We start from the raw sequence: 232,798 nt of genomic DNA, 5'->3' as shown, positions 1-232,798 counted from the left end.
GGGTGACTTGCTTGGACCAACCCAGGTGCTTACAAAATCCCCGGGAATCGGCCGTGTTTGCTTCAGCCCCTCCTACCCGAAATGCTGCTTACACCAAACACCGCAGCCTCCAGCTGGTGTGCCACCAGCACCGACACGCAGCCCTGTTACACGGCGTTAACAAGAAGTCTCCCTTCCTTTTCATTTGCGTATAGAACCACGACGTCATATAGAAATCCTGGGCCGGAGGGAAATGCTGCTTACAAGTGCCTGGAAACAGAATTAATTCCTCTAGATATCATGGTGCTCCTCACTGTGGGAAAGACATTGAAACCCTGGAGTGTGTCCAGAGAAGGGCAGTGAAGCTGTGAAGGGTCTGGAGCACAAGTCCTATGGGGAGAGGCTGAGGGAGCTGGGATTGTCCAGTGTGGAGAAGAGGAGGCTCAGGGGAGACCTCATTGCTCTCTACAATGACCAGGAGACTGTGGTGAGGTGGGGGTCAGCCTCTTCGCCCAGGTAACAGTGATAGGATGAGCACTAGTGAGCTTCAGTTGTGCCAAGGGTGGTTCAGGTTGTATATTAGGAAAAAAATCTTCTCAGAAAGAGTGGCCAGGCACTGGAATGGGCTGCCCAGGGAAGTGGTAGGGTCACTGTCCCTGGAAGTGCTCAAAAAATGTGTAGGGATGTGGTTAGTAGGTGTGATGGTGGTGGGCTGACAATTTACTAGATGATCTTAGTGGTCTTTTTCAATCAATGATTCTATGCCTCTACGCTATGATTCTATAACACCCCCCATTGTATGCCAGGACCCCTTCTCCACCCCAGTCATTATAACATCCTGAATGGTATGACTAATGCTAGAATGCATCATAGGCTGCCATTCATGTATTATGAGCTATTAGATGCTATTAGCTGTTGGCTAATTAGCACTTATGAGCTAGTAACTCATAGCTGTTGAAAATAGTACTGAAGATTGCTCTTTAGATATACAAACAGCCAAAAATAGAGAATGGGAGTAAGGTTCCCATGGACAAGAGTCCAAAACTAAGTTAATATTTTGCCAGGGTTATCAGTAAAGATGATGAAGTTGAAATAAAGGCAAAGTGAGGATTTTCAGCTTTAAAGAGAATAAGGAGAGTTGTACTGGACATATGAGTAGAGCTCCAAAGAACTTGGAGGGGCTGGTGTGGTGATTTCTATAAGAGCTGGAGGATGAATTTCCAGAATGATGGGCAAGCAAATTAAAGATACACCTCTTTTCCAGTCTTGGCAAGCAAGGACAGTATTTTAAATATTGAAAGTTTTCAGTGTGTTCAACTTTTTTTTAAAGAAATGACTTTTTCTTGTTAATTTTGGAAAAAAATATTCTTTGATCCACCATGCCAGTAAACAGCTTCATTGCTCAGCAGTTTGTGGTGCATCCATCACCAGTGTGCTTTGCCAGAAGATTCACCTAGAGTCACCCATGTGTAAACATTTTGGGTAGCATAGTTGCAGTTACAGATGACAAAAAATCTCCTGTTCTTTAGTTCAGTCTTTTTATGGTGCAGAAAGATGCTAGAAGAACATCAGGTGATATAGATGTTAGAAAAGCATGTAAGGAGCTATCTGAATCAGAGCTTTGTCTAAGAATTACAACAAAGAGAGGAATAATCAGTTCTCCTTCTAGGACTGTCAGTGCTGCACAAGAAGTGAATTGTGCTTTTCACAGCACAAGAGAAGTCTACACTTAAGATAACCTTTCCCCTCTCAATATTCTTGGAAAATACCAATTGGTGTTAAGTCTGTATTTTTACAAAAGTTTTCTGAGAAAGCAGGGAACTTTTTCCAGGTACATCTATCCTCAAAGATGCATGAGGGTCTTCAGAGTTTAAACTATCTACACTGATGATACTGATGAATCAGCTTACCTACCCTAATGAAAAACAAGCTTATGCAATATAGATTTATATCTTACTGCCTTTGACATAACTGAATGCAGAATATTGTAAAGCTAGCAGTAGCTAGCAGAAATCACTGGACTGCATTGTTACCTGACTTCTATCCGATGCATTTTTGTAAACATGTTGTTTTGTAGTTCTAGACATTGATCCTAGAAAAGGAAACAATTAATGCAATGTACAGTGGCTCAGACATTCAGCAAATGGGCTGCAGAAAACAACCTGTGTACACTGATGATTCTATTGATTCCCAATACAACATAAAGTTTAAGCTCTTGTTTTCAAGTTCTTGTTTTCAAGTCAATTAGTGGACTTGGATAAAAAAACTTAAGGTATGGCTTCATTTTGGGGAATATGAAAAGCTCTGCTCATAAAGGAAATTCAAGCATAGAATAAATTTTGTAGAAATGACAGATATGTGTAAGTCTCATTCACAGGTACTACGGAAAAAAAATCACTTCTCCACTTTTATTTTCTTCCTAAATCTTCTACACCATAATTATGAAATTACAGAGTGGGAAAATAGGACTTCAGACTCCTTTTCCTCACTTTTCCACTTCCAGATCACTTTTCTTCAGTGATATTGCAAGCACTCATGTGTGTGTTGTGCTTGTAGCTAAAATGGTAGCATGAATTTCCTTTTTAGTTTAGAGCTGCACAGGGTCTGACTCATCAGAAAAGATACAGATAAGTTTGTATTTCACATACAGCTCTCAAACACAGAGTCAAGTTGATAACATAGGTAATTTCCCTTTTAGACAGGAGATCTGATGAAAGCCCCTTTAGAGCTCGTCTGCTTTTAGGATAGTTGAGCGGTCAATAATCAGTGCCACCATTGCTGTTTCTGTCCCACAGTCTACTTTTTGGGATACATGGGATTTGAAAACTTTTTATTGTTATTATTTTTAACAATAGAATTATGTGCCTCTTTTGAAACATTTCTATATCAAAAGCAAGAAATCAGGAATAACAATGGACTAGAGTTGTATAATGGACAAAGCAGGATGTGTGTAAGGTAAGGGGAAGACATAGGAACAAAAATACAGTACTAAACAAAGATGGGGGAAGACAAGGAAGCATGGGATCAGTGATGGACAGAAGCAGATGAGAATACATATTGTTTTAAGGAGAGAAAGAAGCAGGGGATAAATTTGGAAGGCAGTGAGTTGAGGAAATAATACAGAATTAAGAAACACATTTCTGTCCTGAAAACAAAAATATGAATGAATAATATTCCTCCTTATCCACTCTGCACATCATTTGCTCCATTCATAGATGTTATCATATTCTCGTTTCAGCTGGATACAATTGTAATTGCTAGATGTAATTGCAATAACACACTTTTGTTGAGATTAAAAAAAAAAAAAACAGTATTAAAAATGTGATAGTGCTTTATTTAGTTGTTTTAATCAGCCTACTACATTTTTAAGCACGTACTTAGAAATAAATATTATCAAAAGGACCTTTCAAGTGAGAGATCAAGTGTATAGACTCATGGAAAAGTTACTGTTATTTTTAACATGTGGATAACATGGCATGCTTTGTGTTCTTTTGCCTACTTAACTTCATGTACTTAGTCCAATGGCAGAGTGCCCTGAGAACAATTAAGTCAGAAATGTTATAGATCTGTATACAGGGGGATGATGATAGAGAAGTTTCAACAGGATTGACAGAGAGCGTCCCAGAAGTCTTTCTAATGTTATGGCAGTGGAAGAAATGCCACTGCTTTCTCCTTTCACCAGTCCAGAGTTTTTAAGTATTGAGAAGCATTCTTTTGCTTTGCAGATTTTCTGTAGACTGACTTATTAATTGAATACACAAACAATTAAGAGAAGTAAGAAACTAAAAATGGTATGTTGCACTATTAAAATAATATTTTCAATTAATTTAATGAAAGTGGTTAGTAATTTCTGTTGATTAAGCATTTGTTCGACGTACACTGAACACTTCAATTGTAACAGTCTTGGACTTGAAGGAAGAATGAAAACCAGGCTTTTTATTATTTAATTGTAATCAGATTTAATTTAAGATTAATTACCCATTTTCAACAAGATAAAACAACTTTCAATGTCCATTACACAATGCTTATATCTAGACATAAATGTATACTGACAAATTATTGCAAATTAGCTAACTTTTGTATTTCTCCTTCAAGAATACTTTTTGTTCTCAAGAATTCCAAAACCACAGAAACTAATTTAAAAGGTATGGTGACAACAGGCTTCAGCCATGATTGACAGATGTGTTGAAACTGTTATCAGTTTCCACATTTGATTTGAACATCAGGATGTCCTTCCTCAGTGTATTTCCTCACTGCCTGGTTTGTGTCCTTAGCTGAGCACCTTCCCCCGCCAAGGGGAAAGCACAGTGGAGTGAGAACGGATTCTTCCATCACCTCATCTAGAGAAGACTGCAGGTGGTTGGTGAGGCATTTTCAGTAGGTGATACAAGTACCTAAGGAAATATTCTTGTATTCATAGCAGGTCTTATTCTTTGGGTTTTCACTTGTAAGCAATGCACAAAATTAGTACTTGAGTTAAGGCAAAAAGAACGGCGAAGGTAACGTGTTAGCCATTTTAGATACCAAGTGTTCTTGACTTTCAAACTGTTTTGTCAATTACTTTTCCAATCTTTTCTCGAAAAGAACTCGTAATTCTTGAATTATGAAGTTTATACCTATTAAATATATCTGTGCTAGTGGCTTGTTCTGGCTTTTTTTTTTTAAGCTATACATGATACTGATTCATATCCGACTTCAGCACTCTTGCAGCATACACTGGACCTTGATTTAAATTATGATGCAAATTCCATGAAACCTTGGACAAACTTGAATACCTTTTGTCATAATCTGTTCACTGGTTGGCAGGAACTCTGAAGCTTAACTAGATGATATCTATAGAGAGATGCAGATGCAGTTAGAAGTACAGATAGGATCTAAAGCTAGGTATGGAAACAGAGATAGGTGTATATATAGGCACAAATATAGACATGTCTTTTAATGTCTTGCACACATTGTTTACTTCAGATCACTGTAAGACACCCTTGTGTACTGCTTGATGGTTGAACTGTGGTCATCTTGATAGATAACTGGGAAGGGAGACACGAGTTTGGCTTCTGTTCCTAGCTGGACCACTGATCTATTCTGTCTTCTGATTTCTCTATCTATCTTACTTGGCTTTTTGGGTATTACCTGGTTACTGGGGACAAATGCTTTCTCTTTCTTTGTGAATAGTCTTGGTTGCAATTGGATTTTAATATAATTTAATCCACTTTTTTTTTTTTTAACATAAATAATCACAGAAATGGTAAAATTCTAAATTGTTTATCACTTTCTGAATAAATATTTCGTATGCTTTGTGTTGCTCTTAAATTATTAGGTTGATGGCTAACATCATGTTCTGTTACAAATTCATACTTTCTTCTGGCACATATGTAGGTGCTGTTTTCAGAAATGATTTAATGTCTCCTGAACATAATATATGATATATTCTAAGGGAAGAAATAAAACAGTACTATTTTTAATCTTATGCAGAAGTGGAAAATAATTTGCAAAAGAAAAGGAATGACATGTAATTGCATGTAACAATGAAAATATATCCTGTGTGTAAAATGGGCAACAGAAACTTGGCTCATATGTTGTAGAGCATGTAAAAATGTTCCAGTGCAAGTACAACTCAACTGAGTAAGGGTGAAAGTTTAATAACTGATGGAGAAAAAAGGGACACTGTGACTAACTGTGGCAAATAATGCAGCTAAACCAATAAGTTTTAGGGTGAAAATATGGTTGTATGACAGAAAATTAAAAAATGTATTTGATGTTTGCAGGATGTTCACGTGCTGAGCAATACCTTTTCTGTACCACACAGAGGTGTGGCCCACTGTCTGAAATGGTGATTGAATCTTTTATTTCATTCTGGTATTAGGCAACATAACCCAGAAATTAGAGGAATAATGAGCCATAATGTGGTTATTCCATTCACAGAATCATAAAACAGCTCAGGTTGGAAGGAACCTTGAAAGATCATCAGGTAGAAATTTATGTGGGAATAATATTTTGATTCAATGAGTACTGTAGGTGTTTGGCACCTCTGGGGGATGTCTTGTAGCTATAAATTGCAACTAGTTTCTCAGTTTCTTTTTCTCCAAGTTTGCAATTGAGTCAAAGGGCATGAAACAGAATGAACATATTGTTAAACCCTCTCCCCTAGCTCTAAGACTTAGTATGATAAATTAGATACTACTCAATCTTTAGGTAGTAAAGTGAGATCAGATGGATCTTGTACATGATAAATTAAGACTTTATTACCTTAATGTTAGTGTCTCGTCTTAACTAATTGAATATGGTCTTCATTGGTCAACAGAGACAGAGCCTCTTCTAAAAGATGATTAATAGCCTCTGTTTTATGCTGAGATAAACTGCTGTCTGAAGGTCTCTCCCTGTTGTTTATAAAGGGAACCTAGAGTCTAAATTATTAGGTCGTAAAGCCAGTCCTACTACGTGCATCTTCTGAGTTTTGAGACTTAAATGTGAGACTGAAAAGTAGCAAGCACTATCAGAATAATTCAGAAGTAACAAAGTAATGATATCTCAATGACTATTATTTTTGTCAGAAACTCATTGTGCATTTTAAAAATAAGGACAAGTATTATTTTTCTATTAATCATTAATTATCCTTTCAAAAGAGTGAAATATCTTCTCTTTTCTATCTTTGAATGTTTAAGTACTCATGATGAAATATTGTCTTCTGGGAGAAATTCTATTGCCATGATAACTGAAATAGTGGTTGGTTGTTTTGTTAATAAAACTGGGCTTATGCAGTGTTTCGATGAGGACTGCAGTGTTTTTGATTTTATAAGCTATTTTAACATCCATTTATAATAAACTTCAGAGAAATCAGAAAGTGCTCATCATTTATATCAGCTTGGAAGCTGTTTCTAGGTGAAAGTGATTTAAATTTGCCAATAAGTTATTTCTGAAGGATGAAGGTGACATTAGGCTGCTGCCTGATAAATTCAGGTCAAAACTCATAATTGAAAAGGCAGTATGGATCACCTCAGTTGGAAATAAAAATTATAGGGAAGAACAGTCAGAGTAACCTTACATCAACATGTGAACAACTTTAAAAGGTAAACTTAAATTAGGGCCTAACCTGTGCAGTCTGGAAAACAAATGAAATTACACACTTTCATTACACAGTTACTTTTAGTACCTATGAGAGAAACTTTGAACAAGATACAAGTAACTTTTATTTGTAGAATTATCCACTAGGAAGGAGAAGGATTAACTAATAACTTTCATAATAGCTTTTTTTTTTTTTTTAACCTTTATTGTTTCTCATAAAGAATTTTCACTCCCCAAGTTACAAAAAGACCTGGAGAGAGGAAGCATGAGCACATCTAGAGGCAAATCAATTAAAGGGGCTAGCTCCAACAAGGAGGGTGCAGCCCAGGTGTGTCCAGCCAGTGTCCACAAGCCACATGTGGCACAGCTGGCAATGCAGCCCACGGAATCACAGAATGGCCAGGGTTGGAAGGGACCTCAGGGGTCATGAATCTCCAACCTCCCTGCCACGTGCAGGGCCACCAATCTCCCCATTTAATAACAGACCAGGCTGCCCAGGGCCTCATCCAAACTGGCTTTGAATACCTTGAGCCCACCTCCTTACCTGCACCATCTACCTCCTACTGTGGCTGCGGCTTTGCCCTGCCAAATGGCCTCACCCAACCCCTGGTAGTTTCACAAAAATTAGTCACATAACCCACAAGTTTTGCATGTTTGCTGCTCTTTCTCTCACCCTCTTTTTTATTTTTATTTTTTTAATATAAACTATAAAAGATAAAAATAGATTTTGTTACTTATATACGTGAACAATACTTTATATTGTATGAAGGCTGATCTGAAAGTAATGCCTCCTGTTTCATTATATTGGCTCAAGGTTTCAGAGACAGATGGTGACTTCACAGTGAAGGCTGAACCTTCCCACCACTATTCCCTTACACGTTATTGCTGCATGACAGATGGCAGCAGAGGGGCAGCCTGACACAATGCTGTCTGACATGGAAGTGCATCTGAAGCAAAGGTGTGCCGTTGAATTTTTCCATATGGAAAAAAATGACACTCACTAGCATTCATTTCCACTTGTTGAACATTTAAGGAGACAAACCAGTGGATGTGAGCACAGTGAGGCAGTGGGTGGTGGTGCATTTCAGCAGTGGTGACCGTGACATTGGGTCACCTCTGCCAGCACAGGTGTTTATGATCATGACATGAAGGCTTTTGTTCATTGCTCACCAAAGTGCATAGCTAATGGTGCTGGCCGTTGAAAAACAACATTTTGTAGCTGAGATTTTTCTCTATCAAATAGCGCTATTGTGTTCTTTGTATCTATTGTGGTTTCCATGGAAATAAATAGGAGGCATTATTTTTGGAGTGACCTTTGTGTATTGACCCAAGACAATTCCTATTCACTCAGTGTGATCCAGGCAAGTCAAAAGATTGGATGCCCCTGGTGTAGCTTTTTCTGTAGGGTTGTCTGTGTCTGGAGAAGGACATTTACCCACTATGTTTGCAGAAAAATGAAGTTAAATGGTGAATTAATGAAACATTTTGAAAAATAATTCAGCTCCACTTCTTGGTTGTTTTTTTCTTTTTTTTTCCCCCCCCCCCAGCAATATAGGTTGCAAACTATGTAAAGTAGTATACATTTTAACTGATGTATAGAAATCATTCAAGGTGACATTTTGTTCCCTAGGTCTTATTCATTACATGCACCTAAAACTGCGTAGTTATTGAATGATTTGAAATAAAAAGGTATTAAAGGCGACTTTAGGGGGAAAATATGAGAATCCATAAGTACAGCACATAGGCTTAGAGTCAAGGTCATATTCTGGGCCTCTTTAAAATATTTGCGAAGAATTGACAAGAACTGACATGGGTTTTAGAAGCCCATGGCATGGGAAGCACCTTAATTTGCCTAGAATCAAACATAAAGAATGATGATCTAAATAGGAATTAAATGTGTCAAATATGAGACACTTATATGCAATTATTTCAAGTTTTCTTTCTCACCGTCTTCATCCCAGGGATGTTCACTGACTATGGGCACAGTGCTCTTCACCTGCCTACTGCGGGTTTAATTCCAGCTTCCCACCCAGGTACTGCAGGGGTAAGGATTGTTTTTATGGGAAAAAGGAAATTTTATGCATACCTTATTGTCTACTGAAACTGTGATAATTCTGACGTTGTCCATATGATGGAATTAGGAGTCTGACTGTATGGTTGACAGGCTTACACAGAGAATGTTGTTGAGGTACATTGAATTATGGAAAAGGTCAGATAATAAGCAAGGACCATGGGCTCACCGTTGAGGAATGTGTCTCCTGGACACTGGGACTGCAGCAGATTTGTGATTTACATGTAAGGATTGGGAGAGGAGAAGCAGTTTACGTGGGAATGTGAAAGGAGAATAAGGAGGGAGTTAAAACACTGAGTCAGATTCATCACTTGTCAGGCTTCTTCAGCTTTAATTGTCTGTGATTTTGGCCTAAAATAAACCTCTCAGTATCTAGTTAGCTGTGGGAATATCATAAGCCATGTCACTTCCCAATTGCTGGGTGGCAAAATGATGAATGTCTAGGATTTATATATCCAGGAGCATTTGCTATACCTACATGGTAAATTCAGTGGAGGAAACCCCACTGTAAGAGTGAGAACGAGTGTTGTAGTCCTAACCTACTGCAGATGCACCTACAGTGAGCAGCAGACGTACAAGAAAAGTCCCTGACACTTCTTTTTTTTTTTTTTTTTGTTACTAACATTGACTTGGGCTCAAATTGGCACAATGTTCTCAAGAAGAACTGAATCTGTTACTTCCTACAACACATAGTCTAGGATGGAAAGCAAGTCGAAGGCACAGGCTTAAGGATTTATAGGGAAGGTGAGGGTCTGGCATTGAATATGTGATTACTGGTGTGGCTAGAATCCTTGGTATATGTCATAGGAAGGGTTTAGATGTCTATTTTAGTACATTAGATATGTCAGTGACTTGGAGTCTTTAACCTCAACATACATCTTAATCTTGCACTTGGAATAAGGCATATCCTTGTGCTTGTTTGCTTCTGATAATGAGCAGCTGTGTTGCAATTTTTTGTTTTTGTTAGCTAACACTAAAATAAATACAAATTATCTAAAAATATAACACACTAGCATTGGAAATATAGATATATTTAAGAGTTTAATGTAAATGTTGTTGTTTATTCAAGACTTTCCTTGAAAAAGAAGCGTGAGTACTTCAAGAGGTGGCCAGTCAGTCTAGGTCAGACTCATACGCCTTGTTCAAATACAGACATAATTATTTTACTTGTGTCCTTTGGGTTGACCTTCAGCCCATAATGTAATCTAAAGGATTGCTGATTGACAGCAAACTGTGTAAAATTAAGTTCTTTCAGTTTGAATTTATGAAGATCTTCAAATAAATACGTAAAACATTTTTTTTTTTTTTCTCTTGAGGAGGAGAAAGCCAGAAAGGTGATTTAGAAGAGCTCTGGGACAATGCAGGCAGAGGACAAGCCCTCTGCAGTGCAGGAGTGAGCCAGGAGCAGCAAGAGCCAGGCGGGCAGCTGTGGCCCAGCCACCACAAGCAGCTGGCCCTGTGGCAAGCCCATCGTGGCCTCCAGACCCCTTCCACTTCTGTAAATCCAACAGACTTCTGAACTGCAGTAATTTTCTTGGTATAAGTCAGTGTGGCCTGTGTTTCAGAGATCACCTTAAGGTCTGGGCTTGCACACCTTGGAAAACCACCATATGTGTGTGCTTTCCATCAGTGCAGACTGGAGGAGAAAACGTAGGTTATCACACTTACAGGAGGAAAAAAACACATTTTGTTTGCCTGTTTACTTTTTTCCTCCTGACAACCTGAGAGCACTTAGTTTCAGTTTGTGCTGGAAAACTCCAATTTTTTGTCCACTTGTTTGCCAGTGTGAGGAGTGGTAGTGGGGCAAGTGGGGAAGCTGCTTTTAATGTGTTGAGAAAATTTGAATGAACTGGTTTGAATTTTCTTTAGAATGAGCATTTGGAAACTTGTCTAAGTACTTAAGAAATATTGTCTCATATTAAGCGATGGCATTAAAAATGCATATACTTTGTCAGCATTTGTGATCGAATTCAGATGTCTCCAGTTACTGAGAGAATCCAGTGGCCTCAAAAATTGTACATCGTGTAATGAGAGTACTGGATTATCCTGGAAGAAAGGCAGATTCTGGAATGAAAGCTGCCCTTATCCCACAGTACCTTCAGTATTGACAATATGGCAAATGAGTAAAAGGAAGAACAGGCTTACCATGACACAGAGAGCTTGGGCTGAGACAGAAGTGACAGAGTGGAGGTAATCTGAGAAAGCAAATGCTATTCCAGTATGGAGAGTGTATATTAAGATGTTATCACACTACTAAAAAACACAGCATATTACCCAGAAAACATGCAAATCTAACCCCAGGAAATCGATAAGGTGCATGGACTTCGCTACTGAACAAGGGTCATCATACCAGAACAGTGAAATGGCAATGAATCTATCTGCTGAAGATGACATTTTAAATATGCTAATTTTTTTTTTTTTTTTTAACAACAGTCATGCAAAAACCAGCTTAGATACATTCTAACTTTTCACAGCATTGACCTCTTTCTGTAAAAATAGCTCAGAAGGGATCATTACTATAGACTAGTATAGATGAGTCTGCATGGCTATCATTCCTGCTTCATAAAATTTCCCTTTAATTTTTAAATCTGTTGCTAAATTTTTATGATGTCATATAATTTCAGGTCAGGAAGGATAAGCAACCCTTGTAATGCAACAAAAACAGCTTCACACTACAAAGGGATTAATTTTAGGTGATCATTTAAATAATAGCTAATAAAATCAAAATCATTTTATGTACATTTTAAGACCTAGACTAATCAAAGCTTAAAATGTGATAGGATAATAAAGCAAAGCTCATTAATTTAACATGGAAAAAATACAATCAAAAAGAGCTGGAGTAAGCGTAAGCTTGCAAAAAAGAGAGAAGTGCTGAGCATTTAATCTTATTCTCTCTGGAATCACTGTAGAAATTCTGGAGTTTAGCTGGAGTAAAAACATGCTGAGAGAAGGTCAGTCTACTCTTTCCAACTGTTACCAATGCTGCCTGTTTCACTGCACTGGAAGAATATGGAAACTTGGTGTAAGGGATTACATTTCGTGCCATCTATTTATTTATTTATTTATTTATTGGCACAGAATAAAAGGAGAAGACTAACATGCAGTTGTAAGAACTACAGTTTCATCAGCAAAGACCATCTGGTATGAGCAAAATACGGGAAATGTGTAGCAGTCTTAAAAGAATGCAGTTACAGTAAGAAAAGATGCCTGGAAAGGAGAGAGAAATGCCACAAATGCAACTCTGAAGGGCTGCCCCTTGGGACCACCCTTACACAAGAAAAAGAAAATTCGAACCTTTCCAGCACAGGAAAAGCTTCAATCAACCATGAGGGAAAAAGAGAAAATTCGAAGTTCCCCGGAATAGGAAAAGCTTCAATCAGCCATGAGGCAAAATCCATAGGAAACCAGACTTCATTAGCTCCAGAGCTTACAGCACTTGTTACGATTCGGCCTGTTTAGCAACTTCAACTTTTAGACAACTCTTTTTCTTTGATATGTCACCTCAAGCTTAGCTGGGTATTTGATCTTCTGCTTTTTATCAGTAAGGCTACAGTGGAAAACAGCAACAACAACAACAACAAAACAAACCACAAAGAAATGCTCCCAGGATGATTTTCTTTCTGTGTGTATGTGCATATGTGTGTCAGAAGAGGAGGAGGGGGGAAGGAAAGAAAAACAGAAGAATGTATATGTCTTTTTTCAAGATTCTGTGAAGCAGCACATAGAATCTGTGCTCTGCCTACTGACATCTAGCGGCAGAATCTCTCAATTACCGTACTTGCCCTGATTTTTTTTTTTTTCCCCATAACTCCCCCCCTTCTCACAACTCTGAGGGCTTTTCCTACATTTATGGGTGCTTAACGCCACCGAAAACGAGGGCACTTGTGGATAATGAGGTAATTCTGGAGTCAGGCAGGGAACAGCGGATCTGCCATGGAGCTTAAAGTGGGAGGAAAACAAAGAAGATTTACACGGAGGGTTTATCGCTCCAGCAGCAGCAGCAGTGGAGTCTCTCTGCCTCTGAGGCTGTGCCTTTTGTGCGTCTCTATCCAAGACACTTCTGAGCTGCTTGGGAAAGCAAGTACGTCCATGCAGAGATCTGAGCAACGAGCCGGTTTCCAGGTGCCAAGTCGCAGCTTAGCCGCCTGTTAGTGCAGCTGCTACGTGTGGGTGCCCTTTGGAGCACAAGTGAAAATCCTCGTTTCATTCTTTGTCAATACTGAATTTCTGGGCTAAAAGCACACACAGAAAGGATTGGTCCTAGAAGAAATATAAGGAGTTAAGCATTTGTCTGAATGATAATGTCAGAACGATTCTCATGACCGTATGTCCCCAAGGACCCAGGGCTCCACCAATTAGTACTCAGTATTCATAGACTGTACTTGGGCTGGATTTCAGAAAAGAAGCATTAGCCTCAAGCAAAACCAAGCCAAGATACCATCCATACTGTGTCTCATGAGTAAACAAGGAATGGGAATTTGAATGGATGTTGTACCACATGAGGCCACCTTGCAGGTGGTGAAGCTCTGCACAATGGCAAGAGCTGAAGTGGGCAATCCTACAGGGTGAGGGTTTCTGCAGGCTGCCCCAGCTGGGTTCATGTGGGCTGTGGTGGGGGAGTCAAGTGGTGACATTTCTGTCCATCCATTTGTGGCTTTTAACGTGGGTAACCAGTGATTAATTTCTCCTTGTTCAGGTGAGTATGGCCTCGGTTGTAGCAGCAGAGGGAGGTTTGCAGTTACTCTTCTGAGCAGTATCACATCACAGCACTCTGCTACCATGCAGTCTAAGCCATGAATAAGGCAAGGTTAATCTGAAGGACTGCTGAGCACAAACTTACTGCCTTCAAAGAAACCAGACAATGACAGCCACAAAAGCAGAAAAACTCAAAGCCACACATCCTTTAGCATTTCCTGCTCTGTATTTGATGAAGGAGGGAGGCAGAGTTCATACAACTATGACTTCCTACCCTGCAGATCCTGAGATCTAAGTGGCAGTAATCCTCTCTAGGTACACAGAGTTTGCTTTCACGTTTCACATTTTCACATTTACACGAAGAGAAGTGCCTCATATTGACTGCTTGCTATGCAATCCACTAGCTACACATTCGTAATGTCATTGGAAAGGGCACATATTCTAAATACAAAATGTAACTTTTTACATATATGGAACTGATTTTTTTTTGGATTCTTCATTAATCAGAGGCATTTTTTTTCACTCTGAATTAATAGCTACCTGTCCCATCTCCCTATCCCCCCAAAAAAGATTTCCTTTTCAGTGGTCTTTTTTTTTTTTAAACATATTGAAATCTTCAATTCAGATCATTTAAAGACGATAGTTTTCTGAGTTCCGTGTGCTTTTTTTTTCCCTCCCAGTTTCATGCTGCTTTGAAATAAATACAGTATGTAATATTCTAAATAATGGTACTTTTGCTCTCAACTCTTGGAAGATCTACTTTTGTCCACACACTGCATAAAAGTGATATAAAAAATGCCTTTTTAACCTTGCCATTAAAACATGATAAAACACAAAGTCTGTAATAACCTTTAAGACATCTTTTAATGTTTTTTAACACACATACCCAAGCCTAGTGCACTTTTGGATGTAATTTTCTTTTATTTTTCCTTCCCTTATTAAAATACAAGTGGTTACAATTCAGAGTAAGACTTTAAGTCAGAATGAAATACTGAGACAGAACAACTTATTTGACTTAATGCACTGTACCCTTCACTAAATTTTCTCACAGAACTTTGTATTATATAATCTGAAAGACTGTCTTAACTATAAAACAGACATAACATTATTTCTCTAGAAAAAAATAACCCAGATAAGTTCACAGTGATTTTTTTTCCTTTTTTTTTTTGCAACAAACAACACATCTCACAGCCCCCTAATTTATCTCCCACTGTGCAGGAACTGAATTACTGGGCTAATAAGCATTGACACCTTTTTTTAGCAGAATTTGTGATGCCTGTTTTTAAAATGACACCACACAGATTAGAAAATGCTCCGTCACGAGATAATAAATGGCACTATGAGTCTCTACAGTGAAACCTAATTCTTCTTGCAGATGAGTTCTCAAATCTGCCAACACAAGTTGCCCTCAACAAAGAGTTTTCAGGAATAAAGCTAAGTATGATTCATTTTGTGAAATCAGCCTGATCCTTCCTTACCTTTACCACTCATGGTCTGACCAACCGTCTGCTTTCACTTCTTTTCTTTAACATAATTAGTAGAATAGAAACTACTAATCTGTATCAGATCAATGGCAAATGCTTATGTGGCCAACAAATATTTTATATTATACTGTAATCCAGTTGCAAGCCAGGCATGTATTGATGCCTTCCACCTCTCCTATTTCTTTCTTGAAATGCCTGATTTAATGTTGGTTTCTACTTTTGGTTGAGTTCCACAGATGTAGTAGGAGGAATAGTTTAGGAAAAAAAAAGAAAAAGAAAAAAAAGAAAAACTGCTCAGATTCTATTTCTGACTGTAGTTTTTATAGCGTTGGGCTTTTCCCATGCTCATGAGTAGCACTTTAATAAGCAACCAGCACTACATTTATTCATGCTGAAATCTACAACTTCATTGTGCAGTACAGGTGGCCCAATGTCCACCCTGCAGTGTTTCACCCATGGACTATTCCTTTTAGTGTAATAAAACACATACACATTGCTTATTAAATACTTAATGTAATCAAGCAAATGATTTGTTCAACAGAAAATCTATGACTATTTCCAAAAGAGAGGGTGGTCACGTAGAGCACAGAAATATATGCACCAAGTGCTTCCACATCAACTAATTAGATCATGCCAGTCCAATTCTCACTGCTCTGCTTTTAATCTGAATCCTTCAGATTATTTTTCCCCTGTACAGATTAAGTAGATTCAGAAAAGTTTTGGAGCCACAACACAAAATGTACTAACACTGAACTTTTCAGTACTTGCCTCTCCAGACCAAGACTCAAAAACTGCATCTGGCAGCACAGGGTCTCTGACACCTGGAGAAAGCATGGTGCCTTATGATATGATGATATTTAAAAGACCTAAAAGAAATGGTCAGTGGTGACTTGTCAAGAGGTAACAAACGAGAAATGAGGAGTGCAGATTTTTAAATCTTTCCCCTTCAGGGAGCTTAGGTGCTTTACAAAGTATTAGAAAGAAGGATCTTTGTGTTTCAAAACAGCTACAGTTCTTATAGCCTGGGGGATTTTGCTCTTTTTGATGAAATAGCTTAAGAAGATAGATCCTTTTGCATGATATTCTATGCAGTAGGTCAGACAAACAGTATTCATCCCAGGATTTCTTTATCTTTGTTTAACTCTGCTTTAGATGAGTTTAGGGGAGCACAGTACCATCCGTGATAAGGGAAGATGAATAGAGCCCTTTTAAGAAAATGTACCTGTGGGACCAGGTGCATCCAAGTGCACTGAAGGAGTGGGCAACACTGTTTGATAGACAAATCCTCATCTACAAAACACTATTTTTCAACATAATCACCATTAGCAATGCATTTTTGACAGTGATGAGCAAGAGCCTGCAAGCTGTGTTTGTAAAAATCTGCATGGCCATCCAGAAAGTGGTTTGTCTTTCATGTCATTTTTGCCACTGCTGAAATGCACCACCCTCAAACTCACTGTGTTCACATTCACTGTTTCGTCTCTATAAACATTCAGCAAGTGTCAGTGAACGCTAATGGGTGCAATTTTTCCTCCCAGAGAAACTCGGTGCCACACCTTTGCTTCAGATGCACTTCCATGTCAGATGCCATACTGGAGGTCCCTTCCAACCCCTACAATTCTGTGATTCTATGTGATTCTGTGTGTGATCTGCCACGTGGCAACAAAATGGAATGGAGTATCGGTGGGAAGGTTCAGCTTCTACTGCCATAACACCCCCATCTACTTCTGATGTTGTGAGTCAACATAATAAAACAGGAGGCATTACCTTTGGAGCACCCTTGTAGGAATCAGTCCCCAGGGAAGTTATGATGTAAATTCCACTGAAAGCCATTTCCACCCATACGAAGGACAAGAAGGTGATTTGGAAATGTCATCGTAGATTGAACAAGGGCAAACTGTGTCTTACCAATTTGATTACCTTCTACACTGAAATGACTGGTTGTGCAGGGAAGAGGAGGGCAGTAGATGTTTATCTTTCCTCCACTGATATTTTTGACATGGTCTACCATAAAATTCTCATAGCCAAATTGTGCAGATACATACTGGATGGCTTATAATGTGGTACTGGCTTATAACAAGGGTACAAATTGGCTGGAGTGGCAGGCTTAATGAGCAGTGGCCAGTCATCGTGGCATTCCTCATGTTCAATACTGGAATCAATGTGCTTACAGCCCTCTCTAACAGCCTGCATGACAGAGTGGCAAACACTCTCAGCAGGTGATACTGAGGTGGGGGAACAGTCGATACGCTGTAGGGCAGAGCCGGTGCTCAGAGAAATCGAAACAGGCTGGAAAAGTGAGCTCTCTTCAAGTTTGACAAAGACAAATGCAAGTCCAGCATCTGGTACAGAATAACTCGAATGCAAGAGCACAAGCTTGACACTGTCTAGAAAACCCCTTTGCAGAAAAAGCCCTGTGGATGCTGGTGGACAAGTTGAATGCTTCTTCTCCAGATTAGGGGATGGCAATAAAAGAATACAGGAAAATGTTTTATATCAGGCCCAAGTAAAACTATTTTTATGTACCAAATGAGAAACAGAGAACCTAACAGTGCTGTCACTGGCACTTGCAGGTACTTTAAGTCAATTGCATGGTGAGTGATAGAAGGGGAATGATCTCATGGTAAAGATAAAGGAGCAAAATCATTGGTAGACACCAGGGAAGTCACCAGAGGTAAAATCATCACGTCCACCAAAATGTTCTTTTCTTCTATTCAGCAGCTCAGAACATGCATGCCTCTGAGTAAAATCGGTGTGTAAAAACATACTAAATCAACATAGATGGAACTGCCACATTCTGAAATAACTTTTTACTTTCCTCCTTTTTTATGCTGTGCTGTTCATCTTGAAATAGAAATACTGAAGTTGTTCCAAACATTACACCTGTTGTGAGAACCAGTGCCCATTTTTATGCTTTATGCTTTTCTTCCAGTGTGTAGAAGAGCCAGAAAAGTAAGATGTAGTGACACTAACTCAAAAACTAAAGCAAGAAAGGACATTCATATAATAGCTGTGTTCTGTAACTGTGTTGTGTTCTTTGGCCACAGTATTCTGCTGGGGATTTTCCAGTCAGAAGGATATAAATAGAGGCTGTGTAGCATAAAGACTGCCGATCTGGTACTTCCAGAAAATGGTAGATTTATCATATAGTGTATGTGCAGCATGCCCAAATGCACCTTTGGAGATGAGTCAGCCTTACTAAGTAAGCATCTGCAAAGCCAGCTGTACTGCAAAGGTGTAATGGATCATTTCAGCTCTTCCTGGGAGCATTGGCCATACAGTGGCAGCACGCAGGAACCTTCCAACCTGCATGTGAGTGCTGTGCATCTGTCCTGGTATTCAGGTGTTGGGCAAAGGGATCTGGAACAACTGCTCATGTGCCACAACATCACACTGGAAAGAACGATATCATTTTCCAAAGTGGGACACCTCTTATCCGTTGCTTTCTCTACTGTTTTTTCCTTCTGTTCCTCTTCTCTTTTTGGCATGTGACATGTTAGTATTAACTTGGTTACAGTAGTTCTGTGCCTCAGGATGCGTTTTCCTGATTCTTGTAAGAGCAGGACATCAGCATGAAACTGCCAAGTACTGTCTGGTCTCACCATACACTGTCAACATGAGCATAATGATAAAAGCAGCTAATATAGATCTGTGCACTCCTATAATTACAAGGTGTTAGCTATGTCTAAAGTGCAACAGCTGCACTTTAGGCATTATCTGGCTGCTTTTAATCCAGCAACAATATTTGTGGTCCCCCACTGGCCCATACAACGGATAAGTAACGGATATCCATTCTGTTACATATTCAGGTTCCATGGCCATTTTGCTTTGCTGGGAAGGAGCATCCAGCCCCTACGGATTCACATTACCTTAGGTCTGCTCAATGTGCTGAAATTACACAGCTGATTGCAGCATGGTCTTAGTTGTTTCAGTCTCTTCTGCACTATTTTTATTCCTTTGTGGATGCAGAAAAACAGTTACCAGCATGGAAAATTGTGATGTTATTTTAACAGCTTCAAATGAGGAAGACCACATTTGTCCTTATAACCAAGGGCCTTCTCACTTGGCTGCAGGTTGCAGCCTTGTGTACTGCAGTGCTTGCCTCAACTGTGGGTGTGACAACCACATGCCAAGCTACTTTTAGCTTGCCCTTTCCAAACCAGCCTCTTTGTATTCTGTCCTATTTGTATGTGAGGCAGCGAGAATTAAGCTCTCTATTTATTTTGCCTTTTCTTTTTGATTGCATTGGCCTCCAGATCTGCTCCATTTGCTTTGGAAAAAAAGAAAAAAAAAAGAAAAAAAAAAAGAAAAAAAAAAGAAAAAGAGTAAGTTCAAACATTCTACAGATCCTTACTTACACAGAAAACATGTACTGTAACAACTGGGGTATCGCTTCCTTCTTTTGCGTCTCACATGGTTGACCATCAGCATTGTACAAGGCGTGCTGACAGCTAAAGGCTCAACAAAAGCTTATTCTCCAAATATTTGCTGTTAAGTTAGGTGGTACAGAGAGCAATAAAAAAATGATGATGGATGGTTAAGTAAATCAATGCTTCTTAACCTAGCACACTATCATTCCCATTCAACCTACAAATGGATAAGCATTCTGGGAGAAAACTGAGAATCTGACCCTGTGTTTGATATTACTTCAATTAATGAAGGTCCTTCGGCTCTCTCCACTTTCCTGCATCCTTTTTTTTTTTTTTTTTTTTTTTTTTTCCAACAGCACAAGCCACACTGAAATAAAGCAGCAAGCTGAGCTTTTTCTTATCCTCATCGACCAGCGCTTCCCTCTGTCAACCAGCTGTCGTGGCCTTTAACAGAGCTGGGCAGAAGGAGGAGAACCCTTCGGGCTCTGACCCCTAATAAAACCACCTGCCACCTCCCAGGCCGGCGAGAACGGACTCGCTGGCACCGCTGGGGAAAGTCGGGCTTTTCCCTCCGCCGGAGCCGCCGTAAGTGCCTCCCGACTCCCTCTGGAGGGAGACACAGTCCAGCTTTTGGCTGCCGGCGCCGCCGCCTCACTCCTGCCCCTGCCCCGCTCCTGCCCCGGCCTCAGCCCCGCTCACGCCCAAGGGGGCGCTGCCCGGCCCCGCGTCCCCTGCCCGGCCGTGGCGCGGCGGGGTCCCGGGAGAGCGCGGCACCGCGGGGATCCGCTCCTTTCCGGTGGCCACGTGTGCGCGCGTGTGAAACTTAGCAGCCCCTCGTCCCGCTGTTAAGAGGGGAGGGGACGAGAGAGAAGGAAGAGCCGCGCGTGAGGCGGCGGCTCAGCCCCGCTGTGCGCGGGCACTGGGGAGGCGGCGGGTGCCGCTGCGGAGCTCTCCCAGCTCAGACAGCCGCGGGACCGAACGGGCAGGAGACACACGGAGCAGACACACGGCCGGGAGGAGACGGGGTCCCCCACCCCCGGCACTGCGCGCTAGGAGCTGCCCGTGCAGCCCCGGGGCTCCTCCGCGCTCCTGCGCGGTGCGGAACCGAGCGCGCAGGCGGCGGCTGCTGCTGCTGCAGGTGAAGCCCTCTCTCTCCGTTTACTTTTCCCAAGAGGGAGAAGAAGGCAGCAGGAGGGGGACGCGGCGCCGTGCGGGGCGGGCAGGCCAATCAGCGCCGCTGTAACGCAGGGATCGCTGCAGGACGCGCCGGGTTTTCCTCCCATCTTCTGCCGCCGGGGCTGAATCGGGACCGCACGGACCGGCGGAGCCGCACCGGGCTGCAGGACTTCCTCACCCGCCGCTTCTCCGACAGCGAATCCCTATACTTCTCCTATTTTTTTTTTCCCCTCTTTTTAATACTCTGAAATCGTCCACGAGAGACATTTCGTGTCTCCCTTCTTTCCCCACGCACTTAACACCTCCAGCGGCATCACCCCGCAGGATCCCCGCTTTCTCCCGGGGAGGCTGAGCCGAACGGCGAGGAGCCGGGCGCGGAGCCGCTCCATGCCGCGGGCCGTGTGCCGGCGATGCCCGGGCGCTGAGGCCGGAGCTCCCCGTTGACGGGAGGCGGCCGAGCGCGGGGTGCTTCCAGCAGCGCGGAGCGGCCGCAGGTAAGTGTGAGCGGAGCGGAGCGGGCGGTGTCCGTGCGCCGGGCCGGGAGGTGCCGCGGAGCCGGGCCGGTCTGCGGGGCGATGCCGGCCTCCCTCCTTCCCTCCCTCCCGGTGTCCGAAAGTTGGGGAGCGTGGCTGGGAAGGAGCCACCTCCGTCGCTCCGCAGGAAAACTGCGAGGTTTTGGTTGTAATTGGAGTTGGTTTTAGTGAGCCAAACAGTTCTGCGGGGCTCAGCCTGGCCGTGTGGGTAGGGAAGGGGCAGCTAACCTCCCCGGGACGCGGGGTTTTGGGCAGCGGACAGCTGCAGGCGGAGGTTGACAACCCTCAATCCGTTTATGAATCGGTTAAAAAAGGGGCTGTCAAGGCATGATTCGTGACTCCATTTCCTCGTGGTTCCAATGCTCCCCAAGTTGTGTGTAGGCAGGGTATGAAACCTGTCTTGTCCGCCCTGCTTCCCTTCCGTTTCAGTGAACTCGTTTACCACTGTTACAGGCTCTGTATTCCCAGTGAAAAGGCTTTCCCCTTGCTCCATGCCATTCACGGCTCTGCACGGCAAAGTTTTAACATAACCCGTGTTGTTCCCGCTGAAGTGTACTATCGGACACCCCTAACCTGTGCAAAGAATACGGAGAAATAGCCTACACTGCCCTGCTAGGAGCTGTCAGACATCTCTGCAGCATGCTTCATTCTTCCCAGGAGTTAAAAATCATTGCTTTGAAGCATTTTAAATTATATGTGTAGTTATAGTTGTCTGTTTCCAGTGTTTGCTCAGAGATAATCAGTATTTTTGCAAAGCACTGAGCACTTCACTGCTCCCAATCACCCCCGGTCGACTCCAGCTCTGCATTCAAAGAACTGTGCTTCAGCTCCTGGAGAACCCTCAGTCGGAATAATAAACACACTCAACCCCTATCCCTAGAAGCCCCATAAAACGTTCGAGGTCTTGGGGTCTTCTGGCAGCACTGGATGCATTTAAATTACTATTGACTAAATGATAATTGCTATCTGGTTTCTCTGTTTTCACTGAGTAGTTCCAGACATTAGCATTCAGCCCGCTACGTGTTTAATACTTCAAAGCTGCTTTATGGGCTGATCTAAGTGAAGTCCAATTGATAAATTAAGATCATGTTGTGTAGCACAGAGCGCGCACGAAGGAGTAGTTCAGCAGCACAGGGAGCACAGCTCAGCTGAAGTTGGGAAAGTGCACATGGAGGCATTATTGTCAGGGGTGGCAAAGGTTACATTGGTGGTGCTTTTCCCACAGTAATTGTGCAATCATTTCATACCGATGCCTCTGTATTATTTTCTGTGTGATGAACAGTAGTAAAGTAATTCATAGGAATTCCATGATTAAAAATTTATTTGGGAGAGCTGACGCTGCTGAGGCGATGTTAAAAGCTGTGTGTTTTTTTGGTTTCACGGAGTCCCAATTCCCCAAACTACAGTACTGTCGCTGTTATAAATGTAAACTCTCCAAGTGCCGTAATTCTAGAGGAGAGCTTTGCTCAACTAGTTGATTGCAGCTTGGAATTACTATTCAGTGCTTCATATGTTGTTTGTACATAAGGGGGTTCTCAAAAACGTGCTATTGATTTTATATATGCTGCTGGTTGTAGCTGACTTTGAGATAAAATCTTGATTCATGTCATGCTGTTATAATCAGAGAACGATGAGTAATGTGGCAGTGTCTTTTATTGTGCTGGATGCATGAGGTAACCTTTTTCCCATCTCTTCCTGTGAGCAGAGGGGTCTCGGCTTTATGTGTAGGTTCTTGCAAGGCACTTGATAATTCCAGTAGGGAATACATGAATAAGTAGTTCTGCACGGAAGTAAATAGATGTGTCTACAGATGGATGTTGGAGATTGCTTTACTGGCAAGTTGCAAAGTGATGATTCATTGAACCATGTCTAGATTTACATAGAGCAAATAATACTTTACACTGAATTGTGGCAGCAGAAAAACATGTAGCAACCAAGAACTTTCATAATTTCGTGGCAGGTGATGACAGGCTTGATAAAGGACCTCTTTACAAATGCAGGCTATATGTTTCTGGTGAGAGAAACATACTGTGGCATTTTTTTAGATCTGAACATCTTTGCACATAAATTTATTGCTGGCTGGAATTGCTACTCACCAACCTGTGTAAAGCATAAATACTGCATGAGCAGTATGATGCATTAATTATATTGTGTGTTTTACTTACTATTAATAAGTAATTGAAAACTGTGAACTCGTTATCCATGTTAAAGGAAATCACTGACTTTGGAAGACAGAAAAGTCACATTACTGAATACCCATCTACAGAAAAATGCGATCCCCATCTTGAAAAATGACTCCAAATGATGCAGTTCTGCATCCCTCTTTTAACTTCTGCAGCATTTTATTAGAAACGCTTCATTAAGTCACATTATTCTGCAGCTGCTTGTTCTCTGAAAATTAAAATAAAGATCAGGAAGTTTATCCGGGTAAGCAATATTATTTCCTTTATTAAGTACTGAAAGTTCAAAACAACAACAACAAATCCCTTAACTTCACCGTGTCACAAACATGAGCACTTTCTATTTTTGTGATAAACGGGTGGCATTTGCTGTTGCAATTCATCAATGTATTTATTAGTCAAATGTCATCAAACAAACAAAATAACTGAGAGCAAACAGACTTCACAATGATACAAAGGCTACAGCAAGTGAAGACTCTACAAATGTAATTAATTAGTGTTCAGTCTCATTTTATGCATCTTATTTGAATGGCATGTTTGTTGTCTTTTTCCTCATTGATTTTCTGCTGTGTCTCCAGGTAATTCAGGTAGCGAGCACTTTTCATTTGAAAACACATTTTCCATTTTTCCTTTGAGATGCTGTATTTTAAAGGGATCGAGACAAAAGTTATGGTTTGATGAATGTAACAGAAGGGTCCTCCCATGTCAGCAGAGCTGAACACTGATCTGGCCCCATTCGTGACCATTTTTATGTGTTAAGAGGGGCATCCTGAACTGATGTAGACTTTCACTGCTCCACTGAAGTAGTTGAAGTGCTGACATTTTAAACCAGCTGGAGATTTGCACCATTATCTTTAGATCACTGAATTTAAGAGTGCACCTAAAAAGGATTGCAATTGCTTTTTTTTTAGGGTGAGAACACGTTTACATACTGCACCGAGCTTCACAAAATCCATTGTAAGTGGATTTGAAATAGTTTTGAAATACCCAAATCCACTTTTGGGGCTATTTTAGCAGGAAATTTGGCCCAGTTATTTAGTTTCGCAAGCTGTCAATATATGCTTCAAAACAGTCATCGTAACTAAGTCAGAGTTATAAAATTAGATGTGGGAATGAATGTGGAAACAGCAACAGCAACGTCATTCAGTGTTGAGTGCAATCTCCTTTTGCTCCTAGTAGAACTTGGAAAGGTAGTGATTTCTGTGCTTTGATTCTCTATACGCCCTTGCAGCCATTTGTAGTTACCATAGACAGTCAGTTATTTATCAGAAGAGGAGACAAAATAATAATGGCCACCTAATGTACTTTTTCTTACTGCGATTGGAAAACAGTCGCATTTTTAAGATAAACAATTCGAGGCATTTTTATAGAGCTTCTTTCATGCAGCGTGTTTTGAAAAACACTTTTGAAGAAGAAAGAAAAAATAGACATAATGCTTTACAGTAGTAGTTATGGTAGAACACCATATACTTAGAAAAAAATGGGAAAAGTCATGTAAAAAAAAAAAAAGAAGTTTTCTTAGGTTTTTCTTGTGTTTCCTGTGTTAGAACACTGATTTGTGGGAAGCGTTGTAGCAGTAGCTATTGCTTGATGTAGCACTACAAAATGTTTTCTATAGATTTGATCCCTCCCCCTTGCAGAATGGAAGCAATTGCATATATAAGTGCTTGCACAAAAATTAGGAAGTTATGTTTGTCTCTTGTTTGAAGCTCATCCAACCTCGCAACCTGTACTATGCTAATGGCTTACACATTCAAGCAGCCCTACTTCACATCTTGCTGATCTTGTAATAGGAAACCTGAACACAGGTCTCACAGCACCAGGACAGCACTGTACACAGCCTCCTGTACTACAAGCATCTGAGCATCTCTCTAACAGTGCCGAAGGGAGAGGTACAGGACAGGGCAGTGTGCAGATGAAATCAGGTAGAGTTCTTTTTAGACTGTGAGTTTTTGGGTAATCTTCTGCACTTAAATCGTGCCTTGGAACTGAGGTGGTGTAAGGTGCTTTAGACTGCCAAACTTTGCAAAAGAATAAATGCACAAGCACAGGTCAACAAACCTACTCAGTTGTATAAATAACAAAACAATTAAGAAATGGACTACTTCATATGAAATATTTTTGAAATAAATAACCCTATATTTATTTTTGGTAGCTTGCTGGTCTCTTGCTTCCTAGAAGATTTCTTGCCTCTCATTGTTGCAATAAGCTTTAAACATCCGCTATTTGAAGATGAGGCACTGGACTAGATGGACCACTGGCTTGATCTGATAAAGCAATTAACTTTTTGAAATGCAAGGAGGCGTAATTGCAGCACTGTATATTTTAACTGGCTTATTAGAACCAGACTGCAATTATCTTGTGTTCTGTTTTTGTTTTCTTTTCCTTTTTTCCTTATTAAAAAAAAAAAAAAAAAGGCAAAATATAATACGTTTTAAAATAAATCTCTCAGTAACATGCAGTCTCACACCAGCTCCTTTGGAGACAGGAGCACAGACCTGACAAGTCTCTCACATTTGCACTGATGCTCTCGTATTGGCTTTTTCCCTCTTGCTCTCCCCACTGCAGTTTCTGCATCACATATTGATAAGGTGGAGCGGTGGCCTCTGCTCCATCTCCCTGCAGTCTGGAGGGCTGTGTATGTGGCCCTGTCCTTGTGTCTGTCTGACTTGCTGTGCCGTGGGATGAGGTGAGGGATGTAGTGCTGCCCCCGGATAACCAAATGGCTTTTTGTGCCCCTCTGAGCTTCTCTTTGAGGGCACTTTTCTTGGTTACGGTTTCTGCCTGTGACTTTTCCCTCACCATATGAAACCACATATAGCAAACTTGTCCCAGGGCCTTTGATCTGCAGGTTCTGGTTAGGGGCCTTCTTCACGGCCATGCAAGCAGGCGATATGTGAGCACTGTGTTAGAGCAATGCAGTTCTTGATGCCCTTTCAGTTGAGACTTTTTGGTGTTTGCTCCTATGAAGGTATCCATTTGGTATTTTGATTTCCAGACTGAACCATAATTCATCGTTAGCTGTTGTATCATTGCACTTAATGACAAATGCTGCAAAGTATGTCAGGGTGGCTTGGTGGCTCTGTAGAAAAATAATGGCATTTTATGCTGTCTGTATGTAGCAGACTCACTGGGTCTTGGATCTTTTCCAGTAATGGATGAGAGTTAGTAGTGTCTGAAGCTTGTTTCATGGTTTATCAAAAATGAGTTAGTAGTCTTAGTCTGTTTTTTACTATGGAACTGGCCAGACCATAAAAGTCACTGCTGGCAAAAATGAGGATATGCACCTGCTGTGAACACAGAGAGGCAGAAACTGAGCTCTGATCAAGTAAGGCATTTCAGCTGCAAGCATGTGGCTTCAATGGGACTAGTCAAATTAATTATGTGCTTGCAGACTTTTCTGAAGGGAGCCTGAATAAATGTTGCCAACTGCTTGGAGAGATCCATGTTGAAGGCATGTGGGTGGGGTGCTGCTGAAATGGCTGTGTTTGTGTCTGTATTCTGAGTACAAATTCAAGACTTGAGCTTTGTTTCTAGGGTTGTCAGCCCTATGCCTTCTGTAAACATTCATTTCTCTTATCTTCAGAACAGAGACTGTATAACAGCAGGTAATGTTCAGAAAGATGCTGCAGGTACCTGCCCTATATTATAGTATTAGAAACTACAATTGCAGTCATGTGACTCTTCAAATGTGAAGGTACTGGTGTGGCACTGAAGTAAAATATCACTTTCTGACAAAGTATATCAGGCTGTGGTTTTCCTGCAAGAAATGAGGTCATGTTTAAAGCTTAACTGCAGAAAAAAAAAAGATCTATTTCTGTGCCATGGCAGTAGAACAATACTCTCCCTGCACTGTGTTACCTTGTGTTTATTTAGCTTTGATTTTTCCTTTTTTTTTTAAATTTTTTTAATATCTGTATTGTAACAAGTTATACTCAAGCAAAGTGGTAAATTTTATCTTGATGCCTGGTAACAGTGGTAAATACAGTGAGATAAGTTCTGGTTTATAAGTTTACTGGAATCAAGACAAGAAAAATTGTATTTGTATGCTAACATAACAAGCTATATATTCAGATACGTTGTTATCAGCCAATATGGTTAATGTTGCCTGACACTTCTCGTTATATGATCCTGCTTTTTTCTGTTCAATCTAAAACCGTGAAGGAAATCTCTTACACTGGGATTAAGATAATACTTCAAGCATACTACTGCCAAAGCACCCAGATCTTCTTAACCAAGGTGTTTGCTTAAAGAAATGTAGCCATGAATCCACTTGCTGTTTAAACTCCAGCCCTAAGAGATGTGTTTCTTCCCCATGAGGAGAATGAATGTGCATTCATACTCCTTTATGCCAAAATTATTGTATTATATCCTGTTTTTAAACAACATAATTTGATAGAAGTATTCCTTTACCACTGAGATCATGTTGTGGTCAAAAAGAACTGTAGGCAACTTTCTGCCTCTTTTCAGATGCACATGCTAAATTTGGGAATCTGTGCCCACATGCAGCAGGGCTCTGTACATCACTTCATGCTTTTAGATGACATTACAAGGATGTGTGGGGCTTTAACTGTCACATTTGTGGAGGATCCTATGGGCTGCATCGCCTAATATTGTGATTGCAATTGCACAGCTGCCTTCCCCCATTCTAGTCATGTTTGCATCCTCTCATATAGGTGTTGGGGTCACTGCTCATGTGTAAGTGAACTAGGAGGAAGTTTGAGCTTAGCTCAGCCCTTTCTGAGCTTTCATTTTGAGGCTATGATGTAATCTTTTTATTTTTGTTTTTACCAGCATAGTTATTCCTCAGTGTTTCAGACTTTCTTTAGAGTTGCTTTGATTTGTTGCATCTGTTAGAAACACAGATTTGATGCCTGGCAAATACACACTTCATACTCATAAAATTAAGTATGCTTTTAAAAACATACTCAGAGCAATTGGAACATAACAGTTACCATGCTTTCTTGTAAAAAAAAAAGTAAAATTGCTAATTATTCACCTATATGAATTCTAAGTAAAAGTCCTTGTGAGAAAAGCGCTGACGCTGCTATCACAATAGCTGCCTGACTGCACTCTCTTCGATAATCTTATTCTTGTTCCCACTTTGAAATTCGAACTTGCAGTAGTGACTCTTGTATTCCCCTCTTTCTCATCATCCACGCAGACACTCATAACTTAACTTTTTCTCCTCTAGCTCTCCTTGCCCTTCCTTTTCTCTTCACTGTTCACCTCATCTGCATTGGTGTCATATGATCTTTTGGAATGTCAAGAAAATGCAGTCTGCAGTCAGCATTACCAAATTGCTTTCCTGCCAAAAAAGTCTCTTTTCATATGCCATGACCCATCATCTCACAGTTAGCTGCGAGTCATTCTGATTCCCAAATTTACAGTATATTTTCTATTTAATGAGCTATTAAGCATTATGCACTTTTTAACTTCATCTTTTCTAACTAACTACATTCCTCCTGATAATTATGGCTTTAGAAAGAAACAATTAATTTGAAACCAATTCTGCAATAGAAGTGACATTATTTAGATAGCATTCCTCCATATCCATGCTCTAGGGATTATCTCATTAGTATATATTTATATTTGGAAACTCCTTAAGACCGTTATGTCAGTCCAATGCCACCATGTTGTAACAGTAATATAGACAAGACTACTGTATATGCTATTTTAATAACACACACAAAATGAAAAAAGATACATGGATGGGTGAGTAATTTTTTTTTTGTTTTGACTCCACCCTAAGAGAATATTTTGAGTAAACTTATGTTATACACTGACATAAACAGTACTCCATACATATTGCATAGGAGTGATCTTCTTGGAACTGGGATGTTATTCTGATATTTTCTTTAATTTCTTTAATTGTGATGTTCAGTTTGTTAGAATAATTTTTAAAATTAAGTTACTGATAAAATTTTGTAAAAAATTACAAATGACTCAGTTGAGTGAGTTCAATCTTTGTGGCTCATACCTCACCTTGCATTTGTGTTTTTATTAAATTCAACAATATCTACTAGTTCAGGTGATGTAGTTCTGGTTCTGTCATTGTGCTTAATTGTATCTAGTTAGTGAATAAACACTAAATATTGTAAATGGATACACATTCTGCTAATAGCTTTGCTTGTGGTTCTAATCTTTATTTTTCTTCTCTACTACTTAGAGTTAGACTTTAGCAAAATACAGAAATGATTGTCACAGGCAAACTTTGTCCATGATCTTGCCATGGCAGGAAGCAGAAATGTATATTTTTAAGTCATTATCTTTCAGCTGTGAAACCTGTATTGAAGCTGCACTCAAAATATGTCTCTAACAGCCTTCCTCTGTTGCTTTTCCCTCTTGTCCTATCACTGATACCTGAGAGAAGAGGCTGACCCCCACCTTGCCTCAACCTCCCTTTAGGGAGTTGTTAAGAGCAATAAGGTCTCCCCTGAGCCTCCTCTTCTGCAGGCTAAACAATCCCAGCTCCTTCAGCTGCTTCTCATAAGGCTTGTACTCCAGTATATTCAATAATTCAGTAATTATTGAAACAAAAACACCATCTATCATTTAATCCCTAAGTCCAAAGCTATTCTGTGTTCTGTATTTCAGTCTTTCTGCAGTCTTTCTCTCACCATCTGAACTTGAGCAATTTTTTGTAATTTTTTGTAACTCGTGGTCCCCTTCCAAGAGAAGTGTGTGCAAATGGAAGAAAAGGAGGTTATCAGGGGTAATCAACATATATTCACCAAAGGAAAATCATATTTGACCGATACAGTAGCCTTCTAGGATGTCACGACTGGCTGAGTAGATGAGAGTAAATGAGGGGAGAGTAGTTGTCTACCTTGACAGAGAGGTGGATTGAGAACTGGATGACTGGCAGAGCTTAGAGGGTTGTGATCAGCAGCACGGAGTCTAGTTGGAGGCCTGTAACTAGTGGTGTTTCCCAGGGGTTGGTACTGTTTAACATCTTCATTGGTGACCTGGTTGAAGGGATAGAATGCACTACCAGCAGATTTGCTGATGTAGAGCTGAGAAGAATGGCTGACACAACAGAAGTCTGTGCTGCCATTCAGAGTGATCTGTGCAGTCTGGAGAGGTGGGCAGAAAGGAGCCTTATGAGATTCAACAGGGGCAAATGTAGAGTCTTATGCCTGGAGAGGAATAACTGCATGTGTCAGTACAGATTAGGGACTGACCCGCTGGGGAGGAGCTCTGCAGAGAAGGTTCTGGGTGTCATGGCGGTCAACAGGTTGACTGTGAGCCAGCAGTGTGCCACTGTGGCCAAGAAAGGCCAGTGGTATCCTAGGTCACAATGTGCGTAACCAAGAGGTTGTGGGAGATAATCCTCTCCCTCTACTCTGCCCTGAGGCCATGTCTGGAGTACTGTGTCCAGTTCTGGGCTCCCCAGTTCAAGAAAGTCAGGAAAATTCTAGAAAGAGTGCAGCAAAAGCCCATTACAATGACTGGCACCTGGAGCATCTCCCATATGAGGAAAGTCTGAGAGACCTAGAACTGTTCAGCCTGGAGAAGACTGAGAGGGGATCTTATCAGTGCTCATGAATTTCCAGTGGATAGAGTCAAATGGATGAGGCCAGAATCTTTTCAGCAGTGACCAATGACAGAACAAGGAATGGTTGGCACAAAGTGGAACACAAGAAGCTCCATCTGAACATGAGGAAAACTTCTTTATTTTGAGGGTGACAGAGCACTGGAACAGACTGCCAAGAGAGGTCCTGGAGTCTTATTCTCTGGAGATATTCAGAACTCACTTGGATGCTTTCCTCTGCAACATTGCTTAAGCAGAATGGGGGTGAGGGGGAGGGTGGAGGCACTTCCACTTGTTTATAAAAGACGGTTAGTCACAATAAGTAAAACAATTCTGAAAAAGCTATGAGCTGCTTCTATATGAACAGCTATACTGCATTTGTAAAATGTGTGTGTATCAGTCTATATTATCAACAGAAACCTATATAGAAATATGCATAATTTTTCTGTCTGCAGCACATAGACCTGATTAAGCAGTGGGCTGTGGAGTTCAGATCACGGTAATGACAGATTATAAAGATTTAGAGAAGCATACCTTTCTCTATCTTACCACCTTCAGGGTTGGTTGTTGGCTGTATTATTTTCTCAGATGGTCTTTGCCACAGGATAAGTCAGGCATAGGGGTTTCTGGTACTAGATGGCTTTTGTGGAGGCAGAGGTGATGCTGGAGCTCAGTGCGTAATTATATGTTGGATCCTGCAGTGTAATTGTTTCTAGCAGAACTTATCTTTTTAAAATTGTTATTCTCTTAGTCTCTTCTTCTCATATCTGGAGAGCTGTTGAAGTCATTTAATTGCCCATGAAATAGGAAGCCTGTCATTGGAGCCCACTGAAAAAGGAAATAGCTTCATGAGCAAAATCTTCCTCTCTTTTATTTTGGTAAGTTGTGGTTAAGTTTCTCCAGTGACTATGGTCCTGATAAAGACATTTAGTTTTTATCCAGGAGATCTCTTTTCTGAAGTTGCTCCATTCAGAAACTTTTGGTTTGTTCAGAGCCAGAGAACAAGTGGGAACAGAGTCTGAAAAAAGAAGGAAATCAGAATGTGAGACAGGGAGAAAAATGCTACTTTTTACTTTGCCTAATGCTTTGTCATATGCTTTCCGTTGTTTGGTGGTGGCCAATATTTCACATAACACTAATACAGGAGGACTCACATAATGCTAATACTTGCAAGTGTCGAGCAGTCGTTCCTGTTTCAGAGGAAAGAAAGTGACCTTGACCTGTGCCTTTTGCTCTCTCTCCATTCTGTGCTCTTTTCAAATATTTTTTATGTTTCTGAGAAATCTCTAGCCATGTATAGGGGAAAGGCATGCCTGCCCATGACTTTACCATGGAGCCCTGGTTTGTTCCAGGCCAGTTCATTCTGAACTGTTGTAAAAACTTTGTAGCATTGAAGAAGAAAGGATAACAACTGGGGAAGAGGAAAATGAGAACAAAGAGATTGTGCATGCCCTTCCTTTTCTTTCATGTAAACAGTCTTTAACTTAGGCTTCTGTCCAAGAAACATTTCCTTAGACAAATGAAACCAAATCTATCATTCCATTAGATTTAATTTTTTTTTTCCTTGACCATAAATGAAATATTGTCTTTGATCAGTACTCATGTACTAACAATTAAGAACTTCTTCATACTTATAAAAGTATGGCTCTACAAAAAGTGGGTTTCGTGGGTTTCTAAGTTGAATTAGTAGTAATGCTGGTTTACTTTAGAAGTAGTGTAATAATAGAGCAGAACTTGCTTTTTTTTTTCTTTTTTCCTGGGTGTACCAGCATAATAATTTATAGTAGCAATTTTCTACAAGAGTTTTATTTTACCAGTTAAATTTTCAATGAACTTGTCATGCTTCCTGAATTAAGTCTATTTTTCTTCTCTTTACTGTTTGTGGGCATTTCTCCTATCCCTCAGTGTTGTTTCTCTCTCCTTCACTGTAGTCATTATTTTGTCAGTATGTTCTTAGTTTAACACTGTGCTTGCTTGATAGGTCTAAATGATCTGTAGCTGGTTCTGAAAAAAAAACAACCAGAAAAAAATGAAAGATATTTTTTAATGCTAAGAATCAATCATAGCAAAATATAACATGGATTTAAAAACAAGGGCTGTCTTACTCGTCAATTTCTCTCTTCCAGTTGGTAGCCCTTTGGTTGTCTTGCCTTCTGCAGTTGCTCAAAGATCTCTGTAACTGAATAGCTTCCTGAGAAAAATGTTAAAGGTCATCAGCAACAGGACAGAGATGCATCTAATTTTGTAACTTCTAGCAGTCCTGTTGTTACTGTTAGTTATTAAAATAGCATAATGCCCCTCCATGGTTAACGCCACATATTCAGTTTCTCTGCTGGTTCTCAACACTTCAAAGCTTTCAGACTGGGTGCCACACACCTCCTTTTTAATTTTGGTCTCTGAGGTGATGAAGGAACTTGAAAACCTGCTCAGATGGCCTAAATCTGTCAGAGAAAAGAGAGTGGAGCCCTTCATATAACTGTTGCAGATACTCTGAAATTCACTCTATGAATCTCTCATAATAAAAGCTCTTTGGGTGGCTGGTTTTGATTGAAAAGGTGAAGGTGGAACCATCTTTCAGCATTTTCAACACTGATAAAACTTGTAGCTGGAATTACCTTTAACCAATATTAGCAAGTCTAGAAGCAGGAGAACAGCTGCAATTGTATTTTACTATTGTGTTACTCAATTGGCCTGAAAATATTTTTCCCACTGATTCAATTTTACAATTTGGAATGATACAGCTAGGTGAAGTAGTAGTCTCATGGTATTATGTTTCTTTGCCTGTCCAAATGTATGATAGTAATTTTATTTGCTGAAGTTATTCTTTTTAATCTTGAAGTCTCTGCTCAAAAACATATTAAATCCCCAGGTTTTTTGGGAAAAGTAATAATGGTGCACCATCAAATAAAATTCAAGAGCAATCATAAAAATTTTGAAAAGAAAATCTTTCTAGACATCTTTTCAAACAAACAAAGCCCCAAATGAGCTATATTGGATTCAAAGTAAATATCCTTGTAACTGAGATTCATTTTATTGTTACACGAAGAACCTTTGCAAAGATGCATTCAAAATTGCAGTGTCCTAATTTAATGACAATAGAAACTCCTTCTTTAGAGATTCAAGTGATGTACAGAGGGTAAAAGTCTTTTTGTGTCATTTTGCTGCTGCTTTGTGTGGTTATAAAGAGGAATGCAGTGCTGCCTGTTCTTTGGTGTTGGAAATCTGTCCATAGCCTACCAAAGTGGACATTAGAGGCAGGATTCAACTTGAAATTGACACCTAAAATGTTTCTACTTATAGCTATCTACCTGCGTGGTGGTTGTTTAACTTCGTAGTCAAAGGAAATCAAGGACAAGATTCAGATGCATCACAACATTTCACTTTGGAACAACCTGCCTGTGGCCCAGGACAGCTAATAATTAACTTTGCCTGCTACCCTACGCCATCATGGTGGCAGCCCTTCCCTGCCAAGTGGCCTGGCCCAGACCTCTTTGGGCTCACACCCATTGCTCAGCAATAATCGAAACATCATCCTCAGACAATTCCTCTTCACTCAGTGTGACCCAGGCAAGTCAAAAGTTTGGACACCTGTAGCTTGTGTGCCCTCCAAGTGCTAATCTAGGAGAATGCAGAATCTGATATGCTTAGTTGGTCTTTTCCTTTCAGGCATCGCAGATGACAATGGATGGTCTTGTTAGGGATCTGAACCTCTGAATCCTGGCCTTTATCAGCAGAGTATATCTATTTGCTCAAGTTGGTCAAATTGAATAATTTGCTTTAAACTTGTGGTTAACAATCTGTGGTAAGAATTTATCATGTGCCGAAGTATCTATGATACTTGGATAGGATTTATAGCACGTTTCAGTCCTATAACGTGAAACTCATGGACATGACAGGTGTCTATATTTCAGTGTCCAAATTTAGATGTCATAATCTGGAACTGAATCCTGTCCCAAGACCTGATAAGTGACAGGAAAAATAATAGCATCATACACAATAATTATTAAAATTAATTAACCTTGGTTTTGATTTCTGTTAAAACTTGTTAGCAAATTGGGTAAATTAGGTTGAATGTTCTGATAATACTAAGAGAAATAAGCAGAGCATGAGTTTTTTTTTTTTTTAAAGCTGATGTGGAGACTCTGAATTCACCCTTTGTACAATGTAAGTTGCTCAGAAGGTAATGCAATCCTAATTATTTCCTTTGTTACTACAGCAAATACAAAAAGCACAATGACACTATTTGATTGAGACAATTCTCAACATAGTCACCAGCAGTAGCTATGCATTTTTAGTAATGATGAACAAAAGCCTGCATGCTGTGCTCATTAATATTTGCACCAGCACAGGTTGGCCACAGTCATTGTTGCCACTGCTGAAGTACAGCACCCACTGCCTCACTGTGCTCACATCCATTGGTTGGTCTCCATAAATGTTCAGCAAGCACTGATGAACATCAGTGGGTGCAGTTTTTTCCTCATGAAGGAATTAAATGATACACACTTGCTTCATATGCACTTCTGTGCCAGATGACATTTTGTCTGACTGCACTTCTGCCACACGGAACCAAAATGTAATGGAAACTTCAGCCTCCACCACCAACATCTGCCTCTGATGTTGTGACCAACTTAATAAAATAGGAGGCTTCACTTTCAGAGCAACTCTTGTAGATCATAAAGTACATGGCAGTAATTAAATTTATTTCTCAGGTCAACTTCTGTTGCTGAGAGCATTGTCTAGAAGGGTAGTTAGCTTCAGAACAAATATTTATTGTACTATAGTGTAATAGGTGGAGATGAGAGGAGGAATTTTCATACGAATAAGTATATACTGAATGAATGTAAGAAGCTGCTTGTGGAGTTTCAAAACAATAAACCAAATGCACAGTCTAGAGGCATATTCCATGTTCACTGTTGTGACAGTGGCACTTAGCATAACCTTAGGAATGATAAAACAAACAATTTTACTGTCTTCTATTTTAGTTTAGCTGCAAGACAGAGAGTCTTTCAGTCCTTACTTCTCATGGCAGCTGCCTGCCACTGAGTCTATAGATGTAAGTCTGAACTGCGTTCCAACTGCAGCAGTGGTCCATGTGTCTTGAATTAGCAAGGCCAAGAAGTATATAACTGCCAATGGCTGCCAGTATTTTATCAAAACAAGCAGTGAGAGTGTCATAAAGTTCTTCTTCATGGTTTTGATTTTCCTGTCAAGGATTTGACTGAGAATCATTAAGCTTCTTTAGTCTGGTGGTTATGTAGAGAATAGCTCTACTGATGCAGCCTGGAAGGCCAACTGTGTTCTGGGCTGCATTAAAAAAGGGGTGGCCAGCAGGGAGAGGGAGGTGATTGTCCCCCTCTGCTCAGCTCTTGTGAGGCCCCATCTGCAGTACTGCATCCAGGCCTGGGGCCCCCAGTGCAGGAAGGATGTGGAGCTCTTGGAGCGGGTCCAGAGGAGGGCACTAAGATGATCAGAAGGCTGGAGCACCTCTCCTGTGAGGAAAGGTTGAGGGAACTGGGCTTGTTTAGGTTGGAGAAGAGAAGGCTCAGGGTAGATCTCATTGCGGCCTTCCAATACTTAAAAGGAGCGTATGAACAGCAGGGGGAACGGCTGTTTACGAGGGTGGATAGTGATAGGACAAGAGAGAATGGTTTTAAACTGAGACAGGGGAGGTTTAGGTTAGATATTAGGAGGAAGTTTTTCACCCAGAGGGTGGTGATGCACTGGAACAGGTTGCCCAAGGAGGCTGTGGATGCCCCATCCCTGGAGGCATTCAAGGCCAGGCTGGATGTGGCTCTGGGCAGCCTGATCTGGTGGTTGGTGACCCTGCACATAGCAGGGGGTTGAAACTCGATGATCATTGTGGTGCTTTTCAACCCAGACCATTCAATGATTCTGTGACATCAATCCCCAAATTTGCCTTTTCCTCATTGGAATTGGATACATCAAACTACAGGACTGCTACAGGAAAACACCACCACCACCGTAAGAAAAATACAAAGCAATCCTTCTTTGTAATGGGAGTGAGGGATAAAAGAGGGAGTTCTGTAACACTTTTTTGATTATTTAACTATTACTTCTATCTTAAATATAAGAAGTTTTGTTTATCACTTGTCCTGTGAAATGAGTCTTAGGAAGAGCAATAACAGTTGAAGTCATTAAATAAAAAAAAGAAGGTTAAGCTCCAACCCTGACATGATTATGCAGTAAACCCTCTCTCCTCATCTCACATCCCTCTCTTTTTTTACTTCTACAGCATTCCTATCTTCACTTATCACTGTCAGCAAAATAATTTTTGACTACATTTTAATTTTTTGAGGGTCTTCAAGGCATGCTACTATTTCTGGACTATGAAAAATTAATCTTGATTTCCCCAGTATCAGTATTTGAGAAGCTCTTGTTGCATTTCTCTTGTATTAGCAGAACATCAATATGTGACTAATTAGAGATGAAATGCCCAACGAGAATTGAGTAATGCAGTTTTCTAACTTTCTAATTAATGGCAAAACACACAAAAATGTTAATTATGTTTGGGAGGATGCTAAGTGCCATTTTGTGAAGAGTTCTTTTAGCTGTAATTGCAAAAAATGATGCAAATAATGGAAGATATTTGAGAAAAAGAAAAGGTTTCTCATAGCACATATAAGACAGATATATTTTAGGACAAGAAAAGGCATTTGAATAAGCATTATCCTTCTTTGCCTTTTTTTTGTAACAACAAAAAATGTTTTAAACTTGCTTTTAGAAGTGGATAGATGTACCTAGATTGGTGGATACAGTTTAAAACCCTAGGGCTTGTCTATAATGAAAAGAATTAGTGACAGCAATTTGTACAGCTGAACTGATTCTGAAGTATTTAGGTAAAATGAAGGAAGAACGTTGTTCAACCCCATTTCAAAATCACCACTGTAATTTTTAACCAAGCCTGGGTATGGCTACAATGCTCATAACAGCTTTGAAACAAGACACCTAAAGGTTTTTTTTAATAAGGCAATACTGCATCTGCTTTGGGCCTTTTTTCTTTTTTCTTCTTTTCTTTTTGTCTGAGTTCATACAAAAGCATTCACAAAAATCAGTACAAACAGCTGCCCAGCAGTACTTGTGCAAGGTAGGACATTGCTGCTTAAAAACTTCACTCCACTCCCGTTGATGGGATAGAAGTACTTCAAGGTTATAACGCTGAGTTGTCTCTAGGAAGCCGTCCATGTGCTGTATACCTGCATTCATAAATGCTATAAACAACTGCAGGCTTTGAAAAAGACCAGAAAAAAAATCTGATTTCTATATTTTTAAATTACTTATGTGGTTTCTTTTGCAGGACCTGTATAAATGAGGGTGCATATATTGATTGTACTTCCAGTGAATATCTGTCAAGGTTCATGAATTCCTTTTTCCATATTATGTAGATCTCGCTATTAACTTGGGTTCGTTATTTGCATTCAATTTGAAGCATTAGCTTTGTAGCATTTTACAGGTTTTGTTTCAATAGTCGTATAGATGAATTCATGATGAGCCTTCATTTTGTATTAAAAATGGAGAGAGATCACAGAACAGTGGAAGCTCTCCTGATTTGTCTCACTTTTCTTTTCCTTACAAACCTTCCCAAAGAAGGTTTCCCAGAAAAAAAAAAGATTTACAGTCCCATTTCTTATTCATGCCAGTGTAGAAATGAGCATCAGAAAAACTCACTATAATCTTGACTTTCATCCTCTTTCCTCTCTAAATGTAGACCACAATGCCTGCTTTCCAGAGAGGACATTTCATTTCATGTCATGTCCAGCTGATGTGTTTGTGGTCGGCTAGATCAGCAGTATTGCTTAGGGCTAGCAGGAATGAAACTTCAGCATGAGGACACAGCGGATTTTACCTTGGGTGATGCAGATGTCTTTCTCAGAGCCAGTAAGCCCAGTTTTCCCACTCCCTCCAGTCAAAATATTTTTGGACATGAGGTCTGTTTTCAGCTGATGCATGCCCGTTGTACTTTATGTTGGAGATGTTAAGTCCTTATAGCTTCCATTGACTTCAGTTATAATTTGTGGTTCTGCAACTCCAAGTAGAAATTTTCAGTAAGTAGAAATTAAGATAGTATGTATGAATTGTGAGGCAGCCTGCATAACTTATTGTCATTTGTGCATTTAAAAGATTATGTGCTTAAAACAAGGTCCCATATGTTAAAACACAAACTGTATTGTAATTAAATTCCCCAATTAAAATTGTATATCAGCTATTTGTAGCTGTGTCTTCCTGAGGTGTCCAAACTCAGCGTTGTATGATGCCCTTCTCAACACTAAACATGCAGGCACTGCCAGATCCAAATTTCAAAAAAATTGAGATACAGCTTACTCCAAAGGCAGTCAGAAAGCTCTGGAAAAATGAGATGAACTTTAGCAAAGTTTGCATTTAACTAGTCTACTCAAAGTAACCAGATTATTTAGTTCAATGGTTGTAGCTATTCCCAAGTACAGGTGACAAGAAGTAACTTAGCCTTTGCTTCAGTTGGAAAGCTCAATAAGCCAGGAGATGGTATCATGTCAGTGGGGGCTTGTCCAAGGCCAGAATCACTGCGGACTATGGTTTGGTTGGGAGAGCAGTTACAGCTTTGAGATACAACAATGTGGCTCTGTAGTACAAGAGATGATACTGGATTCATTTTCAGCTGTGACATGCACTGTTTGAATTCCTGGCGAATGAACCTTGAAACAATGATCAAGTTAAACTAATCCCAACTGCATTTGAATCAGTTTTTCTAAACTGAAAAAAGCTGTTGTTGCAGGTGCATTCTGTTCTGAGGATCAAAATTGAATTTTCTGTGGGGATTTTTGATTTATTGGCATAAATGTGCCTAAGCTTGGGCTGCGGGCTGGAGGATTTCAGCTGATCAAATTTCCCTATTTTCCTGTAGTTCAAGACTGTCACGTTTTGGACCTTGATATGTGTTGACTTATTCAGAATTTTACAGAGGAATGCTTTTATGACCTTGCCTGTAATTATTGAAAATGCTGTTTCCACATCACATTTTTGAAAGGCAGTTTTGAAAATTGTGGAAAATGAGAGCCTGAATGGTTATGCAGTTATCTGTGATGACCTGCACAACTTGTATTGACCTATTTTAATTTTAAAGGAAAAAGTATCATCTCTAACAAATCTTACCTGACTTACAAATTCTGCTTCATTTCAAGATATTGCTGTGTTGTTGATGCTTCTGTACATGGGAAATCTGCCAAAAGACAACATAGTCCATTTGAAAGCTGTTTAATAGCAGATGCTGGGAAAAATAACTTGGAACTCTCAATAAATACCCAACACTGAGCAGTATTCCAGTGAGTATGGAACTCCTGTTCTCTGTCTGAAGCAGAATAAATGCTTTCAGAATCCTTCTATTGTCAATTAAATTTACCTACTTCAATTATTATGTGTCCTTCAAAAGGCTTATGGAGAGACAATGTCTGTGAGATGGGAGTTTGTGGAGAAAGATCGCCCTCATGTTAACAGAATGCATTTTATACTAAGCGTGGGGTGAGACAATGGCATCTGTGCATCTCAAAAAAAGTGGCAGAGGACTATGGCAAGAGAAATAAACAAACAGAAAACACATAGTTTTTTAATTCAGAGCTCAATACTTGTTTGTAGAATAAAATATGTCTCTTGAAACAGAAAAGAAAGCAGTAGGTTTTTTTTTTTTTTTTTTTGGTTTTTTTTTTTTTTTGACCTTACCCACTTCATACATTTCATCAGAGTGTTGTTTACAATGTAAATATGTTTAACTATTTTTGGAAGAAGATGCAAGATCTCAGGGTCTGGAAGAAGCTGAAAAATGAAGGGAAACTTCTGGCTGCCCTTCAAAAATTTGAAATCCACAAAATCCAGGAAATTAGCTCATATAGAGACTTCTGAAAGTGCAGTACATATGAATCTATGGCCTAAGCATAGATGTTTTCTTAAACACACCTATGAAAAATGGGTAAGATACTACGTTTTCTGATCTGCTTTCTTTGATTGCCTGAAGTAGTGGAATATTCTTAACAATATTGTTTTCTTTCTATATTCAATAATAAAATAACCATTATAGCAGGGAGATTACATGAGTAGATATTTTTTGGTAATATCCTTGAGGAAGAATTAACATGCAACTTATTACTTTCTTTGCATATTTTGAGGACTTTTAAATGTAAATGTGAAAAGAGAAGTACCACGCTAATCTGAATTACCTGTAATAATCTGATGTTGATTAGAATTCTTTCCCCGTCTGCTGAAGTGCTGTGGGTCACCTGATTTGGTTGCTGCAAAAGGGAAATGAGTCAGATTCTCTTTGGTTTGCTCTTGGGGTGTTTATTTACAATTCAGCATCTTTCCAAAATTGTGATTTGGGGTGTGGGAGAAGTGATTTCCAAAGTGATGGATGGCATTTATGTGTGAAGCCAAACAGATGACAGAGCCCTTTCTGCTGTCATACTGAGAACTCACTGAGAGCTGTTGCAAGGATGGTATGACAGAAGCAACCCTGGCACCTCTGGTGCTGGTGATTGTGTGCATGTTCAGCTAGCTGCTCCCTGGGAGCATTATTTAGTGGTCAGAATAGGCAGTAATAGCTGCTGGAAGGAAAACAAGGAAGTTAAAATAATCTTGGGGGAATGGAGGGAGCAAGAAGAGCACAAGGTCCAACATGTCTTTAGTTTTTTCTCAGAAATGTTTTTCAAAGCCAATGAAATTTATTAATATATTAGACAAGAAAGGTGTTTGCCAATGACCCAATTTCTGTTTGCAGTGCTTTTATTCCTTAACATATAAATATGAAGACTGGTGTGGACATGTGAAAAAAAAAAAGTCTAAAGTCTGTCTGGCTGTAGAATTTGATGAGAATTGGAAGTGCTGAAGCAGAGGTGTGTCTGGATGTGTTCCCTTCTCCCTCCCATAAACCACTCACGTCAGTGTTAGCTGCTTTGCTCTCTCCCCACACAGAGATGACCTTGTTCTGGCTGGCCTTGTACTTTCTCATTTCTTTGTCTGCGTTAAAGCCAGCTGGTTCTCTCTATGGAAATTCACAGCTAGGACCCTTTCAGCAGATGTCTACATGGCTTCAGCTGCTCTTTTCCTCTGCCCTTCTGTGACATCATTAGACTTTTACCCTCACATTACAAAGTGAAAGCTGGGTCACTCAACTTTCTTGAAATGTGTTAGCAATTTGAAGGCTATTTATAGCTGGACTTCAGAGCATATGGAGTAAGCATAGCCAGAATATTTATGACCTCCATATCACTGCCCTTTTTTCACTCAGTACTCAGATTTACGTAAGGCATTGTAGCCTTTTATTTTGGAACCAGGATCTGTCCTGATGCATCCTGTGACTATAGAAGGTTTTCTGCTGAAAACTGCAGATAAGTTAGACTACTTTCCAGCAGCATTATTTCACGGAAGTTTTTTCACAGTTATAACAAGATTATAACTGTGAGAAGATCACTGTTTGTTCAGTGCACAAGAGAGACTTAAGATGGACTTGGGAGGAGGTATCACCTACAAGATAGGCATAGAAGTCAAATAATAGCATTCATTTTCGAGTGGGTGCAGCAATGAATGTCCGTATGCCTGCCAGCTTTGGTAAAAAATAAGGGATGGCTAAACTTCCTTGTTGCTTGTCATGTGCAATAAGAGAATTTGTGCTAATTTAGCAAAAGAGTTGCACAATTCACATAAAACCAGGTGCTCAGACCTCTCATGGAAGACCTGCCCATGCCAGCCAATAATCAAAATTTAGCATCAATTTTCAGCCTCCAAGAAAGACTCCAAGAAAGAAGCTACCCTTTAATTTTTTGGTGAAGGCAGTAGTTTCATAAAGGCATTCTACCTTTAATATCTCAAACTATGGTTTCTGGTAGCTTGTGTCTTTTTAAAAGGCCTCAGATCATCTTTTGAGTGCTTGGGGTTCAGAGCCCCCATTAAGTGATTTCCAAACATTCTGCTTGCAGAAGTAACAAGACCTTGAGATCTTTGTACAGATACAAATCTGGGAAGAACTGGTTTAGACCTGTGTTGTATTTCAAACCAAAATTTTGTTCAAATTTTGTTAAAGTTAACAAGCATATTGGCAAAACTTTGTGTGACATTCTGATTGCATTCTTTGGGGAAATAAATGACTTTGTAAACAGCAAGCCCAGTGGCATAGCACAGTAGTAGCTCTGATCTTCTGTTATTAGAATCTGGTTTTGATACGTATTTTGAGTATCTTATCTGTGTAGAGGAATGTTCTACATTCAGAGATATTGTTCCCCCTGTGTAGGGGAATATCCTTACGAGTAATTTTGAAATGGAAAAAGATGGTGGCTGAAAATTGTTGAGCCTTGGTAGGATCCAGATTCCTTCTATGGAATAAACTGACAAAGTTTCCCAGTGAAATGAGGAAAAAACATCATAACTTCTTCCAGAAAATATCAACTCTATTTGCTGTTCAGATGTTATGAATTTTTTATTATTATGATAGGGAACTGAATTTTCCTTTAATTTTCCTTTTCCTTTAATTTTTTCTCCAGAATCAGAAATCCATTTTGAACTTCAGAATGAGCATTTTTGGAGAGGATCAGATGTGGTGGCTGAGGTGGCCTTTTGGTTGTGAGAGGCACCTAGGATCAGCTTCACTTAATGTGATCATTCCCGAATGGGAAACTGCAGAAAATTGTTGAAAAGGGACTTATTTCCCTGGTTAGTTGCTTGCCATCTGCCTTCACTATTGTGATCATTTCTAGTTAATTATTCCTTCAGGCTCATGATAGATCCTGTACCTTCCAAGGTGATGCCATGTGGAGGTTATGGTTTCCTTCAGGCACTCAGCAGAACATGTTCTCTTTGCTGGGTGTCTCATTCAGACTTTAGTAATTGACATTTTTTTCATCACTCCTAGGTATTTGTCTCATATGCTTAGCAACGTGGATTGTAGGAAATATATTACAACATGCTTTCAAAACAGAATAGTCTTTTTGTAAAATTTAGTGTTATGATTCAAGGTGGTGCTGCTGATCCCTGTTTACCTGAACTTGCTTCTTAATCACTTGGGTAACAAGTAAGACAAAAGATGCCACGGATTGCAAACAGGGAGTGCAGAGAAGTTGATCCTGTGTCTTAGTGTTTCTTCACATAACAAAACTGGAAGATGAGAATATTAATGATGGGAGCTTTAGTTATCTGTTAGTGGAGCCTGGACAAGAGGCAGGTGTACAAGGGCTGCTCTGAAAGTAATGCCTCATGTGTTATTATGTTGGCGCATGAGTCAGAGGCAGATATTGATGATATGGCAGGTGAGGTTGAAGCTTCCCAACAATAACAATATTCCATTCCGTTTTATTGCTGTGTGCTAGATGACAGCAGAGGGACAGTCTGACAAAATGATGTCTAATGGCATGCAGACTCTTGTTCATTGCTGGTGAAAATGCATAGCCAGTGGTAGTGATTACGTTGAAAAACAGTGTTTAGTAGCTGAGAATTTTCTCTATCAAACAGTGCTGTTGTGCTCTTTGTATCTGTTGCAGTTTCCTTGGAAATAAATAGGAGGCACTATTTTCAGAGTGACTTACGTAGTTTATATTTGGAAGGACCAAGCTCTCTAGTAGATCAGCTAAATTTCTGGCAGGTTTGATCAGTTAAGAGTCAGGATATTTTGAATTGCCCTGGATTGAACAGAGCACTGAAAGAGAAAGAAAGAAATTCCCCAATGTGGGAAAGAGGAGAAAGGAGAGGAGAAACAGGTTGGGAATTGTAGGGAGGCAAACGGTCTTCTTTGCATGGTTTCTGGTTGAGGTGCAGACCTCACTCTAAGGTTGTGGACTTTGAAAGTTTACATGGCTTTGAAAATAACTGGGCACTTCCATGAAGAACTCTCCACCAACTCTTGTCAAATACAACAATGCCCTCTCTGTGTGAGGAATTTCATGAGGTGCAAATTACTGAAGGTTGGGAACGTGTTCTGAGGAAATTATCACTGCAGGTTTACCCTGTTAAAAGCTCTACACAGACTTCATATGAGGCACCTGCTGTGGCGATTGTTAGAAACGATGATTAGAGATGTGCTTTCAGTCTGATCCTTCTCTCATGGGCAGGCAGATTGGGTTTCAACCGTGAGAAACTTAGGAGGAATAGATTGCCCTCTGGGAAAAAAAAGGACTGTATCATGTCAGCTTACTGTGGATTATGAAATAAACCAAAAGATCTAAATCAGAACTGGAAATTACATGTTTTCTTGACAAGCGAGAATGGCAGAACGTCTTCAGCTTTTTTTTTACCTGGTAAAGGCAACATTTAGCACATTTACAGGTTGCATGGACCACATTCACTTCCCATAAAGTCTCTGAGATTTGACTCAGTAGGAGCTGTTTTACTGCAAGATCTGTAAATGTGGCATTTGGGAGATTTTGTTTTTTAATTACTCTTGTTTCTCTAATTAAGTGTGAATGTGAGGAATGATATGGATGTCACACATAACCTCTACACCAAATAGGATAAAAAGTGTTATGCATCTTCACTGATGTTTCAGCTGTTTTTTGTTTTGTTTTGTTTTTATCTAGTAATGCAAGTTAATTTGGAATTATTTCAAATTAATTATACCAGCATTTCCTATTTAATGATGAATTTTAAGCACAATTTAAGATGCCCATTTAAACTGCTAAACCCTGAATCTTTCTTCATTGCAAATGTGATTCACATTATTTATAATTTCTTCAAAACCTCACATTGATCTGTTTTTCAAGGTTCCATAGCTGAGATCAAAATAAGTTCAAATCAGAAAGTATCAACTTCAGTTGTGAAAAAAATATGCCACTGTAGATGGTTCCCTCTTGAGAAATACAAAGCAAAACCTGACTTTTTAACAGTGTACTAAGGTTAATGAAAGGTTATCTCTCTCAAAATAGGTTTCACAAGCTTGTTATTAAGTTTCTGTTGTGCTCAATCAAAAGAACATGGCAAACTTTTTTAAATGTTTGTTCTTAGTGGGGTTTTAAATTTTAGATGAAGCTTGTTTACTTTTTTCTTTTGAGAAAATGTTACATTTTAAGCCTGGCATATAGTTTATCTAAATGCAGATTCAAGCTTTTGTTACGTCTATCTAATGATGCTCAAAAGTAAGCAGCCTTTAAATACTCTAAATGTATGTTCAAGGTATTTATTGCTGTATTTGGGATTTAGCCAGGCTACTCTTACGGAAATCTTTCAATGAATTTAGGAAAGCAACATTGCAGGAGTGACCAGAGCATGCAGGCACAATTCATGCATGCATTTCTCATCTATGCATACCATGACAGTATTATTGCTATGGAAGGACTCCTTCCCATTCTTCATCTGCAGTGAATTCTCTTCAGAGCTGATATTTTTTCCCAGACTTTTACTGTTTCCTGTCGTGGTTTTGCTTTGTCAAACATCAGATTACCAGTGACGTTTCTCTATAGATGTCATCACAGGAGTGCAATTTACAGGTGACATTTTGCTAATCTTTTATGAGTCATTACATTTGTTTTGACTTGCTCTCTGTATAATCATTGTGGAAGAGGAAAATACTGTTGAGTGTAATGTTTGCCTCGACTCTCCTTCAGCCATTAAATGCAGTCCTTCGAAAAGGAAATGATAGGAAAGATCAGTGAACAGCAGTATGAAATAATGTAGCAATGATGTTTAGAGATTGTAATTTACACAGTGTAGCCTTTTTATTTTACATATCCCAAAACAGATTTTCACCTGATTTACAGGTTCAATGATATTGTAAGGAGAGGCTGCAATGTGAAATGGGCTGCAATCTGAGAAATGTGGTTGTTTTGAGAGAAAAGGGGAGTTTTCAAAATATAAAAATGTTCTTATTTCTTAAGGAAAATGTTCATATATATTTATTTTTGTGAATACACAGACTCTTCTAAAGCTATAGAAACATAATTATTTGATTTATTCTTTAAAATCACTTTTTTTTTTTTTTTTAAGTGATGAGAATTTTAAAATGGTAATAAACTGACACCAAAACTATAAAAATCTCCTTCTGATTTAGATGAATCTATTTTGTTTAAGTAGATTTGCTGTGAAAATAAATAATAATAAATTATGGACTCTTTCTTTTACTACCTCAGCTGCAACTGCACTGTTTGTACAGACCTACTGAAGGATGTTAATTTGATACATTATGTAGAGCCTTGCTACTTTTTCCTATTTAATAAAAATACAGTGGGATTCTCTTTCCATATATGTAAAAATAGATGAAGTAGGGAACTAATTTATATACCCTGTTGTTGTTTTCTAAATGAGTTCTCTAGTTCCAATTGCCATTAGTCTTTTTTTCACAGATACTATTTTATTTCTCGAGGAGAAGGGATCAGAAGCATTTGTTTCTTCCTAAAGAACTGTGCTGCAGGATGAGGATGACATTTTGGGGGACATATGTGGCACATTTATAGTTAGATTGTTAACCATCTTACCTGCTGTATTTGTCAAAGTAAATTTTCTCATTCAACAAGTGTGATAGTTTTCTGTTAAAAGTTCCAATAGTTCAAATAAGCCCAAGTTACTAAACCATCAAGTCACTTTGTAGAATCTGTATTTTTCTTAACGTTAGGTAGGATTAAGATGAGTTCTGCAAATATTACGGGCAATAATTTTGTATATTTTTTGTCTAGAATCAAGAATAGATCCTATGGGATTCCACTAGAAACAGCACCACTAGAGATAAATTATTTTTTTAGATCTCTCATTTAATCGGTTTTTAATCTAATTAAGATGTGCTAAATTGATTTTATGTAATGCATTTTCATCAGAATGTCAGTGCTGTGTCAAAGGCCTCAGAGATGTCTAACTATTATATCAACTGAATTTGAAAACACGCAACTTCTATGCATGTATTTCTAGCCTATAAGAAATGTAAATTGGAGGTACTTAATAAGATTGAATCTAATAAAATCTTTCTGATTGAAGACTTGATCAGATAACTTTAAATCACTTCCAAGCAGACATACCTTACCATGGCAGCTAGTAAGTCCCATGGGTGTGTTGTCATTTGTACAGAAGTAGGAAAGACTGCAGACTTTTTACCTTTCTACATGCATTGTTTCAAACTAACTCAGGCCACAGTAATCAGAAATAGCATCATGTACTGAAGAACTGTTATTATTTTTGGTGACTGGCGTGCTAATTTTAAACATGGTCATTGGCTGAAGTTTTCCTTCAGTGCACTGGCTAATCTGTATCATATGTTCCTGTCAACTGCCGGTTTTAGCAAGTGGTTCACCTAAGGTTGTTTTGAGCCTGGAAGACTTAATGCCAGATGCCTGATCTGTTAACATTCCCCAGCTTTAAGCTGAGCTACCACTGGATGTGATTGATCTCTTTGTATTCTCTTTACAGAAAAAATGTTGAGGGTACGCTTATAAGTTATGCTTATTTTATAAGCTTAAAAGTCACCTAAACCCTTTGAGCTTCCTTTGCAGTTATTTTCAAACATGTGCATGAATGTGTTTGTGAATGCATTTAGAAGAGGCTTCGGTGCTGATACTTACATTTACTGAATGACAGAATGAGATGCATTCTGAGGGGAAAAAAGCAGATATATTCCTCTGCAAATTATTCAAACTGACAGAAGAATCACTGAAGAGACAAAACCTGTCACATCTTATATGAATTTAGACTGACATCTGTCTGACCCATCTGCACCCATATCTGTATTAAATGATTCATAATACTTCTAGACATTTTGGTTTTAACTAATCTGTTTTCAAATCTTTCTAGCTCCTTGTTCTCTAAACCTGAGAACTTTGAATTTCCCTGGCATAATCCTGGACGTTTTGAAGAATAGAAAGCTGATGATTACAGATGTTGTATTCAACTGCTCCCTTTGTCTACCTTTGTACTCAGGTATTGCCAACAAAACCTGAGAAAATGTGTTTCTAGTTCTGTACAGTAGATGAAGACTATCTGCAGATAAATGTTTTTCAATGACAACTTTGACGTTGTGTCAGCAGTGCTATTCTAGCATGTAAGATACTTTCATCCTAACCAAAACAAATTTCTGACATTTTAATAAAAGTAAATCAAGAAAAAGGAAATAATATTTACTCTTCAGAAGAATCCCTCCTTATTTGTTGTGTCTAATTTATGGGACAATAAATAAATTTTTAATAAATAAAAATTACATGCATCAACACAAACCAGTCAAATAGTTTTCAAGTACAATTTGTACTTTTCTGTACAATGTGTTTGTATACATCTGATGCATAGTGTATGTTCTGTCACTAGCATAATCTGATTGCAGCTCTCTATGGGGGAGCACAGTTGTTATTAAAAACTCTTTGTGTTTGAAGTAAAAAATAAGTGCTGAAAATATATTGTTAAGTTTGTTACTATTCTCTGCCAGGTTATTTTTCACTGTTCTCTCTCCTTGATTTTCCTGTTTTAAAACGTGGATTTGGTGCATGATCTCCTGTTTCACAAGAATGTGTAAAGCAATTAAGAATACTTTTGGAATGGTTTGTCTCACAAAAGCTTTCCCCTGAGATAATTTCAACATGCTGAAAGCAAACTGATTCTTGGCAGCAGAAAGAATTGAACCGTTTAAAAAGCAGCCTCCCAGTAAGCACAATTAAGTTATTCGACCAAGCAAAGGTTGAATTTAGCCTCTCAAATAAACAACTCTGCCAGCTGCATCAGTGCCGCACTGGTCCCAAATTCCCCCTTCTTTGATATGGCATGGCAAATCTGCAGAGTGGAACGAGTGAGAGTCTGTTTATTTTATAGCCTGTAAGATGGAGTATTGACCAAACCACACAGCTCCCTGTAAGATCTGGGGGTGCTTGTGCTGAGATCATGGGGAAAATTAAGGATTTGGGCCTTATGGTACCATGGGCAGTGTCTGTGTGATATGTGGGAGGGAGCAGCGGGTGGTGATGCCTAGCTCAACTGCCCTAGCCCCAGCTGCAGGCCTTCAGCTCTGCTCACCTCAGGCTGTGTAGTATGGCAGGGAGATGGGGCCAGGTGATGGTGCCAACAACACGTGGAGGGATGTGCTGCTTCGACAGCATTATATGGCTTTTGTGGCTGGTAATACTGTGATCAGTCTTAACATGGTAGTTTTAGGAAACGAATAGCTGTGAATGAGATAAGCAGTTTGCGTTTCTAGATCCTCCAAACGCAGAATTATTACCGCTTAACAAAGTTAAATCCTCATGCACAGGATTCTTGTATTCGAATACCTGAAAGAGCTAAGCTGTGTCAGGACCTGTGTTGGCACAGGACAGAGTCTTGGCTCTCCTTTGGTTTCTCTCTAAGAACAGCACTCATCTTGAAACTTCTTTTTAACTTAGAAATAATTTTCTGCTAAACCAGAGGGAGAGATAGAAGCTTGTTAGGAACCTGAAGTTAGCAAATCATTACATTTGAATGTAATCCTAATGACATTTTGTTGATTTTGGCATTTTGCAATTATGTTCCATGGCTGTTTCCTAGTAAATACTCATTTTTCATAGACACTATGTTTCCTAGTAAACACTCATTTTTCATGGATGCTATATAGTAATAAAGCTGGATCTGAGTTAACTGTCATACAGCAAAGATTTCCACAGAAGAAAGTATGGTAAATCAAAGCTGTTGCATCACATGTGTCCAGTTCCTAAAATGCTACTGAGAGAAACAAAAATTCAGCAGAGTATATTTCTGTAGAAGTTACGTAGAACTTGGGTGAGATAGTAGGCCAATTCAGTATCGGACAAATTGTCACTGAGTACTCTGGGAGTCCAAAAGCCATTACTATTTTTCTTAACTTTATCACTATTCCTGCACTTCAGACAGCTGTATTAGTCCTTCCATGGCTCTTCGTGCAGTCAGAAAAGACCACTGGCACATCCAGAGGGCAGTTCAGAGCACCCACAGCAGGTGCGTTGAGCTATTCATTTTTCACCTTGCAGATGATCTGTACTTCATCCTCATCCATCTTCAGAAATACATTTGTTTCATTAAAGGGAACTGCTGAGAATGCCTTAAGTCTTGAAGATGATTTTCTGCATCAGCTTTGTGCCACTCCAAGATAGTGATAACCTTTCTCTATATGAAAGGCTGCCTGTTATTTCCATTTTTTTTCATCTGTAAGAAGAAACTTTTGCAGGGTGATACTAAGCAATATAACTACTGATTGATTCTTTTCCTTTCATTATATTTCATAATAAACCTGATGAAACCTTGCATTTTTATGTGAGTTTTGTCAGTTTTTAAAAATATATATATAAAATTAAAACTCCTTTGGTATCATTGTAAGATGACTTCAATTGCATACGTGAAATGTGAGGTAGAATGGCAGTTTCATATTTCAGATCTTTCTTGTTAAGGCTTGATATTATACAGGGCCTTTTTGTGTTATTCTTTCTACCTACATAAGGAAATGGAAGGATAAAAATTCTGGACTTTTTTTTTTCTTAAAAAACAATGTAAAAAAGCAAAAGTTTGTCACAGGCATTTGTCAGTTTTATTTCAAACATTCAGTGAATACTATGTATGGGATAGAATATTGTAGGAAATTATCTTCAGATGGGATATGGAAATTCCTGGTGGCTTGAACAGAGGCACTGATATTTCCATTTGATTTCTGCGGCCCATAAAATGAAGCTGACCCCTATTCATCTTCACGGCAGTTTGTTTCTTGCACTCTGAATTGCTGAAATGACCGTTCCAGGAGGGTATCAAGGGCATGTAATAGAAATGGAAAGAGAAATTGGATCCTTTTTCACTAGGGACAAGAACTGGTGAGATTTTCAGAGAGCTGAGGCAGAAGATTCCTCAGATCTTATGATGAACCTCACCAGCTAGTAAGAAGGACTTAGCAAAATGTTATGAATACTCACTCTCATAAGAGACCTCTGAGTGGCAGCAGGAGGACAGTCCTGTGCACTTTAATAGAAGCAACAGTGCTTCATATCTGCATATCACCCATCCAGGAATGTGAGATGATCCAACGTTTAAAGAGTGTACTGCTATGAAGGAGGTGCAAAAAGGTGAGTATTGAACATCTGTATTTCTGGGAATATGTATAGTTCATGTAAAAGTACTGCAAATTGGATTATGTATCTACTTAGATATTTTGTGTCCAAACATCATTTTATTCCATGTATTTGTCATGGGGATAAATCCTAAGTAGAGAAAAATATTTGTGATTTGTTGGCTTAGACACAGGGATGTAAAGGTAACAGAGCAGAAAAGCTCTAATATTGAGTTGAACGTTAACATTCTTAGCTGGTTGAGTTTATTTCAAGGTTGTGATTTTGATGGTGATTGTGGTCTAATAACTGTTAAAAAATCAGGTAGTAGGAATATGGTTCACAATTTTCAGAAAGAATGAAAAAATATTTTGCAGGGATTGTAAAGATTGCCATAAATCTTACTGTAATTTATCTAGAAGTTTCTTGATTGCTCATGTGTACAATATGTTGGCCACAAAATTTTAGCATGCATTCCCAGAATTCTTGAAAATTTTTGGTTGCAAATGAATGTCAAAATAAGGAAAAAATCAGGATGACTAATGAAGTGAAATCTGTAGTGACCGATCTTTCTGAATATAGCTAAATATTAAAGTTTAGTTTTCATCTAATCTTGGAACAGAAAGGATGTGCATTATCACAGTGCAAAAGTTGATGTGTGTTCTTCCTTCTCTTTATCTGAGAAAGTAGCTAAAAACATTTTTGAAAAGAGTATCAGTTTCTTCATGGTCAATGAATATTCAAACTGTGGAATATTTAGGTGTTTTTAGAGTTTTTTTCAGGTTAAACCACAACAACTACACAGCTGAAAGGGGAGCAATTCATCGTCTGCACTACTGTTTCCAAAATGGTAACAAAATCTCATTAGGAATATTTGGCAATATGTAAGAGGCCAAAAATGAAGTATTTCAACACTGACAGTGTATTCTTTTTTTGTATTTATCCACGCCAATTTTAACTTAGAGAATCATCTGTCTCCTTTCAAGTTAACAGAATTTTTCTTCTAGTCTCTTAGACTTAGGATCATAGACTAACAGAATAGTAGTATAAGAGGTCCACTCCTGCTCAAATAAGGGTTAGATGTGAAGTCAGACTGTTGTGCAGGGCTTTATCTAGTCTTATGTTATAAATGTCCAAGAAGGGAGACAGCACAACCTGTCTGGGAAGTCAGCTCCACTGCCTGACTGTCCTCATGGTGAATTTTTTTTTCCATAAAACCAATTTATTTCAGCTTATGCTCAATATCTCCTACCCTCACACCACGAAGAAGTTGGCTCCGTCTTCTTGTTAACCTCCCAGGAGAAATGATTGGCTGCTGTTAGGTACCTTCAAAGTTGTCTCCTTTCCTGGCTAAACAATGGCTAGTCCTTCAGACTCTCCTTGCAGAACAAATGCTTGAGACTCAACCTCCTTGAGGGCTCTGTGCTGAACTCACTCCTGTTTGTCCCACTATTTCTTATACTGGAGGGGACCCAAAGCTGGAAGCAATTAGATAAGGCCTAGTAAGTGTCAAATAAAGGCGGATGATTCCTTTCCTTTATCTGCTTTATTCCTTTATCTTCTGTGTCCCTGCTAATACAGCCCAGGAGGCTGGCGGCTGTTGTTTCTGCCAATGCATATGACTAGTCTACACCCATTTGCCCATTAGAGCTCTGACTCTTAAAGAGCTGTCCTGCAGCTGGTCTCCTCCATCCCAGGTTGATGCAGGGGCTGATGCAACTCCGCTCCCTGGGGCCATACTTGGATTTTTTCCATGCTGAATTTCACAAAATTTTTGTCAGATCATTTTTCCAGCCCACGTGGATCTCTCTGAATCACAGCCTGTCCCTCTGGCATATCAGCTGGCCCTTCATGGCTTGGCATCAACTGCAAACTTGCTGAGACCTCACTCCATGCTTCCTGATAAAATGTTGAAGAGGACAGATCCCAGGATACGCTCTTGCAGTAGACCATTTCTTATTGGCCTCCAGGCAGGGTCTTACATACTAACCACTACCCTCAGAGTCTTCCAGCTGCCTTACAGCATCCCACCTCCCAGTCCCCTGAACGACTGGCCATCTACTCAACTGAAGTCCAGAGTCTGAGCTCTGCTGTGCTCCCTCCTTGCTCTTTCTAGGATTTTGGACCGTACTGTTGTGTGGTCACTACAGCCAGGGCTGCCACTGGTGATCAAATCCCCAGCAGGCTCTTCCTTGCTAGTGAATAGGATATGCTGGCAAGCATATCTCTGCTTGATTCACTCAGTACCCTGACACTTCCAGAAACCTTGACTGCTGTTTTGCCTGTTCAGCATATGTGAGGGGTTCTTGTAAGAGGAATAACAAATTTTTTTCAACCATGTTTCTTACCTGCTACCACAGTTTGATAATTTCATAAGATATTTCTCATGTCAGTTTTTAAGACATTAAAATATTGAGACATTCCTCTTCAAGGAAATTATCTTTCTAATTCTATAATAAATCTCTGCAGATGTGAAGACATGAATGTTTTCCTGCTCAATATTTGTTTTTGTGTTCTAGAAAGTGATTAGCTTCTTCTGCTTCTTAGCTTAAGAATTATGAAGGTGGGAATGATGGAAAGGCACTTTCTATGACAGAATATTACCTCTACTGCTTCTACAATATGTAAGCAGTTTTATTATATGATTATTACAATTATGACAGACTGATCTTGTGTACTGAAGTTTATGTCATGAAGCATTGGCTTACGTGCAGGTAGAAGCAAAGAATCAATGATAAATCATTTGTCCATAAATGTAACTTTTTTCTCTGAAAATGAAAAGGAATTCCATTCTGTGCTATAAATAAGTTTTTAGGTCCGACCTTTGATTTGGGTTTCATTGAATGAAATCATTAGCCAATAATCATTATGTCAGTTTGTAGATCCGTAGCTGTGTACTGCACTTATGAGGAGCAGACTGCAGGCAAGTTCAGCAGAGCAAGTGTGCTTCTTCAGCAATCTTGTTCCAGCAAGTATTCTGTCTTCAGATCCTCATTCTCTCAGCTTTTTAAACCTTGGAGAATAGAATACAGTCAATTCCTGCCTCAAATTCCACAGTGAAACTAATGTTTTCCTTATGTAAACAGCCTTGAATAAATTACAGATACCAACTAAATATTGATTCTCTTAAGGCTGAGTTTCAAATTAGTATCAGTTGTCCATGTAAAGAGCTTTATGAATAGATTTAAAAGCAAAATGTTTTTGAGCTAATAACTAATAAAATAATAAATTGAAGCTCATGGTAATATAACTGTATATTTGAAGGTGGCAGAAATATACATTAGAGAGAAACTTTGTGACAGCAGTGGCATTTCTGTCCAGAATTCCTTAAATATATTAACAGCTATTTTTTATTCATAAGAGGTTTTCACCATATTCCCCCGCTGACATCCACAACTCTTAATAGCATTCTACACAATTGTTGGATTCATTGTTGTTGCTAATTTGCCATTTTAAATAAGAAGTTGTTATTGCTGGCTAATAAATGTTTCATGTTTGGAAATTTGCTTTTTTTGCTGATCTTTGTTTTCAAAGTGCAGCCACTGCTTAAAGGTAGTTCTTATGAGCATCAGTTTTGGGTTTTTTTTTCTTTTTTTTTTTTCAGGGTGATGGTTACATTATCAGTCTCATTGAGTTGGATAACAAGGGGGGCTTTGAGAGTAAGGAAGGAAACCCTTTACATGCAAGGGATTCTCAGAAAGTAATGCCTCCTGTTTTATTATGTTGGCCCACAGTGTCAGAGGTGGATGATGGGTGGCAATAGAGGCTGAAGCTTCCCACCAGTGTTCCATTCCATGTCATTGCTATGTGACAGACGACAGCGGAGGGGCAGTCTGACACAATGACATCTGACATGGAAGTGTGTATGAAGCAAAGCTGTAGCACTGAATTCCTCAGTGTAGAAAAAAATGGCACCTATTGATATTCATTGATGCTTGACCATTTATGGAGACTAAGCAGTGGATGTGAGCATAGTGAGGCAGTGGGTGGTGCATTTCAGCAGTGATGACAGTAACGTGGGTCAGCCTCTGGTGGTGCAGATGTTTACAAGCATGGCGTGCAGGCTCTTGTTCAGAATTGGTGACAATGCTTAGCTAATGATGGTGACTATGCCAAAAAGCGTTTTGTAACTGAGAATTTTCTCTATCAAACAGTGTCATTTTTTTCTTTGTATCTCTTGTCATATAGGATGCATTATTTTCAGTGACACACATAGTTCTCAGAATTCTTGGATGAGCATATATAGTGCAGAAGAGAAACAGCTCTGAAGAAGGCTTTAAGACCGTCCTGCTTTTTTTAAGCAGTATCGTTGATTTTATAAGAGCATATTTCAAACAACTGAGTTTTTGTAGAAGCTCCTGTAAGCAGAACTTTGTAGCTTGTCACAAACTGATATCAATGCAAGGTGCATTTTAATGTCTTTCTTTCTCTCTCTTCTCTCTTCTCTTCTCTTCTCTTCTCTTCTCTTCTCTTCTCTTCTCTTCTCTTCTCTTCTCTTCTCTTCTCTTCTCTTCTCTTCTCTTCTCTTCTCTTCTCTTCTCTTCTCTTCTCTTTTTTCTTTTTTCTTCCCCTAATGATAGAAATGTTTCAGTTTTGGGGCAAAGATATTTCTTTTTGAGAGATAAACATTCAAGAGGCCAAGCTGATGGCAATCCAGAATTGTACATGGCAGTGCTTTCTGTGCTAAATTGTTCCTGCAGCTCGAATATTGACTTAATTTGCCCTTCACAAATATGCACTCTGTTAATATGTTGTTTACAATGAACTAATGTTCCCACAAAGCCCATTGAAGTAGAGCAAATTGTCCCATTTCATTAGTACAGGGTTCTAACTTTGAATAATTTTATTTCATGTCAACTAGCTTTTTAGCTCTGCATCATCAGTGTAACCAGTATTTATTGTTTTGTAGAACAAGTTGTTGCTGTTTCCCATTTGTCATCTTTCCGCTTTGCTGACTCACTGTAGCCTCTATTCTCCAGTCTCTAATTACTCACACTTTCCTGATGGGATTGCAGCTAAATGTTTCTACCTTTATGTTTAATTTTCACTCTTTTTAGATATCACATGCAAATGGAGTCCTTGCAAACAGCATAGGTTCAGGATACCACCTGGATAGATACAGCTTCTATCTTTTTGTGGGGAAAACACTGGATTTTTTTCCTGCTCAGAACAGGTGAAAATTGAATTTCCTATATTATTACACAGCAGACAGGAGTGGTGGACACCACTTTGCAGAGTTGCAGCCAGCATAGTCGTAATGGCTAGTGCTGTGTTTTACCATGTCTTCCACTCTGGTTCTGTGTCTCTGTTCTGTAGGTGAAAGTTGCTGGCGTCAATATATTCCTGTCCTTTGGAGGGTACTTGCTCTTCTGATGTGTTAGAAGCAATTAGTATGCTTGCAGTTAAGAATGTGTTTAGGTGAAATTAAGTGTTGTACATGTGTTTAGTTGTTGGCCTGAGACATGTGTGGTCAGGCAGCCTGAGGAGATGTTTTCTGTCAGCCCTGCTCTCACTGTGTGCATCTGATGGCCCTGAAGGAAAAAATTCTGAGTGTAATGAATACATTTTGCCACTAGATGGTATTGTTATATGAGATTATGTATCTGCTTTGTACGAAGGGGTGCTGAGGGGAAGTGGAGCTTTAATGGCTGCTGGTCATGTAGGAAAGTGCCAATGGCTGCTTCCAAGCGAAGTGCAGATGGCCTCGGGAACAAGGCTTAGCAGTTAATTAAACCAGAATTTGCTTTTTTTTTTTTTTTTTTTTTTTTTTTCCCCTGTAATTTGGAGGTTTGGTTGAATGATGCAAGTAAGTGCAAGTCAGTAACTTCAGTGCCTATGCTGACAAAATACTGGCAAGTGGGAAATGTCTTCAACTGCTGTTGTTTTTTCCCATGATGTTTTCCATGTTCTTGTCCGATCATTTGACTTTCGATAAAAACACATCTTCTGTGTTTGATCAAGTGGGAATATTTTCTCCAGGAAATGTATAGAAAAAGCAGATATTGGTATGTTCAGAAACATGGGTAGATGAGACTAGAAGCCTGTGCGAGGCAGTGTTATGTGCTACGTCTGCTAATGCATTATAACTTCCTGAAAATACAAAGGGGGAATGTGTGTGGTGTGTTCAATCACTTGGTCGAGTTAATTTGCATTACGGCTAATGGAAAAAGATAACAGAACTTACCATCTTTTTGTTGGTTGGGTTCATTGGATGCTCCATTCTGTGAAGCGATAGTGAGCCCAAACAGTTTTATCTCACTGCTTGCTGAGTGGAAGGCATTATTCACTTAGCCTGGGATAGGAAAGCAGTTCTCTTAAGCATAGCAAAGCAGGCTGTTGCCTGCATTTGAAAAAAAAATCTAAATAAAAGGTGGAGAAAGACCTTTTTTAATTTTTTTAAAATTTATTTATTTGTAATAACTTTGACACTTCCTTATAGCTTTGCTTTCTTAAAAACAGTGAGAGAAAGCACTTTACTTCAGCTGGAGTTTTAAATTGCTTTTTCATGCCAGGCTTTGTTTGAAAATCTGCTGATTTCCTGCTTGAGTCAGAGGCAGATGTACTGCTGGATCTTGGTGCTGTGATTGACATCTGAGTTCTTCCTGTGTGTTGTGGTGCTATAGTTAAAGACCAATTCCCGTTCTCCCAGAAACTAAATGAACTCAGAAAAAATTAAGGCACTTGCCTCAGAGCTCATATTAGTTCATGTGCTTAGGCACAGCTTTCAGTACAGAAAAATGCCATTTGAATATTTTTCAGTTAAGCTCAGCCCTCCCAATGTCCTCCCCAGCCACCAGCATGGTGGAGATGTATGTGCAATAAGGTGGAGCTCTTGACTCTTGTTTCTCATTGAGGCTCTTTGTTTTAAGTAGACTCAAAGGTGTAGCATGTGTATGTTCTATGTAAAACTAATACCTAGCTTTTCAGAGTGCTTTTCCATTTGGGTGACAGTGCCCTCTGGAGTAACCATTGTTGGCATATGTTCCTTCATGTCCCTCTGTCATGTGGTGCTGCCATGAAGGCACCCTCCTGCCTGCAGTGTGCCCCTGGAGCTTGTGCACATCATACTGGCAGTGCTGATGGGACACTCATGGCTTTCCCTCTGCGTGGTGGCCAGGTCTCATCTGGAGAAGGGCTTCTGGGATGCACTAGAGACCATATAGAACATGTACCACATGCGAGAAAAAACATGGTTTGAAGGACTGGTCTGCATCATTCCAGTCTACATCACTCCAGTTCTCAGACCACTGGAAGACTTGGCATAGGAAATTCAGTTCCAAGTTGTGAATAATTACTAGGTTAAGATGACCAGCAGACAGCAAAGTCCCAGAGAGAAATGCTGCATCACACAATGATGTACACCAAACTGTAACAGAGAAATGAATTTCATGTCTAAAGTCATTATAAATATTTTAGAAGAACATGAAGGCCACTGGGATTGCAAAATATCATTGAGCTTTTTTCCTGCATAATTTTCATCTTCCCGGTATAGTTTTCCATGGATTGGGTAGTGATTTTTTTTTCCCTCTGGAGTTCATTTAGCATCATGCTTCAGTTAACTTCGTGATAGTGTTTATAAACATTTGAGAGCAAAAATAAAATTTGCCCTTTTTTATGTGTTTTACCAACCTCTGCATTAACTGGTTTGTGTTTCCTCCAACAGTTTCCAGCATGAACCTTTTGAAACTGTTGAGGCAGTTTCATTTTCAGTGAAGGAATCCACTATTTTAGATCATCTTCCGCTGTTGATTGGAGATAGATGATAGTTGAGGAGTAATGCCTGAACAAAGTCAGTATCTGTTTGTGAATATGTATTTCTTCTTTAAGTGATTTTTGGTTTGACATTTCTTTTATTTTTTTTTAACTTTGTGCCTCTGATAAGCAACAGTGAAAGGTGAATAACAATGAATGTAGTGAATGATTGCACTTGTGATTAATATAATGGTACAATTCAGTTCTACCAAAGACTTTCAGGAATACAATTATTTTAAGTGTTTTGTCAAAAAAGAAGTCACTATAACCCAGATTTTCTTTCTTCCTCTCTTTTTCCCTTTCTAAACTAAATTAGTTCATCATAGCTGTATGTGGCAAGTATAAAACCTATAAATACCAGAGCTAAAAACATTCAGTACAAGCTTTCTTAACTGCAGGAAATGTCAGTATTTTTATGTTAGATGTCATTACAATAGACAATAATATAACTAGCTCATAAGTAATCAGTATTTTCTAACAGATATTTCCCATATATGTGGAGCCTTGGTAGTCACAAATTAGTTCTTCAGTTACCTGCAGTGAGCTTAACAAAGGCAATAAGGTAAAATCCAGTAATTTCAGAGTGGCTTGCTGGCTACCTGTATTTATTGTGGCTGGAGAGCACTGCATGTTGTGACCAAGGGAAAAGGAGGTGTATTTTCTTCATTTTCCTTGGAGGAAAACAGCAATTATTAAAAAAAAAAAAAAAGATGCAATTTTGTGGGAGGGAAAACTCACTTGTAACCAGTCTGTTCTACACACATGTTCTGTGTTGGTTGTTTTGTCACCAGTGATGTTTTTGAGTGTCTTAGTTACCGTGAGCCTTAGAAGTAGTCCTGACCGCCTTGCACAGAGTCCTTGGGGATTCTCACTGTCAGATTTCTGTTTTATCATTCTCAGATGATGGTGCTAAGCTGAGCATGTCTAAAATTTAAATGGTGGTTAAAACTGTTCTCACTGATATGTAATGATTCAAATAATCTTTCTTCTAAATAATCAAACTGACTGGCTGAAAGACCTCAAATGTTGCCTCCAACTTACAGTTTGATTCCAAACCTGCCTTTGGTGTTAGTATTTCATAACTCTTTTTGCTCAGCCTGCCAAAAAGGAATCTATATTTTCCCTTTAGTGCATGTACACTTAAAGTGTACCACGTATTTTGTCTGCAAGTTTAGCTACTGTGTTATTATAGTGATAATATCAACAGCTTTGATTTATATTCCTTTAGCAATAGTACCTAACTTCTTGTTTGCTTTCTTTACTACTTGGCTAAAGGCTTTAAAGGATTTTTCCGTAATAACTTCCAATCTCTTTTTATGCTGGGGAATCTTTCTTTTAGCTGATAGTCTGTCGGTTTGGTTCTTTGTTCCAGGGCTTGTCAGTCTGCATTCATCTACATTTGCTTTTGGCAAGACCAAGGTCTTAAATGATAGAAATCTTTTCCTCTTCAATTCCGGTTTTTGTATGATATGCTGTGGCTCCTCATCTAGTAACACTTACAGACTTTGTAATCTTCCCCTTTAATGCTGTTCTTCAGGCATTGTAAAACAAGAAAAGACAAAACAAAAAACAGAGAGGAAAAATAAGGCATTCAGGGACACATCTCTGACTTCTGTAGTCCTTTTGCTCTAGTCTTGTTAACCTGTATATATCCAGAATTTGACCAAAATCTTAAAATTTATATAGCCTAGGTAAGAAGACCAAAAATTGTCTTTTGCTTACCGGAGTATTCAGCACTTATATTTTATGCTAGTCTTCCTTCACTGTGACTATCATGTTCTTTATTGTACAAAGCACATCTGAATCTAGTATTATTTTTGAGAGGTCTTAATTCAACATAATACATAAGTCCCTTCCTAACTGACTAGAGCACTCAAATATATTTAATGGTTCTTGAATTTTGTGGAGTGAATCGACTTGGTGAAAAAGATGAATATTTTTTGGTACTTTATTTCAAGCTTGTTAGAAGAAGGACTGTGCAGAACTAAGGTGCAGCCAAGGTGGGAACAGAGGTGGTTATCTAAGATCGCCCTGTCCATGTGGGGACAACATGTTCCTAGGACACTTGGTGTGACAGAGATTAGGCTTGATCAGCCCAGGTCTCAGGCAGCATTTTATTTATGTTTTTAGTGTATGTGGTAATAAATAGGGTGGGCTTTGGACCAGAAGGCAAGTAATGTGGTTAAACCGATCCTTTCCCTTTAAACAGAGCTTGTCATCCTTCCTATTGGGAACACAGTTGGTCTGGACATTGCCTAAGAGACTCCTGGCTCATGAAGCCCAAAACTGAGAGGCTCCATGTCGGTGCTGAAGAGTGTCAATGGTTGTGGGACACCCCTTGAACCATGCTTTACTCCTGTTTAATTTCCTGAAAGAGATACACAGTGGCTGCTCTGCTGCTCTGAGTGTGGGTCATTGGACTGCTTCAGTTTTCAGGGATGCAAAGGTCCACAGGAGATCTTCAGCTCTTCAGCGTTAGCATTGTGTCTGGTCTGAGAGAATCTCTTTCTGCTACCAACAGTGGGGTTCTGGGGATGTGAGGCAGAAGCTAGTGGGGTTGGAAGTAAAAACTCTTTGGTCTTCCAAGGAAAAAGTGTTTACTTGGGTTCCTTAATGCTTTTTTTTATGGAACTTTTATTAGCAGAGCTATGTTAAGAAAAAAAAAAAAAACAAAACAAACAAACAAAAAAAACCCGTTAATTTCTTACTGCTTAGAAAAGTTATCACAGGGTGTGAAAAAGTTTACTAAATGAAGTATGTCCAACATTGAAGGTGAGGCAATGCTTATCCTTGGTATTGAGGAAGGTATTTCGAACACTTGAGATCAAGAATGGATATAAACTGTGAAAGGTCTCTTACCCAAAGATATTTCCACTTGAAACTTTTACAGCTCTTCTGATTTCTGCCCTTTGGCTTCCTTCCAGTTCAGTGGATGTCATAGTCCTACACCAGGGAGATCTTCACAGTGCTCCATAAAACTTGTCAAATAATTCTCCAGATAAAATGCAACTGACATTTTTTTTCACTGCCTCTTTTTCACCCTGTCAGAACAGTCAGAGCAGTGATCAAACCACCAAGCCAGTGGCATGGAAACAGCATGCTGGTATTTTTGGCATGTACCAGAACATCATTTGCTAGTAAGGCGCGCAAAAGGGACATCTAGGGGTAGAGATTTCTTCCCATCCCTTCCTGGGGAGATGAACAGGATATTATGGGGCTGCCCATAAATGGGGTCTCTCATATCCAGCACAATCATTTTTGGAAGGCCTGTGATAGCTTGGGCCCCTTCCCTTTGGTTCACTTTGCCCTCACCAGATACCTTATTGTTCACTTCGTATCATCTTCTGTATCACCACTGGGAGAGGTCTGTTTTCATCATTCCTCAATATGTGAGATAAACAGTGTGTGGATGGTGCCTGAGGTTGCGTTAGGTTTTTTTGGTGTCAGCAGTTTGTGCTTGGCAAGGGATAGATGTTGTACATCCTGCTTATTCTCTGCTGCCTGCTTCAACCTGCTGTCAGTCACTCTTTGGTGTCACAAGACTACATGGCACTCCATGGATTGTGGAGGTGGATGTACCACCAAGTCCGTGATGAATTCGCTGCTTTGGCTTCTGTTGCTTTGGTCAACAGTTCAACATGTGGCCTGTTTCCCACAGGATCTGTTCAGCTTGGTTGGTCTGACATGTCTCATTTCTGAATTTCCTTCGTCGTAGAACAGTAACTGCTCCAAGTCTTTCTTGCACAGATTTAACTTCTGATTTATAACTAAGTTTGAAGATACTCTGTTACTTGAGGGAGAACAAGAAGGAGAAAATGGTTGACAGTTTTTTAACAAATGGAATTAGAGAACAGGGTTTGACTTTTAACAGTCAAATGCTTTTTCCTGGACCAAGGCAGGGTTAGCTGAACCTAAAGTATTCTGGACCACAATATTTAGGTTCCTCACCTTTTCTAGGACTTCAGCACCGTTGACGAGTGAAAATGCTCCTCATGCCAACAAAAAGTGGGAAGGCAAACAGCAGGGTAGCTTAGACTGAAATGTGAAACTTTAGGCACAAGTGAAGTATTGAGTTACTTGCTTGAATGAAAGTTATCCCCTTGGCAAGAACAGAAGTCCAGGGCAGCACTTGTGGCTTTATCTGAATCATCATGAGACAGAAAGCTAGTGGGATTACTGTGCCATCTGTATAGCATGGCCCTGCAAGAGGGGCAGCGGTGGTTGAGTGGGATGCAGTGCTGCTTCCTCAGTGCAGCTCAGGAACTGCTGCTGCATGAGCTTCATCTTGTCGCAGTGTGGAACTTGTTACTGCTTGTGAATCTGGCCCTTCTTCCCAGCTTTCATTTTGGAAAATCAGAATTGGAGAGCTGTGCGTGCTGTTTTACTTTCTTGCTGTCCCTGTCTCCTCTGCTTTTCTTGGTTTCTTGAGGGGTTCCTCTACCACAGCAAGGAAGTGATGGTCCAGCTTTCCTTGAAGTGCCAGTGGTCTCTCAATCTTCAAAAATTTAACTGGTTGGAGGAGTCCCAGCAGACATTAAGCTGTTTTATGCAGCACTGAACTGCTGAATTTTGCAGGTAAGGGAAGAACTGCATGATGAGGGTAAATGAGCTCTTCTCTCACAGGCTGTGTTGTCAGTAAATTTTTATAGAGTTGAGATTTATTCTAGCATCAACCTTGTGTGACTGTATATAGTGGGGGCAGGATGCAATAGCCTATCTAAATAAAAACTGTTTGGCAGTGTGTAAAGCCACTCCTTCAGAGTTGGGTTTTTTTTTTTTTTAATCCTTAATGAGTATTTTGTCTCTTCATCTTGCTCTTTCATTTTTAGCTCCTTTCATGCTGTTCTTCATCTGAGTGATCCTGTGCATGTTAATTTTTACTAGAGGGAGAAAGTGAATAATGAGTGTTTAGTCATAACTCCTTTTGTTTGGCAATGTACAGAACTGATGTGTCAGTGAGGAGAGAAAACTATTGCAGCTACCAGTCCCTTGCTCTTTTTTCTTTGTTTATAAATATGGTCTTTGCTAGCTGATTGATGTTTGCTCCCAAAGCCAGCTAGAGAAAAGCTCATCTGCCATCAGAGTGTTTGGGGGTGCTGTGGAGGCACATCCCCAGAAGCTTGGCCTGGAGGCAGCATCAGGGATTGCTTGGGTGGGAAGCAGAGCAAAATGCCTAATGTGGGCCCATGGCCACTATGCAGCAATGCGAGTTTTCTTCTCACTGATCACAAAGCTCTGCAGCCACAGCACCAGGGAGTTCCTGGAAGCCTGCAGTTGCAGAAATTATTTCTTCTGCTAGTGTTCAAATGCAGCCTGAGTACAAGGAAGATGCTTTAACAGGAAGCCAAACAGTGCTGCAGCAGAGAGCTTTCTGTGTATTCTGTGTATTATTGCCTATGTATTATCTGAAATAATATGGAGAAAATGCATAAAAGAGCCAGAACATGTCAACTGGAGGATCTTCAACCAAGCAGTGATTTTTGTACATAATTAAGTCAAATCTGCAGCATCAAAGATTTTGATACATCTTGTAATATATTAACTAAAAATTGCATTTTGAAATATTTTCGGTCTGAAGTAGGACTGCATGGTGAAGACATGCTTTGTTTCTCAATACATTTGAAAATTATGGCAGTTTTTATTGTTTATTCAAATTCTCTGCAGAGAATTGCAGTGAAATGCACCACATAGTCAAACTAAAGAGGAATTTAGTAGGAAAATTAAGAATCACTAGAAGTAGAACAGCCTGTTATTTTATCAAGGAAACTTAAAAATATGATACTTGAATCCTTGAATCCAAGGAAGGTATGAGTTGCTTAGAAAAGATAAAAATATATAATGAAAAAAAACAACAAAGAAGAAAATAACTTCAGATGGAAATCAGCACTGTGTAAGACAGAATTACAAGCAGAAAAAAAAACCAGCCTGATCTGCGGAAGTCTAGAAAGAAAAGCATTAGCAAAATTGGCATTACAGTGATCTTTTAAATTAGCTTTAGGCTCATGTAAATTGAATTATCAGGCTTGATGTTGAGAAGGAAAAATAGCGAGTTCTGATTAACTTGTGCTGGTGCTTTATCTCAGCCCCACCTCCAGAAAATAAATAGCAGTAGTGTTAGAAATCATCCTCAGCTAGTGTAACTAATTTAGCTCCAAGTCTGTGATGCTTTATTCATTTGCGTGATCTTACTCTGTGTTTATGTGCTCTCTTTGTGCCCATATATGAAATAACCATTCCATTTATATGACACTGAATTTTCTCACTGTTTTATAATGATCACAGCTTTTACTTCTTGCAAAAAAAGTCTGCCTTGCAGAAGTCACATAGAATAACTGTGTCAAATAAGATTTATTTCAAGGAATATAAATGGAACTGCCTTTACTCACACAAAAATAGACTTAAAAGAAAACAAACAGAAAAAAAGAAGCTTTTACAGACTCCATTTCTTGCCTTCTCACCTGACCAGAGCTCAGAGCCAGCCAAAGACTCCCACTGACTGAAGAGCTGCAGTGTCTAAATGAAGTTTTTAGGTGAACACTTTAAATTGAAGCTGGCTAGGAGATTCATGAAGTAATTTGAACTCTCAGTGTGTGCATGTGTAGTACATAGGTAACGGTATTTTACCCATTATCACCTCAGAAAAAAGCCTCTAGGAGTTGTGGATGCAAGCAAAGTTAGTTCAGACACATTCTCATGGTGGGCTAAGGCATACACATATCTGGTTTTTCTTTGACATATTCTTTGGAAGCCTTGTTGGGCACATTCTGAATACTTTATAAATGTGTCTGGGGTTTAGGGACATCTGATAATGCTAGCCAGATGCCCCTGATCCAGCTGCTGTAAATAAGCAATTCGTAGCTGTCTCCTCTGGGACTCTGGACATAGAAACGGTCGTATTTGGAGCATCTGAACATGTGCACTGTATTGTACAGCCATGCATTTTAATTTTGGCACTTCTGGAAGGTCTTCTGGGTCTGTACTGTCTGGTCAGTTTTAGCATGCACGACAGTTTTGATACCTCTCTGAATCCAAAGGATTTCTGTGCACGTGCTTTGCAGTAGACACACATTTCAACCTGGCAGAGGTTGGTTTTGTCCCCACTGGAATCCTATGACACTGTTGTCAGCTTTGATGGTCAGATTCAAGTATTGCATCATTTCTGAACGGAGATATATATATATAAGGTTAATGTTTAATTCAGTGTCATCCTCATAACTGGGCACTCAAGTTAAATAAAATAGTTTTCAAAGAAATAGTGTTCAGTGTAGCAGGTACATTTGTAACTTGGTCATTCATTCTTGCTAGAATATTTCAGATCATTGATCCTCTTTTCTAACATAAAACCGATCTCTTTGCTGGTAATGCCTCACATGATGTAGGGGCTGTCAGTAATAAACAGCATTATCGTTTCCTGATCAGCCTGTCTTTAGTGACCTGCATTTCCCCTGACCTGGAAAGGAAATGCTGAAATAGAAGTATAATTCTGTAATGAGTTAATGTGCTATAGATTCATTACTATTATTTTGCAGAAATTATTCTCACTTCATTAGTTTGCTCTCGTCTTCCACCCATTTTTATAAGAATTATGAAGCCATAGCTTGATTAGTGCTGCCTTTGTCAATTCAAGTTATTAATGATTAGTTAATTCTCTCAAGGAATCTATTTTCATTGTGTCAGTATTCATTTTACACTACTGAGCCTCATGTTTAAATATCTTTAGCACTTACTTTTCAATTATGCAGTCGTACTAGAGTAGAAAAACTCTGAAATACTTCCTTAAATGTGACACATGAGACACAAATGATTTATGTCTGACTTTCACAGCTCTAAAATAATGCACTTTATGGGATGCAGTTTGTAAGAACAATAAAAAAGTGAGATTCTAGTAAAAAAATGCAAATATCCCTTCTGCAAAGGTGCAGAAACCAAATGCTTTCTCAATTAAAAAGATGCTTTTAATTTATCAAATAGTAGCAGAAATGCAACATTTTTTGATTTTTTGTTTTGTTTTGTTTTGTTTTGTTAATAATGTAAGTCTCAGCTCTTCGTAGTGCTTGAAAAGATCTCTCCCTCCTAAGATTTGCAGGTAAGGGCATCAGTTATATGTTTAGAATGACCTGGTACATAAAAATAACTGTGCTGTGCTAAAAATGACTGGAAATTTAAATGTGAATCAGTGAGTAGATGATGTAGGACAGAGTAAAATAGGACAACTGCTGGGTGGGTTGTCTTTTTCTTGTGTCTTTCTGAACTTCAGTGAAGAATAAATAAGTGACATGTACTTTTTGTAAGCTTAAGACTGCCCTATTTGCACTTTGTGTACTGTGGGTAGATTTGGAGAAGAAAGAAAAATAGAGCTCATTGAAGAATGCATCTGAGAATATGTGGCTGGTCTCCTGGGAATGTTTGTATGGCTGTAAGAATAAACCTCATAGTCTAGGGAGGGACTAGTACAGGTGTCTCAGGAGAATATTTTCTTTCTAAGCCTTTGCATTGCATAGCAGATATAACAGTATTGTCTCAAGAGGATGCTTCACGATAAAGTCTACAGATGAAAGCAGTTGGAAATGTGTTTTCTCACAGAGCTGGGGTAACCAGACCTTCAAGAGAAGCTATAGAAGTTGTATTTGAAATACAGCAGTGCCTGGGATGTAACCAACCTACTGCTTGTTGGGCAATGTCACCGAGCAAACAGTGAGGGGATAGCGCTTTTTATGGTTCAGAAGATCCATCCTCCAGCCTTCCTCTGGTTACACTGAAATCTCATCTGAGCAGAAAACTCTGAGCAGGACTTTCTGAAGTCACTGCTTAAGAACTCAGCGTTGCCAAGCTCTCTCAGTTGGCTCTGTGTCCCTTTCTATGTCACACAGATAAATGAAATAAGTAATTAAGTGCACTTTTTTACTTGCTGACTAGCAGGATCAGTTAATGAAAGGTTGCATGGTGTTTTAGGCAATCTGCTTTCTGACATTTTAAAAAATAATTGAGTTCCCCAAATTTTTCCGTCATCTTGTATCCCTTATGCAAATTACATACTCACAATACCACCTCACACCTCATTTTCATGAATCAGTAGTCAACATTAAGAGTATTCTACTGGTAAGATTTGTTTCTCTGGTAAGGAGAGCCCTCTGCAGACATGGAGAATATCAGTACTGAATGGGGTAATCCATTACCAGAATTTCCTTTCTGTCCTTTGCTTGCTGTCTGTTGATGTGAGAGTTCTGGATATACCAGCTTAGTTAACAGAATTTCATTGCAACAGTTGGACTCCCAGTTCTTAAATGGCACATCAGAACTCTGTTGCACATTATTCTTTTGCTATGTGTATGCAGTGTGTCTAGTATGAATTTTTCTTCCTTTTGTCAAATTAAACATTCCATTCAGAATTTATTAGCTTTCTAGATTCCCTGTACAAGTAGGACATTTTATGTTTGTTACAGCATAGTGCTGATTATGAGGCATAGCTTTTTTTAAAAAAATCTATACTCATTAAATACATCTGGGCAAACATGAATTATATTATCAATTTTTGACAACATGGTGCTAAAGCCAGTGGAAAAGCCTTTTGCTAAAGGACAAACTCCATTACTTAAATAGGCTCTGGAGATTAGCTATACTCAATGGCAAATTCTTTTTCTTTCTTAATTCATTTCTGATTCACGTTCAAATAGATGATGTGCTATCTGAACCAATTCAGATTTTCCAAGTATTCCCAATATGCTTTTTATCAATAGCTATGCTCTACAAAGTTATCACTGCTTTTTAAATGCTTCATCACTTTCTTTTTTCTAGCTATTAGCTGGGATAAAGTTGTTCAGGATTTATCTTAATTCTGTCCTTTTCAGTGATCTTTTTTATTTTTTTTTTCTTTTTTCTCTCATCATGTTTTAAAAATAATTTATTCTCTCCCTTTCCCAAGAATTAACTCATTTGGTTTTCATTCTCTCTTCATTTCTCTTGTGGATATTTCACAACTATACGTATTGCTGCCTGTATAAATCACCAGTTCCCATTTTCAGCAACATTTCTTTTTATTCTCAAACCTCTAATCAATCTCTCTGAAGCTGAACTGACCTTCTTGTCGAGCACTTGTGGAGTAAAATCCCATCCCTATTGAATTCAGTGGGAGTTTTGTCATTAATGTCAATGACTTCAATGCTCCACTCACAGTTAACATGCATTAGGTTTTAATTATAATGCCTTTTAGGCACCTCCAGCCTTCTTCCTGCTCCATGGCTTTTAATTACTTCCTAGCGAGCACACTATTTACTCCTTTTAATTCCACTCAGCTTGTGTTTTCAGATGCTTATCTTTTCTCATTGCTTGTCAGTGCACTGGAAAAGGATGATACCTGAGGAAAATATAAAGATAGACAAAAGGGAATTATTGTAAGCATTTGAATACTGCTTTTCCACGTCACTCTGTGAAGACAATATGTCTATTAATTTTGGTGGGCTTCAAGGAAAACTGTCTATTAATTTTGGTGGGCTTGATGGGAAACTGCCTTTCTTCACTTGGAGTGAAGGAATGCAGCCTTACGGAAAACGATTATCACTTCTCAAGTACAAAGTGGTGACCTGTTTAAGGATAATTAAATTTAAAAAAAATGTATATGATGGAGTTAATGATCCTAAGATAAGGAAATTCTGTGCTTTTGCTAACATGTCTTGGGAGAAACAGAAACAAAACTGATCTATAGCAATTAAATGTCTTTTATTAACTTGTTATCAATTGCTGTTTATCATTGTGTTCATGACACATCATATTTAAAACAATGGCTAATATTTATTGGCTTATTTCCTTTTAGTCTCTCAAAAACTGTTTAGACAATTTTGCTATCTATGTTCATATAGAAAAGTTCCAAGTCAAGGTAATTGATGCTTTCATCACCTCTATGAATGAAGTAAACCTGAATCAGTCCATTTTTTTTTTCTGAATTTTCTCATGGCTGATGTACAGTTTTCAAGTTGCAGATAAATTAAACCAGTAAGAAAAGGAAGATGCTTTTCTATGTTTATCTGTTCCTCATACAACTGTAAGGCTTACTTCTTACATATGACAACATCTGTCATTTTCTGTATGTTTGTGTAACACATGGAACAGTAAGACCTGGTCTTAGCAGCTTCTTCATATTCTGACCTCTGATGTTCCTTGTTCTTCTGTACAAGAGACAATACTGTGTTGGGTCTTGAAAAGGACAGAGATAGTGATGTTAAATTTATCTGAGCAAGATGTCCTACTAAGAAACAGAGCTGCTCAGAATAGCATCTTCATATCATGACCTCTGGCTTTTCAATATGATTTAAAAAGACAGAGGAATAATGTCATGGATTATGATAAATAAAAGTCCTATGACCAGTGGTAGGGAATATATTGCCTGTAAATATCTAGGCAGAAGAAATAGCATTGAGTTGTGGCAGGCAAATCAGATACACCTAAGTACAGTTGTGCAATGAGGTTATATTCTTTTTAAGCAACATAATAGTTTCAAAAGGTTTTGTCAGACTCAGTCCCAGAGAACTGAAATCAGCATATATTTCACAGAATAGAGCTAAGTAATTCCTGAAGAAAAAATTATTGTGGAATGACAAAAGCAACTACCCTCACATAAAATCATTTCTACTCTCTGAAGTATTGCTGGTGCGTGGAGTTCCATTGCCTACATCCATTCCATGGTCATGGGGTGTCCTGCCCCTATCCTGCCTCACGTTAGATGTGGAGAAGAAAGTACTCTGACAATTCATTCTAAAAATAGTTTTGCCAACAAACAGGTGAAGATAGCTATCTAGCGGGCAGGGCAAGAGTGCATTCTCATTTACTTCTCACTGCAGCTGATTCTCCCTAGCTAATTCATTTTTAACAAGACTAATCTTCTCTTTTGTCTTTGTGTCTTTGAAGAATTTAGATTTTGACAGTCCTGAGCCATACATCAATCACTTTGCCTTTAAGTACTAACACATCAACATCAATATTCTGAGATATCAGCTTTCTCTTTGATGACATTCCTTTTCTGGTGGGTAGCACTTCTTGAGTCCTCAGAGTTGAAGTCAGCAGCTAGAATTAGGTCACTACAGAATGTGTAGTTACTATTATTTTTCTAAAAATTCAGTCAGTCTTTTTTCTTTTTCCTGCTGGTAATAAAGAGGCATTGCATCTCCATCCTTCCCATATTCCCTCAAAATGTAGGAAAAGAAATTCTAGTTAGTTTGAGACCTTTTTCCTTAAACTGCACCCTGGGAAATAAATTTGAACAAAATATTATGTTAAAGAGATTACGGTAGGTATTGTGGGAATTGCTGCTGCTCTTTATAAAGAGTCACAAGACCTTTCCAGATGGCAGAACATGCTACCGTGAGCAGCAGCTCTTTTATAGTACAGACTGTAGGTTATATTGAGGGTGGACAGACATTCTTTGGTGATGTAACAACATTCTTCTCAATTGCTTGTCTTGAGAAATTGTCTTATCCCTTTATGTTCTCAGTAGATTTTTAACCATCAGCACAGGAAGAGCAATCAAGAGAAACTTGGACTATGCTGCTCTAACTCCATTTTCTTTTCTGGGAAAGAAATGGTGCTAGCATGCAGGATGGGAGAAAATCCCCAAAATTCTTTGCCTTGACTGTGATGATTATTGAGTGTTCCTTATCTAGCTCTTCTTTAGCAGTCAACAGTGTCTTGTTAAGAAATAGAAACACAAGAAGTGTCTCAAACCATCAGCTCAAAAAAACATCCTCCTGACTCCTTGTTTTCTGCAGATAGGTAAATACAGCAGAATCAGTGTATGATTTCCATTTTAAAGACACAGTAAGCAAGGACAAATAATTTTTCTTCAGCTCTAAAATAAGGTGTTCTTTTTATATATGCAAAAATTAGTAAGTGGGTGGACATGAATGACATAGGAGAACCATGTAGCTTAGATTTACTTAATATTTAAGCTCACAGAACTAGAGATGGAGACAACTACTATTCATATTATGATGCTTCAATATGAATGCTACTAAGCAGTTGTGGACTTGCTGAGGACTTAGTCATCAATTTGCCGGAAATTAGGATGTACTATTTCAATTCCACCACTGGAAGCAGACTGGAGTGTTTGTAGCTCCAGCGTCCATCAAGTGGTGAGTGGAAATTTCTGCACAACCCTAAACTTCAACATAAAATCAGAATTAAAATGCCTTCCTAGTTTTTAATTTCACTGTAAATCCATTATTACCAGTTATTCTTACCTTGAGGCTCCAGGACGGTGTTTAATGCAAGTGATTGACGGTGTGTTGACATTACAAAAATTCTACCTCCTGCAATTAGATTTCTAATGTGATCCCTATGTCTGATCGTAGGTAAAAGGGAAAACATTTCCTATGTACTGCACTTAAAGATAGTACTAACTGCTTTGTGGAAGCAATTCCAAGGCTTTGAAATTTCCATGTTTTCCTATATTTCTGGTATCCGCTATTGCTGTGTTTTTGGGAGGTTGCACAGTCACTGTCCTGAGAAGATGGGGCTTTAGGAAGAAGGAGGAGACTTTAAGCATCTGGATGATGTTCTTTGCTTTAAAGAAGTCATCTGATCCCTCCTTATCAGCTTAAAAGTGCTTTGTGGAGTGTTGGGTGGAGAGAAACTTTATGAGGTTCAGCAAGGGCAAGTGTGGAGTCCTACATCTGGGGAGGAATAACTACATGCATCAGTACTGGTTAGAAGCTGACCTTCTGGAAAGGAGCTCTGTGGAGAAGGATGTGGATATCCTGGTGGACAACAGGTTGACTATGAGCCAGCAGTGTGCTACTGTGGCCAAGAAAGGCCAGTAGTATCCTGGGTCCTGTTACAACAAGCATGACCAGGAGGTTGCAGGAGATGATCCTCCCCCTCTACTCCGCCCTGGAGAGGCCACAGCTGTGTCCAGTTCTGGGCTCCTCAGTTCAAGAAAGACAGGGAACTTTTTAAAGATTCCAGCAGAGGCCCACAGAGACAACTGAGACCTGGAACATTTCTTTACGAGGAAAGACTGAGGGACCTAGAACTGTTCAGCCTGGAGCAGAAAAGTCTGAGAGGGGGTCAAGTGCTTATTTATAAATATCTAAAAGATGGAGCCAAATGGATGAGGTCAGAATCTTTTCAGCAGTGAACAGCAACAGAACAAGGGGCAATGGGTACAAACTAGATCATAGGAAGTTCCATATAGATGTGAGGAAAAATGTCTTTACTTTGATGGTGTTTGGACATCGGAACAGGCAGCAAAGAGAGGTTCTGGAGTCTTGTTCTCTGGAGATATTCAGAACCCACCTGAATGCTTTTCTGTGCTGCCTACAGTAGGGAACCTGCTTTAGCAATCAGTGATTTCCAGAAGTCTCTTCCACCCTCTATGACTTTGTGTTTTGTCTATGGGAGACAAGAAGAAGCTTTTTTACTGCCCTGAGTGTTGCCTTCTGGCTCTGAAGACTTATGAATACTTCCCAACTGGTGGTTTGGCTAGAAATAATTATCAGGGAAAAATATTTATTAAGGATATTTGAAGTTTTTCTAATTTATCAAGGAATTTGTAACACACAGAAGTGAAATAAGGCAGTTATAAACCAGCTCTGTCATTGAGTCTACTCCCATGCAATTACTGGGGATTATTGCAACAGATGTCTTGTTCGGAGGTTCACAGAACATCTGCTTTACAGGATCTGATGTCTGCAGAACATCTGCCAGACAGATAGTCAAATATGATGGACTACAAAATGATTCCTACTGTTCTGTGACAAATGCCAAATCAAGACCACAGCAGAGAGAGACCCAAATGAGAAAGTACTATGTTGTAGTACAGAAAATGAGAGAGATGGAGGGAGTTGCTGATGTCCTGTGACTTTGGTATGTCAAGGAATTTGGCAGCTACAACTCTTGGATGATCCTAGGTGGCAATTACATTGTCAGTAGCAGAGTGACCCTGTCTGATTCTTCTGGGGGGAAAGTTGAAATTCCTTCTGATGTGACATCTGAGAGTTGTTTGAATGTGCGGTAGCATCCATGCTGTTGGTTCCTGTCTGTGTGAGCTTAGGACAAACTCTAGTGATTCAGAAGAAAATCAAATTGTCCCTCAGAGTGAGTCCAAAGTCATACAGGAGCAGGACCCAGGTCCCTTGATGTGCAGTGCTTTAGCTTCCCCCCGTCTCTCTGCTAGTATAACATCCATCTTCATTAGTGTGAGATATCTGTGGTTGAAAGCTGTCTGAATTACCTAGCAGCACAATTTCATTTGAAAAGTTTCTAATATCAGCTCTTTTATACTGTTGTCCCAAGTCTAGATCCTTGTTAATGAAATGACAAACACTTGTAGGCAATGTCAGCACTTAGTTTATTGCTTGTTTGCATTTTTTTTCCTGAAAATTAAGAAGCCATATGCATTAAATTCTCCTCATAGAAGTGTATTTTAAGAAGAATATTTTGTAGTCTCATCTGACTCTCTTTGTTCCATGAACTGGGACACTGCTGAATACATTTAGCTCCATATACTACATCTAACTGAACTTAATATTGGGTTGTGTCCAATTTTTCTTTTACATAGAAACAAAATATTATATTAAAGGAGTCAGTTCTATTTTGTTCATTTTTTTGGATAAAGAATCCAGTGGAAAATATAAATTAAAACAGGCAGTTCTATGACTGAGTGCAGGCATCTTTGTTCTCTTCTCTTAAGAAAAATGAATACATTCTAAATATGATTTCAAAACCTAGGATATGTTTTTGTTTGATATGATTTAAAAGCCTGGGATTTACTTTAGTCAATTCAGCAGAAGGAAGAATTCCCGTATAGACAGTACATGAGATTATGTTAGAGTGAACTGGCAACTTCTTCTTATACTGGATTTAGAAGTAACTGCTGTGATTAGAAAATTTAAGGCAAAAGTTTGCTCAGGTCCTTTGATGATACTCTGATGTAGGAAATAGGAGTTACAGTGATTTAAGACTTCTTACAAGATCTAGGAATAGCTAAAATCAGTAAAACTAAGTAATGATGTGTTGGGTTCCTTTTTCAGAAAAGGGGGCTCATCAGGTGTTTTGTGTGTTTGTAACAGTCTTTGTGATCTTCTTTCTTGTCATACTAATATTACTCCATAGCAGATATTAAGTAGTGCATAACGTCGGGTTAAAAAAGCAGAAGCTTGGATAATTAGTAGATTTTTAGTTCATTTAGAGCTGTTGGTGTATTAAAACTGTCCATAAGTAATTACATTAGTGTCCTTAAAAATCTGTGTTCAGGTGCATGAGAAAATGCACAGATGCTTTGAAGAAAAAGATAGTTCATACAAATTCAGGAGTGACTTATCACTGTCCAGTTCCACATGGATAAGACACAAGCCTCAGTGATTCTAAGTTCCACCACAGATACCAGATTGCCTAGCATATTAACCTTTAGGATGTTGTTTTTAGGAAGAATCCTGGATTTTTTTCCTGACTTCCACTTTTAAAGCGTAATTCTACAACTAATTCATCAGACGCATTATCATAGAATCATGGAATGGTTTGGATTGGAAGGGACCTCAAAGCCCACCCACTTCCAAACCCTTGCTGTGGGCTGGTTGCCACCCACCAGTTCAGGCTACTCAGGATATCCAGCTTTGCCTTGAATACTTCCAGGAATGGGGCATCCACAGCTTCTCTGGGCTATTTGTGCCAGTGCCTCACTGCCCTTTGAATAAAGAATTTCCTCCTAACATCTAACCTGAATCTCTTCTCTTTTTAGTTTAAAATTGTTCCCTCTTGTCCAACCACTATCAAACTGTGTAGAAACACATTCTCTCTCCTATTTATGAGCTCTCTTTAAGTGCTGCAAGGCTGCCAAGAGGTTTCCCCACAGCCTTCTCTCCTAGCTGAACAAGTCCAGCTCCCTCAATCTTTCTTCGTGGCCCTCCTTTGGGCCCGCTCCAGCAGCTCCATGTCTTTTGCTGGAGTCTCCAGGCCTTGATGCAATAGTCCAGCTGGGGAGAGTAGACAGGGACAATTCCCTTCTTCTCTTTGCTGGCTGCTCTTCTTCCGATGCAGCCCAGGATATGGTTGGCCTTTTGGACTACAACAGCACACTGCTGGCTCCTGTCAAGCTTTCTCTAAACCAGATATCCCCAAGTCCTTTTCCACAGTTTTTTTTTTTTTTTTTTTTTGCAGGAAAGAAGAGGGCTTCAGGTGTCACTGTTTTTATCTATTGGTATGAGAAAGAAATCCTTCTGGTTTTCTGTCTCTATGACAGCTCACAAAACCCTAATACAACCTGCGGCCCTGGTGGGGGCAGGAAATGGCTCTGCAAAAACCTCAGAGCAGCTGCACTCTGCTCTGCGGAGATGTCAACCAGAAGAGCTCCAGGCACATTGCAGTGATGCATGGTGGGACAAAAGGAACTGACTGACTTACATTGCATCACAAGAAGTCCAGATCCATAAGGAAAGAGACAGGCTGAGGAGGGCGTTGTCCAGAGAGTTCTGCAGTCTCCACTGTTAGATGACTCCAGAAGCTGACTGGGTAATTTCCTGGGCAATGTGACATGACTCTACAAAAAGTGAAAATAGAGATTTCTGGACTTTCTTTCTAGCCTGTGTAACTCTGCATTTTATGAAATTGCGGATGAAGGATGGAGATCTCCATCCTCAAGGTAGAGGTGGAGATACACATAGTCCTTATCTCTGCTTAAGCATCTTCTTTTCCAAGACTAGAAATTTTGTCAGCTGCATATTTTAAAACACAATCAGGCATGTTCTTGGTGACATATTATATCACCTTTTGTTGTTCGGGCACTTCCTTTGGTGGTAGACCTTACTTTAAACCACTGGTCTCCTCAAGCTGAGGATCAAATATCACAGGTTTATCAAATGTTTAGATTTACATCTCCATCTTTCCGGGAGACTACTCTTAACCTACAGTCATAATCTGGGTCTATCACACGTGTTCTCTCTTCCTGAAGCAGCACAACTGCACAACAAAGAATGCAAAATCCAGGGATGATAAAAAGGAGAAGCAAGAGCAAGTGAGATTTCCAGGTGTTACAGCTGTGAAAGCTGTCTCTTTGAGTTGAGTATGGGGTTCCAGTATCTTTCTCTTGTGCTACGTCTAATTTTTAGCTGGTAGGCAGTTATTCCCACGTACATAAGAATTCATGGAAGAAAAATTCATTTCTTTTAATCCAATTAAATATCTTGACATGAAACCACATCAGTCTTTTCCCGCTACATTTTTTATTATAAAAACAATTAAGTCTCTCTTTTGCTTTGGCTAAACTTTCTCATGTTACTGTGTATTAGGCTTGCTACAGACACCTCCTAGATCTCACCTCTGACAGGAGCAAGAATGCTTCTTTACAGAAGTCTTTCAACTTTCATTCAAATGAAGAATTTTATATCCTGATTTATTTGTGCTGATTGATAGATAAATATTGCTAGGATACTCTCCTAGAAAATGTACAATGTTCTCAGTGAAGGTAATCTCAACTCAGAGTGAAGCTACTGAAGGGCAGCCAGCTGCTTATCTGCATTTTCACTTGTCAAACACTACTCATGACTCATGACTTTCATGGAGCTGTTTGTTTTACTTGAAGAACAGAATGTCTTCATTTAAGAAGAAATGCAAGATGGAAGTGGTTTCATTAGAAAATTTTATAATTCCTTCATCAAATGTGTCAGATTAGTAGGAAGAAAGTGTTTGAAATGATTGACTTTAGTTAGAAGAATAATAAATTCCGCCAGCAACGATAATCCATTTTTTGGTGACCAAGTGTTAAAGTAATTAAAAAGTTATTCCATTCTTAATTATATTTTTGTTTACTGAAGTTCAATCAATTTGGAAAAACAGTAGTCCTAATGCTGTGCTTCATTCAGCATGAATTATGTGGCAGAATTTTTTGTTTTGTTTTGTTTTCTACTCTCTGTCAGTTTCTATTATCTTCTGTGATGTTTTTAGCATCATTTGACACATCTGATCACAAAATGTCATGTTGGTCTTAGATTTACCATTTCGTAATATTTCATCTGTTACAAAGACTCCTTTGTATCACCACCAGGCTGAGACCTTGATCAGCAGTAAAGAGAAATGCTGATTAATTCTTCTGTCATCTCAAGGGTTGATTACTGTAATTCACTCTTCTAGGGACTTTCAGAACATGCTGTTAGGAAATTGCAACAGACGTATTATGCTGCCATGAGAATTCTCTTCAAAATCAGCTTATTTGAATGCATTACAGTGATGATGAAATTTCAAAATAATCTGAATTTCATAGAAATTTATTATTATTAGTAGTAGTATTATTATTAATAGTAATTAAGAAATGTATGTGAAAGAACTTAGAGAATTACCAGCATGAACCTCTCATATAAATAATCACTTTGTTTTGATTTTTCCTGTAGATTGTCCATTTTATTGGGCTGCCTTGATAAAGATTTGTACATCATCATGAGAGTGAGTTATCTACTGGTATTCTCTAACCTGAATCCATGTTGCTTTTCAGTCATCATGGAAGTGCTTTGTATTTACCTGTACATCTGAATTGCATTGAAGGCTTTCCTATGCCTGTTTTTAATTTGTGATTCATAATTATGTGCTTGGATGAGTATTTCTAAAAGATAATTATCAACAGAAATTGAAATTCACCAAATGACAGTCCAGACTGGATAACAGTTTTGAATACTAAAAATTAATAAAAGGCATAAAAAGTGTTATTCTTTTTTTTTTTTTTTCCTCCAGCTATTTTAAATTTTGTCAGGAAAAGGGAAAATATTTCTTTCTTCTTTTGAGTAAAACAAGAGAATAAAGAGAAAGTTCTTACATAGGTGAGAAAATCCTGGTTTTCACTATTCTAATCAGAATAATTTGAATGGTTGTAGCAATATGGGTAATAGTGATAACCTATTTATGTATGCCAGTCAGCACCGTTTAATTAGTAACCTTGTGTTAGTGAAGCCTTTTTCCCTTTTAGAGAGAGCTTCAACCTCTAAAAAGTCCTTCTGAAAGGTCATTTTCAAAGGAAAAGTAGCTTGTGCTTTATATTATACTGACTGGAACAGATAAAAGCTTTCTATTCTAATGGATTCTTGCATACTTTTTTTTGGCCGCTTGGAAAAATACAGCAACACAGATTTTGTAAAAGCTCAAGGAATCCACTCTGGTGTCTCCAGTGGACCAAACATAGAATCACAGAATCACAGAATCACTCAGGTTGGAAAAGACCTTAAAGATCATTGAGTCCAACCATGAGATCATTGAGTCAAATCATATTTCTGATACTTTAGATTTTAGCTTAGGTTGTATAGTATCTCATTTCAGTCTACTGTGCCTAAAGAGGGCATCTTCCACTGTATTGGTGTTTGAAACATAATGTTGTAATCTTGAACCAAGAGAATATACAGGCAGATGGGTTCCAAAACCTGTTTTATGCTGAATAACAAGTATCTGTCTTTTTTTCCCCAGACTGTGAAGTGAAGAGCGAATGGTCACCATTTGTTAAGTCTGTGGTCAGTTGAAGAGAAATTCTTTATTTGTGTGGAAATAAAGAAGGAAAGGAGGTGTGGCATCCAGGAGTGCCTTAGAAAGTGAGACTCAGAGAAGGGGCACAGGCTCAGAACCACACTCAGAGGTTGGGTGCTACTCCATAGATTTCTCCTCCTGCTTTAAGCTCTGAGATAAGTTAAAGGATTTTCCAAATGGGTTGCCAAAGCGGGACTCCAAGAATATTTACTTCTGTAACATGGTTTCCAGCCCTGTGGTAGTGATTAACATGTGTTATTAAAATAAGCGTATCCTGTTCTGTGAAGCATTGTAGGAGTCTCATTAAGGCTGTATCTACCTCCAGTTTACAGAAGGGAGATGAGGGCTTTGAGACACTGATGTTAACAGAATAATATCTTACAGGCTGATAGGTGGGATAGCTTATCTCTCTAGAAATAAGTGGTATAAGTAAAGCAGAATACACAGGCATTTTGATCTACTTAGATGCATATAACTTTCATGCTGCAGAGATTGTGGAGCTTGGCTGCTTCTCCTTTCTGAGTACACTGGGCACGTGGGGTTCTGTCAGCAAGATAGAAGAACAACATTTTAGTGAAAAACAGACAGGCCACACTTGCTCCCTCAGCTTAGGGTGCCTCCCAAACTGAGTCCAACAGCTCCTGGACAGCTCCTCCATTAAGAAGCAAGCAGTAGACCCAGCAACAGACCCTGAACCACTACTGTGTGGAAGATAAAATATTTCAGAAAAGATTATCTTTCCAATACAAGGGAAAGATTTTCTTCTCATGCATCTGACATTTAAAACTTATTGAAGGCAATAAAAAGAGTCATTGGAGCGGCTGGTGCTTCTGCATGCTTCTTCTGGAGTTTAATTATGATATTTGCAAAGAGTATCTCTTCAGTAGTGAAATCTCTTATTTTTCAGCAAAGTTAATGTGGAGCGTGGTCTATCTAAGAGCTGTTAGTTTAGATGTGAGAACATTATGTTTGGTAAATGTCCAGGTTTATCATCATAAATTTATAATATCAATGATTGTTCTCAGGTCCACATTCACGATTACCTATTTTAGCAAAGTATTTAGCAAATACCTTTTGATATTTTTAATTTAATGTTTTCTAATTTAATACTATCTCTGAAAGCATCAGAGTTGAAACAAACAAGTGTATGTGTTCCAAACTCTTGAAAAATCTGTTTCTCATTTTAACAACTGTTCAGTATAGTAGGATTAACGGAAAGAGTTTCTGTATTATAAAGTTTGGCTTTTTTTTCTTACGTTATAGACTTGGAAATACAATCTTCAATAGGCTCTATTAAGCTTATTATGTGTCAAAACATGATGCTGAAATCTGTTAATGCTCTAACAAAATTCTGGAAAAAGTTTCTTTTTTTACAAAATTACTGTCAATCCCTCTGTTTAATACAAAATATTTTGCAAAGTTCATCATTTATTCCATAAATGTAATCTAAGAAAGAGTAACTTTTTATCGTACTGCAGTAATGATATGTGGGAAACCTTTTTTCTTTTTTTCTCAGGAAAAGATTAGATACTAAGAGTATGACCCATTCATATAAACTGCTGAACAGATATATGCCAATTTGTCTTTTTGCTGTTAGATCTTTTTACGGTTCATTTGCTTCAGTTATTTTCTAAACACTTTCTAAAATAGTAGTGAAAAAAAGTTGTTTCTATTGGCAGTGTGGGTCATTTCTTTTGCTTAACATGGAAATTTGGCAGGATAGTCACTGCAGATCTAGTTGAAACTTGTCTTCTTTAACAGACTTTTTGTAGGTTTGCTCAAATAAACTCTTATTTGAGATCATTTCTCTTCCTCCTGGCTGATTTGCTAAGCTGCTTAATCTCAGCTCCAGTTCATTAGACAGCAGTGTGTGTTTTCAGTGACAAAAGCTAGAGGCTTGATTCCTGCTGACAGTTGCATTGTATCTGTACATGCTATTGTAGCTTTGAAGTATGCAGCTGAAGTAAGAGCAGAGGATTGCAGCCATTAACTTTTCTTCACTGTAGTCCAACTTTTTTATTGTTTAGTCTTGGCAGAACTTTCGTTATATTGCAGTTCATAGCACTGAATTAAGGAGATAAGTCTTTGCTCTGATATGCTGAAGCTTACCACTCTGAATAGTGGAAAAAAATAGGTAAAGAATTATAATGACAAAAGAGAAATACTTGGAGCTGCATAATTGAAATAAAATTTCTCTTCAGCTTTCAGTGGTGCTGAGAAATCATTTTTACACAGATAAAGGTGATGTTTCTTGTCTGGGAAAAAAGTGAGTGTTGGAGATAATGTGCAGCTGCCCCTTTTTTTTTATGGAGATAACAGTTTGGGGGGCACCCTCAGCTGAGGGAGCAAGTGTGGCCTGTGTTTCACTGAAATGTTCTTCTATCTTCTGAATGTAGATCTGAAAGGAACCTGTTGTTGTTCACTCAGTGTTTAGAACGATTTAGAGTATGTTCAGGAATTCAGAAAGGTATAGCATGTAGCACCAGGGTTCTTAAACAGCACCGACAATGTATATTGACAATGTATATATAAATATGAGAGCATTTGTCAGCTTTCATTCATTAATTCTATTCCACAAGATTATGTTCTATTCTAAAATAATACTTTTAAATCTTTATGAAAAAGTAAGTCACCTTATTGGGACTGTTTCCCCTTGTACAGTGGAGTTGGAATAGGATTCTTCAGCAAAGGAATAACATGCTTTCTGGCTTACATGAAGCAGTTGAACTTCAGGTTATTCAGGGTACTGTAGTTGCTTGTTAGAAGGTACGAAAGGACAGGAGTTTCATGACTGAATGGCTTAATTTGTTTATTTATCTTGGATTTTGCAGCACCACAGAACTGCCCCTTCAGTTCTATGGAATTAGGAAATAAAAGATACTCAAGCATTTAAAAACAATATTGTATTTTCAATTATTTCAAAGAATCATTTGGAATTCAGTGTCCTCAAAGTATACAATATTTGTTTTTACATTCATCATTTTTTTGTTGGTTGTTACATACAGGATCTACTGCTGAACCATGGCAACCTGAGGACTAAGAGGCTAAGTAATCAGGCACTACAGAGAAGGTAGTGGGGTTAGAAAGCTTGGCATTTTCAATGGAGTTTTATGTTTTTTTAGAAAGTCCCAACAACAAAAACAACACCAAAATAACAACTGTTGGTATTTGTGAGTAGGGCTTTGATTATGAGCTATTATACAAAAATGAGTATAAAATGTTCCTACTGTTAAATGTCCCAGTGCTACAGATCAAACCTTGGGTAATGAGGTTCTTTTCTAGGACCAATGCTTCAGAAATTTCTCATTTTCCACTAAGTTGATCCTGGTACTGTCAATCCTGTCTTTATTTAGTGTTCAAAGTGTATTTTAAAAGTTGTGGCAGCAGGTATCCCAGGGGATGTTAAAAAAAAACACAAAACGGATGTTAATTTTTTTTGGCATAGATAAGACACAACTTCTTTTTCAATTTTTTTTTTTTTTTCTTGATAAGACATTTTAGGAAATGCTGAACCCTTTCTTGAATAACCATGCCTCAGTTTGTTATCTTGAATACAGCAGCTCTAGAAAACACTACAAAAAGTATCGGACATATCAAGATTTCTGACTGTTGAGGAAGCGTAGAAGTAATCAATTGATTACGCCATATGATGGTGTTCAAACCTTCTCTATGGAAATGATTTGAAGGTCAAAGAGACGTCAAGTTTCCGAGACAGTTATGCCTGTTACTAGCAAGTGTGCAGAAACACACGTTGATGCTTCTAGAAATACCTGAAAAATGTGTGCTGACAACCAAAGAGGTTTTGACCAGGTGAATTTAATATTCTTCTCTTACAATGGAAGACAAATACCAGACAAAGAAGATATGTGTCTTACCACTGACAATATATGACTTTGGATAAAACCCATTGGATGTTCTTAAGTTGCTCCTGTAGAAATCACTGAAGCTTTTCATTCACTTCATTGGGGTTACCTGCACCCATAGACTTTACTTTGTTTTGAAATATTTTGGGAACTCAAGCATAATTGCATAATTCTTAAAATACGACTCAGTAAATATCTTCTGCTTCTCTCAAGTCTAGAGATGTAATGTTTAGAACATCTCAGCTGTCAGAATCAAAATCTGTTCAAATTATTGGTGGGAAAATTCCATTAAAATTACCACATTCTAAATACTACACTTTGAGTGTGTGACTCAAATAACTATAATCCCTGTAATCCAATGGTATGACTTGATTTCAAAGCATATGATAAATTTTCTCATATTATAAGAAAAATTCAGGATTGCTTTTTAATTTGTGACTACATTTTCTAAGAAACTCACTTGCCCCTCATCTGCAAATATAAACTTTAAGTTTGGAGTCTATCTTTGCTTGTATCCCATGAAGTCCTTTATTTGCACCATCCCTCTTGGTGAATTTGAAGCTCATATGTAAAAACTTCGGACTTGTCAGTAGACTTGTCATCTGAACAGAGGATATAAGAACAGCTATCTTTTTTTAAAGGTACAGTTTCTCATGCCCAGTGGTCAGCTTATACTTGGCTTTCAAAAGAGATTATTATTCCCTTTTATAGAATATGCTCGTGCTCCAAATACGGTTCTAACATTTTCAGTGATTTGCAGTTCCTTAATGCTTCTTTCAGCACACTCCAATCTTTGGGCAAATATATTAAGATGATGCCTCTGAATCTGTGTGTGAGAGACAGCAAGACAGATAAATAATCCATTTTTATAATCATCTGCCACAGCAAATCTCCCCGAATGTTCAAGAAATTGTATGAAGTTCCTGTTAAGTTGTTGTTATTTACTTCACAGCAGTAAAAAGTAGATGATAGGCATTTCAGACAACAAGATTCTTGCTTTGGTAAAATAAGCTAAAATTATACTTTGAAGTAGCTGCAGTGTCATAATGGTGAGGGGAAAAGATGCTGAATGAAATGACGTTACTTTGATTGTTGATGAAGTAGTCTCTTATGGAATGGAGAGTATAAGATACTGTTTGTCTAAAACCCTTGACTGGGAAACAGGGGTGGAGCCCAAATTCCTCTAACCAGTGATTTTATTGCATAGTCCTTAATGTAAGAAAACAGAACATGAGGGGGCTGACTGTATCATCATAGTGTAGCAGCCTTTCTCTACATTGTTTTTTTTTCAAGAGGAATGTCTAATCTCCCTGTTCTTTGACTCCCCAGCTGTAAGATAGAATTAGCATTTTCCCTCCTTATGAGGGAAGAGCTGTGGGATGTTACCTTTATTAATTAAAGCATTATGCTTCACAGAAGAATAATGTAGTCAGACCAATAAACATTTTTTTTAAGATTATGTTACTTCAGTTGATATTTTTACTGTGTTTATTAGTTATGTAAAAGCAATGGATAGTAATTGTCCATTCACTTCTCTTGCAATGGAAGACAAATACCAGACAAAGAAGATATGTGTCTTACCACTAACAATATATGACTTTGGATAAAACCCACTGGATGTTCTTAAGTTGCTCCTGTAGAAATCACTGAATCTCTATGTCCCTGTAAGCCCACTGTTTTTGTATTTTACTATTGGTTTTCATGAAGTCATACATTTAGCTCCCAGTTTCATTTTCACTGTAGAAACTGGAGCAACTATAAAAGATTGCCCTTTTACTGCATACCTTTTGAACACAACAGAGGAAAATACAGTTTTATTTTTTCAAGAGCTGAAAGAAGATAGTTCAAAGAGTGTAGGCAAACAATGATGAGAATGTGTTGACAGTGCATGAAATCTCTGATGTGTATTGCTTCATAAAATGAAATGATTTTTAAAGGCTGCAAAGGTGGCTGTTAATACCTCCAGTTATAAACTCTCAGGAGAAAAGAGTCATCCTTTCCTTTAGCATTGCTTTCCCAACTGAAGGAGTGATTCATGATTTTTATACATGTTGTGTAGTACAAAGGTTCATAACAGAGGCTATATTGATGTTGATAAACTGTTTTTATTTATTTGTTTTCTTCATTCTTCAGTCACTTATTGCAGGAAATAAAAATAATAGGAGATTTTTTTTAAAGTAAAGAGTAGGATTCAGAAAACAGGATAAAATTTATACTCTGTTTATACAGCCATGTAACATTTGTCCAAGAAGAATATGTAAACTTTTTCTGTATCCCACTAATGCATGACTTGTTACTTATAGAGTAAATGCCCCAGTGGTAGCAATGGAACTCTCATTTATTTTGCGCACTTTTGGCTCAATTAAGGAATTAAAGTGTTCAATTTGATTACATTTTATAGACACCTATTTGCACCAGTTGTGTTGTACTGTGTGCTGCAGGAATGTCAGAAAGCACTCTACCTTGGAAAAGTTGAGTCTAAGTCCTCTACAATTTATGACAAAAATGCTGAAAACTGTCTACTGCTCACTGAGGCCCTGAATGAGTTCTTGTACACAGAGACCACGGCCTGTGACAAACCATCCACAAAATTCACTGCAAATCTCTGGAATTCAAACACAGCAGTGCCATTTCTTTTACGTATTCATTAAAGGTTTATTTTGTTAGCAGCAGGCTGCTTGTTTACCCTTAAATGTTGGTCAGCACTGTTAGAATCTGGCTGATGAAAACAGTCGAATATTTTTGTACAGTGCCCTGGGTAGACAAGCTCTAAACTATGTGTCTTGCTCAAGATATTATGTCCTTTTTCATGAAAGTTCTTTAAACAATACTAGCCCTTCGGCATACATCTCAGAACAAATGCAAATACTACAGGGAACTCAGTCCCTGGTATTTCTAATGTTAAAAACAAACACATAAAACAAATAATAAGGGGGAAAATGACACGTACTCTGAAGTATTACAAAGTTACCTTTATATAACTTCAAGAATCTTACTGCATTTGTATATCTTGAATACTTTGCAGCAGATGCATTCCCCATTATAAATCTGTTTCCTTTTGTTTTCCTGGTTTCCCAATTGTGAGAATCCTTCTTTGGTTTTTTTTTTTGGCTCAAAGCTTGCTTCCTGAGGTTTTTCTTGTGATAAGACTCTGGGTGACTTGTCAAGGAGGCAACTGATGGGTGCTAACTGTGTGACAATCGATATCGCTTTGGGAACATTTGCAAGCCCCTTCCCCCAGAGCTGCTTGCTCTGTAGAAGAGCGGAAGAGAGTGCTCAGCAGTGTTTACTGGCGGAAGATCTGGCCTGTGGCCAAACCGCTCCAGCTAAGTATGGAAGGCTGGGGGATGATACCATTGTATCCTGCGAAGGCAAGATGCAAGTTGGTGCCTCCCTGCTTCCTCTTATCTGCTGGCAAGGCCAGAAAGATAAGAACAAAGGAGGTTCCTGCTGAGATCCCAGAGCCAGAAGCTGCCACCGCAAGGAGAACTGACTCAACCACCTTGGGTTTGAGCTGCCACTCAAAGGAGAGCTGACTCGACCACTTTGGATTTGAGCTGTCACTCCAAAGACAGCTGACTCAACCACTTTGAGGCATTGAAAAAGGGCCATCATCACCATGGTCATGGTCGTCCTTCGTCTTCAATAGAACAACAATGCCCGACGACCCACCACTACTGAGGATCAAAGACGGAACTATGAACCATGCTGGATCCATGGTGCTGACTATCTCCCTCTTGCTTCCTATAAAGACTCCTTGCTTCTTCTTTTCTATCTTTTCTATCGCCCTCCTTCCCTTCCCCATTACCCTAATCATAATAGTGTCCGTCCTCCCCTTCCCCATTTCCCCTGATTAAGATTTGTAATAAACTGGTTGGACCAACATTTGAACCGTTGCTTCTTAATCTCACACCGGGTATATAGATAATAAAAGAACCTCCTCTCCCTCCTATAAATTGGAGCGAGACACCAATATTTACATCGTCTTCACAATGCATGATATTCATATCTAGATTTAATTGTGTGATTATATATTAATCCCACTTATACAAACTATCTTTATTAACATGATGTTTCACAGTTTTACTTCATTCTGTAAGATGCTTACTTATCTTACCGAGCCTTCATAACAGCCAGTTTTATGATGCAGTCTTCATGGCTGTTTGGATCCTTTAAGTCCCATGGATAACTTACAGTAGTTTGGAGAACTGAGGCCGATTCTTCTAAATTTGCAGCTTTGGCCCAACCACTGTGCCATATTTTTATCTGTAATAATGCTTAGTTTTGGTTTTCAAGGTGAAGGAAACTAAAATGATACAGACCTATTTGCTGTGTTGAAATAAAGTATGACTCAAAGTATTTTTGTATCTATACCTCTTGTTGTCAAGGATGCAAGTATTCCTGCTTTGACAAAAGACTACTGAAATACAAATTCAGAACTAATTCCTATCAAACATGCAAAAAACCATCAGATATCTATTGCCTCTGAAAATATCTGAATAGCAAACATATCTGAGGGAAAAGGATATTTTATAAGATGAGAACTATCTGGAATTGGCAAAGTATCTTGCTGTTAAAGTATGGACCAGTCTTCAGACAGGAAATGAGAATAGTTTGAAGGATCTGGATTTCTGTCAAAATTAGTGATGATGGGGTAGCGTCCTTGATAGTTTCACTGCAAAGACAGAGGCTGAAAAAAGTGTTTGTGAAAGTATGTGCAACAGAGAGAATGAGAGACAGATTGTTAGCTGCAGTAATACAGTTCATTAAAACATTGCAGCTGTTCCATTATTATTTCACCTTCAGTTATGACTGCTTTATATAATACATATTTAAAAGAAGCTTATGGTTCTTAGGATCATAAGGTAACAAGGTAATTCAAGCTGGACGGAATATTAGGAGGTCAGCCAGTCCCTCCCCAGCCTGGGCTGCTACAGGGATTCTTCCTTCCCAGGGGCAGTGCTTTGCATTTCTCCTCATTCATTTTCATGAAGGTCCTTGAAAGTCCAGTCAGTTCATTTCTTCAGCCCACCTGAGTCCCTCTGCACGGTAGCCTTGCCCTGCAATATATCAGCTGGTCCTCCAGAGTTAGATGTTATCTGCAATCGTGATGAGAGTCCCTTTGATTGTCCTCTCCAGGTTGACGATACAGATGTTAAGAAAGATAGGTCCCAGGATAGACTCTCACTTCTTACTGGCCTCTATGCAGTGTATGATCTATTAACCACTACCCCTGACACCCATCATCTTGGCATTTTTTTTTAACCATCTATAGGTTAAAAAAAGGTTGTCTATACCTACAAACTGTAATGTTCTACCTTTTATACAGGAATAGTGTGGAAGGCAGTGTTGAAAGCCTTGCTAGAGTTGATTCACTTCCACTGCTCTCCTACTGTACATATACAATCATTTTCATCTTCATTCTTTGTGAAACTAAGCTATGATGTAGTTACATGCATCAGGACACAAACAGTGAGGGTGTAGCTACAGGCAGCTCCTTTATTTAACAGAACAGCCAGTTCTGTTGCATGGCTGCTTTAGTTCAGCTGCAGAAACCACACAGGGTTAACTGCACTGCCTGCTTACATATGTGCTTAACTGTTGAAAAGGGTTGTACAAACATTAATTTATCCTTTTAATCAATTTTCTTTTCTTCCTTTAAGAAAATGTTGATGTGAGAAGATGTCTACAGACTACAGTGTATAGTAAAAGTACATGCAGATGATCCAGTAGCAACTCTATAACTTCGTTAATTTGTGAATGAGGCTACAACACTAGTGGAGTTACGGCTGAGTAGAGATAACCTTCCATCAGGCAGAATGATGCAGAAGTTGTGGTAAAGGAGAGATAACCTGCACATAAGGAATTAGCTTAATTATAAGGATTAGCTTGTTAGTAGCTGGTGTGATCCTTGAGCGGCAGTTGATATCACATCAGTTCTCTTGGCATAAGGAGATAACTTGAAACCTTTTTCTTGAGAAAAAACAGGCCAACAATAGAGGAAAATTAGTAGTTTTCCTGGGTTGTTGCATTATTAGGAAAAACATACAGAATTTTTAGCTAGAACATGGATTTCTCTTAAAAAAAAAGAAAAAAGAAAAAAACTGCGATGTAAAGTATTGTCTCTGCCACAGCATATTGACTTTCGGTCTTTTGTTCTGTACCAAGAATTTTCTTTGCAGAAAAGGAAAACCCTTGAACACTTCCCAAAATGTTAATTCCTCCCCAAATTGGATCTATTTAAAATATGTAAACACTATGAAATGCTGTCTAACAAATTGTATTTGTCTTTAAAATAACTACCAGATTCTTCATGAAATGGATTAATCTAAAGAATGGTATTGTGCCTACTAATTCATATGATGACCTGGGCTTTGACTGAAAGAAACAAGGGATGATTTTTTTTTGTTACCTTCCTATCTGAGGGCGAAAGTGGATGATCTTTATAAGAACTGGAATAGGATAAGAAGGGAACAGTGGCTTATTGAGAGAGCTTGGTTTATAACATTGGAACCTGCAGATTTCTGCGCAGTTAGTAGCTGGGATAGCTTGCTGTCAGACCACAGCTGCTTTGTGTAATCCATGGAAAACATTTGATATCCTTGCAACTATTGCAAAACTCGAATTTGTAATTTTATTTTTCATTGCTTTTGTCATGTGATGATGCTACCTTGCTGGTAAAGTTGAAGTTTCAGTTCAAACTTACAGTTTTGTTCTTAGTTAAATATGCTTCCAAAGCTCTGTGAGATGGCTGTTAAAGAGCAGTGTGGTGGTTCTGCCTGGAGAGTGTGGCCTTTGCCACATTTCCTTGCTAAATGCTTGGCTCTTGTATTATTCTTCACAGCTAAATGTGCATTAATATGAAAAGTGACATCTTAATTTTAGTACTGGTAATGTGTTTCAAAAGGAGAAATAAAGCAAAAATGTATAGTTTTGCTTAATCAGCCTGCTGTAAAATTATGTTGCAGCTTGACAGATATGTTGAGAAGGAGATTAAAATGTACATAGAATCACAGAATCGCTTAGGCTAGAAAAGACCTTAAAGATCATCAAATCCAACCACAACCTAACCATACTACCCTACCTCTACACTCTCAGCTAAATCAAGTCCCTGAGCACCACATCTGAATGGTTTTTAAACACATCCAGGGATGGTGACTCAACCACCTCCTTGGGGAGCCTATTCCACTGCTTAACAGCCCTTTCCATAAAGAAGTTTTTCCTGATATCCAACCTAAACTTACCCTGGCAAAACTTAAGTCATTGGTTAATGTATGAAGGTGGCATTTACGAACTGGTATGCCAGAAGGGTTAGGGCTTGTCAGCTGGAAATGTGTATCTTGATGGAAGCTAACATACTGAAGTACTGAGTAGGCTTCTTTTCACTGTGTATGAAATAAAGACAATTAAGAAAAAAAGTGTAATGCAAGTTAGTACATGTGGAGAATGTAATTAATTGTCTTCGTGGTGTGCAGACAGTATTTTACAGTATTTTTGTAGCACTAGTAGAATATTAATGGCATGCAGCTTTGACCTGATATCAGTTGTTGTGATTTGCATATCATTTGCGTAATATTTTGCATATCACATATTAATCACTAGATTTTCATACTGCTGGAGTGGTGGATTTTGAAAATGATTGTTGTAGCATTACTCCAGACAAAGTGATCACCTTCTAAGTTTGTCTTCTTTTTTTCTATTATTATCATCATAGAAACATAGAATCACCAAGGTTGGAAAAGACCTACGAGATCATCCAGTCCAACCGTCCACCTATCACCAATAGTTCTCACTATTGGTGAGCACCAATAGGCCACTCTTTCAGGAAAGTAGTATTTTCTGATGTCCAGCCTAAATCTCCCCTGGCACAACTTGAGGCCATTCTCTCTCGTCCTGTCACTAGTTATATGAGAAAAGAGGTCGATCCCCAGCTCACTACAACCTCCCTTCAGTAGTTACAGAGAGCAATAAGGTCTCCCCTGAACTTCTTCTTCTCCAGACTGAACAATCCCAGCTCCATCAACCGCTCCTCATAAAGCAAAAAAAAAAAACTATTATGGTTTTCTTTTTTTTTTTGGAAATCACAGTTAATAGCAAATACTGGATAGATCATGACAGTACAGTTCACTGTTAGTCTATCTCATGTGTTTAAATAGAATAATGATGATAACTTTTGAAAGAGTGGATCACAGAATCATCAGAATGACTTCGGTTGTAAGGGACCTTAAAGATCATGAGGTTCCAACCCTCTGCCATGGACAGAATTGCCAACCACCATATAGTATGCCCAGCGTGGCCTTGAACATCTCCAGGGATGAGGCATATTTAGCATACTTTTTTTCTCTTGCCAACAACAATCTTAACTTCACTTACTTCATTTATATTATTTAGCTTTGGCTTCCTATGAAGTACCCTCTTGAGAAAAATCTATGCTCAGAAGCTAAGATTGCATCAGAGAGATTTTTTAATCTTGTTAGGCCTTCTGAGTTGTGGGCACACTGCTGGCCTATGAATGCTGTCTTTCTGCACTGGGATAGCTAATCATGGGCTTACTATGCATGGGCTTATCCTAACTGCATTTGGTCATGATCTTGCCTCATTGCTCAGACCTCATAAATAAGAAGCTGGGCTCGTTCTAGCTATATGTAAGTTTCCTCTTTCTGTATAGGTCTGTTTTGTTTTTTTTTCTTCTTCTCTTTTACTTGTCAGTAGCAGTAGCTTCTCTTGAGAATGAGTTCAACCCAAATATAATGAAGAAGTGTCAATGTATTCCTAGAAATGTGATCTTGAGACATCAAACTCAAGGACAACTCTTACATTGAGTTAGGTAGTGATAGGGTGACAGCTCAGCGTGCAGTACTTTGCTTTGACCTAATCTATTTACGTTTTGAGAGAAATATGTTGGAAGTGTGTACTGCATAGAAATCCAGGGTGGCAACAACTTTTCTTCCATTTTAGTATAAGGGAAAATTACCACTTTCAGAATGCCTTTCTTCCTATCTTTAGAAAGATACAGTACACAGCAAATTTGAATTCCATTGGCCTGTAGTAAAATTCCTGGTTGTACTACACCATTGCATCAAGTTCAGCATTTATTTCTTTTTAGTTGAAAGGTTGCATGCGCTTACATTGGCGTGACAGGATTAAGGTGGATGTAAGTGCTTTTATATTGTTAGTAGACTTTTTTTCCCCTTAAGTTTATTAATAGCTTTCTGAATAGCTATTATAGTTCTCACTAGGGCTATTTCCTGGAGTGCCAGTGATATCAAAGATGTTTTCATAGAATCATAGAATACCCTGAGTTGGAACAGGATGCAGAAGGATCTTCAAGTCCAATTCCTTGTTCCACATACTACCTGCCAAAAACCAGAGAATATGTCTGAGAACGGTGTCCAGATGCTCCTTGAACTCTTGATACTCTGATCTCTATCTGTGTATTGTGACCCCACTATCTTCTGGTGAAGAATCTTGTCAGCACTCAGTTGAGTTAGAGAGCTCTCACAGTTTCTTGCACCATCAGAATACTTCTCCTTTATTGTGTTCAACATACATCTTATGTACCATTCACTTACAAACAAGAAATTCCTGTTCCTGTAACAGTTCCTCTAATCAGTTAATTGGCCCTAGCTTCTCCCAGTGATAAAGGATGAAAGGTTTCTTAAGTGTAATGAGATTAATAATGCATACAAAAAGAACCTCCTGTTTACCCTCAGGCGAAAACAGACACTCCAGTCTCCCAAGGTTTCACAATGATAGGGTCCATCAAGAGTCTGATAAGCTCTATGGTGACTTGCTCACAGTTACATCTTCCCCCACAAACCTTTTCCTTATATCTAACTTGAATGTCCCCTGACGCAGCTCCATGCCATTCCCTCAGGTTCTATCACTGTCACCAGAGAGAGAAGGTCAGTGCTGCCCCTCCACTCCACTTTGTGAGGAACCCACAAGCTGCCATGAGGCCTTCTTACAGTCTTCTCTGGGCTGAACAAAACAACGGACCTCAGCTGCTCCTCATATGTCTTCCCCTCCAGACGCTTCACCATCTTTGTATCCCTCTTTTGGACACTCTCTTGTAGTTTTATGTCCTTTTGGTACTGTGTTTTGTTGTTAACAAGCCTTTCTCACGGCCAGGCTTTGACATCGTGAACATTCCCAAAGAGCCTTGGTGATTTCAGTGAAAGACAGATGATTACTTTTCATCCACTTAACTTTTTAAATCATTTTTTTCATGTTTATTTAAAATATTTTTTTTTTTACAGATCCCAAAAAGCCTCTGCTCGAGAAGAGTGTCTGTATTTTTTTGTTTGAAGTCCACAAAAAGGTTTGTTATGTAGAACTTGTTTTACATTACTTGACAGGAGACATTTTACAGTGCAGCCAGCTATTTTTGGTGCCCAGCGGTAGTGATGATGCTTTTAGTAGGCCATATGTATACATTACTCTCAATAGTTTCCCAGTTAAATGAGAGTTGTCAAAAGTTCCTTAGTGAGATAAATTTGGGTTGAAATGAGTGTCTTCTTTCTGCCAGCTCCACTTGTCTACTTGCCTAGATAAATTTTTTCCATTGATCAGGACAAACCTTGTCCAAGGATTACTTCTTTCCATAGACCAGAACCAATTGGCTTTGGTCTGCCCAGGCAGGTGGTACCCCTGCAGATGCTTTTAGAATGGGTTCTGCATGTTTACAGGCTGGTGTCTCTGAAACATGCAAATAGTTGCAGATTTGGTGCTGTTATCTATTTTACTATTTTTGTACAGCTGTGCCAAGCAGGCAGATGCTACAATAATAATTCACTTCCTAACCTTAATCAAGCAGTCTTGTGGTAAGTCTGGTACAAAACAAGCAGGATATGCTTCATGTTTTGCCTTAAATCAAGTAGGCTTGTAGTGTACTGGCCTTCCTGCTGTGCAGCAGTAGACTAACATGCTGTACTGATGATACTGTGTTAAGTTTGTGTTTTCAGTAGCACTTTTAGCAATCGTAGTAAAAAGAGAAAAGAAGAAAAAATCCATACGCTGGCAGGTTAGGCATGGTTTTCTTTAGATGACTGCAATTTTGCTAGGAAAAATAAAATTAAACCTGTTTTCATTTCTCTCTTTTTTTTTGAGAGGTGAGGATGTATCTAAGAGAACAGAGAAGCTACAGAAAGATAGGTGTGACAACAAAGTCATTTTAACTTCAGAACTCAAACTGCCATCCTAAGACCTGAATGTTCATGAAGACAGTGAATGTGGAACTTTTGTACTCAGAATCTAGTCAAATAGTTTTTCTTAGTATTAAGTAAATATTATATGTCTTAATTACATCACAATTAAAAGTCTCCAGTCTGCTGCCACAAGATTTGCTCTCAAGTTGTTAGCAATATTTTGTTCTATTTTAAAATATTGTATGTAAGAAAAGTTTTTTCTTTCTTCATTACAAGTCTAAAAAATGGATAAACTGAAAAATAAATCATTACAGAGCATGTAATTTTAGACCATCAGCACACCTTTTTACCACAAGAAAGTCAAAAGGAATGGATCTATATTTGCACTAAGATGCATTGAAACAATTATTTTTTTAAATAAATTTCTGAATATCATAATAATAGAGATTAAAGTTATATAAAATTGCATTATTTTCTGTATAATTTCACAGAATTCATACTACAGGTTTGCACAGCTTTACTTTGCTGAAATAATTAATTTTAATTCAGATCCAGTATTAACTGAACCAAACATTAACAACAATGCTTTAGAATAGAAATACTAATTTAATAAAGAATGATGGATCTATTTAACTCAGCACGATTGTCCTCTTTGGTGATTTTTCTCCTTTACTTTCAGTTTGCAGAGTCTCATGGTACAAATCAGGAATAGGTCATGCATGGTTGCTTGGAGGTTTCTTAATTAGTATTACAATCCATTTGAATTGTTAATAGCTTTGCATTTGCAAGTATTGTATCTCATTTTGCTCAGGAATCATCACACAGATATTCAAGAATAGGCCTGTTAGGAAACCAGTAGCAATGAAATCCTCTGTAATCTTGCAAAACATATTTGTCATAGTCTGTCATCCAACTGAATGTTTTTCATTGCAGCCTTCTGATCTATTTTTCTGTGAAACCTGGCTGACATCTGACCTGACTGCTTGACTGTATCTTTGAAGCTGGAGCTATCATGCATTGTGGCTTTAGCTAGAAGAGTTTAAATGAAAAAAATATCATGCTACTTGTAGGCCAAAAATGTAATCTCTGCTAGTCTTTTCATTTCTTTTTAAGAAGGAAAATAGTGCTATCAGGAAGAAGGCACCTGTAGAGTAGAGACATGGCCGCTTGCTTACTGTATAAAAGCTTTCTCAAAGCACCTTGCATTACATCGCTGAGAAATGCCCACGATGATTTTGTGTGGTAATGGGGAGCCAGGGTTTGTGGCACATCAAGTCTTACATCTACGGGAAAGGTTTGCTGTGGCTTCATGATGTACATGGTGTGCTGCAGGGCACTCCTGCGGGTGGGCAGAGCTGACCTTGTGATCAACGCAGAGCCAGGTGTGCTCAGAGGGCACTCCAGCAGGCTGTCTGCTCCGACAGGGTGATAAAAGGTGAAAGATATGGACTTGGGAAAATGACAGCCTAGCTACACAGTTACCAGTGTAAATATTACAGTGCCTTCAGGAAGAAATTCCATTTCAACATAAAAAAAACCTAAACACAACTGTATTCTTTAGCTAAAAAAAAAAAAAAAAAAGTAATTTCCTCTTGATTTGAACTACTGTTGGTCTTGTTTAATGTTTATTCACCAGCTCACAAAGGAAGGCACCACGCATAACAGCACTGCAGTGTGCTCACTCAGCACTTGGTCAAGGTTTAGCTGAAGTTCAGGCTGCACAGATGGGTAATAGTTTGAAAGTGCAGATGGAATTTAAAGATCAGCAAATTCAGTGGGAATTCTGCTGTGTTGAAGAGAGGGCAAAAACTGATTGAACCAACAGCTTGAGACAGAAATATTCAGATCCAGCTGGTTGTTACACAAATTATTTCAGCCTCTCCTAGCCTATAAACTGTGAGGACAAACGGACGATGTTTTGCAGGAATTAGCTGCTTCCTCTCTATTCTCTTAAACAAGAAGTGCCTCTCAAACCTAATTAAAGTATATTTTTTGATTTATTGGGAGCTAGTGGGAAATACAGAAAGGAAAGGGCTTAAAAAGCAAGGCAGAACTAAAAGACGCGTACAGCAAAATCAAGTGCTGGAGATTTTAATCCCAGGATTTTTTGATCCCAAAAGGGGAATTAAAAAGCAGCCGGGTGGGAAGAAATGGGAAGGACAACCCATGGTTCTCACCAGTCTGCAGGTCCCACCTGTGCTGAAGGCCTGCTTCTTAGCCGTGCTTCCTATCTCCCTTGAACAGCCTCTCAGGAGAGTCAGGGCCCATAGGCATGTCTCACTGCCCTTTTCCATGAAGAAAAAGAGTTTCCAGCCACCTGCCCGTTTCCCTGAGATGAGATCACTCAATCTTTTTCCATTTACCTGCTTCCCACTAATGTCAAAATCACCTTGTATTTGCAGTGATTTAACCTCATGCCTGTGCAATGTAACTTTAGTTCTTGTTCATCTGTTTAATCTAAAATTTCTGTCCGTTGGAGCTGAACAGTGCAGTCCCTCCTTGCATTCAAGTAACTGTGCTACTGTTTACTTTTTGATTCTCACATCACATTTTTTTAGAAAAGTTTTGATCCATGAGGCAAAAAGGGTAAAAGTTAAAGATTGTTTTTTAATTTTAGACCACTTACATATTTTATTTTATTTTAGCTAAGCCATAAAATGAAGAATATTATTTTTGAAGTACTAAATTCCATATATATGAAATTCCAAGAATAATGTAGATCCGTCATTCAGAACAGGAAGAAAAGCTTCAGCAATAAATTTATTCCTTCAAGCACTGATTTAAAAAGAAAGAGAACTCTAAAATTATATAATCAGATGAATTAACGCTATAATTTATTACTCTGATTTCTCTCCTGTTGCTAGAGATTGTCTCATAAGTAAAGTCACTGTGGTTGAGCATTTAAATTCAGAGGTTTTTAAGTCTGAAAGTTTTTTCTTCAGAGTTATATATTTCTGTACATTTAAATTTTAGTTTATTAAAAACAAAACAAAATAACAGAACTTTCAAAGCTGCTGAGTAGAACCAATTTTGTATGCATATGTTCATAATAAAGATAGATAATAAGTGTAAAAGCCCCAAACAAATAATTCTGTATCATAGTGTGTTAATGTCCTATTTAAAATAAACATCCTTCTTTATGACAATGGTTCTTTGGAGCCCTGCTGCAGGAGCTGAGTCTTTCCAAATAAATCAGAGGAAATAATTATGAAGTTGCTAAGGGTTTTTGTAAGAGGTTATTGGAGCCAGTACTATGGAAGCAAAAATTTTCTGTTTATGTTCTTCTGTAAGCTGAGCTATTTCTTCCAGAAGTACATTGAAATGTACTGTGGTATGTTTGGATACTGTTGGAAAGCAACTGGCCTCAGTGGTTGTGATGGAAAAAATGAAAAGATTTAAATATCAATTTTTGGCACTTTCTGAAATGACCCTTGCTTTCTTTTTCCTACTTATTGAGGATTTTTATTTTCATTTATTTATTTATTTTGTCATAGAGCTTATTCTATCTATCAGACAATAAAGAAAGTGAAAGCTGTTTGTCTTCTTTTTGAATTAAATGTTGATGCTGACAGGATCAGAGAAGGGCTTCTTTTTGAAGGAATCACAGCATGTGGTTGCTCTTTCCAGCTAAGTTTATGATTGAAAACAGAGCTGGAGAGGACCTTGCAAAGTCATCTACAAGGATTTAATAGGGGAAGATCCAAGCATTTATGTCAAGGATCTGTTGATTCTTGTTTTCAGATTTCACTTATGAAGAGTCCTCTGAGCATGTAGCAGGAGTCTGAAAAAGAAATTTGTGCCATTCAGGGAAAGAATACTAATCCTGTAGGGTGAGCATCTGGTAAAAGATGTTTTGCGAGAGTGCCAGTGATCTAAGCTAGTTTTGCCCGTGCTAACCCAAGTTCCTCTGTGTGGGGCTGCTCAGAGCTGTGCAGAAATACCACAGGTTGGCAAATACAGCTTCCCTGAGGACAGAGATATCAGAGCTATCTGGAACCGAACATGGACAGTGTTGGGACCACTGCCTCTTCATTCTTGTAAGAGTTGCTGTGGAAAAATTCTTGTCTGCACTTTTAGTGGTTTTCATTGCACTTGCTGGGCTATAAGATAGTGACTGTGGTGCCTCAAAGCTGCAGTGTTTTTATGTTAAGCATTATTGTGCCTGTCAGAGTAATGTACAGAGGTCCCACAGTGTGAATCTGCGTCTGCCTGACATTTAGAGAACATACACTCGCACAGAACATTCCTTAGCAGAAGCTGACTGACCTAATCTCATTAGTATAATTAGATAGCACCATCATTTATCAATTCCAGTCATCAGCATGTAAGGAAATAGCAAGGAATTTCTGACTGAAACTGGCTATTAGCACTTTGATAACAGCTGAAGTAGAAGCTTCATAGAGAAAACAGTCTGCACAAGCCTCTACTAAACCTGACTGTAAGAAGGAGATTGGATTGAAAAACATTAAAAGTTCTGGCAGGGCATTTATGTCACTGGGCTTTTCGTGTGTCAGGTTCCCATGTAGCTGTTGGGCAGAGCTAAGCAGTCCATCAGGACAGTGGAAGGTGCCAATGCTGGTCAGCCATCAGGCTTCCACCGCTGGTGCTGGGATGTGTGAAGCACTATCCTTTGCTATCAGTTGTGCAGTTGTCTTGTAAAACATGGGAGCCCAAAATTAGTTGACATGGATGAACAGAGTTATTCCTAACTTACATGCTATGCGTGCAGCTTGTACAACTGCAGCTGCTTTGCTTTACAAAATTACTGGCCAGCTATGATGATGAATGGGTCTTTCTGTAAACCACACAGCCTTCATGATTTCTGTGATTATTTGTTACTTTTTATTTCAGTTTTTGATGACTACAGAACATAATCATCAGCTGCTCTCCTATTTCTGTCCTTTCTCTTCATATTTTAAATAACCATCTCCTTTTTTATTATTTTTTTTTTTTTTCTTTTTCTTTCTCTTCACAGTCATAGAATCATAGATTCATTAAGGTTGGAAAAGACCTCTAAGATCATCTTGGCCAACAACCAGCCCATCCTCCCCAGGCCCATTAACCATATCCCTCAGTGCCACGTTTATCCTTTCCTTGAACACCTCACGGCAAGGTCAATCCACCACCTTTCTGAGCAGACTATTTCCTATGCCTCATTGTTCTTTCTGAGTAAAAATGTTTCCTAATATTCCACTGAATCTCCCCTGGGACAACTTGAGGCCATACCCTCTTGTCCTGTTGCTGTTACCTGGGAGAAGAGGCCAACCTGCACCTTGCCAAAACATCTTCCCTGAGCCTCCTCTTCTCCAGACTATACAATCCCAGTTCCCTCAGCCAGTCCTCAGAAGATTTGTGGTCCAGACCCATAAACAACTTTGTTATCCTTCTCTGGATGACAAATGGATATGCATGATGTGCAGAGGTACATTCTTTGACCTTTCCCCCTCTGTGGCCCAATATAATTTCTAAAATCCTGTTTCTTTCTTATCTGGATCCCAGGACAGTACTTTCTTGATCTCACAGTCCTGAAACAGAAAGTACTGTGCATTCAGAAAGAGTTTGATGTGCCCTTAAGGCCTACTTGTGTGAAGTAACCCAATTTATAAGTCATAATCCTTATGAATTTTTCTTAGCATAAGAAGAGACCCTGAATCTTCAGTCTAAGCCGGCTAACAGTTAACAGTGTGAGCAGAGATGTCAGCTTGTCCTTGTCCTTTCAACCTGATGAGCAGTTTCTGTCACATTCAGTTCATATTCGTGGGCTGTGGAGAGAAGAGGTCTCTAATGGAGAGCACTGTGGAGCTCCCTTTTTTGGGGGCCATCGCAAGTAGTGTCAAAATGCTGTCACTTCAATGGTCTTGTCTTTGCTAATATCCCCCTTGAGCACTGAGTCCTTCGGGAGAGCACAAGTGACTTCTGCAAAGGCCTGGATATTTTTGCCCTTTCCTCTGTTTTTCAAAGGGGTGTCATGGAAATACTGTCTATCTTCCATCTCTTCTGTCAAACCTATTTTTGTTGTTTAGTGTGAGTAGGTTAAAACTTACACTTCAAAAAACATTCTCTGATTTCACTTTCTGTAGAAGAAATAAATACCTTCCACTGGAGATATGTGCCAGCTTTTTCATCAGTCAAATGTTTTGTAATAAAGTATTTTAAGAAAAAAAAGGATATATAGGCTTTGAAGTCAGTTACAAATCCAGAAGGATGGAGATTCAATGCGTTTTAAGAATAGGCTTCAAGGCGGTTTTCAGGGATTTTTCCAAGTGGTTTTAGTTGGGTGAAAACAACAGATGATACAAATGAAAGGGGTTACATAAGAATAACTTTGTTTTCAGGGGCATACAACATATAAGATTTTTGAAGTATAGTAGAGATAAAATGATGAAGTCTAAAAATCAGATCAAACAATGACAATATATTAATAAGATCAATGACCTGTATGTAATTATATGTAAAAAAAGGGTTTTAAATGTTTAAAAGCAAATATCTTGTTCTTCTAAAATTAAACTCAAATTACTAATTACTCAAATTACTAATTGTTGTATTTGAATGCATACCTGCTCAATCTCTGGAAGTGTTCTAGGTCAACTTGGATGGGAATTTTGACAATCTGATCTAATGGGAGGTGTCCCTGACTACGGCAGAGAGGCTGAAACTAGAAGGCGTTCGGTGATTCTATGATTCAGTGATCTAAATCTATTTCACTAGATCTAGGGAAAGGCATATAAGTATCGATGACCAGTAGACCACCAGTGAAACTAATTCATGTGGAGTGGGATCCATCCCTGTTTGTTGTAGCGTTTATACATAGAACAATTGCTGAATAATATGGATTGAAAGCAAGGAGTGGAATCCAGGATTTGAACTTGCAAATTATGTGCTCAGTGAGGGATGACAGGAACATGAATGCAGGGATTTTCTAGATGGTCTGTTTTGACTAAGTTGGTTAAGTGATGCCTAAGTCTTATTGTTGACATCAACCTCTTCCCTTTTGGAAGGTTCAAGAAAGCATTCCCCGTAGGCTCTGTACGTGTTTTAGGTAGTTAATCTTAAAGTCTTATGTGCCTACAGTAACTCATAAAGAAAGCAGTACACAGTGCAGCTTTTTTTTCTGATTCAGTTGTAAATCATATTCAAAAGACATTTTCTACTATATAGTTTCAAGTACCTCTTTTTCTTCAGATACTTTCTGACTGATACAATAAAATTATAACTCCACCCACTACTCTTTCACATGCTATTCCAACAGAAGGATTATGTGTCCAGAAGTGACATCTCAATATCATCCAGTCTGCATTTCTGGAAATATATTGTGCTTCAGCTGGGGGTTCAGTTGTCCTGCAAGTACCTAGGGTGCCTATATACGTATTGAGTTCAGTGTAGTAACTAATGACAGCAAAGCAAAATGTCTTTATTGTCGCATTTGGTCTAATTCTGCATCTCTATCTTTATATTGGTTATTTTTATTGGCCATATTTCAGTTACACAAATGAGACTTTTGAAAAATCTGAGGGTAATTTTTTATAAACTACTGTAAATAAAACTCATTTTTTTACATCACAGCCCCTTGAAAAAGTGTTTATTTATCTGATTTTTTTTTTTGTAAGAATAAAGCAAATAGTAGGTTTTCTTTAAATTACTTTATAGTCAGAAACAGAATTCCCTATTCAAAGAGAATCTTTACTTTTTACTGAAGATTTAAAATGTGTTTTTGACAGATAAAATATGTTAAAGATGATAATCTATCTTCACTCTTTATTGTATGGCATAAGAGTACTACTTAGAAAATTTACCTTTTGGAGATGTGAAAAGCCCAATTGTATTCACATACCTCTTTGCAGCCAAAAGAAAATGATGACATTTCTCATTATTTGAAGTAGTCCAAATCCCAAGTGTTTCTCTGGATAGCAAGAACTTAATTATTGCTAATAAATATGAATAGCTTCTTACATTTCTGGTATACTTGTTCATTCCATGCCTCCTTAAAATAATTATGGAAAATACAATTCTTAGAAGGATTTTTAATTATTATAAGTTATTATAAGTTATTATACAGTATAAGTTATTATTATAGTTATTATAGGACTATATACTGTCCAACCATTTTGACGTTGCTTCGGACAGGATATCGGGTATGACTTAACAGGAGAAGATTTGAAGCACGGTAATTTGTGTTGTGCAGATGTAAAATTTGTATGGCCAGCTACTTAAGAGACCATTAGTAGTGATAGTTTTTTGTCAGTAAAGTGGTAATTATTGCATGATAATAGTACGTCTGTACAGTCATCATTGTATTCAGACTTTCTATTAGCAACATAAATTTCAGTCAGAAGAATAAGAGCTCAGCTTTTATAAATGCAGTAGCCAGACCCTTAGAGGTTCCCTTGCTCCCAGCAGTGCTCATTCTTATTAACACTGGAAAGTTCTGGTAGTTGAATGTTTAGGAAAATGAAACATCCTGTGTTCTAATCAGAAGCTGATTTCATCTGAAACTCTGCTACTTTAGTAATTAATTGTCCAGAACAGCTTTTGCTTCTCTCATTTTTATGGAACTGCAGTAGCATTGGTTGACAGCTTGGTAGCTTGTCATTCCCTTAAAGGAAAATTAAAATAGATGTGCTTGATAGTACATATTCATATTTTAGTTTGCTGTAGAATAGTTGCTTGGAAGCCGTGATCATGCAGGGAAATACACAGGACAAGTCTCTAGTCTTTACTGAGGTCTTTTATTTCTGTTGACTTTTTATTTTCATTGGCACAGAAGCAACCTCAGGTTAGAATTCTACAATTGGTGAGTTTAAGATGTCAGAAATCTAAGAAAATCATTGCTGAAGTATAGCTAAGTATCAAATAAGTCATATTCCATTTTCTGAATATGCAGTGTGATTCAATTTTCAGTATTTCTTCTAGTTAACTATGCACCGTGACCTCTGTGTAAACCTGTAAATGGCTTTCCTACATCTATGGATGTTGCTTAGTATAAGCCAACTATGTGGCACTGTATGTTGCTTTGATACCCCAGTTGTTTTAAGTACCTCTTCAAAAACAAAACTAGAAGAAAGAAACATCAGATAAATCTTTGCCCTGGAGAGGTTAGAAACCTATATTCATTCAGTCTTCTTGGCATGCATTATTCTGACTGGACTGTGAAAATGCTTCTTGCTAACTCCAGAGTGCCTGAACGACAGAGCAATATGCCAAGAATTTCTCTTTTTTTTTTTTCTTTTTCTCCTTATTATGAAACAGTTATAGCTATTGCACAGTTAAGGTTGAATCTAGCTTCCATTACAATGGAATGTAATGTACACTCAGTGTACAGCTCACATCAAGTACTTGTCCCCCAAGCAATCCATTCCCTATGAAATTCCATGTCACATCTCACGCAGAGTTGAATGTTTCAATGAAAGCTAAGGAAAAAATAAAATAAAATAAAATAAAATAAAATAAAATAAAATAAAATAAAATAAAATAAAATAAAGACTTCTAAACTTATGAAGCTTGGTTGTCTGTTTCTGTGAAGTGGTTTTAGTCATCGTGAACAATGAACGATGTTGTACACTGTGTATTTATACATATTATAAATGCAGTTGCTGTCCTGCTTAAGATTCCATGATAAGTACTTTTTGTCGTAGAACTTTTCAGTTTTTTATAGTTTAGATGAATATATGTTGTTTTCGGTTTTTATTTCAGTCTGATGTTGGTGTTGGTATGCATGGACCTATGTGTAAAATGTCAGCTCAAGGCAGTTACGGAGAAGACAGAAATTGCTGCAGCTGACCAGTCCTTCATTCCTGTAAAACAGTAAAATCAATGTTTTGGCTAACAAAAAGAAATGTAAATGATTCCTGGACCAAAATAATTGCAAAGCTACATCTCAAGAAAGGTTTTAGAAGAGGAAGAAATGAATATTGATCCTCAGGTTTGTGTTGGCAAGGGTAGCAAATAAGCATTGTGTTCTGCTTTGTGGAGCTGACAGCAGATTTCTAAGGGTCCATATACACACTTGGTGTAAACTAGCTTCAATAAATGTTCAAACTGTAATTTATAATAATTTTATGCTTAGTGTCACAGTTCTATGTTATGATAATATGTCACAGAAAAATATATGAGATTCCCTCTTTCTCACGATTGCCCCTATTTGACAATTCTGAGTTGCTTCTTTTGTGTAGGAGTTTCCCACATAACTATGACGATTTTGCCCTGAAATCACCTTCTTTTATTTCCACAAGATCTATAGAACAGGATATCAGTGACAAATTGATGGTTTCTTCTGAAGCTCACAGACTTTCTTTGGATTACCTGGATGAGAACAGTAAAGATCATTTTCAGTCCTGGTTTGAACTCAGTGCCGAAGAGATTTTGCACTTAACTCTATGAGTCACCGAGTGTCTCATGAACGGCTTTTTGGTAATGAATAAATGAATAAAACTCTTGATATCATCCTTGAAAATCTGTTCCATGTTAGACTAAAATAATTTGAACTTTTAGCTGCTCAGGAAATATCAATCAGCTACCTGTCATCTTAATGCATTTAATTATGCATAGAGCTATTTTGCACAAACGAATGAAATAAAATGCTTGTTATGTCATAGAACTGAGAAGGACAAACAGGAGAAGCTATGTCTCCTTATCTGCTTGGAATGAATATAACATGAAAATTAACTAAACTGAATAATAATACACCAAATTTGTTTTTTTACACATATAAATTTGAAGGGTAATGGGGTCCATGAAGGCAGGATGTTCCTCAAGAAGGAAATCTTAAAGGCACAGTAGCAGGCTGTCCATCTGTCCCTTAAAATGAGTGGGTGGCGAGGAAGAGAGGCTTGACTGAACTGGAAACATTTGCTAAAGCTCTGAGAGAGAAAGACAGTTTACCATCTTTGGAAGAGGGACCAGGCAACTCAGGAGGAGTACAAGGATTTTGCTAGAATATACAAAGAGAAAATTAGAAAGACGAAAGGTTAGCAAGAACTTTATCTGGCCGCTATTGTTAAAGATAATAAAAAATATTTTTCCAATTATATTAATTGCAAGAGGAGGGCCAAGGAGAATCTCCATGCTTTATTGGATGTGGTAGGGAACACTACCACCAAGGATGAGGAAAAGGCTGAGGCTTTTAATGTCTTCTTTCTTTAATAGTCAGACTAGTTATCCTCTGGGTACTCAGTCCACTGAGCTGGAAAACAGGGATGGTGAGCGAAATAAACTCTCCCACAGTTCAGGAGGAAAAAGCAACCTGCTACTCCAGCTAGACTATCACAAGTCTATGGGGCAAGATGGGATCCACCCAAGAGTACTGAGGCAGCTGGCAGAAGTGCTCACTGGTCACCTCCCATCATTTATTAGCAGTCCTGGTCAACTAGGGAGGTCCCTGGAAACTTGCCAATGTGATGCCCGTCGACTAAAAGACTTGGAAGGAAAATCTGGCCTACATGCCTACCGGCCTGTCAGAATGACCTCAGTATCAGAAAAGGTTATGGAGCAGATCGTCTTGAGTGTGATCCTGCGACATGTGCAAGACAGCCAGGGGAACTGGCCCAGCCAGCATAGGTTCATGAAAGGCAGCTCCCACCTGACTAACCTGATCTCCTTCTATGACCAGGTGACCCACCTGGTGGATGAGGGAAAGACTGTGAATGTCTAGACTTCAGCAAAGCCTTTGACACTATCTCAGTATTCTGGAGAAAGTACATTATTCACTGGATAAAAAGCTGGCTGAAAAGCCAGGCCCAGAGAGTAGCAGTAAACAGAGTTAAATCCAGCTGGTGGCTGGTCATGAATGATGTTTCCCAAAGCTCAGTATTGGGGCTGGCCCTTTTTTGGTATCTTTACTGATGATCTGGATGAGGGAATTGAGTCAGTTTACAGTTGACACCAAGTTAGGAGGAAGTGTTGATCTGCCTGAAAGTTTGAAGGCTCTTCAGAGGAAGCTGGATATGCTGGATCAATAGGCCAGTTGTATGAGCATTAATAAGACCAAACATCTTGTTCTGCACTTTGGTCGCAACAAGCCCATGCAATGCTACAGACTGGAAGCAGAGTGACTGGAAAACTGTGAGAGTGAAAAGGATTTGGGGGTGTTGGTCGATGCTTGTCTGGACATGAGCCAGTAATGTGCCCAGGTGGCTAAGAAGGTCAATGGCATCCTGGCTTGTATCAGAAATAGAGTGACCAGCAGGAGCAGGGAAGTGATCTGTACACTGCACTGGTGAGGCTGCACCTTGAATATTATGTTCAGTTTTGGGCCCCTTACTGCAGGAAAGACATTGAGGCCCTGGAGCTTGTCCAGAGAAGGGCAACAGATCTGTGAAGGGTCTGGAACACAGGTCTTAGAACTGAGTTTGTACAGTCTGGAGAAGAGGAGGCTCAGGGGAGACCTTATTGCTCTCTACAACTATCTGAAAGGAAGTAACAGCAATAGGATGAGAAGGAATGGAGTCCAGTTGCTCCAGAGGAGGTTCAGTTTGGATATTAAGAAACATTTCTTCTGAGAAAGAATATTGAGTGTTCAAGAAAAGGGTAAACGTGGCACTGAGGGACATGGTTAGTAGGCACGGTGAGAATGGTTTGGGGGTTGGCCTAGGTGATCTTAGAGATCTTTTCCAACCTAATGAATCTATGATATGGATACACTGTATAAACGTTGTTACTATGTCTGATAATAGCAGCTATTAATTGCACATCTTTGTGTAGTGCTTGGATTTTGATTGGTCATAGGAAGTATTAAGTAGCACCCACCTTTGATTTCTTTGTGCTGTTCCATTTAAACATGCGAAATGAGGTGATCTTACCAGGCCTGAGGTAAAAACAAACCTCACAACTTGGCTTAAAACTGTGAGATGTAGCAGGCTGTGTGATCTTCTCGAGATTAGGTCACTGGCAAATAATTGTTGAACTGTATTTCCTTGCCTGAGAAATTAAGACCTGATTTTTTTCTCCATTGTTACTATTCATACATATTGGAGTGAAGTGGTACTGTTTTAACTCCACTTCCTTTTTGTTTTCTCTACATTTATTGAACTAATTCATATCTTAAAAAGATGTTTTAACATGAAAAATTCTTGTTCCACTATTAACTTGAACTTTGAGGCCATAATAAAGATAGATGGGAGTATGAATCTTGATTTCCTTAGTGCATTCAGAGATCAGTGAATTTCCTTCAAGATTTCAAAAGTTTGAATTCATTTAATATTTTCTTATAAACTCTAATATTTTTAGATTTACTTTCCTGTATTTTCATTTCTGTTTGCAACAGATAGCCCTGTGAAGCTGGTAGGTTTATGACGGTGAAAAGCAAACACTCAACAATAGATTTAATTTGCTTGACAGCATCTTTGGATAGTCTAAACATTTCCTTTCAAAACGTGTATAACTTAAATGGTAGGGCCATGAAAGCCTCCTGGGCAGGGAACTAATTTTCAGTGTTGTAATAAAAAAGCAGTGTGTGTCAAGGGTATGCAGCTCTTTTGTTAACTGGGAACATTTTACTGCAGTGTTTGTCTGCAGCAGTATACTTGCATGTCTATTCGGCAGTGAAAGTACAATCCTCTCTTCAGAGTACAGATTTAAAGGATTTTTTTTTTCAGACGCTCAAGGATGTGATAAAAAGAAACTTTTAAAACATCTTTCTAAAACAGAACTCAGGGACTTTGTTTATTTTTCACAAGTTGGGGAATCTCTTCAATAAGGCATTTTATCTAAGAGAGTCTGAAGAAGAAGACACTGATACAGAGTCACTGAACAATAACATAAATATAGCAGTTTCTCTCTTTGGACAGGGAGAATATCTATTGACTTCCTGGTCCTGTATTATCTATGGAAAATTGAGTGTTTCCCATTGGAATCTGTGTCAAGATTCTGTGTTTGTGATGATTTGAGATTTTGCCTTCTTTGGTATTTAGATAAGAGTATTTCAGTAGTGTTGTCAAAAGGAAAAATACAGGCAAGACTGTCATTGGTTTTTGTATTCTGAAAGCTGTAGTCATTGCCTGGAGAGGCATGCAGATGAATCTAAACAGGAAAGGAATTTGCAATGTAAAGCATAAATTAAATACATTGCCTTTCTATTTAGTTTGTTATCTGGAAGTCTGGAAGTAATGTGTGAACTGACATAATTTTAGTGACTCTGCTAGGGGACTCGCTTAAGCATGGAGATTGGACCAGATGATTTCCAGGGGTCCATTCTGTGATTCTCTGATTTTGAAGTACCTGGATGTGTGGAACAGAGAGAATTTGGACACAGAGGCATGCATACACAATATAAGACAATCTTTAGTTCAGATTAGCAGGCTCATTTTTGAAGAGGACATAAGATAATTTGTGAATATGTAGTAATGTTAGCAGCTCAGTTCCTACTACTTAGGTATATAAGCCATATCTTTCATTGTGAAAATGTTTTCCTATGGCCTAAAAATTTTTCATGTATATTTAAAAAAAAGTACTTTTACATTCATTCATTCAACAGAGCTCAGCTAATCAGTGCCAGAGGAGACTGGCCCCAAAATGTGATACAAGATAATGATGGCTCAGTTTGGCTGCCCTTTTGCTGCTTTCTCTCTTTACTTCAAAGCAAAAGAAGAAATGTTAATGCTTACTGAACAATTCCACATTTAGCAAATAAAAGGCAACTTTCATTAGTCAGCTTCATCACGCCGTGCATAAGAATGTGATAGAGTGGTGATTGCTGTTTGATCCATCTGTGTGTTATGATTCATGCTAATGGAACATGCATATGCTCTGATGAAGAGGAACTTAGTGAATAAATTCATTTAAAAGACATCCTCAAAATGTCTCACATTCTTTCAGTCCTTGAATAGGACTACAACTGCAACAACGTGAGGTCAGTTCCCCAGCTGGGATAAGTCAACTGACAGTGATACACCAAGCCATTACAACACATCAGGATTCTGACATTCATCATTATCAGAATTTGCCCAACATGCTTTGTTAAATTATTGGCATATAACTTTATGTGAAAACTAGTTAATGAAATTAGTATATATGAGATAGAAAATACAACATCAGTGATAGGATTATTTTAGAAGCATATTACCTAACCATATCTTTTTTTTTTTTCCCCTGAAGATTTTCCTAAATCCATATAATCTGCATTACTTAATATGGAGCTTAACTACATGGCTGTCAAAGTTAAATATTTTTTAAAAGATTCCAGACATTACAGCTGCTTTGTTTGAAAGTATTTAGGTGGTATTAAAGTGAAAAAGAAAGTGCAAAGCTTGTCTGATTTATCATAAAATTCTAAGAGAAGTAAGAGAGATTTCAGGATAACAGAGGAAAATCAGATACCTCAGTTTCATGACTGAAAACTTTGGCAGTTTCTGTTCTTTTGCTGTGCCTACCGTCTGTCTTTAAAATGTTTATAGCAGTTTTGAACTTGGTCAAGGAAATGCCAGTGGTTGTTAAAATATATTTTATTCTTTGAGCTCATAGGTAATGTGGTAACAGTAGTCTCATGTTCTTCCCTGCACACTGATGCACTTGAAATCCACTTTCTCTATGGCTTCTGCACCTTCTCCATTACTACCTTATTCAAATGTTATCTTATCCTAATGTCTTCTAGGACATTATTAAATATTTGAGGAAATAATTCACCTGTGAAAGGCAGGTTTTGGTTACCTATTTGGGAATGTTTATATCTCTGCAATCATTAGTAAAAGTTGTTGGAAGTGTAGAACTCTCGCACGCACACAGTTGCACTGTTGAATATTCAAAACAGCTTTCCTGGTGTGGGGTGGGAGAAATCCCATCGTGCTGCAAGGCAGAATGCAAGGTGTTCTGTGATCCTGCAGAGTGTTTCAGACTTGGCAAGATCCAAGGAAGCAGAGAGGAAAAAGCTGAAAGGTGGGAAGGCTGTTATTTAATTCTGAGCTATTCTGTGTGCCCCCCAACCAGCTGCACACAGGTGAATAAAGTATGAAAGTTGAAACTATTTTGAAAGAAAAGCTTCAATGTCTGCTAGGATAAAGCTAACTTCTGTCACACGTTTAATTTGATTTGAAATTCTAGTTCTGAAATTATTTGTCAATATTTCAAATTTTGAAAATTACATAGTAATATTTAAAAATATAGAAATAATGTAAGTATAAATATAAAACTATAAGCAGCTTTTTTAGGCCAACAAAATGGCTGCTCCTTTTTTTTATGTGTTAGAGGACAGTTGTTTGAGCTTATCAGTGCAGAAGGTTTTTCATGAAGAAGAAATGGGCTGGTGACTAATTAGAGCTATTCTGACATATGGGGAATGCTTAGCAAGAGGTGTGTTCTTGGTTTGCTGGACGAGGACTACTGAAAATGTGAAATGTGTTGAAAAAAATAAAAAACTAAAAAAAGAAAAAGAAAAATGGTTTTGTTTTGAACAAAATAATACTTCAATTTTTGAATATTTTAATCTTTTAAAAAACAGTATATTCTGTAGGTGCATTCTGAACTGAAATAGTCTTTAATAAGTTACAAATTGAAGTAAGCATTTATTTTAAACATTTTGACTGATTCAGCACAAGTTCATTAATTGGTTGGTTTATCTGCTTAGAAAATGTTCTGCACAAAAGCTGTCATGGAAGGTTTCATAGAGCTGTAGTTATGCTACAGTGTATTTTTCACCACGTACAGCACATATAGCTGTCACATTCCAAAACTCACGGTAAGAATAGACTCAGTCTAAATAACGTGATGAATTTTTTATAGATGCCATTAATTTTTGTGAACTCTTTCTGCTGTTGAATGGAAAAATATTTCTTTCTATACAGATATGTGCAGACAATGTTAGCAAGCTGACCAATATAGCATACTAAAGGATGTGTGAAAATGTGTATTTTTAATCTAGGTTGTATTATTACCTTGGTATTTACAACTTCTATAGATTCTTAGGATGGGAGAATGAACTGTTTAGTGAAATAGTAACAGGATTTGAAGATTGTCATTTCTAGGGTATTGATTTATGTACCAGGCTGGGTTGCCACCGTCTGAATTGAGTGTTTTGTTTGCCCTATGTGAAATGAGTGCTAAATTTTTAGTGGAAAGCTGTCCAAATGGCAATAATGCCATTGAGTTTTGTGTTAATCATGAGCCTTTGCTGCTTACAGAAACCACAAAACCAAGTAGACATTGAAGCTTCTCTCATATCTCTGATGAGTGATCTTCTCTTTTAAGGCACTCTTTCAGGATATCCTTGACAGTCATATGCTGTAGTCACCATGCCAAATACCTTCTCAGTCAGTAATGAAAAACCTTCACAACTTGAACACAGGCAGTGCTAAATCAAAAATGCCAAAGAAAAGTCTGGAGACTAGAATTTTCAACTGCATTCAAAAAGTGTTATCTCTCAAGGACTTGGGAGCAAGGGACCACAAACTAAATCACATCAAATGGTTGATTATCTTGTGTTTGATTTCAGTGAAGAAGCAATAAACACTGCATGACTAAATCACGTTTATAGGTTTGTAAATGCTTCACTACAGACTGATGCAAAATAGAAGGTTCACTGGATGGAGGAGAACAGTGAACATTTGCCCAGGAGAATATTAAATACAAGAATAGTACCTCATACCTACGCTTTGCATCTTGTACCAAGTAGTTGATAACTTAATAGAAAAAAAAAACAATAAAGGCTTTTTGTTCTGATTTTTTTCTCCTCCTCTTGCCTCCCCTCCTCTCAGGTGCAACTGATACCTGAGCAATGGATAATTTCACACATTAGGATGTTCCAATAGGAAGCATCCAACTCCGCAGGGCATATGTCTTGAGGGAATCCAGAAAATAATGGGCTATTTCTCCATGGCAGCTTCATCGATCAGCATCAGATTTTGTATCTGAAAGCTCAGAAATGACAGAAGTGTCTTCCAGGGACAAGCATTTATCAGGAAGATCCTCTGAAATACGTCAAGTAAAGGAGGTAAATCTCCTAGACTTTGGGCTCTTAAAGAATCATCTAACAAAGACAGAAGTCTCTAGAACAGACTAATCCAGGTGTGTTTAAGATCGTGGCAACTCTAAGATTTCCTTAATCCTACAGCATGTGCCGAGTACCGGTAGCCATATATCTGCACAGCCCCTTCACTGTGTGTAGAAAATTACTGAGATTTAATTTGAAATCTTGTGGAAAAGGAAGGTGGTTTATTTTAAACAAAGCCGATTTAACTCAAATTCATTCTTTTACAGATTTCACTCATTCCCACCTCCACATACTGAACAGTACTGAGGTGTATTTATTGAGGTGATTTAGCCAGAATCACTTAATGTGAGGTGAAGGTCATAGGATGCTGACTGTTGAATCTTCCTAACAGCATTTTAGTTTTCTTGATTGGTAATGACAAACAGGGTTTTGGGAAGGCCTTTTATCCTTCAGGATTCAGCAGTTTCTATGGCATGGCCCTTTTGCCTCAGAAATTTGCTTACTTCAGCCTTCATAAATTTTAGGCAGGTTTGCTGGACGTAGTTTATGTTTCCTAATTTCAGGTAACTCAGAGTTGTAACCTATATTCCTGCTGAGCTGGCAAGAAGAGGAAAAGCTTATGTCACGTGCTGTAACCTTGCTTACTCCTTTTCTTGAGGCATAGGGTCTTCCACTGTTGAGTCATCTCTGCTGTTGTCTTGGTAGAGTACATATGCTGGTCTCAATGGAAACATCACGTCTCTGAATATTTCACTGCTGTTGTTTGTGTCCTTGGTTATCAGTATAGGCCATTCTTCTTTTAACCCTATTCTTCTGCTTCTTCTTTCTTATGCATATTGGTATTCCACTTAATACAAAGCAGTATTATATCTGTATAGATATAGTTCAGGACACATCTGTTCTGATGGGCAAGAAGGCAAAATACAGGAAAATACAGACTTTTGAGAGGTCTAACTTTGAATTTCATATGTTCCTGTGATATGTAGAAGAGGACCTTTACAGTCTATGAACAGGAATAGTGAGCATTTTCAGAGAATAGCTCTGGGGCTGAAAATCTCATCGGTGCTGTGCAAGGTGAATCAGTTACATATTTGGAACTTGACAGACTTCAGTGGACATCATTGATACTTTTTCTTTCAGCAGAATGGGAACAAAATATGCAATAATATTTCATATTACAAACCAAAAGGCAGACCCTATCCTCTCTCCTTAAACTTGAAAAATGCTGCATTTTTGCAGTTGTTTCTCTAGCTGATTCATTTTACCAATTAAATCTCATCTTGTAGATGCAGCTACTATATTTACGACTATATTTACATCACCCTCTCTTTGTATTGTGTAAACTAAATTGATGATTGGTTCTTTGAAATTAATTGTTTATTAACTCATTTGGATTCTTCTCCATCTTTCTAATTTGATGTAAGTCACCAAATTGCCTAATTTTTATGAAAGCCAGCGTTTAACGTAGGTTGGTTTGTTGGTATAATTAAATAAAAGACATTAAGTGACTACTGCAGTTATAGGGAGTTATACAGTGTAGTTTCAACATTTTGTGAGTAAAACTTACTACATTAGCAAAATTTTGCTAGTGAAATTTGTTACTAGCTTCATCAGCTGGCACGGCAATATACTGGCAAAGAAGTAATTCTGTTGGGGGTAGCGCAGTGATAAAGTACATAATGTAGTCTTCCTGAGAAAACAAAGCTGAAGGGGAAATACACTGTGGCTTGTGTTACTTCTCTCTGATTTATTCTAGCTTTCAATGTTGAATGCTCTAGTATTTTTTTTTATGCCTTTAGAATTTTTTTTGGCTGTATACATTGTATAGATATGAATGGATTTCCCTGCATGGGTTTTGTCTTTGCTAGGAACCTTCCACTGCTGCTGAAAAACCTCTAGTTTTAGGTCACTTTGCAATGCAGGATGCGGCAGTGCCACTTGAAGTTAGAGAAAATAGTTTGTGCAACAACCAAATTGAACCTGGACACACAGCTGGGTCTACTGGAACTGTGAATTACTTGTATTTGTGGGGCAGTTGCATTGGGTGAATTCCCCTGGTCATTGTTTTGCACAGGTAAGGGACAGCTGCTTAGGCTCAGCACTGCTGCAACTCATGTGCAGTTTCCTCCTCATGGAGTGGGTGCCCCAGTGCTACTGCTGCTAACCACTGCTGAGATGTGCTGGGAATGCTGGAAATGGAAGGGTAGGCCTGTGGTATTGTGGCTTGAATAAAACAGAAGGGGATATACTGCCAACCTGCTGGTGGGTGAGCAGACACAAGATGTTCTATGTGCAAGTGAAGGATGTAACAATGAGTCTGAGGCAGCATGTTCTGTTTATCTGCAGGTCTGGTTAAAAAGATTTGTCACTAGGACAACTCTATTTATACCTTCTGCCTGGAGATTCAACTTGGAGTATGAGCATGGCCAGCCCATGCCTAGTTGCAAAATAGGTGTTTCCCCTGCTGAGCTTACTGAAGAACCCACCTATTTTGCAGGCAAATAAGACCATGATCTCCTGGAGTTGTCAAAGCATTTCCTGGTTACATGGAGATATCTTAGAATAACAGTTAATCTGAGTGGGTTCTGTGTCACTCATGTCAGATTAAGGTCTAACAAGGTGATTGCTTTTTTCCTGAGCTCCTTATTGAACTTTCTTTATTCAGATTGCTGTTGCCACTCCATTTGATAGCATTAAGCAAACCTTGGAGTTGCTGACTGCACCGTCCTTGGTTTACCTGAGACATAAGGCACAGGGACAATGACTGGAGCTGGTTCTGCAGGTGCAGCTGCTATGACCCTGCTGTGCAAATGTGGCTGTGTTGGGCAGAGCAACACTGCAAGAGCTTCAAAGAGCTTCAGTTCCTCCTCTTGGTGTTGATCTCACATAGCAAGTTGTTTAGAGATATTTACTAATTCAGTGAGGAGAAACGCCAAGTGCTGCCCCTGGGAAGGGAGATTTCCTGAGTGGTGCTGGCTGGGGAGCAGCTCTCTGGCACCCTGGTGAGGTGAGCATGGGACAGCTGTCTGTCCTGGCAGCTCCACAGCTATGCCCCTGGCAGCAGAGGAGCAGCCTCTTCAGCTATAGGGTCACAGACAGCAGATTGAGCTCACATTCCTTTATTCAACTCAGACTTCGTCTTTGGGCTCCTCAGTAACATGAAGGCATAGACAAATGGGTGAGCTCAGCAGATGGCACCAATGAGTGCTAGGGCTTGAGCACTTTTTCTGAGATGAGAGACTGTGGGACTGGGGCTTGTTTCACTTGGAGAAAAGGTGGCTTTGGGGGCAGCTAACAACAGCATGCCAGTACCTACATGGAGGTTAATGAGAAGATGAACCCAGGCTTTTCGAGAGACTAAGAGGTAATGGAGCTGAAACAGAAGACAGGTGTAAAGCAAAGCTTTTTTCACCATGTGGTTGGCCTCAGGAGGTTACGTTCTCTATCCTCTGCAGTCTTGAAGACCCGATTAGATAAACCTCTGAGCCATCTGGCCTGACCTCAGAACAGACCCCGCTTTGAGCAAAGAGATGCGCTGGAGATCACCTAATATCTCACTTCCATCCTTGCCTAACTAAACAAACATTTCCTTTTCAGGAGAGAAAGGAATAGGACAAAGAAGGATGAAGAGGGAAACTATGTCAGTATATCCCATTTTTGCCCAGGCCACCAGATTAGGCTTTCACATGGTGTTGCCATTCCCTATGGTTTGGACTAGTTGTGCTAGTTTGACAGACAAGTGCTTTTACAAGGGACTAACCCTGGGGCTCGCTCTGTGAAAGTCTTATTTCTTAGAGGATTACTGATAATCGTGAGGAAACCAAGCAGTAATGGACAAATAGAATAACATGACTTTTTTTTCCTTTTATCCTGCATCAGTGTTGCAACCTTCAGGTCAAGCAGAGTTTTCGTAGAGGCCAGCTCTTCTCTGGCCTGGGACTGGCTGTCTCTGTTCTTTTGCCACAAATTGAGAGGTAGATTTTCTGTGCAGGCATTTTTCTTCTGCTAAATTCTCCTTCTGCTGTTTTATTACCTGTGTTGTGTTCTATTCATTATACGAATCATTTTTGTTCTCTAGTGCTGTCTTTTGCATGCCTGTGGCTCAAAAATATACCTTTTACGTGATCAAATACTTCTTAGCAGTTCCTTTAATGCTTATGGGTCATGGAACATTAGGCACCAAATAAGGGCTGTCTGTAAAAGCGCAGAATGAATGGTTCTCCTGCTGCAAGGCCTCACTTGTCACTGTCATAAAAGAAGAAAAACAATATAGCACAGTGGGCACTGTTTTGTGCTGCTGAAAGAACTCAGCAAGGCACTTGGAGAAAGGGTTGAGGAGTGGAGAGAGCCCTGTAGCTGTGTCACAGGTGTGATGTACTCTGTGAAGAACTACAGCTCCTTTTGCAGGCACATATGAGTGCAATGCTTTGGCACCCGTATCCTTGTGAAACCTCAGGTGCTGTCTCTAAAGGCCAGGATAAAAAACAAGAGGCTAAGCAAGGAGGTGGCTTTATTTTTTATTACATAAAATCTCTCTGCTCTGAAGCTTTCTGGTTTTGATAAAAAGAAGAGCTCATCAAATTCAAAATACAGAGTAATAGATTTAGTTTGGAGACTTTTAATCCAGTAATGCTTTTCAACAATCCTAAGAAACAGGTTACGCTATCACATGGATTTACACTAGAGGGTACAGAATTTGTTTGATCGTGTTCCAAAAGTCTAACCTGTTCATAATTTTCTTTGACTTCAACAGTCTACAAACAGAACAGAGAAAAGAAAAAAGCCCAGGCAGACTAAAAAAATATTACAACTGTAAGCTTGTATTTCAGTGTTAATCAAACAAATACCAGTGCAAATTCTTAGTGATCAGCTGACCAACTAAACTCATAAACAAACAGCAGTTTCTCCCTATGAACTGTACTAGTGATTCCTTCAGATAGTTTCCATGCTGTTTTTGGCATCAGCTTCATTTGGAAAAGGTTCTGTCAATACACACCATGTACAAATATAAATGCAAGTGGCACTGCATATATTTTTTTCTTTTGTTTGTGTTGCTTTTATTTATATTAAAGGTTGCACCATTTTCTAGCTATGTAGGTGAATTTTAATCTCTTCCCTAAATTAGAGGGTAGACAAACCAATCTGTTCCTTTATTTTTAAGAAAATTTATGATTCATTACATAAAGCAGTAATGAGACACTCAACAAAAATTGTGCTTTTCTCAAGATTTGATTGGAATTGCCACTTGCTTTCTCAGAAAGATTCCTTCTCTTGTTGTCTGTTGTGCATTCATAACATATGTTCACATGGATGCACACACATTATCCAGGCTCTATTGGAAGAAGTTTACAGTTGAAAGATATTGGATGATGCCACCTTCTTGAATGGTCCATATATGGAGTCAAGTCAATCCTTTGTAGAATCTGATATTCAGGTGAACATTTATAGTTCTATAATTTATGTCTCAGTTCTATAAAGCAGTTAAACTTTCACCTAATACGAGATGTGAATGTAATACAGAATGATTCTTCTACTATTTTTCAGTATTTATTTAGAAATATGGAGTTCACTTTCTCTGGTGTTATAGGTAAAGTCTAGTTGAATTCTTTGAAAATCATTTTATCTAGGAGAAAATATGCAATTGGATGCCTAATATAATTCACAGTGTGTTCTAATATACAGCAAGAAATAACAGTTGCTGAAGTGTATGCACATCAAAATAAGAGTTAATTATCTGAAAGACAATAATATTGCTTATGAAATTCTGTCATGGATTTCCTCTATCCTAGATATTTCTCTTTATGTTATTTGCATTTAAATAACTAAAATAAATAGTTTCCTTGAACTAATATAAAATTTTTAGAACAAGCAAATGGAAAAGAATCACCTAAGAATACTAACACATCAAAGCATTATAAATAATGTCCAAGATAAATAAGTCACAGTAATTTTTTGTTGAAAAACCTTTCTCAGTTGGAAAACAGTGATGGGACTGAACTCAAACGACTTGTGGGAAATATCTTTTTTTAAACTACTGTTTTCAAATTGTATTTTAAAAGTTTAAAAATTGTGGAAACATCCTTTTTGCCATTTTCAAATGAAGAGTTTAGTTTTTCTTAATTGAAGCGTCTGTTTTGAAATGTGTTTTTTGTTGTATTGTATCAACAATGGAAAGAGAATTTCAAAACGAATTATTCTGACTTGCCCAAGAACATCTTCTGCTTGAATTTTCAATTTGAAGAAAATATTTGAAGTTTTGGCCTTTATTTTCCTGTCTAAGGGAGAGAAAGGCTGTTGAAATCATTAATGTTTTTGTGTAGTAGTAAATTAGTTTCCCACTGAAATCTGTTACAGTACATGAAAAGAGACAGCATGCAGCTACCCTAAGGAGTCCATTGGCTGGATAAACATAAGTAGAGCTTGAGGCATGAGAGAGGAGACTGCCTTCTCAAAACACTTAGCACTTCCTCTTTAATGTGCTGTGATATATCTTGTGTAAACATAAGCTGATCAGGAAACTGGTGTTGGGGAAAAATTGGGAGTAGAAAAGGGGGATTGAAGATCATGGGCTCCTAAATGGATGGAGTGCACAGGAGGAAGGCAAGAAGCAAAGCATGTCTGAGAAAGCCCATTGCTTCTAGAAGACTTCTGATGGTGCTTTGCTTAGAGAGGCAAGCTGATGAAGGCTTCTTGCCATTATTTTCTTCCTCTTGGTGATGTTGGTGGTCAGCATGCCAAAGCTAAGAGGTAGATGAGGAGGTGCAGTGAGTTGTTGGGGCCTCAGAGAGAACAGAAGATGAAGAGATCTGTACAGCCAGAGTATCAGTGAGAGGATCTTGAGATGCTGGAAGGGGAGCATTGACTTAGAGCTCTTGGGATGCACATATGTCAGGATTTTCCTTTTTCTGATTAAGGTACATCAGTCAGGAATCTCTGAACGACTCCACAAAATCATCCCTGCCTACTGCTTTGTGAGGATTTACCCAATGAGCCCATGCCATGCAATGAGAAGACACAGAAGTAGAGGCTAGGTGAAATACAAATTCTTCTCTAGTAGAGGAGAAAACAAAGTGGCAATTAAGGATAAATCAGTGTTTAGAAGACAGATAGAAAAGGAAATGTAGAATGCTACAAATCTACCAGTGGAGGAAGCTAGAATATTTGCCAGAAGACAAATGAATGAATTGCATATGAAGAGCATGAAGAAGATGTGGACGCTCTAGAAGAGAAATGAGAAATAGATATTGGCTTGAATGAAGTCTCTAGACCTACTCTGTTATTAGAGAATAATAGACACTAAGAAATGTCTTCCCCTGCTTCAGTGCATGATTACTAAAAAACCATGCATACTAAAATCACTTAAAGTACTGTATTTTTTGTGTGATTCTGAGAAGCATTCAGCATAATTTCAATTTAATTACTGTATCACCTAAGCAGTGCTTCTCCTTGGAGGAGCACAGAAATTCCTTCAAACACTGGTTTTAGATTGTCTTGCAGCAGCTTCCAGAGTTATAATTTGAAGTGAAATTAAAACATACAGATATAAAATTCCTTCATTAAAAATTGTGAGAAAGAATACTTGTTCAGTATGCCAAGAGAATTTAAGCTGTGTAAGTGGTCCAAAGGAATAACTGAGAGAGGAAAGAGGATTATATTACAGCAGAAATACAAGGATATACTTTCTAGAATGAATGCTGCTTAGCCAGAATGTTGCAGTTTGCTGCAAGAGAAAAACTTTCTTCTTTTTAATGTCAAATATTTACAATATTTGGATTTAATCTTCATCAAATAAATTAATATCATCTTTGTAAAGAAATGGGAAACACATCAAGTTGCATTATTATATATGCCATGTAATGATTATTACAACCTCAGATTAATTTTTCTTTCTTCCAGTAACTTGGTCTTTAGAGGAACAGAAGATTAGCCCTTGATTACTAGGGGGGGAACAATTCACAGTGAATAATTTATTTGGCAAATAAATTACGGCTTAGAATTTATTTCCCTAAATGCATTCATTATAAGTTTTGCAAGGCTTTTGTATGAACTATTTTCATTCTATAGAATATTCATAATTGGTTTTACAATTTTCATAATCATTTAAATTTATATAATGAAAGAAACATAACAGATTACATTATCTCAGTCTCTGCCCTGCCATTGCAGAAGCTGAGAAAAGCAGGAAATCTGTAACAGTCAATAGGAATCCTACAATTTAGGACCAAATTATACAACTGCCATTGATTTCTTGCTATTCCATATACATATTTTTGCTAGCAAACATTTCAACTTGTATCTGGTTAATGTGGATAAATGTTATTGCACCTGTGGAGCTATCTATATGATCTATTTGCTGTTTATCCGATGGCATAAAGAAATTTTTTTACTAAAAGTATTGAACAGCTTTTCTGGTAGTTTTGGCAGTTGCTTGTAGAGGCTGAAGCAGCAGTACAGTGGTAGAGATGAAAGACAGTGTAGAAAAGAGTGACAAGTTCCACATCACTAAAAATAATTTTTCCTCCTCACTTCTTTAGTATACACTTTCAATTTCCACTGTCTCCACACATTTGAAACTTTTTCATGTGAGTTACTGCTCTTGCTGTTGAACTGAAGTACATCCCAAGGTACATAGCTCATTTTGATACTGAGAAAAATGAGCAGTAAAAGCCACTGGTGGTTTCAGGGGAGTGGGTGAATAGTTATACTTGAACACCTTCCAGTGTTCTGTATTTTGAGCAGTGTGAAGCTATTCCCTACAGTCCCTATCCCTATAGGATTAATGAACATTTGAGTCAAGGGAGCTAACAGTGATCTGTGATCCTGGTCTTTTGTCAGGTTACTAATGGTGCAAATTCATGCATTTAAGAAACAATTTATTTGTTGCTAAGGTTTACACAACCTCCTTTTGAAAAAGAATAATGAAAAATATGCTGCTGCTTTAGGGATTAAATGTTTGTTTGTTTATGTATTTATTTGGGATAGGTGTTGAAGAAGGTGTTATTTCTCAATATTTATGGCTTTTGAAACCAACTCATAGCATCTTGGTAAGGCAGCATTATGACACAAGTAGGCAAGACATTGTGGAACAGGAAAGAGTGCATGATATGCTTTCCAAGATAAGTAACCACTGAATCAATAGTTTATGACAAATTTCCTTTGTAGCAAAGTTGCCAATTTTAGCAGGTAACAAGAATGTTAAAACTTGGACATTCTACTAACTTATACTAAAGCAACAGCATCCAACATGCATGAAGTCCAGTTATAATGCATGAGATCAGAGTGAAATAGTTGTTGGCTGTGACTCTTTCCTTGAGGTTTTGTGATGTATCCACATGCCATCCTTTTACATTTCCAGCATTCTCTTGGATTCTGATGTAGTGAAGGGGCCCTGTTTTTACAGCTGTATGCTAGGGAAAAATTCCCAGTATCATTCCTGTCACATAGCTACCAATGCCATGAACATTACTGCATCTAGAACTTAGCTAAAGCTAAAGCTGCTAAGGTGTTCTGCATACTCTGGTCTTTATTTGGAACTCTCATGTTTTTTGGGTTTTGACCACTCTGTGCCATTGTCTTTGGTAAAGTTTAAAAACATTTCTTAACAGGAATTTATTGTCTCACTAGTAAATTGCTTTAAAATGATTGCATGGATAGTGGTAGAAAATGAAATTACAGAGAACTAGCATCCAGGTAAGCAACACCATATATATTTTTGTTAACTTCACTGCTTTTTATTAAAAAACTCAATCTTGTGAAATACTTTTTTGAATTACTAACTTGAATAGAATGACTCATATACTTGAAGCTAAGCTTCTTGCCAAAAGAAGACCAGAGATCTTTCAAAGAGGCCTCTGGAGCACCTCCAGAGCAAATCGTATTATGAATATGTCTTTATCCTTGGATTCATAGTGTAGCTTCTGCTTTCCTTGAAAATTAGAAAAAACAAATAATTTACTAAATTTTCATGAATAAAAAAATGGAAATTTGGTAATGCTATTGAAATGAGCTACAAAAAGACCCATAATAGCTGAGCTCAATAGCTCAGCTGTTGGCCAATGTTATTCAGCCACCTGCTTCATCTGCTTTCAAGTAGTTGTTTTAGTTGTCCATCATAGAAACAAACAGAAAACATTTAACTCACCTAAGATTTTTGTCTAAGAATAGGAGATTAACTGAAAATTGCTATTGTCATTAGCATATAATAAAGCCAAACAATATCATTTGCTCCTGCATAAATATATATACATATATAAATTCAGTGTATGGAGTGGAAATTAACTGTGACTTTGGAAGAGACTTGTATAAAATTATCACACAGAGGGACTGTGTGATAAAGTGCCAGATGAAACTCAGTGTTGTTAGATGTATGATGATGCACACTGGGAGAAAAAGCTAACTTTACATACATGATGATGGACTTTGAATAAGTTATTTCCATTCAAGGGAGAAACTGAAGAATTATAATAGATCATCCTATGAAAAAGTCAGCCCTGTGCTTAGAAATAGCCAGTGATTCAATTATACTCAAAGAAGGCACATAAAATGAGAACTGCTAGGAAAGGAATAGGGAACAGTCTGCAACATCTTTACATCATTGTGCAAATCCCTGGTCTGTCTTTGTCCTTAATAATTTGTACAGTTCTAGAGTCCTGGTCTATAAAATACTATATGAGAATTGCAAAAGCTAAAGAAAAGGAATGATGTGACTAATTAAAGGTGTGTTAATTTAATCTGTGAAGAGTTTCAATCTGAAAATGAGATATTTGACCAGTCCTGTGCAGAAGGTTTCTGTAGGTAGAGAGAATTTTGGAATTACCATTACATGCTTTCTCTTACCCTGTTCTGTAGGCATCATTATTCACATTGCCAGAGACAGGATACTGAGTTATATGAATTCTTGGTCTGACATATATGGTTCTTCTCCTTTAGTTGTATCATGTTACCATGAAGAGAAACGGGAACATTTTCTTTTGGTTCAGTGTTCAATTGTCAACTAAGAATGAGCCAGTATTTCTGTACTGAAAAAACAGCTAGATATCTTTCTATCTGTCTATATATCTGAACAAAATTATCTTGACCTTGACAGCATAATCAGTATAATCAGTATTGTCCGTTTTATTCTTGAAAGGGAGACATTTCTCCTCCAAGTATGACATGATAATAGCTCATACTGGGGAGTGAGAGCCAATGAAGTGCATAGAGAAAAAAAGATATCTCAACCTCTGGAAGGCGGTGTGACATGTAATGTTTGCAGTATACACACACACCTCCATTTTATCTGTCCACCGCTTTCTTATTGTACGTGGCTTATGTTATGATTAGTTGCAGTTTAACCAGCTTACTGTTGTAATTGAGCTTTCCATTGGAGTTTCCCATTCAATTAAAAGATTAAACATAACTTAATATTGCATAACTTGAATTGGGAAGTGGACAAAGGGGATGATCACACAGCCATTGTTTTTGGCAAATAAGTAGTCACAGTCAAGTGTTGAGTTACAGTAAGTGAATAACACTGTTTATTTTGCATAAAGCCTTAGAGAAAAGCAAAAACAGCTGACATTGAATATTTACAACCCAAGGAAATTAATAATTTCATTGATGACAGGTATTTCTGAAAAAATGCTTGGAGTCTATTCTAAGTGATAACACACACACATATATAATGTTGTGGAAATACACTGTTTTATAGTAAATTCTTCATGTTTTAGATTAAGAAGGCCCTCACATGCAGTTAATTTGATATAGTTAACTTGAAAATAATCATAATCTTCCAGTTAATGTTTGTTTCTATTCTTTGGGATAGCTAATAATCTTGCACTTACTTCTTGAGAAATTAGAAATACAATGATATTCCCTATGTCACCCTGCGAACATCTTCCAAGTTCAGTTCCATCTATGAATATGAAGTCTAGCCCGCAAAATGGAGAAATGAAAATGGCTAGTTTTAAATGAGCATAAAACAACAAAAGACATCTCTAAAGTAAAATAGAAAGAAGATAATCAGAGTGAATTTACATTTCTACGGTAGAAAGTAAACAGAAGTAAGTTAGGGAATTATTATGTGGTTCAGTGAGAGGACTAAGTCAGATAAGGCACCTTTATTAAAATAAATCTCAGATTTGCTGTAGGCTGACTTGATGTGCCTAAATAGGGTAAGTTTTGTAATACTATGTTAATCAACACATATCCTAAACAGTGACAGTGAATTCCAAATGCTGAAGAAATCTGGATGAAAAGGGCTTTTCCTGTTGCCAGTTATCAAGTTGCAACTTGACAATTTCACTTGAATTTGTGAAAGCAGAAAACACAATAATGTCTAGAGATTTCAGTTGCTTCTGAGAGTTATCTAAAAAAGATAAAAAGTTCTACTGTACTTTTTAACATGAAAAAAATGAATTAGGAAGAATATGAAATACAAGGAAGCTCACTGAAGAGAGCAGTAGCAAGGACAAAGATGCTTCAAGGTAACTTTGGTACATTTAGATAAACTATAGACCTAAGTAATTGGAAAATACTTTCAAGATACTGAAAAAATTTTAAATAGCAAAGAGGGAGAAACTGGTAGAAATTATATACATGTAGGTTAAGTCCAAATTAGAAAAGTGGAAATAAATGTAAACTTTGCATTTGGTTTAAGTATAAAATTGAAACAAAACAAGCTGAAATCCTTTTAAGGGACATCTTTGTAAAGAAAACTAAAAACAACCAAACAAAAAACACCAAAAACCACACCAGAAATAAGACCTCTGCTAGCGAATCTCTGAAATATCTGGATAAGTAGGTAATCAGAGTCATTGTGTATAACGAGGCCATTGTGAAGGAAATCTGAATTAATTGTATGCAATGAAGGTTTGTTGCAAAGAAGGTCAAGAAAATACCTACTAAACAGTCATTGTTTATGGATGATAAATTTGAGGAACTGTCTCAAATTCAAGTGTTAATAAAAGACGTTTTGGAGAAAGCCAATAAAATGAATAGTCAGAAAGCACCATGATCTTGTGAAGGGCTTGGAGAATATGCCCTACGAGGAGCGACTGAAGGAACTGGGGTTGTTCAGTCTGGGGAAAAGGAGGCTGAGGGGAGACCTTATTGTTCTCTTCCAGTATCTGAAAGGTGCTTACAGGAGGGTGGGGCTGGTCTCTTCTCACTGGTGATAGGTGACTTTGTTACAGAAAGGGTTGTTAAGCACTGGAATAGCCTCCCCAGGGAGGTGGTTGAGTCACCATCCCTGGATGTGTTTAAAAACCATTCAGATGTGGTGCTCAGGGACATGATTTAGACGAGGGTTGTTAGAGTTAGGGTAGTATGGTTAGGTCATGGTTGGACTTGATGATCTTTAAGATCCTTTCCAACCTGAGCAATTCTGTGATTCTATGATTCTAATGACTTTCATCTAGATATTCTAAGGACCTTATGTATAATATTGGTGAGCTACTAATAGTATTATGCAACCTATAATTTTAAATGAAAAGAAGGTAAAAATTTGATTCCTATTTTAAAATGGGTCCCAGAACAATTTTTTTGTACCAAGAAAACATTTGCTTTAAACAATTTGTTAAATGTTATGATAAAGAGTAGAATTAGTGGTCACGTGCAAATAGGCATAAAATACACGCAGTAGGCATAAAATGTTGACTGAAAAAGTGCTAGAGTTCTTTGTCAGAAAGCATGGGGTAAAGATGATCCAAATTATATACTGTAGTTAGAACTGCAAAAGTTTATGACAAGTTCCTTCAACAAAGATGCATACATTGCCAGCTTATTAGAAGATTGCTAGATAGAAATCAGTGGTTTCTTACAATGGAGCATTGTTACAAAGAAAATTCTGCAGAAGTCTGTGCTGAGTCTGTGTCATTCAATGTATTAATAAATTGGAATTTCACAAACTCATAAATTATTCAGAAAAAGAGTCGAGTGCTGTACAGACAGAGTTTGCAGACAAAATAATGGCTAGTATTTAAAAGAGTCTGTGATGAGACTCCAATGGTATGATACTGAGTTACAGGGTAATAAAATGCAAGTGAAATTCATTGTCAATAAATACCAAGTGATGCATGCAGAAGAAATAGTCCTAACTACACATACAGAATAATGATCACGAAAGTACCATTACTATTATCATTCAGCATGATTAGAATCACAGCAGGTATTTTCAAACATAATGTGACGTAAGTGCTGAATATTCAAAAGAGAAAGTAGATATTGGGAATATAGAGGTTTTGAGAAGAAACATTCAAACTTCTTTAACCAGCTGCAATTACACTTTTGCACACAATTGCATTAGCCTATTTGTATTCTGCGTGCAAGGCTCATTCATTCTATTGCAAAAAGATACAGCAACGCTTAGAAAGAGCATGGAAAATTTAACCAAGTATGGAACAGATTCCCTGTTAGAAGGGACAAAGTAGATTAAGACTCTTTGCTTAAGTAAACAGGAAGCTGCAAAGAAATGCGAAAATATCTAGGAAATTGTAAATGACCACCCTTTTCTATCACACTACAACCAAGGAGCACCAATTGAATTTAGTAATTTATGACGGAGAAATAGAAGTGCTTTCTTTCCTACAGCTACTAAGTAAATTCTAAAACCCACTGCTGTCGGATGTTGTGAAGGGCAAACACAGAGATGGTTTCTGAGACTGATGAAGCTAATATATGGAAAATAGAACGTTTGTAATTATTATCTGCAGCGATCTTCATGCAGTATCAGACTCAGAGAGTCCCTATGCTGCTGACTGCTGTGTGCAGGAGACGTTGTGACCTATGCCTTTTGCTGATGATTTTCTAATACAGGACAGTGATCAGATCAAGCAGATCTTAAGTCATCTTAAAGATCACAAGTGAAGGAAGAAGATCAAATTCTCAGCAGCCTTGTGTCCTTCTCCCCATCATCATCACTTATTCAAAGTACATATAATATATTGCCACTCTTTGGCAGTTCTACAGTACTAGAAGACTTGTAATGATGTTTCCAGAGAACAGAGACTTGAGCCTAGCATGCTGTTTTCTGTGCTGATTTAGGTATTTAGTCACATCTGTTCACTGTGTAAGAATCCATTCAATAATGAATGTTTTTAGCATTGTGCAAATGATTTTTTTTTTTATGGCTCATTGTACTGAAGAACAAACAAATTTATTTTAAACAAAAATATCTGGCAGTATAATATAAGTTCATCAAGCATTTAAAATTTTATTCCAGCTATCTACAAGGCAATACATTCTTGCACACTGCAGAGATATCATGTACATGTTGTTTACTTATAGGGTAATATTAATACTTAATTATGTGTGAAGCAGTGACAAAGCTGGGTAATTATGCTGAAAGGACAATGCTATTATCCAGACCCAGGCCTCTTCTCCCTTTGAGGAAACAAAAGAAGTCAAAAGTCTGTAGTCTGATAGCTGTATTTTATCTGCAAGGAATTTCCTCAGTGCTTCTACTTTCTCTAAAGTTACCAGGGGACTTGGCCTTAAGCCTCCTTTGTGCAATGCAAAAATTCCTACTCTAACTGTAACCATAACCATAAAAATGAACTAACTTGAGTAACAGCACTCCAGCTGCATTGGCATGGTGCTGTATTTAGGCTGCTGCTCCACTACATACAATGTCCAGTTTGTCTCAGGTACTGGGATTGCAGGTTCCAGAGAAACAAGTGAGACTACAGTAAAGGCAATTACCTTTTTTTACAGTGCTGCTTCAGAGAACAAGATTTTCACTGTGTGACTTTTAAATTATAAGAATCATCACTGAGACACATATTTGGAAGTATGTGCCATGAAACAGAAAGAGTGTTTAGAACCAACTATATTTAAGAAAAAGTATCTCAATGTTCAGAGCTCTGGTACTCTGGAAGGATATCTAAATTACAGATTCTAAACAAGAAAGGTTGGGGGAATTGAACTTGTTTAGCTTGGAGAAGGCTCTGGGGAGACCTCATTGTGGCCTTCCAGTACTTAAGGGAGTTTATAAGCTGGAAGGGGAGTGACTTTACATGTGTGATAGTGATAGGACAGGGGGAATAGCTTTAAACTAAAAGACAGGAAATTTAGGTTAGCTGTTAGGAAGAAAATTCTTTATTCAGAGGGTAGTGAGGCACTGATGCAGGCTGCCCAGAGAAGCAATGGATGCCTCATCTCTGAAGGTGCTCAAGGTCAGTTTGGGTGGAGTCCTGGGCAGCCTGATCTGGAGGGTGGCAACCAGTCCATGACAGAGAGTGGGAGGCTGATGATTTTCAAGGTCCCTTCCAACCTAAGCCATTCTATGATTCTGAGAAATAAAAACTACATCTACATCTGTTCATATTACACACTGATAAAATACCTAGGAGCCAAGGTTCCTTATGAGTGCTGTTTTGCATTGCTTCTGTCTCTGAGTAAGAGGGAAGGTTAATTAATTGAATAGTGTTATTGAAACAAAAAAAAAAGAACCATTTATATTAGTAAACAAACCCCTCCTGGCTAACAAAATAAGCTGTTTTTTTAAAACCTTAATGCTATCTAGCCTGAAAACTGCAAACAATACTGCAGTGCATTTTTCTTCTTTCTCAAGGTAAAATCGGTGATGTTCACTAGTTTAATGAATATGTTTGAGGAATAAACCACATTTTTTTAGTATATGTTATGACTTGCTGAATATCTTTGCAAAGTAAAAAAGGCAGCAATTAAGAAAAGTGGTGTCTGACAAATCAATTCCTTTCTCTAGTAGTGCATGTTTTGTTGTCCGAAGGATATTTTCAGATCCTGTAAGCAGATCTCCTTAAGCATTTTTACTGTGATAATTACTATGGGAAATGAAAAGAAACTGTTACTTGCGAGGCTGCCTCCCTTGACGCCGTGAGAAATGTCGTCTTGGTTTGTCTGTGTATTCTCTACATGTCCTTCAGATGTCAGAGTATGACTAGATCTGCCTGAGTTTCTGCAGTTAATGGATTGTGTTCTTCAAGCTTTTTGGATGTAGTATTTTTGGCCTTTCTGGAGAGAATGATCAATGCTAACTGAGGTGTTCACATTTGCTGATAGGACACAGGTCTGGTCCATATCCATTTATGGTTCCATCACATTGTTGCAGTAGTACTAAAAGAATATTACTATAAAATGGGAATGGAGTTTGCCCTCTGAGAGCCGATTATTGCCATATCATATAAGCATCAAATCATAGAATCGCCTGAGTTGGAAGAGACCCATAAGGTTCATCAAGTCCAACTCCAGCTCCACACAGGACCTTGGGTGCTTTTGCTGTCACACAGAGCAGATCTCAGCTGCAGCCACCATCAGGCCTCCTCTCAGCTCCTCTGCTCTGGGCTGAGCACACCTAGGGACCTCAGTGCTCCTCACACATCCTGCCCGCCAGATCCTTCTCCATCTTTATAGATGCTTTCTAATGGTGTTATGCCCTAGTTTGAATGTGGTCTCAGACTGCACCCAGTGCTGGAGGCTGCACAGTGCAGAGCAAAGTGAGACAGACGGCCCGTTCTGTTGTTCTGCTGACAGTGCTGGGCCTGATGCACCCTAGGGCACAGTTGGCCCTTTTGGCTGCCTGTGCGCACTGCTGGTTCATCTCCAAAACTGAAATGAAATTTGAAATGAAGTCTGATACAGCAGACCAAAATTCCATGTCGTATCAGCTTTTTATTTTTCTTTTTTTTTTTTCTTTTCTGTGTAGATATATAGGAGACTGGAGTCTAAACACAATATAAGGTTTTGTTTCCCTTTCAGGCTGCAGAGAAAAAGATTAGGCTTGACTTCGTGACCGATACTAGGAACTACTTGCAGAAATCCATCTCATACCTTTGAAATTCTGTGTCACTTCCCACAAACACTGAAGAAACCAGCCTCTGATACTTCTGTGCTGAAAGGTTGATGTCGCCACTGTATCACAAATGATACCATCATTTACTGCCCAGCTAGGGGAGGATGTACCATATGTACCAAAATTTAATAATACCATTTAGATGGCACTGTAGTTTGACTTTGTAAATAATGGTCTTGTAGTATTCTGTGGTTAACAGGCAGATGAAAGCACATACCACTTCATTTGAAATTCATACCTGACAGTTTTGAAGAGTGCAAGTCTTTTACTGGCAAATTATTTTGATATCTGTTCCCTTTGGATGCTCAAATATAAAGACTTGTCACAGCTCAGATGGTGTTGTTTTGTTGATGTAGAGGCTGTGGCCATAATCTGACATTCATCAGACCTTCTGACAAGCTTGTCCATAGGTGTTTATCTTTTTACAGGACCTAATGAATTCTGAACACTTAATTGGCTTCACAGCTCTTCTGTCTTTAGCATTATTTTAGTATACAGATTTGTGTCTGACAGCATATTGCTATTGTAACTGCTGGTAAAACTACCTGGTAATAACTGACGATATTACCAGGCAGTTAATTTGCAAAGGGCCAGAAATTAGCAGTTTTACTATTTATGTGGGACACTAATTTTTCTGTAAAAAGAACTCTACACTGATGAATAATTTAAACCCCATTCTCCCTGCAAGTCTATAATCACGTGCCCTACAGAGACTGGAGTACATTCTACTGTGAGCACTGTGCAAAAGATTAGTAGCTTCATGGTGGCAGTGCTACTCTAACAGTGTGAATTGCACTTTTAATTTGTCTTCCTATCTGACAGAGCATCTCATTATACTTTATAAAATCTATTTTAAATTATACTTTTAAAATTCTCAGTTGAAGGATATTTACATAAAAAGGTGAAGATTAAATACATTGTTTTAAGTCATATCAGCAAATCATTTTAATGAGAATGTCCTTTATTCTGGCGTTTGAAAAAGGCTATGCATTTTGTTCCCATCACGTTTAGTTCCAGTCAGTCAAAATCAGCAATGACTAGCTACAATTTCTTTACAATACCAACTAGATGTGAAATGTGTGATAAGCCCTACTTTGTGTTGTAAAATTATGCAGACTCTCTAATAACTAACTTGCTAGCTATCTTGAGTCTGAAAAAGATTTTATAAGAAATCTTACATAAGACAAAACCTTTTCTTTCACAAATAGCACTGAGCAGAAAATTATTACTCATTGTTAATCAGATTAAATTGTGAAGGAGTATACATCCATACTCTGTATGCACATTTTTAAAATAAGTGTTATATTTCTTTCATTCCTTTTTGCCCTATTCACTCTTTTAAAACTACATTATTGAAATTTAGGAAGGATAATAGGTGAGCTAGTTAATGGCATATCATTATGTTCCCATAACATAATGCATATTATTCATCCTCTCATATTATTCATTAATCCATTATATTTATTCTCTCTTTGTCTTTTTGTGACTGTATAAAGAATTAGACTTTATACAAATGGGTAACATTTTCCAGTTCTCAAAGATCCCAGTTAATATTAGTGACCTGTTAATTAGATGGCTCATGTGTTGTTAAGAATTCATGCTATTTGGACAGTATTTTTTATAGTTCTTGTTAATTTCTCTGGGCATTTGTCTGTTAGAGTTTAGTGCCCTGCTAAGTGTGATGCAGAAGTCATGGACCAACAGTCTCAAAAATGCTGCAGACTCATAGAAAATAAGAGTGATGTATTAACAAGTATAAGCCAATGGACACCTTTCTAAGGCTTCTATGAGTGGGGTTGTATTTATTTGAAACAATTGTTTTTAATACTTTCTCTTATAAATTGTATGAACCTGACCCGGCAAGGTAAGGGTTGATTTAGGAGGTTGTTTTCAGGGCACTCTGCTTCTAGCGGTGTTTTTTCAGCACATGAACCCTGTGGGATGTAGCCTCAGCCAAAAGCTCCTTATGCCTTGGTGAGATGGCCAGAGCTTGTTTGCTGGGGGGACAGAGCTCTGAGATTGAGTCAAGACAAGACAGGTTGTGCTAAGTGTTGTCCCTAGCCATACTCCTATGCTACATGTGAGTTGGCAAGGGTGGTTCTACTGCTTTCTTTCCTTCTTTTTTTTCCCCACTCAATTTGTTCTAAAATATTACTTTCCAGTTATTAATTGGAAGTTAATTAATTGGTAAGGTGCGATGTTTGGGTTCAGGTCCAGATCTAAACTTTGAGTGTGCTGTGATTTATGTCATCTGGTAGGCTTTCTCATATTTCTCTTGTGCTAAACTGCAAAGAATTTATGTAAATTCTTCACTTTTTTTCATTGTTTTAGGTGACTTCACTTTGCAGAGCACATACATTTAGATAGGGATTTAAAGTAAAATTCACTTAAAATGTCTTTGTTGTTGTTGTTGTATGACTTGCTGAGATGGATAGATGTAAACTACTTACGTTTAAAACTAATAACAAAAGATACATTTATGGAAATAGTAAATAATATAGTTAAAAATGTGCACCACTGTTCTCTAATACCTCATGTCTCCCAGGAACTGAAACTGTCGTCCTGGTTCCATAGACACTGGAACATGTACAGAGTTTTAGGTACAACAGTTTGTCCCAGTTCAGATATCTGAGCTGAGTTCACAGCATTTTGCATATTTGGCTCCCAAGTGCCTAGATGCTCATGAGCTGATCTTTTGTGTGTATGTTGAGCAGAGATTAGACTTCATAAAGCTGTGCAAGCATTTTCGAAAAGAAGTCTCACTACAGTGTTAAAAACAACTTCTACCATCTGCTTGGGAAAAGCAGTTGGTCATTCCTTGTGAACTTGGCAATTAAATATGCTAAAATATAGTAGTAGCAGGATAAAATGTCTGCCATACCTTTTAAAAACAAAAACTAAAATCTTGCTAAATAACAACAAAACCTCAGGGTTGCCATCTGGTTACCAGGTAAAAACAAAACTCTTGATACTCTTAAAACAACCTCATTGGAATAGATTTTTAGTGAGAAGTTTTAAAGCAACAGGACTTAAGTTCAGACTGGAAAAGCACATTTCTTATTTGAAGTCTTAAAAAAGTTGAAAAATATTTAAAGCTGCATTTATGTCCTGTTTTATTTAGACAGCGTTTTTCTGAAGGAGAGCAAAACTGCAAAACTTACAGCAGTTCTCAACCTCTAGAGGTTGAGGTCTGCACAGGGGCACAGGGGACTTAGTGCTCCATCTCTTTGAACAATGAAATCACAACTTTCATGTAGATTTGAAATCATTACACGGCCTGTCAGAGGCATTGTAGACTTTGAGATATGAATTATTTTGTTGATTGTTGGATTAAAATAGTATTTTGGTGGGGTGTCTTTTCTGATGAAATATAGCTTGGTGAACTGTGAGGTAGGCAGTTGCTTTCTACTGATTCTTCTATTGATAGAAAAACAGTACTTCTGGGAATGTCAATCTGGATCATTTCTAATTGTTCTGATACTTTGATTTCTTGCAGTTCATTATTGAACGTAGCTCCTTAGTACGTAGTGCTTAGTATGCCATGTGCTAACTTTTAAATTGTATCTATCTTCAAACTTTACTTCAGCTAATTCTTTTTTCTGCACATTTTATAGAATTCTGCAAAATTAAGTGAAACTGCCTGTGAGATTTAAGAATGACTAGATTCACAAGTATATATTATCTTCCACTGTTTGAGGAAGACTAGTCAAAAATTAGCAGCTAGATCCTAGTTTTTGAGTGTCCTTTGGAGAGATCACATCTACGCAGTGCCTTCTTTCAGTGTTATCTAGTGCTTATATGGAGTGGGTATTTCCTACGACCCCCTTCCTTCACACATGCTCAGATACAGTGGCCATAGCTATGGTTATCTGTAGACAGTAGATTTGTAGCCATAAATGCTGAGCAAAGAAAGTAGGGCAGATAAAAGTAGGACTGATAAAGAATTCAGCAAAACAGATTCATCATGAAGCTCCCTGGTTGAACCGCAAAGATTCAGGGTTTTTCTCCAGTTATGCATGGCCACATTCCTTTTCTTGAACGGATTTGAGTTCACTTCGGCATCATTGTGTCTTAACAATGAGTGCAGAGAGTCCTCTGGCATAAATCTCTTCAAGGTTACACTACATATGTAATAAACTTTTTGAATCAAGGGATAACTTTTAAGTATGATGGTTCACTCAGGCCATCTAGCTTTCAGGAAAATACAGGTCTTTTCTGCCTGTTCTGATCAATATTTAATAATTACGTCAAAATGGAACATCTTGAACTAGAGAACTACAAAACTAGTAGCAGATTATGACCAAAAAATTGACATAAAGTAAAATACTTTCAGTTCCAAAACACACCTCTCTCATCATGTAGAAACCATATTCTACATTATTCTCTGACTTTGGGTAGAAGAAACAGGGAAGGCCTTTTTAAGACAGCAGAAAATGAATTGTTGTGGACTGCCGGGCTCTTTTATGTTAGCAAATTTAGATTGCTACAAACAGCAGAATAGGCTTAGTTGCTAGAGAGTTCCAATTAATTATTATAAAAAAATAAGAGTGAAAAAAACCCAACAAATAGTTCTCTTCAGTCATGCATCCTACAAATGCTGACAGTAACCTCCTTTTTTTTAAACAATATATGGAATCCTAAACATCCTTGTGTCTAACAATGGTGTTGCTAATGCAATTGTTATGAAAGCATAATGACATAACTTTCTTCAATAATGAAGTACAAATGAAAGTAAATATTATTTTTATTCCACAGTGCATGAATAAGAATGCAAATGCAGATTGTTAGAAACGGTTAATCCTGTTGTAAATACGGTAACATCTGAGGATTTTCTCAGCCAAAGCTGTATTAGGGAACAAAAATATTCTTGAGTCACATTTATTTTCCTCTAATAAACTTCTAATTTAAGGACACTTTATATTGCTGGGATGTAGTAAAATAATTTTAATCTATTAAGAATATGATTATTATTTTTTTAGTAATCTCAAATGTACTTGTACTCCATCCATAAATGAGTCTTGTCTTCTAGGAGTGTGTTGCACTGTCCCCACAAAACCAGTGGCTGCCTGTAGGCCAGGGGGACATGAGATGGGGATGGTCTCTAAGGATGGGTGGGACAGATTCTCCCTGACTGTGGCCTGTCTCATTTTCAGCTAGTGATGTTTTAGACTTTCCTTTTCACCATCATTTCTGTTCATCTAAAAGGTTCACCCATGCATCTAAATAAGGTTGCTAGTGGTAGAATGATTACCAGATTTCGGGGAAAACTGTCAATAATCTAATATCTGGAAATAATGGGTTTGGAGCCAGTAAAATATCTAGTTTGATGGTTTTACAGTGAATTGTACTTTTCTTCAACAGTGGAGTTCCTTGTAGATTAGATAGACTCTGTGAGAAGGGACTGGAAGTCTCTGGTCTTTAATTTTCTGCATATAAAGACAAAGGATGTTCTAATTTGCAAAAAGAGGAACAATTCACTGTGCAATTTGAAGTAGTTTATTCTGTGCTTAGTGTTTTAAATTAGAGGCCTGTGCTGCAGGTAGCTTTTCCCTGGATTTGGCACACAAGTCTTTTCCTTTACTGCAGTGTCACAGTAGGAGTAATGGCCCTACAAGGCAGATCAGAAATTGTTTAAAGGCCTCCAGAGTGAGGGAAACAAGAGACAAACAAGTCCCTTTCAACATGCTGTTGATGGGCTCTTAAGATTAATCACAACCAAAAGGGCATTTTACAAAGTATAAAATAATAATAATGTCCTTCCTCCTCAGATGATAAAACTGTGCCTGCAATTAGCAAATAGTTTATTTTTACCAAATTGTTTCTGTAGATCCAAATTGTTGTCGCTGAAGGTACAAAGTCTGAAATATATTCATTTGGTGGAGAACGAGATTGTTTTCAACAAGCTTATCTCCCTGAACCAAACGCTTCTGAACAGCTGGATTATATTGGGTGCACTCCTCAAACTAATTTTCATTTACAGAGAATTCATTTCGTGCTCTTGCATTGGTTCACATCATGGAATGTAAACTACGGCATAATAAATTAAGACAATTGGGAAATTTGTTTGAAAAGTACAGTCCAGGTCTAAAAATGAAATGCTAACAGAAATGCACCCCATTGCACATATGCAATCTCTGATCCAAGGCACTAGAGTAACTGAACATTGAATTCATTGATTTGACAACTCTTCTGTTGTGTTTCACCTGCAGATCCCAAGCTATATATCGTGTAGCAAGCAACTGAATGCAGTTTGTATTTGTAGGGGGAAAATAAAAAAAAAAGTTTAACTTGGGTTGACACTGACCATTGTAGTGCCAGACAAGAAAAAAGGCTTTTTTAAAGTATGTCAACAGGAAAAGGAGGCCTAAGGAAAATCCTGAATGAATACCTGATGAAGGAGGTCACCTAACAAGTAGAGATGAGAAAAAGGCAGAAGCATTTAATGCCTTTTTTTTTTTTTTGTCTCAGTTTTTAATATTAATGATAGATCGTGGACTCTCTGGTCCTCTGGATTAGAGAACCATGCTGAGGGAGCAGTGTCAGTGATCACCAAAATTTTAAGGGACTAGTTGTATCAATTTAACATGCATAAGTCCATGGAGCCTTATGTACTGGCATTCAGAGTACTGAGAGTGATAGTGGATGTTATAGCTGGATCCCTTTCAATAGTTTACCAGAAGTCAGCAAGGTTCCTACTGACTCAAAGGTAGCCACTGCTACCCCAGTTTACCAAGTGCATGGGAGAAGATTCAGGAAAGTACCTGTTTCTGTTAGTCTAATCTCAGTACCTGGCAAAGTTATGGAGATGGTTGTCCTGGAGGATTTTGAAAGGCGTTTAAAAAACAAAGCTACTATGAAGCATAGTCAACAGATGCTCATGAGGGGAAAATCTTGTCTTAGTAATTTGATATCCTTCCACTTTGAAGTCACCTGCTTAGTGAATGAAGGGAAGGTGAAGGACAGAATCACTCTGGATTTTATTGTCATTTAATTCCAACCTTCAGAGCATCCTTCTGGAAAAACTGTCCAACTATAACATGAACAAGTTCACATTATGTTGGGTGATGACCTGGCTGAGTTGTATATCTCAAGGAGTTGTAGTAAATGAAGCTGTATCTGGCTGGTGGCCAGTCACTAGCTGTGTTCCACAGGGCACAGTTCTAGAATCGGTTCTGTTCACCATTTGTGTCAATTATCTGAATACAGAAGTTGAATGCATTGTTATTAAGTTTGCTGATGATAGTAAACCTGGGAGGTTCTGTTGACTCCCTGGAAGAATGAGAGCCTTTCAGAGGGACCTAGATGGATTGGATCATTAGGTGATCATCAGTGGCAAAATACATTTTGGGATGCATAGCCATCTAGTCAAAAGAGGTCACTGTCCCACTATATTTATTGGCATGACCTTACCTTGAATATTTTGTGCAGTTCTGGGCTCTACAATATCGAAGCGTATTAAGATACTTGAAAGAATCCAGAGAAGGGCAGCAAATCTGGTAAAAGGGGTGGAAGGCTTGTCCTGTGAGGAAAGGCTGAGGATACTCGAGTTGTGTAATATGCAGAAGATGTTAATCCAGGACTCTGGAACATACTTCCTAGAGATGTAGATGATAGATGATACTCTATTCTTGTAAATGTTCAAGAGGATTTTGGATAAAGCCCTTAACAATATGTTTTAGCTTTCGGTTAGTCCTGAAGCAGTCAGACAGTTCAACTCAATGATTTTTGTAGTTCCCTTCCAAATTAACTAGTCTAGTCTAGTCTAATCGAGTCTAGTCTAGTCTGTTATTTAGGAAGCAAAGATTTGTAACTGGCTTTTATTTAATTAACTCCTGGCCATATTAGAATGTAAGGCCACATTACAAAGCATAGCAAATACCAAAGTGTGTGTTATTTCTGGAGGTACACTTTCCTGGATGAAGCTTAGGACTTCAATGTTTTTCATATAGCTGCTGCTACCTTTGAAGAGAGGGTGTTTGAATAGATGCTGAGAAAAGAAGTGGGTTTTTCAAGGAAGAATGGGTGCCATTTAGACACTTTAGTCATCATTAAACATATCTCAACCAGACAGAATCTATTTCTAGGAAATTTTCACTGGAATACTCTGTGTGTTGTTTTTTTTTTTTTTAACATGAACTGGTTATTAATACTTTTCATACTGTTTCAGAACAGTGATAAGGAAGAAGACACTGAAATGAGACTGCAAAATTGTGTAGCACGTTGCATGATTCTCAAGAGAACATTGGTTATTATAGTGTATGTGGCAGATCAGAAAGCATGGCAAGGGCCAAAAATCTTAATATTTGATCTGAATTAGCTGCTGGACACTGTGTTCTGCTTCCCAACTGGCAGCTGAAATTTTTTGGTGCATCCTGGCTTCCTTTCTTTATCGTCTTTCACGTTTTCCAATGCATTTGCTCTAGAACAGAGATTTGCTTTGTGTACCAGGTTGTTTGGGAAGAGCCTGTTCTATCTTTGCTGTGCTCTGTTTTCCAAAGAAGTGGTGCCTATGGTAGTTACAAAGAATGAGCATGTGTTAGGATTTGACATTAAAAGAGTGGAGGAATGTATTCCAATTGCGTTTCAACAAGGTTTGTTTCCAGTCGGCTGCTCTCCTGTCTTCTTATTGCATTATGTGAGCTCTTAGAGCTATTTTGGTCACTGTACAAAAGGCTTGTTATTTTTTCTGTGATTTGAGCAACCTGTCATTTTTCAGTTACACTCAAACCATTAAAGTGTGGTGCAAAATGTATAAAGCTGGGTATAAAACACGAAATGGGCTCAGACATGTCTATTGTTTGTTAGAAGAGCTGCTCTGTCTATTGATGGATGTAATTGTCATAAAAATAGCAAGGGGGGAGTTGTGCTTCCCTGTTTATGTGCAGAGATTTGTCTCAACATTATTTACGAGAAGAATTTATTGGGACAAAAAAATATCTTCAGCAAGGAAGTCATGCAGGAGAATTTTAATGGTTCCTGTGCACACATTGAGCTTCAGAACGGCAATATCATGTAACAGAGTCAAAATACTTGATCCATTCTTATGTACATGTGAGAATCCCATAAAAAGTCACCCAGTATGCCTCTCAATATGTTTTAGATTATAGTATCTTTAAACTAATTTAATAATAGAAATTTTAAAGTATTCACACTTTTCAAATACTTCTAATTTTGTACTCAAATGCTATTGTTTCTATAGTTTTTTTAATCTTAAAATGCTTAATTAATACTTGAAAGCATAAAGTTTTTTTTTGAATTAGATAAGAAAATTCTGCCTATCCTGATGTTTTTGCTGCTTGCCAGAGCTTTGTTTCCATGACATCAGTGTTAAAAGCATGATGACATAAGATTTTCAATTTAAAGCAAGACTGATAGAAAAGAAAATGAGTTCTAAACAAAGTGAGAGAGTTAATCATGGAACGATCACCTACATTCAGCAGTATGACTTTAATTCACTGAAGTTAGTCAAAAAGCAATTTCAGTACTGAGTGGTCCTTCAATACAAGCACTGTAACTTGGTCATCTTAAATCTTAGGAAACAGAGACTGCAATTACACTTAGGCAGTTTTGAAAAATAATAGGAGAGAGATTCATCTTAGATGTTCATCAGCATGGGCTTGCTGAAGTGAGTTCATGTACAAAGATATGGGGCATGCATTAAAAATAATAGTTTGAGGGAAAAATAATAGTTCCGGTGTGGAACAATTAAAAGAACTCATTGTAAATGTCGCAGAAGTCAAGATCCATATTTGACATCTTAGTATTTGATTTCATGGAACTCAACATGGGTTTAGGCGTTAATGAGGAAACTCACATATGTTCTCATGCAGGATGTCGCTGACAAATGCTGTGGCTTTTGTTTTATGAGGATAATTAAATGTCTTGGAAAAAAAACACTACACTAACACACTTGGAAAGAACTGTCTTGTTGCTTTCTTGTTGAAAAAAACTACCACATGACTTTCTATACCAGTGTATAAAAAAGGGGTCATGTTATTGATGTTGAAATAAGACTGGAAGAGGCTTCCTGAATCACTCAGCTTAGTGTTCTCAACCAGCCTGTTGGCGAGATACCATTTAATCCACTATATTTTTTTTCCTTGCAGTGTTTATTTGCTTTCTGTTTCCCTTCTGTTTCCCTTCAGCCTTTGCTTTACTCCACAAAGCAAGCATTTTTAAATTCCTGTTGGGATAGGGTTTTCATTTCTCTGATCATCCTACAAGACTGTCTCCCTGTGTTTTGCAGGTTCAGTTTTTCTTTCATGAAGATGGTTGGCTAGAATTTTATATTATCAAGCTGACTGATAGTTAAGAAAATGCGTACTGATCTTGCAATATTTTAAAATAAATATATAATTTAGTAATATATAGGATTTGTCTTTTTCACAGCCGCATCATATCACCTTGATACTGTGTTCTTGTTGATAACTAAAGCAGGCTGTTTTTTATATAAGTTGTTTCAAATGATTGATTCTGAACTTGTAGCAGAAATGTCATTAATCTCTGATACCCCCCTTCAGTACTACTTGCTGTTATCACACTGGGATCCACCTTTCAATTCTTGTAGTAATCCACAGAATCTCTAGCTTAATGTGTAAGTTCCAGAGTGACACTGTAGAAAATGCTTTATCTAAATCCAGACAAATTATATCTACTTCATTTCTTTGTCTAGGAAATCAGTTATCTTATCAAAAAAGCTGTCTAGTTAGTCTGACACAAGCTACAGTGCGAACACTGCTACATTTTATCCCATATTCTATTTACTTCTCTGGCTTTAATTTTCTTTTTCTTCAAAGCCTGTTCTAAGGTCTTGCAAACCGAAGAGGTCAGACTAATAGGCTTAGGTTTGCCCAGAACATTTCTGTCCTTGCTTTTAAATATGAACACTTCACTTGCCATTCTCCGCTAATATTTGATGCTTTCTCTGCCTTCATAGATTTGGAGGCTTATCCCTGCCACTGCAGTGGCCTTTATGAAATCACAGTAAACTTAACAAATCAGCTTTCAGTGAGACATTTTGCTAAAAGCCTATTGAACTTTATCCTTTTCTTTTTTTTTATAATTTAAACTTATGATTGATTAGTGTGATATGAATAAAGAATATTCATTGTGTCTACAAAAGGATCACATATAAGATACAAGCAAATACTACTGCTGTGATGATTAAGTGAATAGACAGTGCCCCTTACAACTTAAAGCCCCTTAAGCACAGTAACTGGGAGAGTTTCAAATGGCATAATAATAACAGAGGAAATGATATGAATTGGAGAATTGGAGCCTGAGGACCGTCTAATACTGAGCACTTATATGTGAGAACTTACTTCACTCAGGTGTAGAACATCACTGGGCATTAAAGCTGTCAGAATATTTTGGATGTTTATTTTGTAACGTTTTATTTTAGACATTTAAAAGTACAATGAATGGAATGCAATGGTGTAATGCTATGTTATTTTTGTTAACTTAGTATGTCTTTCTGTTACTTTTATGCTTCTATTTTCATAAATACATAGAAGTACAGAAACTAAACCTGCAACTATTTATGGAATTTTCTTCATGTGTATTATAGTAATAGTCAGTGACAGTGTTCAGCTGATGAGCAGTCCTTTGCTGGTCTTGACAAAGTGACAAATAAAGAAATTTAATACATATGCAGTTCAGTATATCTTACACTGGCTAGGAGGAAGTGCATTTTTTTGTTTCCTCTTTCGTTGTTTTCCTTATTGCTTTCAGTTAGGAGTTGCATCTGAAAATTAATGAAGGTGAAAATTGCAATCAATTGTGTCTACAAAGAACTGGTGTTAATCTGGAAGCAAAGGAGATTAACATTGACAGTACTTTAGAGGGAAGGCCATTTATCAGTGACACCTGAGTTTTCAAGGTAATATCATCACAACCATAAATACTCATTTGGAAGTAGTTTTGCCAGTAGTCTTTGTAAAACACACAGGGGTTTTTGCTGTGGTGGGGTGGTACACAGAGAGTTGGCTACAGCATTTTATACCTTTGCCAACTTAGGCACCGATGCTTAGCAGCTTTTGGAAACAGTAATATTTATGTAAATTTAATACCCAAGTGCTATCAGATACTGTAGACAAATGTAACTACTTTATGTGCATCTCTCTCCAGTGTTCCAACTGCTGGAAACTATTTGCAATATGTAAATATTTTTTTGTCATTTCTTGCATATTTTCCTATATTCCTTAACTTTTTACTTCTCAGGCATCTGAGATATTTTCCTTTCACGTCTTTTTCCTACAGTTTTCAGACTGTATCTTCTTACAGAAACCGACTGTAAATAGTTTTTCAAGAAAGCTTATGTACATCCATCTCTATTTGGGAAAGTACATGCTTAAATTTAAGTATGTACTTAAGACACACATTCAAATGGAAGATAAGTATGGATGTGTGTGTTGATCACATCCTTACATACTTTTGTGAAGAATGCACTTGCCTTGGTGTCTTCAGAATTAGCCTAGTAACCTTTCAAATGTTTTTTTGTCAGTAGGACTAAAATTTTTCAATCTGATTTTATTTTTCTTCAGCTGAAAATAACAATGGCAATGATACCTATATTGATCTGCCAGCAATGTTTTAACTATCTCTGAATATTACTCAGTAGCACAGGTAGGCTCCCTGGTGCTACTTATTCTGTTACTAGAGGATCCACAGTGGTAAAGGACAACTTCCTGAACAGAAAGACCACTTTCACTTTGCATACAGAGAATTCCTGTCTGACTCCTGTGTGAAACTTGCACGCTTTACTAGGCTAAATGCCTCTTCTCTTTCTTTTCTTCCCACCTAGATCTAATGCAGTAGTTTATGAGAATAGGACTGTATTTTTCCCCTGGCTTCATTTTGGAATCAGAATGCACTTTGTGTCTGTTACAGGCTGTGATGTATGAAGCAGAAAGAAGATTGATTTTCACAAGCTACCTTGTACCTGAAGTAATGAGAGTGGCAAATTACTTGTTCACTGAGCAAACATGACAGGAATGTCATAGAGGGAATTTATATATATGCAAACACGTGGGGGTCACATCAGTGTTACTTTAACAAAGTGACCTTATCCACCACAGGGGCATTTTAAAATCTGCATTAGCTTACAGAGGAAAGGCTAAATAAAGCTGCAAAGACCTGCATTGCGTGGGATGATGAAACTAACACAGCTAATAAATAATGTAATATTCAGCACAGCACGGAACATAATTTAAATGGCTGCATTATTTCTGTAGCAGAGACATCGGGTCAGAAGTGGTTTCTTCTACTCATTTACTCATTTAGGGTTTCTCTGAAGTTGAAAATATATTTTTGTAAAAAGAAAAGTGAGGGAATGTGAGTCTAATTTTCTATCAAGTTTTTGTCTCAATCTCTTCATCGGGATTCAGTAGAGAAATAGGCTTACGCTTCTCTTTATGAGCACTTGCATTCACAGGGTATATATATTTGCAGAAGACAAATGAATCTTACTGACACTAAAAGTTTCTACATATGTAAAACAGGAATGAATGAATTCTGAAAAGCTTCACAGAAGCTGATACTTGTAAAGGAGAAAAAGAAAAGGTGAAAGAGAGAAAATTGCTGTTACTGCCAGGAAACAGATGAGAATTTTATTTGTGTATGAGCTCTAAAGGGAAGAAAGCAAGCTATTATTTTCTTACTTTTTCCCTTCCTCAACAATAAAGATCGCATGAGGTTACACTTCACTTAAAATAGGAAAGCAAGGCAATTTAGTTCTGGCTGTACAATGTAAAGTGACTCCCGTGTGATTCTCCTCTATTTCAGAACCATCAGTAAGGTGGGCCAGTCTCACTCCCAGAAGCAAAGAAGGAAGAAAGTAGAAAGTCAAAAGTTTATGGAAGCTGCATTGTTGCAGTGGATATGGGAGATACATGTCTGCTCATGGCAGTTTTAGTGCAGCCAAGTGGTTGAGAGAGAGCTGACAGTGAAATGGAGCAGAGATGAAGAGAGCCTGTATGTTCACAGTCTGCATCTGATGAGCCATGGAGGCCAGGGAGAAGGGCTTCTGCTGACATAATCATCTATGAAGGTTCTCAGCAGCATCAGATGTAGTTTCACTCTGAGAAAAAAATCCAGCAGTTTTTTAGATACTTTTGTCATTCATTCATTCTGAAACAACCTATCCTCATGTCCATGATACTGGACCTGAGGGGTCTCATGGAGTACACGTCAGAGGACAGGAATTTTCTGGAGCAAAAGTAACAAATCCTTCATATCCATTTTGTTTTGGTGTTGATGAAGAACCAGTCACAGTACAATCATCTCCCATTCAAACCGCCACCTGTGTTTGTTTTATTTTGAGTGTGTTCCTGGTACCTCAGAAAAAGCCATCTTCCTCTTTCCTTGCCTCTGAGCACATTGAAAAATGAACTCAAACAAGGCAGTTTTTCAATTTTTTGTCTGACTGAAAGTGCTGAGAATTCATTGGGCTTATTTCCAATATTTTGGGGTTAGAGACTGAAGGAAATGTTTGTTATGTATAATGATTGTTTGTTTTTTTTTTTTTTTTTTGCACAAAGCTGATTTCCAAATGTAAACATCTCCTGCAGTATGGCTGTTCTTAGCTTTGATTGCCTTTGGCTTATGAGGCATTACTGGGGGCTGTAAGGCTGTAAGCAGAAAGAAAGAAAAATAGAAAGGGAGAATATCTCACAGAGAAAACCATTCAGACTAACAGCCATAGTTTTGTCTGTGCAGCTCTGCATCACCTCTAGGAAAAGCAGACCTCATTTCAGACCTCATTTGTTCTATTTAACGCAGCCTGTTATGTTAGTGCAATAATAGTACAGTAATGGACTGAATTTTATTTCCTGAATCCACTTAATTGACATGGAGCAGAGTTGCAGGGGCTAATAGTTGCATTTCAAAGATGAGGCCAAATGCTTTCTATTTCCATTGTCTTCTTGGATATTGAGCGAATCTCACGGTCTCCCCTTGTTATCTGTTTGCCTGCTTTGCTGATGAGATGTATCCATCCCAACCCCTTGAGTTTCTTAGACTACAAACTATTCACTGTTTATTTCCAGGGCTGTAATGCTACAGTCTGGCTTCTGATTGTGTTCCATCACTGCTGAGACACTTCTGCCATTCTCAGGGAACAGTGCTTCATGCCCTGTCTGTGCTTATGCAGCCACACTGGTTGCTGTGAGTGGCCAATGCACACAACCCAACCACAGGTCTACTGTTACATTGCCTAATCAGTTTGAAACTTAGCATCATCTCCCAGCTTTTTCCTATTGCAGCTGCTGCATGTTATGGCTGCTTTAACTGCTAAGAGACTTTTTTTATACTTCTGCTGATGGCCTCTGAACTGTTAGTCCCCATCTGGAGCTGCTACTTACAGTGACTTTTCTTTTAATTGTGCCTATTGTGGGACTGCTAAAAGATAGTATTTTTGTCCTTCTGAAAGATAAATGTCTTAAATAATGCAGAATAGTGCAATAGTCTTGCGGTACAGAAATAGTGTATTGTCTTTCTCAGGACTGGGAAACCTGGCAATGGCAGTGATCCCAGATTTGCTGCATCAGAGCTCAAACTCTCCTTTTCTTTGCAGAACAGCTTCTGCTAGATTCAGTGCTGCTTTACACCTTGAGTGCTGGGCTATGAGCAGAGGTTTGTATCCTCACTCTGCCGCCCTGAGGGGCTGCTGTTCCCACGCAGATAGGTTGGTGCTCTCTTTTTGTTCCCACTGCTACTGTTTTTCCTTGTGTATTTTTCCGCTGTACATTTGCAGCAACTGCATTACAGTCTGGTTTGCTTAATGCTTTGAGTCCCACAGAGTTTTATGTAGGGTTGGGAAGGTGAAGAAGAAAAATTTCATTTTAATGACTTGGCACCAGCGGTGTTGGAGGTAGTAAGACAATCCAGGAGTGAAAGAGTTATTTCACATTTCTTTCACAGCAATAGCTGTGGAAGGACATATGCTTGAATGTGTATTCTTTTTATTATTATTTACAGTGACAAATATTTCCCGTTAGTTTTGAGTGCCTCATAAATGTGGAGCTGATGATGAATATATAGTTTACGCTCCTGGAATCAGTGCAAGAAGACAGCTTGGTGTGGTTCACAGCGCACTGCGACCTCCATAGTGATTATTAATCAATCAGGATTTCAGGGAAACATCCACAATCCTAGATAAAGTACTTGCTTATTCCTCTCTCTTTTTTCTTTGTAAACATAATAGCTGAACTTCTGGCAAACACACTATAGATGTGTGACTTCTATCAAAGGATGCTGAGCTCTCCATGCCCTGATTTCAGGTTTAAAAGGGTTTGGTATGTTCCTCAGTGGGCTGTTAATTTGAATTGCCATGTCTTGTTGCACACAGCCTGGTGTGGAATCTTAACAGTGTTCAACAATCTCTCAGAGAGCCAGGTTGACAGCTCTAGGGTAAGTGGTATGGTTATGAGTCTGGGAACCATGAGCTGGGTTGTGGGGCTTTGGAGCTTGTTAGTGTATAATGTTTTGTTAGAAAGCAATTTGCTCAGAGGAAAGGAATTGCTTTGAAGGAATAGAAAGAGATTTGGGACTTTGAACATGTTGCTGGTTAATTCCCTTTTAAAGCAGTGGTCTGCCTTTCATGGAGGTTGTAGTTGCACAAGATAGCGTTGTGTATGGGTAGGGCAGAAGGGATATTCACAAATTTTTACAGGATTCTTGTGAATATAATGGGAGAGAAATGTGAAACCACACTGAAGCAAGGTGTTGGGTTTTTTTTTTCTGCTCAGAAAGAGAAGGCAGACTAGTTCCAGGCATTGTAAAATGGCAATAATCTTGTTCAAGTGAGCAAATTTGCAACTTTTCTAGTATAAGTGAGGTGGAATAGGCATCATTGTCCTATTGACTTATCAGCAGAAACGTGACCATTGTGCTGAGTTGTTTCTTAGCCAGATCCCTAGGGTTCTTCTACAAAGACTGAGAAGTGAGAGAAGGTTTCATTATTATACCTCTTGCCACTCTCTGCAGAGCTGTAATCCTTAAGCACTACAGCCTATGTTCCTGAACGTGTCTTTGTGGCAGGGAGAGAGGTATTTTGTCTTTGAAGGAGGTTGCTGAGAAATATGCTGTGTTACCTTGTACTTGAACCACCACAGTAGCTTGCTGTTGCAGTGAAAACATCACTGAGCAAGATGAGGGTAGCAAGATGTGCAATTTCCTTTGGTGCTGTAAATCAAAGTTTTTCATTACCCTTTGGACAGACAGGAGAGAGACTAGAGAATCTGCCTGTCTGAGGCCCTTATGCCAAACTACTCAAATCTTCCTGACAGGATTTCTCCCAGGATTTCAACCAGGATTGCTTGGTATATATGCTGGAAATCTCTTTAAATCTGTTGTGTCTTTATGACTGAGGAGCAGAATCCAAAAAGAGACACAATCCCAAAAGCTAAAAAATCCACTGCACATGACTGGCCTAAAGGCACCAGTGGAACTGCTTTTGTTTAGCAAAACCTATTGCAGAGCTACTATTGCTTGGGCTTTAGTATAAAACTGATGGAGGTGTTGAATTCTTCTGGAGGAATGATGACAAAACAGGGAGAGAGGTTATACTGATGGTGTGTATAGCTCCTTTAAAGCTAAGCACAATTTAGGACTTAGGAGGTGTTAACCAGACACTAATTTTTTAATTCTCCTTAATTTGAGAAATGATTTTAAAGAAATATTAAGAGAAGTAATTCTTTTTATGTATTTATCTTTGCAGGATGAATAAGAGATACTTACAGAAAGCAACAAAAGGGAAGCTGCTAATAATAATATTTGTTGTAACGCTGTGGGGGAAATTAGCATCTGGAGCAAATCATCATAAAGGTAAGAAATTCTGTTTATATTATATTGATGTATCTCAACCCTTAGTTAGCAAATTCAGGAGTGTCCACTTTGTAGGACCTTTTTCTTTTCTTTAGTATATATTTGTGTGTCCTTGTACTGGTTCACAAATCAGTACCCAAGGGACTCTTATTAATTTTGAGGGAATTTAAGTATTTTCAATTTTTATTTCAATTTTCCATTTTCAGCAGTCTGCGATTTTAGCATCTTCTCAGTCAATTTCTAATGATGGTACAGTTGAAAAGGTAGTGCAAGAAGCTTGGCAAGTCAAGGAATCAAATATATGATAAAATAGCTATATTGACTAGTTTCTATGTGTGCCTCTGATAAATTCCTGCAGTGAACCTTGGAAACATTATGTTGCTACGGTGTACAGTTACTTGTCAAGGCTAAGTTCATCGAATGCATGCTGAGTGTGATTCTTTCTCCTTACTTTCCAGTAACCGTTCTTCATTCCTAGTACTGGACCAAAAAGCTATACCAAAACTTTGACAATGTGAGTTTTTTCTTCCTCCTAGTTGTTCCAGTCCTTAAAATGCAGCAAAAGGACAAGGAAAACTAGCATTCCCTTTTTTCTTTTTTTCTTTGTCCTTCAGGATGGAAAAAAGTTCTCTGGATCTATTAACTAAAGTCTTTTTTTTTAGGCCAATATATCTTGAAATGTGATCTGCTATATAACATGATTTTGAATCCACTTCTTCATAGAGTGTCTGTTGGCTGTTTATCCTCTTATTTGAGATCAGAATACTCTAATAATTTGCGTAAAAGAAGTAAAGAATTAAACATAGGGAATGATTCTAATACAGCATATCAGTTCATCTGACTTCATTTTCACAGGATCGTAGAAAATGAAATGAATGGCCTGGGTTGAAAAGGACCACAATGATCATCCAGTTTCAACCCCCCTGCTATGTGCAGGGTCACCAACCACCAGACCAGGCTGCCCAGAGCCACATCCAGCCTGGCCTTGAATGCCTCCAGGGATGGGGCATCCACAGCCTCCTTGGGCAACCTGTTCCAGTGCATCACCACCCTCTGAGTGAAAAACTTCCTCCTAATATCTAACCTAAACCTCACTTTAAAACCATTCCCCCTTGTTCTATCAGTATCCACTCTTGTAAACAGCCGTTCCACTTCCTGTTTATACACTCCCTTCAAGTACAATGAGAATCCACAATGAGATCTCCCCTGAGCCTTCTCTTCTCCAACCTAAACAAGCCCAGTTCCCTCAACGTTTCCTCATAGGAGAGGTGCTCCAGCCCTCTGATCATCTTAGTGCCCTCTTCTGGACCCGCTCCAAGAGCTCCACATCCTTCCTGTACAGGGGGCCCCAGGCCTGGATGCAGTGCTGCAGATGGGGCCTCACAAGAGCTGAGTAGAGGGGGACAATCACCTCCCTCTCCCTGCTGGCCACCCCTTTTTAAATGCAGTTCCTTCTGATAATATAATTCTGTGAGCAAGTACTTTTATATATCTAACTTCTGGATATTTTTCTGCTGTGTGAAGATGTTTTTCTTCAACATACTCACTGACTATAAAGACTTCAGGATGCAGAGGAACTTAAAGCAAAGTCTTCTAAATTGTTATTTAGGTGCAATCTGATATGGTCCTGCAGGTCACCAAAGATGGGCATTATGCCAGATAGAAACCTTGCTGATTCACTTTGCTCAGCCTTTGTTCCCTCTTTAAACTAGAATGTGGATTTGTGTTCTGGCTTGCTAGAAAACAGCTTGTTGGAAAACAGCCAAGCTATCCTAGCATGAATTCATAATTCTTTTGTCCGTGATTATCTTTCTTTAGAAATCAAAAATCCCATTTCCAGATCATTTTTATTCTATTCACCAAAGGCTGATCAAGCTGTGTTTGCTTCTGTCCAACTGAAACTTTACCAAAGCATGTTTACCAATCTTTTTGAAAAACTGATGAATGAAACCTGTCACCAGGTAATTCCTGGAAAAAAAAGTAATTAGAATCCTAAGGACTACTTGGAAAAACAGTACTTCATAATCGAGAATCAAATGATCCTACCCTTCCTACCCTCAGGCAGACTGATACTTGTTGCTAACTTGGTATCATCCACAAAATTACTGATAATGAACTGGATTTGTCCAGGTCATAAATAAAGAAACTGAATGAGACAGGCCTTAGTACTGATTCCTGGGGAACACCAGTCAGGACCGAATGTCAGCTGGATGTTTTTAGATGAAAAATGTGAACATGAGCCCTTCCCTTCCCTCATCCCCCTGCCCCCTTGTGAAGTCAGCTTGTTAACATTAGGGAATTCTTTACATTTCAGCTAGTTGACAAAAAGCTTTGGTTCTTCTTTAAGTTATAACTTGTCGTATAACTTGTTATTTAGCAAAATATATGAAGATATCTTCAGGGAACCATAAAAAGAAGAAACGTGACTTGAGTGTTTGATTTAGAAAAGCAACAATTGTGTATGTCCAGGTTATTTTAGGAGGAAAAAAAAATATGCGGAAGGATTTTGTCATAGGTGCAGTACATCTCTGAAGCAGCTGCACTCATCTTATATAGGGTTTTTTTTTTTTAAAGCACAAGTCAAAGACAGGCAACTCAACTATTACTGCCAAGGAAACTGGGAGTTTAACTTTCATTCTGCCATAAACATTCTCCCCCCTAACAGAAAAGGAACTAAAGTGCACTGAAGGAAAACTTGGCACTGCTCACTTTCACCAAAAGTCCCCAAATACTGAGAAAAGTGTGTTTCTTCAGTGATAATTATCCCTACCATCATTAATCTTCATTTACAGGAGTCCTTACCAACATATTGATGTGACAAAGCCTAATGACTTTGAAGGAGCCCCTACAGTTTCACAGATCAATAATCTACATTTTAAAAAATCTTTACTTTCCTCTATTGATTTAGTCATATTATGCATCAGTTGCACCAACTCTTAAACCCATCTCTTTTTTTGAAGGCTATTGTCAAAAAAAGAGAAAGAAAAAGAAGGAAAGATCATCAACGTGTGAAAAATTGTTTAATGAGCATTCTGCTTTCCAGATAGACTACCGCAGTGATACAAACACTGACTCTGACAAACCATCTGTAGACTTGTTGCGCTTATTTCAGTGATATGGCACAAACAAGAAATTCCAGGTCAGCAGCAAGAGAAGCAAAGCCTCAAGCAGGAAATAGGAAACCAGGCCATGAGGCCCAGATAAGGCTGCAACCGCCAAAGCTGCCATCTAGGATTTCAGGTTACAGCTTTTTGGTGTCAGGTAAGTGAGTAGCTAGTCCTCTTGAGAAGACTGGTTTGAAGACACTTCTGTTCCCTCATCTTGGCTGACTGTTAAAGGTTCATCAGTCCGGAAAGAAAGACTAGGAGCTAAAAGTATGCCCTCATGGTGTTTAAAAGAAAACACCAAACTTACCTTTTTATTTTGACTTCTGAAAAGGAGCAGGAACTCAACTTTTTTCTTTTAATTTCACTGTGAACTCATGCTATAAAGATCTTACCTAGCAAGTGTGTTTACGAATCTGACTGCAGTATCTTATGCACTTGTACAGTACTAGCTATATATGAAAAGACAAGTAAAATGTGGAATGTCAGTATACAAAAGGATGTCGTCAACGTTATAAGTCTGAAAACTGATATGCTTCGAGGGCAGCCAAAAGATTTTTACTTCAAGAAATCCATAAGGGTTTTATACTCTGAGACTGATCCTGATCCTCCTACTCATTGCTTGCCCTTGGAAAGCAAATAAACCTGTGCAAACATATCGTCTTCACTGACAGATGTGGCAGGCGGGCATTGGTTCAGCATCACTGCCTCCTTGCTCTTTCTGTCATAGGGAACATGAATTGATTTGGTGACCATTGTATCTTAACCTGTATTAAAGGTTTCAAGTATAGGACTGGTCCTTTTGAGAAGGAAATATACCAATGCGCCCCTTACAAGCACTCCTTTATAGATAAGAAGCAAACTTAGAATCAGTTTCTACCTTTAAATAAAACTCTTAGAATTTGGATTTCTTTGAGCTTTTCATAATTACCTTTTTTTTTTTTTTTACGTTGATAACAGAATAAAATTATGTGGATAAATTAAGGGTGCTTTTCAGTCTGAGCCTACGTTCATTGGGGCACTCTTTGGAAGTGCAATAATGCTAACACTGCACTGAGTCAGCGTGTGACCAGACTCCTGGCGCTGCCTGACCCCTGGAGTGTGGAATTGATCTGTTCTAAGCAGAGATAACATAGCACTTTGTTAAAATGTGTGCTAATGGCCTGTGTGTGTTACCTCAGTGCCCTCATACTCATTGTATGCACAAGGAGTGAAATTCACTGGTGAGTTAGGACATCATTTTTGGTGGCTTAATGGGTGATTTATGTCGTATCTGTTGTTCACAAAGTGTGTGGGAATTGAGGCATGATGGTGAATACTGCGCAAACTCAGTGTTGTGAATCTCACCTTAAAGATACCATTGATTGTCTGACCCTTGTGCTTGATTTTCTTCTAGACGGACTCTTTTCGTTATCGATCAACTGACATTCATCTCATTACCTATGTGTAAATTTGATGCTATAAATGTGATCCAATGCTCAGCATAGATGACAGTTTTTAAAGTCTAGTGCTGGCTTGCACTCATTAGGCTCACAAGACAAAACTTTGCCATGTAGCTTTGAAGTTCAGTAAAGGCGATGCCTAAGTGGAGATGCTTCTGAGCACTGATGTTTAGTTCTGCTTATTTGTCTTCCTGATTTGCTGTTTGCTGTATGTTTAAAAATGAAGCCATAGAGCAGAAGACAGTGTTTGCCTCATAGTGATTGCTTGCTACAGGCCAAATGATACTGCTGTGGTGGCTCTGGGGGAAAGCCTCCAGAGGACATGGTGGTCAGGTTGAAAAGGACAGAGACAGGATGCCTACAGCAGGAGCACAGACTGGGGGATGACTGCGAAGATCAATGAACAGGCACACAGCCTTTTGAGGTGATGGAAAAAAGGGACTTAAAGAGCTATGTATGACTGTGTTGAAGATTTCTGCTATGAGGGCAGACCTGGATAGAAGGACCCACATGACTAAGGGCGGATTTATTTATAAGCTCTTTTATTTTGTTCCGCTTTCTGCTCAAAACCACTCAAAACCTCTGTTCTAGGGTATATTTTTGTCTGTTTTTTTTTTTTTTACTGAAGTTTTAGAGTGCTCTGTTAGCAAAGTCTAACACAGACCTGAGGCTGACTTTGGTCTTCTTGCATTTTGTATGCAAAATCATGTAAAAATTTATTGAATGCTATATAAGCTAGAACACTGCAGAATATGTATTACAGATTCTATTGCTGGGAGTCACAATGAGAATTACAGTCATTCAGAAAGGTGGGTGAAGGATTCTATCAGCCCTTTACTCTTGTGTCTTATTCTTGCATTAAGACTGTGCACGTTATTGACAATCATGTTTGGAAGCTTGGGTGAACACATACAACAAATTGCAGCTAAATAATGCTGTCTATTTTGCTTTATTTGGCACACTAGGGGATTCTGGTGCTTGAGATATACATTTCTAGTGTTTAAAATCTCAGTGTCTAGGTAAGAATGGCCCTAGTGGAAACATGGGAGACCTCCCAGGTATACAAACTTCTGTATTTCTGTGGAAAGAAATGTGAGTCTATAGAGCTTTGGTACTAATCTACTCTTTCTGTTGAGAATTTTACACTGTAGAAGCCACCATTCATAATGCAGACTGCTTGCATTTAGTTTTAAAGGCATTAAGTGCAGAGAATCTAAACCAGACCAAAGACATCCATCCATCCAGCTAAGTAAGCACAAGATAGCTACATGCTCCTTCCTGAAAGAGTCCTGGAGTCCTGGAGGCAGTGGCATTCTTTGAGAACATAAGAAGTGTCGTTTGAATGGCTTTGAGCTAAAGAGTGCTGTGTCTGCAAGTCCTACCAGCTGCATGATTCAGGCTCTGACATGAAGCAGCAGGCATACCATGTCTCTCGCTGTTTGCCCTTCTTTGAAGTGCCTATACTATAACATTTTGTGTGGGATCAGACCCCCCTCTATGTGTCTAATATATGATTTCTGCAGGTATGGGCCTATCAAAGGATGCAAGACTTGTTCTGTATGTTCCCAGTTCTTGATGGGAATTAAGTGGGAGAAAACTGAATTTTTAGAGAAGGGAATTTGGAGACACATGGAGATGCATGTGGATGTCTTAGGAGTTATCAGGTGATGCTGGAAAATGCCACTGGGGACTGTCAAAATATTAGATTGTGGCATCCACTCCTATATTGTTGATCTGTCAGTACTGCTATCTGATATTCTGATATTCTTTTGTCAAATGTGCCAAATGTGCTCAAACATGGATAATCTTATCTCTTGTGAGAGTTTGTCCCAGAGATAGATTCTCTTAAATGAGAATGCTTTGTGTGCAGCTTTCACTAACTTAATTCTGAGTGTAATTAAGGTTTAAATATAGAAACAAAGGAATACCATAGCCATTTTAGCAGACATGAGGAAGAAAGCTATTAGATGTTCTTATCTGGCTTCAGCATTAATTGAAAGTTTTAGTTATATCATGATCAGAACCTGATCCCAGAATTGCCATTTGCTTGAAGATAAAATAGAACACAGTCAGTGAAACACTTTCATATCAGTATCTGTCAATGCAATCTAAAATGTTAATACAATATCTGTTAGAATTCAGTAGATAGTACTCCTTGGCATTCTGCCAGAGTATAAAAGAAAATAATTTTCTCTGGCCACTGAGGTGACTGCAGTTCTGTGGTTTACTGGGGAGTAGTTACAGAAGTCAAGACTTAACAGCAGAATTATGCCAATTTATTCTCTGTGCTACTGGGTCCATCACACTAAATGGCTGCCTTCATTTTTGCCCTCCTTTGCACCTTGAGATAGAAACATGCTGTTCTTGAGGTAGCTGTGGGGAGAGAAGCTGGAGAGTTGAAATAAGATATATCTTCCTTTATACTGATTACTTAATTTTTTTTCCATTATTTTTGGTTAGTGTTATGGTTTCTTGATGTTTTTCTAAAATGAAAGTGCATAGTGGTTCTTAATTTTTGCCCTGATTCTGTAATCCCAACGTCAAATTATTAGCTTTTCATGAGTTATATGATAATATTTATCCTTAAATACATTCAGATTTTGTGTTGCAGTGGAAAGAAGATGATTACATAAAAGATTATAATCTTGTAAAAGTTACATACTTGGTTGATTTTACAGCTAGAACTGCCAGACTTTTTAACATTTTTCAGCACTCAGTTTAGTTAGTACTCTTATCTTTTCTTGAATAGCTGATTTTTTAATCTGATTTCCATTTTTTGAAGACTAATTTTTCCCTTAATTTTTGTTAGGAAAATACTGTATGATGCTGAGAATAAAAAACCCACAGCACACTGATTCTTTACTTACCTTGCTGTTACTTGTCCTATCTAGACTAAACACTGATGTTTTCTAAATACTAGAATACTATCTACTTTTCCAAATGTGTATTCTTGGTTTCAATTTAGCCTTGCTGATTTGTTACATACACTAAGTAATATGTTGTGCTAGATTTCTCTAACGTATGAAACACAGAGCTTATATTTTCATGCACCATTTTGACTAGACCCACAAAATAGTATGGAAGGAATTTTTAGCCTCTTTGATAGTTGTCTTACTTCAAGTAGTGTTGTTTTAATAGCAACAATCTCTTGGGTTTGTTCTTCAGAATTTTCCTTATTGTTTCATTAGCTTGTTAAGTGCTCAATTAATATAGCACATAGCTCTATGTTATTGAAACTGGTGTTTTTTTCTAGCACTTCCAGGTTTAAAATAACAACCTTCTCTATCTACAGAACTATTCAGTGACTGAGAAACTCCTGTCATGCATCATGAAGTAGTGAATACACTGCGGTGAGCTAATAGAGGTTTCTGCCACTTGTGCTCACTCCCCAGTCTTGTTTCCTTTTCTGGAAACATTTTTATTCATTGTGATTATACTGGTTGTGTTGTTTTTAAAGAGGATCCTTCCAATATAGCCTGATAGTATAGGAGCTGTAAATAGGAAAATTATTTACATATTTTGTGTCTAAGACCATGAAATGATCTTTCTTTGGTGGAGAAGCCAATTAGTTATTTCTCTACTATCATGATAACTTTGTTTTTTTTTCTTTCCTCAGGGAAACTCTCATAAAATTTTAATAATGTTTGAGACCGTCAAACAAGAATATAATAGAAAATAAAAGCCTGAATAGTTTATAGTTTCCTTTATAATTGAATGTATGGGAACTACTGAGTCACAGCCTGAACCTCTGATTGATCACCTGAGGCGAGCCATGAGTCAGCCAGAGGAGCACAGCTGAAGGCAATTCACCTGTGCTGCCGGAAGGGGTGGAGCCTGGCTGCACCCCTCCTAGACCTATTGAAGAGCTGGCTACCAGGGGGGAAGGATCTCTTCTGGAGATTGCCTCTATTGGTGTTTCGTGGTGAGCCCAGCCGAAGGATAAGCCTTCCATTTTATTCTCTTTTGTTATCGTTGCCTACTTTGCCTAACTCTCTTGATTATATTGTGATTGTAGCATCTTGATATCCATTGATTATACATTGTCCAAATTAAATGTGTTAAGATTGAATTCTTTTCATAGGTTTGACATAATGGGTCAATATCAGAGTATAATTAGAGTCTGGTCCTTAACACTAACCAGATATCTAAAATTATTGTTATGGTGGAAATAGTCAAATTCTACCGTTGAATTCTAGTCTAGTCTTAAGGTTTCTTGTGCTACTCCTCAGGTTTTTAACTTGAATTCCATACATGCAATAATGACTATCCTGTATATATCTACTCTGCACACCTGTTATCCTGCTCTGGGTATTTCACATATTCAGGTTTGGGGGTTTCTGCTTGGAAAGTTTCTTCCCATGTGGAGATTATTTCTATAGCATCCAGGGAATATGTTAATCAATCTTTCATCTGCATTAATTTTCTGCTGATGATCTCTAAAGACTGTGCCCTTCTCTCTTGATACTCTTCACTGAATTTAGTCCATGGCAGCATTAAGTGATTGCTTGTACAAAGTCATATTTTAGAACAGCTGTTCTTTAGTCATGCAAGTGCCAAGAAAATGTTCAGAATCAGTCATCTATTCTGCAGAATTACAGGAGAAAAATTCTTTATGTGTTTTTTTTTTTTTATTGCAATTTGTAAAGTTTCCTCCTGCAACAATTCTTTTTAGTTCTATTCACTGGGGAGTTGGGAAAGACTTAACATTTTATTGCTCACTGTGGCAATCTTCTCTGTAGTGGAGGTTTGTAAAAGGGTCTAATTTGTGCTGAAGATCAGAGGGTTGATCTGAGCCCAAGCTGCACAAACCAGCAGCTCGAAACAGCAAAGCCTGTGTCTGCCTGTCTCCATGCGCACAGAGACAGGAGGCATGGATGAAAGAGAAAAACACAAGGTCATTAATGATGAAATAGCTTATGGGCCCATTTTAGTGTTTTTAAAATGCTTATCATTTATTGTAGCTCTGCAAAACACTCAGTGCTTTTCAAACATAACTGAAGACTCAGAATTATTCACATCATGCCTAAGAAAGGCATCTCTCTTCGGTTCTCTGAAACACCTGTCAGAGCTCATTTCTTTCACAAAGTGAGAATTCAAACCTCCAGTCTAGTTGTGAATACTTCCCTGAATTGATATACCAAGGAGTATGCAAACTAGTGCAAACCTGGAAGTTGCAGAAAGTCTTAGTTTGGGTACAGTTCCTTTATCTGCTTGAAAATTATTCTTGAGTGCCAGAGTCATAATGTCCAAATAAAATTGTAAAGGTCTTATTTTATTTCTGATGATCAAATAGAGTCTTGTGTTACAAGTCAGAAGCTGACAAAACTTTGTGACAGATTCATTTTTATCTAGCTGCATATCCTTCTGCAGTTGTCATTTTGTTCCATTAAGAAAGCGCTGATGCTAAAACTTAGATTTGTCATTTGCTCCATACCTCCTTGTTGAGTTAAAATATACAGAAACACAGGAAAAATTCTTGAAATTTGTAGAGAGATAATACTAAAAATTTGACCTTCCAATTAAGGTATGAAAGTACCATTTGACAGAGGTGACTACAACTGAGAAAAACTCACTTCTCCACATAGGTGGGAGCAAAGCTACAGCATACTGACTGGAGAAGGAAGGCTGGCTTGGGGGTTTGGATGACAGGAAGCAGGAAAATCATAAAAGAGCAGTCTGCTTTGTGCAGCTTTCTTTTACCAGACTGAGCAAAAATTCTGTCTGTAGTGATGAGGAGGCTGAGGCAGGAGCTGCCAAGTCTGTCTTGTTCTTTTTTTTCCCCATAGATTTGTATAACTCTTGTACTGAAATTGTTCTCAAGTAAATGCGATGGAATTCTTTTTGCAAAATACTTACGGCTTTGCTATCAAGTGTCCTTGAATGACTGAAGTATAAAGCTGAATTTGTGGGTTATTCTGAGTGAATGCAGAGCTGCTGAAAAGATACGGCTGAGAAGAGTGTTCTGTTAAGACCAACACAAATCCTGGGTGGATTGTGCAATTAGATTTGAAGGTGCAGTTTGTCAGAATTGTTTCATATGAGTCTCTGTGCTCCAGGATCATGTGCAAGAGGAGAGGTAGGGCTCATAGAAGGCTGGCTGAATTCTGGGAAGGCCAGAATTGTTCCGAATCCAGAATTTGAACTCAAGTCTATATATCTGTCTAGTGAAATGGAAACAGAGATAAAGCAGGTAAAAGTGGAATTCCATTTCAGTGAAAATAGTGAATCTTAGAAAAGACTGAAATCAACGTTAAATTTCTTCAGTGAGCTGGAAGGTTAAGCAATGACAAAGTAAACTTTAAAAAAATGACAGCAGAAAGCATTGTGCTTATTGTTGGAAATATCCAGGTAATTTATCAGGATAATAAAGTCTGATAAAGCAGACTTTATTTGCAATTGCAATGGTGGGCCTCCTGCAAGCAGGAAAGTATGCAGAAAAGCATTAAATCTTTTATGCCCTATTACTAACGTTTATCTCTTTCTCCTCTGGTTTCTCATTGGCTGAGTACTTCAGGTTCACAATCTTCCTGACACTCAACTAAACATACGGATACTGGATAAACATAAATTTTTGCTAGCTAAGCATATATCACTAGTTAGTTAACTTCTCACACTTGCTAATTCAACACTTGGTCATTGTTTCTGGACATCTGCTCGTCCTTTCATAGAAATAAGCTTGGAAGGAGGATAGAGGGGAGCATCTTGATGCCTGCCTGTTGCATCCCAACCTACCCACAGAGTAAGGCAATCCAGCCTTGTGTAGAGGACCTGGCTTCTCTGATGTTTGTTAAGGCGGTTTTTCTTTTGCTGAGGGTCTCTTATCCATACAGAATAGCTCTACAATATGCTTTCTAGTTCATAATACTATACCTATACTATTTGGAACATTTAAAATCTATTGCAGGTTTGCAAGCAAGAATTAATCACAATTCAGCAACTGCACTTCTAAAATATGCTACTCACATATATGGTATTTCTACCTTTTCGTATCAACTATTTCTAAGGACAAGTTACAAAATGCAAATACATTGTGCTCTACTTCTTCAGATCAGTTCCCCCATTTCAGTATCTAATGCAGAAACAACATTCCATTCCCACGTTAGGAACAACAAAATCAAAGGGTTTCTTAAAGTAAATTCCTTATTCAAAACTTTGGTCTGCTTTGGTATGATATGCAAATTTACTATCAGTAGAAAAAAAGATTACTGGTGCTAAACATTCATCTAAGATGCATTGGCATGTGTCAGATTAACTGTGCAGATTTTGTGAAATGGAACCCAGAAGGTGTGCTAACTGCGAGACACCACAGAGTGGAAAGTAAATATATTTCTAGTGAGTGAATATTGAGAAAATAAGCATCTGGGAGAAATGGGAATTTTAGATTCTTAATTGCATCATTCACCCTGGAACATCTGCTAGAGATACTAAGAACAAATATAACTGAATCTGAGAGAAGATACAAGTTTAAATAAGGAAGGAAGAAGGGTAATATCGTGCCATCATGTTACACTGCTGCATGCTGCACATGTGAAGACTGTGTAAATCTCCTCCCTTTTCCTTTTGGTTCAAATGCACCTTCGAAAAATAAAAATACAGTTTCCGTGTCTATGTCTGCCCTTCCAGAAAACTGGAAAATCCAGAAATGCTCATCTATCATAAGTAAATAATGTTTTTTTTTCATATTTTGTCTCATAATATACTAAGAAGTTGGATCGTGGATGACAAAAGGTACCTTGCATACTCTGGAAGCTGAGAAATGAATGGATCTTTCATCTTACTTATGCCGCTCCTGTTCATAGAATCACTTAGATAGCACAGAAGCTCCTTTACTCCTTTCTCTCATACCAGCCCTGGGAATGGCTCTGTGGGGACTATGGGAAGTCAGGGTAATCAGGGTTACTGCCTAGAGATGATGGGATGGGATGTAAACAGTTAAAACATGAGAAATTAGGGGGGTGCCCATTATTCCGGTGGAAGAACAGTTTCTTCTCATCCTTTTCTTGACTTTTCAGTTTTTGCTCTGCCTCATTAGATGTCCTTTTCTGCTAAGCAATTTAAGGACAGTATGTATTTCCCATCCTCCTCCTGTCATGAGTGCCATCGTTATATTTTGCAGGGTTTACTCTGAAAAGCAGCTTGTATAGAGGAAAAAGGGTGAAGAAGAGAGCTTAGCTTCCTGAGAGGGCTTTGGTATACTGCACTTCACAAATCTGAAACAAAACCTGAACCTCAGAGAAAAAGACAGCATTTTTAAAATGGTGCCTTTAAAAATTTTCTTAAAAAAAAAAAAAAAGAAAATACCAGAAGGTCCACTGCATATTATTACCTCTAACAATGCCATATTTTAGAACAGCTGTTCTTTTGTTGTACAAAAATGCTCACAATTTTTGCAAATTGCAAAATACAATTTGGATTAGGATCCTCCATTAATGGACTATCAACATTTTTATGTTCATGTTATAAGCATTTAAAACATGAGGTTTTAGCCAAAAGCCAGAGCAATTGTAAATGAGACCGGTCTGAATAGCACATGGAAATCTTATTTTTTCCGGCTCATGTAGTTTATTTCATCATGGGTGACATTTTCTCTTCATCATTATTTTTTCATCTTTTTTGAAATAAACAGTGAAAGTCTGTTGGATATTACTGACAGTAAATATTGAAAATAGTTCTAAAGATAATTAATTTGCTGAAGTAAATACCTTTCTAGTTTTGCTTCTGTTTGCAAACATATCTTGGTCTACTGAGGATTTCTTAACCTGTATATACAATAATTATTGTGAAGAACTCACATTCAAATGTACCACAAGATTTCATTCCTGAGCTAAAGAGCAGTGTAAGGCAGCACTTTGGATGCCAGAAAAACTATTCCAAACACCTGTCCTTTATCTGAACAGATCTGCAGGAGTGATTATAAATGAATTTGCTCTTCTGTTTGATGCTAGGAATACAACAGCACCATAACCCAAGCTAAAAATATGAGAAAATGCCTGACTATGGATTATCCTAGTAGAATAAATGTAGGAGAGGACTGTGAAGCTGTATAACATTGCTCTGTTTTTTCATAAAAGTGGTCACTGGGAAGTAACAATTTCAACAGATTTTAATGAAGTTTTTACATTTGGCATGTACTTTGTTCTCCATTTATTTTATGGAAAAATCTCCTAGGTCCATGCATAGCAAAGATGAATAATTAAATAGCAGACAGACGAGACACATGAGATTTCTTTGCTACAGAGAACCTGCAGAAAAATGTGGAAATGTTGTTTTACAGTTGTAGATGGTATTTATAAGTTTCAGACTATCTGTGTGTCCGTTTAATAAAGTCAGTCGTCTACACTGAGGGAAGAAATCAGGGATGTGTTTTAAATCTAGCAAACCTGAGTCCTCTAAATTTGAGATATGTATATAAATGCATATAGGTATATAACTTTTTTTTTTTAAAAGGAGAATGTTCATAGTATAAAGAGAGCTTTGAAAATCAGTCTAGGTATGCTGCTCTCATAACTGGTAACACTTTAAAAGCTCCTGAATAATAACTAGGGAAATAAATTCCTCAAATGTCCTGTTGCTTCTTCCTCTGACTTTAGTATTGTATTTGGACCTGAAAGTCACCCCTCTCCTGAGTCCTGGCAAATACTTGAGATCTTAGAGGTCAGCTCTGCAGCAGAGGATGAATCAGTGGATTTATTTTAGCTAGTTTTAGTTATACATCTATATTATCAGTGATAGAGCAGCTGTGGTTATAGAGCAGTGACCTTCTGTTAGATCTGTTTCAGAATCATAATAACAGATTCTCACAGGGGCAACCTCCTGAAAGCAGTGACTAATCAGGGACCAACTCAAGAGCAAATTCATGTCTCTGCTGATGTATCTCTTTGCCTTAGTGGGTTTGCCTCACAACAGATCAAAACCAGATCCTGCAGGGACAGATCTGAATTTGCTTATGTAAAAATAATGTATTACCTCCTGGGGCTGCTTCTATGTATATCTCTGTATTGATTATACAGGGATGTCCAATTCGGATTAGTTATTAAAGCTATAGATATCTGAGGTATGGTGATGTGTCTTAACTTTAACCATGGAATCTTCACTTTCTCTGCTGTTGAAATAATATAGTAAATAATGGTATAAAGATTCAGAAAGTGAATAAAAATGCTGCAATGTATTGCTGTGTTAAAGACTTGGATCCTTCTACTTAGTGCTTCATTTGCCTGTGACTGTATATGTATTTATGTATCACGTATATAATATTTGATAAAAATGAACAGGGACAAAAACTCTAGCAGTCTTTTCATTTTGCTGGTTTTAGTTGCTGCTGTGCATTGCTTTCAGGGCTCTGAACCTTACTTGCACTACTGAAATTTGGTTTCTGTTCGTTCAGCTGACAGTACCTTTATGTGTGTTGCTAGACTCTACAAATGACTGTTCAAGAAAAGAAATGTAGACGAACGTTCCTCTCCCTTGAAGAGATGAGGCAGATTATCAGAAATAATCAGCTAGCATCCATTTTATGCAGCATATTTTCTATAGTAAAAGCTCAAATGAAGAGCAGTCGCTGTATGCAAATATCAGAGTAGCTGTGTGTGAAATAAAAAGCAATTCAGTGTCCACTTTTATTTTGATTGCTGTGTTTTTTGTTCCTTGAAACTGAAGACTAGGTGCCTAGCTCTAATACAGCTTCAGGTAATGCAGTATATAAAGAGTTAGCTGTCAAAGCAAGGCAGTACCACTGAAGTCAAGCTCACTCCAGCTGCATCTTCACTATCTGATTTCTCCACCTGTTTATTATTTCTTACAATCCCCTTCTAACTACACATGAAGGATGTGTGCTGAAGTTATTTTCAGGACTTGCTTGTGTCATGAGCACTGTGAAGATAAAACCCCTGCTAGATTTGAGGATGTGATCAGACAAGGTACCTTATGACAAAATGCCATTTATATCCTGTAATGTATCCCTTACTGTTCAGCTTTTTAAAGTGGTGAATTGAAGGGGAAGGCAATTCGTGTTTTGTGACAGTCTTCCACACATTAAAGAAGATTTTGCATGGCTCCCTTCACAACGTATCAGTGGTATAGACCTGGACAGTTATTTAATGCTCATATGTTTCTTCTAGTGTGCATTTTAGAGTTAAAGCAGTATAAATATTTGTCGTGAGTCAGTGCAGGTATTCCTAAGGAACTGTTGGTTATGGTTATTTCAGTGTAACAGTTTCATCTAAACTTGAAAATAGGCCTGGCCATGTAGATATTTATAGACATTTATAGGTGGCAACTCATTTGCTGACAATTTTTGGAAGACAAATGCAGTGATCTACTGTGTATTGTGCATGGCATTCAGCTTCATCCTTGGGACTTTGAAAGAGTATCTATAATCTACACCACAGATAATTCTCTACCTACTGATCTTTCAGTCATCTAGCTAAACTGCAGGCAATTCTAAGTGACTTGAGGGGTGCAGTTTTGAGGTTCTAATATGGACCTCTGTGTGGAAATTCTGACACTAAAGTATCAAAAAGATCAAAGAATATGCAGCCATAAAAATGTGTAGAGCTACTTTATGGACACGATTATTTTCTGTGCAGATGGTAATTTATTTATACACTGATTCCTTGCAAAATTTTTTTTTATCAACATTTACATTACAATGGGACCAATAAATGTATTTTCATGATATTTTCATTGCTCTCAGATGGCCCATCTGTCTCTTTCCTTCCTCATCCTCTCACAGTGATGAGAAAGATGTAAGAACTATGGGTGCATCTTCTGATTCTCCCATCTACATGTACCCTCTCAGAGGGTTCTTCATTCCCTACGCCTGAGGAGTGTTGCATCAGCCCTTCTGGGAAGATGATGCATCTAGCTGATGGCTAACATGGAGAGGAGAAGCTGCTGGAGCTGGATTGGGTGAGGGGTGAAAAGCTTGCCTTGAACAGAGGAAATTATTTTCTACTAATTTACTTAAATCCTGTTTATGTGTGTGCTTTTTGTGGTCCCAGAATGTTGATGCCCAAAAGGTGCACAGTGAGATCTGCACCAGCATCTTGGTAGTGGCTTGGGTACCTGGCTTATTGCATGGATGGGCAGTAATCAAGAGGGATGGCAAGCTGATCTGGGCTATCTTATCATGCTATGCAACATATGAGCTCCTGTAGAGACACGAGATAAAGTGCCAAGCTAGAAGCCATATTCCTGTGCTCTGATAAAGTTCCTGAATACTGTTTTTTACTATATATCTCATTTTGAAAAAGGCTTCTCTTTAAGATGTGAATAACTTCAGATGCTTAATTACCTGACAGTTTTTGCAAAATGTGCCTATGGTGTTTTGGGAATGATGATATTTTTGCAGCTTCTAACTTTGTAAAGCAGTGAGAGTGGTTTCCTATCAACGATTTCTATCAACTAGCGTTCCTTCAGAAGCATGTGCGAGAGAGTCTGCTCGAAGCATCTGAAAAGATACCAGTTCAGCAGCAAGAGATATCTGAAAGTACTATCTACTGGGAATCCTTGAGCAAAAATATTCTTGATTGCACAGCTCTGAACAGTTCTCCTGGCAGTTTCTTCTCTTTTATTTTGCTTGTTGAAATGCGCCTCGTTTTTCTCCATCTTGAACAATAGCTGGTTTCTTCTCAGGTCATCCAGCTTCGATTCATAGCCTCTGTCTAGTTACTTATTGATTCATCATACCCATGGCTTACAGACTTACTATTTATGGAATCAATAATGTATAGGGAAGCTTGTGGCAGGGGAGATCACTCTAAAAGAGAGGATTTCACAGGACTATACATGTGCCTTGTTAGCATTTTTTTTTTCTAAAGGCCTGAGTTAAGTTCCTCCCCTGACTCTGCACTTCAAAGAGTTTCCCTGCGGCTCTACAGAAGCAAACTGAAACTTAAAATTAAGATCTTTTTTTCAGACAGTGAACTGCGAGTTGGGACATCCTACAGAGTTTCTCTTAACATACATGTGGAGCCTGAGGTACTGTGGGGAAGTCCTGTAAGGCAGGAGTGGGAAAGGATGATTTAAAAAACAAACAAACAAAAAAAACCAAACAAGCTATGTAGGTTTCAGAAAGGTAAGTATGTATGTACTTGTGATTCGTGGGAGGAATATTTCAAGGTAGGAATCTGATATTTTGGTTTAATTGACAGACTAAGTGAAAATGCTTTGTAGAGCTGCAAAGTGGAATGTGATGTAGTATAAAAGACACTGAAGAATTTAAGAATCTTCAAATTAGTACCATTCTATCAGACATGAAAAATAGATAAAGCAAAGCAAAACAAAGCCAAAACAAACCCCTAAAGATTGACACACCAACTGAAACTCTATCCATAAAAATAAGAGATTTTTGGTTGGTTGATTGAGTTTTTAAAGTGTGGAAATGTGGAATTTAAAATATCAACTGCTTTTTATGGATAAGTTTTGTTAAATTTCATCATATGTATGTCCCCAGTTTATACACACTTCTGAATGTAAAAAATATTTTCAGAATATTTTCAGAATATTTTTATTTAAATATTCTTTATAGATAAATGAGTACACATGTACCTTTCTGTACAGTGACTTAGTGTTATGAATATTGTATTTGAAAAAATTCTGCACAGTGGATATCTTGAAGTTGGTAATTTTTGTTAAGTCCACCTTTACCTCACTGAGTGGATTAAGTCAGGTAATTGCAGGAGTAATTTCAATATAGTGTGTGTTCTAGGTTTAATCAGCTTAATGATTCTTGAGTACAGGTATCACCTTTTAGCGATGTTGCGGTTTCATCTAGGATAGAGTTAATTTTCTTCATAGTGGCTGGTATGGTGCCATGTTTTGGATTTAGGATGAAAACACTGTTGATAACACACCGATGTTTTAGTTGCTGCTTTAGTTTTTATCTCAACCCACGAGTTTTAATTTAGTACCCTGATTCTTTCTCCCATCCCTCTGGCAGAGGAAATGAATGAATGTCTGTGTGGCTGTCAGGTTAAACCACAACAGATGTTCAGATGTATCCTTAGAAAAAAATGTTTGTGTTAATTACTTTGAAAATCATTACTTTCTGTTTACTTTTAGTGGAATTTAAATAGTGCTTCCAAATAAGTGGGGGGGTTGTTGCTTTTCTAACCTTGAAGAATTTTAGCCTGAGATAAGTACGTGGTGCTAAGCAACATTTTTTAAGAAAGAAAAATGGAATAAAGCATAAAGACTTTGATAACAGAATTCATGGTAACATTCAGGTGCTTCATTCAAGTATGAAGCAAGCTTCTTATCAAAGCCTAAATATGTTTCTGCACCTTGCTAAATAAATAAATAACTGTGGAAACAGGTGTACTTGCAATTGACTAGGTGTGTGTCGAGACAGAATTAGAGCACAGGGACACAGAAGCATTTTTCTCTGGGGAAATTACTTTTATCCTACCCTGGACTTCAGCTGCTCTTTCCACAGAGGCACCTAAAGCCTACCGAGGTGCTTGAGCTATTTTATAAGAAGTGTGAGAAGCCTGGAAGCAGGCTGTTCAAAAGGACTATTGAATTTACCTCTCCACCTTGTTACACTAATCCTATTTTATAAAGACTCCCATTCACAGCGCTTTTCTTAAGATGTTACTTCAGGCAAGGGATATGAACCAGAGGGTCATTCAGATGCATGGGAGTAAAGAAAACCTTCATTTTTACCTCTGATGCATGCCTAAGATCATGTTAATTTGTCATCTAGTACAATGTGCCCTGAGACCAATTGGGTCAGGTGGAAAGAAAAGAAAATTAATAACAAGAGTCATCTGAGGAAGCAGGGGAAACATATTTCCCACAAACTGTGTAAACTACAGGCTTCTGAAGCCCGGAGACGGAGGGAAAAAATGTGGGTTTTTTTGTACTCTGTCAGATGCTGAAGAGTGCTCTGAGACATGTGCTACTGCTTCTTGCTGAGTCGAGATATTTGGCAGAAGGCCCACAGAGAGAGAGAGAATAAAAAGTCTTTCTGCCAAATGTTCTTTTGAGTGTCTGAGACTGGATTGGTCTTTTTTCTCTGCAAAATCATATAATTAGTAATCTCAAACTTCAGCCTGTTAATTTACAAAACGTCTGCACACTTTAATATATCATTTGCTTAACATGTTTGATAACAACCTCAGAGATACTGGGGCTTTTGACTTCTTGTAGTATTTATAAACTGTGCCTCGCCCTGGGTGCTTCTTTGCCAATGCTGCACATGCTTGTCCTGTGGATGGTGTCAGACTGTAGCAGCTAGGAAGAAAAGAGGGGAGTGTTTTGCTTTCAAAACGCTATTTCTGGCCCATAAGGAAGCACATAGCCTTTGTTGCCATCAGCATCTTCTCCTTTTCAATAAATGGGAAAGGTGATGGTGCAGCTGTTTCACCTTGGTGCCTCAGGTGGGAAGTGGTGAACAACTTTATGGGTTGACTAGGGCTGGAAGCTGAGCTTGTCTTGAGAATTGTGCAAACATTCAGAAGTCTTTTCCTCTTTTCCTTTTCTATTAATGGCTCATACATATTCATGTCTTTGGTTTGTGGCCACTTTAGGCAGCCCGGTGGGATCACTTTTACAACTGTGCTATGTGATCGGTTTCCACATCTGGGAAGGTTAATGTTGGAAAACGGGTAAGCTCATATAAAGAACAGAAAATCAAGAGCACTGTGTGGGGTTGACCTTTAGCTAAGCAAAGTATAGCTGGCCACTTGAAATATGCAAGAACAATCCTTGGTTGATCTTCTAACTCCTCGCAGTACCCGGTACAATGAACCATGCAGTGAGTGAACACAGAGAGGTCTGCAAGATCCCATCTGATCACTGCATGTGATCTTGTCTCTGAACTCTCTGTGGTTTCAGAAACCTGGCAATCATCTGATTTTGAAGTTGAAAGTGGGGTATAGGCAGGCTGAGAGGGGATCATGTGAAGAAGAGATTATCTTAGGCTACCAGAAGATCGGTTGTGTTTGAGTTCTTTGCATAAATGTTTGTCCTGAAGGTGTCATTTGCAGCTGCTGCCATAAAACAGCCCTGACTGTTGTGAGAGGGGAGATAAGCTTATTTGAATAACATTGGCTTACTACTGCCAAATGTCTGATTTATTAAATTAGCCCAAGTAAGGCCAGGAAGTTAAAGTCACGTGGTTACGAGATCTCCAGGCCCAAGAGATCCTACGTGAAGTTTTCCATCTGTGATTTTATGTTTGTAAAAAACGTGTGCCCAGCTGGGACCGTGCCATCTTGTTCTATTCTAGTAAGTATTTTTTCTCTTACTGTAGATAACTCAATCCTTCAGTCCATTTCAGTACACAGACACTGCCATGGGAATATCTGAGGTTTGATCTCCAGAGTCACTAGTGAGCTCTCAGGGGTAACACTTGCATTGCAGTTTTCTTTGTTTCTTTTTTGTTTTTGTTTTGTTTTCCCAAAGGGGAAATGTCTTCCCACACAGATGGTTGTAACCAGTGGTTGGCAAACAAGCTGATGGATGAGATTTATTTTTGGCACTGTACAGCAAAGTATGCTTGGCAATGGGACTGTGGCAAACCATTCATTAGCTCAGTTTTTAAGGGCTACCAGAGATGATATCAGCATAGTGTCATCATAAACTCCACTTACCGTTCTTCACCCAAGTGGCCTAAGTGAGTTAATTGCAGACCTGCAAGAAGAGCTGGGCTAATGCCTGCAGGATAAACACTTCTCACAAATTGCTCTTGTAATTTCAAAGTGGTTCTCTCAGGAGAGAAAACATCACATTGAGTCCAAGAAGCCTGGGAAGGGCAGGAGTTAGCGAGGTCTTTTGTGTACATGTTGCCACCAGATGACACTACAGAAATAATTTGTCCAAGCAAAGCAACTCTGTGTTGTTTGTTGTTTCTTGTTGTTTTTTGTTTTTTTTTTTTTTAATTCACCTGAGACTCTATCCCAAGGTACAAAATACATCAGAACAAAAGAAATGAAAAGTAATGATGTACTTCTAAGCTAAACTAAGTGTGTGTTCTTTCTGGACTTTTTAAGTGCTTGTGGTGAACAAGTGACTTTTTGTAGCTATAGCTATAGTGCAAGGCATGGAAAGGTGAAAGCAGTTAAATAAGACCTCAAAGCCTTGTCAGTAAGGTGTGTTTGTAGGGGTTTGGGAGATATTTGCACAGTAAGTAGTTGTCCATATCATAGTATTACCCAAATCAAGCAACATAGAGGTCTGTGTGGCCTCTGGCATGGAATGGACTTCTCTGATCGAACAGCACGACTCTTTGGCTGGGCTCACTGCAGTGTGTTGGCATGTGCCTCTCTGCAGATATTGATCTGCTGATCTAGCCTAATATGAGAGGATTATCTTGGCAGCCTGTGTACGTTTCTTAGAAGCAAAGGTTGAAGGTTGAATGTTTTTTTTGCCAAATGCTGAACCTGTTTTCCTGTTTTTGTTTTTTTTTTCTTTCTACTGCTCATACCTGTTAGAGGCTGCAGAATCCAGTGGCTGGGGAGATGTGAGACTGCTGCAGCTCCTTATTGCTAGGTGTTGCCAGTGCTGAGGCTGAACGTACACGCTCCATACGAAGAAACAGACAAATACAAAGATAACTAAATAACTTTTTTAAGTAGCTACAAGAAATGTTACGATAATGTAGAATAAGGAAGCACAAAATTATCATCTTTTTCCTGCTGATTCTTTAGTGCTGCATTATGTGTCATCTGAAAAATAAAGCAGCATGAGTGCCTTTCCTGAGATGTGGTGCAATTGTAGCAATCTTCATTGTCACTACAGAGGACACAGGAATAACTGCTGTGTCTGTAATTGATTTTTTCAGTTCACTGGACAAAACATTAAAAAAAAAAGTAGCTTTTTCTCCAGTAAAATTAATTATTTTGCTTGTTTTGAAAAAAAAAAAAAAAAAAAAGAAAATTGTAACATCCCTTATGTTTACCTTAGCATTTAAAAAAATCTTGTTTAAAAATATTAAATATCATATGGAAGCAAATTTTTTGCCCTCTCTGAGGATGTTTACTTTTCGGTTCCATTTGTAACCATATTTGACTGGTTTATTTGCCTGGTTATTGTACTTTCAGCAAATGAACTCCGCAATGAAAAATATGTCAACTTTAGCAACAGGTTAAAACATGATTAAATAATCCCAATTCACCTTATTTTTCAGTCACAAATCTAGAATATGCGTCATCATTCGTTCAATCACTGTGATAGGTGGTAAATATGGAATCATCAGAATAAATACCTAAGTTGTAAATCCAGACTTCACCTTCACTGACAATACAAAATTTTAACTTAATCATTGAAATTCTGACTCATAACCACTGATCAAGCCCAAAATTCCTGTTGATGTGCATCTACCACTGCTTTCCTGGGAATCACTGGCTTGCTGCATTCCAGAGGTAATAAGAGGTAACTGGTATGAGAGACTTCCCTTTGCTTTTTTCCTCTCTGTGCTGCCAGTTCTCCATCTAGGCTATGGAACTGATCTTCTGTGCTCACATAAGAACACAGAAGCTTGTACACCTGAAAGCTTGTCTGTTTTTTCCTCCATTATGTTAGTAGCTGATCAAAGAAGAGGTTATATCAGTAACAAAACGCTTTGTGTTCCTTGTATTCTTAGATTACCCTAACTACAGCAATATCACCCCAGTGCTAATAAGAGCAGGATTGAATGAAATTCAGTCTTTTCCTTGCTTACTGCTTTGTGGATATAGCAGAAAGATAATGTAATTAATCAAGTGGGTCCCTTCCAACCCAAGCCATTCTATGACTCTGTGACCAAAGTGGGTGCTGTATTTTGTTTCATATACCTTTATCTGGCTTTTAACAAAGAAAGCTTGGTTGGATATTGTGGCTTAACTGTGGCTGTACAAGATTGTGATGCTTAGATATAGCAGGTATTATTACTTATTAAACTACCAAAAATATGCAACAGTACTCTGTGGGTGTATTAGCATGTGAGCGAGATTTTGCAAGTTTATTTGTAATCCTTCCTATCTACATTGACACACTGAGAATGATGTGACATATCGAAATTGCTGAAGTGTAACGGAAATACAACCTACATTTGTTTTCCATGTCAATCAGAATAAAGAAAGCAAATAGACTATGTGAACAAGAAAACATGCTTTTTTTTCTTGGTCACCCATGAGTAGGATAGTGATTTGTAGTCTGTTCTGTTAATGGTGTATTTTAATAGCTAATTTTATTTATTTTTCTGGTAGTATTTCCCTGCCCCTCCCATTTAAATATCTTGGTGGTACATAATAATGACTAATTACTTGGGGGAAATGATGAAGCAGTTTGATAATCTGCTGAAATATTGTTTGTTTTCCCTTGCAGATGGTTATTAAAAAATCAGTAGTTCCACTGTAGTCCTTAACATAATTACTCATATGAATATGGTATGCATAAATAAAGACTACATATGTACACAGTTTGAACAATTGGATCACTATAGTATTTCACGTGGTACATCTTCCTAATTATCCCCAAGATGACAAAGAGGCCAAAGTTATGTAGCATTATATGAAATTTGGGTTGAAACTTGGGGCTAAAAGCCATTTCCATTCCTCTCCTTATTGGTGATCTGTTGCTTCTTATTTTAACCAAAGCTTTGCTTTTGTGACAAGCTTTAAAAATGTCCAGAAAACTTTGCACGTTGTACATAGTCTCTCTGATCTTGCAGGAGTTAAATGGGAGGTAATAAAAGAAGTTACATTCATCTAATAGAACAGCACAGAGCTGCAGTGCTTGTATGCCAACAAAGAACTTGTTTCTGTGTGAGGAGGTGATGATGAGTCAGTGGTCGCCTGCTCCTGCTCTTTGTCTTTGGCTGAATCTTCTCACTAGTCTCTGCGCTCAGCTGTAGGAGCTATGCTTGGTAGAGAACTAACCCTACAAAAAAGGAGATATTTTTCTGCCCATCTAAATCCCTGGCTTACCGTTAGTATATGACACTTCAGGCAAGTAGGGGATGAAACAGTGTGGGAAAAGTGGCAAGGGATTTGTTATTTTTTCTGTACCTGTTCACATCGTTAGCTTGGTTTAGTTGTATCACGCAGTTGTGCCTGTGTCTTGGCAGAGAGCACATAAAGGAGCCTTTATAACTTTTCCCACTTGTTATTTCACAGTGACTACTAGAATAATGGGAAGCCTGTGTACAGCTGCAGTCCATGACTTTATTTCATCCAGGCCATGCAAACGTATTTCTCCCTCTTTTTTTAATGGCACATGTGTGTGTTAATGCATGACTTACACAACTTTCAGCAAATGAAACCTAGCAGATAGGTGTCAGATCTGGACTTGAATGGTCAGGTAGAAAAGTTGAGAAATGGTGATTGAAATGAGCAATCAATTCAGAATACTGTACCTGATTTAATGCTAGACTTGTCTATAACGCTGCATTTTGGTAAATACAATATATTCCTATTTGAGAGTTACAAAGTAAAAACCTGGAGCAATAACTTGCAATCTGCTTTGTAGCAAACTTCTCACAGAAGTGAAGGACTCAGAGCCATAACTTAATGCCAGATGCAATGTTCAAATATGACTAAAATGTCATTCATCTGAAGGAAATAAATTTAGAACTGTCATGAAGGAACAAGAATAGTTACAAATTATATATATTTAAATTTATTTGCCAAATATGTTTAAGCATATTCTTTAAGCACATTCAATGATGTATAAAATGAGAAATAATAATTACCTAGCTATATTTTTTTCTGGAATCATAATTGTCCTGAAGTTTTTGACATAGCAGTATCACACTGATTAATGAGATAGCTATTGACAATTTCACTTCATGAAAAAAAGCTGTAAAAGTGGCAGGCTAATTACAGGATACACCATTAATGGGTAAGATGTGATTATATCTGTTTTCCAAGTTGCACTCTCATATTACAGTGTTACATCTTCTGAAACATAATATACACGTATATTATATATAATCGTCAGGAAAACTGCACAATCTGTGCACACAGATATCTTTTGGTCTCTTCAGTCCTTCTTCACACTGATTTCAGGCAGGATTACTTGCATTAGCAGAGGATGGAGAGCTGAGTGTTTGTGGTGGTTCTGAATAATGAATTTCTGAAAGATTCTAGAAAAGGCACTCAGTTCCTCAAACACTTTCTGCAAACCAAGCAACATCCTTTGAAGTCTGTGCTCAGAGAAGAAGAAACAAAACCAAACTGTGAATCTTCCGAAATACCATCTCCTCTTATAGAATGCTTCAGTGGCTTAATGAGGTTAATTTGTGTTAGGTTGTGGGAAATCCGTTATCTACTGCACCGAGGCTTTCATTTCACATGAATGTGACAGATACTGTACTTACTGCACTCAAACTTAATTATGTGATAGCATAAGGAGCTGAAATCCCTGCATTTCCTCTCAGGGAATATTCATAGCACACTCTAGATGGTAAACAGAAACTAGAGGGTGGTTGGCCTAGATTTTCAATTATTGAAATATATTATACACATATATATATATACCTTTTAGGTTGTTTTGATTTCATACCTAGAACATTTATAAACAATTTTAATAATGATAGGTCACTCTCAGTACATGGTTATTTTTATTCTATTCCTTTTTCTCATTTTTTTTTACCCATTGAAATGCTTTTCTGTGTTGTACGTGAAACTAAGTGACCATTTCTTCTAATTACAGTCTTTTCCAATAAGAGACTTTAAATACCAATTTTCCTAATCAGTACAGAGTGAGTCTTTCAAAAGTTTTGTTTCAGAAAGAACTATTATTTCAAAGCTCTTAACAGCTCTTTAAACTGGATTCCATTTCAGATGGCTATTGATGTACACACTAATTTCTCCTTCTAGGTATATTATTGCACTTCTGGAGATTTGGTAGAGCTGTTGTAAAGCTACCTAATGAAAAACTGAAGTAATGACATTTCAGGATCATTGAGACACATCACAGTACAAATAAGGACTGAAAACTAATATAGTGAAAAATTAAGTGGGAAGAAATTCACTAAATTTATGTTATTTTTTAAGATTCAATGTCTGTTTTTTGGATAACTTTGGATAATGGATACTTAATAACAGAAAAACAGCGAATTTTTATTAGCATGTGTGCATATTAAATGTGTAATTGCCTATCAAAATAAAAATGAATGTGAATTTACAAAAGCAGTTTGTTCTCTCATATATCATATGTATTACATATTTTTCTCATAGATTTCTGGTGTGTGTGTGTAGCATAATAAGATGAATCATGGGCTAATAATTCTCACTGTGCTGTAACATTTCAGATGTGGTACTGCACGATATGATGAATATAATGCAGCCTGTTGTAGCACGGTGCAATGAGTGACTGCGGAGATCACAGGCTGTTTAGTGGACTTTGTTCTACTGCAAAATGCATAATTGCCTAAATGAAATGTTTAGTAGTCTGTGTTTTGTTGATGAAGGCGCAGAGTCTAATCACTGCCTGTGGGTTTTGTCTTTAGGAACGTTCTTCGGGGCCATATTCTACATCAAGTGTATTTTGCTCCTTCAGTCCTTTTGAGAGCTGATACTGTGCAACAACAGCTCAGTAGATCCAATGGCCAATGTTGGGCTCCCAAGAGCCCCTTGGCAGGGTTTTCTCCATGTGGAAACTCACTTTTTTCATTAGGATATAAAAGGTAACAGAACCATTCAGTGCAGAGCATCCACATGCTAACCAGCAGAAGAAACAGGGGGGCTGCTGTAGCAACTGTTGTCTTGTGTAATTCCTGTTCCTCCCTGTATGGTGTTATAGATCAGTACCAGATTTCTTGTTCTTCCTTCTGATGGAAATGAACTATCTTCAGAAATGCTCTTTTTTTTTTAATTAATCTTTCTCTTCACCACTGCATGCTATGATAAAATTATTTTTATGAATTCCAGATCCTTTGAGAACTAGCTGCTCAACCAGAAAGGGTAGTTTTCTTACTCATCTTTGCACATAAGTCCTCTCATAGGACTCCAAAGGCATTGGTTAGAGTAGCATGGAGATAATGAAGGTTGTCCTGTTGTCATCTGGATTTGGAAAACTTTGATTTCCTTTGTTTCCAGACATCTTTTGCAGTGCCAGGCTGACACTTAAAATGCAATTCCTAAATAGTTTTTCTTTCATTTTCTTTTTTTCTTTTCTCTTTTTCCATTTTCTTTATCTTTCTCTTCTTTTTTTCTTTATCTTTTCCCTTTCCATTTCCTCTTTCAGGGCTTTCCCTGTATCCTGCCAGCTCTTCTCTGACCATTTGCATGAAGGTTTTGGGAGAACTGATGAAAAACAGTGATTGCGATGGACATAAACTCTGGACACATAGAATCTGAAAATATATGCATATATATGAATTTTAAAGTTGATATACTTTCCTTCCAAGGTCTTACCCTGAGGACAAGAATAAAAAAAGTTGGTAGAAATATACAGCTGCTTATGGGAGTCCAGAAATTAATGTACATTTTGTACATTAGTTTTATAATGTTTCTGCTTTCCACTTCACTAGATCAGTTCTGTATGCAGCCTTCTCCAATTGCTTTTCTTTAGCCAGCATTTTCTGCCTGAGATAGTTACACTACATTTGGAAAAGAAATCAACTTTACAATCTACTGTTAGTACCATTGTAATTCTAGTTTCATGCATGGCAGACTGCCTTACAGATCCAAGTTTGATGCATTTCTAATTAAAGAAAAACAAAAAAAAGTACCCCCAAACAATACAATGTTACCTCACAGTGTTATCAAATTGCCCATCTTCTTATTTTCACAGCTCACCATGTTAAAACTGGGACCTGTGAAGTGGTGGCACTCCACAGATGTTGCAATAAGAACAAGATAGAAGAAAGATCACAGACAGTGAAGTGCTCCTGCTTCCCTGGGCAGGTAGCAGGTACCACCCGGGCAGCTCCTTCTTGTGTTGATGGTGCGACTACCTCTATTGCTTCCTTTTATTGCATGTTCCTAGACAATTTTGTTAGCTTAAAGATATCAAAAAACCCCACTCTATTGCAGTTAGCTTTTTAAAATAAGAGGAGAAGGGCTTCTGCATTTTGAAGGGCAAGCCCAAGGTGAATGGGATGATGATGGGAAAAGTGAATTATTTGTTGTTACTCTGTGGAAATGCTAAATGAAATTATTAGATGCTAGTGAAGGAGACCTCTTGAGAAGCTAAATTTGACCTAACCAACAGAGGGCCCCCAACAGTGTATGGAGTTCACTTAATTAAAAGTGTTTACACAAACTCTACAAGAGCATGTCATTTTCATATGCTACAGTCTTACATTTGTATATTTATCTTCATCATAAAGCATTAAACAAGCAAACAAAGAGAACACAATTCTGGCTATTTTTGAAAAGTCTCCGTAGACCAACAGTATTTTTTCTGTTCACTGTATGGTATTAGTGTTTTATTTAACAAATCTGGCATTGATTTATATGTTTTAATTGGGAATATACTAGCTTATTTTTCACTTCTATTTCTCTGAAAGAGGAGCAGAATAGATTCACCCTTTCCATGATCCCTTTACTGTTGATATGTTGTTGGCTGTCAGAGAAACTGTAAATATGTCATCTTTAGGAAATATATTTAATCAGCCTGTGCTAGAGTGTAGAGCAGATCAGGCAAAATATACTAACTCAAAAGAAGAGACTGCTTAAAACTTTGAAATCTGGCTGAGCAAGAGAAAATGAGAGTTAGAAAGGAATGCTATGAAATTACTTTCTGAACTGCAGTAAATTAGAAAAAAAAAAAAGCAGCAAAGATTGTCTTTGAAGTGTGTAGCACCTTGTGCAAATTAAGGCTTCATTTCTTGTGAAGATTATGAGCTGGCTGCAAATCATAGAGTAAATGTTGGTTAATATATTTCCAACATTTTCATGGAAAACAAAAGAAGTGATGCAATATAATGACATATTAAAATGTCCATTTCAAGAACATGCAAATGTAGTTGTTTTCTTCTCTTGCAGCTTCAATAGTGGAGCAGAAATGGTGGTGCCACATGCAACCATGTCTTGAAGGGGAGGAATGTAAAGTTCTTCCAGATCGTAAGGGATGGAGCTGTTCCTCTGGGAATAAAGTGAAAACGACTAGGGTAGGTATGAAACCAACCTTACATGCTACAAACAGGTAAAAAAACGTGCACAGGAAATTGGGTACACATGGAAGACATCAGCTGAGAAGAGCAAAGAAGTGTGGGAAGAGACTCATACTGGGAATGGACGTCACCGTCCTGCACACTTGTCTCAGCATACATAGCAGTTGCTTGATCATGGTAAGCAGTGTGCCAGACCATCTCAGGTGAGCAGTGGAGATGATAGAGTTGACACCTTTTTCAGTTACTGGTAATGATTACATGTTACAATCTGACATGTATTTCTTTCTGAAACAAAATCTATACACTGCTAAGTTCTTTGTTTACAGGATAGCAAATGAGTACATTTTAACCAGTAACATGGCATTACCAGGTTTTGACATACAAACTGCTGGGCATGGTAAGCATTTGATATGCAATTAAAAGAGGATCTTCTGGTTCTTTCTGTCTTGTGTGACCGATTGAGTACAAATTTTTCAGTTTCAGTAAATTCCTTTTCTCCACTTGACACAAATCTAACATTCGTTATATACAATGCCTGAAAACAGAGTAAGCCTTCTGTCATCTCAGTTTTTAGTGCCTACAAACACAAGAGTAACAAATCCTTCAGCTAAGCAGGAAGTTCTCAAACTTCCTCAAAATCCAGAACTGTGTCTCTACAGGATCAACAGTTCTATATCCACATAAAACATTTCAGATGCTCCCTGAAGTCACATATGAATGTATATGTGCAAGAACACCTTCACCTTTTCGTTCCCCCATCCATACCTGATCACTGTTTTGCTTGTAGGTTTCTAATAATTGTTTGTGGTGTCAGGCCAGTACATTGTTAACATAGGTGTATCTGAGTGTTTAAGCCATTTAAATAAAATCTTCCCCATGTAGGCACTAAATTTCTGAATGCCTTGATTGTACTGAAACGTAGATTTGTCTGGCTGAATTATATTTTATTCCACAGGGAGATCTGCATGTCTCAGTTTTTGTATACCTAAGTTTTTTGCCATTTTGCCATTCTTTGAAGGAGGGATACTTCCTCAATGTTTGATGTACTCTTCTCCCAATTCCTCTGTCAAATGTATATATTCTGAAGCTAACCATTCTTGAATCCTGCCCGCCTAACCTAGTAACCTAAGTACCTGCTAATGCATATCTGGTTATATGAATATGAAAGGTGGGTGCATGTGTAATTCAACGGAAGGGATCTAGAAAAAATGTAATAATGACGATAGAAGTAGGAAAAGAAGTGTGTGTATGTTTTGAAATTGGTCCTTGTTACTGCTGCATTGTATATGATACTACTAGCGCTCAAGAATGCATGCAATTTTATATTTAATGTGTTTGACAAGCATATAAGTAAAAGTGTGGCTCTGGATTACCATCCTGTAGAAAAAAATAAAAATGATCACAAAATGGGAAGACATCAGTAGGAACCTCTTTGAGGATATTTCTTCACGTTTTGTCAAAAGTTCTTTTGTCAAGGTTATGAAATTATGCCTGCCCTTAGGAATTCATAGAAGCCCAAGGCTCTTGTCTGGAAGGACTCTTGCCTCTGCTGCAGACTCACAGGTCTGCCTCTTTGCAGGAGTTGGCCTTTTCTTGTCCTCCAAGGATAGTGGCAGTCCTCATGACTCACTTCATGGTTCCTCAGAAGTGATACTATGAAAAAGTCACCTATTAGACACACTGACTCAGTTCAGTGGCCATCATAACCTGCAGCTACTAAAAGGAAAAAAACCTGATTCCCTTAAATCCCCTGCTATTTTCTCTGCCTTCCAGTTTGCCCAGATACTATGTGTTTCTTCATTTTCGAAACGTGCAATACTGTTTTGAGACATTCCCAAATTTGAATTCAAATTTCTGAATTTGAATTCAGATTACTGACTGAGACTTGGTCTCACTCATTGAGAAGAGATGATAGGGAATTGAAATTTTCTGTCTTTCTGGGCACAAGAGGCTGGGATTTTAACGGATATCATTCTGATGCCCAGAAAAATATATATTGCTATTAAGAATGCAATTGACTGAAGTAAGAGTAGCCTATTATCAAAAGCAAGTATTTTTCCCTAATTTGTAGTGAATATAATTTTTTCTGTAGTTCCTCTTTGTGCTCCCCCAAGTCTGTAAATAACAGGAAAAATTCTAAATGACTCAAAACTTTTTTTAAAGGAAAATAAAGAATTCTTCAAAGAGCCAATATTAAGAAGACTTGAATAATATTATTCTGATTGTTAAATGAAATAACCCATATATGATTATCACGTATAATGTAAAAGCATAAAGAAATGAAAGAACTGAAGAGCCGAGGCGATTGAAGTGTACTGCTGTAAAGCATTGTGAAGGCTTTCCTGAAGGGGTCTAAGAAAGTTTGAGGTCTATATTCATCTCCAAACATCTTCTGTTCGTTTGCCTCCTTCATGAGCATAAGAAGTAACCCAATTAAGTGCTGAAGTACTGTCTTCTCAGCTACAGAATACCATTATTTAAAAGCAGCACCTAGATTTCCACAAGCTCTTAATAATTAAGTATTACAGTAGAAATTAAAGCAGTAATAGGAAGAAGGTATTTTTCTTGTCCACATTTGATTGTATCACTGTAAAGAGTGACGATGCCAAATTCTTGATACTTATGTTAAGCAAAAATTTAAGCAAAAAGCGAATTATGTGAATAATGAAAGAAAATTAATTTATTTTTAAATATCTGCTCTACTTGAGGTTTTGCTTTTTATTTAGATAAATACGGATCTGATAAATTTACAAACCAATAGAAGATTAGAAGTAGTATCAGTTCTATGGTTCTGAGAATTCAAATGTTAAGAAAAGTCAGATAGCAATTATTTACCTTAGTTATGCAATATCAGCTATTATGGAAAGATTAAACTGTATTCCTAATTTCTCTACATACTAGTGGAAGATGCAGATGTTAGGAGTTATTCATGGAAAGCAATGAATTCTGGAGCACGTTTGTGACTAAAGTGAATACTGAGTAAACTCATTTTGGCTTAGAATTGACTATTTTGGGCCTATGGAGCCTGCAGGAGGGGAAGGAGAGAAGAGGGAATGTCAATTTAGCTAACAATTTCATGTAGAAAAATACATGTTTGTGTTCCTGAACATTATACTGCAACACAAGAAGATGTTCAGAAACTCATTAATTTGAATTACGAAGTGCTTATGTGCATAACTGAGATTTGCCAGGGACATTCTGGCATTTTCCTTCAGACTGAGAAACTTTGGGGAAGGAAGTAAATGAATTCTTTATGGTTAGTCTCAAGGCTTTGCAAAATAAACACACAATTTTTGCCAAGATATTCACCTTATGCGATGACGAAAGTTGTAGAAAAGGGGAAAAATCTGAAGTATTTTTGCTTTTGAAATAATCGTTTTTTTTCTCCCAACTTTTTTCTAAAATAATTATCTTCATTCAATACATTCTCTTGATGTGTTTCTTTTCCATGTTGTGAAACAAACGAACAAAAATGCCCATTTAAAATGAGAATTTTCTCATCACTTGAATCCCCAAAGTAGTAGTGTTATGAATGAAATTGACAATGACGTTAAAAAAAGTGCAAACTTTAAGAAATGAAGGAGCCCCTTACAAAGATGGGATAGCAAAATTGTGCAGTCAGGTAAGATCATCTAAGCTGAAAAATCCTGTTTCCTATTTGTCACCAATACGAGGTGCACGTCTTTCACACTGGAGATCTCTGGGCAGTGGTTTTTCAAAGGCAAATCCAGATGCTAGGCTTTACTTATATTTTTAAGAACAGCTTGTTGTACGTTGTCTTTATAATACAGGCTTACTTCAAGTAGAAGCACCAGAAGTTACATGTGACTTGTGTGAAAATGCAACCTGCAATGCTTCCTGGGCATCCTGGTTCCCCAAGCATCAACCCTCAGACAAGCTTGGAGCAAGGCTTGGCTCTTGGGAAAACCATAAACCCAGATGTTTTTTCTAAAGAACCTGGAGTGCAGGAAAACATGTGGTGCATCTTGAGGCTTCCCTTCAGATCCCAAAGCTGTGATATGTTAAGAAGTTACTCTTCTGCTCAAGAATGGGGAAGTGCCCCTGGGCTGCAGTTCAGCACAGTCTGTAAATCTGTTCAGATAAGGTGGGCTGGTATTTTATGAAGATATGTAAAAATATATGTTTGTATTTTTCATACAAAACAATACCTTGTCCTTGAACTTCTACTTAGTGTTAGTAGAGCTGCTAGTGGAATAAGGTACAATTTAATACAAAGCTCTGGTTAAACCATTCATACTGGAATTCACTGGTATTTGTTTAGAACAGGACTGTCTATCCTAAGATCCAGTCAATCTTATTAGTATCAGAGACAGCTGCCCACTTCCAGAGAACAATCTGTTTTGTCCTAAGATAGGTCAGATTAATTATCTTTAGAAGGTGCTTATGTCTCCCTAATAATTCCGAAGGAAAGCTTTGATGATTAACTTAGTGCCTAACATTCAGATGTTTAGTGTTGAATAAGAAGATGCTGTCTAGGAGGCTTTCTTTGATGTGGTCTTCAGTAGGAAGCTGATCTAAAAAAATCCTAAATTCCCTGTCAGTTTGGGAAGCTTTGGGTTTTGACCGCTGTCAAGTGTAATACAGTGTGAGAGAAGCTTTTAAAACGTTCTGAAGATACTCAGCTGTGTGCCGAATAAGTGAATCATACTGTGATGAGCATCATGCCCAGTATCTATTATTCATCAGAAATTAGTAACCAGTGCATGTCCTTTTAGGACAGCCTTGTTGTTATAATAATAATAATATAAATGAACCAAAATGATCAGGTGCATTGCATAGCAGGTATTTCTTATTAACCTTTGAAAATCTCTAGAAGGTGAAAGTGAACAAAGTAATATTTTCCTATGAGCAAGTGCAAAGAGTACTTTCACACAGGTCATAAAAGGCCATCTTTTGGAAATGAGCATCTAACTTCTGGAATAGCTTTACACCCACACTTTTATGAGAGGCAGAAGGAACCGCAATTGTCACTCCGAAAACAAGCCATTATTTTTAATATGTGGGTAAAAGCACACTCCAGAAGAGAAAGAAATCAATAGTTAATATATTACTATGTAGCTATATGCCAACCCAATATTAGAAATAGAGTACTGTAAATATATATATATAAGGAACAGAGAGAAATAAGAGAGAAATTGTACGTGACCAGGAACAAATCCATACTGAGTCCATTTATCTACATTCCAAATCGAAATCTGCTTTCCAAACCAATACCAGAGATAGACGACTAATGGAAAAAAAAAAAAAAAGAAAAAAGAAAAAAAAAAGGGAACAAACAGAAATATTGCCAGATTGGAGGGAAATCCATATTGAGAGTGTTCATCTGCATTTCAAACAATGCCGGAGAGAGTCTGAAGTCAGATATTTGTAATATTCCGTTTAATCTAATTTTGCATTATGACATCTCGAATTTAAAACAAACTAAAAATTTAATAACATCATTGGAAGCAGAGAAGGATACTGTCCAAACATACCAACTGCTACAAATGGTGTTCAGCGTGTGTATTACACTACTCTGAATCAATGCAGTTCTGCTGCTATCTATAAATATTGCTTATATTTTTACCCCATCTCCTCTTTCTCACTTGAAGATACTATATTGTTTCTAAATTAATTACAGCTGCTGATAGGAGAAGCAACAATTTTATTTATGTTTCAGATTATAAAGTGTGCTGTTCATAAAGCTTTCAGCCCAAGGAACGAAAGAGCTTCCATTAGGTACCTTTACACAGTTATGCTTTGCAATGGGCAGTTGGAGGAAGGCTGAAGGCAGGATGGTATTTACTAAGAAACCTGAAATATCAGATGGCAGCATTAACAGTGATTCAGCTACTGTCGTAACCAACAGGGGAGTAAGACAATACAAAAAATGAGAACTAAAATCTGTCCTTGGATAAGAGAAGAAAAGAACGTTTTTCTGGAAACAGTCTGACATCAGCAGTGCAGCTGTGTTAGCTGTTAATTTCTGCTCCTCTGTATCAGCAGCTGATGCACTGTCTCTTTAAGCAGCAACAGACAGAAAAAAAATGAAAGTATAACTTGTTGTTGTTGTTTTCCTGAAGTTGGAAAGAAATATTGCCATTGTAGTTATCTCTTCTCTCATGTCTTTATTCCTCTTCCTTCCTCCAAAATTTTCAAAGCAGTACTGGTGTTGGTATGTAAGTTGAAAAAAATCTGAAATTCATGAACACTGTGTGTAGAGGGAATTTTAGGCTTTTTACAATAGACTGGAGGTATCTCTGCAGTCATTCTATACTAATAAGGCAGTGCATTTTTTGTGTGACATTTTTTCAGAGTAAATCTAGTGCTAACCTCCATCACGTGAAGCAGTTCACCTTTTGCTTTGACCACTGTGAAACTTGAATGATTTCCCAAGTGTCAGTAGTAAATAATTATAGGAAGTGCTTCTTCAAATGTTATTTAAGGAATCAAATTAAAAGACTACCTTGCTGTAAAACTTCTCTATCCCCCTGCCTCACTTGAAAGTTTCTGTCTATAGACTCCTCACCTTCTACTTGAATTTTGGGTGAAGATTTATAGGAACAATATGTATGGGGTACAGTGATGAGCTATATTTTGTGGTTCATAAAAAGGATGTGATTACAATACAAGTGCACAGACTGTAGCAAAATATTAGCTATGGAAAAGAGTGATTGCACTTGCGGCTGGCTCTTTGTTGCTATGGTATCTCTTTCTGTGCCTTTGGCTAATCTGTCACTAGCAGAAATTTGCAGCTGTCTCAGCATGTTTCTCATTGCTAGCTCAGAGACCCAGTGTATCTAATCTGTCATTAAAATAGCAATAAATGGTATGTCTACATTTTCTTAAAAAATGCACACAAGTTTCAGGGAACAAATGAGCTGGGAATGGAAATAAGGTAACATTTTCTAGGGTCATGTTAACTTTTTGCATTAGTGATTATTGTTTTGATCCACTGTCCCAACTCATTCATATTGATGATCAGTATTTTTTTGTAGGTTGCCCAAACAGTAATCTTTTTTGGACACGTGGAAATTTTGAGGAAAATATTTAACATCTCTGGCCAGCACACATTAGAGTTTCCCAAGTGTAGCTTTCCAAAAGGTTTGAATGAATCACCAGTTTTCAAGGCTAAATAATTCACCGAATCTCTTAAAAATATCTGCAGAATACCAAATTTATGTCTTAAACATGAAGCTGGCAGGCCTTGTTCTATCCTATGGAAAGGTTCCTGTTACAAGTATACATTTGACGTGAGTTTAGGCTCACTGCTTGGTTACAGCCATTTATAGATCACAAAAATCTAGACAAGTCATAGTTTTTTTCCTAAAGACAAATGTGTATTAAAAACAAATAAAAACAAAAAACAAGACACGAGACACAAGCTACGGTGATTAGGTGTTAGAAGAAGAAGAGAATTAAGGTAGCGAAAAAGGGCACTTAGAGCATGTGTGGAGGTTTTGACATAGGAATGCATAACAGAGATAGTTCACAGGCTGTGCTAATTATTTGAAGCAGATCTAATAGTTCAGTACAGAGCTTTTTCACAGGCATGTGACTCTAATTGCATGAATCCAAGTTAATTACAGAACTAACTACAAAACCCATAAGAGTAAGGATATAAAATTAGTAGAACAGAATAGAATTAGTAGAATAGAATACTATTATAGACCAATATTTTAAAAAAAAGTTAGCAGTTCATTGCTGTGTGATGTCACATACTAGACCTGGTTTCCAACTTGGTCTTAACTTGTTCTTCCATTTCCTACTTACCTTTTCTACACTACAAATACAGATGGACTTCTTGACCTGATTACAAGGTGGAACAAGTGATCCACCCAAACTCTATTGAGATATGATGGAAAAAATGAATCCAGTGCATTCCAGAAAGCAATGAAATAGACACATAAAAATAGGGATGTTAAAAATGTTTTGTATGAAATTATGTAATGAAAGTGTTTTGTATCTGAAGTCTGAAATGTTATAAGCAAAGTCATCGAATGACAGTAAAACTTGGGCAGGTCAAGATAGTCCAAATATTCAACCCAAGAAATTTTCTGTCGCAAAACAGGACACCGAAAGAGAATGGATAAAGGCAATATTCGTACGTATAGTTCTTCTGAACAGGAAGAGCTTGTTAATGTGTTACTTTAAGAAAATATATGAAAATCTGAGTGGTATTTCTATTATTTTTTTTTAATTATCAGAATTTAATTGCCTAGAAGTTTTGAAAATTTGCCTTGATTCTTTTTTTCTGTGCCTGGTACTACTTGGGACTGCCTTAGGTCTTGTCTGTAGCTGTTCTGAGGTGTTATTCCAATTATTTTTATGAGCAGGTTCTCTGCACAAATCATGAGAAATGAAATCTTCTGCAAACCCTTTTCCACACTCATAAAGTGTTAGTAATATATATTACGGTTTATACATTTTTATGAGGGGATAGTTTTCTTTTTGGCAAAACTGCAGGTAGCATCCATTGCACAGCATTATTTTAGCCTTTACAAAACTTTAAAATTGATGGAATTACTCTAAAATCAAAGACAAATATTTCTGTCATTGTTAAAGAAAAGCATAAATGCATTCAACTGCATGTCATTAATTAACTAATTGGTTATTTTTTGCAAGTATTGCTTTCTTCCACCTGGGAATCCTTCACTCCATCAGTCCTGCTGAGAGGTTTTCTGCCTTTGTCCCAAAAGATTCCACTTCCGCTTGTGATTTTTTTAATTATTATTTTTTCTCCTCAGTTTTTCTCTTGCTGGCATATTTGAGATACTAAACTCATGTCTGAAGAATAATTTTCTGCCTCTATAATGAAAAATAAGAATGACTTCCGAAGGCCATATGTAAATTACTGGTTTTCTCCACTGCTCTACAAAGTGGAAAAGGCATAACACTGAAACCAAAGATGTTTTTTCTCTCATTTACAGCATCTGTGCCTTTTCAGAGCTATGTAAGATAGAATCTTTGAATATCTAGCAGTCTTATTTAGCTTTAGCAATGGGAAACCTTTGTCAGTTTGCAGTACCTTACGAATATAGGGAGATGACATTCAAATGCCAGCATCACGTGAGTAATGTTGGTATGCTCAAAAACTAGTGTTTCTTGATTGTCACACCCTCTTTTGTGGTCTGTGAGTGCTTTGGATCATTTCTGAAAGTCAGAAAGACTGAATTTCATTCAGAAGGACTGGAGTATTCTGAAAGCTCTCATTACCCAATGCTGCATGCAGAACTCTTGCCTCTGTTTTGCACAAGCTTCACAAACTGTTCAGCCACAGAAATGATGTAAGGGTGTGGGAAAATGTACCCCACTTTTCTAAAAGGTATTACTTTCAGTTCTCCCAAAGTTCATAGTTTTCTTGAGGTATTTTCTTATTCATTAGGTCTGTATAGAAAACCTCAGATGTTCTGCTCTGTTTTAGCTCTGCTTTTTTTGCCTTCTAGTGGCAGAGAAAAAAATGAATAGAAAATAAAAAACAGTTAGACAAAGTCAGTCATACAAAGCATTCATACAGTCACTGGTGTGACCAGTGAAAAACTCTCAAATCAGTTGGAATCCTAATTAGAATAATGAAAACAGTCCATTCCTATCCAAAGAGTATTTAGACAGAAAAAAAAAAAATATGTGTTTCAGGCAAGATTAAATGAGAGACTGATCTCTAGGACTGAATTAAAAAAAAAAAATAATAAGAGGATGAACATTAAATTTATTTCTGTAAGATTTTCAAAATTATTTATATTTTCATGGCTTATAATTTATTCCTTTTTCACCCTGAGGAAGACTTGGTTCGTCTTGGGCAAAATACTACTGTTACTGAGAAAAGTCTGCAAAGGTTTTTGTATGTTCTAAAAGTACATTTTGAGCTTTCTTCTGCTCCTTTATTAGCACGTACAGATGATTCGTTCTCAGATCTTTCAGCCCTAAGGACTACCATTCATCGCCTTCTATATCTGCAGTGAGAAATACCATCGAGCTCTGAAGTGAAGATTTTGAGCAAAGCTGCAAAATATCAATTTCAGCATGACTTCTTTGCCTAATGTGATCTGTAGCATTATCTTGGTAAAGTCTCTAAAACCAGAAGTGAACACTAGGGTGTCTCCAGTTTATAAAGATGGGTACCATATCAAGTGAACAATGGATTGTTTCTATTTAGCCTGTGAATGGAATGGAAGATTCAAGAATTTTAATGTATTTTAAACTGTCCAAAATTTATATGTGTTCAAGTTTGAGAATACCAGAAAATATCTCACCAATGCTAGACAGAACAGCAGCTTTTTCTTTCATCTTGAATTTGAGCTTTGTGGCTTAGGGACATAACCCTGCCAAAAGAAGACCAAAGAAGTTAACTTTTCTTGTGCTGTTACCAATCTAGTCAAATGTACAGTAGCTATTCTAGAATCTTGAGATCCCTCTGTTGTACCTCCTTGCAATCTTTTTGGAGTGATCTTGGAAAAGAACAGCGTAGCAAATTTATTGTCTTCAAGGCATAATTCTAATTCCAGTTGCCAATAGTTATTGTTCAACATTATCTACAAAAAAGGAAGAATAAACTTTCTCCTAGAATGCAGCTTGTCAGTTTTGAAGCTGATTGCTGGCAAAGCCAATTTCTTTTTGAGAGTCATTCAAGAGATTTCCATGCGATAGTCCTTTTTCTCTTTCTTGACATTAAATCACATAATTGTTACTTACATTCCTGAAATATGAAGGCTACAACCTTCAGAACCTTTTGGCCTTTTCTTCATTACTTCAAATTTTCTGTGCACTATGAAGTCCAAAAAACAGCATTAAGGTAATCCCCAGAACGCAGAAGTTACAGGAAGTTGTATCTTTTACCTGGAAATATCCATAATACTCAAGCAAGGAGGTATTTCAAGTTTATCACAAGTTTGGAGAAAATGCTGATGAGGACCATCAAAGAATTTTTCTGGAATTAATATCAACGTGTATGCTTCCAAGAATGTCACAGGAAGTTGTGATCATACATGTCAGATGTTCAAGAAGATCACAGGGAAACTTAGTCATCTGCATGCTCCTTCAAGCACAGATGGTGAATTTGCTCTCTGTTCTGTATATATTTTTTTAAAATTTAAATTGGAAGTACTGATTTCTCTTTTTCATTCTTTTTCTCTAATAACCAAGACCAACAGCTAGTCAGGAATGAGGAACTGTGACCCTGACTACTTCCTAGTGAACCAGGCTTTATGTATTTTTCCCTAGGCAGTGAGAAATCATCCTAATTGTTCATCTATGACAGCTTTTCGGTGAAAAGCTCTTCATTCTTCCCTTTTCTTGCTTCTATTAAGAGCTGACAAAGGGTGAAAGGGATTTTTCTGTAATCTTCTAAATCTGCCACCTTTCTTCTGTTTCTTATTTGTATTAGAGTGATAGTGTGATGGGTACTCAGACTGGAGAACGTTAAAATTAGATTCCCTTAAAATAATTTTATATTCTCTAAATGGATGCTCACTCCTCTGTCAGCACTCACTACTTTGCCTTAATTTTCTCTGCACACGGGAAAGTCTTTTCTTTATTTGGAGACTCTAAATTGATGGAAAGAAAGAGGAAAATGATCAAAGTATTTCAAGTTGCTGACTGATTCGTTGTTTTTAAACATTTTTTTTTTCCTGCCTGGATATTGCTCTCCTGTATTCTAACTTGTTTTTTAGTTGTCTTATATTCCCTCAGCTGTGGCAGTATTCGTGGAGCCAAATGTGAGTGCACTACCTCAAAATGCCAGCAGTGGAAGCTGGTAAGCAAGTGGGGGAAAATCACCAAAGGAATCTGGAGCTTGGGACAAAGGTAGAAAACACATCAGTACTGCACTAACAAAGCAGCAGGTACCCTCATAGAGGAGATAAAATTACAGGTAAGGAAATAATTTATGTTTCTATTTTGATTTCATCCAAATGGCTTGTTATTCTTCATTCAGAATCCCTAGAAAAATAACACACCTGGGGATAACACATTACTAGGGATAATTTGAAGTTCAATCTTAGACAGTTTCTGGAAAAATATATCAGAAGGTGAAAATCCATTTTAGCTAATAGGTAATTTAAAAACTCAACCTAGTTTAAAATAATGACTTCCTTTTTGTTTTGTTAGCATATTGGACTCGTAGCTCGTTGGTAGAGGTTTCACTTTCCAATCAAGAATAATAGTAGGTTATTTAGATTAGTGCTGTAAGTTTGAATGAAAGACAAAAGGACTCTGCTTTTCCCTTTACTTTCTCAGAGTTAGCAGGGTAGTATGACTCTATAATCCTTCAGATTGACTTGTTGTAAAAAGGACTGAGGTTATTTTTGTCTTCCTTTTGTGACTATTAGATGGTGTAAAACAGAAGAAAATTACATTTTTTTAATTAATTGTCTTGCAGTCTTTTATGTCATCATGCTGCAGTCCCACTGTGGAGTTGTGATCACCTCCAAAAACCACAAGAGGATTTATCCTTGTCTGAATTACTACAGTTATTATCTGTTACAGAAAGTAAAATAAGGTTTATGTTTAAGTCTTCTCTCAATACAAAACTTTTGTCTGTAAATGAAAAATTTCGTGAAGTTTTAACAGTCTAACATAAACTTGATTTCTCTGCTGAATTACAGAATCACTGAGAAAGTTTAGTTACGGGCATTGTAGTGACATTGTCTTTTGGAAGAGATTAACAACAAAATACATTTGAAAAAGTAATGAATTATATTTATCTTTGACATAACTCAAATGTCTTCATCAGTTATATACTATGATAATTGTCCCAGTGCATTATATCAATTACATTTATTTTGTAAAATACCAAATTCAAGTGAATGTGAATCCAGAGCCACATTTATTTCTCTGATAATATTTGAAATGTGTAGTTATTTTATTAAATCAAGGGACCATCCGACTTATGAGTTTTATCTTGTAATAGACGTTTCTAATAATCTGCAGTAGGACATTTATGTTAAAAGGTCTAATAGAAAAAGAAAAAAAGGAAGATAATTATCTTTCGTAAGCATTATTTAAAGAAAATAAGTTGGTCTTTTGAGGTGCTGTGAAACCCTTTTTAGAAGCAGTCAGAATTTATCAGCAAATCCAAAAACTTATCTCAAAAATCTCAAAAGATAAGGAAATAGGTGCCTGAATTAAACAGCGTGTTTTGATGTTATTTTATGGTGTTTCCTGTAGCCTACTAGCCATAGAAGAGACTGTAAGTAGAGTTCTCCTCTGAATGCACATTTTTGTCAAACTTGATGCAGTTGAGTTCTTTTTCTTTTGTTTTGTGTTTTTTTTTTTTAATGTATTTAATGTATTTTTTAACGTTAAGAAAACACTCAAGTCTTTCATTTAGAAGGAAATGTATTCTGGTCACATGCCTCTTATTTGTATCAAAGTTCAATTCTATTCAATTCTTTCAATTACTGTTTAATAATAGAATACTGACATACGTGCAGAAATGAGAGCAAATGCTACTTATCCACTTCTGTTTGGTTTTCTAGACAAATCACGAAGTCTGAATTTGAGTATATTTGAACCTTTTCCTTTGAAATTGCTGTTATTGTTCAGGTTATTTTTTGAGACCATGCTCCTTTGCTAAGAGAATTTACTTTGGTTCTGAAATATGTTTCCTCCTGTTGTTCTTCACTTTTACCTGTAAGTTAAAGAAAATTCTATCTATCCCAGTTTTGTTTTCTGTAAGTAATTCCGTAACAGTGTAGTACTTGACATGTGTTTGTTTCTTAGGCAAACGTGTAAAACTCTTCAAGTCCGAATGGAGAAGTAGAGAAAGGAGGTTTCTGCTGTGCCTGATGACAATTTATGATTTTTCCACACATACTAAATAATCTGGCTCCACGTTGGAGCACTAGTTGTGATGAATCCTAGTCATGGTCGGATTCTAAGGAAGGGCCAGAACGTTCGTTGAGGAATAAAGAGTCAAACCACTCCAGAAAATGTGTTCCAGCCCTGGTTTATTACTCACAGAGCAGCAGGTGTGTACAAATACAGGTTTACATAGTATTAACAGGAACTGTTGTACCTTATTCTTCATTGTAGTTATTTAGTTTGCTGCAGATACACAGGAATCCTGGCTTATTTGTGCAAGACTCCAGGAGGGTGGTTCAAGAGACTCTGCCCTGTGTTGCTAAGCAGCTTCAGTGCATCAATCAGGTGCTTCTAAAAGCCTTTAAACATCTTTCTTCTCTCACTCCCCTTTCAAAGAGAGATCCAGTTAATATATTTGTGTTATCATTGTAGGAAAGCATGAAAGCACTGTTTAAAAAGACATACATCTTGGTACATGCAGATAGATGTTTCATTGTTGAAAGCTTGGTATCATACTCAATTACTTACAATTCAGAGCAAGTTGGGAAAGGGGTATTTGTGCCATATTCCTTAAATATAATAGAATTTGTCTGTTTAATCTTAAAACTCTCCTGTTTTCAGAAATGTATGCCATGCTCTAAAGTATTTGTCTTCTATTTTTCTAGTTCTAGCTTTAAGTTCACTTGGCATATGATTAGTATATATGGGGCAAATGGAAAGCTCAATTTACATGTGAAAGCCCTTTTAGTTTTCCTTACAGTGTTTAACAATGCTTCTCTAGATCTGCATATTTAACAGCTAAAATTTCCTGCCAAAATCATTAAGAGTAGTGAGAAAACATGAAATACAAAAGTATACTTAAACAGCACGGTGTGAAATGACTTTTCAATGTTATTTTCATTCTAATGAACAGTCTAAAGTACCAGAATGTTCACAAATACAATTCTGTTTAGTCACAGTGCAATAAAAGCATAAAAGTATTAAGAGCTTTCAAATCTAGTACTAATGAATGACATCGGAAACTTTGGAGCCATTTAAATGTATTGGGAAATGTTCTGTTTAATTAATGAAATGAGCTAGAGTTGTTTGCCGAAGGACATACCTGAGGATCTAGAATTCTAAATTGCTTTGCTGCATGCTTGTGAACATGTTTAGAAACACATTTTATATTGCATTCTCTAAAGTATAGTGAAGAGAAGAAATTAATACTCTTGAGTTTTGATATCAAGAGACAGGTATGGCTGAAATTTTATTGCCAGGAATGAAATAATTGAGGACTTGAAAAAATCCGTCAATACTTAACCCTCACTGAAGGTAAATTAATTGGTATAGCTATAATTAAATAGCTGTTTTCACAGCTGCCCAGAAATAACTCTAATATTGTCTTGTGTCATTAGCTCAAGTCAAGTAACAGTCTACTGTCACGAAATAGCAGCCTGTTTCCCAACTCTTAGTTCTCTTTTGCAGTTACTCTATTAAGCATACTTCTGAAGTACAAATGAATCACTTCAACCTTTCTCAAACTTTTGAAATGATTTCTCCCTCATAAATTGGTTATCTATTATGGACACATAAATCTACACCTATCTACTATTAAGTGCACACAAATATGGATACCCTATTGCAAACATATCCTTAACCACTCTCTTTGTCTGTCCTTTGTCTGTTCCTTAATGTAGAAAATAAAATACAGGATTCTCATGTTCTGAGGAAATTGTCAGCTTGTCCTCTATTAAGATCTGATAAGTAATTTGAAGTATCACAGATGCAAGGTAGTATGTTGCAAGTATGGAATATTTCATCAACAAAAATGCACAAGTGGCAATGCAAAATGTCACTTGCTTTAACAAGCCATGTATGAATAACAGTGCATAACAAACATGCTGTATGAATTTTGGAGTTCCAGGAAATAATGAACTTCCATCTGTTCAAAATATTTATTTCCAGCTTGGACCTTGTTATGCAGGGCACATAAGAGAAAAAAAAAAAAAAAAAAAAGACAGATATTTGATTCTGGTTATATGGGCAATTCCATTTTTCATTGTAATGTCCATATTAAGCTTTCACTACCAAAATAGGTTGATTTTTTTTTTTTTTTCATGAAAAAATATAACTGAAATAACTTTCTTAAAACCTATCCTATTTTAGGTAAGGTTTACTAAAAGACTACTTCATTGACTGCTTTATTAATTTTGTGTGTGTGTGTGCGTGTGTGTGTAGGTGTGCTTTGTTTATGTTCAGTATGAGAAAGAATGTAAAAGTAAGGATGCAAAATTGTACTGCATGCAAATAAGGACTATATTGGTACAAGATTTCTATCTTGTCTCCAAGACATGTTTCTGAGGACAATTCATAGCTAGGGATTTTTGTAATGTGTCTTTTTGTTCAAGAATTTAAGGGATTCTTGTGACACTCCCTGTGCTTAGCTTGTCTCCTGTTGTCTATTAAATATGTTTCTGAGAGTCTTTTTATTTTTTAAGAAACCCCCACAACATTTTTCTACAGGCTTTTAAAATTATGCAGAAGAATGTAGGGGTGCCAAGAAGGCTTTTCTTGTCTAATGCAATTCCACTTAGCACAGGGTGAACTATTGACTATTAAAAATATGTAATTCCCTTTCTCTGCCTTACGTATCTGAAAAAAGTAAAGATAGCTTGATGATTTTTCAGTATGCTCAGACAGCATTCATTCTGTGGCCATACACATAATCCTATGCAATATAGTTGATGGACAAATTATGATTGAAGAGGAAACAAAACTTGGTGGCAATAAAATATTAAGTATTAAATTCTTCCTGACTCTCATATTTATATGAATTCTTTGGGTAAAAACCAGAACTGAGTGTCCTTCTTGGAAGGGTGCCCACCGAATGGAAGTTCCTAAGTTTCAAGTGCTAAATTTACTAACTCATTATTTTGTTTTGAATATGGATTTTATGTATGAGATATGATAAACATGGAACAAAAAAGATAGATCTGACAGTCAAATAATTAGTAATGTAAAAATTTGCCGTATGAAATGTTCCACCACACACTGACTTCAATTTATCTTATATTATCTATTTTCTGAAAACATTACTAATTAGTTAATGATTGCATTTATACCTCATTTGTGTGTATAAACTGTTATGAAATTAGGATGTATTCAATATATTAATTTCTCTGAAAAAACAGAAGAATTGTGCTGTGCCTTATTGACACTCTGTAACTTTGATGCTTAGGTTTATGACAGTTATTAAAACTGCTTTCTTACATAGAGAACATTCACTCGGCCATGCTTTTCATCCTATAGTCTTTAATTTTCTCCTTCCTCTTCTAAGGCAGGAGAACATCTTGCGTAAAAGTGACAGACTTTTTTTTTTTAATCAGAAACCTATTCTGACAGAATAGAACATGTTATCTGCTGTATTCATCAGCTGTGGGAATTTCACAAGTGAGAACAGTTATCATGTTTGTGGTAGCACTGACCAGAAGCTGACCAGAAAATCTCTTGAACTGATCGCTTTTCTAATGTGCTGCCCTTGAGATCTCCTCAGTTCTGGCTCACTCTGGATCACACTGGAAAAAATGTTTTACCCAAGGACTGAATCTTGTAGGAACATTAGCAGAAGAAATGTGGAAAACTTCAGATATATTTAATTTTTTATTATTGTTTTAAAATAAAATGAGTTCACATACAATTACAGCCAACTTACAGCAGCCACTCACTAATTTAAATTAAAAAGTCTGCAACGGCAGAGTAATTATACTTTAATTGCACATTTAGTACAAGAAAGTGAAGAGAGACTAATGTATTGTATTTATGACATAATAACCGTGTGAAAAATATATTAGCATAAAGGGAGTAATTATGTCCCAAGAATGAACAAATTAATTCAAATCAATACCTATGACGCTTAAGGTTCTATGTACTTTTTTCATTTGTGTTGTTAAGCAGCAGCAAAGTTAATTTTCATGCATATTAATTATTCACTGAAAAATTGATTAGTCTTGACTTGCACCCATTCAGTGTGTTACTGTTCTCTTAGGATTTTAGAGATCAGACACACGGTGTTCTCAGTTCCTGTTTTGTTAAAAAGACCATTGGCACAATATCTTGTTTCACAGCTACTCAAATCCTACAGCTTTTATTTTGTCCCAGATTAGGCATTTCTGGAAATAACATCACTACATATTAGCTAAAATTTCCCTGCTTCTTTATGAAATTGCCTTTAACATCTGAGAGGTCTGTTCTCTCCCTAATGTGTATGGATATATAATTTCCATTAATGTTAATAGCTGGTGTGTGCTTGCTCATAACAAGTATTACCTTCCTACATAGAGGAAAATATGAACAACTATGCGTGTTACTTGGAGTAGCAGTGTGTGATCTGTACATTAAGGGGAAAAAAAAAACGTACAGCAGGTAGAATAATAAAAATTCTGGCAAAGGAGAGGAGGTAAAAACTGCAATGATGTAGCTGTAAAAACTTGGATTATGAAACCTGACCTCCTATGTAGACTGTATAAGCAACATGACATTTGTGTATTGCTGGACACCGATATAAAGCAAGGATTTGAATGGCTATCAGTCATTTTTCTTTACTCACTGTATGTAACAGTGCATGTTGATTGTACAGGGATATTCTCACCACACAGTTGTACAGCTAGATGTGGGAAATAGACATTTCGATACCTTAAGGGAAGCTATAGAAATGAAAGGGAAAGACTTGTAATCAAGATCCCTTGTGATATGACAAGGGGCTTCAAACTAAAAGGAAGATTAGGCTGCATATAAGGAAGAAGTATTTATGATAAGGGTAGTGAGGCAGGTTGCCCAGATAGGTGGTGGATTCTTCATCCCTGGAGACACTCAAGATCAGGCTGGATGGAGCTCTGAGCAAGGTGTTCTAGCTGTAGGTCATTCATTGCAGAAGAGTAGGACAGGATGACCTTTTAGGATCCCTTCCAACTCAAATGATCCTATGATTCTATTGACTTTGCTTGATGCATACCAGGATACCATTAGCATTCTTTGCCACAAGGGCATATTGTTGGCTCATGGTCAACTTCATCTCTAAAAGGAGAGCTTATGTCCTCTCTTTTCAGTAACAAAGACTTACTCTCTGTGGATGTGGGCAGAAGAGGAATTCAGATGAGTTCACGTGACTGTGCCTTTTCAGTTGCGTCTCTGATGAAACCTTCCTCTGGTTCTTCTTTGGTTCTGGTATACTCTGTGATACAGAAATGTAAGATACTTTGGCCCTGTATCTACTTGACCCCTTTAGGAGTCTCATTCCTTTTTATCTGTTTTCAGTGTGTTTTGCATCAGATGATTTACCACAGTTTTTTTTATATGTTTATGTATCAAGTGAAGCTAATATAATTACACCTTCAGATAGGATCAGAAGATGTATATATTACAGTATGCATCCCAGTGGCATTTGGGTCCATGAGTAGAATTCCAGCTTGTTACAATAACAAACACACACAAATAAACAAACAAAACCAATTAGTTGATGTGTCAGCATTTTGAGCTTTGTTGCAGGGTATAGAAACATGTTGCCTGACTTTTAAATTAATTCTCCGTTATTGTTTCATGCAATCTTCCATTGCAGAAAGGGTCATATGAAGCAGTTTACAACATCAAGAACTAAAAGTGTAATAAATAAATCTTTGGTGTTATAAGACCCACAGAGCACAATTTTATTATTGCCTTCCTAATTGCTGTTCCTAGAAACAACTTAGTGAAGGCAAACTGAAGTAATGAACTCCTAGAACAGTCTTCTTAATATTCTGCTCTATGTTTGTGCTCTGCAGAGCTGATGAGAGCTGTGTGCAAACAGTTTTGCTGAAGGCAAAAGAATGTTTCATCATTACAGAGCATGACCCTTTTCTCTGAGATCAAAATGAAGAGCATATGCCCCTTGATGTCTGTCATAAGGTGTTATTGTGACCAATCCAATTAGGTTGTTCATCATGAGTTGGGATGTTGTCCCCTGACACAATTGGATATTAAAATGTTACGTGATCATTAATTGTATCCACTGACACAGCAGAAATATTCCTCAAAATTACGTTTCTATGATGGACGTTTTTTCTTTTAATATGTGAAAACTGAGTTAGACACAAGGAAAGTCCAATTAATGTGAAATGCTTTGCCTGCTGCTCTTTCTAGATGATCCTTCTCTTTCACTCATTTCCCGTTATGTTGGGTGATATCACTCTAAGTGAACTTCTTGAATTATTTTATACCTTGCAAATAACAGGAAAGATATAGCTTTTGTTTATGTATGCATGGCTTTTGTCCTTTTTCACCACTAAGTGGTTTTTGCTTGCTAGAATATATTTAGCACTTAACAGAACATTGCATTTTCAAGTGGCATGCAAAGAATAGATGAATACGTCTCCAGAACCTGATGGTTAGCATTTTAAAGGGATTGTTTTTACCGTTCAGAAATTCTAACACTGAAAAGGATGAACAAAACATGGAAAGTTTCCTTAAACCCAATGTTCTTTGTGACCTTCAGTTTTTTTAAATTATATTTTTAAGAATGGTCACATTTGAGTGTCTCCTTTTGAGATAAAATTCCAACAAAGCACTTAATAACCCAGTGTAACTTGGGGAGTGTCCCCATCCACTACCAATGGGAATTATTCATTTATAAACAATTGAAACAGCTTTTCTGGACAGAGGACTTATATTTCAGCTTCAGTTTCCAGGACTTCAGAAGTAGATTCTCTATGTACAGTTTTGATTTTCTGATTTTCTTTTTTCTTTGCAGGTAACCCGATAGCTAAAGACAAATCAAGTCGGTCTCAAGGCTGATAACGTTAAATACAACACATAGGAATTTCATTTCTCCAGGCAATCCTTGAAGTGAAATTTTGTACTGCTGGGGTGTAGCCTTCAGAATCAATTGTTTCAATGAGAACCTGGTTTGTAATCAACAACAGCCTTGAGATCAAAACTACTGAAGAGTTATTTTGAACTTCTGTGTCACAAAGATTTCAACTGAGTGAACTGTGTACACTTGTAAAATTGCACTTGCAGAGGAATTTGCAGCTGTAATCTCAAGAGATGGTTTTTGAAAGGTGCAGAAAATCAGCAATCATTCGGATTCTTCTTTCCAGACTGGTGGCATTTCATCCTGATGAAGTCACTCTCCAAAATGTATTGGTTCCTCCCCACTAAAATGATCCCTGGTCCACATTCCGATTGCTGGTGGGACTGCACACTGCTTTAATTAAATTTCCATTGCAGAAATTGTCCTCTGGCATGGCACAATTTTAGACATTTTTATTTGTAATCTAATCTTGGAGCTCTAAAGGGTACATATTTCAACATCTTGAAGTTGCTTTTGTTATAGGAATGGAAATATATACCCATTGTTAATAATTATTGTTGACAAGTAATAGTTATCTGAATACATCAGTCATATTAGAATGTATAGTCGGGTTGACATGTTTCCCTAAGGCTAACCAACTACTGCAGCTATTTGGCAGTTAAAAAAAGTAGTGGTCAAAACTCAATTACCACTTCCATTATAAAGCATTTTATACCTTTAAGATATATATTTCAATTTACTTTGAAGGAGGCAAGTGTTCCTGCACTTTACTTTCCCAACCTTTAAATCACTGAAATTCATGGTAAGCAGTCAAGGAAAGTGTTTCATCCATTTTTATAAATGTAGGCAGGGATGTAAATGAGTTTTTCAATTATGAAATTGGGTGGTAATCATTCAGAATTTTTCTCTTTTCAGTGAAAAATAAAATCTCTTGCTTGAAACTAAGTACTGTTGGATGCTTATGTAGATGTCTGCTCAGACTGATTGCTATAAAGGAAAAATGTCCTAGTGCCCTCCTAGATATAGGGTTCATGAGTATTTTGCTTGCTTACTGTCCTCAAATTCAAACCTAATCTGTGCCAAAATCACATTTTCTTTATTTAATTTTCTATTTCAGTAGCAATTTTTTGAACCTTGTGCTGTGCTGTTACATGAAAAAACCTCCATATTTAAAGGCCTTAAGCATCTATGAACTTTTTTCTAAGTTATCACAGAATGTATAATTTTATACTTCATTTAGTGTATATTGTGCCATCTGTAATATTGATACAACAAAAATTTGGCAATTCCTTTTAATGACACTACATAAGCATGCTAACTGAGAGTGAGAGAGTTCTGACTGTATGCTTTGGTGCATTAAATGATAAGCACACACACTTAATGATAGGCAAAAAATATATAGGATGAAGCTTATTTAGAAGTCCTGTGTGGTTACCAAGCTCTCTGAAAAAAAGATGGAAATGATTTTTTCATTACAAGCTATTGACATGGCAAGGTAGTTATATATAAAGTTCCATGATGGTTGCATACCTTGGAGGGATCTGCCTGTCACGCTATCCCCGGCTGCTCCAAAACCATTTCATTACCTCTGTTGTGTTACTGCACAGGAGATCTTAAACAAAATAAATGATTGTTGGGAATAAAATTGAGAAATATCTTCTATCATTCTGCTGAGAAATAATAAAAAATGTTGGCAGGGAAAAATATTCTTTTCTGATTGAAATTTAATTAGGATAAACTGTAGCAGCAATTAGGTATCTCGGTATTTTAGGATGGATTAGTAATGAATGGATTTGTGCTAATGGATGATGTGCTAATTCAGGATGGAAGGTAGCATCTTAAAAAGACTGGGACAGTGCAAAGTATTAATGTGGTGTTTTGTAAAATCTGAACTGTCTTTGGTCGAAAGTCTGCATCATGCTTCTCAATATCGTTTTATTTGTTCCTTTGTTCTTAAACCAACACTGAAAATACTGTATTATATACAAGTGTAACACATGCATATCAATAAGTGAAAATAAATGGATTTTCAAATATACCGAGTAGATTATCTGCAGTACATTAATGTTGTGATAATTCATAACAAGTGAATAAAATTGTGATATAAAACAGAGTTCCTTGAATGGATGTGCACTTTGAAGACCTATCTTGTTTACATGTAGAACAAAATAATTTTGTTCAGTGAGTGAGAATTTCAAAGGTTTTATTAATTTTGTACTTATTCAGTAGAGCTGGAATTCTCTCCCACTGGTTTGAAAGATCTTTCTGCAAAGGAAATTGATCTAATGCAACTGTTCTAGCATTATCATGGGAAATTCAAGTGGGTACACTGCTCTTTTTAGGTTAGGCTGAATACAAACACTGCTTTTTTCCTCCACAGTATTCCTGAAAATGTCATGGTAGACATTCCTAAAATGGTAATGTTTGGTTTAATTTATTGAACTGCTTTAAAAAATAAAACCAGTGAGCTCTGCTGGTCAGTCCCAGGGCAATGTGGGAACCATAGTTCAGCTGTCCACTGTGTCTGTTTTAGCAGTGGTGTCTTTGAAAATTGAGATGACTCAATGTAGTAGCTCATGTCAGCTATGGACATTCATATTGTGGGTGTCTGGGGATGAATTATTCTTCATTTTCTACTTCATTCCTTATATTCTGCTTCCAACTTTATTTGATATACATTTGAATAAAAACATTATCAGGCATAAAGATCAGAGGGAAATCCGTGTGTCCTTTCAAACTCAGTAGTCATCAAGAGCTCTGAATCATTAGAAAATATGTGGTCTCTGTCCACAGTTTTGTATGGGAGTGCAGTAATGGAAAGAAGACTGACTGCTTTGTTCAAACCTTTCAAAGTGAAACATACTGGGTCAGCTCAACAAAATGAAAAGGAAATCCTGATATGAGTTTTAATGATAAAAATTCCAAGCCAGATCTAATAAATATGAAATAGAGCTTAAAAAAAAAAAAATCCAAAAATCTGCATCAGATATATTTTAGAACAAAATACCTACTATAAAGTTTGTTATTTTGAAAGTATGTGCAGCTTATTTGTTGTTGTTGCTGTTGTTATTTTCCTAATTATGATTGTACAGCAGGCTTTTATAACTATCTGGGTAATGCATGACTGTCTGTAACACCCAAACAGAAAGATGTGATTGGCATTCTTCTTGGCTGATTTACTGCCTCCTCCTTCATGACTTGAATTTTACAAGTAGGATGTTAACAACGATACTGACAAGGGAAAAGGACACAGTGTTGGTTTGTAATAGCAGTATTGCCTTTATCTCTTTTTTTCTTGCCAATGGTTAGATTGGTTTGTAATCAAACACGTCACGCCTGAACAATGGGGTAGCAGTAAATGTTTTCACATTATTTAAATGATATTAAATAATGAGGATTACCTAATCACTTGATCAGTGTTCATAACACAGTTTGTATCCTGAAAAACTTTTCTCTTTATTCTTTTATAGTATTAGAAAATATTTCCACATTACATCTTTGATCTTGCTCCTGTACATAATTTTCTGCTATCGCTTTACTGTCATTGTGAATATTTCAGCAAAAATGCCTTCCATGGCTGGTTGTTTTGCATATTCTGTATTCATCTGCACTTCTTATGTGGTGATGACAAAAGCTAGTATATAAAAAGGGTAAATTTCCCACAAGTTTATTTTGACAAGTGATGACAAATGTTGCCAACATCTTTTAATCCAAAATTAATTTTAGAGCCTCTGGCAGGAGGACCATTGCTTGTGTCCACTGGGAAAAATTCTATAGAGGAATGACTGCTCTTTCTCAACCTACTATCAGTGGGATGCCAGGCTAGGCAAAACCATTGTAGTATGGTTTCATTACCAGAGATGGAGATTATGGGGATGTGGATCCTGCATACAGGCAGCAACCCACAGAAATCCAGGTTGGGGCTTTTTGTGGTGGTGACAGCAAGTCCTTGGTTCTGTTCTCTAGAGTGGTGTAAAGATCTGTTTTGTGTTCCTGGGATTTGCTCCAAAACTAGACTGTAGAAAGGGCAAAGTGCCTTGGATAAAGCCTTCAAAATTTTGTGTCCAGTATTTTGCTCAAAAAGTCCTGAATGAGCAAATCAAAATTCATGTGCTTGTCCTTGTTGAGGTTAATGATTAAATAACTTTCTCTCTGTTTTCAAATCCTCCTTACTACCATTCAGGTACTGTTATGTGGCAATGGGAAGTGAAGTCCAGTTGTTCTTTGATCATAGATTTTCTTGATTAAATATAACTCATCAGATCAATATTAGCCATGACTGAAAGGCTTGAACTGTAGCCAGCTTTTACTTCTGAAAACAGTTATTGTCCAACTAAGTTCAAGAATAGTTTGTGTAATAAAAGTATTACTGTCCATATGTAATCTTGCTAATGTTTTATATTAGCTCTTCAAATTATGCTTATGTTCATAACTATAAAAGTCTGTGTAGATCTTCTGTAACAACGGGGCCATTCTTTTCTCCACAATACCAGTGAGAAACACTAGAGACCCTGCACTTTGGGATGTATTACTTTTCTTAAAATTCAGCAATGCATAATGGGAAAAAAAAGTAAAAATACTAATGTTATTTACATTGCTGAGAGATTTTTCTTGAAAATGATGAAATAGGTGCAGTTGCAGGTTTACACTTTATCGGCATATTGGTTGAATTTCTCAGTCTTTTCTCCTTATTGTTAGAACAAACATGTCAAAAACTGATCTTAAATTCTCTAGCTTTATGTCTTTGTAGTTAGATCATTGTATCCAGAACATTCAAAATGCAAGGTGGTTGTTTTGCTCACTATGTCTCCTTATAAGAAAGCTCTTGTTTTCTCTGTTTCTCTCTTTATTTTTAATTCTGGATGTCTTGCTAATATTTGGATGTATAGAATATAATTCTTCCTATTACCAGTTTAGAGTTCGAGGTTTTTTTTGTGCTTTCTATTTTTCTTCAGTAATTTTCTCTTTAGCTGGGAGAGTCAGTTCTTACCAAACTTCATAAGTGATGAGAAAAGTTTCTTTTATAAATAATGGCCTGGAACTAAATATGGGCTCTTTGTAGTTTTTCTTGGAGATAAAAGAAAAAGAGAAATGATGATTTTCTATCATTAGCTTTCAGAATGTTTTCCAGCTCAAACTGTTTTATCTGAATAGAAACGTTTTTCTCTAAGTATAAATGGCCTGTGTTTCAATATGCTCTCTGATCATAAAGCTGATGAAATGGTCCTCTCTCTCTGTGGCAGATTACCTCAGCAGAATTTACAAATGGCAGATGATGGTTTTGCTACTGTCCATGGGCAGGTAGACAGAATTTGGTCCCAGATGCTCTGCCTAATGTTCATGGCAGAAGCGACTCAAAAACAATGCCTCCATATGCCGTAATTGCTCAAATTATTTCTCAGGCATATTCCCTTGTCATCCCTCATATGTAGAACTCATTAGATTCCTAGTGGGAGAACATATGGAGAGAAAAGATGATGGAAAACATTGTAAAACAGATTGTATATTTAAATTTATATTATAGAAGACCTTTCTGCACAGGCGAATGTAGTGCATTAAGGTAAAACTCGTTCTTCCCACTTCATCAGGAAATCAACATTTATGGAGCTATTATCTTAGCATTCACAGACATTCATACAAGATGGGTTGCAGTCTGGTTTTAGGAATACTAGTAGGAATTCTCCTGAGATCAACTCTATATTTCCTCCATTATTTTCCTAAGTAGTTAAACTATACCTGTGTAATTTTTCTTTCACTAATAGAAATGGCCAGAAGTCAAAGTTTCAACCCATGTAAATCTGTTAGCAATATCGGGTCTTTGTCTGTGGATTTGAGAATTAAGTGTCAAAACAATGGCTTTTGGAACTGTCTTGTTTGTTTCTTTCACACTCAAAGAATAAAGTTGCTTTCATCCAGCTCAATTCTCTGGTGCACAGGGAGGGATCTATAACCATTGCAGAGTTCTTTTAATGACTGTTGAATATTAATAATTAATTACTTATTCAGTAGAAGAAAAATGACCTAATAATAGATGAATTCAAAGCATTCAAAAGTTTGTGATTTTTTAAAAATTATACTTGTGTCTCTTTCCTGTTTTATGGTAACCTTTTTATTATTTGTGACTCAGTGAAGCTCATTTTAATAGGGAACATCTGGGGTGCTGTAAAGTGTCCCAGAGGTGGAGGTGAGCACTAGTAAAACATATTCGGTTTGTGGACGGGAACAATGTGACTTTACTGGTGCAGCTGGTAAAACATGGCCTATCACATAGAGATATCACCTATCAACTTGTTACCCAGCTGCGAAAGAAACATTCTGACAAGAGACCACTTAGTGCATGTATCAGAATCAAATATGATTCAATGATACTGAAATGAATTCTGGAAGGACTCCTAGGAAGAGCATGGAAAACCCTACAGGCCTTAGAAATGTCAGATATGACCACAGCATATTTCTATATAGATTGCTGTCTTTCTAAGTAGAGATACAAAACCGCTGTTAAGATAGCATATGCAGCGGAGGTATGTGTATGTGCATGTGCTCACACATGCTAGCAAGCATCCCGTGCTGTCTAAAGTCAAGATTTGGTGTCATGCCTTGAGAGAGGGCCTCCAGAAATACAGATCTGACCCTCTTCTATTACTGCTGAAATTAGATTGCATTGGTGTACTGTTCTAAGTTAGAGCAGAGTGGTATGCTGCCAGCAAGCTGCACTGCTTGCTCTACACCCTTCAGAGCACGGTAGTTCCGATAAGCCTCAGCAGAAAGCAAAACATGCATTACTATACATGGCTCTTGTCTTACAATGGCAACCCTATTTGTTCTATGTGTTTATTTTTTCTGGTTGCTAAAGGATAAATGCTTGTCATTAGGGAAAAGTTTAAAATGCATTATTTTGCAGCAATCTGAACAGTGTGCCTAAATGATGTATTTTGCTGCTTCCTATTTGTTCATCCTGTTATAGTTTACCCTCTTATTCTATATCTGTGTTAGCCTCTCTGTCATTTACTTGCAGCACCTGTTAAGATACTGTCATCTGTTGATGACTTTTTAGTCACTGCAGAGAAGTTCTGTTTGCACTGTGAGACTTTCATTATCATGTTTTGGTTTTCCATTCTGTCAGTGCCAGCACTAGAAACTAGATGATGAAGTATTAAAAGAGCCTTGAAAATATACTGATTTAATCATTCTCAAGCAAGCAGCCAGACCTTCAGTGAAGGAAGTTATAGCTCCTGTGTGTAAGATTGTGTTATGTCATTCATAATAACCAGCCCTGTGCTTTGATTCAAATTTCATTATACAGAAATTTGTGCAGTAGTAATATTAATATAAAAGTTTAATAGCTACTTGAAAGATCAATCCTTTAGTATTGATGCATGCATGAAGTATCTAAGAATTCCAAATTCAGGGCCTTACTTAATGTTCCCAATGACTTGAGCAAGAAAGTGCCAGTTATATTCTCCATTTTTATGTCTCTGGAAGGAAATATATAGATATACCAAAAGACTGGGAATTAAAATGCTAACTTATTATTAACCAAGGTTAATAATGTGTTTATTAGCCAAATCCATATAGTCTGGATTTTACCTCATGTTTTGTTAAAGCATATGGCAGAAAGATCTTATTGTGCAATTAGCAGTTATGAAAAGGAAAACAATAATGAAGGACAAGGCATTTTGTGCTTTGTTAGCACCTCTTTTTTTGCCATTCTCTGGGCATATCTGGTTTTCAGCATGCTAACTCTATAATTTAGAAAATTAGGCTTCAGTTCATGTGAACACCTAGATAAAAGGGCATATGATTCTATACTGGATATTGAGATCCCAGGTAAGAACAAAATGTAGGTGGCAAAAAACTGAATCTCCTTTACAGTTTCACCAGATATCATATGGCTGTGCTGAGTCTGGAAATAATGTGATCTTGGTCCCACCTCCAACAGAGCAGCACATGAAATTCAGCCCTGCTCTTGTCCTACCATAAAATGCATACCTAAGGCAATTTATGAAAGGCAAATTCCAATCTTCTCAAAGTCCTTGTGCAATATCTGTACTCCGTGCCAATGCTCCTTACATCCTGAAAGTAGAGCTTTCTGAGAACACTGCTGGTGATTTCAGCTTTCTATAGATTTCTCCTCAGGTTTAAATTTCATACTGAGTACCCGTGCCAGCCATTCCAGAAGATTTATCATTGGTTCAAACACCCTTTTGTCCCTGCTTTGTTGTTGCTTGATATGGTCAAAAATGCTTAATAAATCCTGTCTTTATATTTCATGTTTTTGAGTGTCAGCAACAATTCCAAAATGGCATTCCTTACTTTGTGTCAAACTTGAAAATTATTAAAATCCCGTGAATAGTCATAAAGTCAGTTGACTCATTCACAATAAGGAGCTGTGACGCCTTAAGCTACTTTTTACCAGTCAGAGTACTGTCAAGGTGACCTTTCATGCTGTTTCAATTGCATAGCCTTGCCATTATTTAACTATTAGAATGATGGAAAGCTTGCACTTTGCTATTTGAGTGGCAAAATTTCTAGACACAGGGACCTGAAAGAGTGAACGTATGAGAGGCTAAAATTAATGTGCCAAGCTAAGGTGTTAAGCATAAGGAGCCAAAGAAAGACTAAACCTGGTGGAGCAAAGCAGCCATAGTCTAGTCTTGAAAACTAAAAATCTGAAAACTAAAAAACTAAAAGAAAATGCAGTCTCTAGAATGCTATTAAAATTCCACTAAAATTTAAATGTGAGTTTATACTTTTATCTTTTTAAATATTTGTTTTAAATTTTTTACATATAGATGTATATAATTAAAAAGACAAAATACTGAACATCAGAAAGCTCTTTGTTATTTAGAAATAATGAGTATTAAAATAATTTTAAACAATAAAAGCTACCAAAAAGTCCACAAGAGACTAATATATTACAGCAGAATTATTTTAATGTCATCTTTTTTACTCAGGACGTACCCAGTGTGTAAAGAGAAAAGGTTATCTAAAACAAATAGGACCTTTTTTACACCATTCTGTGATTCTGTATGTCTGTATGTGTCCTTTTTGTAAAGCAGGGGATTCTGTATGATGGTAAGGCGACATGAAGCAATCATAAATAGGAGTGAAAAAAATCATCTTTTTTTTGTAAAAAAGAAATAATTCTATTTTTCAGTTAAAATGCAAATTTAGGAAAATTAATGCTTGTTTTTTAAAGCTAATTGAAAAGAAAAGCAATAATTTTTATTGTAGTTCATCAACAGTAATTTGAGAAATAATAATTATGTGCCGTCTTGAAATTAACTTCACTGTAATTTTGAGTCCATTGATGGCCATGTTAAAACTGGTATGACTGTATGCTTAAATGTATTGTCTGTGTGAAGCCTGACTTATGTTGACAGAAAGCAAAATCAATAGAAAGGCACGGCTGCTGGAAAACCTTTTGTCTTCAAAATGCTATTGGAGGACTGTGAACGTCACAGGCTGTGGAAACCCTGTAAAAAGCAGAACAGAAAAAGGTTTCTTTTTCCATCAGTGGGTAGGTGATTTATATACATGACTCTCATTAACGTTTAATGGGAGTTATCTGCCTCATTTTTTATGAGCCTGATGTGAAGTTAATGGCAGTCTTCCCATTGTCTCTAGTGGGCTGTAGATCAACTAATAAGTGCACAAATGAGTTTGTTTGAAATATTGGTGCTTGTAGGCTTAGAATTTCAACATGCTTCATTCACATTTCCAACCAAAAAAATGCATTGGGAATGTCTAAGAATGTGAGCTGAAGAGTTTAATATTGCAGTGTGGTTGATCTGTGTGCACTCTGGGGCATCTACACTGCAGGCCGTAGAGATGCCTGAACCAGCGCTCGGTGAGCTGGTGTGTGAGCAGGAGCAGTAATCTGCGAAGCAGCAAGGGCTGGTTTCCTTCTCAGAGATCTGAGCAGGAAGAGGCATAATGGGCTCTGTGGTCCAGACCACGTGGTGGGGGAATTGCTGTCATGCTGTGTTGCACTCTTATCAATAATACGGTAATAAGCAACCTGTTTCTTTGTTTGTTTGTTTTTTTTTAATCTACCCTTAGATGTGTGTAAGCTGAGCTCTCCTGTGTGGTTTTGTTGTTGTTTTTATAACAGATTAATAATGTTGTTGGTTTGGTTTCATTTTTTTTGCAGTAATCCTCTCATTGCCTATGTGTACCTTTCAGTTTTAAGAAAACTATACTGCACTCCTTTTTCTTCTTTCTTTTCAGGAAGGAATCCTGATATTTTCAGTAGAATTCGAAGGATTTCTGTTCACATCTATGGTCCTTACTAACCTGGTCACTGGTCTGTGACCAGGAACATCTGTGGCCACACACAGACTAACTGGTCAATGCAGTTTCGCTGTGGGTTGGGAGCTCCTCTCACTCGCTTTAATGCTTATATTCCCAGCAGTGCCAGGTTTCTCTTTATCATAAAATCACATTGGCATACACATGCAGAACTATCATCCAGAAGAACTTTTATTTTGAAGCTGATCTTATGGTTGTGTTAGGAAAGTTAGATCCTGAGGATTTTAAGACAAAAGGTTTTTCCTCCCACTCTACCAGACAATTGCTGGTCCCAATTCCAGGCTCAGACTGTAGCAAAGTTAGGCATGTATTTTGTGGGTACGAATATACAAAAAATAAATACAAGCACTTCCAGCCACACAGCTCAGTGCAGGCAAGAAACCACTGCATTTGGCAGCATCTAGAAGCACACGAAGTATGCACGTAACCATGCACAACACAGATTGCTGAATCCCTCTCTCCTCTCAGTCTGCTCAGGATTTAAATTTGCTCGGGCCTACACACACCCACAGTCTTTCAATTTCCAGAAGCTCTTGCATCTGAAGATTCATTAGATAATAGTGTGGACTTTCAGTCAATCCAGTATCCTTGCTTGGACACTGATCTCTTATCCAGCTGCAATCTCTGTCCTGGCCTTTCTACATGCAGGTCTCCTCCTGCTCACTGGTTAGTTGAGCTTGACTGAAACTCAATATGCAAATCAACCACACAGAACTGAAACAATATCATGGTGAAATGATATTAGTTAGGAATAGAGATAGAAATAGTGTTTAATAAGAAGAAAGGACAAGCAGTGGTGATCAGATGCAGAGCTTGGCCAGGCTAGAGCACTGACCAGAAATCAGCCGGTACATAACTGCCCTCTTTTATCCTTCCTCTTTGACTCCCTGATCTACTGATCTCTCCCTTTTCCTGCTTGTTGTCCTTTAACCAAACATTCCTTGGGTATTCTGTGCTCCTACAATCCTCTTGAAACATCTTCTAATACTCTTGATTCCATAGTCCTGCTGAAACATCCCAAATCAAGTTTTCTCTTTTTTCTCTACTTATCTTTTTCCCCCTTGCTTACCAGTTTCACTGTTCTGGTTGAATCTAGTCAAGGTCATGCCTGAGCAGTTTCTCCAGCGGCCCCTACAGTGACTTGAGAGCTCTGATTTTGGTGTGACGACAATTATGTGCTGTTTGTTACAATGTATAGATGTGTGTGTTTAACCTACTGCTTCTCCTTTTATTATTATATTTTGTTTGCTGACTAGCTATCAATCAGATATCCTCACAAACCATTCTTACATTCCAACTGTATCCTTACAGGTAGGTTTATTTAAGTTTGATAGCAGCTACAGACCTTGTGCACCTTCACCTTGTCCTCCCTGTGCAAAGCCATACCTCCTCAGTTTAGTTTTTGCAGTTTGATAAAGTGAGGATAATAGTTGTTTCCTTTGAAAGGAAAAGGTTGGATTCTTCCTTTCCCTTTCAGGTTCTTTGAGGTCACACAGACCGGGCATGCTGCCCAGGAGCCTTAGTTCGAAGCTTAGCTTCAAATCTTCACAGAAGTATTAAAAAAAGGGTACAGAACACCTTCTCTGCATGACCTGGGAATAATGAGATCATGGAAACCTGGACACGTCTGTGGATCAGAGTTCCATAGAATGAGGGCAGATGCTCAGGATGGTGTTCAGCATAGCCATGCACTTAACACCTCCCACATCGGTTTTGCTTCTTTCAGAGATAATCTCAACCCTACTGACAAATAAACTTTCGGGTCATCTTCATTTGCCATAATGTTTACTGGGACAGTTATTTCCTTGGGAAGGCTTGTGTCTTCACAACTATCAAGCAGGCGTGTGTCCCTTCTGACTTGCGCAGGAGTGACAGTTCTTCATCCTGCCAGAGAAAAGTCAAGCCTAAACTTAATCCAGCTGGCCTAAAAATATGGGCCAATCCAAATGGCCTGCTGCAGCTGAAAGGCACAACAGAATGCAGTTAATATCCAACTCAGGCTGTGATGTTGCTATGGTCATTCCCTCTATACAACATCATAAAATGTCATCTTCTGCAGATGAATTGGTTTTACCTGGCTCTAGATTCCTCACAAAGTTTCAAAATATGAACAAAGAGAATTAGGAAGAGTGCTGCACAATATTGGTAAATCCATCAGGTAGGTTAAAAGCAAGTAACCCCCTATGGGATTTACTAGCTACACTCATGTATTTTAGAGAATGTACAGTTCAAATAACCACAGAAGGAACAGAGTAAATACTCACTTATTTAACTCTGGGAGGGCTGCACACTGTGTATAACAGAGAAGTTAGGAGCATGGAAGAAAGCAGATCACTGCCATTCAGTTTTCCTGTGGTAAATTTTTATATGTTATTTACAGACTGTGCTTTAGTTTTAATTAACGCTACTTTTCTTTTTTTTTTTCCTTTTTTCTTTTCTCTTTTTTCTTTTTTCTTTTTTCTTTTTTTCTTTTTATCAGCACTCTTTGATAATTTAAAAGGCACTTTTACATGTTGTTAACAATCAGCAGGTTGGACTGCAGTGCTTTAGACTTTTTTTTCTTTTGCATGTATTCACAAGTTTAATAAGGGTCTGCATTTGTATTAAGGACTTGTAGTTTGTGTAATTATAAAAAATTATAATATATAATATTATAAATTTTTATAAATTTTATAAATAATAAAAAATAAAAAAGAAAATGGGAAACCACAGCAATGCCAAAAGGTTTTATTAAAGTATCAAAAATCAGCAAGCAGTACCCAACAAATAAAATAGCACTCTAGATCCCTGAAGTAGAAACTATTGAGGTCTGCACTTAAATTGATATTTTCTGTGACAATGAAATCAAGGCTTATCTAATTGAATCTATAAATTTCCTCAGATGCAGTACACCAAATACAGTTTCCTCAGTATAGAAATTAAAATAAAGTTCCCTAAAAACCTTACAACACATCAATGCATCATTTTAAAAGTATTTCCATTAAAATATGCACTTGCAATCAATAAGAGGTCTGAATTACCATGTGTGCTATATACGTAAGCATACATCTGAGTGCCAGATTCCATTTGTCTGTATTCACTCTGGGACTGTATTGCTTCTAGGGTGCTTTCTAGGTGGTGTGATATTTCTCTGGAGTACGCTCCAATATGTGGAGTGCACTCCACAAGAAAAATTGCTGCCCTTAGTGAAGCAGATGTTTCTTTGGTGCCTGAGAGCTGGTATAGTTCCTCTACAGGAAGCTCTATATGATTAACATTGGAGTATACTTGCAGAAAGCTATGGCAGCAGATCACGCTTTTGACTTGACTGCAGAGACACAGAACAGATGAGTATGCTTAGCTAACAAAGAGCCCTGTGAGAGTCCCACATAGTGCACATTCTTTGTACATTGTCACACACTGCTGGTAAATCGGAGATGGTTCTCAAAGCATTATTTTGCTAAAGATGTGAATCAATAGTGGTATTTAAATATGGATACTCAAGGCTATGTGCTTTTAACACAAATTTTTGAGTACAAGTAGAAGTATTTGCTCATTGTCTATGAACTGAATGTTGTTCCAGTAAGCCATTCCTGGGCGAGACAAAAACCTACCATAGAGCTAATAGAGCTATAGAGCTAATAATTCTTGCTGGATGGGTGTTTGTGTTTCAGAATCATCATTATTAACATCTTTTCCTGGCAACTTTATCAAAAAGAGTAAGGGTAGAATGAACATGAATTAGTCAGTCTTTTCTTTTGAGACGACTCTTTACTTCGGTTGGACAGAAGTGGTGTGATTGGTGGACAATATTTGTTTGCACTGTCACCTAGCATTTTGGTGGGTTGGCAGATCTTTTTAGACTCCAGGGCCATTAATGATCAAATGTATAAGCAAAATTGTTAAGATAATTTTTCTTTATTATTTCCTTAGATATTAAGGGGAAAAAAAACCCACTATTAAATCTCTAAAGATGTTCAGCAAATAGTTTTGTTGTTGTTGTTACATCATTACTACAGTTTGCTCTGTTTTCCTTCATGAAAGCGTGAGAAACGAGGCTCAAATTCTGATTAAGATTCATTTGTTCCAGCAGTGTTTAATCTCCACAGTCCATGAGATGTCAATGGATGTACTCTAATACACGTTAATGGAAAGTACAAGCTAAATATATTAATAATTATCACATCTGAGCAACAAACAAAATATGTACCATTATCTGATCCACTTGTATTTAATATAATTTTTACATTAACTGGAGAAAAAGATTAGTCTCCAGAAAGCTGTGAAATAGTCTAATGTGACAGGATTTAAAACATTCAGAAGATTCTGATTGGGAAGTGAATATACAAAGACTAGAAAACCATGTATAAAATAGATTGATGATCTGCATCCAGCTGTATTTAGTGTTCCATATGTGCATGTTCTAATATTTTTAACTCCCTATTCTGTATTTGTCTTTGGAAAACTCTTCTATATTAATAGACACTATAACTTCTTGGAGGAAGAGAAATAAAAACCACACATTAACAGCCAACCATAAAGACACTCCATGTCAGTTCATAACTCTTAATGGCCATGACTATAATTTAAAAGGAAAGAGCAACCTTGCTCTCAGGACAATGTCAAGAAGTGTAAATCTCCCACACAACAAAACAGTGACTCTATGTTATTTCTAATATATTTACTCTTCAAGAGGTCCATGTTCAAACAGAGAAAGCGTGACATATGAACATCCCACCAGCTGCTGCACGTTCAAGCATTGTGAGAATTTTCCCCTGTGTCATGAGTAACTGCTTTTAAAGGGTATCAGTTTCTCGCCTAAATAGAAATCAGAATCTTGTACAGAATAAGTTTTCTTCCTGTTCTTGTCAATACTCATAATGCTATATTTATGGGTAGAATGTTGCTTGGTCAGTGATTGTTTCTATTGTTCTCAATTCTTTTATGTATCTCTCACGTTCTTACATTCTTTTCCACATTTGCAGAGAATTTTAAGGCAGGAGTAAAGAAAGTTGGGATATTTTTAGTCCAGTCCAATGTTTATTATGTTCTCAAACATTGTGGTATGATCTAATGAAATTAAATAGGCACAGCAAGAGCAGTGTTTTACCTGTATCTGAGTTTTACTCGGGCACGTGGAGGAGATGTTTATAGTTTTTCATTTGAGCTTCCTATTGCTGCTGAAGCAGTTCCCAAATAGCATTTTGAGTTACTTCAGGGGTACATGTTTCTAACTTGAAACTGCACTGCTTCAGCACTGTTTTGGTAGTGCTGATGTGAAATTTCCCTTTCTATCCATTACACCAAAAGGAATGCCATGGGAAGTGGCAATTCTGTCCTCATCTCCTTTCTAAGACGGCGATAACCTTTTTGCAGCTTGAATGGTGGAAATTAGGATTAGCTGACAAAAGAGTCCATCCCAGGATGTCACAATGGACTGGAAAAAATAATGTGAACATAAAATTTGTGACCTGGAAAAGCATGAATTTGCTCAGAGAAGGTCATCTAGAGAAAAGTTATTAGTGCATCATAGAATCATAGACTGGCCTGGGTTGAAAAGGATCTAAAGATCATCTAGTTTCAAAGCCCCTACTATGTGCAGGGTCGCCAACCACTCGGCCAGGCTGCCCAGAGCCACATCCAGCCTGGCTTTGAATGCCTCCAGGGATGGGAGGTACAACCTCCTCCTAATATCTAAACTAAACCTCCCTATCTCAGTTTAAAACCATTCCCCCTTGTCCTATCCTGCATGTTCAAGATCTGCTGCCTCATTCCTGCAAGATAGAGGCAGACAACTCCTTTGAGTGGGTGATTCCTCCTGAAACTCACCCTCCTCTTGTATGACAATTATGTTGTTGCAGATGTCACAGAAATAACATTCTAAGATGATATGAGTTCAAGCTCACCATGCTGTGGCATTCAAATTCAAAAGTTCCTGAGGTAAAAAAGCCCCAAACCTCCATGCCATGCATCTATGTGGCATACATATGCCAGTGTCGTAACTGATATTCTGCATAACGGGACTTCTGCAGATATGATAGGCTTACTCACTTTTCTAAATCTGCTTGCTGTTCTGCTTGCTTTCACATATGCAGATTACCTTGCTGATGTACTAAGATTTTTGATCATTCACAGGACAATTCAGGCTGGAAAAATTCTTAGGAGGTCTCAAGTGCAATCTGTAACTCACAGCAGGGCCATCTCTGAGGTCAGACCAGGTTATTCAGGGTTTCATCCAGATAAGCCTTAAAAAACTGCCAGGATGCAGGCTGAACAAGTTTTTTAAAGAAACCTCTTGCTAATATTTTCATAGGAAGTCTAATTAGGAAAAAACAAAAATGACAAAGATTATTGTACCTTTATCCAGGAAAGACAAGTAGAGGGAAAATGCTTCTGAAAAAATGGACTTGACATCTTTCCCCTCTTCTATTGCTCATAATGTCCATTTCTATCACTCCTTCCTTTTGCTTACCTTCCTCTTGTGCAGGTGTCTCTTCCATTATATACAAAATGCCGCAAAGATCCATGACACGAGCCATACATAAATTGCCAAACATCTGGCAGTCTTGCTTCGGTGTGAACTGTAGGGCACCTCCCAAGTTGTATAAATATTAAAGTTCCACATTTTGCTTTTGAGTAATGGATCAGAGTTTTATTTTTCCTTATGGTTGCTTTGCCAAGCCTAATGAAATCTTTATATAAGTAACTAAGATGAGAAAGAAACACTCCAAAACATCAGTTTGGGCTTTTGCCCACTGCATTTTTTATGGAAGTGAGTGAGCATCTCAAACTACAACTGTTCTCAGTGGGATAGCTATTTTCAAAACCAAGCTAAGTCCAAAAATCCATATCAATTTTCTGCTTTTGTTGAAGAACCCTCTCCCATTGGGTGATCAGTTTAGGATGGCTTGGGTTGAAAAGAACCCTAATGATCAACCTCACATTTTCTGCAAATTTTCCTACCTGCTTTTATATTCCTGAACATCCATCTCTCCTGCCTAGTTACCTACCTCCTTCCAATTTCTGAATGTGATTTCTGATCACTGACTGCATTCCCTCAGTTAGATTAAGAGTTGGTCTGCATGCACAAAAGGCAACAATAGGTGGGAGATTCTAAGTGATACTCTGTTCTTGCTAGTCCCAGAATCATCTGTCTCCATGAATCCATAGGAGCAGAAGAGCACAGTGGCTGCTGGGGAACCCAAATTAAGGACTCGGAGGAAGGAGCAGCCTGGCTGTGCTCTGTCAGGTTTGCTGCAGGAGAACATCCTCAACCCCAGGGTCCAGGCATGAAATCCACCCAGTGCTGGTTTAACTTTTGGACTAGATGAGATGGTTGATGAGGGATATGGGACAGACTGTAGGATGCAAGGAAGGAGCATCATGGGATTTCACAGGATTTACTACTGGATTTGTGGAGGAAGAAGTGGGGAAAAGAGAAGAATAATGGGAGGGCTGTTTGTCTGTGAGTAGTTTGCTGGCTGGGGTGTCTGGGGCTTATCTGTCCCCAGGTGCCAGCAGGTGGCAATACTGGGGGGTACAGTCACTGTGCAGAATGGCTATTTGAACCCAGCTGCTGTCTGTATTTGTGTGAATGCTGTGTGTTATCTGTGTGGCAAGACGTGTGTACATACATACACAGTGCACCCATATGCTCTGTGTTTGCTTACAGGGATTCCACGCTTAGCCTCAGTACTGTCTGGACCTTGGTCATGGATATACAGCAACCTCAACCTCTTGTGTGCTGCCAGAACCAGCATGATTTCTCCTAATATTCTCCCTTTCACTCAGGGCTTTCGGTGTAGGAACTGATAATACCGCATTGTTTACCTGTCCATGTAACTACCTTTGATTCCACACCAAACAATGTAGATGTTGTACTGTCATATCAGACTCCAGCTCAGAGGAAAACAAAAATACAAGAAAACTGAAATTCACTGCGGAACTTTATAAGTAACTTTCTAGCTCTTGTTCATGTGTTTTAGCTGGTTCCCCACCCTGTCCTAGTCAGATGTCCAGAGGATAAAAGAAGACTTTTCTGCAGGGCAAATATAGTCTGTAATTTGGAATTTGGACATACTCCTTTCAGCAAAGGAAAGCCAAAACTGAAGGAGAAATACAAATGTGCCCTAAAGCCTCTCAAGAGAAACACTATTATCTGCCCAGTCAGTTCTGTAGTTTGAGCATGTCTACCAACTGGGGTTTAATCTACACATTTTCCAGCATTTATCTGATCCTTACCTGAAGAAAAAGTATTCCTTTTGATGTTCTCCCTACTGAAATAAAGTTTCAGCACTACATGTAGGTCCTGGCATGCAGGATAGTGTAATGCTGTAATTTGGTACCATCCCTGCTTAATCATCCAATGTGAACATGGGATTATGATCTCTCAGCAGAAATTCCTTACTTATTTATTGAGAAAGTTGTTAAGAAGTGGAGGTACTACTGACCCTGGAGAGGTTCAGGGAATGTTTAGATGTTGTACTGAGGGAGATGGTTCAGTAAGAACTATTGGTGATCGGTGGACGGTTGGACTGGAGGATCTTGTAGGTCTTTTCCAACCTTGGTGATTCTGTGATTCTATGATTCTAAGTAAGGGTTATAAATATGTACATGAAGTCCTATAAGGTACTTCACTATTTTCAAGTGCTATTAATGAGATAGGTTACCTCTGTGAAAATGCATTATTTGTTTATTGTACTATGAGAGCAAGGTAGCTTCAAAGAAGTTGAAATCAGATGAGAAATATCACTGCAGCTGATATGATTTTGGAGCTGATTTAGAATGGCTTCTTGATAACAGACTGTGTTTTTATCTTTATCTTGCATATTTTAAGTATCAAGCATATTATCAAGTATCTGATGCTAAAAATTACAGATCAACTTATGCCCATAGATGTCCCACTAAAATTACTGCCCAAAATTATTTCAACAGCAACACACTCTCAACTTGTGTTCAGCTTGTGGTTTCACTTCCCCCAATCCATTTTTGCAGTGTAGCTACCTAGTAATTTGTTTCCCATATAATATGGGTTGTTATTATTTAATTTTATTGTATTGGTCTCACCTCATTTCACCAATTTATCATGATTATTTTGAATTCTAACTTTGTTCTCCACTGTGCCTGCAGTCCCTCTCAGCTTCATTATCCACAAGTTTAAGCAGCTTTTCTTTTCCATAAGTCACACTGTTTGTGAAATCAGTCACTAGAAGTGTGGTCCCCACCTAAGCAATGTATGATGTAACCTACTGATAATTGCCTTAAAAAATGTCTCTTGACTTTCTATGCTTCTATGTTCAGGCAAAACAGATATGCCAGGCACTGGCCTCTCTTTTCTACTCTTTCAGTGTTTGGGGGATGTCATGGTAGACCATTTTCTCCTTTTTCTGCAAAAAAAGGGACTGTATATAAACCCAGGTTCTACAAATGATTTGGCTTGTGTTTCTTTCTGTTCACTGAGAGAGGATCAACCAGGAAAAGTAAACAGGTTAGTCATTCACAAGGTTTTGTCTCAATAAATGGATAGTGGATTCTTAACGTTACTTTTTAAAGTGCTTACAAATTGATTATTTAATCATTTGCTTTGGCACATTTTGCAAAACAATATTATGCTTACTGATCTTGAATTCACCAGGTGTTTATTTTTCTTTTTCTTAAAGTTAGGATCGATACTTATCCTTCTCCATCCCTTTCAGATGTCATCTATTCTCCATGAAGTCTAGAAGATAATCACTAATGATTCAAAGATTGCTTTGCTCTAAGATAAATTTCCTCAGGCCTTGTGTCTTGAATATATATAGCTTTCCTGAATACCTAAATATTCTCCAATGTATTCTGTTTCTACTATGGCCTAAATTCTCATCCTTTTGTTGTTAATGGCAATCTTCTGAAGCATCTGATCACTATTACCATTTTGTGAAAAAGGAAGCAAAGAAGCCTGGGACATTTCTGTCTTCACCATGTCATCTGTTATAATATAATATCTCAACCTTTTCTATAGAGCTCAGGAAATTTTATTTCACCTTCTCATGTTCTCTAATGTTTTTATAATGTCACTTAAACGATAAAATAAAATAAAAAAAATTAACTAGCCTTTGCTAGGTTATTATCCATTGCATTTACACATTTGCACTTATCCATTCCTGGTTTTGTCTGTGTGTGCTCCTGTACTGCTTTCTTAATCACTCTAATCATTTTCCCCCTGTTTATACATTTTGACATTTTGGACTTTTTTTTTTTTTTTTTTTTTTTCCTGAAGTACATAGAAAATTCTCTGTGATTTCATATCAATTTTACTGCACTTACATTTTGGAACTGTTTGATTTCAATATTGTTTAGTTTTGTATGTGTTGTCTTCCCAACAATCTTTTCCCCCATTATTCCCTTGCTCAGGACTTTGTTTACCAAACCTTGAGTTTATTTATTTAAGTCTGCTTTTATTTTAGGTTTATTGTCAATTTCTGGCTCTCCCTCTTGCTTTCTGAGAAATCAAAAAATTTGTAGAAATGAAAGCTGCTGTTGCAGGAGCTGTCGTTCTGAAGAAAGATTTTTTTCAGCGTTCCTGCTGGGGCATCATGCTACTGAACAAGATTAATCTGCCATAGTAGGTACTTTTTGATACTGAACATAAGAGAGAAAAAGGATATTCTGCACTGTGACAGCTGAAAAGTGCTAACTCTGCATTATGAAGAATGGTCTGGAAAGGGACTAATAATACAAATGACATTCTATTTACACAGTAGATTTTTTGGTGTATGTATTAGGGAAAATGTTATTTCATCTTTCACTGAAATGCGACCATTTCAAAGTGGGCAGAATGCAACAGTATCATATATTCTAAGAGTGAAATTATCAGGAAGCATTAAATCCCTTATGTGGAAAAGTATTCTTTCCAGTTCACAGGAATCTTTCCAGTTTACATTATTTTTGAAACAAACTGACCTGTCCAGCTTCTCCGGATATGTTACTCATTGATATTTTGTATTAAAAATTAGTTTCGCATTCAAATATACAATAAATATTATTTGTTGAAAGCAGTGCAATTTCCTTCAAGTGTAGAGTAAGAATTCCTAATTGATCCTGTAAAAGGACATTACTGCTAGCAGGGATCGTATCAGCTCTTGGAGAACATTTCCTACTTCGCTCTGGGCATGGTACTATATACACAGTATATGGCCATTTCTGAGCCTTCTTATCTGTAGAGCAACTGCTAAATTATGGCTTGAACCAGTGATGGAGCACCTGGTGGAAAGGCAGGGCCAACCCAGGGGAGCGCAGGTGCAAGCAATGCTCCTGAGTGAACAGAAGGGTTGAAGCCAGGATCCATTCCTTCTCAGACCTCATTTAAGGGTTGGTTGCGGAGTCAAGCCCTTCTCATTTGGCAATCTCTGTCTACTTGAGGACTTTACAGGCTTTCTGAAGGTAAGCAAACTTCTTTCCTTTGTTTCTGTTCTCACTGCTGTTGTGTTTGAGCAGATCTTCTCTTGCTGCAGCCTGGGATCTAGCTGCTCTGTTGTCCTGTTTGGCTTTCCATTGTGTTACAGTATCTGACAATGATTCTCTGTCTCACAATGCTTGAAATTCAGATATGAGAACAAATGCATTAATGCTATGTAGATGGAGGTAGAAACTTATTGCTAGCCTGAATTAATGCTTTAATACTTGCTGTGGTGTAACCCAATGGGTAGCTTAGCACCATATAGCCTTTTGCTTTCTTCTCCCTCTCTCCTCCCTCCCCCAAAAGGGTAGGGGAAAGAATTGGAAAAAAGTAAGACTTGTAGGTTTAGATAAAAATTACTTACCAAAACAAAAAAAAGGAAATAATAGTAATAATATACAAAGCCTGCTCCAAAAGTAATACCTCCTATTTCATTATGTTGGCCCATGACATCAGAGGCTGGTGTTGGTGGTATCTCAGTAAAGACTGAATCTTCCCACCAATATTCTGTTACCTGTTGTTGTGTGACAGATGGTGCCAGAGGGGAGTCTGCAAGATGGTGTCTGGTGTGGAAGTGCATATGAAGCAAAGGAGTAGAAATGTGTTCCTTCGTGAGGTAAAAATGGCGCTCATTGACTGTCATGGTTTTGTGATTTTTGGTTTTTGGTATTCCACGTCATAACATCATGTAGTGCATTGGGAGTTAAAGTGTTAATGCTCCAATTCTGGGTACCTGTGGGTACCTGCCCCTGTGCATCATGGAAGTCTTGGGATCTGACCCTTCCTGGTGGGGCAGTCTCTTACTGTCTTGCAGTGGGTGTTGGAGGGTGCTTTCATAGCCGTACCAAGCTTTTCAGATTTGACTCAGGTCTCAGGAACTCTCTGTCTCCTATTTTATTTGCTTTATTAGTCTCAATTTCAATTGGATTGCATTGTACTATATTACCTTGCTTTCTGATATCATAGTTAGTAAAATAAGTTTTCCTCCATAGATCATTGCCACTATTTTTAGTTCCTTCCTTGAGCCCATCTCCCTATTCCTTTTCCCTTTTCCTTCCCATTTTTGGGGGCCAGGGAGGGGCCCAGAGGCCTACTGCCCCCTTGTAATGGGCATAGATTGATCTAGTTAATTCCATAATGTTGACATTCAAGGGTGCTTATTGAATATTTAAAGAGACCAAACAGTGGATGTGAGCACACTGAAGCAGTGGGTCGTGTATTTCAGCAGCGGTGACAATGATATGGAAGAAAAGCAATGTTCTGGGTGGCCATGCACAGCTGTCACACTGTGAAATGAAGAATGTCTTGATCATCCACATGAATCAGCTGGTGACTATGTTGAAAAATAGTGTTATCTAGCAGGAAGTTTGCTCTATCAAATAGTGTTATTGCACTCTTTGTATCTGCTGTAGTTTCCATGGAAATAAACTGGAGGCATATCAGAGTAACGTAATTGAGTGTGTGTATGCATATTTACAAAACAAGTGATGCACAAAGCAATTACTTACCATCTGCTGTGACTGTACACAGTCAGTTTCCAAGTAGCGGCTGTCCCTCAGACAGTTCCCCTCAGTTATAGATTTTTTTTTTTCTTTTTCCTCACAATATCATATGGTCTGGAACATCCTTCTTGTGATTTTTTTTTTTTTTGGATCGGCTATCCTGTTTCTGTCCCATCCCAGATCCTTGTGCTGACTGGACAGTATGAGAAACTGAAAAACTGAAACATCCTTGACTTTGTACAGCATTGCTCAGCAACAACTGAAACACTGTGCTATCAACATTGATGTTCTTCTGAAGTCTAAACATGGCATATCAGCCACTGTGAAGAAAATCAGCTTTGTCTGGGCTAAAACCAGGACAGTAGTCTAATAGTCCAAGGTAACACAGTCTTCATAAATACTATTGAAGTTTTTATGACAAAACTACTTAGTTCTCCCTTCTATTTAATAGCACTGTGCTCACCACTTCAATGTCCTTCTGTGTCCAATGCTGATACTCTCACAAATAATGAAGAGAGGGGAGTCAGTAACAAGTCATCACTCTCCTATCGACTTTGTCAACTGACTGATGTTTAAAACATGGCTTTCTTCCTTAGTCTTTCATCTGTTTGGATTTATTTTTATATATTTTCTTAATGTGTTTGCTTATTTTCACTGGTTCTGATTATGTATACGTATTTTCTTTGAAACTGGTGTTGTGTTACTCACAAGTCTGCACTGGTATAGTGACTGCTGCTTACCTGTTGTTATTGTTTTTTACAGTCTGAGATCTCTGATCATCCATTCACAACACACTTTTGCTCTTGAGTCCTGAATTGTATAACCCCTTAGAATAAGTTCTTCCTGTTACAAGCTAAAACTAAGCTAGAATTAATTTAGACAGTAGCTAGTTCACTTCTAAGCAATGGATAATACAACCTTGCCTAAGAAAATCACCTCATGCCAATAAGAGCCTTGGCAAGTCTTCAGGCCCAACACATATGGGTGTTTTTTTGCCAATAGTAGCAAAATCATTTCTACTGGGCTACCCTTTGTCTCTACAAAAGGTAAATGGTAGATCTACACTAGGTCAATACCTTGACCCAGTTAAGTGCTGCTAAACAGATCTGTGCCATCATTTCTGTTCCTATACTTGAATCGCTGTTTATTTGCCTGATAGCATCTGTGTTTCTCAATTTCCTCAGTATGAAATGCAAATAATACTATTTCCAGGGATCTCATTTGTAGAGTAATTTAAATGTAATGAGGATATGTCTTATTAAGTACTAATATTATGAAAGTGTTAATATATGGAAGGTCCTAAAATAAGTTTCTAACCTCTGTTTTAGACAACTTAATTTATCTGATATGATATTTCAGGGCACTAATATAAACTTTCTTTTTCTGACAGTCACTAGTGTTTAAGAGAACTAGTGGAACTCTGGGAGACACAGTAGGTACTGCAGCTGACTGATTTCATTTGGGAATTCTAAAACAGGTAATAATAACAGAATAAGTCTCTTGAATCAGTTTGTCCTATGGTATTAGTTTATCTTGGGTAATGGAACTGCAAATTGTGGTATGTGCTGCAATTTTTTTTATTTTTTATTTTTGGCAGCTATAAAATGCAATTTATCTAAATATTCAGCTAAGGAAAGATAAGAAATGTTAAATCTTCATCTTCTGAAGAATTAGTTATTACTTTTTGTCTTGCCTTTGGCCGTGAAAATCATCCAAGAGTCAGATGGGGCGCTATTATATTTCTATGTCATATATTTCAGCTGAAACATTTCTTATGCCTTCCAATGGTGCCACGTGACCAGCTATACAGACAATACTGGTAAACACATGTTTAATGAGTAGTGGTGAGATCAATCAGTTCCACCTCAACATAGCAACAAGAAAATCATATTTGAGGGAAAGAAAAGGAAAAGGCAAACCAGGGGCAAGTGGAACAAGAGAGAACAGAGGCTCACCGGTAGCCCTGTGTGCCTGAAGTTGGACTTGCTAAGAAACTCCCTGCAGTGACTATTTTCTTGTGTGTGTTTTGCAGAGGGAGGGGGGTCCCTATGGGCTGACCCACCAGGAAATCTTTAAGGGACTCTGTGTTTAGTTCTGCATCTATTTTTCCTTCTGATGACTGATAAATCTGGAAGGGAAGGACTTTTGTGTCAATAGCTGGAGAGCTAAATTTCCTGTGGTAAATGTAGAAGACCTTTCAGTCGGTGCAGGCTCTGTTCTGGCTGAAGCCAAAACTGTTTTATCCCTTTAAAGCATCAAGAGATAGAGCCCATTAGAGATGTGAAACAACCTGCAGTTTGTATGTAATTGGACTGGGAGCCAAAAAAATTACTGACTTTATTCATTAAGGCAGACATAAGAAATGCTGTCATATTCTTTCTAGAAATAAACATCTCCTTGATCTCTAATGGTTCCAAATTAGATTCTCACTTATAAAATATTTTATTTTGCATATTTATGTTATATTATTTAGTATATGCATGTTGTTTACCAGATATACAAGTTTGCCATTAAGTCTATAGTACTTTCCTGCTTCTAAATGACTGTATAAAGTCATTCTGTCAATGTGGCATCAATGCAAGTGTAGCAGCTTTTCTGATATTGAACATCAACACTTTTTTTAATAAAAGAAACAACCAGAAAAGGGCACAAGAGGACATTTAAAAACATGCTTGAAATCAGACATGAAAAAGAGCACCTCTGTAGCTGTAAAGGCTGATTGAAACACTGTGTGCTCTCATTCCACTCTTCCCAGCCTCCTCCGATTATGAAGGCAGTACTACAGAATCATTAAAAGAGAAGGGCTTAGCCTCTGGATTCACACTGGTAGTTTGATAAAAGGAAGGGCTCAGCTAGTGTTCTTACACTAGTGTTTAATGAGCTGATATGTCTATAATCAGGGGATAGCAAGGTACCAAATGTACCTGTAACATTACATGAGTGAGTTATTAGCCATTTTTATCTACTACATTTGGTACATTGTAGTAGAATCAATGAGATGACATACACTTAGCAACAGGGCATTTACATTAAAACTAATCCCGAAATATAATTGGTAATAAAACATCTACTAATGTTTTATAATATGTTAATAGGGTCTTAACACTGATCTAGCGAATGAAGTAAGTAGAAGATAACATTCTAACCTTTGATTTCTTAATTATTAGTAGTAGTTACATATAGGGATATTGAAAACCCTTTGAAAGCAGCCAGTTATAGTATCAGAAATTAGGGTAATTGGCAACCCATGATTAAAACCAGGAAGGATTACTGCTATCAGCTGAACTCTCCATATGTTTTTTAGCTGAGGACTAAATACACTTCTCAGCTCTCTGGATTTCTCTTGACCTTTCTACCTCCTGTTTGGATCACATTTAGGAGTGAACTGAATGAAGCTCCATAGATATCCAACTGAATTTTCCCTTTTAGCTCCAGGGGAATATTTTTGTTTGAGCAGGTCAAAAATTAATGCTCTAGATTGGAAACACTTGCCACAGAAATGCAGCCAAGAACAAAACCCAAGTTTCTTGCTAGTGAAGATGGCTAATAAAAGCAAGAATGGCAGCTTTAGTGGTTTCCCCAAACTGTAGTTAGAGCGCACTCTTCTGGGATACCCTCGGTTCCTGTCAAGCTTGGACAGAAGGTTTAATAGGAGAGAACATATTGCAAAAATAATCCACTTGACTTTCACTAAGCTACTAAAGCAGTCAGCCATAAACGAATGTGGGTTGTGTTTCTTTTTTTTTTTTTAAATGCTGTCATGTTTATAGCAACATGCCATACATTTCAACAGCAGAGAAGTGATAAAGCAAGCTCTGACATGAGTTTTGAAGCAGAAGCTAAATTAGGCTTAGCTAAATTATCTCCTCCTGTGTCTCCCCATGAGTGCTTCTTTTGTCCAGGAGTTTTTTTCTCAATCTCAGAGTTGTATGAACTCAGAGAGAGAGTGTGTGAGATAAAGAGTTGACCTGTCATACCCAGGCAGAACTTCTGATGACAAGTCAGGAGTAATATATCACCTGGCAAGTAATTGTTTTGAATCCATTTCATAGTCCTGAAACCACAGGAAAATTCTGAATATGCAAGATCTAAAATCCCATCTGTGTAATCTAGCAGGGGAAGTTTAGTGGGTTTAGGAGCACAATTACAGAAAATATTCCTCTTCTTCTGGAGTTCCATTTGAGTGCCTGGTGTGTATCACTTTTAAGAAGAATAATAATAAGAATTGCCTTTGGATTCAGGCATGCAAATTCAATAGCTCTTCCTGCTGCAGTCTTCCAGGCAGTAGATTTAATTAACTCTAGAGCGTTCTGCTATAATGCTCTACTTTGCAATAGACAATTTTTTTTTTTTCCCCAAAATTTTGAGTCTGAATTTAATCATGATCATTTTATACTCATTTGTTATCCCTCTGTTGGCTAATGTGCATCTGTTAGGCGAGCCTAAACAATGTCCTTTTCCCTCATCATCCTAGTGACCATGCTCTGCAACAGCACTAGATTGAATGTATCTGTCTTAAACACGACTGATTACAATTATGTTCAGAATGCAGATTTCTCTTTTTAATTTGGTTTTCCCAATTAAAATGAAACAGGCTACATAGATCTTGTTTTCTGCCAAGTAATCCTTTGGTCTCCTCCAAAATTTGGATAACCCAACCTGAGAAACAGATCTTAAAGATTTTCCTTCAGAAAACTTCAGTAATTTGTTCTCTGATCTCTCTAAAAGTTGTTGATTTGAGTACTCAAGGAACCTAACTTGCTAGTACTTCAAGGTGCTGAGTTTATTTAGTTATTATTTGCTTGATTCATGCCTACCTCCTTACTCAAATTTCTTTCTGTGTGTATATGGCCTTCTGGATAAATAATGACATTCTTAGTTTGTTGATAACACCATATATTAAATTTTGAAAATGGCAAATGGAATAATAATAATAAAAATCTTCGTATTCTGTAAGGATGTTAAATAGTGTATTTAATGTCTTGAAATCAAAGCAGTTCATTCTAGCACAACATACTGACGTTACCAGAGCAAAGCATTAGTCTTTTTTTTTTTTTTTTTCTGATGCAAAACAGAATGTTGTCTCTTGGTCAGTTTAATTTTATTTTACCATAGAAAAATAACTGAGTGGTATATTGCAGATTTAACTTCTGTTCAGATTTATAAATTGATTGAGGTGGACATGGACTATGTGAGTCTAAAGGAAATGAGGAACTGAACAAGTGTGCCATTGAGAAAGTTTTAGCCCAGCATTTGTTCTCCAGCCATAGATCTGGTACATGGGACCATTTGTCATTGGTGGTAAACATTGCTGTCTGCCATTCCTGCTCACTTAGTCCTGCTCCTTTGCAGGTCTGGGTGCAATATATCTTTTCTAGGTGTGTACATCTCCCCCATAGTGCTTGGATTATGTTCTGCATGGGATGACTGCACTTGCACTGGTACAGGCAGCTTGGCAAAATGCAAGAGGATGTGCAGGCTCATGTTGTGCTGGCCAGGGGACATAAGAACTAGTTGTGTGCAAGAACTGGACTTTGGAGTCTCAAGTCTGAGCTGAGAAAACAAAGAATGCTTTTCCCTAGGGGCAGAGTATGGATGTACTGAATTTCCAGACCTATCTGGAACTAGACCTGTCTAGTCCTGATTTCTGAGCTGTTCCAGTTCTTCCTTTTTAAATTTCCACAGAAACAAAAAAGTATTGCTGTTACTTCAGCATTATAGGTGTGCATCAATGAATGCTTTGTGTCAGGGAAGCAGCCTACAAATAAAATACTTTTCTAGAAGGAAGACAAATGTTAAAGATAATCTTTATATCAGTTTTCCAGATTGCTGATTTTTCATTGGCATTCATAAAATTCTGATATTATTTGCTACTTAAAACTGAATTATAATGTTCTCAAAAAATTTAATGAAAATATGACAACTTTAATTAGGAAATTATTAACAAATTAGTTAATTATTAACAAATTAACTTTGTTACTATATGCAAGTTTGTTATATCTTCTAGTCATTTTGCCTTATAAGCATAATTAACATTTTCACTTTATCTTTTATCTTAAATTAGCATCATAAAACTATTTTGTGCAAACAGGCCAAATTTATGCTTGTATACCTTGTTTTTTAAAATTAGATAGTATTTTATATTGCCTCCAAAAAAAGAAGTGACTATGTTTATAAGATGACAGTTGATGAAACGGTTGAAGTGTTATCCTTTGCTTTCCAGATTGCATTGTTAGAATTGCCTCAGGCAGCCTTCTCTATTGGTCTTCAATTTTCTCTTGCTTCAAATTAAGGAGATTTAAAAAAAAAAAAAACTTTTTATTTCATTTATTTATTTTAAATGATGTTTCCTTCTCTCTTTTTCTACTTTTTTGTTGTCCAGGTGTCTGAGCTCTTTTGTGAAAAGTCCTACAGTCAAACTGTGCTACTCATTTTTCAGGCAAAAAATATGATGATGTGTAATATGTCCTTCAGCATGGCTGTTCTTGGATTGGTAGCCCTGCTAGGAAAAGCTTCCCAACAGAACAGCAGCACAGCTTCACTCCTCCTTCACAAGATAAAAATACTGGGGGGGGGGGGAAAAAAAAATGTTGTTGTACTTTGCTGAAAAATGTAGGATATCACTGTGTGGTAGAATAACATAAATGGAATAATTTGCATTCATCACAGAAAGTCAGAGTCTGAATTTATCTCATATTGCTTGTGTTCCCCAATTCTCACACACAGACGATAAGTTCACTAGTTACTGATTTTTTTTTTTCTTTAGTTTAGCTGCTTTCAAACATGCTGTTTAAACAACTATTTTGGTGTTTTACTGTGTTTTGGTATAAAAATGTGAAAAAGTAAGTAAATCTTAACACTGCATCACAGTCTGCAGTGCCAGTCTCCTGAATTTTTATATATATTGAAAGCCCATAAGTCTGAATTTCCTTTGTATCCATTTGTAAAAAATGGATGGCTGTTCTGAAGACACAATAAGGTTAGCCAAGATGTTTGCTTATGAGTTGTCAAGAAGAAACATACAGTGATTCACAGGAATAATTTTGGATGTAGTGATGTTGCCTAATTTATGCTGTCAGATATGGACCTACAAAAAATGCCACTTATAATTCAGAATTAATACTTTTTTTTTTTATGTGGGTTAAATTTTACACAGATAACTTATTTTAAATTACTCTTTAAACTCAGCTTTTAGGTGTTACACAAGAGGAAAGTTGTTATGTTATTTTGCACTTACAAGTGCACAAAAAAAATACTATAGAAGAGAAAATAATATTATGTACAATAAAAGCAAATCATGATACACAATTAGATAGAATGTCACAGTTGTAAATATCTGGGAGTTGCATTAAGTTCTCAAAGACAAAGGGAATGACTTTCATGACAATTAAAATGCAATTGAAGTTTCAGCACTTGTAAGGAAGAATAAAACAGAAGAAATTGAATCAAAAGTGAGAACTGCTTGGAAATGGGATATGATGGAGATAAAACTGTGGATTGTTTGAAGAAGGTGAATAGGTGCTTAAAATAGATTGCTTATCTATTTTTCATCATACGAAGAAGCAAGTAACAAACAGTTGTGCTTGGTGAAGACAGACTTGTTTTATGCATTTGCAATAAAAATACTTTTATTTGTAATAAGATTACTGTCGTAGGATGCTGTGGAGGCCAGAAGCAAAAATGGATTCAAAGGCAGATTAGACAAGCTCATGGAAAGCTGTTCCCTTGGTAGCTATTAAATGTGATGGCCAGATGCAATGTCCTGCTCATGAAATCCCTAACCACTCGTTGCTGGAAGCTAGGAGGCTATGCTTGGATCATGCTATTCCTATTACAATCTTTCCCAAAGCATCTATTAGCAGACTACTGTTGGAAGTAGGACTGACCTAGTCTGGCAGTTTTTATGCGCTTATATTACTGAGGCCTGAGCAAGTTGGCAGTTCTGAATTAATCTTGACTCGCTATGAGTATTGCTATAAAAGCTTCAAATATAATCTTCCAGTACTGAGAACAGATGTGTCCTCCAGTTCTTTTGCCAAGGGATAATATTTACCTGCTTTCTGACAGCCTATGCTTAAATATGGTTATTCAGCGCGTGCTGTATCTAATTGATGAATATGTTTAAAAGGCAGTGATTTAGGAGAAGAGTGGCAGGCTGCCTTTTTCTTTTGCCAGGTGGAGTACTATAAGGGAAGACGAAAGGAATCCTTCTCTCAGGAGCTGCATGCAGAAGCTAGAAGAGGGAGCCAGCAGAGAGGCAGTCATACTCTGTAAGGTTCTCCAGTGGGATCCAGGCTGCACAGCTACTGAGAAGAGGCACAAAGAAAAGAACAACCAAAATGGTTGTTGTTTTTTTGTTTGTTTGTTTGTTTTAAAATTTTATTTAGTTCTCTTGGACCAGAGGAGGTTCTATCACAGAAATCCATTGCGAGTTTCTGGGCTGAGAACAAAATGGATCTATTAACTATGTGGGATGAGCAGGAATTGGTTATTTCTTCTCTACACTGCAGAGCAGCATATTTCTATTTAAAATGTCGTATTTTTCTAATTTGAGTTAAAAAAAAAAAAAAAAAAGCCTTTGAAATTTGGATGGGAGATGAGTTGTTGTGTTATATTTAGATCTAACATTCAGGAAACTCATCTCAAAGTTCTGGCTTAATTAGAGTCCAGTTATATGGTCCAAAGCAATTTAGAAACTACAGATAGGGATTTGCTGAGAGACACCAGCCTAGAGAGTACTGAATACTGCACTTGCTGCATACTAGCATTTATGAAACCTACTGTTGTCTAAATTATCTTTCCTTTCAGTTGACTTGGGTTTCATCCATAGCACTACTATTTAGTGGCAACTAACCATTCAAATTCCACTAGCACTAAACAATGAATGACTATCCTTTGGTGTTGGCATATCATTTAGTTCAGCCTTGTAAGTAAATTCCAACATACTACGGGTGTTTGGAACCAAGTAGTTTTCTTCTTTGTAGTCTTGATTTTTGGCAAGGATGGGACTAGAAGTGGGGAACAACATGTCTTTTGTGATTAGCAATGACTTAACGAAGAAGAATAATTTCTAGCAGGAGGATTTTGGAAATGACAGAAGACTGTGCTTGTGCATGGATTGAATGCTGACTTGCAATTACAGCAAATCATTCTCACAGCAGGGAGTTGGTTTTGTTTAGGAGACCTTTTCTTTGATTAGCCAGCATGTAAATGAAATGTAGTAACAGTCAGAAAAAGGGAGACTTGGGGCACGGAGGAGAGAGATATGATAGAGAAAAGCAGCTGTAAGCAGAACAATCAAGCTTCACTGAAGGAATGATCCTTAGGAAACTAGAAACTTCTGGTCTCACTTAAGATTTCAAAACAGGAGAAGCAAAAACTGAATCAGTATGCAGAACTAACCACTGAAAATGAAGATGGATGAAAAAACCAACAGATTATTGTTACCAGGAATAATACCGATGTTGTGGAAAAGGTTGATAACAGTATATGTTTAGATTGAGATTGTAAAGAGAGAGAGAGATTATTTTGATTTTCTTTCTTTGTTTTATCTTCAATCTGAAACTAGGAAATAGAATAATGAATTAGTACATAAAAGAATGGTGCATTCTAGCATATCTGCTTGCTTCAGGGAGGTTATTGTTCTTCTCTGTTCTGCCCTCGTGAGGCCCATCTGAAGTACTGCATCCATATCTGAGGCCCATAATACCGGAAAGTTGTAGAGCTGTTGAAGAGGGTCCAGAGGAGGGCCATGAAGATCAGAGGGCTGGAGCATCTCCCCAACCAAGACAGGCTGAAGGAGCTGGGCTTGTTCAGCCTGGAGAAAAGAAGGCTGTGAATAGATCTCATTGCAGCCTTCCAGTATTTAAAAAGGGATTACAAAAAGGAGGAGAGTCAACTTTTTACTCAGGTTGTCAGTGATAGGACAAGGGAGAATGGCTTTAATCTCAAGAAGGGAAAGTTAAGGTTTGATGTCATGTTCTTTATAGAGAGAGTGGTGAGGTGCTTGGCACAGACTGCTCGTAGAATTTGTGATGCTCCATCGCTAAAGATGTTCATGACCAGGTTGGATGGAGGCCCTTGGCAACCTGGTCTAGTACGAGATCTGGAGGTTTGTGGCTCTGCCTGTGGCAGGGGCGTTGGAACCTGATGATCCATGGGGTCCCTTCCAATCTAAGCCATTCTATGATTCTCTGAAACCTCCTACTCTGAATTTCCTATAGACGATGGTATTGAGTGCACTCTCAGTGAAGCTAACAGACAACATCAAACTTAGCAGTGTTGTTGATACATTGGAGGGAAAGGAAGCCATCAGAGGGACCTGGACAGGCTGTAGAAGTGGGCCCATGGAAACCTAATGAGATTTAACAGGGCCAAGTGCAGGGTGCTGCATTTCGGTCAGAACAATCCCAGGTAGCGTATACAAACTGGGAGAAGGACTCCTTGAGAGCAGCTCTGCGAAGAAGGACTTGGGGATCCTGATGCTGGGGATCAAGAAGCT

General features: G+C 37.7%; 1 protein-coding gene and 1 long non-coding RNA gene across 10 annotated transcripts; both read left to right on the top strand.

The window, feature by feature from the left end:
* The first annotated feature begins 20,390 nt into the window (after positions 1-20,390).
* On the top strand, positions 20,391-201,110 carry TAFA2 (TAFA chemokine like family member 2). Of its 9 annotated transcripts, none has more exons than XR_007377617.1 (7): positions 20,391-21,331; positions 148,745-148,851; positions 177,119-177,271; positions 178,315-178,439; positions 190,112-190,311; positions 192,162-192,409; positions 199,006-201,110. XR_007377617.1 is itself a non-coding variant. In XM_048948122.1 (5 exons), the coding sequence occupies exons 2-5, from the start codon at positions 148,746-148,748 to the stop codon at positions 191,933-191,935; spliced, it is 402 nt and encodes a 133-aa protein (XP_048804079.1). In that variant the 5' UTR covers positions 20,391-21,331; position 148,745; the 3' UTR covers positions 191,936-192,051. The 9 variants fall into 9 exon arrangements, 5 of the variants coding, with proteins under 5 accessions (XP_048804079.1, XP_048804072.1, XP_048804043.1 ...); XR_007377616.1 differs by having other exon boundaries at positions 190,112-190,938; XR_007377614.1 differs by lacking the exons at positions 192,162-192,409; positions 199,006-201,110 and adding an exon at positions 190,819-192,051.
* Positions 201,111-220,741: 19,631 nt separating this feature from the next.
* Positions 220,742-231,777, top strand: LOC125694645 (uncharacterized). The gene is made up of 5 exons (XR_007377651.1): positions 220,742-220,779; positions 221,327-221,411; positions 222,478-222,676; positions 223,688-223,774; positions 230,473-231,777. It is a non-coding gene; the product is annotated as an uncharacterized LOC125694645 (long non-coding RNA).
* Positions 231,778-232,798: the final 1,021 nt, after the last annotated feature.

This window comes from Lagopus muta, chromosome 1 (assembly GCF_023343835.1).
Source record: "Lagopus muta isolate bLagMut1 chromosome 1, bLagMut1 primary, whole genome shotgun sequence".
NCBI classification, from domain to species: Eukaryota; Metazoa; Chordata; class Aves; order Galliformes; family Phasianidae; genus Lagopus; species Lagopus muta.
Note: the sequence above shows the minus strand (reverse complement) of the source record. Positions and strands in the feature narration are given on the sequence as shown.

Coding starts and splice junctions, on each gene's coding strand:
- TAFA2 (XM_048948086.1), top strand. CDS start 148,746: ATGAATAAGAGATACTTACAGAAAGCAACAAAAGGGAAGCTGCTAATA. Junction 148,852..177,118: donor TGGAGCAAATCATCATAAAG/GTAAGAAATTCT, acceptor TTATTTTCACAG/CTCACCATGTTAAAACTGGG. Junction 178,440..190,111: donor ATAAAGTGAAAACGACTAGG/GTAGGTATGAAA, acceptor CTTGTTTTTTAG/TTGTCTTATATTCCCTCAGC.